The sequence below is a fragment of the Erythrolamprus reginae genome, chromosome 1 (genome assembly GCF_031021105.1).
Source record: "Erythrolamprus reginae isolate rEryReg1 chromosome 1, rEryReg1.hap1, whole genome shotgun sequence".
Lineage (NCBI taxonomy): Eukaryota > Metazoa > Chordata > Lepidosauria > Squamata > Dipsadidae > Erythrolamprus > Erythrolamprus reginae.
This window is the reverse complement of record NC_091950.1, coordinates 342603350-342891707: the sequence shown is the minus strand read 5'-3', so window position 1 is coordinate 342891707 and position 288358 is coordinate 342603350. Positions and strand designations below refer to the sequence as shown.

At 39.5% G+C, this 288358-nt stretch overlaps 7 protein-coding genes and 1 non-coding gene across 17 annotated transcripts; 4 read left to right on the top strand and 4 right to left on the bottom strand.

Annotated features, from left to right (window-relative positions):
- Positions 1–132493: 132493 nt before the first annotated feature.
- On the bottom strand, positions 132494–147236 carry SULT6B1 (sulfotransferase family 6B member 1). 2 transcript variants are annotated; one of them, XM_070734103.1, is made up of 8 exons: positions 147189–147236; positions 145260–145365; positions 142889–143001; positions 142392–142481; positions 140718–140844; positions 138611–138705; positions 136683–136839; positions 132494–134111 (listed from the first exon to the last, which is right to left on the bottom strand). In XM_070734103.1, the coding sequence occupies exons 4-8, from the start codon at positions 142476–142478 to the stop codon at positions 133981–133983; spliced, it is 597 nt and encodes a 198-aa protein (XP_070590204.1). In that variant the 5' UTR covers positions 142479–142481; positions 142889–143001; positions 145260–145365; positions 147189–147236; the 3' UTR covers positions 132494–133980. The 2 variants fall into 2 exon arrangements, with proteins under 2 accessions (XP_070590204.1, XP_070590203.1); XM_070734102.1 differs by lacking the exon at positions 147189–147236 and having other exon boundaries at positions 133884–134111; positions 145260–145491.
- A 136-nt stretch (positions 147237–147372) lies between these two features.
- On the top strand, positions 147373–170171 carry CEBPZOS (CEBPZ opposite strand). 4 transcript variants are annotated; one of them, XM_070734108.1, is made up of 5 exons: positions 147373–147459; positions 150658–150783; positions 152724–152768; positions 152937–153021; positions 170120–170171. In XM_070734108.1, the coding sequence occupies exons 2-4, from the start codon at positions 150678–150680 to the stop codon at positions 153017–153019; spliced, it is 234 nt and encodes a 77-aa protein (XP_070590209.1). In that variant the 5' UTR covers positions 147373–147459; positions 150658–150677; the 3' UTR covers positions 153020–153021; positions 170120–170171. The 4 variants fall into 4 exon arrangements, with proteins under 4 accessions (XP_070590209.1, XP_070590206.1, XP_070590205.1 ...); XM_070734105.1 differs by lacking the exon at positions 170120–170171 and adding an exon at positions 155204–155294; XM_070734104.1 differs by lacking the exon at positions 170120–170171 and adding an exon at positions 153106–153252.
- CEBPZ (CCAAT enhancer binding protein zeta) lies at positions 152920–174328 on the bottom strand. The gene is made up of 16 exons (XM_070734101.1): positions 174172–174328; positions 171305–172854; positions 169375–169606; positions 167844–168000; positions 167252–167340; positions 165870–165923; positions 165153–165255; positions 164990–165058; positions 163771–163837; positions 161103–161203; positions 160700–160757; positions 155479–155672; positions 155153–155230; positions 154402–154457; positions 154236–154317; positions 152920–153206 (listed from the first exon to the last, which is right to left on the bottom strand). Exons 1-16 carry the CDS (start codon positions 174289–174291, stop codon positions 153070–153072), a joined length of 3147 nt encoding a protein of 1048 aa, XP_070590202.1. The 5' UTR covers positions 174292–174328; the 3' UTR covers positions 152920–153069.
- Positions 174329–174536: 208 nt separating this feature from the next.
- NDUFAF7 (NADH:ubiquinone oxidoreductase complex assembly factor 7) lies at positions 174537–194272 on the top strand. 3 transcript variants are annotated; one of them, XM_070734096.1, is made up of 10 exons: positions 174537–174734; positions 179637–179800; positions 180695–180775; positions 181862–181972; positions 183564–183771; positions 185193–185251; positions 187830–187943; positions 188568–188711; positions 191740–191913; positions 192562–194272. In XM_070734096.1, the coding sequence occupies exons 1-10, from the start codon at positions 174575–174577 to the stop codon at positions 192742–192744; spliced, it is 1398 nt and encodes a 465-aa protein (XP_070590197.1). In that variant the 5' UTR covers positions 174537–174574; the 3' UTR covers positions 192745–194272. The 3 variants fall into 3 exon arrangements, with proteins under 3 accessions (XP_070590197.1, XP_070590196.1, XP_070590198.1); XM_070734095.1 differs by having other exon boundaries at positions 174537–174909; XM_070734097.1 differs by having other exon boundaries at positions 174552–174878; positions 192562–193447.
- Positions 179456–179557, top strand: LOC139158274 (U6 spliceosomal RNA). Its single transcript, XR_011557665.1, has one exon. It is a non-coding gene; the product is annotated as a U6 spliceosomal RNA (small nuclear RNA).
- On the bottom strand, positions 193825–236704 carry PRKD3 (protein kinase D3). Of its 3 annotated transcripts, none has more exons than XM_070734092.1 (20): positions 236637–236704; positions 229577–229638; positions 228656–228910; positions 219579–219717; positions 218470–218601; positions 217318–217469; positions 215731–215920; positions 214610–214687; positions 211323–211509; positions 209287–209410; positions 208070–208147; positions 206438–206714; positions 205847–205899; positions 204838–204910; positions 202747–202853; positions 202270–202431; positions 201051–201149; positions 200357–200624; positions 198781–198866; positions 193825–197444 (listed from the first exon to the last, which is right to left on the bottom strand). In XM_070734092.1, exons 2-20 carry the CDS (start codon positions 229616–229618, stop codon positions 197271–197273), a joined length of 2676 nt encoding a protein of 891 aa, XP_070590193.1. In that variant the 5' UTR covers positions 229619–229638; positions 236637–236704; the 3' UTR covers positions 193825–197270. The 3 variants fall into 3 exon arrangements, with proteins under 3 accessions (XP_070590193.1, XP_070590195.1, XP_070590194.1); XM_070734094.1 differs by having other exon boundaries at positions 211323–211506; XM_070734093.1 differs by lacking the exon at positions 236637–236704 and adding an exon at positions 236480–236534.
- QPCT (glutaminyl-peptide cyclotransferase) lies at positions 236247–255713 on the top strand. Of its 2 annotated transcripts, XM_070734100.1 has the most exons (8): positions 236247–236935; positions 241652–241837; positions 250452–250598; positions 252504–252785; positions 252877–253056; positions 253288–253387; positions 253833–253949; positions 254902–255713. In XM_070734100.1, the coding sequence occupies exons 3-8, from the start codon at positions 250524–250526 to the stop codon at positions 255048–255050; spliced, it is 903 nt and encodes a 300-aa protein (XP_070590201.1). In that variant the 5' UTR covers positions 236247–236935; positions 241652–241837; positions 250452–250523; the 3' UTR covers positions 255051–255713. The 2 variants fall into 2 exon arrangements, with proteins under 2 accessions (XP_070590201.1, XP_070590200.1); XM_070734099.1 differs by lacking the exons at positions 236247–236935; positions 241652–241837 and adding an exon at positions 244292–244768.
- A 2076-nt stretch (positions 255714–257789) lies between these two features.
- Positions 257790–282445, bottom strand: SLC30A6 (solute carrier family 30 member 6). Its single transcript, XM_070734091.1, has 14 exons — positions 282284–282445; positions 278098–278184; positions 275972–276056; positions 273059–273101; positions 271606–271671; positions 269116–269196; positions 268890–268925; positions 266745–266839; positions 265492–265540; positions 263230–263349; positions 263038–263140; positions 261591–261638; positions 260910–260978; positions 257790–260708 (listed from the first exon to the last, which is right to left on the bottom strand). Exons 1-14 carry the CDS (start codon positions 282284–282286, stop codon positions 260217–260219), a joined length of 1377 nt encoding a protein of 458 aa, XP_070590192.1. The 5' UTR covers positions 282287–282445; the 3' UTR covers positions 257790–260216.
- Positions 282446–288358: the final 5913 nt, after the last annotated feature.

The following is a 288358-nucleotide window of genomic DNA, read 5'->3' as shown; positions in this document are numbered from 1 at the left end:
CTTCCGGGGCGGAAAAGTTATGTCACATAAACTTCCTGGGCAATTTATGGGCGTAGCTCGATGCTAGTCCAGGTGAGGGACCCCTCCCTCACCTGAGACCCTGCCATGCACTTGCATGAGGGGGGTCACGCCGGCTAACCCCTAACAGGGGACTTAAAGGTGCGTGACCCAAAGACAGGTTCCCCCCAACTGCTCAGGTCGCTTCCACCACAAGCTTGGAGAGAACCTGTCAATCATCCTCAAAGATGCCCAAGGGAGAACACGCAGTTGCTAGACCACCACCCAGTTTTCCGCCCCTAACCTGCCACGGAGCGGGGGTCAGATCTCTATCTTGGCCCCCCGACTCCCCCCTCTAGCTGCGCCAGCTCACGCAGAGACCACTGCAGGTCCTGTAAGAAAATGGCGTTCCCCTGTTCTGACAGGTGAACGCCATCGGCCCGGTAAAGCCACGGCCGATCTACAGTGATGAGGGGATGGGCCACTACAACCCCACCTAGTTCCCTAACTATCCGTCCCAGGGCCTTATTCACTCTACGCCTGACCCGGTGAATGGCCCTAAGGGAAAGGGCGTCCCTCCACACGATCCTTGGGAGGATCTCTGACCACACCACTTGCGTGGTGGGCCACACATCGCGAAGCCGTCGTAGGTCTTTGCTCACCTGGACGATCAGCGGTAGACCCCCAAGCAGGCACAGGTCATTGCCATCAAGGTGCAAGACCAGCCATCTGGGCGCAGCCACAGGATGCCGCCCTCCCAGCAAAGACGGTAGGAGTCCCTCCCACCGCATACCTCTTCGGCCCATCCAAACGACTGTGACCCACCGTCCCAATGACAACTGGGTCCCGATGGCGCTTCTGGCTGCTGAGCGGCCGGCCCAAAAAATCATGCTGTGGCCACACAGCAGCACCGTCGGTTTCGTGTTGGCATGGGGACCTGCAAGAGAACACACACAGAGAGGTTACCTAGCCTAAGCCCTGCCTAGAATCCTCAGCGGGCCTAACATAACCCAAATCCGATGGGCCGGGAAACCTGAAAGTGCCGCGCTAGTGGCGGCGCCGATACGGAACGAATGCGTTCCATAACCGGTGGGATCCATGCCTACCTGGGCCATTGCCCTGGACACTAACACCCAAAATTGGTAACTGGTCAGGGGGGTACCGTCCCAATGCCTAAAATGGTACCCTTGCCCGGACCCTCGCAAGCCACAATAAAGCTGTAGGGCAGCCACTGGACACACCGACTGGTCGGCGGCCGCATTAAGCTGGATCCTAACCCCTCTGTGCAGCTGATCCGTCTTAGAATGCCTTACGACAATTGATACCCCCCCCTGCTTAAAGGCCAGATCAGCATACTGGAAGGCGCAGAGTGACGTGTCAGCCTTAGACGATGCCATGGCCTCACTGACCCTGAGGGGCCCAAAAAACATGACACAAGTCGCTGCCCTAAAAAGACGGGCCTCATACAAGGAGGCACACAGACTGTCAAAAGCCCCATTAATCAAGGACACCTGCTGAACCGTCAGAGCCCGACGAGTGTCACCAGGGGCCCCCGCTTGCTCCCTCATCCAGCCCTCCAGCATCTTCCGAATGCGGAAGTCACCTGAAAAATCCGCAAACCCCCCCGCCTTGGACAAAAAGGCGAGGCCGGCTAACCGGGACCTGATAGTCCTAACTGACAGGCCACGCTGCCTAAGCTGGACACAAAACTCAGCCAGGTGCTCAACAGGGGCAGGACAACTAAGGGGGTAACCCCTACCCTGCCTGAAATCCCCAAACTCCTTACCTGCATGCTGGTATGCCCGGAGGGTGCCGGGCGCTACAGATAGGGAGATTGCCCTGGATGCCTTGTCTCTCCACCGCTCAGGAGCCCCCCCAGACTCCAAAGGTGGCCGGGGAACGCCTCCAGCGACTCTCGGGCCCATGGGGCCAGGGTCCGAAACCTGGACAACTGACCACGGGACAAGGCGTCAGCGACCCCGTTATCCAACCCGGGGACATGCCTAGCCAAAAACAATGTGTTTAGGGACAAGGACCTGTGCACAAAATGGCGGACAAGCCGCATGACCCTGTCGCTCTTAGAGGACAGGGCGTTCACCACATGGACAACCGCTAGGTTGTCGCACCAAAAATGCACAGTCTTGTCCCTAAACTGCTCCCCCCAAAGCTCTAAGGCCACTATCAAGGGGAAGAGCTCTAAGAAAGTCAGGTCCTTAACCAGAGAAGAGGCACTCCATTATGGAGGCCACGCTGACCAGCACCACTGGTCACCTAACACTACCCCAAAACCGCAAGTCCCCGCAGCATCGGAGCAGAGCTGCAACTCAGCTTCCAAAAGAAGCTCGTGCCTCCAAAAAGACAGGCCATTAAACTTGTCCAAAAACTCCCGCCACACGCGGAGGTCAGCCCTGACCCCCGCGCAGAGGCGGGTACGATGATGGGGCAAACGTAGCCCCTTCATCGCGTTGTACAATCTCCTTGAAAAAGCCCTGCCCAGGACCACCACCCGACAGGCGAAATTGAGTATCCCCGCTAGTTCCTGGAGCTGCCGGAGAGTGACCTTCTGGCAACCAAGAACCTCATCGAGCTTCCCTTTAATTTTAAGTAACTTATCGAGGGGCAATCTAGAAGATTGCTCCTCTGAGTCCAATTCAATACCGAGGAAGGTAATCCTGGTGGCGGGGCCTTCGGTCTTCTCAGAGGCTAAAGGCACCCCTAGCTGAGCACAAAGGGCTTCGAAGTCCCGCATTAGAGCAAAACATTGCTCCGAACGCGCAGGCCCCGCCAACAAGAAATCATCAAGGTAGTGAACGACCGAACCCAGACCACTTTGCCTCCTGAGCGCCCATTCCAAGAAGGTACTAAAACTCTCAAAAAGAGAGCACGAGACAGAGCAACCCATGGGTAAAGCTCTGTCCACGTAATAACCACCTTCAAAATGGAAGCCCAACAGCTCAAAGTCGTCTGGGTGTATGGGGAGGAGCCGGAATGCCGACTTAATGTCGCATTTACCCATAAGGGCTCCCACCCCACACTTCCTAACCATAGCCACGGCAGCATCAAAGGATGCGTACCGGACTGAACAAAGCTCGTCAGGAATGCAGTCATTCACTGACTCCCCTTTTGGAAAAGACAAATGGTGAATCAATCTAAATTCACCACTCGCCTTTTTGGGGACCACACCTAAGGGGGACACCCTAAGATTCGGGAAGGGCGGCTCCGGGAAGGGCCCAAGGACCCTGCCCTCGGCCACCTCCTTCCGAATCTTTTCTCTAACAATGTCTTCATGTCCAACAACCGACCTGAGGTTGTCGGACATGAAGGCCTTCCTAACTCCCACGTACGGGATCCTAAATCCCTTAGCGAATCCTAGCAAGAGAGCAGCCGCTCTCGAGCGAGGGTGGTAGTCTTTTAACCAACCCTCAAGCACCTGTAAATTAATTGGGCTGGGCCCCTTTACCCCCAGCTGGTGGGGGAGGCTTTGGTGGACCCCCACCCTTCTTTTCCGCCCCTTTCTTGGGGCGGGGGCACACGGAAGAGGCATGGTTCCCCCCACAATTACCGCACGCATGCTTATACCTGCAAAAGGGACAAAAACACGCCCCTTTTGCGGCAAACTCATGGCCCGCTGGGGAAACCCCCTTTCCCGCTCCCCCCGCAGCCGCCTTGGCTGGCGTGGAAGCCACGGGCTCCTCTTTCATGAAGTGACCGCTGTCGGTCCTGTCACAACCCTCCTTGCCAGACATATACGTGGCCTGGAACCTCAGGTCCGGGACCACCATATCACAGGGCAAGGAGGGGTCATGGGCTATGCGCATCCGAAACCCCTTATCATAATGCCTCCAAATGGTACCACCGTACTCAAAGTTAGCCCTGGCAATTAAATCGATGTATTTAAGCAGAGCAGCAGCCCTAACCGGCTGCCTCTGAATCACTACGGATGCGAAAGTCAAGAAAGCGTACAGCCAAGAGCTGAAACACTTGGTGACTTTCGTCTTCTTCACCTTTTCCCCGGGCACGACATCTTTGTCCTGCTTGGGGACCTCCCTATTTAATAGGGAGAAGAGGTCCACATACTCCCCCCGCCAAATTGCCTCCTTCACTGATGGGTGGAGGTGGTACCCTAAGGGTGTAGCAGGGAGCCCGCATGGGATGCCCCCAGGCTTGATGCTGGCGAACGGGTCCCATACGGTGGATACCCCTGTTCCCAGCACTCCTAGCCCCGGTGGATACACCAAAGGGGGCAGGGGCATAATAGCAGGCGCTGGAGGGATCCAACCCCCCACCCCTGCCCCAGGTGGGAAAGCTACCCCCGGTGCTACTGCCGGCGGGGCCCAAACCTGACCACATGTGCCTGAAGTGGACCCAAAAAAACTAGTGCCACTCCCCAACGCAGGCGGGCTAAACCCCGGACCCTGCAAGGGGAGGAGCGGTGTAGTGGCTAAGTGTGGTGCAACCTCACCTGCCCCATATGGGGTGGAAGACATCCACGGAGGGCCCATCCGAGCGGGGCCCTGGAATGTCGACATCTGCCCCGACTGGGCCATCTGCCCGGCCTGGGCCATCTGCCCGGTTTGGGCCATCTGCCCGGTCTGGGCCATCTGCCTGGTCTGGGCCATCTGCCCGGCCTGGGTGACCTCATCTTCAGGATCCCTGCCCCAGGCCACCGATGCAGCCGGGGGGAGCCCGCCCAGGCCCGATCCGGATCGCCACCGCTCCAAATCATCCAGTCTCTCCAGGACCCTGGCCCAAGAAAGAGAGGGAGAAACCTCGGGGTGAGGAGCGGTGGGCAGAAATCCCACCACCCCCTCTGATGGGACCACCCCAGGGGCCCCTGCCATGCTGGCCCGAAACCGGGCCGAAGGCCTAAGAGCCCTCCTAGGCCGCACCGATGGTTGGGCTGGAGAGGCCCTGGCTTGCCTCTTCTTCGGGGCCATCCCACCTTTTACTCAAGGTAATGTAGATGAAGTGAACCCTCAAAACCCCAAATCTGCACGAAGGCCGCAGGCCCTACCAGGGGAAGGCCAAGTAGGCTAAATGGGCCAGGAACAAACCCCGGAGCAAAAGAACCGTCACCACAGGGCACCCCCCCCAGGAGCTGCAGGTGTCCAGAGGCCAAACACCCCTCCCCACCCTGGGCAGGGCCCAACCGCGCCCCTTCCCCACCGGGAGCGACTTCACCACTCCCCCTCGAGCCCGAGGGGGACCAAAGACCACCAGTGCCCACTCGCTCAGAAGCTCTCCGCCGCCGCCGCTAGCTCCGCAAAGGCCTTTTCACCCGACTAAAGTGCCACAAAATGGCGGCCGCAACACGAGGCCGCTTCAAAATGGCCGCCGCGAGCAGAACTCAGCCGAATGTCTGCTCGGGGCGATGGTCCGGGCGAAAAGGCTGAGCCTCGGGCCTGCCCGCCCTTAAATAGGGCGAGCAAGCCCCGCCTGGACCAATCAGCAGCCGGGCCTGTGCAGGCCCGACTCTCGGGCGAAGTCTCGCATCGCGAGACTCCACCCGAGAAACAAGATGGCGGCCGCCATGGGGTCCGGTGTCTTCCCGGCCCCTCCTGCAAACGCCGTCGGCGGGTAAGTCCGCCGGCGCTATTTCCCCCAAATAAGATCTTTCTCTCTCTCTCCCTCTCTCTCTCTCTCCCTACCTACCTCTATCATTTCTCTTTCTTTCTTTCTTTCTTTTCTTCCATCATGTATCTATCTATCTACCTATTTACCTATTTATCCTATCTATCTATCTATCCAGCCAGCCAGCCAGCCAGCCAGCCAGCCAGCCAGCCAGCCAGCCAGCTAGCCATCTATCGTCTGTCTTCTTTCTTTCTTTCTTTCTTTCTTTCTTCCTTCCTTTCTTTCTTTCTTTCTCTTTCTTTCTTCTATCATCTATCATCTATCATCTATCATCTATCATCTATCTATCTATCTTTAGTGGGGGGGTTTCATTTTTTGGATCAGTCCAGTGATAGTTACATTTAAGAAAACTATTAATGAAAATGTGTCTCATTATTGCTAATTTATTTTAATGGTGGGCAAAACAATCAAATCACAATGAAATCCTTTGATATTAATCTTGCGATAGCACAATATGTGCAGCATTTGCATGAGAATTCTGGTGGAGCTTCTCATTAATTAACACACTGTAAAAATGTCAGCATTTTAATTTGCTTTGTGTTAAATGCAATAGATTTCCACTTCTTGAAAGTATTTATCAAAATACAGATGGCTACAACCTTAATTTTAATGATAAATAATATCATTATTTATTTACAGCTTTCCATTTATAAGGCCATGAATTAACATTTAAATTATTCCTTTTATGTATCAAAATGATCACTTGTGATGACAGAATCACAATACCTGTGCTTCTCTCCCAAAGAAAACAAGTTTCATTACTCATTGCATCTTTCCACTTTCAATTCCAGAACTAAGTTCTGCATTTTCTTTTCTTTGAAAGCAAATGGAAATTTTCTTTAATTTTCTTTAGGTTAATTTTTTTAAAGATTTTCATAATTAGAAGGGGAAGATTATCAAAATTAATTTAATTGATTTTTATCCCAATTAGGAATGCATTTTATGCCTGGGGGAAGAGGGAGAGGGAAGAGAGAAAAGGGAAGAGAAAATATTTTTCATCCACTGTTGACCAGTGAAGGATCAGGACTAATGAAATCCACATTCTAATTTCTTGACAATCATGGAAACTCCCTGATTTACCTATGGCCGATCACATTGTCATAGCTCAACAGACTAAGTCTGTTTCTATGGGGATATTTATTTATTTATTTATTTATTTGTTTGTTTGTTTGTTTGTTTGTTTGTTTGTTTGTTTATTTATTTATTTATTTATTTGTATGCCGCCCCTCTCCAGAGACTCAGGGCGGCTAACAGCGACAATAAAACAGTGTACAATAGTAATTTGGTATTGATGATTAAAAATCTATTAATATAAAAACCAAACATACATATTACTCTCTGGAAGCCAAAAACGCCTTCTCAAAGCCTCTGCATGAGCCAATTATCAACTGGCTGGCTCATACATGCACTTTGGAGCTCAATTAGAGCAACAGCTCGTGTGCCAGCAGATATGGCTCCACGTGCCACCTGTGGCACCTATGCCATATGTTCTCCATCGCTGTCCTACAGGTTGACCAGGGTGTCTTTCATGTCTTGCTGTCTCTTAGCATACCACATCGCTTGCACAGACCACCTTCATGACCATTGACCTATTCTAGTAGGCTTCATCCACTCAATTCGCTGGAATCTCTCTTCACATGCACAAGATAGACAAGTCCCTATCTCGTTGAAGGTCAATGACCCATTTGCTACACTTAGCCTGATTTTGGCAGCCTGTTGAAGATGTTGCCCGGAGTATGGCTGCTGTGCATGCTACAGCTAGTAGGAGCCACAGGTGAGAGCTGAGTAATAGGTGAGGACCAAAGGTGAACGAGCTGCCCTAAAAGCTGCCCTAAATGAGCTTCTGTAAAAGGACACAACATGCCCCTACACCAGAGATGCTTCCCGTCCCTGAGCATAATTTAAAAAAAAACACCCATGTTAAGATGTCTTTTTCTGTCTTACTTAATGGAATAGTGCATTATTCCCTCACAGATTGAATTCTTGAATAAGAGGAATTTCACAGTCATAATGAGAGAACGTGAAGAAGAAAAGAAGGTAAAATGACAGCTGATGAAATAATGATTACTTTGGGGGAATGAATTCTCAGTTCTCATGATCTCCATCTCTATGTATTTAGAATACTTATATCATTCAAAGCACTTTGAATCATTATTTTTTTCCAAATCTCTCTGAAGTTATTCTTTGGGATAATACTGTGGTTAACAAATATTATATCATGAAGATGAGGGCTTTGCATAGAGTTTATACGCCTTCTCTATTACCGGGCCTATAATCTGGTTGGGATAGGAAATAAGTGCATCATGAAAATTGATTATGGAAGTTTACAATAATACCATGGCACTATATTATTGGCTTACTTACCTCTGAGCAAGTATAGGAAAAAATATACAACAATGGAAGCTCTGGAGAACATTTGTAGCTACAGGAGGGCAGACTTAATTATCAACGAACTGAAGCTTCATAATTTGATTTGTATTTCAAAGTAATATTCATATATTTGGAAAAGAAAGTGCAAGTATAGATTTTTTTTTTCTGAACTAAATGGGCAGATGGCTTGATGGATACGAAGGAAGGAGGGGGAAGCTATACCAGAGGAGGGATGAACATAATATTGTACATCATCATTACCATCATCATCATCATCATCATCATCATCATCATCATTATTATTATTAATTGGATTTATATGCCGCCACTCTCCGAGAATTCAGGGCACCTTACAGCACATTAAAGAAATATACAAAATCTGAAATCCAATATTAAACTAAAACTAACAATCTAAACCCCCAATTTAATTTTAAAACCACTCATTTCTAACAAACCAAACATACATTCCATTTACCATGCATTAATTCATAGGCAGGGGCTGATGACTAATATCCCCAGGCCTGTCAGCACAAGTGCGTCTTCAGGAGGGTGGGGAAGTACGAATCTTTGGGGGCAGCTGATTCCAGAGTGCTGGAGCCCCCACAGAGAAGGCTCTTCCCCTAGGCCTCACCAAGCAACATTGTCTAGTTGACAGGACATGGAGAAGCCTGACTCTGTAGGACCTAACTAGTTGCTGGGGCTCATGCGGCAGAAGGCAGTCCCATAAGTAATCTGGTCCGATGCCATGTAGGGCTTTATAGACCATAACCAACACTTTGAATTGCATTCAGAAACCAATAGTACATCCTTCCCTTTACCTAGAAAAGGTGTCAACCTGTAAAGCAGGGGTTCCCAAACTTGGCAACTTTAAGACTTGTGGACTTAAATTTCCAGAATTCTCCAGACAGCTATTGTGGAGTTGAAGTCCACAAGTCTTAAAGTTGCCAAGTTTGAAGACCTCTGCTGTAAAATCTGCCCAATCCCTAGGAATTTTCCTTATGCTTTTTTTACTCTTATTCATAAGGTGAGCTTACTTACAACCAGAAAATTAAACTAAGTCTAGAACAAGGATCAACAAACAACCCATGTCACTTAAATGTAAATTTCAACTTCAAAAAGCTTTCCCACACTTGAGGAAATAGAAAATAAGATAGAGGGGAAAAATATTCCCTGCTTCCTTATTGCAGTATATATTTTTTCTGTATTCCCTCTTTGCAAATGTTTTCTTCCTTTGTCCTTTTTCTTCCTGTACACATTATCATTCAATGGGATTTTGCTGGAATTTAGCGGACATCTAAGCTCCGGGAGCTTAGCAATTCTACTAGCTGGAATTCGGGAGTCAGCAGAAACTATTCTGAGCAAAAGGTTAACCAACTTTCATTCAAAGAAGTCCAAAATAAATGATTCAGCAGATTTCTGCTAGTCCTGTTCCACAATTTCAAGCCCTTTTAGTCACACATGCCGGATACTCACTTAAACTCCAACTCCTACTTCTACCATGCAGCAAGATCTTTTACATGCACCATTGATACGAGACACAACATGTTTTCAGTTGCTTTCATCTATATTTAATGTACACTGGGGTTTATCAAAACATATTTTATGCTATGATGGTGATGATTTGAGCCATGAAAAATATACTATTAACGCTGTCATTTTCAATTCAGCATCAGAGAATGAACATTAGCCCCTAATGTTCACCTTTTCGTCTTTGCATTAAGATGCTTAGTACCTTCAGCATTTGTTGGGTGATACACAGCAGCATAGCAGAGTGGTTTATTTACTCTACAATAAATTTCATACTCTGATTTTATTTTACCATAAATGGGGATACCAATTCAGATTATAACATACAGTAAGCGAACGATTAAGCTGTTGGTGTTTCTTTCCTTTTCTTTTTTTTTCTTTTCTCCAGCAGGTCATGTTCAATATTTAATATTTTGTGGAGACTAATGCTATTTTTCTTGAACAATTCAGCAGCAAAAGTCACAGGATAGGTAGGACCACACACAATTTATATTCCTTGTATCATAGTTATGGATGCCAATCCAACAGCTCCAGTACATCAATGTTTTTTCATGTATCTGATTGTTGCTACCACCTACCTGAATCTCATAGACATAAACATGCATTTCTGTATATGCAAATAAACTGCATGGAAATATCAGCATCTTGGACAGCGGCTTTACTTGGTAGAGTGCAGAAGTTAGTTTAAGAATATTGACAAAGCAAAAGAAAGAAACGTACACTTTTGAACTTGTTAGATAGGATGAATGGAAGAGGCAGACAGAAGTGGCTTCAAAATAACAGCTGTTTATTTGGCAACTATTTACAACCCAGCAAAGGCCCTGTCTGATAGCCAACCCTTTTATAGGGAGCTGCCAGACAGTCTAGCCCAAGGGTAGGCAAAGTTGGCTCGTCTATGACATGTGGACTTCAACTCTGGGCCCTGGGCTCAAGCTGCTGCTACTCAATGCCAGGTCAGTAGTAAATAAAGCTCTCCTCATCCGGGATCTGATCCTGGATGAGGAGGCCAACCTGGCATGTGTAACTGAAACCTGGCTGGGCCCAGAGGGAGGAGTTCCTCTCTCTGAAATTTGCCCAGCCGGGTTTCAGATATGGCATCAACCTCAACCCTAGGGAAGTGGGGGAGGAGTGGCTATCATAGCCAGGGAGAGCCTTGGCTTATGTAGACTCGTTGCTCAAGAGATTGTAGGTTGCAAGTCCCTCCTGGTGAAGTTGGACCTAGGGGTTCAGGTGGGCTTGTTTCTCACGTACCTGCCTCCCAGCTGTGTGTCACAAGCCCTGCCTATGCTACTCGAGGAGGTAGCCGGGTTGGCGGTAGGGTTCCCCAGACTTATTGTCTTGGGGGACTTTAACCTGCCGTCACTCAGCGAAACCTCTGGACTGGCACAGGAGTTCATGGCCACCATGACAGCCATGGACCTGACCCAAGTAGTACAGGGTCCGACTCATGAAGGGGGGCATGTACCCAACATGATATTCCTCTCTGAGCAATTGAGTAATGGTCTGAGACTAAGGGGCTTAGAAGTGTTGCCTTTGTCATGGTCAGACCATTTTCTACTGCGGCTTGACTTCCTGGCTCCAATCCTTCCCCGCAGGGAGGTGGAACTGATTAGGTTGTTCCGCCCCAGGCACCTGATGGATCCAGAGGGCTTTCAGAAGGCGCTTGGGGTTATTCCAGATACACTCATCCACAGTTCAGCAGAGTCTCTGGCTGAGGCCTGGAACAAGGCTGCAGCGGAGGCTCTTGACCGAATTGCGCCATTGCGACCTCTCCATGGCACTAGACCCCGTAGAGCTCCATGGTTCAACAAGGAGCTCCGGGAGTTGAAACGCCAGAAGAGACGTCTAGAGAAGCGATGGAGGAAGAGTAAGTCCAAATCCGATTGAACACTTGTAAGAGCTCACATTAAGACTTACGAAGTGGCGCTCAAGTTGGCAAGATGCGTGTATCATGCCTCCTTGATTGCATCAGCAGAATCCCGCCCGGCCGCTCTGTTTAGGGTGACCCGCTCCCTTCTAAATTAGGGGGGTGTTGCGGAGCCCTCACAGGGTAGTGCCGAGGACTTTAATGCATTTTTCGCTGATAAAATCGCTCAGATTCGGATGGACCTTAACTCTAATTGGACTGCAGTATCAGCTGACAACGAGTCAGTCGAGGTGACAGGGGCCCATCTTTGTCCATCTGTCTGGGAGGAGATTGACCTGATGAAGTGGACAAGGCCATTGGAGCTGGACCCGTGTCCCTCCTGGCTGGTTTTGGCCAGCAGGGATGTGACACGGAGGTGAGTCCAGGAGATTGTCAATGCTTCTTTATGGCGAAGGTTGTTGAGAAGGTGGCTCCAACTCCAGTGGTCCTTGGAAGAAACCAAATATCTAGGCCCTCAGCAGTCAGGATTCAGGTCCAGCTGCAGCACAGAAACTGCTTTGGTTGTGCTGATGGATGATCTTTGGCAGACCCAAGATGGGGATTTATCCTCTATCCTGGTGCTTCTTGACCTCTCAGCAGCTTTCGATACCATTGACCATGGTATCCTTCTGCGCCGGCTGGAGGGATTGGGAGTGGGAGGCACTGTTTTATGGTGATTCTCCTCCTACCTCTCCGGTAGGTCACAGTCAGTGTTAGTGGGGGTCAGAGATCAACCTCTAGGTTTCTCCCTTGTGGGATTCCTCAGGGATCAGTCCTCTCCCCCCTGCTATTTAATATCTACAAAAAACCACTGGGTGAGATCATCCAAGGGCATGGGGTGAGGTGTCATCAGTATGCGGATGACACCCAGTTGTACATCTCCACCCCCTGTCCAGACAGCGAAGCAGTGGAAGTTATGTGCCAGTGCCTGTAGGCTGTTGGGGTTTGGATGGGTGTCAACAGGCTGTGGGTTTTGCCTCCCAAGGACAATCCCATCTGTCTGTCCATTATCCTGGGGGGGAATATTGACCCCCTCAGAGAGGGTCTGCAATTTGGGCAACCTCCTTGATCCACAGCTGACCTTAGAACATCATCTTTCAGCTGTGGTGAAGAGGGCATTTGCCCAGGTTCACCTGGTGCACCATTTGCGGCCCTATTTGGATAGGGAGTCCCTGGTCACAGTCACTCACACCCTTATCACCTCAAGGTTCAATTACTGCAATGGTCTCTACATGGGGCTACCTCTGAAGAGTGTTCGGAAACTGCAGATCATGCAGAATGCAGCCACACGCGCAGTCATGGGTCTTCCCACATACACCCATGTTTTGTCAACACTCTGCGGCCTGCGCTGGTTGCCAATTAGTTTCTGGACACAATTCAAAGTGTTGGTGATAATCTATAAAGCTCTACATGGCATCAGACCAGAATACCTACAGGACCGCCTTCTGCCACATGAATCCCAGCCGCCGATTAGGTCCCAAAGAGTTGGCCTTCTCTGGGTCCCATCGACTAAATGTCTGGCGGGACTTAGGGGAAGAGTCTTCTTTGTGGCAGCCCCGGCCCTCTGGAATCAACTTCCCCTGGAGATTCGAACTGCCCCCACCTTCCTCGCCTTCCGCAAGACCCTGAAGACCTATCTATGTCACCAGGCATGGGGCAACTAATGTATCCCCTTCTCTGACTGTTAAGAGTTATATGTGGTTATGACTGTACAGTACTGATTGTTTTTTAAGATAGTGAGTTTTTAGTTATAGTTTTAACCATTAGATTTGTATTGCATTGTTTTCTTTCTGTTTTGAGCCATCCCGAGTTCTCAGAGAGGGGCAGCATACAAGTTTAATAAATTATTATTAATAATAATTATATTAGTGCCTCATGAAATCCCATATTCAAAATGCATGCATGTCGTTGTTCAACATTTAAACTACAAATGCAATTGTGTTTTATTTCTGCTTCTGGTACTCACAATTATAGTTTTTCCTAAAGTATTAGAATATTTATTTAAAAATCACTTTAAGAATACCCTTTCTATCAAATCTTATTAATCACCCTTAGTAATTTAAGTTTAAAAACTTCTTTTCTGCTCACCATACAAATATTACAGAGATATTTCATGCAGCCACTAAGGATTCAGACTTGGTGTTTTTCTTCCTTCTATAAATAAAAGCACATTTCATTCCAATAAGTTTGGGATTTAATTGGAGTACACAATAGAGGGCATTGTGTAAGAGAAAGGGCAGCAATAAAATCATTCTGCTATCAATACTATTTTCAAATTGCTGAAATTAAGGCAAATTTCCCTTTTTTTCTACTTGATTATATATTTTGAGGAAGTGCTATTATTATTTCAATATGTTTGTCACTTAATAACCATAATTTGGCTATATTTAGAAAGAAAATGTGTTTTAGAATAAGGGGAAACAAATTACTTTGTTCCTTAAATTGATGCTTAATGAGTTACCGTACATTAATTCACCTTGGTTAACCTGAATGGTTTTTCTTTGGGGATTACTATTATCTTCATTCAACCCATAAAGAATGCAGAAATTCCATGATCTGAAATAGGTTCTGGAAGGATTTGGCACAACGCTAGAAGTGTAGATGAACTTCACTGAGTAACATCTGTCCAAGATGGAACTTTGGGAGTCAGAATGTCTATGATTGAACCTAACATGATAAAGAACTAAAACAGAGAGTATTTTAGTGGTAGCGTCCTCATTGTGGAGAATTCTTCCTAAGGACTATACACTAGAATCCCCATGGAGACAAATATCCCAAAAGTCAAAATTGCCACTGAAAATGCATGATCAAAACCACAAGTCTATAATGAAGGCTGAGGTTTCTATTATATCTCCGAGACCGCCTCCTGCCGCACGAATCCCAGCGACCGATTAGGTCCCACAGAGTGGGCCTTCTCCGGGTCCCGTCAACTAAACAATGCCGGTTGGCGGGTCCCAGGGGAAGAGCCTTCTCTGTGGCGGCGCCGGCTCTCTGGAACCAACTCCCCCCGGAGATTAGAACTGCCCCTACTCTTTCTGCCTTCCGAAAACTCCTTAAGACTCACCTTTGCCGTCAGGCATGGGGAAACTAAGCATCTCCCCTGGGCATGTTAATTTATACATGGTATGCTTGTGTGTGTGTTTGCTATTACATGGGGTTTTTCTTAAATCGTTAAATATTTTAATTAATTGGATTGTTGTGACTGTTTTTACTTGTTGTGAGCTGCCCCGAGTCTTCGGAGAGGGGCGGCATACAAGTCCAACAAATAAATAAATAAATAAATAAATAAATAAATGAATGAATGAATGAATAAATAAATAAATAAATAAATGGTAATTTTGTTTATTCCCCTTTCTCCAGAGCTGCACAGCATTATATAGTGAGTCTATACCAGTGTTTCCCAACCTTTTTGGAGCCGCGGCACATTTTTCATATTTTAAAAATCCTGGGGAACATGGAGGGGGGGCGCTAAAAAAAGTTTGGACAAAAAAAATCTCTCTTCCTCCCTTTCGCTCTATTTCTCTCTCCCTCCCTCTTTCTCTCTCTTCCTTCCTTTCTCTCTCCATCCCTCTTTCTTTCTCTCTTCCTTCCTTCCTCTCTTTCTGTCTCCTCCTTCCACTCTCATCTCTTTCCTTCCTCTCCCTCCCTTTCTCTCTTTCCTTTCTCTCCCTTTCTGTCTATCCTTTCTCTCACCCCTTCTCCCTCTTTCATTCCCTTTCTCTCCCTCCCTTTCTCTCTCATTCCTTTCTCTCCCTCTTTCCTTCCTATCTCTCTTTCTTTTTCTCCCTCCTTCATATCTTCTTTCTCTCCCCCTTCCTCCCTCTTTCCCTTTTCCCCCTCCCTTTCTCTTCCTTTTTCTCTATCCTTTCTACTTCTTACTCTTTCTTTCTCTCCCTCCTTCATTCAATTTTCTCTCCCTCCCTTTCTCTCCCTTTCTCTCTCTTTCCTTTCTCTCCCTCCCTCTCTTCCTTTTTCTCTATCCTTTCTACTTCTTACTCTTTCTTTCTCTCCCTCCTTCATTCAATTTTCTCTCCCCCCCTTCCTCCCTCTTTCCTTTCTCCTCCTCCCTTTCTCTTCCTTTTTCTCTATCCTTTCTGCTTCTTACTCTTTCTTTCTCTCCCTCCTTCATTCAATTTTCTCTCCCCCCTAACTCCCTCTTTCCTTTCTCTCCCTCCCTTTCTCTTCCTTTTTCTCTATCCTTTCTACTTCTTACTCTTTCTTTCTCTCCCTCCTTCATTCAATTTTCTCTCCCACCTTCCTCCCTCTTTCCTTTCTCCCCCTCTTTCGCTTCAGCTGGGCGGGCGCTGCCGTGCCGGTGCCTCCGACCTCCTGGTTCCTGCTCGATGCCGTGGTTTCTGGCGCTCTCCTGCTGGGCCCCAAAGAAGGAAGGCGGGAAAAAGGCGCGAAGAATGGAGCTCTCCTTCCTTCCTGCCTTCCTTCTTTGGGGCCTAGCAGGAGAGCGCCAGAAACCGCGGTATCGGGCAGGAGCAGAGAGGTCAGAGGCACCGCAGCGCCCCGCCCAGGCGGCACACCTGGCGGTGTCTCGCGGCACACCAGTGTGCCGCGGCACACCGGTTGGGAAACGCTGGTCTATACAATGCCAGTAGAAGAGAGAGCGGGGGGGGGGTGAAGGGAAAAGAAGGAAGAGAAGGAGGGAAGGAGGGAGGGAGGGAAGGAAGGAGAGACAGAGAGATAGGGAGGAAATTTCACCAAGTTAGTCAAATCTCATAAGATCCATCACTGTGATTTCATATCATATGATGTTGGATATTTCTAATTTTAAAAGATAAAATCATTTGATTTTTCATTTGTTACACAGACATGTAAACATGAAACTTCATAAAGAAACTTTCTCAAAAGTTGCTGTTTCTTTGTAATTACCTTTTGTTTTTGTTTTCTTTTCTCAGTGTTCAAATATGCACATGTCTCACTGCATTGTACTGCCTATACCAGTGTTTCCCAACCTCGGCAACTTGAAGATATTTGGACTTCAACTCCCAGAATTCCCCAGCCAGCAAATGCTGGCTGGGGAATTCTGGGAGTTGAAGTCCAAATATCTTCAAGTTGCCGAGGTTGGGAAACACTGGCCTATACAATGTACTGCATGAACTCAGCAATGAGGTATATGCAGTACAATGCAATGAGCTATGTGCAGATCTGTACACTGGGGAAACAAAACAACCACTTCATAAACACATGGCATAACATACAGTAGGAGAACAAACACATCAAGACAAGATTCAGTAGTCCATCTGCATTTAAAAGAGAAAGGGCACACTTTTGAAGGCAGCAAATTCCACAAATTGGATAGAGAGCACTGTTGGTTTGAAAGAAGGGTCAAAGAGGTCATCTCTTTCAAAATTGAACAACCCTCTCTCAACAGAGGGTGGGATATGACATCATCTATCTCCAGTCAGAAGTTCAAAGAAGGCTCCACACCTATTTCCATGACTCAGGTGACTCTGAGGACACAGATAAACCTCCAAGTGATCTCAGCGCCTCTCTAAAAGAATTTAAATGATGAGCTGTCTGCAAGGAATATAAATCCTTCCATTCCCCACCATCCAGTCAGAACTAAAGGAGCTTCTTGGGTGAGAAGCAAAACCTCTTCAAAGAAAAACAAGTCCAGTTGCCTCTTCAAAAAAAGAAAAACCTTTGAGATTCCCTCAGTTTTCTACCTAATAAATAAATGTATTACAAGTGGCCTGTGCAATAAGAATCTTAATATTCTCTGTAAATATCAAAATGCCAATGTCCAAAACTTCAAGACATCAAAAAGAGCTAGTGACTCAGCAAAGATTTTTATTTTTATTATTCTGATACAGCTGTAAGGAATTATAGCTATCAGATGATATGATTATAAATGAATATAATTTAATAATGATCCTAGCATTTTAAAAAGTATTTTGGAAATTACTATAACCTCCCCACTTACACTCTCTTACAACATGATAAACTATGGATTTATACCGTAGTAGCCAACAGTTGTCTCACGTCAATGAGAAAGAAGCTAACAAATAACCAGGTAATCCAGATAGAAATATAGCAGTTTGTACTAATCTGCAGTATGGATCAAAATTACTAAACATAGGAAATAATGGTAATATAAGTATTAAAATTAAATGAGTTACTTTGTGTACCTGGGACTTTTTTACTCCTTGCTTTTTGAATCATTCCTTTTTTTAAAAAAATGACTATTTTACAAAATCTATGTATTTTTGTCTGGTTTGTAAAATTAATTTAATATGTATTTATCATGTTCATTTTTATACTGCTTATCTCAATATCCTGGATGATTTATAATAAAAGGACTATAAAAACATAAAAAATAATGTCAGCTTGTAATAATCTTCCATATAATAATCATAATCTAAAGGGAACTTTCTCTCAAAACATAAACAGTCCAATACTGGACTTGCAAAATAGGATCTAAGCCAACAGCAAAACAGGAACTGGTTCCAGGTCCCAGTGTAATTTTTTTTTTAGCAAAGCTACAAGAGATGCCATTAATTCTCTTTTAAAGGAATTTCATTTATACAAACGTATATGTGTATATACAATTGCTATATATTTATAGGATCAAAGAAAGACTCTCAGTCTCGAGATAAGGTTTGGATCAGCTGGCTGATAATACTTGAGAAATTCAAATCAAATGAATATTACCCTTTTGTTATATTGACTTCTTATATTTGACAACTTGTGGCTAATAATATTGTTTTTGATGGTCGAATGACATTTATCAGTTTGTTCTGTTCTTTTGTTTCTGAAGCTGAAAGTTTTGGAGTCTCAGTATTAAAACATGTGAAGACGTTGCCATTGGCAACAGCATTTTCTCAGTGATTATAAGGTACAATAACTGTGATACTAACAATACTTATCACAAAAGACAATGTTAGAGATTTCAAACTCACAATATGCTTAAGTATTACATTATTTATAATTGTCAGTATAGTCTGTCTGGTATATTTTTTCACCCAAATTTCCAGGTTGACAAAAGTCATATCCTATATCAGTGATGGTGAACATATGCATGGGTGCCACAAGGACCAATATCTGGTGGTACGTGAGCTGTTTTCCTAGTTCAGCTCCAATGTGCATGTGTGTGCTGGTCAGCTGGTCAGGCTCTGGGAAGGCTTCCAGAGAGCCTCCGGGGAGATGGGGGAGGACATTTTTACCCTCCCCTGGCTCCAGGGAAGCCTTTGGATCCTGGGAAGGGTGAAACATGAGCCTACTGGGCCCACCAGAAGTTGGGAAACAGGCCGTTTCCAGCCTGAGGGCCTCAGGAAGGCAGGAGAAGCTGTTTTCGCCCTCCCCATGGATTGAATTATGATTGTGGGCACTCACGTGATAGCATGTGCCCATGCTCTTTCGGCACCCAAGGGAAAAAAGTTTCACCATTACTGTCCTATACCAATATTTTTCCAATGTCCTTGTTAGAACATTAAGTTTAGCTACACTGCCGATAGGCCTCTAAATAGGTGGCAAATTATGACATCACAAGACAAGACAAGACTGCTTTTTTTCTCAGCAATTCATAATTGCCTTCCATAGATGTCATCCAGCCCCAGGAAAAGAGCCACTTGGATACAAATGGGGGAAATATGAGTTTCAAAGTATGTTTTTGCTTTCCAGTATGAAACAATGTATACTCTAAATATTTATTCTAATTTATCCCATAAAGGTACAAAATTAGATAATAGTCTTTGTAGACTAGTCATGAAGAACCTTGATAAAGCTAAGGACGCTGGGTCCTCTTAGGATAACCTTAGGATAACCTTCTGGGTTAGAATAACCTAGAATGAAGAAAAAAAACCAAAGTTTTGCTCAAGTTGTTTATAAATGGTAGGCCAAGCCAGTATGGCCATTGTATAGATTAATTAGTGCTATAGAGCCGGACTGCAAAAAGCTGGACTTGATAGCAACAAGATGATGAAGTACGCCCAGATTTCTTGTTGTCATTTAACAATTGCCGTGATTTTAGCCTCCAGGTCTAGTAACCCTAATTGATTTGCAAGTCCAAATAAAGGCTGATGAAAACTCATAACTGAATTTCTGCAAGAAAGCCTATTGATAGTTCAGCTCATCAAATAAACTCCCTTTCCCTGTGGAAGTCCATAATCCTCTGAAGGATACATGGCTCCTATAGGTATGATACGCCCATTGAATTTTGATCTTTTCTGCTGATTTCACTCGTGGTCACTTGAAGAATTCTATGTTTATTTCAAATGTCAAGCAGCATACTAAGTTCTTTGTAAGAAGTTAAAGGGTGGTAAGGGGAGAGTTGCAGTTCTATTACTTTTTAACCTTTCAATTTTGATCTCTTTTAAAGCTTTTCTTTACACTAAATCTTTGCTGATTTTCTAGAAGCTGAGATGATATAAAAGACACTATAGAATCCCTGCAGTATTGTTTTGATCTTAATTTTTTTAAAAAAACAAAAACCTTCATAGTACAGTGGTACCTGAAGATACGAACCCCTCGTCTTACGAACAACTCGTGATACAAACCCGGGGTTCAGAAAAATTTTGCCTCTTCTTACGAACTTTTTTCGAGTTACGAACCGGCGTTCGGAGACTGCTGGGAAGCCGCGTGGCTGTTTTAAAAGGTGACAGCCGGGCGGCGGGGCTTCCCAGAAGCCTCCCAAACACCGGTTCGTAACTCGAACAAAGTTCGTAAGAAGAGGCAAAATTTTGCTGAACCCCGGGTTCGGTTCGGGAGGTTGCTGGGAAGCCCCCCAGGCCGGCTGCGACCTTTTAAAACACCCGCGCCGCTCCCCAGCTGTCTTCCGAAGCCGAACGCGGAAGTTCGGCTTTAGCGTTCGGCTTCAGGAGACAGCTGGGAAGCGGCGCGGGTGTTTTAAAAGGTTGCAGCCGGCCTGGGGGGCTTGCCAGCACCCCCCCGAACCCCGAACCCGGCTGTCACCTTTTAAAACAGCCACGCGGCTTCCCAGCAGTCGCCGAAAGCCGGGTTTTTGCAGGGATTTTTTTGGTTGCACGGATTAATTGACTTTACATTGTTTCCTATGGGAAACAATGTTTCGTCTTACGAACCTTTCGTCTTACGAACCTCCTCCTTGCACCAATTAAGTTCGTATCATGAGGTATTACTGTATTGTCTTTGGAAATCCAGTGTAATATTTATATGTGTTCATATACAATTACCTCAAGGGATCAGACTGGTTAATCAGCAGGTAAAGTTCTGAGCTTTTTCTGGTGAGTCGCAGTCGGTGTTAGTGGGGGGTCTGAGTGGTGGAAAAATGAAGATACACCCCCAGAAGATGCAATAGTAAAGAAAATCAAATATTGTGCAGAGATGCCCAAATTAACCATGGCAGTTAGAAATGAAACTGAGTCTTCATTTAACAATTGTTGGGATCCCTTCTACAGGTGGCTAAAAAAAAGAGAACAATCTGCTTAAACAATGGAATAAATCTGGAATAAAACATTTCCTTTTTTTCTCCAATTTCTGTAAGAGATATTATAAATATGAAATTTAACTTCTAGTTCCAAAATCTCTATACCGTGATTTATTCAAAGCTTGCTTCTACCTATCTATACTACAAATCTTGATCTAAGGTAATGAGCTAATAAATTTAAAACTAGTTCATATTCTTAACACAGCTCCACTGTACACTCGCCCACCCTTCTCTTTCTTTCTTTTTTTCTCCTCTCTTTTGCTTCGTCTCTTTTTCTTTCCCCTTCTTCTTCTCTCCACTCTCTCTTTATCCTTTCTTTGTAAGTCTATATGTTTATTGATTGTTATATTTTTAACTTCAGACATATTGTAATGTACCTGGTATCAATTATCAACTGTTATTATTGTCTTTTATGTTTTGTATACTTGTAAATAAAAACTTTTTTAAAATATATAAAAATAATAATAATTGACTAAAGAGTAATACATTTATTTATTTTATTTTATTTATTTATTTTGTCAAGTATGAATTGGTAGTGTACAAATATATAACAATGTTATATATATGATACTAGTAAGAGAGAAACAGGGGGCAGAAGGCACCCTGGTGCTCTTAGGAATTGGGAGAGGTCAACAGTGGATAGTTTAAGGGTAAAGTTTTGGGGGTTAGGTGATGATACTACAGAGTCAGGTAGTGAATTCCATGCATTCTATACATATAACTGAATACTGTTCTGGTCTCCGGCTAAGGCCTCTGTTAATTGGAATAAAGGCTTGCTGAATGCAGAGATTTATAAAACAAAAACATCATCTTTATTTTTCTTCCTTCTGTTACAAACTGTGTCATTGTCATGCGGTCAGTTTTATCTCAGTCTTTAGTAGTTAAGGGGCAGTATAAATATCCTCGAAGCATTCCTCCCTTCATCTTAAGATTTATGGCTAGGCAGCATTAGCACAGGGTAATAAAAACTGTAATTAAAAACACATAAAACAACGCTTACTTTCAAAGCCGTGGAAAGGCACCTCCATATTGATTCATAGCAGAATTGAAAACTCCACCCTTCTTCTCCACTGACACCCGGACGTGAAAAATTAATTACTTAATTAATTGACCTGTTTCTCTCCTAATATTTCCTTCCTGACACTTGTTCCCTTCATCTCTGTAAACGTCTGAAAGAAGGATTTACCCACCTGAAATCTGTTTCTCCTTCACTTGAATCTGAACTCATAGGAACATCCTGTGGATCGTCTCCCACTTTTTCCCCTGCCTGTAAATCAGGCCCTGCTACTAATTCATAAACACTATCCGAATCAGAATCTGCAAAATCCTCAAACTGAATAGGAGCATACACAACAAATACCAATAAAGGAAATATTTGTAGCTCGTGGTTGAAATGAAGGGTCCTTGGTACTCTCTGAGCACTCAATGAGCACTGATGATATTACCTAGTTTGGGTAACAAAATGTCTTCAAGAGAATAATCATGCTCAGAGAGCACCTAGGATTCCTCATAGAAGAGAATCATAAAGTTGGGCTTTCTTCAGGTCCAGTCACCGAGGCAATGTCTCTTAGCGGGGCCTAGGTGAAGAAAAGAATCTTGCTCAGAGAGCACCAAGGATTCCTCATATAAGAGAATAATAAAGTTGGGCCTTCTTCACGTCCAGTCACTGAGGCAATGTCTCTTAGCGGGGCCTAGGTGAAGAAAATAATCATGCTCAGAGAGCACCAAGGATTCCTCATAGAAGAGAATAATAAAGTTGGGCTTTCTTCAGGTCCAGTCACCGAGGCAATGTCTCTTAGCGGGGCCTAGGTGAAGAAAATAATCATGCTCAGAGAGCACCAAGGATTCCTCATATAAGAGAATAATAAAGTTGGGCCTTCTTCACGTCCAGTCACTGAGGCAATGTCTCTTAGCGGGGCCTAGGTGAAGAAAATAATCATGCTCAGAGAGCACCAAGGATTCCTCATAGAAGAGAATAATAAAGTTGGGCTTTCTTCAGGTCCAGTCACTGAGGCAATGTCTCTTAGCGGGGCCTAGGTGAAGAAAATAATCATGCTCAGAGAGCACCAAGGATTCCTCATAGAAGAGAATAATAAAGTTGGGCTTTCTTCAGGTCCAGTCACCGAGGCAATGTCTCTTAGCGGGGCCTAGGTGAAGACCCTTCTCTGTGGGGGGGCCAGCCCTCTGGAATCAGCTCCCCCCAGAAATTCGCACTGTCCCCACCCTCCTTGCCTTCCATAAGAATCTGAAAATGTATTTATGCCGCCTGGCTTGGGGTCACTAGATCCCAGCCTCTGGCCATTGAATGTGTGGTATGTTTGTGGTTTGCACTTGAATGAATGATTTTTAATGTTTAGCCTTTTTATAATGTTTTAAATTAATTATCTATATTCTTTGGATTTAGATGTATTATTGCATACTGTTTTTTATTGATGTGTTGTGAGCCGCCCCAAGTCCACGGAGACAGGCAGCATACAAGTGCAATTAATAAATAAATAAATAAACTAATATATAAAACATTTCCTACTGGTAAAGTCATCACAGCCCGAACTGTCCACCAATGCCAGGGGGAGGTTTAGGATATTTATAGAAACTGTGTTTTTTGCCTAAGAGCATTTGCTCTTTAGAGGAAATAATGTCCCTGTGAGAAGTGGCTTTTCTACTCTGTTCCTGAAGGCTGCAGCTGTGCCTCATCCAAATTGAATAGATAGCAACTATGGTAAACAACATTGAAAAGCAAAGGGTAGGGGCATTTGTCTTTGTGAGTGGAAAATGTACTTTGCTCTTGCAAATAAATCCCATCATTTTCACATGAGCAGGCGGCTAAATGGCTTTTTGAATGCGAACATCTAAATATTGGCTTTCTGTATATGTTTTTCTCTTACTTGCTGGAGAACATGGAGGGTCATACCACAACCCAAATGTCATATCTATCACTGTTTCAAGACACTTCTGCACTCCTAGATAGAGGATTAGATTAGATTAGATTAGATTAGATTAGATTGGATTGGGTTGGGTTGGGTTGGGTTGGGTTGGGTTGGGTTGGGTTGGGTTGGGTTGGGTTAGGTTAGGTTAGGTTAGGTTAGATTAGATTATATTACTAGAGATTACTAGAGATTACCAGAGGTTACTAGAGATTACTAGAGATTACTAGAGATTACTAGAGATTACTAGAGATTACTAGAGATTACTAGAGATTACTAGAGATTACTAGAGATTACTAGAGTTGGAAGGGCCTTGTAGGTCATCTAGTCCAACCCCCTGCTCTAGCAGGAGTCCCTACACCATTTTAGACAAATAGCAGTCCAATCTCCTCTTGAAAGTTGCAAGTGATGGAGCTCTTACAAGCTCCAGAGGCAAGCTGTTCCATTGGTTGAACGCTGTCACGTATGGAAATCCTTGGCCAATTGCCATTGAATAGGAGAGCTCTAGATACACAGTCAAGCATGCAACAATTTCAAAACAAATGAGTTTATAAAGGATATGGATACAAAGCAAGTACCTCACTTCAAAGCATTAGAGCAGATGTGACATTCAAAAAACAAGTGCAGCTATGTGTCTCTAGAACTTTGGCTTCTTTGGTGGTCCCAGTTAATGTGTCATCTGTGCACATACATGAAAGATAACTTTTGATTCAGCTATGCCAGCCTTACAAAGATCTTTCTCTTTCAATGCTTCATGAGAAGGCACCACACACATGCTATCATGTTTTGAACATTCTGCAAAACTTGGTGTCTACATCAGTATGTATATACAGGCCATTTACACACGTGCCAGCCCAATGTCCAAGGCACATCCTGGGTGAATGGGGCATTAAGCGTTTTAGTAGGAAGGCAACTGGATAAATTTATGTGAGTACCTACATAGCTAGAGGTATAACAAGCAGGAAGAGGAAGACTGTGATCCCGCTATATAGAGCGCTGGTGAGACCACATTTGGAATACTGTGTTCAGTTCTGGAGACCTCACCTACAAAAAGATATTGACAAAATTGAACAGGTCCAAAGACGGGCTACAAAAATGGTGGAAGGTCTTAAGCATAAAACGTATCAGGAAAGACTTAATGAACTCAATCTGTATAGTCTGGAGGACAGAAGGAAAAGGGGGGAAATGATCGAAACATTTAAATATGTTAGAGGGTTAAATAAGGTTCAGGAGGGAAGTGTTTTAATAGGAAAATGAACACAAGAACAAGAGGACATAATCTGAAGTTAGTTGGGGGAAAGATCAAAAGCAACATGAGAAAATATTATTTTACTGAAAGAGTAGCAGATCCTTGGAACAAACTTCCAGCAGACGTGGTTGGTAAATCTACAGTAACTGAATTTAAACATGCCTGGGATAAACATATATCCATTGTAAGATAAAATACAGGAAATAGTATAAGGGCAGACTAGATGGACCATGAGGTCTTTTTCTGCCGTCAGTCTTCTATGTTTCTATGTTTCTACCTAGGTCCTCTTCCGAATCTAAAGAAATTTTAACCAAATCTCCTTCAACTGCTGCTATGAAAATTTCCAGATATTTCAGGTTACTAAGCTGAATATTTTCAAACATTTGTTCAACATCCATCTGCACACCCCTTCAAATTTCTAAACACATTTGCAATTTTACCATACTATTATACTGATTCTACTACATTATCAATAAGAAGAAGTAAATCTCTGGATAATGCCAGCATTCTTACAAAAGAGCTGTGGTGGCGCAGTGGTTAGAATCAGGGGTGAGCTACTGCAACGCTCTCTACATGGGGCTGCCTCTGAAGAGTGTTTGGAAACTCCAGATTGTGCAGAACGTGGCCATGCGAGCAGTCATGGCTATTCCCAGATACACCCATGTTTCGTCAACACTCCGCGGCCTGCATTGGTTGCCAATTAGTTTCCGGACACAATTCAAAGTGTTGGTGATGAGCTATAAAGCCCTACATGGCATCGAACCAGAATATTTGTGGGACTGCCTTCTGATGCATAAATCCCAGCGGCTGATCAGATCCCACAGAGTTGGCCTTCTCCAGGTCCCATCGACCAAAAAATGTCATCTGGCGGGGCCTAGGGGAAGAGCCCTTTCTGTGGTGGTCCTGGCCCTCTGGAATCAATTCCCCCCGGAGATTCAAACTGCTCCCACCCTCCTCACCTTTCCCAAGAGCCTGAAGGCCTATCTATGTCACCAGGCATGGGGCAACTAATGTATCCCCCTATCTGACCATTAAAGTTATAAGTGGGTATAATTGTGTAGTATTGATTGTTTTTAAGATAATGGGTTTTAGCTACAGTTTATTTATTAGATTTGTTTCTGTATTGTTTTGTTGTTGTGAGCCGCCCCGAGTCTTCGGAGAGGGGCAGCATACAAATCTAATATATTATTATTATTATTATTATTATTATTATTATTATTACTACTACTACTACTACTACTACTACTACTACTACTACTGCCCGGACGGGGCGGATGCAGTGGGGTAGCAAAATGGAGATTCACCCTAGAGCACCAAATTTGCACTGAAAGATGTTGGAAGAAAATGCAGGCCGTCCTGTATAAGCCATGGTCACAGTGTGATAGTAAAAATTTTGGTAGCCCTTCACTGGTTAGAACAGTGTTTTTCAACCAGTGTGCCATGGCACACTAGTGTGCCGTGAGACATTGTCAGGTGTGCCGCGAAGCTCAGCAAGAGAGAGAGAGAAAGAAAGCAAGAGAGAGAGAGAAAGAAAGAGAAAGAAAGCAAGAGAGAGAGAGAAAGAAAGAGAAAGCAAGCAAGAGAGAGAGAGAAAGAAAGAAAGAGAAAGAAAGCAAGAGAGAGAGAGAAAAAGAGGCAGGGAAGGAGGGAGAGATAGAAAGAGAGCAAAAAAGAGAGGAAGGAAGGAAGAGAGAAAGAGGGATGGAGAGAGAGAGGAAGGAAGGAAGAGAGAGAAAGAGGGAGAGAAATAGAGTGAAAGGGAGGAAGAGAGAGAGAAAGAGAGAATTTGTTTTGTCCAAACTTTTTTTAGCCCCGCCACTCCCCCTCGCTCAAGGTGCCCCATTATTTTGTATATGTAAAAAATGTGCCGCAGCTCAAAAAAGGTTGAAAATCACTGGGTTAGAATGCAACATTTCATGCTAATTCTGCTGACAGCAGACTGCCAGCAGTTCAGCACTTCAATCCTGACCGATTCAAGGTTGACTCAGCCTTCCATTCTTCCGAGGTCAGTAAAATGAGGAGCTAGATCATTGGGGGCAATATGCTGACTCTGTAAACAGCTTAGAGAGGGCTGTAAAACACTGCAAAGCTGTATATAAGCCTAATTGCTGTTGCTATTCTCCACTTAACTCAGAGATCTTCAAACTTGGTAACTTTAAGGCTTGTGTACTTCAACTTTCGGAATTCTCCTGCGGGCCATGGCTGGAGAACTCCCAGAGAATTCTGGGAATTGAAGTACGCAAGTCTTAAAGTTGCCACGTTTGGGGACTCCTGACCTTACGTATTCAGGCTCCCATTGACATCTTTGGCTAGCTTGCAAAATTGGCAACATCTCACAGGTTTTGAGGGTTAGTTGTGAAGTAGCATACTCTATTTGTGTTAGTCAGTAGCTTTTATTTTGTCTTTTTATGTTTTTAATTCTGATTTGTCAATAACCTTTTAGGTATCAATAATTAGACACCCTAAAATACTATTGGAACTGAATTTAAACTGTGCCAAATACACATTTCTTTTGTATTCCAGTCTACCAACCTGCCTATGCCAACATTTCAAAAATATTTTTTCCTATGGGGGGAGGAGGGGAAGAAGATTTTCTCAGCATTTTTTTTTCAATTATGCAAAGGAGGTTTTTTTTTTCCCTGAGCCTTACGTCCATAAGCAGATGTTGATATTTCTACACTAAAAATATTTTGCATTAAAAATATGAGGATATCTACACAATACTATTATATACTTATCTCACCAAAGAACTTAAATCTCACTTCCCCAACTGGGTGCCTTTCAAATCTGTTGGGCCAAGCTAGCATAAGGAACTTTGGAAATATAATGAATTTGATAGGCACCAAGATGGAATTTTTCTTTAGATGAAATTGCCCTAATTCCAATTCCTAGCAGGGAAAAAAGTCTTATATCAAGTTTTTCTTCAATCACCATAAGGATTTTCTCTGCTTCGCTTTTTCTCCATGTATTTCTATGCCTAAAAAAAAATCTGTATCCAAATCTGTATCAAGGATCCTCGATATATTCATTTTTAATTTTTTTAAAAAACCCAAAGCATTGTTCTTATGTCTCATCAGCTGTCAAATATTCCTGCAATTTAGCCTTCAAATATAAGGTTCCTCACCCATCCACCCACCTTAATTAATTTATAATAATAACCTTTTATCCCTTCCTGTCACAGAGAGAGCAGAGAAGGTGGAATGTATCTGATGCCTTGATTTATCCTTACAAGTAGCCTGTAAAGTAGACAGTGGAGACAAGGCTCCTGAGAATTTCACAACTGAGCAGGAATTCATATCCATTTTCTTCAACCTGGAAATAATATGCTAGGATAGCAGAGTTTTTCTTCAGTCACTAGATACATTTTCTCTGCCTCTTCGCTTTTTCTCCATGTATTTCTAAGGCTAAAAAAAAATCTGTATCCAATGGTGTATTGATATTGGCAGAAAGAACGTGGTTTTTTATCTGGGGGGGGGAGGATTGGGGAACGTATTGTTTCCTGAAAAAGTAAAACCACAAATGAGTGTATTGTCATACCCATTTTGCTCCTTGTTTGGAGAGGGGTATAAAAAACTCATGCCAGACAGATTCTCAGCAGAATTTTGGCAACAGAGTTTTGGAACAATTTGAATTGTCGCAGTCTGCATTTGTAAATGGCGTTTTAAAACCAGAAACCTCCAGCAGCCCTTTCAACAAAATACAGCAAAAACATTTTCCTCGTTTTCTAAACACAGCCAGGATAGTCAGAGTGTTATATTTCAGTGCAGCAGCATGAAGTTTGAATCTTCCAGTAGGAAAAATGGATGAGCGGAATTGATGGATGGCAAATGCTTGATAGATGTTTCCTATCTCTCCTCCTCCAAAATGGTATGCAACATAATTATTTCTTCCTTCCAGTGGTCCTTGTTTCCTCTCCCGTGCTCACAGACTTCAATTTCTTGAACTACCGCTATTTCCTTTCATACCCAACAGGTACTGTTTATCAAAAAGTGACATTTTTCAAATTTTTCTGAAAAGTAGCTGTAATATATAAGTGCAGAGTCTGAAGCAAACTGCATTCTTTTTGGCAGGAGCCAACTTTTTTTTTTCAATAAAACCTTCTACATATAAGCAAACCTTTTTTTGCTTTTGTTTATAACACCGACTGCGATTGACCAGAGAGGTAGGAGAAGAACCACTGGAGAACAGTGCCTCCCACTCCCAACCCCTCTAGCCGGCGCAGAAGGATACCATGATCGATGGTATCGAAAGCTGCTGAGAGGTCGAGAAGCACCACGACAGAGGATAAACCCCTTTCCCGGGCCCACCAAAGATCGTCCATCAATTTCCGTGCTGTAGCCAGACCTGAATCCTGACTGCTGAGGGGCTAGATAATCGGCTTCTTCCAAGGACCGCTGGAGCTGGAGCACCACCACCTTCTCAACAACCTTCCCCATAAAGGGGAGGTTGGAGACTGGCCGATAGTTGTTAAGAATGGCTGGGTCCAGGGAAGGCTTCTTGAGGAGGGGGCGCACAGGTGCCTCCTTGTAGGGATCCGGGAAGGACCCCCTCCCCAAAGAAGCGTTGACAATCTCCTGGACCCAGCTCTGTGTCACCTCCCTGCTGGCCGAGACCAGCCAGGAGGGACACAGATCCAGTAAGCATGTGGCGGAACTCACAGCTCCAATGGCCTTGCCCACTTCATCAGGTGTCACCAGATCAAACACTTTCCAGACAAATGGACAAGTACGAGCCCCAGTCCCCTCGACTGACTCATTGTCAGTTGACTCTGTTATCCAATTGGAGTTGAGATCCGCCCGGATCTGAGCGATTTTATCAGCAAAAAACATGTAAAAATCCTCGGCACTACTCTGTAAGGGCTCCCCAACTCCCCTCTTGTTAAGAAGGGAGCGGGTCACCCTAAACAGAGCGGCCGGGCAGGAGTCTTTGGAGAGGGGCAGCATACAAATCTAATAAATAAAATAATAATAATTCCGCTGATGCAATCAAGGCGGCATGATACGCACATCTTGCCGCATTGAGCACCACTTTGTAAGTCTTAATATGAGCTCTTACAAGTGTTCGATCGGATTCGGACTTACTCTTCCTCCATCGCTTCTCTAGACATCTCTTCTGGCGTTTCAACTCCCGGAGCTCCTCGTTGAACCATGGAGCTCTACGAGGTCTAGTGCCACGGAGAGGTCGCAATGGCGCAATCCAGTCAAGAGCCTCCGCTGCAGCCTTGTTCCAGGCTTCAGCAAGAGACTCTGCCAAACTGTGGATGAGTGCATCTGGAATAACCCCAAGCACCCTCTGAAAGCCCTCTGGGTCCATCAGGTGTCTGGGGCGTAACCCCCTAGTCGGTTCCGCCTCCCTGCAGGGAAGGATTGGAGCCAGGAAATCAAGCCACAATAGAAAATGGTCTGATCATGACAAAGGCAACCCTTCTAAGCCCTTTAGTCTCAGACCATTACTCAATTGCTCAGAGAGGAATACCATGTCGGGTGCGTGCCCCCCCTCGTGAGTCAGACCCTGTACTACTTGAGTCAGGTCCATGGCTGTCATGGTGGCCATGAACTCCTGCGTTAGCCCAGAGATTTTACAGAGCGACAGTAGGTTAAAGTCCCCCAAGACAAGAAGTCTGGGGAATCCTACCACCAGCCCAGCTACCTGCTCGAGCAGCACAGGCAGGGCTGTTGACACGCAGCTGCTCTCTAAGCAATTTTACAGACTCAGCACCTGGGTCCTCATTTTTCCCACTCGGAAGGATGGAAGGCTGAGTCTACCTTGAGCCAGTGAGATTTGAACTGCCAAACTGCAGCTCACAGTCAGCTGAAGTAGCCTGCAATACTGCACTGCGCCACCTCGGCTCTCACTAAAAGCAACATGAGAAGATAAAACTATTTCTGTTCTTAAAGGGAAAATTAACTAATCCCATTACTGATGCAACATACTTCCTCTGTTGCAAAGTCAGAATCCTATCCATTGTTTGTGATAGTTGAATATTGTTAGATGGTGTTGTGGTTGGCTCTGGGCCAGCTCCTGCAATGGGGAATTGGGACATTGGTTTAGGGGAATCTTCAGGTTTCCAGAGACTTGTCTTATTGCCAGCGTCTTCTGATAGTGAAGATTCATTGCGAAGGTCAGACGCTGGGGGAGTGGAATCAGATGGAGAGGTGGATGCAGCCAGCCCATTAGATAATGACCCCATTAGTGGGACGTCAGACTCGGAGGAGGATCAGTTGACAGATGCCCATATGCACAGGCTCAGAACTAGAAGGGACCAACTGCGCAGGTATCATAGAAGATAAGGGAGAACACCTGTGGCTGAGGCAATTAGGTTAATGGGGTTGCTGATAAATTACAGGCATTGCGGAGTACGCATGTGGGCATTTATCTGTTTGGAGAAAGACAATTGTTTTGGTTTGAACTATTCCAGGACTTACACAGACTTTTTGGATATTTCTCAGTTAAGTACATCTTGTGAAATCATTGCAGGGGAATAGCTGTGATGCTTTCACAGCTGCCCTTTATCTGCTCTGTTTGTTTTTGCCTCTCGTAGCATTCCAGGACTGTAATCTGTGTGGGAGTAATTTTAGTTCTGTTTAAAGAGTGTGTGTACAGCACTATTTTTGGATAAACAGATTTTCTTTTTACTCTGAGATAGTGTGTGTTTGAATTTACATTCCTAACTCATTAGGGGGGCTCTTAGTGAAGGGCCCGGCATAACAGATATCAGTTATGAAAAGCATGGATTTGAACACCATAACTAAGCAGGTTTTATATTCAAGTGTCCTTGACTTTGTTCTTTATATTTTGTAATTCATTTCCTTCCATTTAAATTTGTCTTATTTATTTGTTTGTTTTGTCAACTACGTATTGGTGGTATACAAAGATATAATAATATTTATATACATGATACTAGTAAAAGAGAAGCATTAGGACAGGGCACACTGGTGCACTTATGCACATCTCTTACTGACCTCTTAGGAATCAGGGGAGGTCAATGGTGGATAGTCTAAAGATAAAATTTTGGGGGTTAGGTGATGATACTATGAAGTCTGGTAGTGAGTTCCATACATCAACTACTCAGTTACTAAAATTGTATTTCCGGCAGTCTTAGTTTAGAGCGGTTTACTTTAAGTGTGTATCTGTTGTGTGCTTGTGTGTTGCTGTGGTTGAAGCTGAAGTAGTCATTGATAGGAAGGACGTTATGCACAGCTCCACTTTGGAATACTATTGGATGGATGGATGGATGATAAGTAAATAGAACAGGGAGAGAGAGAGAGACAGAGACAGAGACAGAGAAACAGAGAGGAGGAAGGAAGGAATGGATTAGGGAACATTGGGAGACCCATGTTCAAGTCCACTCTTTGAATTGTGATTGAAATTTATTTATCATTTCAAAACACAATATATTTTAATACTTAAAACTGTGATCTAAAGCAAACTGGCCCTGCTTAAGAGCAATTAAAAACAATTGGACTTAAGTAGAATGAACTTTCTCTGAATTAGTTGTAAACTTTTTCCATTCATTATATTGATTCTGTTTTAGGATTGGTGTTTTTTTTAAAGACTGCAGCAAGGCAACAATAAACTACTTTAATAAGAATTATTTATTGATTTCTGTTATGAAATGGCTGAACTTGTCAATATGTTGTTGGCAAATTTTTATTTCACTGGTGATTTTAATAGTTACAATATTAAGTTTTAACTTTACTTTTCTATATTTGTTTATCACAAGCTACCTCAGGCATTTAGAAAAGCAGTATCTATGTGGTACATAATTAGGAGTATACTATCATTCAGGTACTATCTAAGAAAAATGTAACAAAAGCTTTGATTCATTTATGCAAGTTATTGATTACATGAAATTACTGGAATCATGTTCCTATAATTATGCCTTTACATGAATTGGACTCCTAACGTGATTTCTTGGGTCTGTCTTGGTTTGTTGTATAAATATTCCTTCCAGCTAATTCCACCATGAAATTCTTCTGTACAAATTCTATTGATTCAAAAGGAAGCAGCAATGGGAACTACACAGAAGAGCTATGTGGTGTATTGTGACCCTTTATCTTTTCATTGATCTCATATTCTTTCAAGATACCACACCAAGGTTTTAAAAGAAGTAAGAACTTCTGACATTCTTTGAAGGGGGGGATGCTAAGAGCCAAATAAGCAGGTATAGAAAGTAGACAAGAATCATTCCAGCCTCCTTCTTTCTGGATGTAAATAGAACCAGTTCTTAGGATTCATTGCCTTAAAACCTTTCGGTTCAAAAGATGGATCAATCTTGTGTCAGCAGCTAAGCTGCTTTTTGGTATATTTGTTTTACAGGTAGAAGAAATGTATTAGAGACTTGCATCGTGTAATGCTCAAAATTTATATATGGTATGCTTGTGTCTATGTCTGTTAGTATATGGGGTCTTTTTAAATCTTTAAAATTTAAAATTTAGATTATTTATGATTTGTTTCCGCGTGTTGTGAGCCGCCCCGAGTCTTCGGAGAGGGGCGGCATACAAATCTAAGTAATAAATAAAATAATAAATAAATAATAAAAACAGGACCTGTACTGAAAAAGAATGATGTAGTGCACTCATAAGCAGAGCTTTCAGATGCTTAATAAAAATAAGTGGGTGGCAATTATTAATAGCCTAGTACATCCTATTTCTGATTCAGTGCTTGTGCATCCTAGTTATTTGTATAATTATAAAGGTCCACCAGACAGAAAATACTGAAAATCCAGAGATTTTCAAGGAGCAATAGAGAAAATTGCTATTTTTATAGATGCTACTTATTTTTTATTTATATCAGTTATATGATCGTGTGATTCGGATGAGAGGAGGAAGGAAGGGAAAGACCCCACATAATTGGTACAAAAGTAACATATTTCTTCAAAATATATTAAAACAATAAATTAGTCATTATAACTGAATCCCAAGGAAATAAAATCATGCATGCTTCATTTGCTTTTCTTTTAAATAACAGGATCATCTGCTGTAAATGACTTCAGGATTGTTAAAACATGCTACAAATGTTTTAAGTCAAATAAAATCAAAATATGAAGGTAGATTTCCATATAATTATTCACAGAATTTCCTAAGCTTAGACTGCTACTTGTCCAGTATGAAGAATTGAGACCACACATTAAGTTCAAGCTAAGATAATTCATTGATCATGTCTATTTGCAAGAAACTAGTCAACTAACAATCAACACTAATTGGCACTAGATACAGGAAATCAACAGAATTCAAGAGTTGGACTTAGATCATTTGTGGGAATGTAACAACTCCTAGACCGATTACTTGTTTGACTCTGCCCCAGGATCTGCCTGTTTTTCTTCCTCAGTACCTTCCTTAGGTAAGGCTGTATGCATCCAGGTTCGTGGTTCATGCTTCCTAAAGCCCTTTCTTCACAGACTAGTTCCAACTTCAGTGAAGGTAGGATTGTCCTATTACTAGATATTTGTGAATATGTTTTTAATAATAAAACAAAACATTTATAATGTGTGTCTAGTTTAATGAAAAGAAGGACTTGGTGCCATGATAGCAAGGTTTCAACATCTAAGGAGCTGCCACAAAAAAGTGGGTTTCAACCTATTCTCCAAAGCACCTGGAGGTAGAACAAGAGATTGGGCAGCCACTTGTCTGAAATGGAAATGTTATAGGACTCCTTCTTGAGTAGGGGGTTGGACTAGAATACTTCCAAGGACCCTTGAAACTCAGATATTCTTTTATTCTGTTATAATAATACGATGCCTGATCTGAACTCTCTTGTGTGGTTTTGGTGCAAATGGATTCCCTTATTCCTGCAACCTCTTTGACAATTCTTTCTCATTTAAAGTTCCAATATTATTGGCAGAATATCCCAAAGTTGCTATAACTAGCTATATATATAGTGTGTGTGAGCTCCTGTGCATGAAAGGGGACAGCCACTGCTGTCTAGATTTATTTTAGTCTTCTGGTCATTACACTTCTATTAGCTCCCTCCAAAAGTTCCTTTTTCCAAAATTTCCATTTAGCACAATCTGTAGAACAGGCTACCAGCTTTGCTGCTTTGCCAAAGGTTTGGACTAATTCATGGAAGTCATAGGGATTAATGGCTATCAGCCATGATGGCATTGGGGCTGCCTCTAAAAGCCATCTGCTAGAAAATTAATGGGTTTCATTGTGCAATGGGTTGGCTATTATGAGAACAGAGTGCTCTCTGTTCTGATCAGCCAGGAATCCAATCCAGCAGAGTGTTGCTTATGTTCTTATGTCCCAATTCTCTGCTTTTGTAAGTCAGTTGCTGACTTCTATGGGAAAATACTGTCCAAGAAAAAGTTACAGAGAAAACTATTCCATCTCTCTTTCACAGAGAGAGAGAGATGGATTTCACCACACTGAGATAGTGGTGAAAACTTTTTTTAAAAATCCTACTGGCTCTGTGGGTGTGGCTTGGTGGGGTCATGTGACTGGGCGGGCATGGCTATGTAGTCATGTGACAGGGGGGATCAAAAGACAAAAACTCACTTTAACAATGTCCTGCTGGAGCACTAGTTGACCTCTGGGTCCCTTCCAGCCTGGATTATCCTCTGAAGCTGCATATATTGCCAAGTTTGTAGTCCTTACTTCCTCTTTTTTCTCTCTCCCTCCCTCCCCCTCTTTCTTTCTTCCTCTCTCTCTCTCTCTCTCTCTCTCTTTCTCTTTCTCTCTCTCTCTCTCTCTCTTTCTCTCTCTCTCTCTTTCTTTCTTTCTTTCTTTTTTTCCACAACATGTTTTTGGCCTAGCAGGCTTCAAGGGGAAAAAAATTCTGAGAATTACCGTAGCTGTGCACACAATCATCCCAACTTTTTTTTACATATTTTTTTTATTTTTTTGCTTCGGGTTCAGATGAACCAGCTCGAACCGGTAGCATTTCACCCTTGCGCCGAGACACATATGCTTTTTTATAAGTTAAAAGTTGCATTTGCTATTTTTTGCAAATCGTTGGTACTATTTTTTATTCTTTTTCATAAGTATTCTAAAAAGGTATTCTTCATTCTATAGTTACACATTTGATTTCTTTGCTGAAGTGTTACCAGTCAAATAGTTAAGTGACTGCAGTCTTGCAATAATGACGCTCAGTGTTCCAAATCTTCCATCATCTGACTTGCACTAAAGATCAACTCTAATAGCTCATTATTTAAAATAAACATGAACCACTACCATATTGTAAATCAAAGGAGTATTAATAATGAAGACTTCTCAGTAAAGAGAAATGAGCAGGAGAGCTGTGTTGCTATAGAGAATAGTTCAACATGCATCAAGATTTGGATGAAATAACTCTCATTAACGTGATGTAGACTTTGAGTAGTGCATTCTCAGTTCAGCTCAGAAACTGAACTAATTAAGAACTTTATTTTTTCACCAGAAGATGAAAATGTATCAAATAAAACTGGCATCTCTGGAAATATCCGAATAGTGTATTTTGGTCTAAATGCAAAATTAAATGGCTATGCTTAATCACAGACATTAAGCACTGTATGTCAAAACTCAATATATTTCTACAGTTAATATAATCAGCTTTTTTAAAATTAGCTTTCTTTACAGCATATAGAGTTAGCATTATACAACAATATTACAGACCCAAACAGTGAGTTTGGCTAATTTTGAAGATCTGGAATAAAAACATTTGTGGATGCATATGACATATTTCTGTGAACTATTATTGGCTCAAAGAATACCAGGGATCAATTAAACATTGAAACTAGCAATCAATTAATCAGCAATCAATACCATATAAATAAAAGTATTATAGCCAACACTCCAGAAGATAGACTTAAAATACTTGACACACTTGAACATTGTGTCCTATCTAACAAAATGAAATTCAATGGTGAAAAAAATAAGATTCTACATTTAGGCAAAAAATCCCAAAAGCATGGATGATACCTAGCTCACCAGTAATACAGTAGAGTCTCAATTATCCGACATAAATGTGTGGGCTGATAGTTGGACAGCCGAAAATGTTGGATAATCCAGAGAGTCTAGGAAAAGCCTTGAAATCACTATGAATTGCAAACGTATTGAAGTTTTATTGCAGTAATGTTACTGTAATAACATTGACCTTCTGCCTTTTCATTACAATGCTTGGGGTGTGTTTGGAGGCCTGGCTCTGAATGTCGCCTTCCCCGTCGCAGCTGCCATGTTTGGGGGCGTGTCTGGAGGACGCGGAAATGCCTACAGCCACACCTCCACATAGCCGCGAAGTCAGATAATCCAGAATGTCGGATGACCAAAGGATGGATAATCGAGACTCTACTGTAGCTTCAAGAGAAATTTTGAAGTCCTAGTGGGCAATCACTAAAAAATGAGCCAATAGTGTGCAGCAGCTGCCAAAAAAGCCAATGAGGTTCTGTGATGCATTAACAGAGGGATAGAATCAAGATTATATGAAGTGTTAATGCCACTTTATAATGCCTTAGTAAGACCACACATTAATGCATTTTGGTTGCAGTAAAATATGTTGAGACTCTGGAAAGAGTACAGAGAAGAACAACAAATATATAAAGAACTGTTGCAGGAATTGAGTATGTCTAATTTAATGAAAAGAAGTACATCATGGGGGGGACATGCTCAATATTAGATGTTTTTAAAATACTTCTTTAAAATACTAGCTTTTGTGTTTAAGTTTAAAAAACCCCAGCATACAGTGTGGGAGGAACCCTACTTAGCAGTAGTGACTGTGAAAGGGATCTCGGAGTCTTGGTGTATAAGCAACTAAATATGAGCCAGCAATGTGTAGCAGCAGCTAAAAAGGCCAAAACAATCCTAAGATGTATCAACAGGAGGATACACTCCAAGAAAAGAGAGGTATTAATACCACTCTATAACGCCCTGGTCAGACCACATCTGGAGTACTGCATTCAGTTCTGGTCACCACACTTCAAAAGAGACATAGAAACTCTGGAGAAGGTGCAGAAAAGAGCAACCAAAATGATTAGGGGACTTATTAAGAGAGATTGCTGGAACTGGGCATGAATAGCCAGTGGGAGGGCCTGCCAGCGGAGGTTGTGAACTCCCCAACTTTGGACATTTTCAAGAGGAGATTGGACTGTCATTTGGTTGGGGTGCTGTAGGATTTCCTGCTTAAGCAGGGGGTTGGACTTGATGACCTGCAAGGTCCCTTTCAACTGTAATAAATAAATAAATAAATAAATAAATAAGGGAGGGAGGGAGGGAGAGAATGGATGGATGGATGGATGGATGGATGGATGGATGGACGGACGGACGGACGGACGGACAAACAAACAAACAAACAAATAAGTAAATAAATAAATAAATAAATAAATAAATTTAGCCAGCATTCAAGCAACCAAAATTTTTCAATATAGATTGTTAAATGTGTAAACATTTAACTTTGAGCCTCGCACCCTTCAGCTGTATTGAACTCAGATGCATCATCACAGTGTCTCTGAGTGTTAAGAGCACAACATACAGAGCACCAGATTGGAGAAGGAACCATAAGTGCTACAAGTGAAATGAGAGGCATCTCAAAATTTGGTCAGTGAATGTACTTAAGCTGTTCCTTCCTTTGACCCTGAAAATCCTTCTAAATATAACCCATTCCAAAAAATCCCATTCTTGAGTAAAGAGTTTGAAAAAATAATAACCTCACAGCTTCAGATGCATGCGAGAAAAACTGACCTTTTGGGATACACATTTCAATTTAATTTTAGACACATTTCAACTAGAATACAGTACTGAAACTACTTTGGTTTCCTCAGTAAATGAACTACACCAGAAATCAGATAGATGTTATTGAGATAAGTCAAGAGGCAAACACCACAGAGATACCAGCAATATTACTTTATTATAATATAGTATAATAAGTAAGAAAGAAAAAGTAGGGAGGCGGGAAGTTAAGAGATATGAAATATAAATCAATAAATAATAAAATAAATATGTATGTCTTCGGAAACTGAGGATTCCTCAGAGATTTGGAATTTTCAGGGGTTTGAATGGTGTTTTGAAAAACTACAAAATATTCCCCACATATAAAACAGGTACAATTGTTTTTTCAATAATTTTAGACAATTGAATGCTTGCAAGACAGTTTTACATAGCCAGAGGAGCAGAAGTGAGATTATCAGAGCAATCTACATATTTTGTAAAATGAAATTTAAAGCATCTTAATTATTATTAGAATGGCCAGTTTGAATGAAAATGTGATTTGGACAATGTCCCATTTAACTGTTAAAGCTGATCCAATGTTATATTAATCCCTCTACATCTGTTGATATTATTAACCATTAATTCCACATTTCCAATTTTTTTAAAAAATATACAAAATGGTATATAAGATTACAAAAGTAATATACAAGGTTATGACAGGTTCTTTACTTGTGCCAGAACAGAAGGAACAGGTTTAAGTCTAGCTTCTGATCAAACATAGGATGCAATTGTGGAAAATATATGTTATCCTGCTAATGCCAAAGCCTTTTACTTTTATGATATATATTAGTTGATAATCTAAAGAAATTGTGAGGTGGCTCCAAAATGAAGAGCAATGTTATTTGGGGCAATATTGAGAAAAGGAACAGATCAATCCCAATAATCCAACACTTACATTTATCATCAAACTTTCCGTTTTAGAAATTACAGTTATTTTTTAAAAGCCATTCGACATTCAGTTTTGACCAAATGAAAATATTTTTTTCTCACATCTTTTTGTAGAATTAGGATCATTTGTGGGGCTGGGGCTTTTAGTCATTTTTCTTCGCATTTATGGCTATAGCAATTTTACCTCTAATAAAAGTTTATTTCCTTTTTCTACATTATGATCACATCTTCATCTGTAATTTTATAGACTTCAGTTTATGAAGGTAGCAGCTGGATATTTGCAAGGCATTATTTGTGGTTACATTATCATCATTTTATGTAACATTTTTAATAATGTGAGTGAATGTTAAAATTGATTCAAAATTTGATTCTTTCGCCCACCACACAAACCATAATAATGTCTTGATATCATTAAAAGTACATTAATTATCTTCAGAGGCACCACATGACTATTTTCATCTTATGTCGGACTTGTCAGACATAGCTAGATGTTTTTTATGGGATTCAAATTCTCCCAAAGGAATTGAACTCTTAGACTTTTGACCTTTAGATGATCATACACAGTGAGTAGCTTTCAGAGCTATTCAGGTGCTGCTGTTCAGTATTTACAGGGAGAGATACATATTGAAGCTATTCAAATGGTGTATACAAAATACCTTATATGGACCTTTTGCTGAAAAAAAGAAAATAATGAATGGATGTTTTATAGATTTTATGATTTTAAAAAATGCAGACTACATAAAAGGCATTGTAAATTATTTAAGATGGATGATAGACAATATGATTGTAATTATCTGATTAAAAAAGGTTTGGAAAATATATATTATCTAATTGTAGTCTTCTTTTTCATGTATTGCACTTTTTGTTTTTGTTACTTTTCTTTTGATTCATCTTTTATTATATAATTTTTTATATAAAAGTAATTACATTTTTAAAAGACAGAATATTATATAAAATCCACCTTCCTGTAAGAAAGAAGTGCAGATGTTACTTTATGTCAGGCCCTGATGTATGGGGTTTTACATGACTTTTATCCTCATTTTTGGAGGTGGACATATTTCTTTATTTTGTATGGGAAAATAGACAAAACCTATTACATGGTGCTTCCTACTGAACATTTATAGCTGAAAAACCCACCATACAGGATATACATGCCTCTACTTATCTCCTTTGTCAAAAATGGAAGGAGATGGAAGTCATGGAAAAGATGATATAATTTAACATCTATATATCTCGTCTGGGATAGTTTAAGTGAAGAAAGACTATGTGTACCATTTCAAGACTTCTCGAGAATTTGTATTGAATGTGTGAATGATTTAAATGCATAAAGGATGGGCTCATGCCTGCTAACTTGAACTTCTTACAAGCTTTATTTCTCCATGTTTAGTTGAGAAAACTGAAAAGGTAGGGAACTTGTATTTTCTTAGAACAAAGTACAGCTGTCTGCCCAGTCTGGGATTAATCAGTTCCAGTTCATCCATTTTACACAAAGTCAAATAAAACAATTGGGAGCCTCGCCTGTACATCCTGGAGGTCAATGTTTTTCAATCTCAGCAACTTTCAGATATGTGGATTTCAACTCCCCAAATCCATTTTATAGTTCCTGAGTTTGGGAAGCACAAATGAAGGTTAAGGTATTTCCTTTAAGAACATTTGAGCTGGGAAATCGGAGGATACTAGAGAGGCCCCAGAACATCCTTGAAACAGTGGATTACAGTAGTTAGAAAAGATTGGTTTATTCCAGTTTAAGACATTTTGGTTCATTCTGAAAACAAGCATTTTCTCATATAACAGTGCTGATCAAAGAAATATCGCCGGCTGACTTACCGGCCCCACGGCGCTGTTGCTGAAGGGCCGGGCAGACTCGGACCCTTCCGATGGCGGCCGCCATCTTGTTTTCAGCCGAAATCTCGCGAGGCGAGATTTCGGCCGAGAATGCCCTGCCCACGTGGCCGGGCATGACGTCGGGTCCGGGCGGGGCCTGCTGGCCCTATTTAAGGGACAGCAGGCCGGGAAGAAAGCCTTTTCGCCCGGACCTGGTGCTAAGAGCAGACACTCTCTGGTGCTGCTCCGACGCCATTTTGGTTGCCCTCGTGTTGCGGCCGCCATTTTGTGGCCTACCGAGAGGGCGAAGAGTTTCTTCCTGGCTTGAAGCCGACGTTGGAGGCTCAATCCTCAACACCTGTGGAGCTGTTTTCAGCGATCCCCCTCGGGCCCGAGGGGGACTGGTAACCTCCTCCCGGCCGGGAGGAGGGCGCGGTGGGGGTGTTGGCTCTGGGGTCCGCGGTCCTGGGCGGTTTTAGAGGCCGGATTGCAGGCCTGTAAGGCCTACCTGTGAGGGGAGGCTTTCCACTAGCGCCTGGGGAACGGGGCCTGGGGAGTAGCAGGGGCTTCTCCCGTTTCCAGTACTTGGCCCTAGGTAGGGCACAGCGGTGGGGGACCTTGCTTGCCACTGTCAGTAAGGTTTTGCCCCAGGTAGTTTGGGTTGCCCTGCATATTAGGGAAAGTTGGGATGGCTCCAAAAAAGAGGCCTGCCACTGCCCCTGCGGCTCCGCCGGCTGCACGCCCCAGGAGGGCCCTTAGGCCTTCTGCCCGGGCTCGGGCCAGTAGGGAGGGGACTGCGGGGGTGGTCCCCGAGCAAGGGGGGTGGTTTCGTTGCCTCCTGCCCCTCAACCTGTTCTTTCTCCCGCCGTGTCTTGGGCCAGGGTGTTGGAGAGGCTCGACGAGCTCGAGCAGTGGAGGAGCGGTGCGGGCCCCGGAGCGTCCATCGATCAAGTTCCCGCGGCGTTGGGGAGAGATCCGGCGGCGGCCCAGGCAGGGCAGATGGCTCCGGTTGGACGACAGGCCCCGGCAGGGCCGATGGCGGCTTTCCCGGGCCCTGCAACAATGGGCCCCCCGTGGATGTCATCAACCCCGTACGGGGCAGGTGAGGCTGCACCACACACCACACCGCTGTCCTTTCTTCCTTCCCCCACCCCGGGTTTTCCCCCGGCGGGGGTTGGGAGTGGGTCCAGTTTTTTGGGGTCCTCCACGGGCACTTGCGGGCAGGTATGGGCACAGCCGGTTCCTCCTTCGGGGCCGCCGGCGGCCGGCCCTGCTTCGCAGCCCGGGACGGGTCCTACGGGTCCCGGGGCAGGGGGGTGGGTTCCCCCGGCCCCTGCTGTCATGCCCCCGCTACCCGTCTTGCCCTACCCCCACGGTGTGGGGGTTTTTGGCGTAGCGGCCAACTCGGTATGGGACCCGTTCGCTTGTATTAAAGCAGGGGCTATCCCGTGCGGGTTGCCGTCCACCCCTTTAGGATGCCACCTTCACCCGTCGGTCAAGGAGGCTATTTGGCGGGGAGAATATGTGGATCTTTTTTCGCTTTTGAACCGAGAGGTTCCCAAGCAGGAGAAAGAGATTGTCCCGGGGGAGAAAACAAAGAAGACCAAAGTAACGAAATGCTTCAGCTCCTGGCTGTATGCTTTTCTTACTTACGGGTCTGTGGTGATTCAAAGGCAGCCGGCCAAGAAAGGGGCGGAGAAGAAGGGCGGGGGTCCAGGAAAACCTCCCCCACCAGCTGGGGGAAAAGGGGCCCAGCCCAATTAATGTGTCTGTGCTCGAGGGTTGGTTGGTCGACTACCACCCTCGCCCGAGAGCCGAGTTGCTCTTGAGGGGCTTCTCCGAGGGATTTAGGATCCCTTATGTGGGCGTTAGGAGGGCTTTCATGTCCGACAACCTCAGGTCGGTCGTCGGACATGAGGACATTGTACGGGCTAAGATTCGAAAGGAGGTTGCTGAGGGCAGGGTCCTCGGGCCTTTCCCAGAGCCGCCCTTTTCGAATCTTAGAGTGTCCCCCCTGGGGGTGGTCCCCAAAAAGGCGAGTGGTGAATTTAGGTTGATTCACCATTTGTCTTTTCCAAAAGGGGAGTCAGTGAATGACTTCATTCCTGAGGAGCTTTGTTCTGTCCGGTACGCATCCTTTGATGCGGCCGTGGCCATGGTTAGGGAGTGTGGGGTGGGAGCCCTTATGGGTAAATGCGACATTAAGTCGGCATTTCGGCTCCTCCCCATTCACCCAGGCGACTTCGAGCTGCTGGGCTTCCATTTCGAAGGTGGGTTTTATGTGGATAGGGCATTGCCTATGGGCTGCTCTGTTTCCTGCTCCCTGTTTGAGAGCTTTAGTACCTTCCTGGAGTGGGTGCTCAGGAGGCGTAGTGGCCTGGGTTCCGTCGTTCATTACCTTGATGATTTCTTGATGGCCGGGCCTGCGCAATCGGAGCAATGCTTTGCTTTGATGCGGGACTTCGAAGCCCTTTGTGCTCAATTGGGGGTGCCTTTAGCCCCCGAGAAGACCGAAGGCCCTGCCACCAGGATTACCTTCCTTGGTATTGAATTGGATTCAGTGGAGCAATCTTCCAGATTGCCCCTGGATAAGTTGATTAAAATTAGGACCAAGCTTGAGGCGGTCTTGGGCTGCAGGAAGGTTACTCTTCGGCAGCTTCAGGAGCTGGCCGGGATTCTTAATTTCGCCTGTCGGGTAGTGGTGCCTGGTAGGGCTTTTTCTCGCCGGTTGTATGATGCGATGAAGGGGCTAAGTTTGCCCCACCATCGTACCCGCTTATGTGCAGGGGTCAGGGCTGACCTCTGCGTGTGGCGGGAGTTTTTGGAACGTTTTAACGGGTTGTCTTTCTGGCGGCAGGAGCTTCTTTTGGAAGCGGAGCTGCAGCTGTGTTCCGATGCCGCAGGGACTTGCGGTTTTGGGGTAGTGTTAGGTGACCAGTGGTGCTGGTCGGCATGGCCTCCGGAATGGAGTGCCTGTTCCTTGGTTAAGGACTTGACCTTTCTGGAGCTTTTCCCCTTGGTAGTGGCCTTAGAGCTCTGGGGAGAGCAGTTTAGGGACAAGACTGTGCATTTTTGGTGTGACAATCTAGCGGTTGTCCATGTTGTGAACGCCCTGTCCTCGCGGAGCGACAGGGTAATGCGGCTTGTCCGCCATTTTGTGCACAGGTCCTTGTCTCTGAACGCCTTGTTTCTGGCTAGGCACGTCCCGGGGCTTGATAACGGGGTGGCTGACGCTTTGTCCCGTGGTCAGTTGTCCAGGTTTCGGACCCTGGCCCCGTGGGCCCGAGAGTCGCCAGAAGTGTTTCCAGCCCACCTGTGGAGCCTGGGAGGGCTCCCGAGAGCTGGAGAGACGAGGCCTCCCGGGCGATCGCCTTATCTGTAGCTCCTGGTACCCTGCGAGCTTACCAGCGTGCAGGTAAGGAGTTTGGGGATTTCAGGCAGGGTAGGGGTTACCCCCATATCTGGCCTGTCCCGGTTGAGCACCTAGCTGAATTTTGTGTCCTGCTAAAGGGGCGTGGCCTTTCAGTTAGGACTATCAGGTCTAGGTTAGCCGGCCTCGCCTTTCTGTCCAAGGCGGGGGGGTTCTGTGATTTTTCGGCTGATTTTCGCATCCGGAGGATGTTAGAAGGCTGGGTGCGGGAGCGACAGGGGTTCCCTCCTGACACTCGTCGGGCCCTGACGGTTCAGCAGCTGTCTTTGATTAATCAAGCGTTTGACAGTCCGTGTGCCTCTCTGTACGAGGCCCGTCTTTTTAGGGCAGCGACTTGTGTGATGTTTTTTGGGGCCCTCAGGGTCAGCGAGGCAGTGGCCTCCTCGCAGTCTGACTTGTCGCTCCGCGCTCTCCAGTTCACTGATCTGACCTTTAGACAGGGGGGTGTCTCCCTTATGGTGAGACACTCTAAGACAGATCAGTTACACAGAGGGGTTAGACTTGAACTTAGCGCAGCCACCGATCAGTCTGTTTGCCCGGTGGCTGCTTTACAGGATTTTTGTGGTTTGCGGGGGTCTGGGCGTGGGTACCTTTTTCTACACCAGGATGGTACCCCCCTGACCAGGTTTCAATTCTGGGCGATAGTGTCTAAGGCTATGTCTCAGGTAGGCATGGATCCCGCCGGCTACGGAACACATTCGTTCCGTATCGGCGCCGCCACTAGCGCGGCACTTTCTGGTCTCCCGGCCCAACGGATTCAGGAGATCGGCCGCTGGCGGTCAGCGGCATATTTGGGTTATGTGAGGCCCGCTGAGGATTCTGGGCAGGGTTTAGGCTAGGTAACCTCTCTGTGTGTGTCCTCTTCCAGGTTCCCAGTCCAGGCAGAAACCGACGGCACTGCTGTGTGGCCACAGCATGGTCTTCTGGGCCGGCCGCTCAGCAGCCAGAAGCGCCATTGGGACCCAGCTGTCGTTGGGACGGTGGGTCAATGTTGTTTGGATGGGCCGGAGGGGTATGCGGTGGGAGGGGCTCCTACCGACGTTGCTGGGTACTCAGCCTCTCAGGGCGGTACCCGGCGCTGCTGGGCGGGCGGCTACCCAGGGTCGCGCCCAGATGGGACTGGGTGGTCGGCAACCCATAGCCGCACCCAGATGGCTGGTCTTGCACCTCGGTGGCAATGACCTGTGCCTGCTTGGCGGTCTACCGTTGATCGTCCAGGCGCGCGAAGACCTGCGGTGGCTTCGCACGGTGTGGCCCACCACGCAAGTGGTGTGGTCAGAGATCCTCCCGAGGATCGTTTGGAGGGACGCCATTTCCCTTAGGGCCATTCACCGGGTCAGGCGTAGGGTGAATAAGGCTGTGGGAAAAACGGTCAAAGAATTAGGTGGGGTTGTAGTGGCCCATCCCCTCATCACCGTAGATCGGCCGTGGCTTTACCGGGCCGATGGCGTTCACCTGTCAGAACAGGGGAACGCCATTTTCTTACAGGACCTGCAGCGGTCTCTGCGTGAGCTGGCGCAGCTAGAGGGGGGAGTCGGGGGGCCAAGATAGAGATCTGACCCCCGCTCCGTGGCAGGTTAGGGGCGGAAATCTGGGTGGTTTCAGCAACTGCGCGTTCTCCCTTGGGCATCTTTGGGGATGATTGACAGGTTCTCTCCAAGCCCATGGTGGGTGCTACCTGCGCACTTGGGGGGAACCTGTCTTTGGGTCCCGCTATTGAAGTCCCAGGGTAGGGGTGAGCCGGCGGGACCCCCCTCATGCGAGGGCATGGCAGGGTCTCAGGTGAGGGAGAGGTCCCTCACCTGGACCAGCATCGACTACGCCCATAGTTGCCCAGGAATGTTGACCTTTTACGTCATTTCCGCCCCGGAAGTGTTTGTTTGACCCTGCAGGTCCACTGTTTCCGGGTCATAGTTGAGTATGTTGATTTATGCAAATTATGCTAATTCATGCTAATTTAATTAATAAATTATGCAAATTTATTATAATAAAAATGACCCAAGTTTAAATCCAGCTCTTGTGTCCGAGTCGTTACTCCGTCTCTTCTGCAATATCGCCGGCTGACTTACCGGCCCCACGGCGCTGTTGCTGAAGGGCCGGGCAGACTCGGACCCTTCCGATGGCGGCCGCCATCTTGTTTTCGGCCGAAATCTCGCGAGGCGAGATTTCGGCCGAGAATGCCCTGCCCACGTGGCCGGGCATGACGTCGGGTCCGGGCGGGGCCTGCTGGCCCTATTTAAGGGACAGCAGGCCGGGAAGAAAGCCTTTTCGCCCGGACCTGGTGCTAAGAGCAGACACCCACCCGCCCTTCCCTATTTTGCAGTGTGCCTAGTGGGTCGCCTGCGGGGGCCGAATGGGAATTTTTTGCAGCCTCGCCCATTTAGGCCAGGCTGTTTTTTCGCCCATTCCACACTGGGGAGATGGATGTGCGGTTAGGGGGTGTTTGCATTTAATTAGGTTAATTGGCTTACCTCTGGTCATTGGGTAGGCAGGTTAGGGGCGGAAATCTGGGTGGTTTCAGCAACTGCGCGTTCTCCCTTGGGCATCTTTGGGGATGATTGACAGGTTCTCTCCAAGCCCATGGTGGGTGCTACCTGCGCACTTGGGGGGAACCTGTCTTTGGGTCCCGCTATTGAAGTCCCAGGGTAGGGGTGAGCCGGCGGGACCCCCCTCATGCGAGGGCATGGCAGGGTCTCAGGTGAGGGAGAGGTCCCTCACCTGGACCAGCATCGACTACGCCCATAGTTGCCCAGGAATGTTGACCTTTTACGTCATTTCCGCCCCGGAAGTGTTTGTTTGACCCTGCAGGTCCACTGTTTCCGGGTCATAGTTGAGTATGTTGATTTATGCAAATTTATGCTAATTCATGCTAATTTAATTAATAAATTATGCAAATTTATTATAATAAAAATGACCCAAGTTTAAATCCAGCTCTTGTGTCCGAGTCGTTACTCCGTCTCTTCTGCAATACCTTTTAGAATTCATTCCCCAATACCCATCCATCTCTTCTCTCTTTTCTCCCTTTTCTCTCTTTTCTCTCTCTCTTACTCTCTTTCTCTCTCTCTCTATGTCTGTCTGTCTCTCTCTCTCTCCATATTTCAAAGCATCCGTATTTCTGCAAATACTTTTTTACTTATTCTGCCTGATATCTCTCATTCATTGTTTATTAGTTGCTCGAAGCTCTGTTCCCCGTTGTGCTGAATTTTTCACACTTTAGTACTGTGTGGATCTTAGCCTCCCCAGATTGACATTACACAGCTGTATTTGAGGTTATCAGGCCTCTTTTGATTTCATAAGCTATTGATGTCTCCTTAATATAGGTTTATCCTATCTTCCTTCTGCATATAAATAACATAGGATAATTATAATTTTTAAAAAAGCTCCAATAGAAAATTGTTTTTTCTCTGTTTTAAATATGTTCTTTATGCAGTTTAAGGACATTAAGTTTCACTATATAGTCTGATTAATGATGATAATACATTATAGCAAAAAGAGCAGCAGCCACAGAATCTCACCACTTGCATTATTGTGTTGCAGGAGCACAGTGCAAATTCTACCCCTTAGGGATGTATGTGTAGTACTGCAACACACATTTAAAAAGGAACAGAGGTTCACTTGCAACATGATTACATACACAGCTTTTGTCAGTCTGATCCCCCTGAAGACATTGCTAAGTCCAAGCCTACGTTAGGGGAAGACAAAATGAAAAGCCAAAACCTCACATTATTTGACCCTCAGGACATAAACAATCCCTAAAATCTTGAGAGAACAAGTTTGGAATAGTAGTTTAGTCATCAAGCAAGAAGCCTGAGAAGGTGACTTTTAGTCCTTTTAGGGGAGGGAAGTGGAGCGGAGTGGAAGAGGAAATAAAGGAGGGATGGAGGGGGTGGAGGGAGGGAGGGAAGGAAGGAAGGAAAGCTTCTCTCCTTGATTAGTTTCCACCCATTGCTACTTGTTCTACCCTTGGGTGCCTTGGAAAATAGTTTGACTCCCTCTTCTTTTGTCAACCTCACAAAGATATCAGAACACTGCTATCATGTCACCCCTAGTCCTTCTTTTCATAAGACTAAACACATTCAGTTCCAGCAACCATTCTTTAAATGTATAACTGGGCCATAGAGAACAATGATCTCACATGAAATTAATTCAATTCACTTAACTTTAACTAAAATTACACTTCATTTGAATCAAGTCCTAGACATGCTTTAATTTCTAAAATTCAGCATTTAACTGTAAAACAGCGTTTCTGAATTTTACCAATTTAAATGTGTGGACTTCAACTCTCAAAATTCTCAAACCTCTAAGTCCACACAACTTAAAGTTGCTGAAATTGAGAAACACTGCTCTAAAAATGGTGCATCTTTGACTTCAACCCAAGACATCCTTGAGCAGAGACTCAAAAAATGTCAAATAATGGCTGTCACCATGTGGTCAAAGTCCTTCTATTTTCTTGTAAGTGTCATAGAATTATTTATTGGCCAAGTGTGATTGGACACACAAAGAATTTGTCTTTAGTGCATCTCAGTGTACATAAAAGAAAATATACGTTTGTCAAGAATCATGAGGTACAATACTTAATGATTGTCACAGGGGTTAAATAAGCAATGAAGAAACAATATTTATAAGAATCTTAAGGATAAGCAACAAGTTACAGTCATACAGTCATAAGTGGGAGGAAATGGGTGACAGGAATGGTGAGAAAAAACTAGTAATAATAGTAGTGCAGACTTAGTAAGTAGTATTGTTTAGCAGAGTGATGGCGTTCGGGGAAAAACTGTTCTTGTGTCTGGTTGTCTTGGTGTGCAGTGCTCTGTAGCAACGTTTTGAGGGTAGGAGTTAAAACAGTTTATGTCCTGGATTCGAGGGGTCAGTCATCCATAAATGTGTCACATACATCAGAGATATATAATCCTTATTATAATATATGTGACTCAGTGTGTAAATTACAACATTCTATCTGGAGATGGCCCAGAGGCCTAAAATACTAAGAACTTGAAAAAATGTGAACATACCATTCAAATAATAATAATAATAAACTAAGGAGGAAATAAATGACCTGAACACATGCCCTCCAATACCCAGATAAACAAGGATTCATACCAGACAAACAATCAAGCATTAATACAATTGAAGGAGTCCAGAAATACTTCACAAGAAGAGTTCTTCACTCCTCATCACGTAACAAATTACCCTACTCCTCCAGACTTCAAATACTACATCTAGAAAATTTACAACTACGTCATCTCCGAACTGATTTACCTGTTGTTCATAAAATCATACATCATAATGTACTCCCTGTCAGTGACTACTTCACCTTTAACAACAACAACACAAGAGCACGTAATAGATATAAACTGAATGTAAATAGCTCCAAACTTGACAGCAGAAAATACGATTTCAGCAATAGAGTGGTCACCGCCTGGAACGCATTACCTGACTCTGTTGTTGCTTCCCCCAATCCCAAAATTTTCAACCTTACATTATCTACAATCGACCTCTCGCCTTTTCTAAGAGGTCTGTAAGGGGCGTGCATAAGTGCACTTTTGTGCCTAATGTCCTTGTCCTACTATCTTATTATCCTTTCTATTAATACATTCTACTTATGTTATGTTAATATGTACTATAATACTATATTTGTCAAACATGTACTATAATACTATACAGTGGTGCCTCGGTTCTCGACCACAATTCGTTCCAGAAGTGTGGTCAAGAACTGATTTGGTCGAGTACCGAATTTATTTATCCCATAGGAAATAATGGAAATGGATTTAATTGGTTCCCAGCCCCTGTTAACGCTCTGGGAACCAATTAAATCTATTTTCTTTATTTCCTATGGGATAAATAAATTCGGTACTCCAAGCTGCAGGAAGGGTGGGGGCGGCTGCAATCCCGGCAGCTTTGGGGAGCTCCTTTCCTCAATGCTTCGTATTATTACCTGTAAGCAGCTGCAAAAACTTCCTCCTTCCCGGCGGTGGCAACAGCGGCGGCTTCCCTTCGAGGAGCAACAGCACCAGGAACGTCACGTAATGAAGGGAAGCTGCTGGAGTGGCGGCAACTGCTGAGATGGCTCCAGCGGCTTCCCTTCATCACGTGACGTTCCCGGCGCTGTTGCTCCTCGAAGGAAAGCCGCCGCCGTTGCCGCCGCCGGGAAGGAGAAAATTTTTGCAGCTGCTTACAGGTAATAAGAGGAAGCAATGAGGAAAGGAGCCTCCCGAAGCTGCCGGGATTGCAGCTGCCCCCACCCTTCCTGCAGCTTGGAGCTCTTATAGAGCTCCTCAGCCCCCTGAAGCTGCTGGGATTGCAGCAGCCCCCGGCGGTAACATTTCGGATAATGAACAAAATTTTCCGTGGCTGTTCGGTATCCGAACAGATACCGAAGCAAGTTTTTGCTGAAAATTTTGTTCGTTTTACGAAATGTACGAGAACCAAAGCGTTCAAGTACCGAGGTATCACTGTATTTGTTTGACAAACAAACAAACAAATAAATAAATAAATAAATAAATAAATAAAGCAGAAAACAATACCCTAATCAAGGAACTACCAAGTAGAAAATCACATCCCAACCAAAACTGGCAGAACAAGCTGTTGTATATAAACAATGAGCAAATCCAACACTCACTAGGTCTATCAGTGTAGGTAACATTTAGAAATGAAATGTCTGCAAGTAAACAACCAAGCTCAGAGAGCATCAAGGATTCCACATAAAATAATATTTCTCCATTTAAATAGAAAAGAAATTGAATCATATTGGCAGAGATGCAGTGAGAATAATGCTTATTAAAATACACATCATTGCAATATCCTAAGGCTGTTATATTGTGGGGGAAAGTAATTACATATATTTTGAGACAGAGTTAATATTTTTAGAAGATATATGGATTATAGAAATAATTGAGTCTCAGAGGCAGACAACATTCTAGACTGGGATTTTTCAAACTGTAATATTGTGACACACATACACACACAAGTAAAAATATAAATTTGTGCAAACTAATAATACTACTGTTTTCATTAGGGCTAGGGTGGAAGAAATAAATAAGAAATAAATATCATCCCTTTAATAAGTCAAATCTAAGGAATATATTAAAGCAATAATAGGACGCTGGATATTTTTCCCTTTGCCGGAGGGAAAAAATGGAAAATTGGATTTTCTTGCCTCAGATTAGCTTGCTTAAATGTTGTAGTAAAAGACTGGAAGACCATATGTGGGTTCTGGCACTTTTTCTGCCAGCAAAACCATGTTGGGTAAAATAGGGGTTGGTAGTTTTGCTTTGTATATATGATACAGTGGCTGGAAATGGCTATAACCAGGGAAAATCCTGCTCTTAGAAAATTCTAATCAATGATAAATAATTTTAATGGAAGTATCACAAAAGAAATCTCAGGAACCTAAGAGAAACATAGTGAGGCCAGAGAAATGATGGCTAAAACCAATTTTTGTAGCCTGCTGTATACAGTGATACCTTGTCTTACAAACTTAATTGGTTCCGGGACGAGGTTCTTAAGGTGAAAAGTTTGTAAGACGAAACAATGTTTCCCATAGGAACCAATGGAAAAGCGATTAATGCGTGCAAGCCCAAAATTCACCCCTTTTGCCAGCCGAAGCGCCCGTTTTTGCACTGACTCCTATGAGGCTCCCCTCCATGGGAAACCCCACCTCCGGGCTTCCGTGTTTTTGCAATGCTGCAGGGGAATCCCAGCAGGGGAATCCCAGCATCGCAAAAACGAGCGCTTTGCTGGCAACGGAAGTCCAGAGGTGGGGTTTCCCAGTGAAGGGAGCATCAGTGAAATTGCAGCATCACAAAAACACAGAAGTCCTCGAAACCCCACCTCCGGACTTCCATTGCCAGCGAAGCGCCCATTTTTGCACTGCTGGGATTCCCCTGCAGCATCGCAAAAATGCGGAAATCTGAAGGTGGTGTTTCCCATGGAGGGGAGCCTCAGGGGAATCCCAGCAGCACAAAAACGGGTGTGCTGGCAACAGAAGTTCGGAGGCGGGGCATGCCAGTGGCATTGGCTTGGGTTTGTAAGATGAAAATAGTTTGTAAGAAGAGGCAAAAAAATCTTAAACCCCGTGTTTGTATCTCGAAAAGTTTGTATGACGAGGTGTTTGTAAGATGAGGTATCACTGTACGTTCCTTTATTTGCAAAGTATTTTACTAAATGCCCACAAATATTTTCAGATAATTTCCTTCCTGAGCCAAACAGATCTGGCAACTACTGCCCATGGCTTGGCTACACTTCTTTTTGACTGCTACAAGATGCTCTCTGTGGGTCTATCCTCTTGGGCTTCTGCAAGAGCCTGCAGGGAACCTACAAAGAGATGGTGCTGGTGTCTTGACACCAAAATAATTACACTCCTCTGTTCCCCACCACCACCAATGGATACCAGTTCTATTCTTGAAAAGTATCCAATAGCTGCAATTAATACAAATAGTGTAGCAACAATAATGACCAGTAGAAAATGCAGAGGTTTGTACTGAGAGAGCTGCATTGATTGTCAACTATTCACCAGGCACAATAAAAAATATTGCCACTGACTTTTAAGGCCCCAAATAGCTTAGAGTCTGATTAAGGAAGATACAGCTTCTCCCATTATTAATCTGTCAAATGACATCCCTATTGCTGGAGACCCAAATTTTACTGGCATGTGGGAAAGGACCAGGGGTGGGCTGCTGCCTGGATAGGGGGATCGCAGTGGGGTAATGAAAATGGAGCTCCACCCCACAGCACCCAATTTGCACTGAAAGATATTGAAAGAAAATCAGGGCATCTTGCATAAGCCACACCCACAGTGTGGTAGTAAAATTTTTGGTATCCCTTCACTGGGGCGGACCTTCCTCCAAAATTGTGCTTTATTGTTGTTAGTTGCGAAGCCATGTCCGACCCATTGCAACCCCATAGACTGTAATAATGCTTCTTTTTCACTGGGTTTTGAACTGTTGCATGCCTTTATTATTTGCTTTCTCATCCATTTTATTTTGCACCTTGAATTTTTTTCTATTCTATTTTTATTTTAAAATGGCATTAGCCACACTGGGTGCTCCCCAGAGCAAAGTGCAAGTCGAAGAAATTAATAAGATTACAACATAATGGCACAAGACACTGTAGTGCAAACATAGTAGTTTAAAACATCCGTATCCGCGGGTAATACATTATGTATGGCAGTACAAGAGTTAATAAAGGATTGTTTAATTGCTTTTATGTTTGAAAGGGAAAAAAGTGGCTCTATCATTCAGGTCTTGTGATTTTAACAGTCTTTTTATTGCTTTCATGAGTCAGCTTCATAAAAATGACTTATGCTGTTATTTACCCAGCTTTACTCTGGGCCAGGCATCTTTTAGCCCCATACATAACTCTAGACGATTTTCTGACAATCCATAGTTATACTGCATCATCCTTATGCTACCTTTCTGCTTTTTTTTGGCACTCTGTTTGGGATTGGTTTTGAAATTCTGTGTAGTTTCTTTTATTGTTGGGGGAGGGTTCCTTTCAAAGGATTTATTTATTGAAACAGTCGTCCAGGGATTAATTTTTTTCTGTGATTGATTTTTGCAATATTTCATGACCTGATTCCAAGGTATTGCTTAAATAACTGTAACCATCATTTTACTGTGTCCTGTTTCATGTCACGTCAGCCTGACTTTATTGAAGAACTGCAATAAGATCACTATCATTCCTCTAATGGGAAGATAAAGTTTTGGCAGGTAAAATGGTAAAGTATGGTAAAAATGGACCACTTTTCCATGTGCAAATGGCAGAAGCTTCAGTCAAGTTCGTAAGGTAAATTTACTTGTAGTTACAGGCCTGTCTAATTAATATTACTATGTGCATCAGATAGCTGGGTTGCCTTTAATAATAATAATTAATAATAATTTATTAGATTTGTATGCCACCCCTCTCCGAAGATTCGGGGCAGCTCACAACAATAATAATAACAGTGTTACAATGTAAACAAATCTAATATTTTTTTAAAAATCTAAAAAAACCCATCATTTAAAAACCATGCAACACATGCATACCATACATAAAAGTATAAAAGCCTGGGGGAGATGTCTCAATTCCCCCATGCCTGGTGATACAGGTGGGTCTTAAGTAATTTGCGAAAGACAAGGAGAGTGGGGGCAGTTCTAATCTCGGGGGGAGTCGATTCCAGAGGGCTGGGGCCACCACAGAGAAGGCTCTTCCCCTGGGGCCCACCAAACGACATTGTTTAGTCGATGGGACCCGGAGAAGGCCAACTCTGTGGGACCTTATCGGCCGCTGCCATGTAGGGCTTTAAAGGTCATTACCAACAAGAATGCTAGCTAGTCTTTTAGTAAATTGTACTGAACACAAGAAGTTTGAGAGCCAAGCCAAAATGGCTCTTTTAAAGCTGCCTATGTAGTCTCCGTCTCTTACTTAGATGAAAGGAACATGATTTAACTTTGATTCTTTATCCACGGCACCAGTGTTGGGTTCCTTACCAGTACGGGTCACATTGCGCACTGGTAGTAAAAACAGCAATGCGCATGCAGCTCTGAGTGACCAGAGGACAGGTGTGTGCGTCCCAGCGAGATTTTGCTTCTGTGTATGCGCAGGAAGCAAAATTTCATGAGGATGCATGCGCACAAGCGAGATTTTGGCAATTTTGGCATGTGCATGTGCAGAAGCAAAAAATTGCCGAAATCTCACATACACATCCTCTTGCGAGATTTTTCTTCCTGCGCATGCGCATTAGCTAAATCTTGCATGCCCGTCACCTGCAGCTGTGCAGGCATTGCACTTGTAGTGGTGGTAAGGAGAAACCCCCACCTGCACAGCACCCATTTATCCATTATACACAGAGAGAGAGAGAGAGAAACTGTTAAATCCAGAAGTTTCTGTTACCAGGGAAATTAGTTAAAGAGTTATTGTTAAGCAAAAGTCATTAGAGTCAGACAGGACTGTTTACTTACCTCTGATTGGCCGCTGGGCTTTGGGCGCCAAACTAAAGAGCTGTCAGGCATCGCTTGTTGCCGGGCGAAAGTTTTCCTGTGCTACCGGGCTTACGCGTCTCCTGTCAGATTGCATTCGGCAGTGAAAGTAAGCCGCGGCTGTTGTTTCTCTGTGAAAGAATAAAGCGTTTTAACTCCAAGCCGTTTACTCGGATCATTTCATTGGCGACGAGGGTCTTGAGGACTGCTTTTTCTCCTTAAATCATTATGTCTACCCCGTCAATCATTCAGCCGCCAGAGCTTTTTGACCCTGAACGGTCAACCTGGACTGCCTATATGGCAAAATTTGAAATTTTTCTGGAAGCAGCCAGCATGCAAGATGCCACGGACAGCCGCAAAAGAGCTTTATTCCTAAACTATTGCGGCACTCAAATTTTTGAGCTGGCGGGCACCCTGACAGACCCAGAGCCTGCCAATTCCGTCTCGTGGCAAATTCTGAAAGAGAAATTAGCCTCTCATTTCAAACCAACTAAGCCCGCTAGGGTTTACCGACACCAGTTTTCCCGCACGGCCCAAGCCGAAGGGGAAACAATTAATCAGTTCGCAACTCGCCTCAGGACAATATTGGCAAAATGTCAATTTGATAACCCTGAGGCGAGGTTGACAGATGCCATTATCTTCGGCATGAAGAATGTCTCCATCAGAAATAAGCTGTTAGCAACGGAAGATTCTACCCTGCAAGATGTGATCAAAGCTGCCCAGACAGCTGAAGTGGCAGAGTCTGCTGCCGCTGAATTGAAATCGAATGACAAGCTGTCAATGGTATGCAAACTCACTGCACATCCTCGCGCACAAGTCAACTCTTCTTTGGACTACTACACCGCTGCTTTTGATGCCCAGGACGACGACTGCTGCCTGATTCGTGGACCCCCTAACCAGCAACTCCGCCAAAACTTCCCTGCTTGTGCTGGCTGCCGAGGTCAACATGCACGCTCTAGATGTCCCTTCAAGGACGCCTTCTGCCGCCGCTGTGACAAACGAGGCCACATCGCTGCTGTATGCCGTGCCGCCCTGCCTGATGACAACTCAGGGAACCAAGACCTGCTGCCAACGTTCCCTGCCCAGCGTTCCTACCGGCCATTCCGACAACAAGGACGGGGAAATAGGAGACCGTGGTCCAACCGAGGTAACCTTGCAAGCCCTGCTTCTGCAGCTACTCCTTCTCCCCTTAATAAAATTGTTGTCCCTCTCCTATTAAATCAACATCCCTGCCACATGGAGCTGGATACGGGCTCCAAATATACTTTGATGCCGTGGCACAAACTAAGACTTTATTTACCTGATGTGTCTCGAGACTCTTTGCTGCCATCAGATATTGTTATCAAAGACTTTCAGGGACACCCAATTAGTGTGTTGGGTACTACTAGCGTCCCTATCACTTTTAAAAATGTGCACCATAGGTTGCCCCTATTAATCGTGGACGGGGCCAATCATTCTTTGTTGGGTTTGAATTGGATGGCTCCCCTAGGATTAGCCATCACCGGTGTCCACAAAATTTTTGCACCCAACACACCTGATTTTGTTAAAGAATTTCCAGATGTCTTTAAACCAGGGTTGGGAACATATAAGGGACCCCCAATCTCCTTCTCCTTAGACCCAGCCATTCCCCCCTTGAGATTGAAGCCTCGGAGGGTACCTCTGCCCTTGCTTGACAAATTAGATGCCCAATTGGACAAACTCCAATCCCAAGGCATTTTGGTTCCTATTGAGCACGCTCCCTGGGAGACACCTATTGTAACCCCCCTTAAACCTGATGGATCTCTGCGTGTGTGTGCTGATTACAAATCCACTTTGAATAAGGCATTACAGCACAACTCTTATCCAATTCCAGTTGTGCAGCACTTGCTGCACACTTTAGGGTCTGGGAAGGTCTTTGCAAGGCTGGACCTTGCCCAGGCATACCTACAGCTTCCTGTAGATGAAGCCACTTCTTTAGCCCAGACAATAGTTACCCACAGAGGTGCCTTCAGGTGCACACGCCTGCAATTTGGCATTAGTGTAGCCCCAGGTATTTTCCAGAGACTAATGGAACGCTTGTTATGGGGGCTTAAAGGGGTCGTCCCTTACTTCGATGATATTTTAATTTGTGGGGACACAAGGGACCAATTACACTCTAGAATCCGACAGGTGTTGACCAGGTTACAATCAAAAGGGCTGAGGCTGAACCCTGACAAGTGTGTATGGGGAACTCCATCTGTAGATTTCCTAGGATTCAAAATCGATGCAGCAGGAATTCATCCCACGGATGACAAAATTAGGGCCATTAGAGACGCACCTGCCCCCACTTGTAAAGCAGAGCTGCAAGCCTTTTTAGGGTTATTGAATTTCTACTCAGTTTTTCTGAAGCATAAAGCCTCTGCAGCTGAGCCGCTTCATAGACTTCTCCACAAGGGGGCGCAATGGCAATGGGGAGATACTGAACAGGCATCTTTCACTGCTGTCAAACAACTCCTGACTTCCCAAAGTGTAGTCGTGCAATATAGTCCCACATTACCCCTCAGACTCACATGCGACGCTTCGCCATACGGGGTGGGATCTGTCCTAGCCCATTTATTACCAAATGGTCAGGAGGCACCTATAGCTTATTTTTCAAGAACCTTATCCCAGGCTGAACGGAATTATGCCCAAATTGATAGAGAAGCTTTAGCTTTGGTTGCCGGCGTTAAAAAATTCCATAATTATTTGTTGGGCCGCCCTTTCCAATTGATTACTGACCACAAACTGTTGCTGGGATTATTAGCCACTGGGAAACCTACTCCTCCATTCATGTCCCCCCGCATGTCCAGGTGGGCTATATTTTTAGCTGGCTATGATTATATTCTAGTGCATAAAGGTGGCTCTCAAATTAATCATGCCGATGCCTTGAGCCGCTGCCCATTGGGTCAGCAGGTGGTAGACCCAGCCCCTGCTGGAGATGTCCTCTTAATAGACATAGGCACTCCATCCCTCGTGACAGCAGAAGAGGTAGCCAAGGAAACAAAACTTGACCCTGTCTTAGGAAGAGTCCTTCACTATATTCTAAAAGGATGGCCAGCCAATGGGGATGACCCAATAGTAGGTGAGTTTAAAACAAAACGGCTAGAACTGTCTGTTATGCATGAATGTGTGTTGTGGGGTGATAGGGTAGTCATCGCCCATTCCCTAAGGCCTCAAGTGATGCAACTGCTGCATCAAGGACACCCCGGGGTGGTCAGGATGAAGGCCTTGGCTAGGGGGTATTTATGGTGGCCAGGGCTGGACAGGGCTATAGAGGACTGGGTTGCTACCTGTAAGTCCTGTCAGGAGACCAGACCAAATCCTCCCAAAACCACCCCTGCACAGTGGGACACCCCTAGGGGCCCTTGGTCAAGAATACATATCGACCTAGCAGGGCCAGTGAACAATAACATGTTCTTAATAGTGGTGGATGCATACTCCAAGTGGTTGGAGATACTGTTACTAGGATCCACTACAACAACATCAGTGTCAAAGGTGTTACGGAAATTGTTTGCGACACATGGGTGTCCAGATGTTCTGGTATCGGATAATGGGCCCCAATTTACTTCCAAGGAGTTTGAAATGTTCCTCGCCGGGTTGGGGGTGAAACATGCTTTGGTCTCAGTCCACGCAGCGTGGGCTAATGGGATGGCTGAAAGGTATGTCCGAGTGGCCAAAGAGGCCATCAAAAGATCATCCCCAGGGGAAATTCAAGGCAGACTGGACACTTTCCTTCTAATGCAACATATCACACCAAGTATGACTACAAATAGAAGCCCGGCTGAATTACTGATGGGGAGGAAGTTAAGGTCACCTTTGGATAGGCTGCACCCAGCCTATGTCCAGTTAAAAACGGTAAATGTCACCACTCCGGAACGCTCGGTATGTATCGGTCAAAATGTGTATGTTAAAAATTTTGATAAGGGCACATTGTGGGAGAGTGGAATAGTCACAGAGCAAACAGGTCCAAAAACATATACAATTGCCCTAAGTGATGGCCGCCTCTGGAAGAGGCACATAGATCACATTAGAGGGAGATTGGCATCTGCCAGTATAAGGGACAATATGGCTGCCATAAGTAATGGGGCCTCTCCTCCTTCACACCCCACAGGAAATTACTCAAGACCTACTAGGAACCAGGAACAAATAGACTGGGACTTACCTGGATTTCCTAGTCAAGCCAGCGCAGCTGCAGCTCCGCAAGGCTCCAGCCATGGGGGTGCTGGACAGTTTCATCCGGAAGAGCCATCTTCATCGGTGGATACCCAGGTCCTCCAAGAACCACGAAGGTCTGAGCGGGCACCCAGGAGACCAGCCCGTTTGGACGAATTTATTACATATTTATCTGAGTGAACATCTGTAATAAATCAACCAGAAGGGGGAGGGATGTTAAATCCAGAAGTTTCTGTTACCAGGGAAATTAGTTAAAGAGTTATTGTTAAGCAAAAGTCATTAGAGTCAGACAGGACTGTTTACTTACCTCTGATTGGCCGCTGGGCTTTGGGCGCCAAACTAAAGAGCTGTCAGGCGTCGCTTGTTGCCGGGCGAAAATTTTCCTGTGCTACCGGGCTTACGCGTCTCCTGTCAGATTGCATTCGGCAGTGAAAGTAAGCCGCGGCTGTTGTTTCTCTGTGAAAGAATAAAGCGTTTTAACTCCAAGCCGTTTACTCGGATCATTTCAGAAACCTCTACATATCCATCTACAGATAGGCTGACAATAAGCACAGTTTTTATAGATTTATAGATATAAATTTGCTTTTCTTGTTCCTTTCCTTTCCTCACCCTTTTCTTCTTTCTTTCTTTCTTTCTTTCTTTATAAAAAGAAAAACCTCTACATATTCAACCCTCTGTAATTATACCATTAAAAGAGAATGACCTTAATTTATCACCATTTATCAAAAAAGATCTAATTAGCAGCCCCCCCCCCCCCATTTGTCTGCCATGACTCCTTCATTTTCCATCATAATTCAGAGTTTATTGTTATTATCACCATGATCCCTGACTGGTTAAGTGGCAATCATGTGATATGGCTGGTGGAAGAATCTAAATTCAGGTCGATATTACCTTTCAAATGAAGAAAACATTTCACTTAATGTGGAAGATTCCTGGCAGGGCCTCTGCAAATGCATGACTCAATTCATTTGTGCCAAGTTTTCTTATATGCTTACTTCAACGTTATTTTCCTAATTTTTAATTCAGTGCTCTGTGTGTTGCCTATTGGCAGCTCCTTTTAAAAAGTACTTTTTTCTATAATGCCTATGTGAAGTTTGGAGATTTATTTGGTGATTTGTTGTCATTCATGTCAGACTCATTTTCTATCTAAGAAATGCCCAATGAATTTTTAAACTGTTTTTTTCATGCTTGCTTTGCTCTTAAAATCAATTAACCAAATCCTTACATGATGCCATTTGCAAATTAACTGAAGCCATCTACCTTAAACCAAAGTCTGTCCACAATATGAAATTTGACATTAACTCCACATTTAAAAATTGTCATCATTTAGTTGTTTATGTAATGAACAAAGTAATGAACAAATTACCTAATCACTGATGACAACTTTTTAACCAAATCATAATTCTTAAAAGCAAAGACACATTCAAGCAATCTCAGCAATCTGTATGATCATACTTATAAAATTCAAATACAAGTTCAACATTTCTGAAGACTTCAGAAATGGAAATTCAAAAAGTAGGACTGGCTTTTTATGGTTTGGACTCAAAATTCGATTAAAGGAATACTCCCATATCATGTTATCCATATAGGCTCTTGAAACTGATCTAGATGATGGGTGACCCACCAAATGGCAAAAATCACACTATAACATTGATGTGGGAATAACAATTCACACTTCTTGAAAACAAAATATCTGGGTAGATATCCAGTCATCACCAGCATATATTTATTTATTTACTATATGGCTGCCATTCTTAAAAAACACAATTATGGATGGCTCACGATAGCAATAAACCACAAAACACAATAAAAACAATAAAACCACACCTGATCCCACAGGCATACTCCACTGATAACTCCAACACAACCATCCCCAGTCTACGACATCATCCAGCCAAGCATCCAGGGGTGAAATGCCCCCATTTCGGGCAGGCTGGTCAGTCATTGTATAACCAGTAACAATCATAGCACAAGGCTTCGCCCACCTGCCCAGATGCTGCCATTTGGGTTTGTTTGTTTATTTGATTTGATTTGATTTGATTTGATTTGATTTGATCTGATCTGATCTGATCTGATCTGATCTGATCTGATCTGATCTGATCTGATCTGATTTGATTTGATTTGATTTGATTTGTATGCCACACCTCTCCGTGGACTCGGGGCGGCTAACAACAGTGATAAAAACAGCATGTGACAATCCAATAGTTAAACAGCTAAAAACCCTTGTTATAAAAACCAATCATACATACAAACATACCATGCATGAATTATAGAAGCCTAGGGGGAAAGAATATCTCAATTCCCTCATGCCTGACAACAGAGGTGGGTTTTAAGGAGCTTACGAAAGGCAAGGAGGGTGGGGGCTATTCTAATCTCTGGGGGGAGTTGGTTCCAGATGGTCGGGGCCGCCACAGAGAAAGCTCTTCCCCTGTGTCCTGCCAAACGACATTGTTTAGTTGACGGGACCCGGAGAAGGCCAACTCTGTGGGACCTAACTGGTCGCTGGGATTCGTGCGGCAGAAGGTGGTCCCGGAGATAATCTGGTCCGGTGCCATGAAGGGCTTTATAGGTCATAGCCAACACTTTGAATTGTGACCAGAAACTGATCGGCAACCAATGCAGACTGCGGAGTGTTGGTGTGACATGGGCATATTTAAGGAAGCCCATGATTGTTCTCGCAGCTGCATTCTTTTACCCTCTTCGCATATGCACAATGCTTTGTGCATGCACAGAGGGTAAAAGTACCCAAATGACAGCATCCAGGTGGGTGGGTGAAGTCTCATGCTGCAATCACTATTGGCTCTACAATGACCAACCGGGAGCATTTCACCCCTGCAATAACCTGAAGGAAGACCAACTCTTTATGGCCTTCCTGAAGGCTAAGAGGATGGGGGCCTATCAAATCCCAAGAGTAAGTGCCTCTATCTAATTCCAACAATGACTCCTGATTTGAGGGTATGTATCCTAATCTTTACCTGAATGAACAGCTTGGGAGTCAAGTAATTTCCAACAAGCTCACAGTCACGATGGAGCCTTATGGACAAAGCACTCTGTCAGACTTCATTTCTTAATTACTTTTAGAAATTGCTTTTTAAAACTTTTTTTTGTGCAAAGTATTAAAGCAAGTCTGATAATAAACACCTGGTGTTTATTATCAGACATGTTGATTGGATGGTTCTTAAGACTGGTAAAGCATTTAAAGAATAAGCTTAAGAACATTTTTAAAAAAATATTTTGGGGTAAATAAACAGCAAAGGGGTGATTAGAATGTTGACTTTTGGAAAGTCATACATGGATTAAGAGTTCAGATGGATTTGAAACAAGATTTTGAAATTAATTATAATAATCCTTCCTGTGGGAAAATGCTGTTGCTTTGAATTTTTTGTTTGCTGTCAGATGCAGATTGGCACACAGCAATTGAAGTCTTCTTACAATTGCTGTGTCATATGAAAGGACGATGTCTGTTGAATGGGATGGCAGTATAGAAAGGAAATAGATAGCAAAAGTAAATAAGATATTGTGTGTTATACAGATATTGAGGTTATAACATTTCTTTCATATTGCACATAATTTTGACCAAGTAAATCATTCTCAATATATAACAGACTAATGGACACATTCAAAATGTATAAGATAGTAGAAAACAACTATTTTGTCTGGATTTCCATTTTTGTTGTTGAACTTTGCTTTCCATTTTTGTTGTTGAACTGTTCTTTCCATTTTTGTTGTTGAACTGTGCTATTTTATTTGGCCACATCTTTTTATTTAACATTTCATCCTTTCAATATGTTGCATTTTGGTGTCAGAGCTGTTCCTTTGGATAGAAGATGCATTTGAACCTTTAAAAAGGGAATTCAAAAGCAAATATCACATGACCCCCTACCCAAATGTAGTCCTGAGATCTTCCAAACCTGTCACAGTTCAACATGCTTGCATACTGAAAATGTTACAAAAATTCATTGTGTGCAATTAAATTGTAGTGCAGTGCAAGGCTGGACCATATTCATTCAAAAATAAGCTCTATTAATTTGTATACTCTAAAACAAGATTAGCATTACCAGTTGAAAACATTGTCCAACTCTCCAATCTTTCATTGCGTGGAGAATAAATGGGTGGATGAAATCTTGAAGGAAAGGATGAGTATTGTTAAAAGAAGAACATTTATAGCTAGAAAGGACTGCCTTCAAAATTCAGTAATTAAGACCAAATGACTGACAAACAAAAAGTTTGTCTGAAAACATCCTCGAAGTTCATAGGATTGCAACTATAGGATGTCCAAACCAGACATGATTTAAATAGCATTTTGGGGTATTTTTTCCCTCTGTCTCATGGGCATTAGAAACTGGGAAGGGAGGAATCCTAAGCTGTGATATTGTCCAACATGATTGTTCTTAACTCTAAAAGAATGGGTGGACAAGATATTGTAGTCAGCTTTAGTCTCAGAATCTAATCTAGCCAAACAAGCTCATTTAATGTCAACTAAGATGATAGAGACTACTTGTTTTACAATCTTTCTTTGAATACTAAACTATCAGAGGAGAAGCCAACCAATTTGATAGGTGATGGAGGGATAGAAGTAGGAGCCTCAGAAGGAAATGGGATGACTCTTTTCCATATTTGGTCAATCTATGTATTTTGAAATAGTCACATACATTATAAAATACCATACATTTCCCATGAACATTATTCAAAAAACATAAAGCAAAAGTCATACTCCTGAGCATTTTGGGGGTGGGAAGGAGGTGCATAGTACAACATCAGTCAAAACATTTTTTTATTAAATTAGGATCATAGATCCATTTTATTGTTTTTTTAAAAAGGGTTGAAACCTGGATAAAACTTTATCTGACATACTCTTAAGAGATTTGTCCATTTGTGCAGTGTGGTTACAATTTTGTAGTTAAAATTAATTCTGGATACAAAAATCAAATTGATGATCCCTGCTGAAAGCTGGCTGTCACTTCCCAAGACCCAGGAGGATATTCCAAAAATTAATTCAGCAAACCAAGATTAGTCACATTTAAAGCCTCGGCTCTTTTACTCAAAGACACATCATTCCAAATGTGATCTGGCACAAAAATGTTTATGCCTTCAACAGATCCACATATTAAACTTTTGAAAAAACAACTTTTCAAAGCAATTATGCAGCTGTATTATTTCCTTTTACTTGCAATCTCGCTTCCCTCATTTAATTGTGTTGTGATTTCCAACAACATATAGAAAAAGTTATTTTCTCCTTAATGAGGTTTTACTTCAAATATCCATCTTCCTTATCTGTGCTCAGTAGCAAATGTTGAAAAGCATCACATCCAAGCACAGTGAAAATGTTAGCTTCACAAGTCACATTTCATTCATCCAATGCACCATGGAAGCTTTTATACATCTGCAGTGATCCTTTGATATCTCAACCCAAATTTCCATACTATTATACTTCTGCCTTTTGTCCTCTTCCTCTCTGTTTAGCACCACTTCAGCTACTATCTTCCTGGTCAGGATTTTGGGGAAATTCCAGATTGAAAAAAATGCTTGGCCCAACTGCTGAGATGAAAATTCTCAGAATCTTTTTTTTTCTTTTACGTGCTACAGGTACTACAATCACTTCTTGTATATCAATCATTTTTACTTAGCATCTATGGCTGAATCTGATATTTGTTTCAACTATTTCTCTGAAAAATGCTCCTTGATTGTTATGTTTTACCATTTCCCAGCCAAATTATTTCAAATTATAGCATTTATATTATCCAATTACAAATAACAATATTTGGCATCAATAAAGGAAAGTACAAGATGTGACAGCTTATATTTACTGTCAGCCAATAATCAGACAAAATAGGGAGGGGGACAAAATGTTTAATATCAACATTAATATATACTTACTATTTGTAAATATTAAAATGTATAAAAGAGTTACTTATCTTCAGAATAAGATACAGTTGCAAAATCTGGCAAGCCTGATTGTGCTTTACTTCTTCTCTGATGCCCAGTAAATTAAGGAACGGCCTTCCACTCTCTTCCAAATAGTACTTTGCTTCATAGGACATATAGAAAATTTTATCCCTCTTTGCTTATGTAACAGTTTTTACATTACCTATTTCCACTAGGATCAGCAGCCAATTCTCTACCCAATCTACCATTTGTTAAAATGGAGGGGCGTACTTTCTCTTCTCAGCAGACTTGATGATATCAGCGGTGGAGATTTGAAGAGATAATCTCATCCCCTGCCACCATCTTTATCTTAGAATAAGAGGGAAAGGCATGGTTTCTAATGCGCGTTTCTAAGAAGTCACACTTCCTGATCCTTTAAAGAGGAAAGTTGGAGTGAAGTGAAGAGAGGGCGCGGGGTATCTAATTTTGCCTATATTCCTACATGAGTGAGAGCAGAATTGATCTCTGTTGGCTTGGTCATATTTGACAATTTTCCCTTAAGATTTAAGATTTTAAGATTTAATTGGATTTGTATGCCGCTCCTCTCCGAGGACTCGGGGCAGCTCACAGCATGTACAGAAAAACAGGAAACAGTAATAACAATCCAATTAATAATACATTAAAAACAATCTTTAAAATTCTAATTAAAAAACTATCAATACAATTCATTCAACAATCAAACTAAAACATTCATTGGTCAGGGGGAAAGATCTAAGGAACCCCAGGCCTGGCACAAAGATGAGTTTTTAAACTCTTTCGGAAGGTGAGGAGAAGGGGGCAGTACAAATCTCCAGAGGCAGCTGATTCCAGAGGGCCAGGACCCCACAGAGAAGGCTCTTCCCCTAGGTCCCACCAGCCAACATTGTTTGGTCGATGGAACCCTAAGAAGACCAACTCTGTGGGACCTCACTGGTCACTGGGTTTCGTGCGGCAAAAGGCGATCTCAGTGATAGTCTGGTGGTATGCCATGTAGGGCTTTATAGGTCATAACCAACACTTTGAATTGTGTCTGGAAACAGATTGGTAGCCAATGCAGTCCACGGAGTGATGACGAGATATGGGCATGACTTGGAAGGCCCAAAACTGCTCATGCGGCTGCATTTTGGATGAGCTAATGAGAAAAGAGCAAGGCATCCCCAAATGTAGTCATGGTTTGCAGTGATGGGAAAGTCCTTTCAAACTGGCTGGGTCAGTTCTTCATGCTAAACAGTAATGGGCCCCATCCAGAACGACTAAGATTGGCAATCCAGTAGGACTTTTTAGTGGACTTCGGAGGCCAGTGTGAGTGGGTGGGTGCCTGACACATGTGTATGCTCCCCCATGCAAGATTTTGTTTCTGCGCATGTGCCCAAAGCAAAATTGCATGCGAGGATGCGTGTGTGGGCAAGATTTTGGCATTTTTTGCCTTTTTTTTGCTTCTGTGCCTTTTTTGCCTTTTTCTGTGCATGCCTCAGGCAAGCTTTTGCTTCGGGCGCATGCACAGAAGCAAAGTCTCATGCAAGGGTGCATGTGCACATGTCAGGGGCATGCACCAGCCTCAGGATCCCGGTACTGCTAGGAAAAGGTAAGTGGAGCCCTTCACTGCTAAAGGCAGATGTAGGAATAAAACTGGCACAGCCAGGAAGGAGGAGTTAAAAGAGGCATCAGTTTAGAATGGTTGCCTAACCACAACCAAACGAAGTCCTTTCCACACCTGACATCTCTTAGTTAGGCTGAAGCAGCTGCTTCTAGCAGCAGGTCTAGGGCACCATAAAAGGCTGACATTAGCTAAATATTAATAATTTGCTGTATTTTTGCTGGGGGAAGGATAGTTGGGTAATCTTCTCTGTGAATCAAAAGAATCTGATTCCTTTTCTGTAGGAGGCATTTTTAGTTAATTAAGTTAAGGAGTTAATTTTTATCTCTGTTTATATTTTATCCTGTGAATGCCCTGAGTCCGGGAGGAGAAGGACGGCCCATAAATCTAATAAATAAATAAATAAATAAATTTTGACCAGAGAGGCAGGATTTCTCAGTGCCAAGCAGCAGATGATTTAAGCCAACATTAATCTTCCAGAATTCTACATTTGGAGAAAGCTACCCCTCAACATGTTGAACTATAATGATGGAACTAAAGACGTACAATAACTCCAGGTTTTGTTCTACTTGTGCAGATCGTATAGTGGCTTTAAGAACTGAATAAGAAATAAGGATCCGTCTGAATAAATGCTATTGCTGTTTATTGTCTGACACCTCTTTCATATGAAGATGAATAGCAAGTAGTTTGTACTTTATACACAGGCCCTGGAACCTCCACTTTAAAAAGTTAAATAACAGACCCGGGAAAGATTTTTACTAGAGTCCTCAGAATGAACCTTCCAGACAGAACAGATGATGCCAGTTTAATAGTTGTTCTTGCTGTTGTTGTTTAGAATCTTATCTTTCATCTGACATTTCATCGTATTAAAACTTTACATCTCTCCTTTTCCCTTCAGCAAGTCATGAACCAATAACATAAAGAATGCAGCTGTTATAAAGTATAACTACTCCAGTGCATGTAATTTTTTTCCAAAGAGAAGGGAAAAAATCTACTTCTTGAGCAGCAGATGTGCCTGTAGCTATAATATCCTATATTCCAGTTGCGTCACTGCTTTTCTTCAGTCACTTTCAAAAACACCTGAAGACATCAAAGGATTCCAAGGGAAAAACATTTGCCTTAAAGCAAAGTTTGGCCAAATACATTTGCCCAATAAAATATGTCTGGATTTTTTTTTCTTTTTAACAGATTCTGTAGGTTGACAATCAATGGATACATAATTAAAACTCCCTATATAGTGTTCTGCCGGGCTCATGGCACGAGCCCCCAATTAAGTGCAAAGGTAGAAAGTCAGACACACACACATGAAAAGTCAAGAACACTGTTTTTGTCGAAAGTAAAATAGAAGCAAAACACCCTTTTTAGTAGTCAAAGGGCTCACCTTCAAAGCAACAGACTTGAATGCATAGTTCCCTCTAAGCTGAGCAGTGAGCAATCGCTCACTTAAAAATCATCATCAACTCAGAGTTTTCCAAACCTGCCCAGAAGCCGAGAGGGAAAGAGTGAGAGGGAAGGAGAGAGAGAGGAAGAGAGAGAAACAGATAGAAAAAAGAGAGGAAGGAAAAGAGAAAGAAAAAGAATGGGAGTAAGGAAGAGAGAAAGAAAATCAAAATCTAGTTTGAAACTAGCTCAACTATTTAAGCGGCATTTTGATATTGATAGAGTTGCCCTATTATGAGCTCACTGTTATAGACACACAGTACAGTATTTTATTTTGAAATTCTCTGAGGCAAAACAGGGTGGGTTTTTTATTTCTTTGTTTGTTTGTTTGTTTGTTTGTTTCTTTGTTTCTTTGTTTATTATTTCTGTGCCACCCAGTCCCGAAGGGACTGCCGCTCAGACACTATTCTGCCCACCTTTTCTGCCCACCCCCCCAAAAAATTAGAGGGAACACTGCTTGAATGTGGTGAAAAACAATAAACAAACACAAAGCAATTCACAAGCAGCTGTGAAGACGTCACAGCCAGTCTCCTTCAAACGTTTTCAACTCACACACTTGACTATGGTTTAGTTTCAGAGTCCTGGTATCAATGCAAAGAGATTCCTTGGAGAATCCTGAGATGAAAGCCACTTCCTCTTTTACTGAATGGATAAACTTCCACAATCAGAGGCCAGAATGCTGCCAATTTAACAGCAGCCCCAATTAGTTGAACCACACCCAACCACAGGTGAAACTCCCTTATCTCCTGTAGTATTTCCGCAGTTGCTCTTTCCTAGTCATTGCCCTGCAGCTGCGTACGTCAATTAATGTCTCTTCATCCGAATCCAGCGATGATAATGATGATGAATTGCTCCCTAATGGGCTGTCTGCCATGACCTCCTCTGAGGATCCCATTTCACATTCACTCCTTGCTTTCGATGCTTCACTGTCCGAAGCAGTCAGCAGTAACACTGGCCTCTGACACTGGGAGGATTCACTCACATCCACCCCCACAGCCCTTGGGGCAGGAGCTGGCCCAGAGCCAACCACAACATATAGTATGCCGCAGAAGTCCCAAATGTCCATTGCTAATGAAGACATTCCTTTTCTCTAAGTGAAGGTATAAAGTGAGTATATATGAAGCTAACTCTTTCAAAGATTAGTTATTCATCAGTGGGAAAGCGTACAGTCTAAATTGCAAAGATTGTCTAATTACAATGTTGTCCAGACCATTAGTGAACTCTATGGACTGAGGCACTGCTATTTCATATGCCAAGCAATTACAGTGGTACCTCAAGATAAGAACCCCTCGTCTTACGAACAACTCGTGATACGAACCCGGGGTTCAGAAAAATTTTGCCTCTTCTTACGAACTTTTTTCGAGTTACGAACCGGCGTTCGGAGACTGCTGGGAAGCCGCGCGGCTGTTTTAAAAGGTGACAACCGGGTGGCGGGGCTTCCCAGAAGCCTCCTGAACGCCGAACCTGGGTTTGGGGGGGTGCTGCGAAGCCCCCCAGGCCGACTGTCACCTTTTAAAACAGCCGCACCACTTCCCAGCTGTCTCCTGAAGTCGAACGCCAAAGCCGAACTTCTGCGTTCGGCGTTCGGAGACAGCTGGGAAGCCGCACGGCTGTTTTAAAAGGTCGCAGCCGGCCTGGGGGGCTTCCCAGCACCCCCCCCAAACCCCGAACCCGGGTTCGGGGGGGTGCTGGGAAGCCCCCCAGGCCGGCTGTCACCTTTTAAAACAGCCGCGCGGCTTCCCAGCAGTCGCCGAAAGCCATTTTTTTGCGGGGGTTTTTTGGTTGCACGGATTAATTGACTTTACATTGTTTCCTATGGGAAACAATGTTTCGTCTTACGAACCTTTCATCATACGAACCTCCTCCTTGCACCAATTAAGTTCGTATCATGAGGTATTACTGTATATGTGTATCTTTCTTTGGAAGACAGTCCTAGTATTTCCAATGGAGTTAAGCCTCAGGTTAAGTATTTGAAGGATTTCAGCCTAGTTTTGAAATAAATTTCCTATAGGACCCACATAGTCATCTCACCCATAAGTAAACCTGCAGGGGTATGCCTGTTTTGCACTATCTACTTCAGTATACCTTTTCTATTAAATTATGTGACTTTCTAGTGCATAGGACATTAATTGATGGTCTTAAATTACAGGAAGGCAAATTCCAGTGAAGAAAACATCCTAGTGGTAGGATGGACAGACTGAGGAATCAATTACTTAGGATGATGGTAGATTCACCTTCCATCAAATGAATTCAAGCAGTCCAGAGAGGGGCGGCATACAAATCAAATCAAATCAATAAAAAAACAAACAAATAAATAAATCTGTTAGGGATCATTTGGTTTATTTCTTCATTGAGCAGAAGATTATGCCTCAAAGATTTGATATTGTGTGATATTCCAGGATTCCACACCACCTAATTATCTAGATAGAAAACATTCAGTAACAGATTTCAAACAGTGGAAGCTTCCTGGAATGGTAACAGAGACACGGAGATGTGAAAATATCATGAAGTCTCCTCTTGCATAATAGAAGTGGGAGCAGAGGAAAACAAAAGCAATTTTAAGCTTTTGAAGTGTAATACTTGTAAAAATGGAGAAGAAATGTCGTTTTTTAGAAAATGAAACTTTGCTGTTTAATGATTAGGATTTTAACAATTAATTGCTACAATTGTAATACAACTAATTTGATCAAAGTGAACAGCTGCACCAGTGGATAGAAGCTTTACAGTGAGCTAGACAAACTTGAACTAAGAGTGATTTCCTAATGTAATTTTCCATATTACATTGTGGAACTGCTCACTTCTGAAGAAGTGGATGCTCCATCACCAAACAGAACAGAACAGAATAAATAGAATTCTTTATTGGCCAAGTGTGACTGGACACACAAGGAATTTGTCTTTAGTGCATATGCTCTCAATGTACATCTAAGAAAAGATTGAACAGCCATTTGCCCAGAGTGGTATGAGGATTCCTGCACTGGTCAGGGACTGGATTGGAAGACCGTCAAGGTCCTTTTCAACCCTATGACTCTATGTTCAAACTGAACATCATTTAGTAAATGACGGAATGGGAGGATTCACATTTGTTATAAGAAAGGCAGGATATAGATGTAATAAACACATCATTTCAATATATGTAAAGTCCACTATGGGAGGACAAACCCATTTTCATGGTACACGTACATCACTTTACTATGTTGTGCTTTATTAGCTGCAGCTGATTGCATTGAGCTAGTTTTGTGGGATAGCATGGCATTTCCAGTCACTTGAAAATTCTGTCTCTGGCACATGCAGATCATTGCCTGTATGGTTTCAACAGACCGTAGCCGGTGGGCTTCTATATATGTGAGCCAGCCAGATCATAATGTTTATCTCAGAAGGGACTATGTGCATAAACACTGGGGTAGTCAATAACATCATATTCAGCTTCAGAGTAATACAGAGAGGAAAAAGACTTTTGGCCCCGATCTTGTGGTAGGACAATTATACCGATCTGGAAACGGCTGCAATTTCCCTCTCCCCAGCTCCCTTTTTCTAAACTCTTAAATATTTCACTATACCAAAGCCATTCTCATGATGACTTTTCTGAAATTGCTTATTTTTCAGATCAGTGGAGAGGGATACAGAAGCGTCTCAGATCATTACAGAACATGAAGATCCTTGCACTTCTCACTATATTGCAATTGACAGCCATACCCAGTTGAGCTCTCAACATTCTAGTCAGCAAAGAGAGTAACTATAAAAGGGCTCCACTACAACTTTCAAACTTTAAAATGCCTCCTGATTTAGGCATAATAAAATATCAATCCCATCTGTTTCAATCCCAGGACATATGGCAATGCCAGAGACAGATTTTTGTGTCGTTATATCTAATGGCAAACAGAGCCATGGGTACATAATTTCTTGCTAAGGCAGTACAAGAATGGTAGGACATGTTCTCGAATGTTAGCAATAACACACTGAGAAGAAGGGATCTCCAAGTTTGCGATATCTTTGACAGCAGTATCTCTAATGATCACTACCCCAAGCATATTGGTTTGAAGAGCAGATAAATGGTCATAATGGCTTCGTGGGTTCTTGCAGCTTGATTCACATCAGAAGATATGACAATCTCCTTAGAATTTTATGGAATCAAATTCTTTATCAAACAAGTGTGATTGGACACACAAAGAATTTGTCTTCAGTGCATTAGCTCTCAGTGTACATAACGATATTAGTGATAAATCATGATAATAGCCATCATAAATACATTCATAATGAATCATAAGATACAACACTTCTGTGATAGTCATAGGATACTACATAAGCCAGTGTTTCCCAACCTTGGCAACTTGAAGATATTTGGACTTCAACTCCCAGAATTCCCCAGCCAGCAAATGCTGGCTGGGGAATTCTGGGAGTTGAAGTCTAGATATCGTCAAGTTGCCAAGATTGGGAAACACTGACATAAGCAATCAAAATCATACTAGGAAACTAAAACAATATAAATCATAAAGATACATGCAACAAGGTGATAATCATAAGTAGAAAAGGAGATAGGTAATAGGAAATTCTATTCTATTTCAATGTTGTTGCATTTTATAAATTCAATAAGGCAAGTATCAAGCTTTGCTTTCAAACATATTATATTTCACATAATATCAATTCAAATACATGATTATTTGAATTTATAATTCTTCTGAAATTTTCTTTATTATTATACACTGTATTGTAACAGAAAAATAAATAAATGCATAAATACTTCCCCTCCACACACACACTATCCTATCTTCCTTTTGAATGATCAGTAGCAAAGCAGCATCAAAGCCATAAAACACTGCTTTATTTGTGAGCATCTGACCATGTATTTCAAAGTTAATTATCTTTCAATTGAATATATGTAGACTCCCTACAATGTTGACTAAATATATGTTATGCAGTTTCTATATTCCTTTCCCACTTCCTACTTAAAGTTAAGTAAGGAATTAATTGCACTGATGTGCAATTTCTCTTGGATTGGCAGTATCTGCCTCTTCAGTATCTCCCTCTTCAGCCTCCCTGGAAGTTATTTGTACCAGGAAATTCTATACTTCAATGCCCTCTTCATTCTTCAGTAGTGTTTAGATCTCCAACTAGCTGCTCTTTAGAAATCTTGACCCAGTCTCTAGGCAGTGAAGGGCTACCAAAACTTTTACTGCCACACTGTGGGCGTGGCTTATGCAGGGTGCCCTGTATTTTCTTTCAACATCTTTCAGTGCAAATTGGGTGCTCTGGAGTGGAGCTCCATTTTCATTGCCCCACTACTGCGTGTCTGGGCAGTAGCCCACCCCTGTCTCTAGGAACCAATAGGCATTCAACAGCCAACACTGTCCAATATCCATTTTGACTTGCCAGTCAATTCTCCCTATTTTTCTTTTAAGTCTCCATCATTCTCATTTCCTTTTCTGATAAGCAAGTTATTATTTATTTCTATTTCTGTGAGAAAGTGTCCTCTAAACTTTGCTATCAATTAACAAAAAATATGTATATTTGCTTGAGTACAGACAGTCTCAGGATGTGGCATGCTTTCGTATGAGAACTGTTAGCATTCCATACTGGGCTTATAACCAATGTTAGAATACTAAACAGAGTACAGTATATATGGCAGTGGTGATTGTTCAGCCAATAACACAGACTAATAAGTAAGAATATAAATATTATTTACAATGTACACAATAGATTAATCAGTAAACAGTAAATTACATACATATCCAGGTCAAACAATCATATACAAAGCAAATATCAGAATAAACAATTTTATACATGTAGCAGCTAACCAATAATATTCTCACACAGTTCCATTCAATACCATAAGTATAATACATAGACCAATATTTATAATACATACAGCAATATTTTAGCACACAACATTTAGCACACAGCAATATTTGTAGCACACAGCAATAGCAAGCATAGGCAAGAGTAACTGCAATAGCCACCAGAAACCTCTGTGCCCAGTCTTGAGTGAGGTACTTACAATGACCATTGAGGGTAGAACATCATATTGTGCCAATATGAATGGCCTTCAATACAAGTCATGGCAGATATGTTAAAATACCTAGGATTGTAAAAAGGAGCACATGTGAGCTTGTAGCAGCCAGATTTTTGTGGAGATCAAGAAAATAAAGAGATGCATTCGTATACACCATTACCAGGTACATCATCAGCCATATTCCCAAAGTGATAGCAATAATAACACCAAGACACTTTATACCAAATAGAAGTATGATACAATTTCTTTGGACATTACAAAATTCCAGTAGATATGTACCTCCATGGAGAGTAATCGAAACTATTTGATTCTCTGCAAATATTGCATTTTGTCCCCCCAAAAATGTAAGTAACAATTAGGGTTTTTTTTAATAATAGTTGTAATTTGTTGTGATAAACAACACCAACATACGTTATTGAAACTTGATTTAACAAACTAGAGGCCATAGTTCACGTGCATACATAACATAACAACTTCAGGAGAAAACTCATTTTTTCTGGTTAAAAAAACATTTATACTACCTTACAAATTCATGTTACATATGTTAAAGCTGAGATACACATAATGAAATAGTTATGATAACAAGATCTGAGTAGATGGTTTCCATTCATTCAAATGCTTCAGCTTTCTTTTGCTTGCTGGACCTCTATGATATTACTATATCCAATGTATGATTATTTTGTTTCTAGATGCTTGTAAGAACAAAATAGAATCTAGTCATTTAAGTGGTTTATCGCCATACAAAGTATTTACTATGCACTATGAAAACATCAGGCCATTACATATAACGGTGAGCCAAAGGGAGGGAAAGAGCAATAGGGGTGGAAAGTAATGGTTCAATAGAAATTACTACCAAGAAACTTAAGCTGACAAAAAGGTCTAATCTTGTTAACTTCACAGCAGCAGGTCCATTGATCGAGGGAGGGGGAGAGCATTTAATTCAAAATGTTCTCATGGCTCTTACTGATGTAGAAAATGGTGTGTGGTGTGAGTTATTCTATGCAGCAAAAGGCTGCATAGTAAAGAATAGAAATGTTTGGATAAACTTGTGATTTTTACTTCAGCTCTGCCTCTTATTTTCATTTTCCCTTCTTTTCTTTCTCCTTTCCTATATTGAAGCAACTGCCCCGCTTAAAGAATTACACCCATCTTCACAGGAACAAACGTGTTTATATTACAGTTCAGACAGTCCCAATATTCACAAGGAGATAGGAGAAAGCACATTGTTTTGTGCAATCATACAGTGTGAGAAAAAAGAACAATAAAAGGAGCAGAAAAGAGGGAGATTGAAGGAATCTTCCAGAACTTTATCAACCACCTAATTTATGCACATTAACAAAATACTACTTTATTAATATGCTACATATTTCCTTGTGTGTCTAGAGTAGCTTAGCCTAATAGAAAAATCCTCTTCTTATTAATATCCCCTACTTGGAGATATTGCATCTATGTTTATATGTCAAACTATTAAAACATTTATATTTATTTTGCTATCATAGTAATTCTCCTATAACAGAAATGGGGTAATTTTAACCTACATACTTACCCCTTCCCTTCTTTCTTTCTTTCTTTCTTTCTTTCTTTCTTTCTTCCTTCCTTTATTCCTTCCTTTCTTATTTTCTTCCTTTCTTTCTTATGTATGCACCAGGCATCTAACAGATATGTCAACAGGCATCTACCATTCTGTATATGTCAACACATACACATCTGTAGAATGGTAGAGCCTTGTATTACAATGTTCCATCTACCATCTTGCTGATTTTGATCTTCTCTTTCCCACTCAGATGTCACTGTGGTTCACCTGCAAAACCTGTATAAGGCAATGGATGCAAAGATGTAGGAAGGTAGTATAAATAACTTAGGCTTAGGCCGTAAAATCACAATTGCATTTGACATGAAATAAATTCTAAGTTAATTTTTATATTATGTTTTGAATTGTATCTATTTCTCATGCATTGATCACTATAAAGCATTTGATCATGCTTTCTCTCTATGGGGTGGGTGGATGGATGGATGGATGGATGGATGGATGGATGAATGGATCGATGGATCGATGGATCGATGGATCGATGGATCGATGGATCGATGGATGGATGGATGGATGGATGGATGGATCGATCGATCGATGATGGATCGATGGATCGATGGATCGATGGATCGATGGATCGATGGATCGATGGATCGATGATAGATAGATAGATAGATAGATAGATAGATAGATAGATAGATAGATAGATGATATAGAATTAGGGAAAGCAAGGAATGACAATTGATCAGTGCTGAATTATTAGGGAAACCTGCTTTCAATCCATTTAAAGTTGTTTCATAATTGCGGCGCCGGACTTACCCGGCAGCAGGCTTTGCTGGAGGGACCGGGACACACCGGACCCTCATGGCGGCCACCATTTTGAATCCCGAGCGAAGTCTCGCAATGCGAGACTTCGCTCGGGAGTTCGGGCCTGACTGGCCCGGCTGCTGATTGGTCCGGGCGGGGCCTGCTTGCCCTATATAAGGGCGAGCAGGCCCGGGGCTCTCCCCTTTTCGCCCGGACAGCATAGCCACGACCAGACATTTGTCAGTCTGCTCGCGGCGTCCATTTTGTGTGCGGCCTCGTGCGAGCCGCCATTTTGTGGCCTGTGTCGGTGTGGAAAGCCTTTGCTGAACAGCGGAGCCAGCATCGGCTGGGCTCCGCTTGGGTTTGGAGCCCCGTTGCCCCTGGATTGAGGGTTGTGGGGGTGCTGCCCTCCTGTGGCCTCGCGCGCCCGCGGGGGTGCCTGGGGGGGGCCGGCGGCCTTGGTATAAAAGGCCTGGTGGTGGGGGCCTTGCTGCCACCTTTGAGGGGGGGTGGATTAGCCCTGGGAGTTGCATTTACGAGGCCTGCTGCATAGGGCAGGCCTTGCTTAGTGTGTGCAGGGTCCTTGGGGGTTGGTCACGCCCTCCCCTCTTATTTTATATACTGTTAATAACAGAACATCACTTCTTGTTCCATGGCCCCTAAAAAGCGGCAAGCTCAGGCCCTCCCGGCCCAACCTGTGGTGCGGCCTAGGAGGGCTGCTAGGCCTTCTGCATGGGCTCGGGCTGCGGCAGAGGGGCCCCCGGGGGTGGTCCCGGCGGCAGGGGAGGTGGGATTTATGCCCACAGTCCCTCAAAACGAGGCTTCTCCTTCTCTCTCCTGGGCCAGGGTCCTGGAGCGGCTCGATGAACTGGAGCGGTGGCGGTCGGGAGCAGGCCCGGAGGGGCTTCCCATGACTGCCTCCGCAGCATGGGGTGCCGACCCCGAAGAGGAGCCAGTCCAGGAGGGGCAGGTGGCCCACACCGCGCAGCTGGCCCAGTCCGGACAGAGGGCCCAGACTGGGCAGACGGCCCAGACCGGGCAGATGGCCCAGTCGGGGCAGTGGTCATCATTCCAGGGCCCAGCCAGGATGGGCCCCCCGGATGGCTTCCACCCCTTATGGGGCAGGTGAGATTGCACCACACACTGGTTCTACACCGCTCCTCCCCGTGCAGGGTCCCGGGTTTATCCCGCCTGCATTGGGGAGTGGCACTAGCTTTCTGGGGGCCACTGCGGGTTCATGTGGGCAGGTTTGGTCCCCGCCGGCCCCACCAACAGTGGCGCCAGGGGTGGGGGGTTGGATCCCTCCTCAGCCGGCCATTATGCCACCGCCTCCTTTTGTGTACCCAACAGGGCTTGGAGTGCTGGGGACGGGGGCCACCACGGTGTGGGACCCGTTCGCAAGCATCAAGCCTGGGGCCATCCCTTGTGGGTTGCCCGCTACACCATTGGGCTATCATCTACATCCCTCGGTGAAGGAAGCAATCTGGCGGGGGGAGTATGTCGACCTTTTCTCCATTCTAAATAGGGAGGTCCCCAAGCAGGACAAGGAGGTGGTGCCTGGGGAGAAGATTAAAAAAACGAAGGTGACAAAGTGTTTCAGCTCTTGGCTGTACGCTTTTTTGACCTTCGCTTCGGTGGTTATTCAGAGGCAGCCGGGTAGGGCCGCTGCCTTGCTGAAATACATCGATCTAATTGCGAGAGCCCACTTTGAATACGGGGGTACGATCTGGAGGCACTACGATAAGGGGTTTAGGATGCGTATCGCCCATGACCCCTACTTGCCCTGGGATATGGTGGTCCCGGACCTTTGGTTCCAGGCCACGCATATGTCCGGGAAGGAAGGATGTGATAGGACCGATAGCGGTCACTTTATGGAAGAGGACCCCGTGACGCCCGCGCCGGCCAAGGCCGCGGCGGGTGGAGTCGGAAAAGGGGCCTCTCTGGTGTGCCACGAGTTTGCCGCAAAAGGGGCATGTTTTCGTTTCTTTTGCAGGTTTCGTCACGCATGCGGGACTTGTGGGGGGAACCATTCCGCAGCCGTGTGTCCCCGCCCCAAGAAGGGGGCGGAAAAGAAGGGCGGGGGTCCCCCAAAGCCTCCCCCACCTGTTGGGGGTAAAGGGGCCCAGTCCAATCAATTTGCAAGTGCTTGAGGGTTGGTTGGGCGACTACCACCCTCGCTCGAGAGCGGCCGCTCTCTTGCTAGGTTTCTCGGAGGGATTTCGGATCCCTTACATGGGTGTTGAGGGCCTTCATGTCTGACAACCTTAGGTCGGTTGTTGGACATGAAGACATTGTTAGGGAGAAGATTCGGAAGGAGGTGGCCGAGGGCAGGGTCCTCGGGCCCTTCCCGGAGCCGCCCTTCCCGAATCTTCGTGTGTCTCCCTTGGGTGTGGTTCCCAAAAAGGCGAGTGGTGAATTTAGGTTGATTCACCATTTGTCTTTTCCAAAAGGTGAGTCAGTGAATGATTTCATTCCTGACGAGCTTTGTTCAGTCCGGTATGCATCCTTTGATGTGGCTGTGACTATGGTTAGGAAGTGTGGGACAGGAGCCCTTATGGGCAAATGCGACATTAAGTCGGCATTCCGGCTCCTCCCCATACACCCAGACGATTTTGATATGTTGGGCTTCCATTTCGAGGGTGGTTATTACGTGGACAGAGCTTTACCTATGGGTTGCTCTGTCTCGTGCTCTCTGTTCGAGAGTTTTAGCACCTTTTTGGAATGGGCGCTCAGGAGGCAAAGTGGTCTGGGTACGGTCGTTCACTACCTTGATGATTTCTTGTTGGCAGGGCCTGCGCATTCGGAGCAATGTTTTGCTCTAATGCGGGACTTCGAAGCCCTTTGTGCTCACTTAGGGGTGCCTTTAGCCTCTGAGAAGACCGAAGGCCCCGCCACCAGGATTACCTTTCTGGGTATTGAATTGGACTCAGAGGAGCAATCTTCCAGATTGCCCCTAGAGAAGTTGCTCAAGATTAGACGGAAGCTTGATGAGGTACTGGGCTGCCGGAAGGTTACCCTACGGCAGCTTCAGGAATTGGCAGGCATTCTTAATTTTGCCTGTCGGGTAGTTGTTCCTGGTAGGGCTTTTTCCAGGAGGTTATACGACGCGATGAAGGGGCTCCGTTTGCCCCATCATCGTACCCGCCTCTGCGCTGGGGTCAGGGCTGACCTCGGCGTGTGGTGGGATTTCTTGGTCAGGTTTAATGGTTTGTCTTTCTGGAGGCACGAGCTTCTTTTGGAAGCTGAGTTGCAGCTCTGCTCTGATGCCGCGGGGACTTGTGGTTTCAGGGTAGTGTTAGGTGACCAGTGGTGCTGGTCGGCATGGCCTCCGGAATGGAGCGCCTCTTCGTTGGTTAAGGACCTTACGTTCTTAGAGCTCTTCCCCTTAATAGTGGCCTTAGAGCTTTGGGGGGAGCAGTTTAGGGACAAGACTGTGCACTTTTGGTGTGACAACCTAGCAGTTGTCCATGTGGTGAATTCCCTGTCCTCTAAGAGCGACAGGGTCATGCGGCTTGTCCGCCATTTTGTGCACAGGTCCTTGTCCCTAAATGCATTGTTTTTGGCTAGGCATGTCCCCGGGTTGGAGAACGGGGTCGCTGATGCCTTGTCCCTTGGTCAGTTGTCCAGGTTTCGGACCCTGGCCCCGTGGGCCCGAGAGTTGCCAGAAGCGTTCCCCAGCCACCTCTGGAGTCTCGGGGGGATCCAGAGTGGTGGAGAGGCGAGGCATCCCGGGCAATCTCCTTGTCTGTAGCGCCCGGCACCCTCAGGGCATACCAGCGTGCAGGTAAGGAGTTTGGGGAGTTCAGGCAGGGCAGGGGTTACCAGCTTAGTTGGCCTGTCCCTGTAGAGCACCTGGCCGAGTTCTGCGTCCAGCTTAGGCAGCGTGGCCTGTCAGTTAGGACGATCCGGTCCAGGTTAGCCGGCCTCGCCTTTCTGTCCAAGGCGGGGGGGTTGTGGATTTTTCGGGTGACTTTCGCATCCGGAAGATGCTGGAGGGCTGGCTGAGGGAGCAAGCGGGGGGCCCTGGTGACACTCGTCGGGCTCTGACGGTGGAGCAGCTGTCTTTAATTAACGGGGTTTTGACAGTCTGTGTGCCTCATTGTACGAGGCCCGTCTTTTTAGGGCAGCGACTTGTGTCATGTTTTTTGGGGCCCTCAGGGTCAGCGAGGCCATGGCTTTGTCTCAGGCTGACACTTCGCTCCGAGCCTTCCAGTATGCTGATCTGGCCTTTAGACAAGGGGGGGTGTCCCTTGTAGTAAGGCAGTCTAAGACAGATCAGCTACACAGAGGGGTTACCATCCAGCTTAGTGCGGCCGCCGACCAGTCGGTGTGTCTGGTGGCCGCCCTACAGCTTTATTGTGGTCTGCGGGGGTCAGGGCAGGGGTACCTGTTTAGGCATTGGGACGGTACCCCTCTGACCCGTTACCAATTTTGGGTGCTAGTGTCCAGGGCAATGGCCCGGGTAGGCATGGATCCCGCCGGTTATGGAACGCATTCGTTCCGCATCGGCGGCGCCACTAGCGCGGCACTTTCTGGTTTCCCGGCCCATCGGATTCGGGAGATCGGCCGCTGGTGGTCAGCGGCATATTTGGGTTATGTTAGGCCCGCTGAGGATCCCAGGCAGGGCTTAGGCTAGGTAACCTCTCTGTGTGTGTCCTCTTGCAGGTCCCCAGGGCTAACGCAAAACCGACGGCGCTGCTGTGTGGCCACAGCATGATATTTTGGGCCGGCCGCTCAGCAGCCAGGAGCGCCATCGGGACCCAGCTGTCCCTGGGGCAGTGGGTCAAGGTTGCCTGGATGGGCCGGAGAGGTATGCGGTGGGAGGGTCTCCTACCGGCGTTGCTGGGCGGTCAGCATTCTGTGGCTGCGCCCGGCAGTATGGTGGGTGCGGCTCCTCGGGGTCGTGCCCAGGTGGGTTTGGGTGGGCAGCGTCCTGTGGCCGCACCCAGGTGGCTGGTATTGCACTTAGGAGGCAATGACCTGTGCATGCTGGGAGGCCTGGCGCTGATCATCCAGGCACGCGAAGACCTGCGAAGGCTTCGTGAGGTGTGGCCCACCACGCAAGTGGTGTGGTCAGAGATCCTACCTAGGATCGTGTGGAGGGACGCCTCTTCCCTTAGGGCCATTCACCGGGCGAGACGTAGGGTGAATAGGGCCCTGGGTAAAACAGTTAGGGAACTAGGTGGGGTTGTAGTGGCCCATCCCCTTTACCGGGCCGATGGCGTTCACCTGTCAGAACAGGGGAACGCCATTTTCTTACAGGACCTGCAGCGGTCTCTGCGTGAGCTGGCGCAGCTAGAGGGGGGAGTCGGGGGGCCAAGATAGAGATCTGACCCCCGCTCCGTGGCAGGTTAGGGGCAGAAAACTGGGGTGGTTTAGCAACCGCGCGTTCTCCCTTGGGCATCTTTGGGGATGATTGACAGGTTCTCCGCAAGCTCATGGAGGGAGTGTCTGCCTGAGCAGCCGGGGGGAACCTGTCTTTGGGTCCTGCACCTTTAATTCCCGGATTCGGGTTAGCCGGTGGGACCCCCCTCATGCAAAGCATGGCAGGGTCACAGGTGATGGTCTGGTCCCTCACCTGGACTTGCATCGAGATACGCCCATGAGTTGCCCAGGAAGTTTTTTGTCATAACGTCATTTCCGCCCCGGAAGTATTTGTTTGACCCTGCAGGTCCATTTCCGGGTCATAGTTGATTATGCTAATTTATGCAAAATATTGAATTTATGTTAATAAAAATGACCCAGTTTAAATCCAGCTCTTGTGTCCGTGTCGTTACTCCGTCTCTCCAGCAAATGTTTAACGTTAACAAAATTATTGTGCTGTTCAGTAGAGAAATATAGATGGACAGACAGACAAATAAAGGTATAGCAGAGAGAGAGAAATTCAGATTGGATAAGGGCTTTGTGGTGGCAATAAACCAATGTATCTTTTAGAGATATTCTTGATTAAGTTTTGCAGAACAAAAGAAAAATAAGAAAAGGACACAAACACCAATAATAAAGATTTATTAACAAGGTGACCATTAAGTATGAAGCAAATTTAGCAAAGAGGCAGGGAGTTATGTCTTTATAAACTGTATCCTTGTGTGGAATAATGTCTACTCACCAATGACAATGAATATTTGAACATGATCAAATATTGTCAATATTTGTATGCCGCCCCGAGTTTTCGGAGAGGGGTGGCATACAAATCCAAATAATAAATAAATAAATAAATCTGAATATTCACTTCGTGGAGTTGTCTTCTGCAGGATCAAATGAAGCAAATGCCCTCATGGATAGTTGGTGGTATGAATCACAACCTGTCTCCCACATGTGACACTAGTGATCCCTGAGTGCATTTAGGTTGTTTTGATTTTCTTTAAGAGTGCTTGCATTTTTCCCTCTTGGATAGATTTTTTAATAGCAATGATTAGTGGAGATGGTAGAAATGAAGCACTTGTTGATTGATGACATTGTTTCTACGGATCCATTGTCCTCATCTATTATATGTGACATTTATTTTTTTTAAAAAACTGTGATGTTGAATTCATTGGTTTACAGCTGAAAGAAATTCCACGTAATGAGAGATCCTTTTTCTCCAGCATTTTCTGTTATTACAGTCTCATCATTACAAAGAAAAAATGAATGCTTCTAGAAATATTTCATGTTTTCAACCTTTTTCTGGTGCTAACGTTAAGAATGCTTAGTTATTTTTCACAGCTCCTCTTTCTTGCGTTTAACCAAATCAGCATTCATTATTTCATATAGCCTGGATGTTGGGGTGAGAAATAAAATGCAATAACACAACCTCTTCGGCTATTCTGTTATTTTGGGGGAACAGAGCCCACCAATCATAAATTGCATTTCCCAGTTCATGGATTAACAATGTTGTGCACATGAATGCTCTTAAATCTTTTAAACCACAGGAGCTTTATATACCTTAGAAATTAGATTCATAGAACAGGTCCACAAATCTCTACCACTTCTCATTATTTAAGGATCATCTGAATTCACCCTATGCCTTCTCCGTTGGTTAAGCAGAAATGGTAACGACCAGAGGTAGGTAGCTGCCAGTTCAGACCAATTCTTTAGAGCCGGTTGTGGAAATTTGGCACCACTTGCCCGAACAGGCAACAATGACCAGCAGTCCATGCTTCCAAACCAGTCCGCTGGTTGCCATGGATTGCAAAAAAACCCATCTGCACATGTGCAAAGTCTTCTGTGCATGCTCAGATGGTCATTTCTGGGATGTGAGGCACATGTGCAAAATGTGCACTTCCGTCGCGATGCAAACCAGCGGGGAAGGTAAGTAGAACCCACCCCTGATGAAGACATATGTTCATATGACTTGAAACTAGTGCACTAACCTATGATCATAAGGTTATTTACGAGATCACCACATAACTTAGCTAAGACCTCAAAAAAGAAAAATTCTTTTCGTAATTGGAAAAGCAATATATGTTTTTTTAAATAACAGGACTAATATAAATGAATATTTTATTGTCATAGCATGTATATACACAGTATACACATACAATGAAATTCACATGACACCTAAAGACCAGTTCTAACACACATAACAATCCAAAAAAAACCATGCCCCATCCACCACAAATTCCTCATTCTGAAGCACCCAAACATCTACACAACAAACCAAGTAACACTGTCCAACAGTTCACTGACAGTGACCCTTTAGTTCATTGTTAAGTGCGAGTATAGCTCTGGGATAAAAACTATTCAGAAGAAGCAGGATATAATATTACGCATGCTGTCTCTAGCCTTTCATTATTAGATTATCATATCTCACTTTTCAACTTTTCATCTGGACATATTGTTCACATTCTGATTTAGATGAAACCTTCCTTAGGCTCCTTCAGACAAATGTGTTTTTTCCTGGTACTTTCCTCAGGCTAGAAGGTTAATATGAGAAGTTAGACTTTATTTGTAATATAAAAAGTTGGACTTTGGGAGGAGTGGATTGTTCCTGGATTGCTGTCATTAGACAGTTTACACCCTCTTATCATGATTTAAGCTCCTCCAGGCTTCCTGCTAAAGTGCCTAGCACCTGCTGCTCTGCCTACAATGGAGCACAGATGTGAATTGCTATGATAACCTGCCAATATCGGGCTTGCAGTGGATGAGTCCCTGGATGACAGTATTTACTAGATCCAAGTGTAATTTCAGAAGATGATAAACTGAATATTTGGCTGACACTGCAATAAATGTCTCCTAGAATGACATTTTAGCACCAACCTGGATGAACAGATAAAAAAAAATAGGCAGTTGTTTGAACCATCTGCCCATTGCTTGGGAAGATACATATTTCAGTGTTAAGGACACCCATTGTCTGTAAAAAGCAACCGCTTCACCATTCTTAAGACCTTGAATAGCAGTACTGAAATAGCCTCATCTAGAGATTTTATGGACCTTTGCCACAATGGTGCTGATGGCCATCTCTGGCAGATGAGGTAGAAAGTTCTGAAATCAAAACCAGACACCGTAATTCAGTATAAAGTTCTTAATGTGACAGGAAAAGATCGAGATGATAATCTCAGGATCCCACATAAATTTTGTCCAATCTTATTTTTCATGTCAGACTAAGCTCAAGCATAAGTCTGTGTCAAAATAATTACAGTTTCTCGTATTTCTTCTTTCTCTGCTATTTGGTCTGTGCTGGATTTCATATGCAAGTTCCTCAGTGATGGACTTCTATAGCCTTCTTAGCCTTCTATAATCTTCAGTGGAGTTCACTGGAGAAATTTCCCCAATTCATGCATTTTCACCTGAAGGACAAATACAGTACGTTTTCTATATTAAGTTTGCTTTGCAAAAACTGAGATAATCAAGGTGGTACAGCATTTAAGATATTGGTTTCACACCAGAAACACCCAAGTCTATTCTTAGCTAAGGAAATTCATCTGGTAATTTAGGGCCATTTACTTTTTCTTCTCCAAATTTATTTCCCAGGGTTGCTGCTTTGGTAATAAAAATTTTATTTATTTGTTTGTTTGTTTGTTTGTTTATTTATTTGATTGTCTTTCTATGCTGCCCTTCTCCGGAGACTCAGGGCAGCTTACAAAAATACAATAAATACAATATAAAGGTGAAACCCAACCTAAAAATGAAGGGATATCTGCATGTAAACTACTTTGAGCAACTGGAGTAAACCAGGGTATAAATTTAATAAATAAATAATAAAAAATTAAGTTAAGTACCAAAACCAAACATACAAATAGACCTTAGTTTTTTGCATGGTAAATAAAAATATTGAGATGTTAACTTCACTGCAAAATCTAGAGCAACATTTTTCCTGTTGCTATATTTGCCAGATAGAGCTAGAGTTTAAATGGTAGGGCACCACAAATTAGTTTTTATAAATGTTAGTATTTATAAAAAGTTTTATATTTTCTTTAAAATTTTCTTGGCAATTTATTTAGTAGAAAAATAGAGTGTTCATCAGATAAATAATTATATACTTCAGTTCAATATGGTTTATGGTCATGATGGACGTTTCTTTTGAGTTTATATAGTCTTTATAATGTTGGCTGATTATCTTTCTGAATCTACTTAGCATAAGGCCTGCCAACAGCTCTGAGCCAATTCAAAATATTCTATATTCTACTTCGTAGAAGTAACTAACTTATCACTTTTATTTTCTGAATATTGAAAGGGAGGGGAAAGGAAAAAGGGGGAAGGGGAAAGAAACAAAAGGATCAGGAAAGGGAAAGATTTACTTTTATCATTGATATTTTAATGCATTTTAAATCTGGCAATATATAGCTGATCAGGAAATGTCTTCCATTTCCTCAGATGTTTTAGAAGTACTAATTATTCCACAGCCTATGAATACAAATGTATTGCACTACAGAAAATATCACTCTGCGAGAGAAATAATAAAACATGTTGGGTATGTTGTGTTTCCACATGTGCAGCAGACATTCTGTAATGCTTAAGCAATGCAGTATATTTTTGAACTTTTCTTAAACATTTCTTAATGTTTGATTTCATAATGTACATAGCTTTTTCCTGGACAGATGTGGACTAATTTGAGTGAATGTGCCCCATTGGGATCCCCAGGCAGTGCAGTATTCAAAGAACCATTATAGCTAATGGGTTGTTTCTAATTGTACTAATTTCCTCAGTAACATCTTGATAATAGACCCCAGAAAGGTAAAGTCTGCATCTTAGTCCTTCATAGACCTCTTTCATTCTGATGGCACTAAGAGGTTGCTGTGAGGTTGGAGCACATAAATGTATAATGTGGTGACCACGCAAATCAAAAGTATCTCCTTCATCTACAAAAGTTTGCCTTCGAGGATATATCTCACTCTCTAGAATTGTAGCTGCATTTTATTTAAACAGTCATTTTTCTATGCCATACTTGGAAGGAGTGAACTCACTTCTCTGTCAGTGCATAAAAGGCTTTGCAATCCGTCAGCTATAATATCTAGGCAAGGAAGCATGGCACAGTTAGAACTTGACCTCAGCCTGTTATAATTTTCTTTCTATACTAAAAGCAGTGGCAACAAGCAGAGGCAAACTCAGCATTATAGAAAAAGAGACAAACCTATGAGGGTAAATGCTGGGAGCAGAGAAAGAGGGTAAGACACTGAAGGGCCATTTGGCCATCATTCATTCCAACATTTGACCTGTCTCCCCCTTACAAAGCTACGGTAATCTGTTCTCTTCAGGTACAGTACTGGATGCATTTCAGCCAGCCGTGGCATAATATTCAATTGCTATGAAATGGAATGGGGGAAATTACCATTTCCTTGCTCACTTCTTGTCATAAAATATATCTAGATAGGTGCAAAAATGCACCACCAAAGACTTCAAAGGTTCTCCCTTATTGTTGTTAAATGAATGATTAGATTTTGATAGTATGAATACTGATTATTATTATTATTATTATTATTATTATTTATTAGATTTGTATGCCGCCCCTCTCCGTAGATTTGGGGCGGCTCACAACAATAACAAGAACAATGTAAGAACAAATCTAATAATTTAAAAAACGCTAAAAACCCCATTATTAAAAGCAAACATACACACAAACATACCAGGTATAAACTTTATAGGCCCGGGGGAGATGTCTCAGTTCCCCTATGCCTGACAGCAGAGATGGGTCTTAAGAACTTTACGAAAGGCAAGGAGGGTGGGGGCAGTTCTAATCTCCGGTGAGAGCTGGCTCCAGAGGGTCGGGGCCACCACAGAGAAGGCTCTTCTCCTGGGTCCCGCCAAATGACATTGTTTAGTCGACGGGACCCGGAGAAGGCCAACTCTGTGGGACGTAACCGGTCGCTGGGATTCGTGTGGCAGAAGGCAGTCCTGGAGGTATTCTGGTCCGATGTCATGAAGGGCTTTATAGGTCATAACCAACACTTTGAATTGTGACCGGAAATTGATCGGCAACCAATGCAGACTGTGGAGTGTTGGTGTAACATGGGCATACCTTGGGAAGCCTATGATTGCTCTCGCAGCTACATTCTGCACAATCTGAAGTTTCTGAACACTTTTCAAAGGTAGCCCCATGTAGAGAGCATTACAGTAGTCGAACCTCGAGGTGATGAGGGCATGAGTGACTGTGAGCAGTGAGTCCTGGTCCAGATAGGGCCGCAACTAGTGCACCAGGTGAACCTAGGCAAACGCCCCCCTCGCCACAGCTGAAAGATGTTTCTCTAATGTGAGCTGTGGATCGAGGAGGACGCCCAAGTTGTGGACCCTCTCTGAGGGGGTCAATAATTCCCCCCCCCCAGGGTTATGGACGGACAGATGGAATTGTCCCTGGGAGGCAGGACCCACAGCCACTCCGTCTTATCCGGGTTGAGTTTGAGTCTGTTGACACCCATCCAGACCCCAACAGCCTCCAGGCACCAGCACATCACTTCCACTGCTTCATTGACTGGACATGGGGTGGAGATGTACAACTGGGTATCATCTATACTTGAATATAGTTGTGAATGATAGGAAGGTGGGCCTCTTTATAGACCAAGCAAGTTCTTCTTTGCACTTTATCTACCATATTTTTCAGAGTATAAGATGCACCTTTTTCCTCCCTAAAAGAGGCTGGAAATTTGGGTGCATCTTATACTCCAAATGTAGCTTTTAAAAAAAAAGCTTTTTCCCCAGCTTTAACTAGATGCTAACAATCTTCCCGGCTTCCTACTCCCTCTAAAGAAGGCCTTCTCTCAGCCCTGAGTCTTTGCAGGCTTATTTTCATTCCTACTCCCTCTGAAAAAGGCTTTTTCAACCCTAACCAGGGGATAAAATAATGTGCTGAAGCTGAACAGACTAAGGACGCTAGCTAGATGAATACCTGGTAGGTAGATATTTCCCCTTTTTTCCTCCCCCAAAACTAAGCTGTGTCTCATATTCTGATGCATTTTATACTCCAAAAAATATGGTATTTATCTTCTTTTTTTTAACTAAACTAAACATCTAAACTCATTTAATATCAGTGAGAAGAGTGAGGTGTAGGCTTTATTTTTTTTAATGGAACAATTATAAAACTACTTAGCTTTGCTTCATTGACCCCATTCATAACAACAAATCATTTTAATTCAAATTGCTTTAAATAAAAAAAGCTGTTAGATTTTTAGAAACCATAGATTATCCTCCTTCAATTTTGTTCACATGTATTAAATTACAATTCTCATCAATCACAGCTACGTAATTATGGGTTTATTGGATGCATATATTGGGAGATACCGATAATAGTATATAATACATTTAGGGCACACTAGTTAGAGTTGAGGCAAGTTAGTCCCGTACATTTAATGGGCTCCAGGTTGGGTGAGAAATGAATGACAATATAATATAATTTTAATTATCCTTTTTTTCCCCTTTTTTAAGAATACAGAATAATTAGGCTTTGTCAGTAAATGGAAAAAGATACTTGGTGGTAGAGTTTATGGTATATTTTAAGTCTCTGCTATTTTTTTAAGTGTCAGAAGCAATATACTTTCACATCCTAGCTGTGCTAAATGCTCTTATCCACAATTTAGCAGCTAGGCATATTTTTCTGCCCATCTTTGACTGAAGGGAAATTGTTGAAATGATTAGAGAGAAGAGACACATCTGTTTCCAGTATGTCTTCCTTGTAGAATTAAAAAGTCAGGGTGGAGAGAGGAATTCTCGGTTTCATTAAAATAGCTCTTCTTGCCTCCAGCTAACAGCTGATGAAAGCAACTCTGAAACTTATACCTAAAGGCAAAATAGATACTAAATTGTGATATCTTGTAGATCAGCCCTTGCCAGGGACTTGTCCACCTCTCATGATCAAGAAGTGCTACTTCGTCCTTACTCAATGGACGGCAGAGCAGGATAATAAGCATAATAAGGATAATAACCATTCTTTTTCCTGAGGCTCATTCCTACCCATGTCAAAAGCACACTCAGCATCCTGCCCCAGAGATTCCTTCATTAAAAGCAAGGAGGCATTCCTGACATATCACCATAAATGTAAGAGACTTTTTGTCTTTAAAAAAGGAAAGAAAAAAGAAAGAGAGAAAGAAAGGAAAGAAAGAAAGAAAGAAAATGAAAAGAGAAACTGAAGTGAATATAATTTTGATGACTATACTTTATTGACAAATTGACACGAAACAATGTGGTACAAAGGTTATAGCTCACTCCAACCCATAATTTTACCCCAATGTAAGAAAAGACAAAGCAAATCTTGACTATAAGAATGATAAGAAAATAATATAAGGATAAGACATATATTGCTGTCAAATAATGTTTCTACAGTAATGCAATGGGGGAAAATAGAATGGTTTTCCATTTTAATTGCAAGCACATACAGATAGAGAAAGAAACAATATATAAATGGCTTTTGGAGATAACAGAAACAGAAATAGAATTCACCCCAGAAGGTATGCTACTAGAAATTGGGGGGGGGGGGGGGGGGTTGGAATACCCAAAGAATATTACCTAATGCTGCATATAACAATGACTGCAAGAATGTCATATGCAAAATTTTGGGGAAAGAAAGTGATACCATCAGAAAATAAAATTATAGAAAAAATCTACAGATGCGCTGAAATGGATAGGTTGATGATGGAGATTAAGAAATCAAGCAATTTGGAATATTATGAGATTTGGAATAATTGATATAAATGAATTGAAAATAGAAACAAAGAACTGTGTTAAAATGTGAAAGGACGTATGAAAAATGAGAGATATACAAATATAAAATATGATGTATATAACTATAATGATATAATGTAACAGGTGTAAGAAATATGAGATAATGGACATAGATCTGTATAAAATTATAGTGATGTTTTTAAAAACTGAAAAACTAAGAAACAAAACTTTTTTAAAAACCAAAAAAAAATCACATTCAGATTTGCTTTCACTGGAATCCATGGCAAAATTCTTTTATAGGTAGTCCTTGTTTAATGACAATCATTGAGACCAGCAGCTCTATCACTAAGTGAAATAGTCAAAAAGAATGCCACATGACTGCACTGAGTTATGACAACAGTTGCAGCAGTTCTAGTTGCTATTGTTAGACAAGTCTGTCATGGTCCCCATATGCCTCTGCAATGTGATTACCATCTGTGACTTCCACCAACTCCCCCAATGACTTCATTCATTCAAAGTTGGCATTGAAGGTCATAAATGGCAATCATGTTACCCTGGAAACTACAACATTCACAATATGAGGAACAGACATAAATCATTGTAACTTCAAATAATCACTGAACAAGTGGTCACTGAATGATGTACTTACATCTACAGTAGTCCCTCGCTATACCGCGCTTCACCTACTGCGGCTTCACTTCATCGCGGGTTTCTGAGGAAGTCGATCGGCAGATTTAAACAGCCAGCCGAACTCGATCGGCAGGTTTTTCAAAAAAAAATAAATCTAAAATTGTAAATATTGTATTTAAATACTGTATCTAAAATAAATACTGTGTGGGAAGGGTTTATAAACACTTAAAACAATGAAAACTTACCAAACAATTACAATATAAATACTTAAATAAGTACTATCAGTCGATAAATTCCCCATTGCGGATTTCACCTATCGCGGCCAGGTCTGGAACGTAACACCAGCGATAGGTGAGGGACTACTGTACATCCCTTCTTTAATTTATACTATATATTTAGCTGATACAATGCACAAGGTCATGACATAATTCAACATCTGTATCTCTTCACTTTGAAACTGTAGGGCAGTGATAGCAAACCTTTTTTCCCTCATTGCCAAAAGAGTGTGTGTGTGCACGCTTTTGCGGATGCGTGAGTGCCCAAACCCATAATTCAATGTCTGGAAAGGGCGAAACCAGCTTCCCCTGCCCCTTGTAGGCCCTCTAGAGGCCGGAAATGGCCTCTTTCCCAACTTCTGGTGTTTCACCCTCTCCAAGTTCCAAAGGCTTCCCTGGAGCCGGGGGAAGGTATAAACGCCCTCCCTCATCCCTCCCGAATGCTCTCTGGAAACCAAAAATGCCCTACCACAGCCTCTGTGTGAGCCAAAAATCAGCTGGCCGGCATACATAATGGACGCTGGAACTGAGCTAGGGCAACGGCTTATGTGCCAGCAGCACTTGGGGCCAAAGTTTCCTCTAAGCTGAGCAGTGAGCAATCGCTCACTTAAAAATCATCATCAACTCAGAGTTTTCCAAACCTGCCCAGAAGCCGAGAGGGAAAGAGTGAGAGGGAAGGAGAGAGAGAGGAAGAGAGAGAAACAGATAGAAAAAAGAGAGGAAGGAAAAGAGCATTTTGATATTGATGGAGTTGCCCTATTATGAGCTCACTGTTATAGACACACAGTACAGTATTTTATTTTGAAATTCTCTGAGGCAAAACAGGATGGGTTTTTTGTTTGTTTGTTTGTTTGTTTGTTTGTTTAATATTTCTGTGCCGCCCAGTCCCGAAGGGACTGCCGCTCAGACACTATACTTTTCCGCCCACCCCCAAAAAAAATTAGAGGGAACACTGCTTGGGGCACCCATGCCATAGGTTCGCAATCACTGCTATAGGGGAAGGTGGGCTGCATCACCATAGCACACAAACCAATGAAAGCCTTCCAATAAAATCTAAGTAAGCCAAAAGATTCAGTGACTCCAGAAGAGGTGGGGAGGGGGTCATATCGAATATACAGTATCTGTAACAGCCACTGTAACAGACAGAAGATGTTGAATCTTGGCTTAACTGGCCTGGCTGCTTCCTAATTGGTTGAACTTCATCAACCAGCATGTGGGAGACATGGATAGTTTATTGGTCTCTCCCACTCCCTCTCGCAGGGTTTCCCATAAATAAGGAGGTTTTCAGCTTCTGTTGTTACTGTTTTAACCCTAGTTCCTGAATAAACAGCTATATTTTATGCAATCTGCCTCCTGCCTTCTTCCTAGAATTATCTGACAGCTTTAACACACACAACGCAGAATGCTTCCATGAACACCAACTAGAAGACATGATAAAAACTCCTTAATCTCACAACAACATGAACAGACTTGACCATATTCAGCTGGGAAACTGGGCATCCTAAATCAAGTCCAAAATTTCTAGAGAATTTCTAGAGAATTGTCTGGCACTCAGACAAACTGGGCACATTAAAATAACCAATACAGTGATCCCTCGATTTTCGCGGTCTCGATTTTCGCGAAATACTATACCATGGTTTTTCAAAAAATAATAATTTAAAAATACTGCACGGTTTTTTTTCTATTCCACGGTTTTTCCCACCCGATGACGTCATACGTCATCACCAAGAATCACTTCTGTCTCTTTCTCTTTCTTTCCTGTCATTCTCTCTCTATCTCTCCCCCTCTTGCTCTCTCTCTTTTTCTCACTTTCCCTCTCTTGTTTTCTTTCTCTCACTCTTTCGGGCGAGCGGCGGGCGGGCAAGCGGCGAACGGCGGGCAAGCGGCGGGCAAGCGAACGGGCGGGCGAACGGCGAATGGCGGGTGAACGGCGAGCGGCGAGTGAACGGGCGAGCAGCGGGTGGGTGGGCGGGCGAGCGGCGAATGGGCAAGCGGCGGGCGGGCGAGCGGTGAACGGGCGAGCGGCGAGCGAACGGGCGAGCAGCGGGCAGGCGGGCGAGCGGCGGGCGGGCGAGCGGCTAGTGAACGGGTGAGCGGCGAGGGTGTGCATGCGCAGATGGTGTTTTTACTTCCGCACCACTATACCGCAGAAAATCAATTATCGCGGGAGGTCTTGGAACGTAACCCCCGCGATAATCGAGGGATCACTGTATCTACATATCACTCAAAAGAAACCATCCAAAGGCCCAAAGGGAAACAAAAATTTCCAAACAGTTTCTCACAAGCAATCAAGATCCAGATGGGCACAGATTAACTCTAAAATCAAAGTAAACAATACGCCAATCAAGAAGCTACCAATGCAGGCAAGCAAACAAATGACAACAGCCTAATCAAGATACCAAAACTATACCTGATAAGACTGGCAGGGCAAAGCATTAGTATACAAACCCCACTCCCTCTCTAGCACTGATGATGTTATCATGTTTGGTAGTGAAACATCTGCAAGAAAATAATCAAGCTTTAACAGCATCAAGGACCTCCATAAAAGACGGACTGTTTTACCACTGAAAGAACTTCCTACTGTAACCACTGAGCAGGCATTAGATAGCTCCAAAACCTAAAGGACTGTAAAAATTAATTTAAATGCAAATGTTTCTGAAATCAATTCCTGGCAGACAGTTTGACAGCCAAGCAACTGGCGGGACCTCGGGGGAGAGCCTTCTCTGTTGCCACCCTGGCTCTATTGGAATCAACTCCTCCTCGATGTCCATATTTCTCCCACCCTGTTGGCTTTTCGTAAGGCCACAAAGACCTGGCTAGCTTGACCACCTGTATGAATACGATTCTGTATGAATGGTATGTACGCGTGTTGTTGAGTTGTTCTACTGTGAGTTTTAATTAGAATTTTAGAATTTAGATTGGGGTTTTTTCCTTGACTTCTTTTTATTATCGTTTGTAATTTTATATGGTAATTTTATATTGTTGTAAGCCGCCCTGAGTGCCTTGGGGATTGGGCAGCATAAAAGTCTAAATAAATAAGTAAGTAAGTAAGTCTGACTGCCCAGGTTTCATGAATCCCCAAAATAATATATCCTGGTGACTGTTTCCTGATGGTTGCTATATTGTTAAGTGGGAGACTGGGGGAGAGGGAGAGAGAGAGACAATTATTGAAACATTTATTGTATAAATAATTCTTTAAATATTATTCAGCATACATGCATTTAATGAAAAAGTGTTTTCCTCCTATAAATGACCCATTTCTTGATAGAAAGCACAGGAAAAAAATATACCACATCATCTCATTCTAAATATAAATAAGCTAAAATTCATCAGTTTTTCAACAGCAGTTGTAGCCTAAAATGATAACTTTTCTAATAAAAACTCTTACATGGCCATTTTTTATTCCTCAATGCTTTGGGAATCAGTAAAGTAATATTACTTTACAAATTTGATTTATTGAACATTTGGCCCAGTTATAAATATTTCATGTAATGTCTTCTAGATAATCCTAGATGTTGTGTACAAAATACCTTTTAACTACTGTATCTTGGAAAGTTAATAGTTATTCTGTGTAATATACACTGTATAATAGACACACAGTATAGACTATAAAGCACTGCACACCAGAACAACTAGATACAAGAACATTTTTTCCCAAACGCATCACTCCGCTAAACAAATAATTCCCTCAACATTGTCAAACTATTTCCTAAATCTGCACTACTATTAATCTTCTCATCGTTCACATCACCCATCTCCTCCCACTAATGACAGTATGACTGTAACTTTGTTGCTTGTATCCTTACAATTTATATTGACTGGTTCCCAATGTGATTTGATGGCTTATTTGTACCCAGACTATCATTAAGTGTTGTATCTTATGATTGTTGATGAATGTATCTTTTCTTTTATGTACACTGAGAGCATATGCACCAAGACAAATTCCTTGTGTGTCCAATCACACTTGGCCAATAAAAATTCTATTCTGTTCTATTCTATTCTGTATTAGAATGGGTCCTTCAATAATTCTGTTCAACAGAACCTTCTAATAATGTACCTATGAGTTTAATGCTGAAGACTTGTGCATCTTCTCTGTGAGGTTCCAAAACATGCAACAGCATAGGCTTCGAAAGTATATGCTGGTGTCAATAAGACTTTTGATCTCCCACTGTGTGTAGTTTCTACCTTTTTTTGCAGCTTTAATATCAACCTGGAAGTAAATCAAGTATGCAATGAACCTTTGAGAAAAGCTAAACTATGAGGCTGACAACTTTTATATTCAGTTTTATTTGGGTGGCATTTTAAATGGTTCTGAAAGTAAAGCTCTCCCAGCCAATAATGTAGCTAATGAAACTATTATTACTGGTTGTTAAGCATTTCAAGAAAACAGGGAAAGGCCTTATATGGTCACTATGGGTTATGTGGCATATTAAATAAAGTATTATCTTAGTCAGCATAAAGACATGGTATTAATTATAGGTGGAGAAGAAGCAGAACAAATAGTCCATGTAGCATCATTTTGCCTTTATAATGAATGTACTGTGATAGAATATTTTAAAAGAATGGTGAACAGCGAATTTTTAAAAAACCATCTTCATCTGAATTAGATTCTGTGCTTGATTTGCTCAAGTGTTCTTCACTTATCCTTGCAGTCTAACTTGATCATTTTCCATGTAAAAGAAAGAACAATCTGGAAAATAATACAGAAGAAGCCAAATTTCATGAGTTTATAAAAAATGCCATAATATTGGATAGTTTCTGTAGAAATGAAGCGGAAATCAGCACCCAGGTCCAGAAAGTTGCACACAGAACATGATATTAATTTGGATGGAACAGTTTGTAAACAATAATTAATTATGTACTACCTTCTCTCCTTATTTTCCATCCACTGCTTCTTGTACTACCTTCAGGTACTTTGGAAAATAGGTTGACCCCCTCTTCTTTGTGGCAGTCTCTTAGATATTAGAACACTTTTATCATGTCAATTCCTACTCCTTTTCATTATACAATGTTCCCTCGATTTCCACGGGGGATGCGTTCCGAGACCTCCCGCGAAAGTCGAATTTCCGTGAAGTAGAGATGCGGAAGTAAATACACCATTTTTGCCTATGGACAGTATCACAAGTCATCCCTTAACACTTTAAACCCCTAAATTACCATTTCCCATTCCCTTAACAACCATTTACTCACCATTATTACTGGTACTCACCATTGAATAAGATACTTAGTGATCCTGATATTTATAAACATAATTATTTATTAACAATAATTATTTTTTTTTATTTGCAAACATTATTAGTTTGGTGATGACATATGACATCATTGGGTCGGAAAAACCATGGTATAGGCTATTCACGAAGTTCGAACCCGCGAAAATCGACGGAACACTGTACATAAATATCAGAACAGATGTTTTACATATTGCATATTTTGCATATTACATATTTTGCATGTTACATATTTTACATATTTACATACATGTTTTAGATAGTGATCAGACTGATGTTGTAGTCATCAACTGAATACATGCTGTATATGTTTGATCTGTTGATCACTGTATTCAATTATATACTTATAAATCACTTCACATTGCCACACAGCCCTCTCTAAGCCATTCACAAAATCAGCATATTGCCCCCAACTTTACTGACCTCAGAAGGACAGAAGGCTGAGTCAATCTTGAGCCGCTCAGGATCGAACACCTGGCTGTGGGCAGAGTTAACCTGAAATACTGCATTCTAACCAGTCTCACCACAGAATCGCCATGGCTCCTGATCATAATAATGAACTAATAAACTTATTTATGTTCGTTAGTTCATTATTGGGTTGTTTATGTTTCTGGGTACAAAATACAATGCCCCTAGTACTGTGAGGCATGCGGAGCCATATTGAAGGGCACATGAGGTGTTACCCTATATTAGCTCCAGTGCATATGCGCACATTAGACAGCTGATTTTCAGCCTTGGGGAAGGCCATTTCACCCTCCAGTGGCTTCAGGAAAGCTTCCCTGAAGCCCTGGAGTACAAAAAATTGCCCAATGGACAAACTGGAAGTTCAGAAAAATTGACTTCCGGTTTGCCTATTGTGCTGTTTTTCATACTCTGGAGCTTCAGTAAGTTTTGCTGAAGGCTCTGGAGGACGAAAAATAGCACATCCGGCAAAACGGAAGTCCATTTTCCAAACTTCCAATTTGCCTGTTGTGCTGTTTTTCACACTCTGGGGCTTCTGGAAGCTTCCCTGAAGGCTCTGAAGTGCAAAAATTAGCACAATGGGCAAACTGGAATACCATTTTTCCAAACTTCTGTTTTGCCTGTTTGTCAATTTTTTCATCATCCCAGGCTTCAGTACGGGGATGGGGGGTGGATTTTGAGCATGCACAGGAGCAGTGCAGGGGGTGCGTATGCATGAGGAGGAGGGAATGGGTGTGGGCACATGCATACATACTAGCACGCACGCACACGCACACGCACACACACACACATACACACACACATACTTTTGGCACGCAAACCAAAAGAGGTTCACCATCCCTGTCCTAATAGCACCAGTTTAGAGCAAATCTGAGCATACAAATGACGAGCAGTTCTGGCATCATCTCAGTTTTGCTGGATCAAACAGCATGATTTGCATGCCATGGCAGTATTCTTCTCACCTCAAAGATTCAAAAGCCCCACTGTTGTATTATTTAATACGTAGCAATACATCAAAATACATTAAAATATATACAGTCCACTTCAAATTTTCATGCCCTATATTTTATTAACTGCTTGTTGCCTTAGAATGCAATAAATCAAGGACACCTGAAGCCTCCTTGACAATAGTTGAATACTGGCTCCTCACTGGATTGCACTAGTATTAGAGACATCATGGCAGATGAATGGGTAGCAGAGCATTATTTCATTCTCACCTGTGCACAGCTTCAGAATCTATTTCTCAAAGGGGATTCAAGGTATTTTTGCATTGCAGCTTTAAGCTGTACTAGTACCAATTAGAAAGGAAGACAATTTAAGAAATCACTCTCCAGATTTCAAGCTTCAGCAACCATAAGAACATAAAAACGTAAGAAGAGCCATGCTGAATCAGGCCAAAGCCCCTCGAGTCCAGCATTCTGTGTCACACTTGCCATGGGGATCTTGAGCAGAAAGAGAAGGCAAAACCCTCCCTTTCCCTTGACCCCCAACAAATGGTACTCAACCATGCTGGCCAATTGTTCTGTCCTGGATAATGTGGCCCCTAATTATTGGACTCTTCTACTTTTTACTCTCCCACCTTGAAAAGTAAATGCTAATCACGTTACTACACTTGAGTAGGTCTTTAAGGCAACCCCAGTTTATATTGGCATTGGGGCGAAATGCTCCCGGTTCGCTCTTGCCTGTCAGTTGTCTGAGAACCAGTCACGAAGGCAGTATGAGGTTCCACCCACCCACCTGGATGCCCCCATTTGGGTTCTTTTGCCATCTGTGCATGTGCAAAGCATGCTATGCATGCTCAGAGGGTAAAAGGACCCAAATGACAGTATGGATGGGTGGGTGGAGCCTCGTGCTGCCTTCACAACCAGCTCTCCAATGACCAACAGGCACAAGCAAATCAGGAGCATTTCACCCCTGATTAGCATAAGCAAACAACATATAAAAGTCAAGACATCTAATACAAGTTGGAGAGGTTGCCTGCTTATGATCAGAATATCTAGGTAGCTAGGAGTACCTTTGCACAGGTTCGCCTAGTGCACCAATTGTGCCCCTATTTGGATCAAGAGACTCTTCTCACAGTCACTCACGCCCTTGTCATCTTGCAGTTAGATTACTGCAGTGAGCTCTACATGGGATTACCCCTGAAGAGTGTTCGGAGACTACAGTTGGTCCATTGTTGTTGTGGATACACTTAGGTATACCCACATTACATCAATCCTTCACAAACTGCACTGGCTCCTGACTGGTCTCTGGATGCAATTCAAGGTGTTGGTCATACCTTTAAATCACTACATGGCTTGGGGCCAAACTATCTTCGAGACTTCCTTCTACTACATAACTACCAGTGACTGGTAAGGGTCCACAGGTTGGTCTTATCTGGATCCCATCAGGTAAACAGTGTCAGCTGTTTACCTGATGGGGGTCCATGGGGGAGTGCCTTCTCTGTGGCTGCCCCAGCTCTCTGGAACCAGCTACCTCCTGAGATGCACCCCCACCCTATAGGCCTTCCAGAAAGCTGTAAAGACCTGGCTTTTCCGACAGGCTTGGGGCCGTTGATCTTATGGGGGTAACCAGTGAAATCTGGCCATGATTAATCTGGCAGGGGTTTAACTGTTTTACTTATAGTTTTAACTATAATTTTTTAAAAAACAGTTTTTACTGTTGTTGTTTTATATTCCTGTTGTGAGCTGCCTAAAATCCCTGGAGAGTTGGGCGGCATAGAAATTGAAGAAAGGAAGGAAGGAAGGAAGGAAGGAAGGAAGGAAGGAAGGAAGGAAGGAAGGAAGGAAGGAAGGAAGAAGCAAACAAATTAACTAACAAACAAACAAACAAACAAACAAACAAATAAATAAATAAATAATCACTAGGTCACTAACGGGGGAAATAACACAATACATTTTCACCATTCTTGCTATTGAGCTGATAAAGACACCCAGTACATTTATATTAGTTCCACCTTAGGACACTACAAAGAGGAAAGAAACATTATTAGATTCTACTCTGGAGAAATGTATCTGTGCTGGGAGCAAAAATGGGGGGGACAGATATTTATTCTCTCTTTTCTTTATGATTGTCAAAAAGAGGCTTGTATCTTTATTGACCCCATCTTCATGAGTGCACAGATAACGGGGAACTTCCCCCCAAATCTTTTGTGTTTGCTACAGCCTTCCCTTCCCCCTTATTAGGCACACCTAAATAATTTCTGCTAAACCAATTTTTAAAAAATTTAAAAGGGAATGACTACTATTTCAATATTGCAGCACTGGACTATCCTTCCCCCCAAAAAAAGTTCACCATTCCAGAAAACCAGGATGAAATGGCTACGGAAGGCAACACACTAGTGACATTAGTGAAGATGCCCACCATAGCACATATGCCCATTGGAGACGTGGTCCACAACCAAATGATGTGTAACAACTAGAAGTTGGAAAACATTACTTTTGAAGTGGAACCAGAAAGGACCAATAGAGGTTGCCATCACCATGGGCTGGGAGTAAGCGGAGGATGTATTTATATGTTGACGTCCTCCAGAACTGATACTTAGGTCACTCTCACAGCAGGATAAATAAGATGGACAAATGAGCTCCTAGAACATATTTGCATACAAACAAAGCATCTCTCTGAAGAAATGTAAATGTACAACCCTTCAACGAAATTCAAGTAGACTTAATTGACCTTACAGTTTACACTCAGAAGAAATTAACTTATTCAGTCATTTCTCCCAAGGACATTAGTCAACTCACAATGGATCTTAAGAAACTCCCAGGAAAGGAGTAGTTTAATAGCAAGGTATTAATCTTCCTTTAAGGCTGCTTCTAGACAAAGTAGTGAGATAGATAACAACTCTGCCATTTGTGGTATCACACTATGTTTTTTGTGAGACATCTGGATCAGTATCCAAAAAAAAATAGAGCTAGCTTAAGGAATGGTGAAGGCATCAAGTTAGAAACTGGTAGATTGTGAGATCATGAGTTCTAATCCTGTCTCGGGCAAAAAGCCAGCTAGGAGACCTTGGACCAACATCATAAATGCACCAAGCTTGCTTATATTCATTCATTCACTTTCTTTCCATTCTTCAAGAAGTTCAAGTCAGCACTGAATTTTCTATTCATTCTCCTCAACAATCCTCTCAGGTAATGAGAAATAACAATTGGCCTGAAGCCATCCAGTGTGTTTTAATAATAGTGGGCATTTTTGAAGCTGCATCTTATGAGTCACAGTCTAGTACCAGACTAGTTCTTTGCAATAAGTATGATGAGCCTCTTCCCATGGGCAGACATGCTCAAACATAGAAACATAGAAGACTGACGGCAGAAAAAGACCTCATGATCCATCTAGTCTGTCCTTATACTATTTTTTGTATTTTATCTTAAGATGGATATATGTTTATCCCAGGCATGTTTAAATTCAGTTACTGTGGATTTACCAACCACGTCTTCTGGAAGTTTGTTCCATGGATCTACTACTCTTTCAGTAAAATAATATTTTCTCACGTTGCTTTTGATCTTTCCCCCAACTAACTTCAGATTGTGTCCCCTTGTTCTCGTGTTCACTTTGCTATTAAAAACACTTCCCTCCTGGACCTTATTTAACCCTTTAACATATTCAAATGCTTTGATCATGTCCCACCTTTTCCTTCTGTCGTCCAGACTATACAGATTGAGTTCATTAAGTCTTTCCTGATACGTTTTATGCTTAAGACCTTCCACCATTCTTGTAGCCCGTCTTTGGACCCGTTCAATTTTGTCAATATCTTTTTGTAGGTGAGGTCTCCAGAACTGAACACAGTATTCCAAATGTGGTCTCACCAGCACTCTATATAGCGGGATCATAATCTCCCTCTTCTGCTTGTTATACCTCTAGCTATGCATCTAAGCATCCTACTTGCTTTCCCTACCACCTGACTGCACTACCCCTAAATCCTTCTCTTCTGAAGTTTTTGCTAGCGATACTAGCTTTCTAAGAAACTGATTACTGGTTCAAATACCTTTAAGTTTTATCTGGTTTATTACAATAACACTGCTAGCTTGACAACCTCAGGTATAAAGAATCTGGAAACTGTAAAATAGACAGTTCTGAGGGTGCTTTCATAGAACACCATAGTTTGAAAATTGTCCATGAAATTTTATCCAGGGATAAAAAGGCAACAATGTTGATTGCAGTTTCTACCATCCTTTTTCTTTTCACAAAGTGTATGCCAACATTTTTTTTAAATAGTTCTACAATATTAAGAGCCCCTCTCCCATGCCCTTAGAAACCTCTGATTATCCTGATCCTAACCTAAATATAACCCCAGTCTTTCAACACATTCTTCATTGTGTCTAGAAATGTAAATGCCTCTGTGGTTAAGAGAGGATAGTGCATTTCAAAATGAATAAATAATTATCTCACCTGTTCCAGAACATTAAATATTAATCAATATTTTATTTTTGTGAGCTGAACATCTTCTATGAAGTTAAGTCCATAATAACATGAAAGATCTGCATTTAAACTGGCTATGATCCTACTCAATGTCACAAATAACTATCTACCCATCCTCTACATAGACGCTGAATTGAGTAAATAAACTTTTGAAGTGTGTTATTTTCACGGAATTACCTTGTTCTCCACTGATTTCAGCTGCCATAATTCATTTTATCTTTTTGTAATTTATGGGAGGGGTGAAGAAAAAGAAGACGAGGAGGAGGAGGAGAAGGAGGAAGAGGAAGAGGAAGAGGAGGATTCCAGTGTTCTCATATCGCCTCTAAGATTTTTTAATAATCTTAGAGGCGTATGTCATATAAAATATTATTTTTAAAGGAATAAATGATAACATTTAAGACCAATATAAATCAGAAGAGGAGGCTACAAAAAATAAAAGTCAGATAGCAGATCATGTTTTCATCATGAGAAAAATTATCCTAGTAAATACAATAATTCACTGCTACCTAAATTCTTATCATATCTATGTCACAACTGCTTAACTGTAGATCTGAATAATCATGTTTGTATCAATCTATATCTACTTGGCCTGTGAAATATAAGCTATGAGGTTTTCCCATATATCATCAGCACCACCAAGAGACCAAGACAGGAAATATTTCTATCGCTGTCTTTTTCTTTCTATCTTGATCGCTATCTCTATCTATAGGCACACAGACTTGCACACACTCGCACACAAAAATTTTAGACTAATAAATTATACAGCAGAACAGAGCCACCCAAAGTTCTATTGCTTTTAAAGGAAAGAATAGAGAATAATGTACCTGGTCTTGTTATTCACGTGGTAAGATGGCAAGAAGTACAATGCTAAGGAAATATGAATGAGATACCAGAAGATTATTATTTTGAAAACATGGCTTCTGATGAAAGAAAGTCATGTACCTCATCATAAAGAAAAGAAACAGGTTTCGTTCCACTTATCTGTGAAAGATAGATGGCTCAATCCTCCATTTTAATCTGAGCTCAGTAAAATCAATACCCATTTGAAATGCCCTAGGGAAACAGGGTCAAACCAAGTCCAAGACCACAGAGAAAATGAGTCTGCTACCAAAAGTTCAAATACTATGTTTGTGCTCTACAAACTAAAAAGCATTCCTGCTTCCTCACATAGGTAACAGCTTCAAAGCACAACTTGGAATATTCATCAAGTACATAATGAGAAAAGATCAATAGTGGCAGGGGAGATGTTCTCTTTTAAAACAAAAATGCAAAGTTGTGAACAGAGGGGTAATTTTGGCCATCTCCTGCACAGCTTGAGTTCATATTGTGCAGCGCTCTTGACACACAGTTCAACTTGAGAATGTTCAGTCTTTAGGGACAACGGAATATATTTGCAGACAGAATGACTTTAACAAATGGAAGATGCTGTTGCAGTATTATCAAAACACATAACCTTTTCCAAATCACCTGTTGGCAGAGGTGGGTTCCTGTCAATTTGAACCTGTTCTATAGAACCATTAGTAACTTGGCGGCCAGGGTCACTGGAACCGGCAGCGACTCAGGGCTGCCATGTCCCTGAGCCAGTTCTCTCAATGATGCCATAGGCGGTGCCATTTGTTTTTTGCTGTTTATTTATTTATTTATTAGATTTGTATGCCACCCCTCTCTGCAGACTTGGGGTGGCTCACAGCAGTGATAAAACAATATACCATAACAAATCTAATATTAAAGTCTAAAATAACAATTTACATTAAAAAGCTAAAAACCACCATTATATAAAAAGCATACAGACAAACACACCATACATAAAACTACATAGGCAAGGGGAGATGTCTCAGCTCCCCCATGAGTGACGCCAGAGGTGCATGGGTTTTTTTAGAACTGCGCATGCAAACACAACAGCATGCGTGCACAGCACATCCCTGAGCGAACTGGCCCTAGAAGAATCCAGAACCCACCCCTGTCTGTGGATATGTATGTCACTTTCTAAAGTCTGAACATATTGCTCTAGGCCAGGGGCCCAGTTCCAACCCGCAAGGTACTTAGATCTGGCCCATGGAACCACCCTAGAAACAGCGACAAACAGCAATGCTTCTGCCAGTGAAAATGGGCTCCCAAGCTCTGTTTTCAGCTGCCACGGCCTCCTGCAACCCTCTGTCAGTTAAAACGGAGGTTGGGAGCTCATTTTCGCTGGCAGAGCACTCAGGCCACCACCGGCACCTCTGACAAGAATGGCATCAGGCTGGGCATGCCCACCCTGGCCACGCCTGGCCATGCCCGGCCCTCCAAGATCAAACAGAACCCTCAATGAAATTGAATTTGACATCCTTGTTGTAGGCTGTTAGTCATATGCTCAATGAGCCAGAGTTACAATGGAGAAAGTAATTGCCACTGCAATGCTTCTCTTATAAGTCAGGCTCCACTATGGACCCTACCAAGGAGTTTGATAAAATGCCACAAGGGATTTGAAGATATGTGGGGGAGAGAGAAGGCACTATTCATTAATGAACTGCAGGTTTTACTTAAAAATTCAAAGCACAAAACACACATGCTTCCTGAATTCAAAAAGATAAAGCCATGGTACAGAATCAAAGTTTTTTTAAACAAAAAACAAAAACCCTTACATATGAATAAATATGAGACAAGGAAAACTACAAAAGCATTTCTGGCAGACAGAAACAAAAAGTGGGAAAATGCAACAACCATACATACAGTTGTCTTTATAACCACAAAATTAAGCAGCTGTCTCATGCAAAGTAGGCAACATGTACAATGAATTACAATGTAATTCTCACTGAAGTTTACTAGAACATGAATGCGAAACAGTTATAACTTACAGGAATAAGGACAGGGAAAAAATCATTAGCAATTTGATCTTTCACTTATTACACTATTTTAGCCCCATTTAAATTTCCAGCAGCTGAGCCGATTAAATGCACCTTAAGTCTTCAATTATATAAAATGGCGATTTAGAAACTAAAGAGAAGAAAGGAATTTATAAAACAATTCAGTCCATATTGGGGATTTGAGGAATAGCCTCCTGTGAACTTGGAAGAAAGCTGAAAAATTACAGGGCAGAGAATGTTGAAAAGCCCCTATATAATTTTTTATTTTTTAAAAAAAGCAGAAGGAAACTGAGGTAAATATTCCTGATATAGGTAATAAACTGTGGTAGTAAAGTTTTACCCAATAAACAAATATACTGATTTGTTTTTTTAACTATACAAAACAAAACATAGCAATTATTTAAATTACCAAAAATATGCCCCTGAATGTTCCTTGAAAATTAAAGACATTTCTTTGTTCAAGTAGATGGTATAAAGCACAGACATGCAAAAAGCTCTCACAGAAACCAACATCAGTCAAGAAAAAATAAAATAAAATCAGGAAAGGTTTAAAAATTTTAATCCATTAACATTCCTTTATTTCCCTTCCAGCTTTCCAATTGGTCGTTTCCCCACATACACACACACACATTCCTATATTCAATCTTGAAATTTGGTTTCAAGACTGACGCATGACATGACAGGAAACAAAGTAAAAAGGAAAGGGATTAGCACGAAGTAGTGACAGGATAGTGGGGAATGGACGTTTTTTAGATGAGAAGCAAAGAAAAAACAAGAAAATGCAGCTGCCTCCTAAGGAAGTACATTTGGGACAACCATGACCTGGATGGCTGAGAATGTCTACAGACTCATCAGATAGATTTATTTCCATTCTGTTGCATGGCTCTTTCTGAGCTCCCTACAACCCACCCCTCCCGAGTGGGATCTCATTAATAGAAGAGTGCTTGTCTATCTTATTAGTCTCACCTGGTTTAAGTTTTAAAAACTGCGCTTAGGAAGAAGTTCAGAAAAGAATTCAAGAGTCTCCCCACAGCTAAGGCTCTGCCCTGTTTTTATGACAGAAAAATGTTTGTTCTGAAAAATGCATATTCTTCCTATTTACTCTACTAAACAAATAATTCCCTCAACACTGTCAGTGTTTTTACTAAATCTGCACTTCTATTCTACTAGTTTTTCTCATCATTCCTATCGTCCTTTTCCTCCCACTTAAGACTGTAACTTGTTGCTTGTATCCTAAGATTTTTATTAATATTGATTGTTTCTTCATTGCTTATTTGACCCCTATGACAATCATTAAGTGTTGTACCACATGATTCTTGACAAATGTATCTTTTTCTTTTATGTACACTGAGAGCATATGCACCAAGACAAATTCCTTGTGTGTCCAATCACACTTGGCCAATAAATTTCTATTCTATTCTATTTACAAGAAACGGTCCCAGTGCAACATTCTTCCTTTAGGTCAGAGGTTCTCAACCTGTGGGTCACAACTTCTTTGGGGGTCAACCTATCCTTTCACAGGGGTTGCCTAAGACCATCAGAAAACACATATTTCCGATGGTCTTAGGAATTGAGACATCGCCCCCCACATGCAAATAGACCCCTAGTTCCCAATGTGGGGCAAAAGCCCCACAGGAGGACAATTTGATTTTTGAGGGGGGCCACTGGAACCTTGTTTAAACCAAGTTAATGGCCTTTTAGGCTTCCTCTGCATGAGCAGGAGTTCACTTTTTGAATAGTAAGAATTATATGTCATGGGGGGGATCAGGGTTTTAGAGATGCTTAGGTGGGGCATGGCCAAAAAAAAGTTGGGAACTATTGCAGTGTGTGTATGTATGTATGTATGTATGTATGTATGTATGTATGTATGTATGTATATATATATATATATATATATATATATATATATATATATATATATATATATGTAGATTGTTCTGAGTTCGGGTTTTGCCCTGTGTAATGTATGTATGTATGTATCACATGTTTTTTGCTGAAATTTTAAAATTAAGGGAGACTAGGATGGCACCATTTCAGCCTTGTTCTGGCCTCATCAGCTAGCCACACCCTTACTGGTATTTGATCTGGCAGCTTCTGCCTTGTAAGGCAGAGAATTAACAGCTGAGCCACCAGACCTGATCCCTTCAGCTCTGTACCAGGGAGGGGCTATATGTTTTTTATGTCGGATCACCCTGGTATATTGAAGGAACGTCACAGCTCCTTTTTGCCTCTAGGCCCAACCCAGGGCCATTTCAAGGCAGTTAATTTATTCATAGCCGACAACTATATTCTGTATGTATCACATGTTTATATGTATATATATATGTACCATGGGAACTTCTGAGCATGTGCAGAAGCCAAATTTCTGGCACTATGCATGCATTGCCATCTTGTTTTTGGCTTTTTTTGCATTTTTTAAAATTTTAGCACTGCGCATGCATGTGTACGCAAAGCGCACGCATGCCCACAAGGCCACGCAGCACAGGAGAAAGCAAACCAGCAGTGAGGTAAGTTAGAACCCACCCCTGAGTTTCCTAATAATTTTATTATTTTATGGTTGTGGGGTCACCGCAACATGAGGAACTGTATTAAAGAGTCATGGCATTAGGAAGGTAGAGAACCACTGCTTTAGGTAGTAATGCCAGATGAGGTTGAGAAACACAGAGAATTTTATTTTATTTTTTAAGAAATGTCAGCCAAGAGAAGATGGAGCTCCTGCTGGCTGATGCCTTTGGAGCTTCCCTTCAAAAATCCAAGAGGCTCTTTTATTCTTTCTCAACAGGATTCCTCTGTCGTTCTCAGGCTTTGTGCACCTGATGACTTAAGGCTGTGTTCTTGTTTCTACCTCACAACTAGGGTGAAAATCTGCCATTTGACACAAACTTTTCCCTTTATTTGCATCTGCCTGCTTCGATTTATGAGAGCATTGTGCTGTCTCAAAGAAGTTTTAATAGGTATTTGCATACCGGCAGTCCTCAAAAGAATAAACTGATTCAAAAAATCTCTTTCAGACTTAATTGTTCTTCAAAAGGCAAGGTTACCCTCTGTGGATTTGCACGGCAGCTTTATTGTAGAAATGGACAATAGAATAGTTACTCAAGGTAGAGAGGTGCAGAAATTTGAACAAGTAAAAAGAAGAGGTAAAACCTAGAGAACATTAAAAAAAAAATGTAGATTCAAAGGGTCTGATGACACTTGAACATAAAGAATAGCTGTGTTGTCTTGATGTGTTTACCCAGGATGCTTTCAACTATGGTCAACTCAATCCAAATTTCAAGAGTGATAGTCTAAATCATAATCTACCCTAGATTCATCCAACACATTAAGCTAAAATGCAGCCTAGTGGGTCTAGAACAGTGATGTCGAAACTTTTTTTCCTCGGATGCCGAAAGAGAGTGGACGTGTGCTGTTATGCATGCGCAAGTGCGTACACCCATAATTTAATGCCTGGGGAGGGCAAAAACAGCTTCCCCTGGCCCCCAGAGGCCCGCTAGAGGCTGGAAATGGCCTGTTTCCCAACTTCTGGTGGGCCCAGGAGGTTCGTGTTTTGCCCTCCCCAGGCTCCAAAGGCTTCCCTGGAGTCGGGACAGGGTAAAAACGCCCTCCTCCATCCCCCTGGAGACTCTCTGGAAGTCAAAAACACCCTCCCAAAGCGAGTCAAAAATCAGCTGGCCACCAACACGTGCCTGTTGGAGCTGAGCTAGGCAACGGCTCGTATGCCAGCAGATATGGCTCCGTGTGCCACCTGTGGCACCCTTGCCACAGGTTCACCATCCCTGGTCTAGGATGTTGTCCACAATTAGCTAACACTTCAGTGTGTTAAACCCAAACTAAAGCAATAATCCAAAATAGTCCCTCAAGGCAATTTCTGGATATATTTTTGTATTCAAAATGCAAACCAGTCTCCAAAATAAAACTCACATATTACAGGAATATTTTCCATTCAGTCTTTTCCTTAAAATCTGGATGCAGTTGTTTTCTCTGCAGTTATTTTTTTTTCTGCTCAAAATCACCCTTCTCACATCATAAGGCAATAAAAAATTTATGGAGAGGCCCATTTTTTCATCCTGCTTTTTCAAAAGTGAAAAAAGTAATGCAAAGACTTGCCATTTCCTGCCTTGAGGTATTCAGTCCATTGCATTCAAGGGCAAGTGTGTGATTTTGACATTCGAGGCAGAAAATTGTGCAACTCCCCCCCCCCCCCCACTTCCCTGTCAGTAAAAATTCCATGATAATAAATGAAACAAGTTAACAGGACCTGGGTTGTTTTTTTTTAATTAATAACTCCAAGTCAAGTACTTCGGATGGTTACTTCGTAACCCTAAGGGTACAGGCTGCCATGATTAAGTCGCTTGTGGTGCTGAAGGTTTCAACCAAGATAGGCTTCAGTAATGTTCTTCAGACCCATTTCTTGCATTCCAAGAAAATAACAGTTTTACCTTCAATTTTCCACGCCATGCTCTCAGTTAGTCTGAATTGCTTTTTGTAATTCTCCCAGTTTTATCCCAAATTTGGCAAAACAGGCTGCTGCCATTATCCATAGATCCTGATACTGCCCATGCTGAAGATTCAATACTTCAACATGCACTGGCAATTGCTAGAAAAAGAATATTCGCAATTCCTTGTAAGAAGCTGAATCCTGCATGGCAAGCCACATGCAGGATTTTCAAATGGTTTCCCCTTGTTGCATAAATCAGATCTTACTGTAAAAATAAATGCTAGCGAAGCTTACACAGAGAAAGAAACAGAGCATTCTGCACTTGTCATGCTGTTTCTTTTGTTCCATTTCCCCCTTTGTTCCTTCATCTCCCCACCTCTTGTCTGAGGAGATTTGAAGTTCTGATTTGTTCATTATAGCAGGTAAAAGACTAGAATGAACAAAAAGATTTGTGCAGGGAGAGGGGAATGGAGAGTGGAATAGGTTGGTGTTGTGCTACAGTGGAATGGGGGGGGGGATTCTCAGTTAGAATAGAATAGAATTCATTATTGGCCAAGTGGACACACAAGGAATTTGCCATTGGTGCATATGCTCTCAGTGTACATAAAAGAAAAGATACATTTGTCAAGAATCATGAGATACAACACTTAAGGGTACAAAATAAGCAAACAGGAAACAATATTAATATAAATCATAAGGATACAAGCAACAAGTTATAGTCATACTGTCAAAAGTGGGAGGAGATGGGTGATAGGAACAATGAGAAGACTAATAGTAATAGTAATGCAGCCTTAGTGAATAGTTTGGCAGTGATGAGGAAATTATTTGTTTAGCAGAGTGAAGGCGTTTGGGGAAAAATTGTTCTCGTGTCTAGTTGTCTTGTTGTGCAGTGATCTATAGCATCATTTTGAGGGTAGGAGTTGAAACAATTTATGTCCAGGATTCGAAGGTAAATATTTTCACAGCCCTCTTTTTGACTCCAGCAGTATACAGGTCCTCAATGGAAGGCAGGTTGGAAGTAATTGTTTTTCCTGTAGTTCTGATTATCCTCTGAAATCTATATCTGTCTTGTTGAGTTGCAGAACCGAACCAGTTATAGAAGTGCAGATGGCAGGCTCAATAATTCTTCTGTAGAGCTGTATCAGCAGATGAATTATGGAATCCAATTTTATTTTTTCTGATTCAGTTCATTGCTAACTGGTCCTGCAGACAGGTAGTTCCGAGGGCCAGGAATTAAGAATATGGCCTGGTTTTGCAAGATTCTCAGAATGAAAAGATGCTTAACTTGGGGACTTCCCTGAGAGATAATATAAACTGAAAACAGGTCTGTGAAAGCAGAGACAAATACTGTGACAAAGAGCAAGGAATCAGTCAATAGACCGGTTGCTTGGAACCTCTCTGGTTAAGGAGAGAACTGGAGATTGCTGATATGAGCTCTACTTCAGTATCATAGAAACATAGAAGACTGACGGCAGAAAAAGACCTCATGGTCCATCTAGTCTGCCCTTATACTATTTCCTGTATTTTATCTTATAATGGATATATGTTTATCCCAGGTATGTTTAAATTCAGTTACTGTGGATTTACCAACCACGTCTGCTGGAAGTTTGTTCCAAGGATCTACTACTCTTTCAGTGAAATAATATTTTCTCACGTTGCTTTTGTTCTTTCCCTCAACTAACTTCAGATTGTGTCCCCTTGTTCTTGTGTTCACTTTCCTATTAAAAACACTTCCCTCCTGAACCTTATTTAACCCTTTAATATATTTAAATGTTTCGATCATGTCCCCCCTTTTCCTTCTGTCCTCCAGACTATACAGATTGAGTTCATTAAGTCTTTCCTGATACGTTTTATGCTTAAGACCTTCCACCATTCTTGTAGCCCGTCTTTGGACCCATTCAATTTTGTCAATATCTTTTTGTAGGTGAGATCTCCAGAACTGAACACAGTATTCCAAATGTGGTCTCACCAGCGCTCTATATAAGGGGATCACAATCTCCCTCTTCCTGCTTGTTATACCTCTAGCTATGCAGCCAAGCATCCTACTTGATTTTCCTACTGCCCGACCACACTGCTCACCCATTTTGAGACTGTCAGAAATCACTACCCCTAAATCCTTCTCTTCTGAAGTTTTTGCAGAAATGGCAGCGCCGGACTTACCCGGCGACAGGCTTTGCTGGAGGGACCGGGAGACACGGTCCCTCATGGCGGCCGCCATTTTGGATCCCGGTCGAAGTCTCGCGATGCGAGACTTCGCTCGGGAGGTCAGGCCTAATTGGCCAGGCTCCTGATTGGTCCGGGCGGGGCCTGCTTGCCCTATATAAGGGCGAGCAGGCCCGGGGCTCTCCCTTTTCGCCCGGACTGCAGAGCCTCGAGCAGACACCCGCCCGCCCTCCACTATTTTGCAGTGTGCTTAGGGGTCGCCCTTAGGGGGCCGAATGGGAATTTTTTGCAGTTCTGCCTCTTAGCCGAGCTGTTTTTTCGCCCATTCCACACTGAGGAGATGGATGTGCGGTTAGGGGGTGCTTGCATTTATTAGGTTAATTGGCTTACCTTTGGTCATTTGGGTAGGCAGGTTAGGGGCGGAAAACTGGGGTGGTTTAGCAACCGCGCGTTCTCCCTTGGGCATCTTTGGGGATGATTGACAGGTTCTCCGCAAGCTCATGGAGGGAGTTTCTGCCTGAGCAGCTGGGGGGAACCTGTCTTTGGGTCCTGCACCTTTAATTCCTGGATTCAGGTTAGCCGGTGGGACCCCCCTCATGCACAGCATGGCAGGGTCGCAGGTGATGGTCTGGCCCCTCACCTGGACTTGCATCGAGATACGCCCATGAGTTGCCCAGGAATGTTTTGTGGCATAACGTCATTTCCGCCCCGGAAGTATTTGTTTGACCCTGCAGGTCCATTTCCGGGTCATAGTTGATTATGCTAATTTATGCAAAGTATTGAATAAATTATGCAAATTTATGTTAATAAAAATGACCCAATTTAAATCCAGCTCTTGTGTCCGTGTCGTTACTCCGTCTCTCCAGCAAACTGCCAATGCAATACTCAGATTGAGGATTCCTATATAGCTTTCTCTCCTCCATGTTTCCCAGCAACAACAATCCCATTAGGTAGTTTGGGCTGAGGAAGAAGAAGTCCCCCAGAGAGCTTCCATGGCTGAGGATGGACTCGAACCTTGCTCTTCCTGGTTCTGGTCCACACCTTAATCACTACCCTACTTTGTCTCTCACATGCACACATGGAGGATTGGTATTTTATTTCTGTGCCTGAAAATAATCTATATATCTTTGTCAGTAAGCATAAGTCACTATTCTACACTAGCTGGATGTAGCTTTTAGATATTAGGCTGTATTGCTTGAAGTCAAAATGACTGTCATCTTGCATTGATCTATCCTGGGTACTCTTCAAATCCACTCCAAACCTTGTAAATCTGAAAGGTCTGTTCAACAGTCATCAGTGTGCTTTGTGGTTTACGATTACAGCTGAGTAGGTCACATAGATATACTGTAGTGTGTATGTCTCCCTTGGCATCACCAGTTGTCTTTCAAAAAGTGAGAACTTATTACACTCTGCCTCCTGGCTTTAGCATTGCACCCCTGCTTTGTTCTTTGCTTCTTTGTCAGGCTACCCAGAAGGATCTGTCTTCTATGAAATGGATGATGAAGCAGAAAACTATAGATTCAAAAGGGCATCATTCCATTTTGCTCCCAGGAAAACTCATTTTCCTTCAGCCTCATCAATCAATGTTCTAGGAGGCAGATATTTTTTGGTTGGGCCCCAGACTTGCTGACAGCCATTGTGTGAAATATCCCATGAAATTTTAACAAAATTTCAAATGTGTTCGGTGACCCACCCAAAATGTGAGTCTTTAGGGGCAAAGTGATCCTCTTCCTTCCCATTACTGATCAGAGAACCAATTTTATTTCAATCATCCAACCCAGTGATTTTCAAATTGGCAACTTTAAAATGGCTGGACTTCACCTCCCAGAATTCCCCAGCCAAATACTGACAGTATAAATCTAGGAGTTGAAACCTATATATCTTAAAGTTGCCAAGTTTGAAAAAATAAGCACTTATCTAAACAGATAAAGAACACTTATTTGGCCTAATTATCACAGATAATCCCCACTCGGTTAAAAACCTTGGTATACTAATAACAAAAGATTTAAGTGCCAAAGCCCACTGCAACAATATAGCCAAGAAGGCTTCAAGAGTTGTAAACCTAATCCTACGTAGCTTCTGCTCTGCCAATCTCACACTACTTACCAGAGCTTACAAAACTTTTGCCAGACCCATCCTCGAATACAGCTCATCTGTTTGGAACCCATATCGCATCTCAGACATTAACACCCTTGAAAATGTCCAAAGATACTTCACCAGAAGAGCCCTTCACTCCTCCACTCAAAATAGAATACCCTATGAGACTAGACTTTCAATCCTGGGCCTAGAAAGCCTAGAACTAAGACACCTTAAACAAGATCTAAGTATTGCCCACAAGATCATATGCTGCAACATCCTGCCTGTCGGCGACTACTTCAGCTTCAACCACAACAACACAAGAGCACACAACAGATTTAAACTTAATATTAACCACTCCAAACTTGACTGTAAAAAATATCACTTCAGTAACCGATTTGTCGAAGCGTGGAACTCATTACCGGATTCCATAGTGTCATCCCCAAACCCACAACCCTTTACCCTTAGATTATCTACGGTTGACCTATCTAGATTCCTAAGAGGTCAGTAAGGGACGAGTACAAGTGCACTAGAGTGCCTTCCGTCCCCTGTCCTATTGCTCTCCTATATCTCCTATTCCTTTCTTCTATTCCTATATCTCTTCTTCTATTCTTTCATTGATATGTTCTATTACTATATCTTCTTTTCTATTATTTCTTAGATATATTTTACTATGAGCATATCCTCTATAACCTTCATTATGTATTTTACTATGTGTATATAGATATATACCCACTAAAACCCTCATTGTGTATTGGACAAAATAAATAAATAAATAAATAAATAAATAAATAAATAAATAAATAAATAAATAAATAAATAAATTTATGTAGGTCAGGCAGTTTTGATATACATATACTCACACAAATACACATTGTTTTCCTGTTGCAATGATAGATGTCCAAAAGATTGTACACTTTCTCTTTTGGCCTGTACTTTACAGTACTTAAGAATGACTAACAGGCACTTTCTGTACTATTACTTTAAGCTGCTTTTGACTACAGCAAAAATGGAAACCATACCGTATTACCACAGGGACAAACTGATTTATTGTAGTATGTGTTCCCCTAGAAACAACCCACTTTATCAGACGCATGACAGATTACTTTGTTATGCACCATATGACAACTTGGAATGTTGCCTGCAAAGGCTTATTCTGCAATAAACCATTTAATCTCAAAGGGGTCACAATCCCCCTTCTCATCCTCACTTCTTCATAGACCAGCTTCTCCACGTGATAATTTTCTAGCAAAAGAAACAGGGTACCCAGGTGTTATTTTTTAAAGGAAAAATTTTTCCTTCGCCTCAAGCAGTCACGAAGGAAAATATTTTACACACTGGAACTGGGACATCATTTGTGACCATGAATGGTGCATGGAAAGGTGGGAGGGAGAGGGGAGGGAGAGAGATGCTATTTTGTGATTTTTTAAAAAATAAAGATTGTGCAATAGCTCAGTGGTTAACAATGCTCAGCTTGTCATCTGGAAAGCTGACAGCCCATTACTTACCCCATCTCCTGCCCACCTAGCAGTTCAAAAGTGTTACGTTCTGGCACTAAAGGGTCTTGGAGACTTGGAGACTAACAATTCTTTATTGCAGAAGTCATAGATCCAGCAAGGAACCATCCAGGAAGCTCTCTCTTTAAGTAGAGGGCTGCCATCTGGTTCAACCAATCAGTAGTCTTGATTTTCCCGCTTGGAGTAAACAGGTTCGCACTATTCAAACTTCAATACATAACAGAAAGCATGCAAATCCAAGTAGATAAATAGGTACCACTTCAGTGGGAAGGTAACAATGTTCCATGAACCTCAGCATATAGTCATGGAAATGTCTTTGGACAATGCTGGCTCCTTGGCTAAGAAACAGAGATGAGCACTACCAGTGAAGGGCTGCACTTACCTTTGTATGCCGGGACACCTCCTGGTGTGGGTCGGGCAGGGGGGCATGGGTCGGGCACGGGCGGGGGTTGGGCATGCCCGCCCGGTGTGAGATTTGCTTCCTGTGTATGTTCAGGAAGCAAATCTCATGCCGGTCAGCTGGAGCTGCTCCATTTCCAGTATCCAGACAGTGTCCCCCCTGTCCAGGCTGCTGCCCATTACTGAGTACTACTCCCTAGAGTTGGACATGACTGGACAGGGGAAACCTTTACTTTGTTTTGTAAAAGGCTGCAGAAGATGGAAAACTATGTGAGTTACTTACCTTTTTAAATCTAGGTCCAGTGGTTTTAATAAGCAACTGATAGAAGGGGGAAATCAGGATGAAATAAGGAATTACCAGCCCAACCTCAGCAAAATATTCCCACTACTGACAATTCCCAGTGGCAGGACACTTCTCATTCAGGTGATGGAATCCACCTCCAGTGAAACAACCTGGATTCCAGCTCAGTTTTGCAGGTCCATCTTTTATTCTATTTAAAAATCTAACAAATCAGAACATAATGTTGCTTGGCCTAGAATATCTCCTGCTTTATACATGTAACAAGTAAGCTAAAAGGGAAAACTAGCAACTGTCCCAGTTATTATTATTTATTATTATTTATTATTATTATTTATTACATTTATATGCCAAAGACTCGGGGCAGCTTACAACAAATAAAAACAGTATACATTGAGATATGATTAATTAAAATTAAAATTAAGAATTACATTTTAAAAACTAAAAAAGCCTATTAGCATGTATACATGTCCATTCAAACAAGGCCACTATATATTCATAGACTAGGAGGTAGAATCTAATGACCCCAAACTTGGTGGCATAAATGAGTCTTTAGACTCTTATGGAAGGCGGGGAGGATGGAGGCAACATGAATCTCTGGGGGGAGTTGATTCCAGAGTGCCGGGGCTCCCACAGAGAAGGCTCTTCCCCTGGGTCCCGCCAAGTGACATTATTATAACCTGAGCATGAAAAGTATTTGAAATTATATATAAAAAGCAAATACATATATCATTTCTTTAGATGTATGTCTCTTTGCTGATATTTACGCATGCTCCCAAGTAAACCTTCCACAATGAGAGCTGACTGGATTCCTACTTCACACTAAGCCTAATTTCTTCACCTGATTTATCAAACACATCACTTTTATCTGAATGTGAAAACCACCGTTAGGAAAACCTCTGGTGCAGGTTTCATCTTTTCCAGGAAATCTAAATCTTAGCCAGATGTACCCAAGATTGATAATCCATCATTTGCTGAGTATCAAGTATAAATCCCCACTTCATATCAGAAATATCCATCCTGTCTTGCATTTGAAAAAATCAAAGAAAAATCAAAGAAAATATCAGACATGCTTGCTCTATTAATTAATTTACATATAGTCCCTCTCCCCAATAATGCAGCTTTCAAAGAGTAAAAATATAAATAAAATTTTAAAAGCCATATAAAAACTAGGAAATGGAGGATGCGGTCTTCTTATCCACCTCCACCTTTCAACCACCTCCAGTGATGAGTGCCCCATCAGGGCCCAAACCAACCAGCAAAGCTAAATTTTGATATCTTTCCAGAAGGCCAAAAGAATAGGTGAAGTTTCCACCTCCAAATGGTAGGATGGGGTCATAGCAGAAAAGGCTCTCCTCCTTGACCCCATTCACTGGAATTCTTATTCAGAATATATCATAAGGAATATAGATAGATGATAGGTAGGTAGGTAGGTAGGTAGGTAGGTAGGTAGGTAGGTAGGTAGATAGATAGATAGATAGATAGATAGATAGATAGATAGATAGATAGATAGATAGATAGATAGATAGATAGATAGATAATTGTCCTAAAAATGTGTCTGGGTATATTTATAAATGAAGAGGCAACAGGCATTGTGATCTCCAGAACTTTTTAATATTTATTAAAAACTACTAAAATTAACTAAGCTTTCGTTAGTCCTGTATTAACGTCGTCAAAATGTTTTTATGGGGATTTTAACATTCTGACGACATTAGTAGAGAACTAACAAAATCTTAGTTAATTTTAGTACTTTTTAATAAATTTTAAAACATTCCAGAGATCACAATGGCTATTGCCTCTTCATTTATACGCGCACACACACACACATACATGCACGTGTGTGTGTGTGTGTGTATCTAGCTGATGAGAGGAAACAACCTCAGAATAGATCTACAGGTATACTACTCTCCCTTCATTTTCAATTCAGCAAAAATGTGTTACACACACACACACACACACACACACACACACACACATATAAACAGCATATGGATCATACACATATTAAAATCCATTAAAATCATAGATATTTTTCTGCCTACATTTTAAGGGGAGTTACAAGAGAATTAATTTACTTAGTATTAGCTTTTGTATGTTTAATTTTCATCGCTAAATCAAAAAGGTATCATCATACACACTGCTTTTATGTGAATAACAAAAATTTACAGCAACACTAACCTTTTTTCTCAATATCACAGTATAGATCTACAGACAAAAAAGAGTGTGCTCTTAACTCTTAGAAATATTTTTTGTGGATTTTTAGTACTTAATTCAAAGACTAAGCTAGTTTTGCTTTCTTAAACAAAAGTGATTAAATCCACAAAAGACAACCCTATTTACAGTGTTCTTGTTACACTAAATAAAAGACTAATAGCCAAGACATTTCTCTAGAATTGGAGGTCTAAGAGGATGAGAAATTCGATTTCCATCATACAGTTTGGTATAATGTAAAATTCTGTCATTGTTTTACCTCATTAAAATTAGTTATCCGAAGAATAAAATGTGTTTAGGAGAGAATTTTCATTCATTTTCCAAACACCTTCCAGTCTCCCTTACATCACTCAAGATCCATGTATAAAAGAAAGAAAAGCCTTTGTAATCTGAATAAGTATCCTGACAAAGTATGTTTTCCATTCCTGCTAAAGGTTGATAGAACCAAGCACTGCTTTGAAACCTCCTGTTGGGAGTGGGGAGAAAAACCCTAAAACTTTCCTATATTTTATATATCTTTTCTTCCATTCATATATCTTTTCCTCTATTCTTCATTGACGTATTCTATTCTCATATCTTTTCTTCTATCCTTTCCCTGATATTTACTACTACATGTTTTTATTCTCTTTAACTTTCAATTTGTATTGGACAAAATAAATAAATAAACTATTACCCTTTTTTAATATTAACATGGTAATAACAATTCACATTTTCATTCCAAAGATATACCATATGTAACATTAGAACCAGCTGCAAACGTTATGATGCCTGAGGTGAAAAATCCAAATGTCACCCAGTGCATTCTTAAACTGCTGCTTACCATTAATTAACTTACATTTGATGCCTCCAAACTGTCACTTGAGATAGCCACTTCAGTTCATCTTAGTAAAGCTGGTTCTTTTCCCCCCTCTTTCTTCTAAAACACAGCTTATTCATAATTAAGAAGAAAGCCCGTGCTTTTCCAATCAATGAAACCAATTGCCATGACATTCAAAGTTTATGAAACATTGCCACCTAATGGAAATATGCATTTAATACATGTTTATCTTATCAATCTAACACAAGGGGTTTATTTATTTATTTATTATTTATTTTTATTTAGTGCAATACATAATACACATTGAAGAGAATAGATATTTAGTAATATAACTAAAGAAATGAATAGAAGAAAAGATATAAAAGTATAGGTGAACAAATTTGAAAGGAAGAAAAGATAAATGAGATAAGGAGAGACAATTGGACAGGGGACGGAAGGCACACTGGTGCACTTATGCACGCCCCTTACTGACCTCTAAGGAACCTGAAGAGATCAATCGTGGATAGTCTAAGGGGAAAATGTTGGGGGTTAGGGGTTGACACTACTGAGTCAGGTAATGAGTTCCATGCTTCGACAACTCGGTTGCTGAAGTCATATTTTTTACACTCAAGTTTGGACCAGTTAATATTAAGTTTGAATCTGTTGTGTGCTCTTGTGTTGTTGCAATTGAAGCTGAAGTAATCATTGACAGGTAGAACGTTGCAGCATATGATCTTGTGGGCAATACTTAGATTGTATTTTAGGCGTCGTAGTTCTAAGCTTTCAAGACCAAGGATTGATAGTCTGCTTTCGTGGGGTATTCTGTTTTGAGTGGAGGAGTGAATGGCTCTTCTGGTGAAATATATTTGGACATTTTCAAGCGTGTTGATGTCCGAGATGTGGTATGGGTTCCAGACAGATGAACTGTATTCAAGGATGGGTCTAGCAAAAATTTTGTAGGCTCTGGTGAGTAGTGTGAGATTGCCAGAACAAAAGCTGCGTAGGATCAGGTTAACAACTCTAGAAGCCTTTTTGGCGATATTGTTGCAGTGGGCTTTGGCACTTAGATCATATTAATATTCCAAGGTCTTTTACTGAGTGGGGGTTGGCTGTGAGATTTTGTTTATTCAGTTTATATATGAGGTTTGGATTCTTTTTGCCGATGTGGAGAGTAGAACATTTGCTGGTTGATATTTGAAGTTGCCAGGTGTTAGACCAATCTGAGACAAAGTCGGGGTCTTTTTGGAGAGTAGATGTGTTGTCCGTGGTGTTGATTTGCAGTTAGTAATAGTCAAATCACATTTTGCCTTTGTTAGATTCGCATAATGAAAGGAGATCAGGAGCACAGCAAGAAGTATAGGCTTTATTGTATCTCAGCTGTAGTGAATGCAGAATGCCAGCTGGCTCTAGGCAAGCTGCTTTTAAGGGCTTGCTTTGGAGGTGGCTGGCTTCTGACAGTCATTCAAAACTCCCGCTCTCAGCTGGGCCAATCAGCAAGCGACATGTAAATTTAGACTGCACCTCAGTACATAACAGCCTTAGTATTTTGTAGTACTTTTATTTTTCAAAAGACAACATATGTGGGGGGCGTGGAGTAGAATTCTCCATAAAAATCTAAAACATATTTTTAAGTAAAGCCAGAAGAATCCCCAATTGCTTTTAATGAAAACCCAGAAAATTTACCTCTCATCCTATTTGAGCCCTCTTGGCCTGTAAAACATTATTCTATCCATGTGACATTTGAATTAGATTTTTAAAACTCATAACCTGAAACTAAGAGTTAATTAGCTTTGAAGAGAAAAAGTTCTTTTTTATAGGAAAGTTACTGGGACACTTTTCTTTCATTGGATCTTTTTGGGCTAATTTGAAGAATTTTTATCAATGATTAGCTTATCATTGTAACAATGAATATGGCGGCTTCATCTCCTCATGACATCGTACGGGGGATCAGACTTTCAACAGAAATTCATGCACTGCTATGTATATAAATAATTTTCCAATGCTTCCTTGAGAGCTGAAGATTTTAAAAATTAAAGTTTTGCATATAAAAATGTGTGACCATTGTATGAACTCTCCTTTTGTGACTGATTAAAAGTTTTTTTAGTGACCTTGGTAGCAAGAAGCAGAAGAGTAAAACAAATAGTTAAGTATTGTTGAAACCTGTGATAGATGGTCAGCAAGAATAGATAATCTACTATTGTTTGTGTCCCATCTTGAAAGACAGGAAACCAAAAATACCTACACATAGCTTTTTAGGTTAGGATAAGGGGATATGAAAAATGCACGTATTGGGAGATGAACCTAGTTTGTAACCCAGTATATCAGATTAGCTGACGTACCTGGGAGGGGTCTGTGTGAGGGTATAACTAACCTCCATTTTGTTTCTGTAAGTGTGCATCCTTGGGATGGCACCCATTTTGCAAAATGCTTGGGACAGTAGAGAGATTACTGGGCCCAAATAAACCCTATTTCCTTCTCCGAAGCCTTCTTTGTCTGATTATTTCTTTTTAGGAATTTCAGCGAACATTCCTGCTTGGATTTGTCTTTGGAAAAGCATAGGTGTGACTTACCTTCTTTACTAAATCCCGTCAGATATTAACCCAGTTTAAATGTCCTTACTGTCCATTCCAACAGCATAGTTCCTAGTTCAAAATCAGCCATTTTGGGGAAACAGAATCCATACCTACTTTCACAGGCAGTGGTTGATGAATCTGTGAAGCTCTGCATCAGAAGAAAGCTCACAAATCTTTCTTGCATCAGAGTTCCTTCCCACTTGACCAGGAAACTTCTAGACGAGTTGGGTAGCACATTAATCTAATAAACAATAATAAAGTTTCAAATATATATACTGTTCAAAAAAATAAACACTCATATTACACATCCTAGATCTAAATGAATGGAATATTCTCATTGAATACTTCGTTCTGTACAAAGTTGAATGTGCACAACAGCATGTGAAATTGATTGTCAATCAGTGTTGCTTCCTAAGTGGACAGTTTGATTTTACAGAAGTTTGATTTACTTGGAGTTATATTGTATTCTTTAAGTGTTCCCTTTATTTTTCTGAGCAGTGTATATGAATGAGAACAGAAAGAGACGGAAAAGAACAACATAAGACATCCAAGAACCAAGTCACACTAAAACATCTTTGCTTGTTGTCCTGTCTTCTAACGGCCCTTTCCCCTCCAACTCTGACCGCTCAAGGCACTTTATGGAACCTGGTATCACTTTCTTCCCCAACACAGCCACAAAAGACAGAAGACAAGCCATCAAATAAACACACAAAAGCTTCCATTCCTTCAGTCTCTCCAATCATGAGACTTGCCCCCACAAATGCTCATGAGAAATAAAACATTCCTTGCAGGAAAAACAAGGATTTTGATGATGGAGAAAGTCAAATCCAGAATGTATGGATGGATGGATGGATGGATGGATGGATGGATGGATGGATGGATGGATGGATAGTCCCCAGTTGGAAATAAACAGGCCTATACTTTTTGTTTTATTCTGCACCTTTCTGTGCTTCCTTATCTCCTTCTAATGGATGGATGGATGGACAAAGGAGAGGGGCGGCATACAAATCCATTAAATAAATAAATAAATAAATAAATAAATAAATAAATAAATAAATAAATAAATAAATAAATAAATAAATAAATAAATAAATAAATAAATAAATAAATAAATAAATAAATAAATAAATAAATAAATAAATAAATAAATAAAGAAAGAAAGAAAGAAAGAAAGAAAGAAAGAAAGAAAGAAAGAAAGAAAGAAAGAAAGAAGATAGATATCTCCATCAATCAGCAATGTTTCGGAAGTGGGCATAAAACAATCCATATAGTCACAATACTAGCTATAAGTACATGCAACAGGCATGTTTATTTATTTATATTTTTATTTATATATATATTTGTCAAACAATTATAGGATGGTAATTTGTATAAGCATAACATTAGAAAAGTAGCGATAAAAAGTAATGATAAAGGACAACAGGGCAGTAGGACAGGTAGGCGCAATGATGCACTTATGCATGCCCCTTACAGACTTCTTAGAAAGGGGGAGAGGTCAATTGTAGATAATCTAAGGTTAAAGGTTTCGGGGTTAGGCTGTGAGTGAGGAAGATATTTCCATTCACAGTCAGTCAGCACTAGGAAAGCATGGCTGAGAGAATTTCAAAATGATGTCCAGAATATTACTACATAAAATGTAGTAATTTTATGTGTTTGTGTGTGTACTTGAGCTCTAACTAACTGGATGAATTTGTTAACCCCATGCAAGATTTTCCCATGTCAGATTAAATCTAAACATTGGAATTAGCCAATCAGGTCAACAGAATCATTTTGGAATTTCCATCGTCCACTAAAAATCATTGATAGACCCGATTAAGAATGCTATGGGTCCAGGGCCTATCTATATTTTTGTAATGCCACACATAGAAAGTACAATATTTTGTAACCTTTTATAACTGTAAAATCAATTTATGCAGAATGTAAACAAACAATACAAAGCTTGGGAGCCCAGAATTGTTTCATTTTAAGGGAGAGGGAGAGTGAATGTGGATCCGTTTCGCCATCTGCTGTGTCTTGAAAATATTCTACTTACCTCCTGCCATGAAGATCCATGCTGTCCAGAAAAGGCAATTATTCTAAAGATAGAGCAATGGAGGATGCTGACATACCTCTTTTATGTTTTTAATGCAGTCTAATTAAATATTTGTGAAAAGTTTGACAAGCCATAGGCTGGCAATCCACAAACGGAGAGCCTCTTTTCCGTTTGACTCTCTGTCTGTAATTATCTCTTCTGTTCTCCTTCCATGCTGCTTTATTATAAATATTTTAAAGGCCCTTGATTCATAGTAGTGCTCCTGAAGGAGTGTGCTTGCTTGGTCTTGGATTTGGTGAGGGCTTTTTGCCAAAATGCCTCTCAATGCCCCCCCAAAAACAAAACCTACTTGAAAGAAGAGGAAAGTCCCCAGTTGGGAATAAACAGGCCTATGCTTTTTGTTTTATTCTGCACTTTTGTGTGCTTCTTTATCTCCTTCTAATGAAAAATGTGATGCAAGGACTTGAGGATTATTAAATACAAGCAAGTAGAGAAGGGGAGATTAACTCTTTCTTTCCCAGCACTGATACTTATCAACATGCCCTTTGCTATGTGTCTATTAAAAATGCAGTACCTGCAATTCATGGTGAGTCATATATAACCCAGGAGTGAAATGCTCCCAGTTCACTCATGCCTGTTGGTTGTAGGGGAGCCGGTCGCAAAGGGAGCACAAGGCTCCGCCCACCCACCTGGACGATGCTATTTGGGTTCTTTTACCCTCTGCACATGCACAGAAGCTACTGTGCATACATAAAGGGTAAAAGAACCCAAATGGCAGTACCCAGGTGGATGGGTGGAGCCTCGTGCTCCCTTCACGACTGGCTCTCCTACCATCAACAGGCACAAGCGAACCGTGAGCATTTCACTACTGACATAACCTATGATAAAAAGGTTCCCAGAATTTCTGCTTCCACAATGGGATTTTCTTTAGTTCTACTTCCCCTGCAGGATTTCCTAATCTATATTTTCTATTCCAGAATGCCCTTAATTCAACAGAAGTGAGTTAAGTGGGGAGTGGGGAGGGGAAGTTGTAAGGCTTTTTCCTTTTTTTACACCCCATGAAAATCAACTTTTATCTGCTTTCTCTTAAAAGTAAACCTTTCTGTTTAGGCTGACACAGCAAAACGCCCTGTGAATGGAAGAGAAAGTAATACATTTGCACTGGTTCTTCTTGGTCTTCAGAGTCTCCTCCACTACCCAATGGGCACCAAATTGTGAGTCATAGAGAGAGAATGAAAGATGTTGAAAGAAAATGCAGGGTGTCCTGCATAAGCCACGCCCATAGTGTGGTAGTAAAAAATTTTCACTAAGCTTTTCACTGAGTATGTGTATTGTGTAAACAAATATCACATAATCATTCCTTAAAATTCACACCCACCTTTCCCTATAATCACCATAAAGGACTGGAAATGGAGTCTAGTTCAAGATAAATCATGACTGCTGGGTCTGAACAAGATCTGGCAACAGAGACTGACAACTAGTGGTAGTATTCAGCTGTTTCTCTCTAGATTGCTCGAATCGGTAGTGGTGACTGTGGGAGGCTCCACCCACCCACTGCGACATAAGGTGCAAGCACTGTGAAAATGCAGTGATGACAGTGGTAGTGATGACAGCACGAGGCTCCGCCCACCCACAGTAACATTGTCATTTTCTTTTTTTTAACTCTCTGCACATGCACAAAGCCTTCTGTGTATGCGCAGAGGGTGAAAGAGCATGTGCACAGAACACACGCTTCCGAACGGATAGGGAAGGTAAGTGGATTTCGCAAAATTAAGAAATGAGTGACTTCTGTGTCTCAATTCCTAAATTATCCAAGCAGATCAATTATTCTGAAAAGTTTCCACCATTCCGCCAATGCACAAATACATATGTCACTCATTCATTTGATACATCTGGACACCATATTAAGCAAGAAAGCAGGTTACATGGTGAATCATCTTCTGCAAGATGAAAAAAAGAATATACTGGGATTGCCTTGTAATCTACTCTGAGCCACATTTTCGCCTCTGTTTTTGTAATCTCAACTGCTTCAGATTATTTCATGATCATTTGCATCCGCTTCATGCTATGGCTGTTTTCTTTTGGCCTGGTGTTTCACAGCTCTCATTCTCCCTAAAGATATAACAGGAACTAATTTAAATCTATGTAGCATAGAAATTAAACCTCCAATTAGATCAGGCATGTCTTTGATTGCTTGAATTGGGAAAAGGCAAATATATTCTTTTGAACAAAACACAACTAATGAATAGCAGTCATAGTAAATAAGTACAGAGCAACTTGAAGAGTAAAAATATTCCGCAGTTTTTGACAGTTTACTTAGTTATTTATTTATAAAATTTGTATGTTGCCAATTTTATTTCATCTCACGGTGGCTTGCAACTTTTAAAACATTCACAGTACATGCAACAATGTATAAAACAATGAAAACAATAAACACAAAATGTCCTTGGTAATATAACAAATCCAATTAACACCCCACAGTCATAATATAATAATATTCCCTGGCACAACCGTCCTATGGTATTACACAGCATCCCACCATTAACAATTAATGAAAAAGCAGCAAGACAACAGCTCTCTGAATATTTAATCTTTAGTTCTTTCTAGAAAGCCATCACAGTGGGAGTTATAATGTCCAAACGAAGGCTATTCCATAATGTTGGGCCTAAGACAGCATACTTCTGACTCACAGGCACTTCACAAAATAGCTTAATTCTCATGTATTGTAAGGAGAGGATGGGTGAGTTCTGGCTGGAGAATGCAGTCTTGAAGGTATTTTGATGCCAAACTATACATGTAGGTAGTCCTTGACCTATGACCACAATTGGACCCAAGTTTTCTGTTGTTAAATGAGACATTTGTTAAGTGAGGTTTGCCCCATTTTATGTCCTTTCTTGTCAAAGCTGTTAAGTAAATCACTGCCGGTGTTAAGTGATTAATCCGGTTGTTAAGTAAACCTGACTTACCCATTGACTTTGCTTGTCAGAAGGTCACAAAAGGGAAGGATGTGACCTTGGGGCTTAAATATGAACCACTTGTCAGGCATCTGAAACTTGATCACATGATCAGAGGGGTGCTGCGGTACTGCAAAGATTGTAACTGTGAAAAACAGTCATATTTCAGTGTCATCGTAACTTTCAATGGTCGCTAAATAAACTTTTATAAATCAAGGATTTAGGGATGTAAAGGATTTTATAGAGATCCAGCAACCAAATGCAGGATCTTGAGTAGTGGCATAATTGACAGCTACAAAGAATATTTACTGTATTTTTTAAAGTATAAGATGCAACTTTTCCACCCCAAATTTTAAAAATTGCTGAAAACAAAATGGCAACTTTCTTCAGGCAGAAGAAAAAAATAAAAAAATTAAAAAAGATGGTTGCGCTCATAGATTGGCACCAACCGAACCAGTTCGGTGATGTCGTTGTGACATCACAAGCGGGTCACTACCAGTTCGGGCGAACCAGAGGGAACCCACCCCTGTAACAGTTGTAAGTGCAGCAACATTTGGAAGTTTCACTTCCTGTTGCATTCAAATAGCTCTGGATTTAGATGATATAAAGAAGACTAGGATTGTTTTCCAGGTTCATGTCAGATGCTTCAAAAGATCAACAGCACTCAGCAGTCACTTAAGTTTGTGATATACAGTGAACTTTATCAGCACACACCTAATTTGACGTATTTCAAAATTCCAACATTTATTTAGAAAAAAAATAAAATATCTATGAAGTAGCATACATGATCTAAGGCCATGATGGGGAATCTATGGCACACATGCCACAGGTGAAATGCAAAGCCCTCTCTGCAGGAACAACAGCTGTTGCCCCAGCCCAGCTCCACTGCACCTGCACAGGTGCCTCTTACCAACCAGCTGGTTTTCAGGTCCCTGCCACGCATGCAGGGGGTGGGGCACATGTGGGGGACGCAAGTGTGCATCCACGGGAGTCCTTGCATTGCAATTTGGGGCCTCACATGTTGCCCCCATGCTCCATTTTGGCTTCCAGATTGGTGAAAGATATGAAAGGTCTCTTGCACCAAAGTCTCTTGCACCAAAATTTAGTGATGGGTGCAGGGCACTTGCGCAGGGGTTGTGCATGCGTTTACAGGGGTCAAACATGCATGTACAGGCAGCTGGGCACACATGAGGGGTACATACACATGTGTAAGGGTGGGGTACATGGAGGAGTATGTATGCCTTGCATTATGGGTGCTGATGCATGCAATGACAAAAAGGTTAGCCATCAGTGATCTTAGAAATATAAAATAATATTCCAAACGAAATCCAGGGAAATGAAATGCTACACATCTTTCTTCTCATGCATTTCTGTATCAGATTTCAATAAAAACTAAGTTGGCATATCTCAAATATTTTTTGAGAAGTAGATCTCTACGGCTGGTTTGCGATGTAGAATAGAGTACTTTCCAGCTTATTTAAAATCTCCCATTGTTGAAGAGTTCTAGCATGTGGGCAGGCAGAGAGATCGACTAGTTAGATTAATCTAAAATTAAGACCGCTCATTTAGTCACCACCATTTTACAAGACATATTGAACTGAAAAGGGGTGTCTGACAAACCCATACAATTCCTTGAACAGTTAAGTCAATTGTGTTTGCTTGTTACTACATTGATCAAGTTGTGGTCTGCAAAACAAGGGTTTTAAGGAGAAATTGCTTGACTTTTTCATCTGATGCCAAGCTTAATGATGCAGGTTTTGAACATTTGAATGAAACTTGGAAGAAGCTGGCGTTCACGTACTTTTGCAAATTTTACATTACTAGTCATAAAAGGTTTTTTTTAATTAGATTAATTATATAGGAATGGATTGGCAGCCCCACCTGTAGCGGTGGTTATAGTAGGCATGCTAATCAAACTTTTGGTGCATCAACAGCTACTTTACTCTTGCATTTAAAATTTCAGTCTATGTTCTGTATAATTTTTATATACATAATTATATAACATTCTATGTTCAAGTGCCGAAACTCAACATTTTTCATGAGAGAGCTGTTGCTTGGCAGGTAAAACTATAACACTATATACATGCCTACTTCAATATTACTTCAAATTTGCACAGGGGGGCTAATGCACCCCCATTTTTGCTAATGTAAAAAATCAGTTGCACTGCTTAACAGCACATATTCCTTTCTTGGAAAATTGCCCACGTAAGTTAAACATTACATGAAAGTGCATGGATGACAGAATTGAATACCTGTTATAATGTTCAAGTGTAGTTATTCTCTACCTTTCTGAAATGCAGATCCTGAAACTATTAGCAGTTCTTAATAATTGCAAAATAATTTAATTTCTGAAGGGCAAAATAGACCACCATTGCTACACCACAATTAAATTGGGACTGAAATCATAGAGTCCTTTCTACCATAAATTCATTGCAAGTCGCTAGTGTTCTCAGCAAAGCACTATAATTAGTAAAAACACAATTGCAGATAATTACCATTGTAATATAATAGAACAGGATTTCACATCTACCACTAGCCTTTATTATAAATCCATTTGGCTCCTGATCTAATTTCCAGGCTCTCTTCAGAATTTATTTGCTGTCATCTATCTTGTATTTTAATGGCCCAGCTTTTGTAATCTAACATTAATGATATTTCCCATTAAATATTGGGAAAGGCTTCTATTTGAACCATAGCTATTTTGTAAATGAGAAAATGTCACCTTATCTTACTTTGATTCCATTTCTTTCTGTTAGCTTTGTCATCTTTTTTTTCTTGCTGTGTATTAGATTATTGATGTGCTGAACTCATAGATATAACCATATCTCTTTCAGAGAAGATACGCAATTTATCATTTGGAAGGAGATGGGAAGAACCACAGCCTCCCTTTCATCATTCTATATACTATTTATATATTTCTCTGGAGAGGGGCGGCATACAAATAGAATAAATAATAATAATAATAAAATAATCATAAATATTAAGACTGCAATCTTGTTCTTAAACAGAAATATGCTACACTAGACACAACAGGATTTGCTTCTGAGATTTATTCTACAATATTGACTCCTTTTCTTTTCATTTAGTGAACTTGCTGCTTGTATAAGTAGGGATGAATCTATAGCCTGCAGAAATAGAAAGTTTGGTGTTTAACATACACCTCATTTCCACTCTGAAAGAGAAAAGGGTAACAGAAAAAGAGTATTTTCCCACAAAAGAAGCCCTTGCATGCTACTGATCATTCCCATGAATACTTATTATTATTATTTTATTTATATTTGATTTGATTTGATTTGATTTGATTTGATTTGATTTGATTTGATTTGATTTGATTTGATTTGATTTGATTTGATTTGATTTGATTTGATTTGATTTGATTTGATTTGATTTGATTTGATTTGATTTGATTTGATTTGATTTGATTTGATTTGATTTGATTTGATTTGATTTGATTTGATTTGATTTGATTTGATTTGATTTGATTTGATTTGATTTGATTTGATTTGATTTGATTTGATTTGATTTGATTTGATTTGATTTGATTTGATTTGATTTGATTTGATTTGATTTGATTTGAATGCTGCCCCTCTCTGAAGACTTGGAGTTTGAACTGGATTCTGATCCATTCTTTTTTAACTCTCTGGGATATTCAAGAACCATAATCAAGCAATCCTTCATTAAAGTAAAAATATTATCTTAGCAATTTGATTGGTCATTCACCTCGACAGGAAAATGCCAAAACTTTAAAATATTGTAATCTGATGTTTCCAATAAAGAAGGGAGGTCAAACTGCATTTCTTCGAGGGCTAGATCAGCAGGCCGGTGGAGGGGAAAGATGGGACAGATGCTTCCTGCAGCACTTTGCTGTCCAAAATGGGGTGCAGGGGGGGGCATGCACAATCCCCCCCCCCATGTCCCATTTTTGGTCTTGACAGCTTCCTATAGCACTTTGCCAGCCACTCCCTCTCAAATCTCATTTTGGTTGGCAGAGTGCTGCAGGAGACCATCCAGGCTGAAAATGGGGTGGGGGAAGATGCAGCCCACCGAACACCCCGTTTTGACTGCCAAAGGCACCGAGGGCTGGTCCTTTGCTATCTCCAAGGCTGGATCCATGAGCCAGATGTAAGCATCCGATGGGCTGGATTCAGCCTGCAGGCCTTGAGTTTGACATCTCTGCAAAGCCATAAATGATAAAATAAGCTGACATAGCGTTATCTTCATACAAGGGTCATACAATTTTCATACAAGATTGTATTCATGATCCTGTTAATAAAAATTATCCTTTTTTTTTTTTGCTGAATGTTGCAAAATATCAGCCTCCTCCAACCTGACACATTTTAGATATGTTTGGACTGCAAGTCATAGAATGACCAGCTGGCATGCCAAGTGGCTAATTCTTGATTTTCTCCTTGGACTGCTGTACCTTTTTCTGTTCTTTTTTTCATCAGTTATACAGCCCAACTTCCATGATCCACTTATACTGCTTTCCTGCAATTCATTTAAGCTTTTCAGTTGCAAGACATTACACAAACTCATACACTGGTTTGTCAATCTAGGACAGAGCTGTCAAACTCGCAGCATCATGGTAGCATCATGTGACCTATCAGGACTTCTTTCCCTTTGCTAAACCAGGTGTGGATATGGCCTGGACAACGGATCCAGCCCGCAGGCCATGAGTTTAACAGTGCTGATCTAGGAGAATTTGCTTCTTGCCTGATGACTTAAAGGGACTTATGTTTTCAGAAGAGTGACCAGTCCAGTATACGGTAGGACAAGGATAGGGAATCATTTGTTAAGCTAAAGTGAGTGCTTTGCAATACTCTAGCAGTTGAACATAAATGTTATCTGTACAAAATATACAATAAAAACAGTTTATTATAATTAGTGCATGTGCTTTAATAACAATCACAGATTTTCTATTCAAAATGCTGGCGGGAGGGGGAATTATCTTGATATAGTGAATACATTTCAAATTAATTCACCAGTTTGATTATTTCATATTTATGTTTCCAGCACATTTTATCAAACAGACTAACGCCACAATATGACTTTGCTGTAAGGAGAAATAGCTTATAAGCATTATTGCATCCCCAGGATTGTAACTCAATTGTCATTTTTATACATCAAAAGTATTTATTATATGACCAAAGGTAACAGATCATTCCACATCAGAAAACATGAAAGATAAGTTTGAACATTTGATTTACTAAGATTTATGTGTGGGTACACAATAGGCTAAGATATAATATGGTTGGTTTGGTTTTGGCTTAACTATGTGTGATCCCAGGTACTATCATGATAAGTCATGATTCATAGTATAGCATGTAAAAATCTAGACACATTCATTTTCTATTTCCAACTTGATCTTAATATTGAATTATTTTAATAAATGGAATTCAATATTAATCTGTGAATTATTGTATTACAAGGTAAATGAAGGGCTGTTAACATGACAAGGTGCTTTTCCCTCCTCTCTAGGTAAAACTTTTTTAAAAGTTCTAAAGCAGCAGTAAAATGATGCAACCATCTCACTCTCTTGTGGGTCTTCTCCACCTATCATATTCTTCAGGAGCAAGTATTGGGAAAATAACAGAAGAATGAAGCAATTGGAGTATGAGATACACCCAGGAGTGAGCTGCTACAGGTTCAGGAGAACCTGTAGTTAACATTATGGACGGTTCCGGGAACTTACAAATCCCACTCTGGCTGGCTCCTCCCACCCCTCTCACCCCACCTCCACCCATCCCAGGAGTCTCTATGCAGCCCATTTTGGATGCGAGGTAAGTGGAGGGCCCACCTGGAGGCTCAGAGAGGGGGGGCAAATAGGCCTCCCTCCCAAAGGAGGCAGTTTTCACCCTCCAAGAAGGTCAAGGAAAGCCTCCGGAGTCTGGAGAAGACAAAAATGCCACCTGCTGTGGTGCAGATGGCTGACTAGGCCATGCCCACCATGGCCACACCCAACCAGCAACCGGACAGAGAACCCATTGCTGAAATTTTTGAAGCCCACCCTGGATACATTTTGGCTAATGGCACTTCAAAACTCTTATTTGCAGTAAGCCTAGGATCATGTCATTTTCCTCTTGTTCTTAGAAATATTGTAATAGAGACTTGCATATATCTAGGAAAATTATTCTCTTGTTCTAGTCTGAAACTTCAAAAACTAGTCTTGAAATAGTCTGGTTATATATTATACAGCTTGATACAGGTTTATCCTATAGTAAAAAATGTGATATGAAAGAGTTTTATAGATTAGCTATAGTGAAAGGTGTATTCTGGTTATATCCTTTTCTTATGCAAGCAATAACACTTCCACAAAAATAATATTTTTTTTCCACAAGATACATGTTCAAGTTTTGCAGTAGACATCATACTTCAGCTTGGTTCCCAGCTTGGTTCCAGCTAAACATTCCTTAAATTTAGCATCCATTTGCTCGTTTTGAGCCTTATTAAAAACATTCTTCCAATCTCCTACAATGCCTGCAACAGAAAGAAAATGGGAGGTTAAAAGAAAACAGAATCATTTATTTGACAGTTCTAATAACAATTCAAAATATTTGTAATTTGATAACTGGGCACAAAAATGATACAATGCACTGAGGATAGAGAAACATGAACCTGTCCACCAAATTTCTATGCTTCCTTCTTAGCCAAATCTATTATATCTGTTGTCTTGCTTCCAGCATTTTCTGTCATGTACAAACACCAGAGCCAGTTGTGAAAATGAAGCCAAATCCTCTTTATATGCCAAAACTCTGTTATGTCTGTAGGCAGGCACAGCAAGTGAAACCTGAGTTTAAATCAAGTCCAGAAAGTCCAGTAATCCTTAGAACTTGGATACAAATATTAAACAGTGGTGAAATCCATTTTTTAACCATTGGTTCTGTGGGCTTGGTTTGGTGGATGGGGTAGGGAGATGATACTGCAAAATCCCCATTCCCTCCCCACCCTGGGGCCAGCCATAGGTGGTATTCTTTCATAGGTGAGATATTCTTTCCCCCTAGGCCTTTACAATTTATGCATGGTATGTTTATTTGTATGTATGTTTGGTTTTACAATATGAGTTTTTTAATTGTTTTAGTATTGGATTTACATGCTGTTTTTTATTACCATTGTTAGCCCCCCCGAGTCTATGGAGTGGGGTGGCATACAAATCCAATTAATAATAATAATAATAATAATAATAATAATAATAATAATAATAATAATAATTTGCTGGTTCTCCAAACTACTCAAAATTTCCACTACCAGTTCTCCAGAACCTGTTAAACCCTGCTTTTAACACTCCTTGTTTTAAAAATATTAACCTCTTAACCTTAAATTCACCCTTTTAAAAATACAGAATAACCAGTTTACTTCCAATTCAGATGGAAGGAGAACTCAACAAAAATGTGGGTTCCCCTTGACCATTGCTCCTTTTCTATTTACCGCAAACAAAATCAGATACTAGTTTTCCTTTCCATGTGCCAATTTCAGAAATTTAAATATAACTCTTGACGTTCTAAAATCACCCACTTGATGAGGAGGCGCCAGAAAATTATGGATAGGTCTGCATCAACCTTTCACAGGTAGTCCTCGATACAACAGTTCATTTAGTGACCATTCAAAGTTACAATGGCACTGAAAAAAAGAAACCTTTGAGATGTTTTCAGTTTCAACCTTTGCATCATCCCTGTTGTGGTTGGCTCTGGCCCAGCTCCTGCCCTAGGGAATGTGGAGGTGGAGGCAGGGGAAACGTCAACATGTCCTAGGCCTGTTTTGTTGCCGGCAGAGTCAGGGAGTGCAGTTTCCTTGGACGAAGGAGAAGGTGGGGGTGACTTGGAAGACGGGGGCTTGGCACACAGCCCAGGAAGCCAATCACCATTATCTTCGGTCAATTTGGATGACAAAGTGTTAGACCCACGCAGGCGCAGACTTATGCATCGAAGAGACCAATTGAGGAAATATTACAGGAGATAAGAGAGGCCACCTGTGTTTGGGTGGGGCTCCAGTAATTAGAGCTGCTGCTATAAATAGCAGCATGCTAGTTTGGCCGTTGTGGAAGATTATCTGTTCGCAGTTCTTCAGAATTGTGCCTTGCTGTTTCTGAACTTTGTTTGTGGATTTTTCACGTCTTTGACACCAAAGCAAAGTGTGTGTGTGTTTCACTTCATGGGAAGAAGGAGGGCTGTGACGTTTCTTCACAGCTACTAGCTAAGTACTTAAGGACTGATTAAGGGACTTCTACAGCCTACAAGGTTGTTTTGGGGAAGAGTGCTCTTGGCAATATGAGTCTTCGGAGAGGGGCGGCATACAAATCTAAGTAAGTAAGTAAGTAAGTAAGTAAGTAAGTAAGTAAGTAAGTAAGTAAGTAAGTAAGTAAGTAATAAATAAATAAATAAATAAATAAATACAAAAAGGGTGCTTTGTTTCTTTTGAATTTTGTGATAAAGGACATTGTTTTGAATTTTCAAACGTGTGTGTGTGTCTGAAATTTGTACCCGTGAATTTTCAGGAGGCTTCTACCAGAGAGCCCGGCAGAACAATCCCCATAATCACACGTTTAAAAATCAGGTACTTAGCAACTGGTTCATACTTAGGATGGTTGCAAAATAACCCAAGGTCATCTTGCAAACTTCTGACAAGCAAAGTCAATGGGGGAACCAGATTTCCTTAGCAATGACAGTGAGTCATTGTGGCAAGAAAGGTGATAAAATGGGGCAAAATTCACTTAAAAACAGAAAATTTGGGCTCAATTGTGGTCATAAGTTGAGGACTACCTAAGTAATGGGTTTCACTTCCTTTGCTACCGGTTCAGAGATGTGTGTGCAAATCGTCCATGATGACATCCAGGTGGGTGGGCGGAGCTGGGGTGAACCGGTAGCAATCCACCCCTGGATTACCTGTAGTTGTAAACCCTACAAAGTATATTTGCTGCATACAATTATAGGACATTCATAAGCAAAGATGTCGTGAATGCTCATCACTTACTAATGGAAACCTGATAGAAGGGAATATTAGAAAAATACTATTTCCCTGTTTCCTTGTTTTCTTCTTTTTTTAAAAACCAACCTTTCCGGAAGAGCAGTGGACCAGCCAAACCATGTGTTTCCTGCGACTTATCGCGCACTGCTTGGAAGGTAGTTCTGTCTGCAATAGACTGAATTTGCTCAGTAGTAGCAGGGAAACCAAAGAAATTAGCTATTTGTTTTACTCCGGAAACCAGGTCCTGAAAGCAATATTGTGATATGATTAATATTCTAGGTAAGTTGTATAAACTGTATCTTTGATATGCACTATTTATGTTAATGTTATGAAAAGCTGTATTTCTTAGGGTAAACGTGAGTAGCTTCAGATTCAAAACCCTTTGTTAGATCTGTTGACTTGGGCTTGTAGTGAAGTTGCAAACAATATACCTATGAAACCATACAGACCAGGGGTGTTAAATTCACGGCCCGTGGGCCAGATGCATCACGCGCTGATGACCCCCATTTTAGCAAAGGGGGGGAAGTCACAATACATCATGTGACAACAATGTGACAACATAAGTGTGACACCCCAATACAGACTATAACCCATAATAGGTAAATGGTGGAAAAGGAGAAAAAGTAAAACATCAGTTCAGATAATATTTAAATCTCTTCTCGCACGAACACACAATACTTAAGCCATTTACATCATTAAGATAGGGGAAATTATCATAAACAAGTGGCACGTTTTCAAGAAAATGGGATATCAACTTCCTCCAATGGAGTTTGTTCTTCCGGTTTCTCATAATAACTTTTCAAATTTTGTAATACAAAATTTTGTAATACAAATTTTGTAATACAAAATTTATCTGGTTGCTTTCAACCAGATAAAGCCAAAATGGCCCAGAAAATGAGTTTAAAATGTATTTTGAATGTCATTAGAATATTAAATGTAATTTTTAGTTATAAGGTAATGGGCTATAGAGAATATTTAGAGCACAAATTTCTGATACAGATCTGCCGTTCACCCACCCGATTTTTATTATTTGTTCATTATTGTATATTGTTCAATGTTTGTCTTTTTTTCCATATTTTATTTTATTTTATTTGTCCAATATTGTATTGCTATTTGTATTGTTGTTGTGTTTATTGTATATATTCTTGTAAATAAAACTATTAATAATAAAAAGAACATTAAAAGCTCTTCAGATGCCAAATCATAAAAGAAGGCCTATATCTATGATGGTGAACCTATGGCATGCTTGCCACAGGTGGCACGTGGAGCCATATTGTAGGATATGTGAGGTTTGTCCTATATCATCTCCAGCATACATACATGTGCTAGCCAGCTGATTTTAGGCCTTAGGGAAAGCTATTTTGCCCTCTGGAGGCTGCAGGAAGCTTACCTGAAGCCACAGAGGGCAAAAAACTAGCCAACAGGCAAACCGGAAGTTTGGAAAATAGATTTCCAGTTTCCCCGTTGTGCTGTCTTTCACACCCTAGAGGCTTCAGAAAGCTTCCCTAAAGGCCCTGTAGTGCAAAAAACAGCACAACAGGCAAACCAGAAGTCTATTTTTCCGAATTTCCGGTTTGCCCGTTTGGCCATTTTTTCACTGGCCCAGGCGTCAGTGAGGCCTGTGCGGATGCGCCAGGATGGGTGGGGGAGAAGGAATTGGTGTGGGCACATGCACACATTCTAACACACACACTTTTGGTACGCAAACCAAAAAAGGCTCACCATCACTGGCCTAGGTCATTGCCCTATAACTCCAGGAGTTTGGGATATTATTCACTGGTGAGAGGTCATTTTTTCTATTCACTCTTTTTCCCCACAACCACTTATTCTTTAGGTGTTCCAGATTGCCTCTCAGCTTTCAGAACAGGACAAAAAATAACCCGTAGAATATACTAAGACTTTAATTCCAGCCTTTTAATCCCACCATATCTTCTAAAACCAATAAGAGTTTGGAACCCCTTCCTTTCCTCTGAGGTACATGGAGAAGCTTTGCTCGTGATTATGAATATACCCACCTCTTTTAACTCCTCATATATCAGAATCAGAACGTTTTCATCATCTATATGCTTGTTCCAAGCGATAGCCTGATCAAAATAGGATCCCCAGGCAACTATATTATAAATGCAGTATATTAAAAATGACTTTATTTGTAAAAAAAAATCTGCACAAAGCATAACAGCAAGTTATTTTTTATATATTATTGCATTCATACTTTCTCCAGATAACACATAGTATTGAGGCACAGCATTTTTATTAAACATTCTATTTCCTTTTCATTTCCTTATTCTTGTGTCCAGATATCAACCTTCATATCTAAAAGATCTGCAATACCCTAAAGACAATAGGCATTGTAAGGTAATAGTATCTCTTCTCCTGTCAAGCAATGTGTAAATGGTGTTTGTTCCGCTGGTTGGAAGCAAGTTTCTGTTTCTGATTACATAAGGTTTCAAGATACAAAGACTGCAAAGGTCTTGCTGGGAATTTCCAAATAAATAGGGCCAGCTCTTGTGGCAAGAACTTGTGAGAGTTCTCAGTTCAGCTTTGGCTAGAGACAAAGTTAGTTCTCATATTCCAGACTACCTATGCCCATGATGGCAAACCTATGGTACGTGTGTCATAGTTGGCACGCATTGCTTTTTCTTCACCCTAATTCAGCTCTACCACGCATACGTGCATGCCTCCCGCTGGGCAGCTGGTCGTCGGGTCTCTGCAGTGAAGGGCTACCAAAATGTTTACTACCACACTGTGGGGTGTGGCTTATGCAGGATGCCCTGCATTTTCTTTCAACATATTTCAGTGCAAATTGGGTGCTCTGGGGTGGAGCTCCATTTTCGCTATTCCACTGTGTTCCCCCTCCCCATCTGGGCAGTAGCCCACGCCTGGATCTCTGCCATGAATGCACGGGGGCAGGGCGCATGCATGGGAACAGGGTGCATGCAGAAGGCATGCAGCAGGCAGGAGGTGGGGCACATGTGGGAGATGGGCATAGAAACATAGAAGACTGACAGCAGAAAAAGACCTCATGATCCATCTAGTCTGCCCTTATACTATTTTCTGTATTTTATCTTAGGATGGATATATGTTTATCCCAGGCATGTTTAAATTCAGTTACTGTGGATTTACCAACCCTGTCTGCTGGAACTTTGTTCCGGGGATCTACTACTCTTTCAGTAAAATAATATTTTCTCATGTTGCTTTTCATCTTTCTCCCAACTAACCTCAGATTGTGCCCCCTTGTTCTTGTGTTCACTTTCCTATTAAAAACACTTCCCTCCTGGACCTTATTTAACCCTTTAACATATTTAAATGTTTCAATCATGTCCCCCCTTTTCCTTCTGTCCTCCAGACTATACAGATTGAGTTCATTAAGTCTTTCCTGATACGTTTTATGCTTAAGACCTTCCACCAAGCATCCTACTTGCTTTCCCTACCGCCTGACTGCACTGTTCACCCATTTTGAGACTGTCAGAAATCACTACCCCTAAATCCTTATCTTCTGAAGTTTTTGCTAACACAGAACGGCCAATACAATACTCAGATTGAGGATTCCTTTTCCCCAAGTGCATTATTTTACATTTGGAAACATTAAACTGCAGTTTCCATTGCATGCATGAATGCAGTGTGGGGGATATGGTGGTCATGTGTGCATACACAGGGGTGAGGCATATGCCCAGAGGCTATGCGTGCATTGCATTTGGGGGTCCAGACATGTGTGCGCACTCACGTTTTGGGCACTCGCTTCAGAAAAGGTTAGCCATCACTGATCCATGCTGTCTATCGCAAAGTCACGTCCAGCAAATAAACTTTGCAAGTTTTTAGTGCCATTCCAAAAATCTGTGGGGTCTTTTTGCTTAGAGGCCATAGAAATGTGTTTGTGTACACCACAGAAAATGAAGCCCTGACCATTTCATTTTCATTTCTCTTAATGCCAAATGTTCTTCCAGAGGGTTTCTGACTTAATAGAAAAGTAGGTTTGACAGCACTCTTATTAGAAATCATAGTAGTGGTACATCTCTCTCTCTCTCTTTTGTTTTTTACCCCGGTGCTGACATTGACCAGATTAGCCTAGCATTCTGTTCCCCAAGTCATTATATTTGAGCCAATCTGAGAAATTAAAAGTACCTTTTCCATTCATGAATTCTGGGAAAAATTCCTCCCACGAATTATAACTGGGAATGGTGGGTGCATTATTATGAAAATGGTAAAGCGATGTTGCTGTGTCTTTAGGATTTCGAAACACCACCAATATCTAAGGTAAGAAAAAAGAACAGACATTTTAAATTTCCTGGGACATGAATGAAAACACTGTACTACTGGGCAAAAATCCCTATTGATGCTAATGATTAGCACTACCTAAACTCCACTTAAAAGGAAACTAGAGGTTGAAATTACTTTTAATGGGATCCTTCAGAAAGCAGTACTCATACTCCAAATCCTCTTGTCATATCTTTAGAAAGGCTACCAGACCTAGACTGCCAAAATCCAATTAAAGAATTTCAGATTTGGGTAGCATACAATGCCATCTTTCACACAACTGCCCTATCTGCTGTGGTCAAGGGAACTTCTTTCCTAGTTAATGAAGTTTGAGTGGGGTTACTAGACACTTTGTATCTTATGTTCCTAATATATACTGCTCAAAAAAACAAAGGGAACACTCAAATAACGCATCCTAGATCCGAATGAATGAAATATTCTCATTGAATATTTCATTTGCACAACTATTCCATTTGCACAACAGCATGTAATGTTGACTGTCAATCAGTGCGGCTTCCTAAGTGGACAGTTTGATTTCACAGAAGTTTGATTTACTCGGAGTTATATTGTGTTGTTTAAGTGTTCCCTTTATTTTTTTGAGCAGTGTATATCTATAGTCTAGTAGCAGGGGCGGATTCCCATTACTACAGCTACCGCACACAGCTTTGGGTCTCACTCAGAAGCAAAATATTGCCAAAATCTCACGAACACACGCACACATGTCTCCTCGCAAGATTTTACTTCTTGCACATGCGCAGAAGCAAAAACACGATGGGATGCACACATGCGCCTGCAAGAGACCTGAAGCTGTGCATGAAGCGCACCGATCGCTAATGGTGCGCCATCCTCTACCGTACCAGTAACAACCCACTACTGTCTAGTACCTAGCGTTATAAAATATCTGCTAGGCCAGTGTTTCCCAACCATGGCAACTTGAAGATATTTGGACTTCAACTCCCAGAATTCCCCAGCCACCATTCGCTGGCTGGGGAATTCTGGGAGTTGAAGTCCAAATATCTTCAAGTTGCCAAGGTTGGGAAACACTGTGCTAGGCTACATCAGATGCTTTCCCTCCAAATGCTCTGGACTACAGTTTTCTCAATGCTTTGTCATACTAACCATTTGTTAGTAATCTGCAGGGCAGGGGTGAAATGCTCCTGGTTCGCTCATACCTGTTGGTCGTTGGAGAGCTGGTTGTGAGGCTCCACCCACCCACCCCCCAGACACTGCCATTTGGGTTATTTTATCCTCTGCCCATGGGCAAAGCATTCTGTGCATGTGCAGAGAGTAAAAAAAACCAAATGGCAGCATCTGGGCAGGTGGGTGGAGCCTCACGCTGCCTTCGCGACTGGTTCTCTGACGACCCCCAGGCACGAGCAAACTGGGAGGGTTTTACCCCTGCTGCAGGGTACAGTACATAGCTGCCTAATTTCACGCATTATATCATTCTCATAAACATTACAGTAGGCCCACAAAATTCCTATGAGTTGCTTATCTAAAAAACTGCAGAAGTAAATGTTACCAGTGAAACACCATGCCTACCTTGGCTTTATTTTTGAAAATAGATTGGGGCAGATAGTTGTAATGGAGATGGGTCGCCACAATCCTTGGAGAAGGAAATTGTTTCATTCTCTTTACAAACAAAAACAAGGAAAGGGGGGAAAAACATATCAAATGGGCCACTTGTGCATGTACAGATCGTCTCTACTGACATATAAAAGTAATTTATCATCTATATCAAAAGGCAGTTAGAATAATTTTGATTCTGTAAATCCCATCAGCACATGTATGACACCAAACAGAACAATATTGAGAAATGCCAAACATTTCATATCACTCTGTTTTTACATTCCAGACAAGCACTAAAATCACAACCCATTCCTGAGCGTTTGGTGACTAGAGAACATTGCTGGAAGACTAGAGGCACATTCCAGGCAAGATAACTTTCTCTATTGCCTTATTTCATTGCAACAATAACTAACACACAGGTGCAGCTGAAATATCCCATTTGGGGAAGCCAAGTTTTGTTACTAATTAACCTGAAACTTTTCTGGATCTCCACACTCAATAAATGGCAATTCTGTGTTCTCCTGCTTCTTTTTCAATGTTGTGGCAATCAGATCATTCACAATGAGAATCAACCAATTCGCTCCTGGGGGAAGAAAAAAAACAACAGGAAAAATCATAATAAAATCTAAGGAAGGTGTTATTCTTGTTGAAAACAGCAAGGCTTCATTACCTCAACTTAATGCAAAATAATTTGCAGCTAGATATGGTGAGATGGAAACTATTATTATTATTAATAATAATAATAATAATAACGATGATGATAACAATAATAATAATAATAATTTATTAGATTTGTATGCCTCCCGTCTCATCATCATTATTTGTTTGTTTGTTTGTTTGTTTGTTTGTTTGTTTGTTTACTTATTTACTTACTTACTTACTTACTTACTTACTTACTTACTTACTTACTTATTTACTTATTTACTTATTTACTTACTTATTAGATTTGCATGCCGCCCCTCTCTGTAGACTTGGGGCGGCTAACAACAATAATGAAACAACATATAACAAATCTAATATTTAAAATAATTAAAAGACCCTTATTTAAAAACCCGAACATACACACAAACATACCTTGCATAAATTGTATAGGCCTAGGGGGGAGGGAATATCTCAATTCCCCCATGCCTGATGACAAAGGTGGGTTTTAAGAAGCTTACGAAAGGCGAGGAGGGTGGGGGCAATTCTGATCTCTGGGGGGAGTTGGTTCCAGAGGGTCGGGGCCGCCACAGAGAAGGCTCTTCCTCTGGGTCCCGCCAAACGACATTGTTTAGTCGATGGGACCGGGAGAAGGCCAACTCTGTGGGACCTAACTGGTCGCTGGGATTCGTGCGGCAGAAGGCAGTCCCGGAGATATTCTGGTCCGATGCCATGAAGGGCTTTATAGATCATTACCAACACTTTGAATTGTGACCGGAAACTGATTGGCAACCAATGCAGACTGCGTAGTGTTGATCATCATCATCATCATCATCATCATCATTTACTAGATTTGTATGCCGCCCTTCCCCAAAGACTTGGGGCAGCTCACAGGATACAATGTAAACAATACAGCAACAAATCTTATCAATTAAAAATTACAAACTAAAAACCCAATACTGTAACTATCAATTGATTTCAATTAGTGTACCATTTGTACGGAATTTTTGTTGTATAGTATTTTAAAGCCGTGTCTTCACCAGATAGCTAAATTATAAGCTATATAGCTGCTTCATCATACAAAAGCATTCTTCTATGTTTTTATATATTACCTCACATGTAATTAAATAAATATCCTTTTTTATGCCTAAAATTGGAAAAGAATTTTTACTTCAAGTTGGGATTTCCATTTTTGTTTCAAGACCAAGTTGGGGAGTTTGTTCACCATCATAGACAGCATAGCAGATTACAAATGAGGCGATAGATATAGCCAGTTTGGTATAGCAGATAAGACACCAGGACAGAAACTAGAAGACTGACTTCTAGTCCCACCTTAGACATGAAAACGAGCTGTATGACTTTGGGCCAGTCATTCTCTCTCAGTCCAATTCATCCCAAGGGTTGTGATTGTGGTTAAAATAGAAGGAGGAAGGCGTATGGGATATGTTCACTGTATTGAGTTGTTTCTTTTAAAAATAATAAAGTTAAGATTTTTTTTAAAAAAAACTTCAGATAATAATAGTTGAAAAACACAAGAGGCAAGACAATGAATACAAATAGGTTTTAAGCCTAATTATAAAATCATGATTTAGTGGAGATCTTTGAATCAAGCATGAATGAGGTTTAGACATAGCTGTCCCCATAATTGGTTGAATAAACCACATTCACACAGTACATTAAGCCAATTTTTTTTTTAAATGACTTAAGATGATACTTGAACCATCAAGAAAATTATCTTAAAATAATATAAAGCATTTTAAATAATTAAAGCATACATTTGCATTGAAATCATCAGGGCAAAAGTTAATTGCACGTGGCAATTTTTCATTATTATAAAAATACTTTTAAGATTTAAAAACCTCTTCAAATAAACAAAAGAAAAGCTAATTGACATATTCCAATCATTTACTTAACATTTTATTTACCATTCTGTTTTCTCCTTCGTATACTGTATACGGTATATACAGTAGTTTAACTACATAATACAGCATTTAACATTAGCTAATAATTGTAAAACCAATTCTGGTAGAAAAAGATTTGTTGGAAAAAGGATAAATAATGGTGCTATTTCTGTATAAACATCCCAACGGTAATGATAAATATTATGTAATACCTTCAGGTACCCAATATTAAAAAGGTGGGGGTTTTAATAGTTGCTTATGATCTCATTTGTCAACAAAACAACACAAGAGTTCTATTCACCACATCTGGGGTAGGACACCAACACCGCATCATCTTTTCTGCTTTCAAAATTCACCAGGGCTTGGAACGTCTCTGCACTGCACACTGTATTCGGGTAGGGAATTCCCTGGTAGGAAAAGAGAAGTTCGTGGAGTTTAAGGTCTCTGGATTTTTCCAGCGCTTTCTCTATTTCTTCTACGAATTTTTTGTCTGTCATGGTTGCTTTCTATGTTCTAAGCTAATTATGCTGTGGTTAAGGCACCCAAAAGCTTTTAAAGGTATTTTGAGAGGTGGACAAAACAGCATTATACTTATCCTTTTGTTTTCTGCCTTATGTAAGAAAGCCAGCCAGCTTGGGTTACTGTCTTTTGCTCCTCCCTTTCTGTTCTCCAGAAGAGGAAAAACTATGAAGTCCTCCTGTTTAAATATTGTTTACATTTTTTGCAGGTAATCCTCATTTAAACCAAGAAAGTTTGACTTGGCTGGGTCAACAAAGTAGAATAAACACACATATACAGAGAGAGAGGGAGGGACAGGTGGAGGGAGGGGGGAGAGAGGGAGATCTAAATGGCTTAATAAGTGTCTCCAGTAAACATTGAATTCATTTCAATTAATTTAATCATTGATTAAATTTGATCATGTAGCAGAATGGTCAAACAACTAGCAACTCCGTAAGAGTCTTAAAACTCACCTGTCGCCAGGCTTGGGGCAATTAGGTCTCAGCCCCCTGGCCAGTGAAATGAAATATATGTGGTATGATTGAACTGGTATGATTGTTTTTAAATATTGGATTTTTAGATTGTAATTTTAAATTTAATGAAATTTGCCGTTGTACTGTATTGTTATATTATATGCTGTTAGCCGCCCCGAGTCCTCGGAGAAGGGTAGCATACAAATCTAATAAATAAATTAAATAAATAAATAAACTCCAAATCTCAACCAACAAATGCTCTGTCTTACACATGTGCAAAAAAGATCAGCATATAAAATACAAACTTGAAGGAAACGACCTTGTAGATGACCCTCACTCTGTCAAAAACCTTGGAATACTCATATCCAATGACCTAACTGTTTGAACCCACTGTAACAAAATTACCCAAAAGGCACTAAGAGTCATTAATCTAATCTTATATAGCTTCTTCTCTGGCAATATTACACTGCTAACCAGAGTTTACAAAACATTTGTTAGACCAATTCTGGAATACAGCTCACATCTCTGGAACCTGCATTGCATATCAGACATTAATACAATCAAGAGAGTCCGGAAATATTTCACAAGAAGAGTCCTTCACTCTTCCGCTTGCAACAAAATATCTTATAGCTCCAGATTTGAAATACTGGGATTAGACAATTTACAATTACATCACCACTGATCTGGTCTAAATGTAGTTCATAAAATCATATACCAAAATGTCCCTCCTGTTAATGACTAATGCCTGATTCTGTGGATTCTTCCCCAAATGCCAAAAAATTTAACTTTAGACTGTCTACAGTCGACCTCTCCCCGTTTCTAAGGGGTCTGTTGGCAGACCCAATATAACCAGATACAATATAACCAGAAATATTCATCCTTGGCAGCTGTAAGGATGTTAGTTTAATTTCCTATACCATAAACAGGAACTTTGCAAAATAAGATGGGAGTCATACCAGATGCTCCCAAATTATAGGTACAAAGCACTTTTCCTATGTAGCCATCCTAATTTTTAAGTGTTAGGAAAATGCAATAAGATTATCTTCAATTTCCACTAGATAACTCTAAATAGGGAGACATTATTATGTTTTACGAGTGCTGCAGCATGGAGAGCTACACCTGCAGCATATAGTTCGAGCCCAGGAATAAGAGATGAAAGCACCACTCATAAATTCCCTGAGCGTCTTTTAGCATCGCTCCAAGCTAGACTGATTTTTGTTTGAAATGAGCGGCGAGCCTCATTCCAAAAGAGGGCGTACTTTGCTCCGCCGGTTGATTGCTTCAATAAAACTGCCGCGGAGACGGAAGAAAAATGGGGGCGTTATTTGCGGGATTCACGTAAATTGCGTAATCCCGAATAGGTCCCCTTTGCACATGCGCAAAAATGGAAAGTAGTAGCTAAACTCCATCCAGCCGCGAAAAACATTATACGCCTGCGCGCGCGAGCTTAGCTCCTCCCTCTGAGGCAAGAAGGAAAAAAGGCATGGAAGGGTGATCAGAAGCTTCTCTTACGCAGAGGACGTTGGGATTGTGAGTGTCTGCGCTCTATCAGTGGTAATTGCTGCTTGTATGTTTCGTCCCAAAAGAAAAGTAGAGCAATGCCCCGTAGCATGTTTTTTTGGCGCGGAAACTTAGGAGTTCTACCTTGACGGTACCCATTGAAAGTCCCAGTTTTGACCTTAAGCTAGAACGAGGAGTTATCTGCCTCTGAATCAGGAAGAAGGGTTGAATTGGGAAAGCAAATGGCAGTTCTCCGTGGCACCAAATGTGTTTTGGATGGACTAACGTAGTGTTTCTCAAACTTGGCAACTTTTAAGATGTGTAGATGTCAGGTCTCAGAATTCCCTACCCAGCATGCTGATTCAGTTAGAATAGAATTATTTATTAAGTGTGATTGGACACACAAGGAATTTGTCTTTGGTGCATATGCTCTCAGTGTACACACTTAAGGATTGTCACAGGGGTCAAATCAGGAAACAATATTAATTAAAATCATAGTCATAAGTGGGAGATGAGTGATGGGTGATATCACCAATACATACTTAACAAAAAAATAAATAAAAGTAAATAAACAAATAGGAATGATGAGAAAAAAAGTAGTAATAGTAGTACAGACTTAGTAATAATAATAATACTAATAATAATTTATTAGATTTGTATGCTGCCCCTCTCCAAAGACTCCGAATTATTTGTTTAGCAGAGTTATGTCGTTTGGGAAAAAACTGTTGTGTCTAGTTGTCTTGGTGTGCAGTGCTCTATAGCAGTGATGGCATACCTATGGCACGGGTGCCGCAGGTGGCACGTGGAGCCATATCTGCTGGCACGCAAGCTGTTGGCCTAGCTCAGCTCCAAAGTGCATGTAAGTGCTGGCCAGCTGAATTTTGGCTCGCATGCAGGCTGTGGAAGGGCATTTTTGGCTTCCAGAGAGCCTCCGGACGTTTCTACCCTCCCCCTGCTCCAGGGAAGCCTTGGAGCCTGGGGAGGGCGAAACACGAGTCTACTGGGCCCACCAGAAGTTTGGAAAGAGGCCACTTCTGGCCTCCAGAGGGGTCGGGGAAGCTGTTTTTGCCCTCTCCAAGCATTGAATTATGGGTTTGGGCACTCGCGCCTGTGCAATAGCGCACACGCACGCTCTTTCAACACCTGAGGAAAAAAAGGTTTGCCATCACTGCTCTATAGCGACCTTTTGAGGATACGAGTTGAAACAGTGCAGCAGTCATATATGATTTCACCCCACTGTCAGTATAATAAAATGGAAGTAATCATCAGCAAAGGCCTTGGCAAGTCTTTTAGAGCAAATTTAGGTGAGCAATGATTTCATTGCTCCCTTGAAAATCTTTGCTTCCACTCATCACTCATCACTTCCACCCATCACTCACTTGAGCTGCACACGCATGTGTGCACCAACCCGACACTCGCACAACCCAGTTCCCTCCCCACCGCACCCCACTGGCATTGCTTTTACTCACCTTTCTCTTAGGAACTCAATTCCATGCAACCAGGTTTTTTATATTCTCATCCTTTATACATATTTTGTGGTTTATCATTCAAATATATTAACAAATAAATGTATTATTATTGTATTTATCACACATTTTAGTCTTCATATTCTTTCATCATCCATTGCCTCTTATTGCACTAATGACCCTATTTCTAGTGCATCCAACTCTCATTTCCATTCAGGTCCTCAGCTCCAATAGTAACGTCCACATCATCTTGAACATTTCTTACATGTTTACATATAATGTATTAACAAATATAAATCACACATTCTTAAGCGATTGAATTAACATTTCATTCTTGTCATGCATGTTGAGTAAATGTTGGAAGTAAACTATATTAGATTCAAAATGAAAATCATTGGAACATCCAGTACCTCAGCAGTGAGATCTTGGAAAACATATACAGTAATACCTCATGATACGAACTTAATTGGTGCAAGGAGGAGGTTCGTAAGACGAAAGGTTCGTAAGACGAAACATTGTTTCCCATAGGAAACAATGTAAAGTCAATTAATCCGTGCAACCAAAAAAAAACCCCGCAAAAAACCGGCTTTCGGCGACTGCTGGGAAGCCGCGCGGCTGTTTTAAAAGGTGACAGCCGGCCTGGGGGGCTTCCCAGCACCCCCCCGAACCCGGGTTCGGGGTTCGGGGGGTGCTGGGGAAGCCCCCCAGGCCGGCTGCGACCTTTTAAAACAGCCGCGCCGCTTCCCAGCTGTCTCCTGAAGCCGAACGCCAAAGCCGAACTTCCGCGTTCGGCTTCAGGAGACAGCTGGGAAGCGGCGTGGCTGTTTTAAAAGGCCGCAGCCGGCCTGGGGGGCTTCCCAGCACCCCCCCCCCCCAAACCCGGGTTCTAGGAACAAAGTTCGTAAGAAGAGGCAAAATTTTTCTGAACCCCGGGTTCGGTTCGGGGGGTGCTGGGAAGCCCCCCAGGCCGGCTGCGACCTTTTAAAACAGCCGCGCCGCTTCCCAGCTGTCTCCTGAAGCCGAACGCCAAAGCCGAACTTCCGCGTTCGGCTTCAGGAGACAGCTGGGAAGCGGCGTGGCTGTTTTAAAAGGTCGCAGCCGGCCTGGGGGGCTTCCCAGCACACACCCCCAAACCCGGGTTCTAGGAACAAAGTTCGTAAGAAGAGGCAAAATTTTTCTGAACCCCGGGTTCGGTTCGGGGGGTGCTGGGAAGCCCCCCAGGCCGGCTGCGACCTTTTAAAACAGCCACGCCGCTTCCCAGCTGTCTCCTGAAGCCGAACGCCAAAGCCGAACTTCCGCGCTCGGCTTCGGGAGACAGCTGGGAAGCGGCGCGGCTGTTTTAAAAGGTCGCAGCCGGCCTGGGGGGCTTCCCAGCAACCTCCCGAACCGAACCCGGGGTTCAGAAAAATTTTGCCTCTTCTTACGAACTTTGTTCGAGTTACGAACCGGCGTTTGGGAGGCTTCTGGGAAGCCCCGCCGCCCGGCTGTCACCTTTTAAAACAGCCGTGCGGCTTCCCAGCAGTCTCCGAACGCCGGTTCGTAACTCGAAAAAAGTTCGTAAGAAGAGGCAAAATTTTTCTGAACCCCGGGTTTGTATCACCAGTTGTTCGTAAGACGAGGGGTTCGTATCTTGAGGTACCACTGTACTTCTTTAGTTCTGTCCCTTTCAGCTTCTTTGTGTAAAGTTGTTTCATTTCTTACTTAATTTTAAAGTCATACTGAAATGTTGTCACCACTGACCTCTATTTGCTTCTATCACTAGGATTTGAGATTGGCTGAACAATGTATTCTCAAACTTCCGTCGGGCTCCTCAAAAAAATTATAGCTTTGGAAATTATTGGAGTTCTGGGGGCATATACTTTGTATTTCAAAATGAAGTCGAGTGAAGGTAAGAACCTGATACAACTTTATGTGAAGTAACTTCATTGATGTGGGCAGTCATATCTGGAATGAGGAAAATATTTCAGATCTAGTGTTGGTACACTATTGTCAATCACACCATAAAGAAACCATGTGCTGGGATTTTTTTTCTGGATTTCGCTAATGTTATTGAGCAAGACCAGGAAAAGGTGTGGCTTCTTGAAGGTTGTGGCAATAGATACATTATAGATATGTACCCTGTTTCCCACAAAATAAGACGTCGCCTGACAATAAGCCCAGTCAGGCTTTTGAGTGCATGGCAATAAGGCCAAGCGCTTATTTCAGTGTTCCAAAAAAATAAGAGGGTCTTATTTTGGTGGAAACATGGTATGTCGTGCTAGATTATAATGGGAAAACACCTTTTGTACACATTTTATTATTTATTATCCAGATTGGTATGCTGCCCAATTTTCTAGGAACTCTGAGCAGTTCACAACCAAAAAAAACCCACCATACAATGTGATAAAACCCCTAAAAAACAATTTCAAATGGTTTAAAACCATCAATTAAAAACAATAATTAAAGCAGCTTAAAAAAACATGCATGTCATTAATGGCTGAATCATGATGATGATGATGATGTAGATTTATATGCCACCCCTCTCCGAAGACATCAGATCAACGGCTCCAAACCTGCTGGAAAAGTCAGGTCTTTATAACTTTCTAGAAGGCCAGTAGGGTGGGGATGGTTCAGATCTCAGGAGGTAGCTGGTTCCAAAGAGTCAGAGCAGCCACAGAGAAGGCCCTCCCCAGCGGGCCTGCCAGCCAACATTGTTTAGCTGACAGGACCCAAAGAAGACCAACTCTGTGGGCCCTTATTGGTCGCTGGGAGTTATGTGGTAGAAGGCGGTCTCGAAGATAGACTTGCCCTAAGCCATGTAGGGCTTTAAAGATAATGACCAACATCTTGAATTGCGCGCAGACACCCATAGGGAGCCACTGCAGAGAATTGGTGTAATGTCAGTGTACCTAGGTGCACCTACAAGAGCTTGCACAGCTGCATTCTGGACCAGCTGTAGTCTCCGAACACTCTCCAGGGTTAGCCCTATATAGAGCGCGTTGCAGTAATCTGTGAGGTGATAAGGTCAGGAGTGACCGTGAGAAGAGCTTGATCCAAGTATGGTTGCAGTTGGTGCACTAAGCGAACCTGTGCTATGGTCCCTCTAGCCACAGCTGTCAGATGTTGATCTAATCCTAGCTGTGAGTCTAGGATACTCAAATTGTGAACCCATTCGGGCAGGTGGTAATTCTCTCCCACCCACCCAGGACTAAGGATGGATAGTCAATGTGATCCTTCAGAGACAATACCCACAGCCACTCAGTCTTGTCAGGGTTAGGTTTGAGCCTATTAACTGTCATCCAGATCCTCACGGCCTCCAGGCATTGGAACATTACATCCACCTGACAAGAGGTGGAGATGTATAATTGGGTATCATCAACATACTGCTGATGCCTCACCCCGTCTTGTCGAATGATCTCACCCAGTGGTTTCATGCAGATATTAAATAAGAGAGGACCGAACCCTGGGGCACCCCACAGAGGAGGGTCCTAGGAGTTGACTTCTGTCCTACCAACACCAATCTGCCAGAGAGATTTCTGTCTTATTTCACAATAGCTGCGTTTCCCAAAAATTCTTTGGGTACCAACTTCAAAGTTTTTGAAAATACAGTGGTACCTCTACTTACGAACTTAATTCGTTCCATGACCAGGTTCTTAAGTAGAAACGTTCGTAAGTAGAGGTACAACTGTATAAGGAGACATTTTGCTCTGTCTCTTTTACAAACTACCATTTCATATTTAGTGAATTCTGAAAGATTAGGACAATGTAAAAATAAGTATATGCTGTACAACTACTGTATTAAAGTTTACTGTAGTACTTTGTGACTAATAGAAATTCCTTTTGCCCCAGATTTCAGACAAAAAATGAAGCGAAGGTGCCCATCTGTTTTGGAAGGTATGTTTGGTTAATAATTATTGAGTGTAATTTTTGTCCATTTTTAAATATAGTTGTTTAGTACAGATAACATTCTGCAGAAAATTGGACTAAAATTATATTCTAAATCATATCTTTAAAATTTGCTCTTAATTCAACCACGTTTAAGGCATTTTCTTATTTTCACAGTTTATTACAAGAGTAATGAGTGGGCTGGTATTTATGGGCTCAAAGAGATAGATGAAGAGAAATGGCTTACAAAAAAACCCTAAAAGTAAGTAGAAACAATTTGGTAGTAGTTAAATAGAAAAAGAATTTACATTTATTTTTTCCGCTTGTATTTTTGTTTGTTTTTCAGTGGTTTGTGCCTGAACTTCTTTTTCTGCCTGATGATACTTTTCACATCTTTATTGTGCATCCACTTGTCTCGTTCTGCCTCCCACTTGAGCTGTTTGAGATCTAACAGAGGAAGACAGTGAATAAATTAGATAAATCAATGGAATAAGTACATTCTTCAAACATGAAGACAAAGTTTTCTATTTGGATGTAAAGTATTTGTAAGGCAAGACATTCAAAAAAATCAAATCACGAATATTGTTGCATTTTTTTTCATTTAAAAAACCACATAAAAGGTATTTTTAAAGGCTCCATTTTTGTTTTGTTTGTTTTTCAGAAGGCTCTTCAATCTTATTACTACACATTTTCACTTACTTTGTGTTTTTTCATAGTATATCTAAAGTAAGCAGCTCAGTATATTTAAAGAACAGTAATAGAGGTCTCCAAAATTAGGCTTTGGGGCAATTGCTTTTTCATGTGTGAATAATTTTATGAAGTAAACTTTTTACATTCTATCTCTATATAGAAATACTACAGATTGAATATAGGTTTGACCTTTCCTTGGAATCTAAAGAAATCTAGCCAAGACTCCCAGAGGAATAAAGAGAAGGATACCAATTCCTTAAATATATATTTCTATGTATGTTTCATCTAACCAGCACTTCTAAAGAAGTGTTGTATATGCTGAGTAAAGATTGAGCATAATAAAGAATCAAGCATAAAAGGACTGGCAGTAGCAGGTTAAGTAAAATTCCATTTAACATAATAAATGGAAGCCTCTCAACAGCAGAATACTTAAAACCCATTCCACAAAAGTTTTAGCCTTTTTTTAAAGAAAATTTATATGGCTGACCACTCACTTTCAGTGACTCTAGGCAGCTTACAAAAAATAAAACTCAATATATAAAGAATAAATAAGACAAGAAGAATAGAAGTGATGAGACACTACCAAACAGTTAACAACTACATTAACTACTTCCATCCATTTTCCTTAGTCCTAATAAACTATTGGGATTAGTTCTAGCAGTTGTCAGGAGTCAACAATAATATAGAACCAACCCAACAATAATGGTTCTGAATACTAAAAATGTTTACAATAGATAGACCCTGTTGAAGTAGGATGTCAAAGATGTTCACATACAAGTTACTTACTTGCATTATCTTTGTTGGCCATTGCATTCATTCCAATATTGTCGAACTTGGACCCAATATTTTCATCCAGCAAGAGACCAAACTTTAAAAGAAATACAACACAATTACATCTCTGAATGCCTTCAAATCAAATACCATTTAATAGATACAAAATTAATACACCTACTTCTTCTGCTGCAGCAGCAGCACCAGAATCTTTGAGTTTTCTTTTTCTCTTTGATCCTTAAAGAAAAAGATAATTCAGAAATTGTTTCTGCAGAGTTTTACATAAAGCAAGCATTTGTTGTTAGTATAACAAAGTAGTGGACAAAGAATCAATTGAGGCTGGATAAAACTAGAAAAATCCACAGGTCTGAATTGGATAGAAATGTTGTACAATGAACAGTTTCAGTTTCTTAACTCAGCAACATCCTCATTTATAGAACCTACCACTTTCCACTGATTGAAAGGAATAAATTTAATAATATATTATAAATTTCCATGTTTCTCCTTCAGTGAAATTCTTAGTTTTTAGAAAGTTGATGTTACATCAGCCACTGCTCTGGGTTGATTGGTAAACCTAGACTGATTGGTAAATTGTTTTATAATGGAATTAAAAACATTCATTTTTAGAAAACATTCATTTTAACAAAATGAATGTGGGGATTCAATAAAATTATATTGCAGTGCAAAATTTGGAGTTACTTTCATTTAAAGACTTCATAAATAAAATTAAATCCCTTATTAGTAATAAGTTATTACCTTCCAAATGTCACTAGTATACATCCCTGATGCAATCTAAAACTGCTTGTGATTGTGCACTGTAAATAAAATAATTCTGGTAATTTGTGCTAATCCCTTGGTACTTTGACAGAAACATGAATTTCTCATGCTTCTTATTTGTCAAGTCTTAAAAGTATTACTTTTACCTATATTACCTGATCCAGCAAAATCCATTTCTTTTTTTCTTTTGCCTTTCTTACTGCCAGGTGTGATTGCAGTGTCATTATTTTCATCTGTTAACAAAAAGAAGAGCTAGTAAAACTTGTATTACATAATAAAATTGAAAATTAGCATGGAATTTCGAAGTCCACTTGGAAACACTTGCATACTACAAAAATTTGAACAACTCAAGATTTCATAGATCTCTGAGTAGCTACAGGGATTTCTACAGCATAACGTTTAAAATTGCAACAATTTATCTGTATGGTTTAACTGTTTTAATAAGAATAAAAAGTTTAAGGACTATGGAAAATGTTTTTACCTGAAATGTTATCATCATCTGACACATCCATGAAAGTCCCTCCCTCTTCATCAATATCTTCCCCAAAGTCTTCATCCATGCTACTCAGAGAGACTTCCTCATCATCAAGATCCTCAAAATTGTCTTCCTCTGAGTCTTCTGATTCTGTTTCTTCATTTGAATTTCTCTTATTTTTCTTTTTGGCTTTTATATTACTAAAAATGATAGAAATAAACTTTAAATACACATCTTTCTATATACATTATCTCATAGATCTTATCTTCCTTTTTAAATAGGCCTATGTGTGTTTGATACTTTGTGGAGTAACAAAGAGTGTCTTATTTATGATGGTCACCGTTCCTTGTAAGCTGCGCACGTGCGCGCGCGCTCCAAAATACCCCTGCGCGCACTTTTCCCTCGGGCGTGCAGTCCCCATCCCCCTGCCAGCCCGCGGGGGGGGCAGGCGCGGGCAGTAGAAGGGAGCCGCAGCCACACCTGCCTCTCCATGGTGCCTCCAGCCCCCTCGCGCTCCTGGCCTCTCGGCCCTGCCCCCCACCCGCCCGGCCTCTCTTTCTCCTCCGCTGCAAGAGAGGGGGGAGGGGCAGGCGTTCTCCGGGGGCTGGTGGGTGCGCGGGCCGGCGCGCGCTCTTCCCATCTCCCTGCCTGCGTGCGCGCCCGGAGCATTCAAAGTAAGAGCGAAGGGTTTTCTTATTTTGAATGTTCCGGGCGGGTGGGCTGGCAGGGAGATTTGTGGAGCGCGCGCCGGATGCCCCCCGAACACCTGGCCGGCCGCCGCTCACTGCCCGCTCCGCCTCTCTTTCTCCTCCACTGCAACACGGCACCCGGCCACGCTCCTCCTCCCGGGAGCCCAGCTGAAAACAAAACGGCTCCAAAAGTCGGCTGGGCTCCCGGGAGGCGGAGCTTGGCCGCGCGCCGTGTCTTCGCCTCCGCGCGTGGCCGCCGCCCGGCCGAAAACAAAACGGCTCCAAAAGTCGGCCGGGCTCCCGGGAGGCGGTGCGCGGCTACTTCCTCTTCGCTGCAGAGCCGCACGGAGGCGAAGACACGGCGCCCCGCTGACTTTTGGAGCCGTTTTATTTTCGGCCGGGCGGAGGCGGCGCGCGGAGGCGAAGACATGGTGCCCGGCCACGCTCCGCCTCCCGGGAGCCCAGCTGAAAACAAAACGGCTCCAAAAGTCGGCTGGGCTCCCGGGAGGCGGTGCGCGGCTGCTTCCTCTTCACTGCAGAGCCGCCGAGCAGAGGCGAAGACAACGGCGCCCTCCACTCTCTCTCCATCTCTCTCTCTCTTTTTCTCTGTTGCCGGCGTGGTGAACGAGAAAGAGAGAGAGAGAGAGAAAGGAGGGGAGAGAGAATGAGAAAGAAAGCGAGAAAGCAAGCAAGAGAGAAAGACAGGAAAAGAAAGCAAGAGAGAGAGAAAGAGAGGGGGGAAGGAGGGGGAGGGAAAGACAGGGAGGGAAGGAGGGAGAGAGGAAGGAAGGAAGAGAGAAAGGAAGAGGGATGGAGAGAGGGAATGAAAGATGAAGGAAGGGAGAGAGAAAGGCGGAGGGAGAGATAGAAAGGAGGGAGAAGGGGGTAGTTAGGGAGAGGGAAAAGGAAGGGCTTGGAGAAAGGGGGAAAGAAAGATAGAAAGGAAAGAGGGAGGGAGAGATAGAAAGGAAAGAGGGAGGGAAAGATAGAAAAGAGGGAGGGAGAGATAGAAAGGAAAGTGGGAGGGAGGAAAGAGGGAGGAAGACATAGAAAGGATAGAATTATGGATGCAAGAACTTGCTCTTGTGTGATAGCGCACGCCCACACTTACTTACTTACTTACTTACTTACTTTATTACTTTATTTGTTTATTTATTTATACTTATATGCCACCCAATGCCAAAGAGACTGCCGCTCAGACACTATACTTTTCCGCTCACCCCGAAAAAAAATTAGAGGGAACACTGATTGTGGTGCTTTATTTTGAGGTAGCCCAGATTATATTCTTTGTATATTCTTCCAGGGTTTTTTGAGTAATTGTTGTTAATATGTATTGAACTTTATAGGTGCTAATCAAATTAGAGTTTATCATCTGCACTTAAGCTGATGGCTAAGTTAAGGAAATTCTGAAAAACCACAGCCATCAATGCTACATTACTTCATATTGTATAGTAACCTTATTAGTAACCTTGACTATCACTAACTGTTGTATCTTTTTATTCTTGCTGAATTTTATTCTCCTTATGACACTGAGGGCATATACACCAAAGACAAATTCCTTGTGTGTCCAATCACAGTTGGTTGATAAGGAATTTTATTCTATTGTATTGGAAAAATTAGCCAACCTTTATGCAAAAGGAAAAAATATATAAAAAATAGCAATACCTGAAACCAAAAGTGATATTTCAATACCCCACAATTATTTATTTATATCCTACCTTTACTGCTTTTTAAATAACTCAAGGCAGCAAACATGCCTAATTCCTCCTCTTCCTATTTTCCCCACAATAACCCTGTGAGGTGAGTTGGGCTAAGAGATAATGACTGGCCCAAAGTCACCCTGCCAGATGCTAGAACTCTGATCCAAAGCTGGAGCACTTGATAAGAGGAACTTTTCATTGCGAACTAGCTATAAATGTGCACAAATTTAGAAATATAGGATTGTACCATAGATGTGGTTTAATGCAGATACTTTCACCAAACTGCATAATGGTTAAATTTGATCTTCTAAATCTCTTTATATAATATCCAAGAATGCTGATCAACTTTCCACCCCAAATCCCTGTTCTCCTGTAACGCTAACATTTCATAGTGCATGAAACTTGAACCAATGGGAACAAAACCATACACTGAAACATCTCTGGCTCTCCCGGTTTCTGTCTTCTCCGCCAATAACAATAAAGTGATCTGAACTATTCAAAATAAAGGAAACACTAAACTCCAAATACGTTGGATGGGGAAGGGAGATGATACGAATAAAAATGATCCGTTGCTTATTCTACTGGTTTCTATCTGATTATTTTTGTTTAATAGGGATTGAAATAAAAAGCATATGCAAAAAACAATTGACATGAAGTTTTACTTTGTAATGAATTCCAAGAAGGTAAATGCTCTCTCAACTGTTTCTTATATATAAATGAGCCGGAGTGGCACTGTAGGTAGAGTGCTGTACTGCAGGCCACTAAAGCTGACTGTAGATCTATAGGTCAGCGGTTCAAATCTCATCACCGGCTCAAGGTTGACTCAGCCTTCCATCGTGGGTAAAAAGACGACCTGGATTGTGGGGGCAATATGCTGGCTCTGTTAAAAGTGCTATTGCTAACATGCCGCCCTGAGTCTAAGGAGAAGGGCGGCATAAAAATCGAATGAATGAATGAATGAATGAATGAATGAATGAATAAACTCCTTATTTCAAGCCCAAGCACTTTATATCACTCTCAGTATTTCTAGATGAAAAGGGAATTCTACTCTACATCAAATTATGGGGAAAAGAACTCAAAAAAGGGGTTTATTTCCATAGACACATTATCAAAATTATTTTCATATATAGAACAGAAGTATATTTTAAAATGTAGATCGGAGGCTACACTGAGGCTTCTCCTCCACCTCAAGGACAAGCTGGCCAAGGACATAAGGTATACACTCAAACAACACAGTGTACCATCTAATTTTCCATGAATAAAATGCGGTATTTTGTTAGTAACTAATACCAATCATCAAAAAGGTGCAAAAGTTTTTTTTCTAATTTTGTCATCCAGTTACATTAATTTTCTTTTAATTAAATTCCCTTCTTAATGTTCCTTCAAAAAGTACAACACCAATTATATTTCTAACTTATTAACCATTATGCCAAAGTGCTTCCTTCTTTTTTTATACATTTTTCTATAAGCCAAGAAAACCTTGTATAGCCAATCAGATGTTAACAAAAGAAAATTAAAAACAAAACATAAACATAGAAACATAGAAGTCTGACGGCAGAAAAAGACCTCATGGTCCATCTAGTCTGCCTTTATACTATTTTCTGTATTTTATCTTAGGATGGATATATGTTTATCCCAGGCATGTTTAAATTCAGTTACTGTGGATTTATCTACTACGTCTGCTGGAAGTTTGTTCCAAGGATCTACTACTCTTTCAGTAAAATAATATTTTCTCATGTTGCTTTTGATCTTTCCCCCAACTAACTTCAGATTGTGTCCCCTTGTTCTTGTGTTCACTTTCCTATTAAAAACACTTCCCTCCTGGACCTTATTTAACCTTATTAAACATATATGAATTTCAGACTTCTTCCCCCCCCCCCCTCTAAATAGTACGTTCCCATTTTGTTTTTTACTTTAAAATAAGGTACGTGCAGTGCGCATGGGGATTTGTTCAGGGTTTTTTTTTATAAACCAGCCCTCCAACAGTCCAAGGGACAGTGAACTGGCCCCCTGTGTAAAAAGTTTAGGGACCCCTGCTCTATTGTTATGTTTCACATAAAATTACATTAATTTCACAGTAATTTGGATGATTGGTAATTAAAAATATTTCAAGTGTGAAGAGTTATTCTAAATCCCATTCTGTGATATACTATATTTTTCACACTATAAGATATACCCCTCCCACCAAAAAAAGTGGGTGGAAATGTCAATGCATCTTATAGAGTGAATATTGCAGCAAGGAAAGGGGAGGTTACCACTGCCGTTCGCTGCTGCCAGGGAAGACTGAAGCCTTCACTGCTAAGCAGCATTTGGATCGGTCTCCCAGCATATTGTTGAATGGTGACGGCAGCAAAAATCCCCGCCACCTACAACAGCTGATTGGCAGTATTCCGGGAGGCCAATCCAACTGTCAATCAGCTACTTGGCAGAAAGGGCTCCAGGGTTCCCCAGGCAGCTCAGGTCAGTTGACTGGTGGTAGCCGTAACTGAGCGGAGTCCTGACAAGCCACATGCTGAAGCTGCGATAACAGGCTGAAGCTGACCAGGCTGTTTGCTGTCTGTTGTAAAGACACTAGCCAGATGAATATCGGATGGATGATGGGAGGCAGAGGCAAAAAAAATATATCTTGTTTTCCTCCTCTAAATCTAATGTGCATGTTATAGTCCGGAGCATCTTCTAATCCAAAAAATATGGAATATTGACAGGGTGGGGGTTTTCAGAAACCTGAAACATCAATGCACTATATACTGTACAATCAGTTCTTAGTGCTAGTTTAAGCCAGTTATTAATGTTATCTAGAATCGTTAGAATTTATACACAGAATCTTAAAAATCTTACCCAGCAAAATTAAGATCACTCTCAATATTCCCAAAACAATTGTCTTGTTCAAATGAATCTGAAAGAAACAAATTAGGTTCAGAAGTATAATATTGTAATGTCAAAATTAAAATATTTAAAATTTTAATGTTCTGTTTATTAAAATTTACTGTAGAGAATGACAGTAGGAAAATAGCAACTAGCAAAATATGAATTAACACACACACACCCCAAAAAAAATGTTTGGAAAGAAACTTAAATAACTAAATTCTCTTTAGTACACGTGGCATGGAAATGAAAAGATTTTCAGGATTTCAAGACTGATGTCAAATAGTAATTGCCACAATCAAAGGAAATCAAATGTTCTGTGTATCATTTATGATTATTTACTTGAGGAGGAATAAAACAATGTGCATAGCCTTACCTAATGCTTTTTCAAATTCTTCATCATCCACATCTTCTATACTTTCATCATCTCCCATTGGCTTCTTTTTTTCTTTGTCCAAGTCTAATTTTTTATAAAACCTGATAATCAAAATAATATTGTACATATCCACATAAAACTAGTTTATTGAGATATATCTAATCTGTTCAAGTAATACAAACACAGGTCAGGATTTTACTTTTATAAACACTATCATTTTAAAGGCATTACAGGTAATCCTCAGGGCACAATAGCAGTAGGGATCAGGATCACCATTGCTAAGCAATGCAATCATAACCCCAATATGTGCAGGTCATTAAGCAGGAAGAGGCAACTTACCACCTTCCCTGATACCTTCCCCGTTGGCCTTGCTTATGAGAAGGCAGCAGGGAAGGCTGCAAATAGTGGACACGTGACTGTGGCTCCCTGGCAGCATTCTTCGGGATTGGGCAACATAGAAGTCGAATAAAATAAAATAAATAAATAATCATGATCCAAGCACTCAGATCATAATCACGTGACCACGGGGTTCCTGCGACGGCTGGAACTTTGAAGACATCCATTTTTTTCAGTGCTACCATAATGGTAGTTTTGATTTGAAACACAATTGGTTGATATTACTTATGAGAAAAGCAAATATATTTCTCAAATTGTTGCATCATATATTTAGATTCCATTATACTTCACTTATTAATCTGCTAAGACACAAGGTCTTTTTTTTAGGCCAACTGTGAAGGCATTTCTTCCAATTAACAAAAATACTTTGCCATATACTGCTTTGAGATAAAAACAGAACCCTTTCAACATTCCCCACTAATATAGTATGACAAACATGTAAAAATTATTTTGACCTACTACTGCTTCATTATGAATTGAGTATACATGCCATTAAATCAGTGTCATCTGTTAGTTTCCACATGGGTTGGTTTTTTTCCATGTCAATCTGTCCCTAACCTGATCCATCAGATCTTCCAACCATGCACCCATTACCACTGCGAATGAGTCCATCCACCTTGCTACATTCTCTTTTCTTCCACCATTCCCAGCAACAAAGCTTTCTCCAGAAAGCGAAGTGTTCCCTAATGTGTTCCAAGTAAAATCATTTGAGCCTGGTCATTTCTGCTTCAAATGAGAAGTCCGGATTGATTTGTTCACTGATCTATTACAATTTCCAGCCAGTCGTTTCTATTTATGTGCTGTTGTTTACCATTCCTACTCTCTTGTGTACTGTTAGTTCCTTAATATTGATTTTGATTGGCATAAGTGATTCAACAGGCTTCATTCTGCTAGACATCCTACTGGGAGTCAACTGACGCAGATGCAAATAGCTAGGAGCCATGAAAGTTTTCCAGACAATTTAGCTGATTTAATGCTTCAAGGAGGATGCTAATCTGGTGCTAGCACTCTTGCTGAAGTGACTCTTTTGAATACGTTGCAAAATACTATGTCCTAAGATGCTATCAAAGCAAGGTTTTTGTGAGGACCTGGCTCTCTACTTCTCAACAGCAGAATATCAGGGCTGAAAAATCAATAGCAACAGCAAGATTTCCCAAAACTGATGTTGATCAAATAGAAACAATCTACAATAAGCCAAGATGGCAGAATTGATTTTATTCATATAAATTGCATTATGTATCCTTTCTCCTTTAGCTTTTAAAAGCCCTTGACATTAATTTTCCCCTCATGATAATCCTCTCCCTATTTTATATAATTGTATTAATTATGAGAGTTGCACAAGCACTGCTCTTATAAAAAAGATAATATGTAGTGTAGGGCGAACCAAACCTGCAAAGTTCGGGTTCATAACGAACTTTGCGCGGTTCGGCATACCGAACCCAAACCTGAATTTTTGCAAAAGTTCAGCAAAAGTTCAGGTTCGGGAGAACGCCAGGAAGCGCCGCCGCCTAGCTGTCACCTTCCGAAACAGCCGGCACTCTCCCGGACCCAAACTTTTGCCGAACTTCCGGCTTCGGCGTTCGGGAGACCGCTGAGAAGCGCCCCAGCTGTTTCTGAAGGTGACAGCTGGGCGGCGGCACTTCCCAAAACAGCCGGGGAGCTGTCGGCCAGTCGGGAGGCGAAAAAGGAGGTTGGGAATCCAACGAGGAGATTCCAGGGGTGGAGCTTTGACGTCACTGAGACGTCCTTCCTGGCCGGCTGAAACGGGGACTCCAGGAAGGACGTCTCAGTGACATCAAAGCTCCGCCCCTGGAATACCCTCGTGGGATTCCCCACCTCCTTTTGTGCCTCCCGATCGGCCAACAGCTCCCCGGCTGTTCTGGGAAGCGCCGCCGCCCAGCTGTCACCTTCAGAAACAGCTGGGGCACTCCTCGGTGGTCTCCTGAACGCCGAACCCGGAAGTTCGGCAAAAGTTCGGGTTCGGGAGAGCACCGGGAAGCACCCCAATTGTTCCGGACAGTGACAGCTGGGCAGCGGCGCTTCCTGGCGCTTTCCCGGACGCCGAATGCAAAAGTTCGGCAAAAGTTCGGGTTTGGGTTCAGGTGCTGAACCCTAACTTTTTTAAAAATTCGGGTGCCGAACCCAAACCCGAACTTCGTTGGGTTCACCCAACACTAATAATATGCACTTGTAAGAAAAAAATCCCACACCCAGTGAAAGATAAAAGGATAACTGGTATACCAAAGTATAGTTTTAAAAAATATGTAATTACCTGTGGAAAAATACTTCGTCTACAGGTATTTTGCTTTCATCTTGTGAAATGAATTCTTTGCTATTCACTAGAAATAGAAATATGTCATATGTCATATAGATTACTTACATTGATTAATGCTGCTAGGTTTATATAAAAATAAATTTAGTTAAACAACAGAAACCTATTAACATATGAAATTCTTACTATAAAGCCAATAAGAAGTAACAACTTTGCAACTTGGGACATTTAAGCCCAAATGCTTAAGTATCTTCTCTACATAGGTTTTCTATTTCCTACCCTAAATTTACTGAGTAAGAAATGTGAATCCAATTATTTCTTTCCATTTGGATCCCAAAAGACAACACAATTTGAAATTACCAACATAATTTCAATGTATTTTAATTAATTTTTTAATGAAAAAAAGTGTTGAGAATTCAATTAATGAGGCTCATTGGGGTTGCATCCATCTAATGTACTTCTGCTGCTGGAGGGATTTATTGATGAAGTACCAGCATCCCAAGAGAATAAAGAAAGTGCCACACAAATAGAGGAAGCCCCATTTGTGGGATGCAGGCAACAGGCAAAACCACACCCCCTCCAGCCCTCAGAAAAACCTCGTGCCATAGAGCCAGTCCCTTGTGCCCAAATGGTGGGGGGCTTCTGCCTTAGGAGAAATGCCCACCCCACAAACCACTATTTTTTAAATTATATCAGAAAACTGAGTATCTCCTAGTCTAGAACTACATTTGCATTCATGAAAATCTCTTTGATCCAATGGAAGCCTCTAGGAATGAAAGAACTAAATGTGATCACTAATTATCTCTTTTATCCCTAAGACATTTGAATTTGACCCAGTCAAAATTTACTCTAGAGCAGAGGTAGATAAAGTTGACTTGTGAACTTCAACTCCCAGAATTCCTATGCTAGCTCAGGAATTCTGGGAGTTGAAGTCCACATGTCATAGAAGAGCCAACTTTGCCTCCCCGTGCTCTAGAGGATTGATAAAAACTCCAGAAAAATATAGCTAGTATTTGGGGAGAAGAAGAAATAGAAATTATTCCATTGTATAATAGGCATTTCTGTTCATAGGAACCTCTGATTCAGAAAAGATTCAGATGAATGATATTCAATGGACATAACGCATTTTATGGCTTTTATTGAAACCATTGGACATTACAACAGTGTTCTAATGATGACAGGAAATTACTAATAATAATCTTTATAAAAGATGTTTTACCTGCCAGGTTTCGCACATCACTCATGGACTGTTTCTTCTTTGGCTGCATTACCACACTACTAGTATTCTCTGCAAAAAATAAGTTAAGAAATTAAACAAACTTATAATAGTTGCTCATTTTAACTTTAATCTTTGATACTCTAATAAACTAAAAGTTTCATACCTTTGCCTTTGTGAGCTTTGGGATTTCTATAAACAAAACGATCCAAAAACCTCATTAATGTGAAATCCTGTAGAGGATCACCTGAATATTCAATGTAATTACCCTGAATCATAGAAAGAGAGGGGGGGAAATCACATTTACAATTAGCACCAAGAAATATGCCAGTGAAAATTTTAATAGTGTTTTTATAGTGATTGCTTTATATATGTACTTTTTTTTATTTTATTATTATATCCTCCCCAGTCACTTCCTGACATGGGCAGCCATATAAACTTGATTAATTAACAAGTTGTATCTACTTAAAGTGAACTGTTAACAGGAAGGCTTGCCAGGATATGATACTGATTACTTAAACTGTGGGAGGAAATTGTAATTCTGAATAATCTGGATCAAACCAATACTTCCAGTCTCTTAAACACAAGATAGTAATAACGCTTCCTGTTCTACTCAGTAGACTTGTAAATACCAAACAACTAGAATTAATTCATTTATTAATATTGTTGAAATGAAAATCAAATATCTGCATGTTGAAATACTTTGACAAAGTCTATGTCTAAACTATCTATGTTTAAGATAATCAATTGGCAAGCTGGCCACTTAAACCCTACTAAATTACACCCCCATTTGCTTTTTCTTCCTTTCTATGTTTTGGGATGGGACACCCTTTCTCTACAATTCACAGACAAAATGTAAAGGAAAATAAGTAATTCAACTAACCTCTAGAATTCTTTTTGCAAAAAGAGCCACAGATGGATGGAAGTGTTCTGAAAGCTAGAAAGAACAAAGTTATACTGTATAGTCAATATTTTAAGATGTTGAAATCTCTAATACTGTAAAAAGTAAAAAGAGTTCTTCAAAGAGGAGAAAAATAATTGCACAGTACAAACATTTATTACCATAATTTCTTTGGTACAATTCATTTTTAATACTAAAGATGTACAAATACTCAAACCTGCATACCTAAAACAAAATGAAATATAGGGAAGAGAAAAATTAGAGCAAAATACAAATTCAAAGAGTTTCAGTTCCTTCTAATACCATACCTGAGTGCCTAGTCATCTTGTGCCCATAAAAATCGAAATAGTATCTTCCCGAGTTCCCCAAAATGTATATATAGTTTGCTAAGTATAAAGATCTAATGGATCTTTATAGGAAATCATATTTTATTAATTTAATTCTACAATTCTACTTTTGTCTTTCCATTTGGATCTTAAAACAGAACATTCCTCATTTTACCTTCCCAAGCTCCCTGTGAAGGTTAGGGTAAGTAACGACTTATCTATGACATTGAAAGTTAGGAGGGATTAAGAGTCTGTGTACTCTGTAACTAATGCTGTAAAGACTGGGCAAGCATTTTTGGCTCAGACACTCACTTATTTTATGCTTTGTCTGGGAAAGCAGCATCAGGTATGGCTAATGATATCAGCAGGTGGAATAGAATGAGTATCAAATGACGGAAGGAGCATAAATGAATTGTTATATACATACATACATACATACATACATACATACATACATACATACGTTTTCATAGATTTTCACGGGTATATATATGTAGATTGTTCTGAGTTCGGGTTTTGCCCCGTGTAATAGACATTCAAAATATTACACGGGGCAAAACCTGAACTCAGAACAATCTACATATATATCTATCTATCCTAGTCTCCCTTAATTTTCAAATTCAGCACAAAAAAACCATGTGACACATAGATAGAATTGTCGGCTATCAATAAAATTAACTGCCTTGGAAATGGCCCTGGGTTGGGCCGAGAGGCAAATAAGGAGCTGTGATGTTCCTTCAATACACCAGGGTGATTCGACACAAAAATATGTAACCCTTCCCTGGTGCAGAGCTGAAGGGATTGGATACTGTAGCCTAGAGGATAATTCTCTGCCTTACAAGGCAAAGGTTGCCGGTTCAAGTCCCAGTGGGTATGGCTAGCTGATGAGGCCAAAATAAGGCCGAAATAGATCTATCCTAGTCTCCCTTAATTTTACAAATTCAGCAAAAAAACATGTGACATATATATGACTCTACAATATCATGGGCATGTTAGACAGATTTCTCTTCTAATTTTTCATACTTAAAAATTTTGTACCTTCTTCAGTTCCCAAAAGCTTGTTCTATCAGCTTCACAGTAGGAAGGGTTTCGAGATAATGGGTCATAGCAACCTGTGCCTTTGCCACCTGTTAAAGAAGAGATATTTATTACTTTCCAAAATAAATTAACAGAAATACCTAATTAACAGAACACAGCAGGAAATAGACTTTTTTGCAATAAACAACCACTCCAAATCCATACATAGCAAAAGACATTGAAGAGCAGCATGGCAAGCTAATAGCTCACTACTCCAAACACAGTTTTTAATGATATGATAGTAGAAAGAGGATGAGATATTTTAGATAAAGCAGAAATCCAAGTGATCAAGAAAATAAGAATTCTTCTTGGAAGAATTTGACTCTTAGCCCAACAAAATTCCTATTACTTCAATTCCCATTCTTGGGAAAATTAATGACCTTTAGTATTAGTATTCACATCCTTCTGCTGACTCTTTTAACTCTTTCATATAACAAAGCAAACTCTGAAAAATGTTCTTCACATTAAAATCTGAAACTTTTTAAAAACAATCTGGTAAAACTTCAATCCCTATTATGATTATTGAACAAACAGATTTTCAAAACATTTTTACCCGCTAGATTCTGGTGATGTATCCAAGATGCCGCTGAAGCCTGGTTATGGAGTTTTGTAGACTGTCCTATATCTTCATTTTTTATCTGTTTGTCTGCATCTACAAGGTTTTCTTCTTGTTCCTCAAGATCATGAAAATGTTCCTCATCATCTGATTCCTATAGAAAGAGTCAGTTTTAAGCAAGAAGGTCAATATAGAAAACAAGATAGCTCTTAAGACAGGGGTCCCCAACCACTGGTCCATGGATTGGTACTGCAAACCAGGCTCCGCAAGCAGCGGGCAAGCACACAAAGCTCCATTTGAGCAAGCAGTGAATGCACTCGCAAAACCATCCCCTCTCCCACCTCCATTGCTGGTCCATGGATCAGGAAAGGTTGGGGACCACTGTTTTAAAAGATAAACAAGCAGATACAGTTTGATATTAACTTCCAAAAATCACAGAAATAGTTTGAAGGTAGTTCATAAAAGCAGACAGAAAGTTGCTTCAAAACAGCAAAATACAGTTTGTAGGGTAAACATTTGCAAAAGCAAATGTCAGAAGGTATCCATATATCAACGAGAATGAAACTGTCCTTTTTTCCTAAAAAGTAATTATTTATGTTAATTGAATGTAAAGATTCAATTTTTGAGACAACTTAATTGGATCTAGCACAATTATACATTTTAAAACTGATTGTGTCTACAATACCATTTCTTTGACAAAACAACCTTTAAATTATAACCTTTATTTTAAGGGGATGTTTTTGGAGGAAAAATTCAAATCAACCTTGATTCCTACAGCAAATCTATGCAGTTTTCTACAGAGCATTTTGGAAGTAACTTGCTATTTTATTCCTAGGGCTGAGAAAAAATGACTGGCCCAAGGCTATCCAACTGACTTTCACACCTAAGGTAGCTATCACAGTCCAACTCCAGTACCTTAATTAGTAGAACAAACTGACTTTCTAAACAGTTCACAAATGCTTAAAACTATTCTGCAATAATTTCATTTAGAAATTAAGTGTATGATATCCAGCATAGGGCCGGATATTTATTTTGGTCTTGAAAATAAAACATAATTATAAATTACAGTACCCATCATTGATGGGACATGGTGATGCAGTGATTAGAATGCAGTACTGCAGGCTACTTCTGCTGACTGCCAGCTGGCTACAATTTGGCAGTTTGAATCTCACCAAGTTCCAGGTTGACTCAGCTTTCCATCTTTCCGAGGTCAGTAAAATGAGGATCCAGATTGTTGGGGGAAATACGCTGACTTTGTAAACCACTTAGCCAGGGTTGTAAAGTACTGTGAAGTGGTATATAAGTCTAAGCTCTATTGCTATTTTTCAACTATTACAACTCAGTGGGAAAGATATTATTCCTCAGACACATCTGACTCTAATCATACACTACACCACTAATAGTTAACCCTCTCAAATAAAGGATCATTGGTGAAACAAGCATCTGCAAAGAGTCTCAACAGTTTAAAAAATGAAATCAGTAGATAAGGTAGACTAAAAAAAACCCATGCATCCGGAACATATCATACCACATGATCCTGCAGTTGTACCCATAAGCCTGGTTTTACTTTCAGAAGTTCAGACACAAGATACAGGGCTCCACAGGCAAAAGGTGGCATTTGTCCACAGGTGACTTGAAGTAATCGTTTCACAAAAGCTTTAACTCGTCGCAATATTGTGTCAGCTTTCAAAGATTTGTAGATAAGGTTGAGAAACATGGATGGTTTGGCACATAATGCTACTCCGGGATCTAGCAACTTCCTGCAAAAAATATTCAAATTAGATCATTGCACATATTTTCTTATGTATCTCCACTATCTCACTCCTTGCTTAATGAGATAATCTAAAGAGCGTTGTACAGAAGCTAACTCTACTATGGTACTCATAGTATTCATTCAGTCACCATTCAAAGTTACAAAACCTAACACAAAACTGGATAATATTTGATGCTTATTGGATATAAGAGGAAAGAAGGACAAAAAGGACACATCCTTTTGTTGAATCTCTGGTGGCACTATGCTATGATCATTTGCATTCAATTAAACTTAAGGAGAAATGTGTTAAAGTTAAAAATATGCTTAAATATGTGTTTACACAATAAAAAATAAACAATCCTAATACTACTTGTTTATCCAATCATTTTTAAAAATCATCACGCCTCAATTAAGAATTTCATATTCACTGCAATTTCAGATTTACATTATCACTAAACTCTGAATTTTATATGGCAGAAGAAATTCTGGTTACATTAAGGGTTCTTGTTACAACCACCAGGAGAATTTCAGAGAGAAGATGGAAAAAAAATACTAAAAGCATTCCAAAATGGGAACATCCGGGAGAGAAAATAGCTAAAAGCAGAACCGGCAAACATGGTGGAATGAAGAACCAGAACAGATCAGTTCATCGGAATTCCTCTCTGCACAAGAGATTGCTCACCATACAGCTGCTCCTCAGGAGGAGACTGCAAGACCATAGTCTCCAGTGGGATTAGAACTCTTGAGAAAGGAATATCTCCATCTTGCTCAGGCCAGTCAGTGCCTTGTAGACACTCCAGGTTTGCATACAAACTTTCTAATCACTTTCAAACATGACTTACTAAATATTTCTCAGGTATTAGGAATTTTTGGACTGACATATGACAAGAAATCAAGTTCTAGGATATTATTTAAACTGTTAAAATTAAAGGGACTATGAAGTTGTCTTAATTTTATCAAGATTGAAATAGATGTTATTTCTTGATATCCTTTAATGGATTTTCATAATTGGAATTGAAATGTGGTGGCTTTGAGGATTTGTTAATAGATAAGAGATGGAATATGGGAAGAAGAGATTGTTGTATTTTAAGAGAAGTGATTAATTACTAAAGTCACTCTTACTTGTGATGAAGTGGTATGTCATTTCTTTACATATTTTTTTCTTTACTATACTTGCATTTTTCTTTTCTGCATTTTCTATTCTTTCCTTTTATTCTTTTATTTTTCAGTTTGTATTTTTAGCTTTGCAATTGTAATTTATAATTAAAGATATTTATAATTAAAGTATTATTTAAAAACATTAAAAACCAAATAGTTTACATATGCATGAATTTTGCAAAGACAGGTTACCTATCAACTGTTATTAGTAAACGTAAATAAATAATAACAACAACAATAACAGCAACAGAATTGGAAGGGGCCTTGAAGGTCTTCTAGTCCAACCCCTTGCTTAGGCAGGAAACCCTACAAATGGTTATCCAACAACTTTGTGGCAACCCCCAAGATATTGGAACACTGCTATCCTGTCTCCCCTAGTCCTTCTTTTCATTAAACTAGACATACCCAATTCCTGCAACCGTTCATGTTTTAGTTTCCAGTGATTGAAATGCAATGCGTATATCACAATTTAAAGATATATTTTAAATATTTAATCATTATTATTTGAGAAAATAATCTGACAAATCAAAATATGATGGGCACTTACTTATATAAGGCTACGTAATATCGGTCAGAGATAGTCTGATTAGAATCCATCACTTGAAACAGCAACATCAAGGCTTGTATGCTGGTATTGAAGTTCACAATGTGCAAAACTTTAAACAAGGTATCCATTTGGTCTTTTATTTTTTCACTGCTAGTCTGAGCATAAGGATATGCTCGATTCACTCCAGTCAGTAAAGCACTAAGCATTTTAGACCCAACATCCTTTTTCTTGATACAAGATTGGAAAAAACAAAAGTAGAGTGTTGTGAGTTTATTAGCCAGCTCACTTTCTTCATGGCTAAGAACTATCTGGTTCAAAAAGCAAACTGCATAGTATTGTGCTTTGGGGCTAATGTTTGATCTGTAGAGAAGCCTCTCCACCTCATTACACACTATTCCTTTCATATTGGGATGCTTATGAAGCAAAGTCTCAAGAAGATAAGATGCTTTAGTGGCTACTTTGTTCTGAGGATCTCCCAGTTTATTGACCAACTGAACAAGGAATGCCTTTTCTTGCTCTACTTTATTACAGAGCAATTCATGGGCTGTGGATAGTGCACGACCCTTTGTTGCTATCAAGGGATCATGAGTCAGTGATTCTAATACTTGCACAAATTCAGCTACCCAGTGCTTCAGGTGATGCTCAAAATACCACAATATTAGGCGCCTGTCTCTTGAATCCCTGTTGCCACTTGAAAGCTTCTCCAGATTGTCAAAAGGATGTTGAGAGAAAGTGTGCAGTTTTCGAGTATCTGGCAAGAGATGAGACATGAGAAGTTCTTTGAAAGTATCCAAGGCCATTAAGCTCTGCCTTCTACTGCCTTTCTTTTTGATCATATTGACAATGATCTCTATAAATTGAAGTGAGTGAACAGGAGCATCTTGGATAAGAAGAGTCATGGCAGCCATTCTATCCGCAAGTGTTCCTGATGATACCACTGTCTTCATCCATGCAGACGATGATCCTTTGTGCAAATGTCTGTTGTTTTTGTAGAGGTTTATTTCCTGTTCATAAAGTTTTTCAGCCAAGCCTTTGTATCTGGATACAAGAAGTGGATTTTGAGTTTCAGCAGAAAATTCATTAGTATACTCCAGGTCATACCATTTTCCCCCTGGTTTTATCAGCAATACCTGTCTCACGTGAAACTGAAAAGCTTCCTCTTCCTTTGCTTTCTTTGTTCTCAGAAAGGATGCACTGTTTTCATTGCTGATGGGGATTGACTTTTTCACTTTATCTTCAGTAGTATTCAACTGGGACTTTACTTTGTTTACTTTCTTTTCCTTTTCTTTTTTTCCTACTGTAGTTCCATTTGCTCTTTTTTGATTAGCATTTTCACTTGGGGGTGATTTTTTCTCTAGTTCTATTGCTGCTTCCTTCTCTTTTTCTTTTTCTTCTTCTTCTTCCAGGAACTTTTTTGAATATTTGCTCACGCCTAGTGACTTTATAAATGCTTCTAATTCACCTTGATTAAAATCATCAATTGCTCCTTTTTTGCCCCCATCTACAAGATCTTCTGATTCATTCAAAGCAGCGAGCATAATATAATCTTGCTGTATAAAATAAAATCAAGAAGCTATATTAGTGCCTTTAATTCACAACTGATAATCATGTGATAAAGCGGTTAAATCGAATGGGGAAATAATAAGATATATTGCAAGTAACCCAAAACAAAAAAATCTGGTAAGTTTGTTGAAGTCATAACAGCAGAATATTAAAATTTCCTGCATCTAATTTATAAGACTGACAGACAATGTTTTGCTTTAGCGTTAGGTTAGAATTTTACTAAAGTCATAAGTATGCCAAGAGAAAATTAAAATACTTAGTGTATACTTAGGTTAAAGCCAGACTATCTTCGAGACTGCCTTCTACGGCATAGCTCCCAGCGACAGCTAAGAGCCCACAGGGTTGGTCTTCTCCAGGTCCCATCAGTGTTGGCCTAAGGGGAAGGGCTTTTTCTGTGGCTGTTCCACCTCTTTGGAACCAGCTACTTCCTGAGATCCTGACTGCCCCCACCCTACTGGCCTTCTGAAAAACTGTAAAGTCTAGGGATCTGACCAGGAAAGACATGCAGTTTTCAAAAAAACTGTTAATTGCTGGTTTTAAATTGTTTTGCATTGTTTTTAGAGGGTTTTATATTTCATTTTGCATGTATTTGTTTGTAAGCCGCCCAGAGTCCTTTGGGAGTAGGGCGGCATATAAGTCCAAATAAATAAATAAACAATACTGCTCTTAGCAGTTACACTTCTTAATATTTTTTGGGGGGGGGGAGGGCAGCTCAAGCAAATGTCCTGAGCCTTCTGCCACCACCAGAAAAGAAAAGCATAGGTAATCTATTCTCAAATTGTTAAATCCCAAACCACTGTTAACTGTATTTTTCAGATTTTGCAAGCATCATCATCTGTGAAAGTTTATCCTTTAAAATTAAATGCAGTTCCGTGCCAGAGATATACTGGCTGCATTTGGCAAAATCCTGCTTGCTATCTGGTTTCACAATGCATTCTCAGTGGCCAACCAAATGCTGATCACAAATGCCACAATATTGGTATTTGGGGATACATTATTATTATTAATATTAATATTAATATTAATTATTATTATTATTATTATTGCAACGAGTTGGAGGGGATCTTGCAGGTCTTTTGGTCCAACCTCCTGCTTAGAAGTTTTCTCCACTTCTCTGGAGGCCAGCAATCTGAGAAATGCCCAGCCACCAAGGACTTTATCTCGATCAGACATATCAGAGGAGGAAAAATATGCAGCACACTTACATTAAATAAGAATCCTTCCCCACCCCGGTATTAATTAAATGTCCTGCCAAGCATTTCAACACGCGCTTACTCCGGTCCCTCATTGCCTCAGTCTCTTACTTTAGTCCCGCCGAGGCGTAGCACCTCCTCCAGCGTAAATTCACCATCATCGTCGGCCACACCGTCGCTATCCGTCTCTTCGTGCTCCGGCGGCGCCATTTTCCCGAGCAGACCACGCATGCATAGGGATTCCCCCTCGTTTCCGGGAAACAGGGGGGAGGGACCTCCCCAAGAGAAAGGACTTGGAAGATAGGGAGTAAAATAAACGAACTAACATGAAGCGTCTCTGTCTTCTTAAAAAATGTTGGGGAAGAGAGGCCCTGCGTTACTTAAGAATATGCGTAGGACAACCGTAGCCTCGACTGCAGATCGAATTGATTAGTTAAGAAAGAGCGCTTTCATTAGTGAGCTGCCAGGACCTGCACACGGAGGAAAGGACCGAGAACGACGAGAAGGTTAAGGCATGAGGCTCGCGCTTTCGGGATGCGCTGTATTGCAAACCGCGCGCTTCGGCTTGAGGTGCGAACGCTCCGTGGGTTTCCCTAGGAGCCAGAATAGCGCAATGCGCTGGCCCGTCCGCTTGGCCCGCCAGAATGCGCGGGTCTGTGCACCTTTATCCCGCAGTAAGTCTTTGGAACCTCCATGCTCTCCGGTGCCAGATTTGCAACTTGGTTGGAGTTTTCGTGAAATCAAAGCTGGATTTTCAGCTTGCTTTGCACCTCCTGCAGTACCTACACCTCAAAGTAAAGGAGTGTGTTCTTGAATCGGTAAAACTACAAGCCAAGTCCCGAACCTGTTGTATGTTTTTTTTTTCTTTTTAAGTATTAGTATTAGACAATAGCTGGTGGGTGCTTCTATCTATAGTGGCCGGCTTCACCCGATGCTTCTCTCTAAGATAATAGAATAGAATAGAATAGTATTGGCCAACTGTGATTGGACACACAAGGAATTTGTCTTGGTGCATATAGTGCATATAATCCGATAAGATAACCTTTATTGTCGCTTTTTATTATTACCACTTTTTCTAGCACACACTAGCACAATTAAAAATGAAATTCTGATGTGATCACTCAAAAGAAAATACACAGGTCTGTTTAACATACACATATACTTTGTGGAATAGAATAGAATTTTATTGGCCAAGTGTGATTGGACACAAGGAATTTGTCTTGGTGCATATGCTCTCAGTGTACATAAAAGAAAAACATACATTTGTCAAGAATCATGAGGTACAACACTTAATGATTGTCATAGGGGTCAAATAAGCAATGAAGAAACAATATTAATAAAAATCTTAGGATACAAGCAACAAGTTACAGTCATACAATCCTAAGTGGGAGGAAAAGGATGATAGGAATGATGAGTAAAAACTAGTAGAAATTGAAGCGAAGACTTAGTAAAAAGTTGACAGTGTTGAGTGAATTATTTGTTTAGTAGAGCTGTGTTTCCCAACCTTGGCAACTTGGAGACATCTGGACTTCAACTCCCAGAATTCCCCAGCCAGCATTCCCTGGCTGGGGAATTCTGGGAGTTGAAGTCCAAATGTCTTCAAGTTGCCAAGGTTGGGAAACACTGTAGTAGAGTGATGGCATTCAGGAAAAAACTGTTCTTGTGTCTATACTTTGTACACATACGTGCTATACATATAGCACGTATACATATAGCACATAGCAACATGCTATACATATTAACCACATATACAATATACAATATTATATATTGTATACATAATACAATATACATTGTATATAATACAATATAATACGTAATACATAATACAGTACAATATACATTCTATACAATACAATATTGTGTATTGTATACATAATACACATGTATTAATATGCAGATTAATCACAATCCATTTTGAATACATAGTGGAAAAATAGTGCTATGTATGTATATGTATTTAATGTGATGGATAACATCTTTCTGTAGTCAGGATTAAAATTGGCCTTTCCCTTGCCACTCATTACTACATAGGGCTGGACTGGTTTTATCCTGTAAAGATTTGGCTCTTAGAACAGAAGCTATAAAATGTGCATGCTATCATAGCTGTACACTATGATATGTTATAGCAGTGATGGCGAACCTTTTTTGGTTCACGTGCCAAAAGGATGTGTGTGGGTGTGCTAGCATGCATGCAAATGTCCACACCCCTTCCCTCCCCCCACGCATGTGCATCCCCCCGCACTGCCCCCCATGCATGTGCACAGGTCTTTCTGATACCTAGTAGGTGAAAAAAATGCCCAAAAGGGCAAACTGGAAATTTGGAAAAGCTCACTTCCGGTTTGCCCATTGTGCATTAACACGCCCATTAACTGGCGCCCGCTGGAGCTGAAACATGGCTAAGTCTCGCATGCCCTCCAATAAGGTTACGCCTGCCACCTGTGACACACATGCCATAGGTTTGCCATCATGGTGTTATAGTATGTATAGAAAGTAAGAGAAATTCTGCAATTGTGCACTTGTACCCCTCCTCATATGCTTATGCTCCCAGATATCGTCAGGGTCATATCTTTCATGTATAATTTACTGCTCTTTTGCACTCAGATTGAGAAGAGGTACTTAGGATCTGCCTTTTAGGGAAGTCCTTGGTAGGAAGCATATGGATTTTCAACTGTAACTTTCTTCCTTTCACTGATCTGTACTGGCAATTCAGGAAGGACTTGAAAAAAACATTGTTCCACAAACTTAATGTCTATGGCAGGGTGGATTTGATTTAAATCAAGTTGATTTAAATCATGATTTAAATCACTAATAAAAAGTCTTGATTTAAATCATCTCGATTTAAATCATAATTTTTACTGTCATCTCTGTACTGCAGCGGCTCCTCTGACCTGCTGTTTCACTCACTGACAGTCTCATTCACTTTAAGAAACATAGAAACATAGAAGACTGACGGCAGAAAAAGACCTCATGGTCCATCTAGTCTGCCCTTATACTATTTCCTGTATTTTATCTTACAATGGATATATGTTTATCCCAGGCATGTTTAAATTCAGTTACTATGGATTTACCAACCACGTCTGCTGGAAGTTTGTTCCAAGGATCTACTACTCTTTCAGTAAAATAATATTTTCTCACGTTGCTTTTGATCTTTCCCCCAACTAACTTCAGATTGTGTCCCCTTGTTCTTGTGTTCACTTTCCTATTAAAAACACTCCTGAACCTTATTTAACCCTTTGACATATTTAAATGTTTCGATCATGTCCCCCCTTTTCCTTCTGTTCTCCAGACTATACAGATTGAGTTCATTAAGTCTTTCCTGATACGTTTTATGCTTAAGACCTTCCACCATTCTTGTAGCCCGTCTTTGGCCCCGTTCAATTTTGTCAATATCTTTTTGTAGGTGAGGTCTCCAGAACTGAACACAGTATTCCAAATGTGGTCTCACCAGCGCTCTATATAGCAGGATCACAATCTCCCTCTTCCTGCTTGTTATACCTCTAGCTATGCAGCCAAGCATGTTTAAGTGACACAAGGTGAGGGACGTGGCAGGCAGCAAGGGAGTGGATGCCTACTAACGGGCTGCCATCATTGATCTGATATGACAGATGCTCTTTAATATTATATTTATAAGCTACTTAGAAGGTTTCACTTTCATTTTAAAATACATTTACTGCTTGCCCTTCCACCTCACACTTAGAGCCTGGTGATACAGATGCATTTCCCTTCAAACAATCATATAGATTGTAGTGTACATAGATTTTCAAAACAATGGGATAAAGGAATATTCCTGAACTTTGTTTCATGATTAATCTCATGATTACTGTGGAATTGCGTGGAAGCATCAATACAGTGCACGTTATCTCAGTTTGTAGAGCTCGGATTCATTGAATGAGTTTACCAAAAATGTAAATACTGTATTGCAGAATGTACAGCCTGATGCTACATAACTAGGCTCCATTTCATACTGAATAAACTAAATTATTAATGTATATTAAATACAAATCTATCTTTAAAATAAATTTGATAAAAATAAAAAAAATCCAACTTAATTTTTTTTTAAATAGTTTTTTTTTTAAAAATCATCTATTTTTATCCACCATGGTCTAGAGAGATTCTCAGTCGTGGTTGTCCCAGAGGCAAGCGGACTTTCTAGTTTGACGTCTTTCTTTGAAGACGTTTTGCTTCTCATTCTAGAGCTGAAGAAGCTTTTTGGATGAGAAGTGAAACATCTTCAAAAGGAAAACCAGAAAGTCCAATTACCTCTTGAAAGAGCACCTTTGGGACAAACCTTTAATATTGACAGTAATTATGTCTATCACCAGCATGTGCTGAGATGCCAATAGCTGGTTATTAAGCTTTATTCAATTTTATCAGATACTGCACAGATACAATGCTGTGCAGTTGTATCTTCATTAATAAGTGAGGTGGGGAAGCCTGAAGAATTAGCAATCAGTCTGAGGAATTTAGTCAGCCCTGTGATGGAAACCATATACAAAAAAAAGCATTCAGGTGCTCAAAATCTGCAATTTTGAAATCAATAAAAGAAACAAAGAGGATTGAACTTATTTAGATCAGATGTTTTGAATGCCAGCTTTTAATACAAAGTTAGTTATTGTAGCAATAATAAAGCTTAAGCCAGAAGCTAATAAAAAATCAAAATAGAAGGAGAGAATTTTAAGAGGACTAATCAATTGCCTGAAGAGTGCTCAAAATTAAATTAATTAAATGTTAGCTTTGTCCCTGTGAAGTTTCAACTTCTCTAAATGCCATTTGAATAACATATGAAAATGAATACCGAATTTTTCAGAGTATAAGACGCACTGGAATATAAGTTTTTGGGGAGGAAAATAGGGAAAAGAATCTGCTTATCAGGTATTCATTTAGCTAGCGTCCTTAGTCTAGTCAGCTTCAACACATTATTTTATCCCCTGGTTAGGGGCTTAAAAAATTATTCTGAGAGAGTAACAATTAAAGAGCTGGGAACATCATAAGCACCTGGAAAGAAAGTCTGAGCAAATAAAGCATTGGAAAAAACCATGCAAAAACTTAGGGCTTGGAAAGCATTCTTCTTTGCAGAGAGTAATAATGAAAGAGCTTGCAAGCCAGTAAGAGCTGGGAACATCATTAGCACCTGGTTAGGGCTGGAAAGAACCTTACTCAGAGCAAGTTAGAGTAATGAGACAAACCCTGCAAAGGCTTAGGGCTTGGAAAACATTCTTCGCAGAGAGAAACAATGAAAGAGCCTGCAAGGTAAGAGTTGGGAAGATCGTTAGTAGCTAGTTAGGGCTGGAAAAAAGGTACATTCAGAGTATAAGACGCACCCTAATTATCAGCCTCTTTTAGGGAGGAAAAAGATGCATCTTATAAACCGAAAAATACAGTAGTTGAAAAAATATTTCACAGCACATATACTAAAATTGGAACGATACAGAGAAGATTAGCATGGCCCCTGCACAAGGATGACACGCAAATTCGTGAAGCGTTCCATATTTTTTTAAAAAATAAAAAAATAAAAAATATTTCACATATTAAAAATGATTATTTGAAGATATGTCATGTTTCTTTTTATGCAGGTTTGTCCACTGTATTGAGATGCCAGCACTTCAGTTCAGAAAACAAAGCAGCAGACAAAAGCCTCATGACTCCAATGCTGAAACATCTCATTATGAAAATAAAATCAACTGGTCCTATTACAGTTGCTGAATACATGCGGGAAGTTTTGACAAATCCACTGAAGGTATGATGACATATTAAATATATAGAAATCAACTTTGCGGGATTAAAACAGACAGGTGGTACAGAAAGTGGTGAGGATGGCAGAAAAGATTATTTGGTAGTTTATGTCCTTTCATTCAGAGATAAGGTTTGCAGGATTGTCTGGGATGCTATACATTTATGACCTGTTTTACTTCTTATCTTCTGGGACGAGGCTTCATATTATCCAAAGCAGAACATCCAGATCCAGTCACAGTTTTGTTCCATGTAGCATCAACCTTATGAACTCTCACACTTCCTCTTTTCGCTATGTATGTATGATATATAGATAGATGGATGGATGGGATTTTTGTTTTCTCATCTCAAACCTTATTTTTACATTGCAGCAAATCTGTTATTACATCACTTCAGCTTCCTGTTTATGTTTGATAAATAATATTGCAAGGTGTGGAACCTTTCCATGTATACTTTATCATTCTTAGAGAACTGTTACAAATTTTCTGAATTAAAGCAGACTATTTATTTATTTATTTGTTTGTTTATTTAATTCAATTTCCCGAAGGACTCAGGGCGGCATAGACGAGCAATATAAATACAAAAAGCTAAAAAGAAGTCAAATTTAAAATATAAAAAAATATAAAACTCTAATTTAAAAACCCATAAATTAACCAATCACAATAACATGCATACAAAACATTCATATGATTTGGCCATGATAGTTGTTAATTCATGGGCCCCCAGGCCTGCCCACAAAGCCAGGTCTTAGTGGCCTTGTGGAAGGCCAGTAGGGTAGGAGCAGTATGGACATCTGGGGGGGAGTTGATTCCCTAGAGACTAGCAGAGGAATATAATAAAAGATTAAGATTTTGAGGGTTGCAAATGATAAATATTTAATTTCCTTTTTCTCCTCCTACAGGGGTACTATATGCATCAAGATATGTTTGGAGAACAGGGAGATTTTGTTACTTCGCCTGAAATAAGTCAGATATTTGGAGAGGTAGCTTTAAAATGTACAGTTATATATTTTTTATCTACATGACTGGCTAAGTTATAAGCATTTAAGATAACGAACAAAGCAATAAAGGACCAAAATTAATTTCAAAGAATATTTTATTGACACTGTAGCTGTTAATGCCATTTATAAGAATTCTATAAAATGCCATTTATAAGAATTCTGGTTAGTGACTGCTGATAGATTATAAATCATAAAGTCTGAATATACAAGAATGTACTTTTATCATTTATTTCTGCACCCCAATGGTTTAACAGTTCTTGAGACATTGTGTTTTGTAACTGATGATTTTATAATTTGTTATATTTTAATACTATTGAGATAATCTATTTTTTGAATTTATAGTTAAATGCTTTGACAAGAATTGGTAATGTAATTTTTGTTATATTCCTATCAAATTGGTGCTCTGTTTTAGAGTACTCTGAGCTCATCTAAATTTTAAAAAGCTTCATGCCCTAATATAAAGTAACTACTTCATCTGATACTTTTTCTGAAATCTAAATTTGGAAGAGACTCAACTAATAGTAAAAAAAAATTTAAAAATTACTCAGGAAAGTTTAGTAATATTGTTAGGTAGTATGTGAAAAAAAGTATAATCTTTTTTTAATAAATTAAATTAAATAAAGGAAAATGTACTTTAAGCTATGCAAATAGAAATAGTTTAGAAATCACAAGAAATAACAATTCCACTAAATTCTGATTTGGTCATACAACATTTTGTCAGTTTTAGAGCTCAGCTACACTAAAGAAATATTTCTAACATTTGGAAGAGACTCAACAAGGATAATCAGGAGCTAGACATAATTTCCTCCACCAGTTGAACATTATTTCCAGTATTAAAATTGGTGATCTAGTCTTTTTCCTTGGCTGATTCCAAGTCCATCCACAATGCAGTCATAAACTATTTTAACGCCCATTAATTTCAATATTATTTAAATAATTTCAGTATGTGCAAAATGGAGGGGGGGTTAACTTTCCCTGTGATTTTATATATTATATAAACATACATGTATCGCTCAGTTTATACATGTGTCCAGTTTTGCAGTTTAAAAAGCTTATTTTTGTCTTCAGTTAATAGGTGTTTGGTTTATTAGTGAATGGATGGCTACAGGAAAATCTCCAAAATTTCAGCTGGTGGAACTGGGCCCAGGTAGAGGTAGCCTTATAGACGATATTTTAAGGGTAAGTAAAAACAGTCCTTTTACATATTGTACTAGCTAGTGATGAACAAATTTGCTGAACTCGTTTTCTGTGACATAATTTTTCAAAATTAAGTTCATTTCTTTCCAGTTCTACATCAGCATGTTTTGCAAGCTCTTCCTTTATATAAATTGGGTCACAGAATAGCAATTTTCAATTGCGAAAAGAAGAAACCAAAGTAAAAGTGTCTTCCAGTGTTGTCTAATTATCAACTGTATTTTTTTAAATGTCAGTCTTGTGCCATAGCTATATGTTACTGACTTGTTTTTATTTTATTCTTTTTAATGTAAAATAGCAGTGGAATCTGAGCAGTTTACAACATAGAAGCTTTACTTGCATGTTGCCCCCAACAATCTGGGTCCTCATTTTTCCAATCTTGGAAAGATGGAAGCCTGAGCCCTTTCAAGATCGAATTCCAGGCTGAGGGCAAAGTTTGCCTGCAATACTACACTTTAACCACTATGCCACCAGAATTTGTAGAAATTCCAAACTATTGTATGCTACCTGAGAGATTTATCTCAGTGATATAGAACTGGTGTGAGACACTGAGGCTAATCTGGTACTTAGCGTTTGCAAGGTTAGGCAAAGTTTGAAAAAAGAAAGTAGAAGGAAAGGACAAAAAACATTAATTCAAACCAGGTAATGAGGTCAGCAAATGAATTTGGGAAAAAATTAGCTTTATCCAATTAAATAAATATGTTGGATTCGTCTTGTTTCCAAATACAGTGGTACCTCGGTACTCGAATGCTTTGGTTCTCGTACATTTCGGATAACGAACAAAATTTTTGGCAAAAATTTGCTTCGGTATCTGAACAAAAATTCAGATACCGAACAGCCAGAGAAAATTTTGTTCATTATCCGAAATGTTACCACCGGGGGCTGCTGCAATCCCAGCAGCTTCAGTCGGCTGAGGAGCTCTCTAAGAGCTCCAAGCTGCAGGAAGGGTGGGGGCTGCTGCAATCCCAGCAGCTTCGGGGGCTCCTTTCCTCATTGCTTCTTATTATTACCTGTAAGCAGCTGCAAAAACTTTCTCCTTCCCGGCGGCGGCTTCCCTTCGAGTAGCAACAGCACTGGGAACGTCACGTGATGAAAGGAAGCCGACAGAGCCATCTCAGCAGTTGCCGCCGCTCCAGCAGCTTCTCTTCATTACGTGACGTTCCCTGCGCTGTTGCTCTTCGAAGGGAAGCAGCCACCGGGAAGGAGAAAGTTTTTGCAGCTGCTTACAGGTAATAAGAGGAAGCAATGAAGAAAGGAGCCCCCTGAAGCTGCTGGGATTGTAGCAGCTCCCACCCTTCCTGCAGCTTGGAGTACCGAATTTATTTATCCCATTGGAAATAAAGAAAATAGATTTAATTGGTTCCCAGCGAGTTAACAGGGGCTGGGAACCAATTAAATCCATTTCCATTATTTCCTATGGGATAAATAAATTCAGTACTCGACCAAATCAGTTCTCAACCACACTTCTGGAACGAATTGTGGTTGAATACCGAGGTACCACTGTACAGTTTTAGGGGGGGGGATGAATAAATAGATATTAGATGTAAGCTGTAACAGTAACTATCTGTTCTCATAGGTTTTTATTCAGCTGAGCTCCATACTTGCTAACTGTGAAATTTCTATTCATTTGGTGGAAGTCAGTCCAAAATTAAGTGAAATGCAGGCGTCACTGCTGACAAAAGAGAAAGTAGAGTTGCCAGAAAACTCCAGTGCTTATATGCATGGAATTAGTAAAACTGGAATACCAATTTTCTGGTATAGAAACTTGAATGAAGTGCCAGAAGGTAAGCACTACTTTATTTATTGCTTTTCAGTCAGTAGTTGAGATGAAAAATTATTTATTAGTCAATAGTTAAAATTAAGATACATTTTTGCAATGAAGGGAGATAATCTAGAGTTAAGGTACATCTAACTATGGTTTGGCTTTAATGAACATGAAAACATTTTATTCAAAATATCCAATTAAATCCTTGAATGAGTCAGTTGTTTATGTCTGTAAACATACAGTATTTTTTGAGTATAAGACATATAAGACTTTTTCCTTCCTAAGAGAGTGAAAATATGGGTGCGTCTTATACACTCAATGTAGCACCACCCAGCCTCTCAAACAGAACTTTCGGAGGCTGAAACAGCCTCTCAAATGGAGTTTTGCAAGGCTTAAAATAATCTCTCAAATGGAACTTTGCAAGGCTAAAAACAGCCTCAAACAGAGTTTTGCAAGGCTAATATTTCTATTCCAAACTGTTTGCTAAGGATGCTAGCCAGATGGATGCTGGTAGCCATTTTTTTTTCTTATTTTCCTCCCTCAAAACTATGTTCCATCTTATACTCCAGTGCTTCTTACTGTCCAAAAAATATGGTGGTTTTGCAGTATACCCTCATTAAGAATTATTTCAGGAAATAGCATCCTCTTGGATTTGTATACATTTGCATTCTATCAAGTTTGTTTTATTGATGTATAGCAATAACAATAGTACTTAGACTTATATACCGCTTTACAGTGCTTTACATCCCTCTCTAAGTGGTTTACAGAGTCAGCATATTGCCCCCAACAATATGGGCCCTCATTTTACCCACTTCAGAAGGATGGAAGGCTGAGTCAGCCTTGAGCCTGGTGGGATTTGAACAGACTAGATGGGCCATGAGGTCTTTTTCTGCCGTCAGTCTTCTATGTTTCTATGTTTCTAAATTACAGGCAGTCAGCAGAGGTAGACTGCAGTACTGTACTTTTAGCTAAATCTGTAATGTGTATGTAACCAAGTTAATCCAGAAGCCTTAATCCATTATCGTACCGACACTTACAGTACTAATCATCTAGATCAGAGGTGTCAAACTCGCGTCCCACAGGCCAATGTGTCACGTGCTGGCCCCCACCCCACCCAGTTTAGCGAAGAGGGGGAGTCCCGATACATCCTGTGAAGATGCGAGTTTGACATCCCTGATCTATATAGAAAGGTTCTCTCCAGCAGTCAACAATCATTGTTTCTCGTTTGTCCATACAGTTTTCTTGACAAGTAAAATAAAACAGTTACTCCTGCAACATATATTGAAATATAATTGAATACACTAAAATCATAAATTTTGACTCATGATTTAGCTCAAATGGGCCATTCATAAAAATAGTTCCTAATAAAGCTTTTGGCTGTATATTCTCAAAATTAAGACATTTTTATTTTTGACTGATTCTTTTTTCCCCTCTACCTAGGCTTTAATTTTTATTTAGCGCATGAATTTCTTGATGCTCTGCCTATTCATAAATTTCAGGTATGATCACACACTATTATAAGATTTGGCTTTAAAATTATTCCGTGTGTTTATAATATTTTCTGAGAAATATTCTGTAGAAATAGGGATCTTATTAATATAGATTTTCTTAACCTTAAAATATCCATTATAATAAATTTTATGAGAAATTTGCAAATAAGAAAAAAGTCATATCATCATTGAGAACTTTTTATTTATATATTCTTTAATATATAAGAAACTTGAGTTTTTGTATAATATTAAATATATACATTTATAACTACAATGTTGACATATATCCCAAGTGATTATATAATCTTATAAGTATATTTATTGCATAAGTCACAAAACATGAAAGAATAATGTAATTATCATGCTTTGTAAATTACAGAGTGTTCTACCTAGCCAACCACAACACAGAGAAGATTACATGGAACCAAAGCACATGAATTTGAGAAGTACACTCACAAATGCAAGAGAAAGAAAGATCAAATTCATTACTACAGATAGTCCTCAATGCACAGCTATAATTGTGTCCACAATTTCAACGATCGGTCGTGAAGATCATAAAGAAAGACTGCTCAATTTTATAACATTTTGCAGTGATTGTTAAACGAATGCTGCAATTGTTGAGCAAATTATACAGGGTATAATTTTTTTTATTTTCTCCACCATAAAATAAAACAATATACAGTAGAACCCCGACTTACGAGACTAATTGGTTCCGGAAGGAGGCTCGTAAGTCGGAACGCTCGTATGACGAAACATTGTTTCCCATAGGAAACAATGTAAAGTCAATTAATCCGTGCAACAACAACAAAAACCGCTGCCGCCGAACGCGGAAGTTAGCGTTCAGAGACAGCTGCGAAGCAGCGCGCGTGTTTTAAAACGTGGCAGCCGGCCTGGGGGGCTCGGGGGGAAGCCCCCGAGCCCCCCAGGCCGGCTGCCACGTTTTAAAACACCCGCGCCGCTTCGCAGCTGTCTGCTGAATCCGGAACGCTAACTTCCACGTTCGGATTCAGCAGACAGCTGCGAAGCAGCGTGCGTGTTTTAAAAGGTTGCAGCCGGCCTGGGGGGCTCGGGGGGAAGCCCCCGAGCCCCCCAGGCCGGCTGTGACGTTTTAAAACACGCGCGCTGCTTCGCAGCTCTCTGCTGAATCCGGAACGCTAACTTCCGCGTTCGGATTCAGCAGACAGCTGCGAAGCAGCGCGCGTGTTTTAAAAGGTTGCAGCCGGCCTGGGGGGCTCGGGGGGAAGCCCCCGAGCCCCCCAGGCCGGCTGTGATGTTTTAAAACACGCACGCTGCTTCGCAGCTGTCTGCTGAATCCGGAACGCTAACTTCCGCGTTCGGATTCAGCAGACAGCTGCGAAGCAGCGCGCGTGTTTTAAAAGGTTGCAGCCGGCCTGGGGGGCTCGGGGGGAAGCCCCCGAGCCCCCCAGGCCGGCTGTGACGTTTTAAAACACGCGCGCTGCTTCGCAGCTCTCTGCTGAATCCGGAACGCTAACTTCCGCGTTCGGATTCAGCAGACAGCTGCGAAGCAGCGCGCGTGTTTTAAAACGTCACAGCCGGCCTGGGGGGCTCGGGGGCTTCCCCCCGAGCCCCCCAGGCCGGCTGCCACGTTTTAAAACACGCGCTGCTTCGAAGCTGTCTGCTGAATCCGAACGCGGAAGTTAGCGTTCCGGATTCAGCAGAGAGCTGCGAATCGGCGCTCGTGTTTTAAAAGGTTGCAGCCGGCCTGGGGGGCTTGCCAGCACCCCCCCCCCCCCCGAGCCCCCCAGGCCGGCTGCAACCTTTTAAAACACGCGGGATACGAGCGCCAAGGAGCTGTCTCCTGAAGCCGAAAGCGGAAGTTAGTGTTCGGCTTCAGGAGACAGCTCCTTGGCGCTCGTATCCCGAATGTAAGCTCGGGAGGCGAGCAAAAATGTCGCTCCCCTCCCAGCTCTTATCTCGAGTAGCTCGTAAGTAGAGCTGCTCGTATGTCGAGGTTCCACTGTATAGTTATAAACACAACAACAATGCTTAAAATCAATCATATATAAACTTTTCTTTTCTTACTACTCACTCAATGGAGGCTCTAATACAATGGTCATCGTCACCTATTAGATGTGTTATTACTAACAAATGTTCCAAGACTTAGAATTTATTTCTGAAATTGCAGGTTGTGTGTGCAGACTACCATCATAACTAATGTCACTTCTGTGCTTCAATTCTTCGCAACAAAATTGAAAGAAATGGCTACATAAAGATAGATTTTGCCCTTTTTTCATGGTCTACAATCCAATTCAAAGATGCTGCTCTTATGTACATATAGGCACATTTAAAAACAAAAATAACTTCTAACTTTATAATTAAACTTAAATTTGTGTATGAAGCTTTATTGTTAATTTAATTACTTATCTGGAGAAACACTTCATTGTACAAGTTGCTAAGTAAAAAACTTCCAATGTTAGTCTTTTAAATGTTTTACTTAACACCAGAATTAAAAATTATTAGTTTTTAATTTCGAGATTTATGTTTTCAACAAGCCTAATCAGAAGTGATAACCAGTATACTAAGCCAGTGAATCCATAATATTCTATTTTGCCTTTTCAATTAACAGAAAACAGAAAATGGGTGGCGTGAGTTGTTAGTTGATATTGATCCAGAAGCTTCTGATAAACTGCGATTTGTCCTTGCACCATCTGCCACTCCTGCCTCAAAATCCTTCATACATGTAAATTTCTGATTATTTTAATTCTATTTCTAGGTTATATAATCTGGTGGGTTTTTCTTGTGAAATTGTACTGCAATTCTATAATGGTTTAAGAGCACCATTCTTTAAAATGTATTTAGCTGAAGCAACCATAGCTGTTATAAATTCTTTGCAGCTGCTGTTTTATGCATTTCACTTGTTGTAATATGGAAAAGCTATCCCAGACAGAAGTAAATGTGCAATATTCTTATTTTGTTTTTAGAAAGGCAGTAATGGTCTGTTTACTTCACAGGAAAACCTTAAGCTGGTCATCTTGTTTTAATCAAAATATAATACATATATGTAAATTAATAATACAATTAAATTAAAACTGATGTCATACATTCTATTCAACATATGCATCAGAGTTAATTTCTTCATATGAATCTTTTACTAAGACAGTGTTTATGTAATTAATTTATTGCTATATTTCTTCTAAAGCTGTCTAGAAACTGAAATTCTGTTGAAACGCTCCTGTTCCCTTATATACATGATGCTTAGCACGGACAGTAATAATTCAAAAACCACTGTCTTTTGTACAAGATGTACATTGCAACATATTATGAATCATTTTAACAATTATAGTTAATTTAAATTTTATACTAGGATCAAGAATCCAGAGATCATGTGGAAGTATGTCCTGATGCTGGTGTCACCATCCAGAAGCTCGCTTCTAATGTTGAAAACAATGGAGGAGCAACACTGATAATAGATTATGGTCATGATGGAACCAAAACTGATACTTTCCGAGTAAGTTGATTCATATAATGTCATTGTAGTTTGAATAGGTGGATTTCAGCTGGGTGGTAGGAAGAGGAAGAAAGGCATTACTTTCTTTTCCTACCTACAAATATTCAGATTTATTGCACTTTATTTTAAGTCGTTTATTTTGAAGATAAAGTTACATCCTTTTAAAATAAAAATCGTAGATTTGGAAGGGGCCATTTATGCCATCACCTGTAAACTTGTGCTTAATACAAAACACTAGTGTAACCAAACAGTAGCACACAGAACAGAGTAGGAGATATGAAGTGCAGATAACAAGCCCTTAAGAGACACCATGGAAAAATATTTAACAGGGATGAAAAGAGAGGAGAGAAACAGATAATGAGACAAATGTAAGTCTCCCGAAACTAAGAGGAGGAAATATGACGAAGCATATGTAGCGCTTGACTTCACTGTGACTACGATGGGAGATGAGGAAAGATTGGCTTACTATGTCTAAAAATGTTGACAGTGGACAGCATGAAGCCAAATAAATTATGGCGTCACTTAAACACTTATACACCCCAATCACACTGATAGGCCGCTTGTGTTTTTTCAGCAAAACCATTCTGAATATTACAAACAATCATCTTGGTGGAGAGTTGTGGAGGGGAGAATGTTTACTTCTTCCCAGGGGGGTGTAACAGAAAATAATTGAGAAACATTGCTATACAGGGAGAGTACCAGCGGTGGGTTGCTCCTGGTTCGAACTGGTTCTTAGAACCGATAGCACCGCCACCCAGGATGCTTCTGTGCATGCCAGTGGCAAAATTATTTACAACCCACCACTGGAGAGTACATCCCTAGGACTGAGTCTTATGAGTCTTAAATATCTGATGTTAGGGCTTTGCCTGTGAAAGGTTACCAGCCCAGCCTGTAACAGCTATCTAGGGGGGAAACAGGAATGGGGAAAAAATGTAAACGTTTGTCTCCAATAGACAAGCGTGAACATATGAAAAAATTAAAAACCTCTCACTTTATAAAAGCAGGATATGAAGTATGATTTAATAAAAAATCTGTAGCCCTCTCCCCACATTTCCAGGACCGTCGATTGTGTTTAGTGTTGGGCAAACCCAATGAAGTTGCGGTTCGGCAAACTTACCCGAACTTGGCGGCAGAGTTCGGGTAAGTTCGCCAAACCCGAACACTTCTGGCCCCGCCCTCCCGTCTTCTGGAAATAAAGCCACGGGCCAGGAAGGAGTCTCCTTTTGCTTGCAGCAGTGCTGCAGCATCCTTTTCCGTAAAAATAAACAAGGAGGTGGGGAATCCCACAATGGGATTCTGTGGGTGGGGTTTTGACGTCACGGAGACTCCTTCCTGGCCTGTGGTTTTATTTCCTCAACTCCCCATTTCAGCCAGCCAGGAAGGAGTCTCCGTGACGTCAAAGCTCCGCCCCTGGAATCCCATCATGGGATTCCTCGCCTCCTTTTGTGCCTCCTTCCCTGCCTCCCGACTGGCTGACAGCTCCCCGGCGTTCACCTTCGTCCGCCGCCACCAGCGCCCGGCTTCTCCTCCTCTTCTCAGAAGATGACAGCCAGACGGCGGGGCTTTGCGGTGTTCGAGCGAACGCCGAACCCGAACTTTTTTAAAAGTTCAGGTTCGGCATGCCAAACACCGTAAAGTTCGGCACGAGCCCGAACTGTGCAACACTAATTATGACTGCTGTTCCAATATGCCAGTGAAATTTATATCTGCATTTCATCCATGTCTCTGAAGAGCTTCCCATTCTTTTGAGCTGTTTGAGACTTCACTCTTTTTGAAGGACTATGAATTAGCTTCTTGGACTGTGATTGTTGAGCCAAATGTAGATTCATTTTATAGACACACCATCAAGACAGACATATTTATTATTTATTAATTCAACTTCTGTGCCGCCAAACCCCAATGGGACTCAGGGCGACTTACAACAATAAAAATACATTACAATAATAAAATAAGTCAAATATTAAATATTAAAACAATAAAAACCCCAATTATAAAACCCGCAGAGCAAGCAGTCCCATCAACACGCATGCTAGTCAAACACAATTCAGCTGTGACAGATGTAAATATTCACAGCCCCCCAGATCTGCCGGCAAAGCCAGATCTTTGCACCTTTCAGAAGGCCATTAGGTTGGGAGTAGTACATTGGGGTGGGAGTTAGTTCCATAGAGCTGGGGCAGCCACAGAGCAGGCCCGTCCCTGCGGTTCCCGCCAACCTGCATTGCTTAGTTGACAGGACCTGGAGAAGGCCAGCCCTGTGTGATCTTATTGGTCTCTGGGAGGTATGTGGCAGGAGACAGTCCTGTAAATATTAAGCTATTGTCTAAAAATGTCAATGATAGTTTGTCAGATACTTTGCTGAAATCAAGATACTGTATACGACAATCATAAGAAGGAATTACTAATCAGAAAGCGAAGTAAGATTAGCCTGGATTGTAATTGCCAAATCCATAGTGGCTTCTGAGTATTGTGTGTTTCCAAGCACTTACCTAGTAATCACTTGCAATTTATTTTACATTTTCCCAGGTCAACACAGGCTGTCAAGTCTGCCTTTCCATTGATGCTCTTCTCCCCCCCTTTCCCCCCAGATAAGGGTCATTTACCTCTTCATGTTGTCCAGGATTTCTCAAATATAATTAATAAAGATTTCATGAAACCATCAGCAAGTTTAACATCCTTGGATGCAATCCACTGGCCCTAAATATTTGAAATACTGTAATTCACATTGAATAGTCCCTTTGTTTCCTCTGACTCAAGCTAAATTCCAGATCTTCACAATTGCTTAGGTGCCTACTCTCTTTTTAGAGAGGACAGAGTCAAATAAGAGTTGAATCATTTTCTATATTATATTTCACCCTTTAAAAAGTCTGGAAAATAATTTATTCTTTTAAAAAGGTATGATGCAAGAATCCTAATTCCCTGACAAATAGGATAGCAATAATCAGGACTCTCACCTTCAAAAATAAAATTGACTATCCACAACCTAACAGAGCACACATGTGAATTTGTCTTATTTATTTTCTATTTTCAGGGATTCCGTGGTCATAAACTTCATGATGTATTACTGTCACCAGGCTCTGCAGATCTTACTGCTGATGTAGATTTCAGCTACTTGCGAAGAATGGTACAGAAAAAAGTAGCCACTTTGGGACCTTTAAAGCAAAAGGAATTCTTGAAAAATATGGGCATTGATGTTAGATTGCAGGTGAGGGTTAATTTTGTAATTAATTTATCCATTAATAGCCTGCTTTCACTAAGAACTCAAAGCAACTTGCATAGAGAAACCCTTGCGTTTTACCCCAACAGCAGCTCTATGAGGTTTAGATTTAGATATAGATATATATTTATAATATATACTGTATATATATAATACATCTATAAAAATATATTGGCCACTCATCTTACCATAGGGTAGCTCTGGGCAGCTTGCAGTTGCATATACAGTTAAAACATAAAAACTTAAAATCAGGCATTAAAACCCAAGGACATGTGGGGAGGGCAAAGGTAGAGTGGAGGATAGGTGGGATATGTTATTACTCCATCAACCACCTCCATTGTCCTGTTCCCCCGTAGAGGCCCCAAGCCAACTGTCTGAGCCACATCTTTAGGTCCTTAGGAAAAGAGAAAATTTCAGGACTGAAAGCAGATCGAAGCTAGGTTTCTATCTCAGCCACTGTTTCTTTTGTTCAGGAAAACAAAAGAAATCAAAAGTTTGATCTTTTTAAATCATTGCTTTTGACTCTTGTATTTACACAACAGACAGAACTGATACCTAAAACTACATGATATATACAGATTGGGAAGGAGATGAGTGAATTTTGGGATGGGAAAATAATTTCTTTTTTTAATGTAGGTTCTACTGCAGAATGCCGAGGATGCAGTCACTCGAAGTCATCTGCTTGAAGGTTATCAAATGCTCATGGATAAAATGGGAGAACGCTTTTATTTTTTTGCCCTTTTACCTCATTACAGACTTAAGCCAGATCATTCACTTTCATCACCTGTTGCTGGCTTTGGAGAACTTTTATGGAAATGAACCCCAAATCAGAATATGCATTCTGGTAAACATCTAGATTTCCCTAAGGATCTATATATAGATCTATTAGGGAGACAGTTGACTTACCATAACTGTGGAAGATTTCAATCATACTCCTGTGATATAGCCAATATAAGGAATTGTTGATATGGTAAAATTTAAAACAAAACAATGCTGCTGAAAGGGAGTTTTAGATAGAAAAAATGTACAATACTGTATTGTAAAAGGGTTTCATAATTAAAGTTTGCTCTTTAATCCCCCCACCCCGAGAATTTCCAAATTTGTGGGATAAATAATTTCACTGCTCTCACACACACCCTCATTCCCTTTTCAACCTAGCAGTAGCTTCCTACCAACCTGGAACTTACAACCTCCTGCTGGCTTCCCCACTGACAGCCACAGATTCAGTAAACAACAACAACCAGGACTGCAGGGAGTTGCCATCATTAAGAGATGGGACTGTGCTTTACGACTGCATTGCTTAGCAACAAAGATTCCAGTCTCAATTGTCATAAGAGAAAGATTACCTGTATAGGGCTAATAGTGAGGTTATCTTCAGAAAACAGAGTTAGTACAAATCAAGTAACAGTGCAAGCTCCTTTTCATTTGTAAATGCAGTTCTATACTATTTTGTTTAAATAGTTAATGTTTTAATATGGTATGCAATTCATTTCAGAAAAATGAAAGACAGAAAACAATATAAGCACTGGCTCATTCTTGCTTTTTAACATAAGCAGCCTGTCCTAATTTCCGAGGACTCCTTCCTAAATTCCACAACTATTATATCATGCTTATAATAATAAAACATCCAACATGACTTGGCTAAACAGAGGCTATTCAAAAAGGTTGCAACTCAAGTTTCCTACAAATGATGCCAAGAATATCATTAAAAACACTGACTGTTGTCTCATATTTCACTTCAATAGTACATCTTAGTGAGCTTAAGGAAAAATCTAGAACTGGGCCAAATTTCAAATAGATTCAAACTAACTTGATACTGTACTGTAATATTAATCATTTGAATATATTTCAATAGATCTCTTACCGTAAAAGTCTTTTTATGAATAGAAAAAAACAAAGTAGGGAAATAAAATTTATTTCAAGCTTAGAGGATATTTACAGACAATGAGATATATAAAAATATAAAAAGTACTTGACAGTGTCTTTTGAGACTATAGGTTTTACTAAAGTATTTTCTAGAATGAATACAGCACTATTTTTTTTGATGAATGCAATTACCTCAAAAAGAAATATTAATGCTAATGCAATTCTGGGTACAAATTCATCCGGAACAAATGCCAATTTAAAGCTTTGATGCAGTAATTTAGGCATTCAAAGGAACAGTTTAAGAATGCTAGCTATGCAGTTTTATTGTTGTAAAGTATGTGTAACAGCTTTATAGAATAGAAATGTTCCAGTTTTTTTTCCTTTGGCCCCAATAACATTTGTATTTTTGTTCTATTGCTATGTAACATTGTTATTCTGAAAACAAAAGAATAGGAGTAACATGAAATACAATACATTCTCTGAAGTGACTTGCAACTATTTAAATTATAGCTATTCAACTGTCTGCATGCTTACTTGGATGTAAGTCCCATTGAACTCAGTGGGATATATTTATAAAGAGACATATACAATAGCCCTGTTAATGAATACCACTGGAAACATCTATGATTCTGTTTTGGCATAAATTTATAAAACAAATCGGGAAAACAGATATGTTAATTTCTAGTAGAGTTTAGACTGTGATTTAGCTTGCTCAGACATTTTCAATCTAAGAATACTTTCAACTATTTCATGTCAATTTCCAGCATATCTTTAAGTACTTTTGAATATTTCCTTTCAATCATTGGAATCAGCAAGATACAGTGTATGACAGAAGTGAATACACCCCCTCACATTTTGTAAATATTTAAATATATCTTTTCATGTCACAACCTGAAGAAATGACTCTTGGCTGCAATGTAAAGTAGTGAGTATACAGCTTGTATAACTAAATGTGCTGTCCCCTCAAAATACAACACACAGCCATTAATGTCTAAACTACAGGCAACAAAATTGAGTACACCCCTAAATGATAATGTCCAAATAGGATCCAAGTAGCTGTTTCCCTCCCTGGTGTGATGTGACTCATTAGTGGTACAAAGTCTCAGGTGTGAAGGGGGAACATGTGTGTTAAATTTGGTGTTATTGCCCTCACTCTCTCATACTAGTCACTGGAAGTTCAACATGTTACTTCGTGGCAATGAACTCTCTGAAGATCTGAACAAATGAACTGTTGCTCTACAAAAAGATTGTTTAGGCTATAAGATGATTGCCAAGGCCCTGGAAGTGAGCTGCAACACCATGGCCAAGACCATACAGTGGTTGAGCAGGACAGGTTCTACTTAGAACAGGCATCACCATGGTTGACCAAAGAAGTTGAATGCCCATGCTTAGTGTCATATACAGAAGTTTGCTTTGGGAAATAGATGTATGAGTGCTGCCAGCATTGCTACAGAGGTTGAATGGGTAGGGGTCTGTCAGTGCTCAGCCCATATGCTGCACACTGCATCAAATTGGTCTGTAGCGCTGTCAACCCAGAAGGAAGCCTCTTTTATAAATGATGCACAAGAAAGCCAACAAACGTTTTCCTGCAGACAAGCAGATTAAGGACATGAATTTCTGTGGTCTGATTAGATCAAGATAAACTTATTTGGTTCAGATGGTGTCAAGCATGTGTGGCAGCAACCAGGTGAGGAGTACAAAGATAAGTATATCTTGCCTACAGTCAAGGGTGGTGGGAATATCATGGTCTGAGGCTGCATGAGTGCTGCCGGCACTGGGGAGCTACAGTTCATTGAGGGAACCATGAATGCCAACATGTACTGTGACATACTGAATCAGAGCATGATTCCTTCCCTTTGAAGACTGGGCCGCAGAGCAGTATTCCAACATAACGACCTCAGACATATCTCCAACATTTTGGGCCCCATTTGGACAGTATCACTTAGAGGTGTACTCACTTTTGTTGCCAGCAGTTTAGAAATTAATGGCTACGTTATTTTGAGAGGACAGCACATTTACAGTTAAAAAAGCTGTAAATCCACTACTTTACATTGTAGCCAAGTGTCATTTCTTCAGTGTTGTGACATGAAAAGATATACTTAAATATTTACAAAATGTGAGGGGGTATACTCACTTCTGTGATGTACTGCATATTTATCATCCCCCATCTCTACCGTGGATATCTTTTATTTATTTATTGGATTTATATGCCATCTTAACATCTAATGTGGGCAAGGTAGCAGTTGGCAAATTATTAGTTCATTAGCTAGAAAAGGGAAATAAGGTTTTTTTAGATTTAATTCTAATTAAGACTATACCTCTGTGTATTTTTCTCAGTACAGTCCCTCAATTTTGCCATCATTAAGTGATAAGGAGTAATCTATCAAAAAAATACTATTCTTCATTCTGCATGAACTCATTCTGGCTGTTACTACTGATGATAAAAATGAATTGATGAGATTATAATTTTCTACATTTTATTTCTCATTATCCTGAAAAGAGTTTGTCAATTATAAATCTGAAATTGGGATATTAGAAAAATGCTACAACTGAAAATAGGAGTGTTTGGCTAACAGACAAACCAATATAAAAACATTAAAAGGAAATATTCTTTTCATATTAAATAATTTCATTATATTCTGTGAAAGCTTTCTCATATTAAATGCTTCAATTATCTATTTTTCTAGCATCTAATCTTTTAGAGAATTGTACTCACAAAATGACTGCAAACTTGATAGAAATGTAGAAAAGTAACAAGAATTTTTGGAGTGCCTAGGTAATAAAATGGCCAAGGAATCGTGCAATTAAAAAAAAAGATATATGCAAAGATGAGAACACATTGTCAGAACTTCAACTTAAGTTGAAGTAACTTGTACAGTGTTTGTGGTATTCAGGTACTATTATTATTCTGCATTCCCATAGCTTAACAAACTGTTTTATTGAATTATATGTCTCGATTTTTTCATTTTGCACTTGGAAAAGATGTTTGCCAATTTCATGAAGCTTTGTACTCAAGACATTTCAGAATGAAAAATTTTGCATATTTCTAGTTTTGGTCATGGCATATATGATCATGATTTATAGTTTCCTTATAAATGTTATCTAAATACCAGAAAATAGTATCTTTGCCTAAATAGATAAGAAGTAGAAAACATTAAAAATTGTTACTGTGTAAATTACCAAAAAAAGGAGAAGAAAATTCACATACATCAAGTCTCTGTATACATAAGTTGTCAGTAACATCTCTGTGATGTACCAATAAGGCAATATTACAGAAATACTTCATGGCTTTTAACTCAGTGCTGGATGATATTCATAATCCTAGAAACTAGAGAGACAAAGCTGCTTCCCCGATGTCCATCCACAAAGTGATGCAGGAACTTGCCTTCATAGCCTTAGACACTGAATCATTTGAACAACCAAAAATATCAATTGTTCAAAATTGTTCAGAACTTGGTTAAAATACTTTTTCCAATGAATCATGGATCTTCCTCCATATCATCTGGATTGGGAGCCATAATGAAATGTTTGGGATAGACAAGATTGTGCTCGTATGCATGTTCTTCCCAGCGAGCATCATCACTCTCATGGGTAATGTAACGCTCTCCAATGCGAGTTTCAAACTCCCGAAGATCAAGCCAGGTTTGATAATCCTGCAAAGAGGAAAAAAAAAACTAATGGAAAATTTAATAATATTCAAAGTACAGTACAAACCCATTTCCCAATTACCATATTGATGCATGTATTTGTGACATATTCTTAATAGAGAAATTATTCACCTTAAAAACAAAATGATGCATAATATTTTAAACCAGAAGCAAGATTGGATACCTGGCAAAAAAATTTTTAGAATTTTAGCAATTTAGAACTTTAGCAAGTTCTAAATGGAGGCATGTGAGCAGTGAAATGGCAGGGGGTTGCATGCGCATGTGAGCGGGGTGTTGTATTATGGCTAATGGCACGCAAGTGCACGATAGCGTGCACACGCTACCATTTTTGGCACGCAACAAAAAGATTTGCCATCACTGATCTAGGTGCTCCATTAAGTTGACCCATTAAATCTGAATAATTAAGTGGCACTCTTTTTTGTCCTTCCCCAGAATTTTTGTGTCTCTGGAATGTCTAGATCAGTGATGGCGAACCTATGGCACAGGTGCCACAAGTGGCACACAAAGCCATATCTGCTGGCAAGCGAGCCATTGCCCTAGCTCAGCTCCAACCTGTGTGGGGGTGCCAGCCAGCTGATTTTTGGCTGCACAGAGGCTCTGGGAGGGTATTTTTGGCTTCCTGAGAGCTTTCTGGGGGATGGGAGAGGGCATTTTTACCCTGCCCCGGCTCCAGGAAAGCCGTTGGTGCCTGGGGAGGTCGAAATGCGACCCACTGGGCCCACCAGAAGTTGGGAAACAGGCCTCCAGAGGGCCTCCGGGGGATGTAAGAAGCTGTTTTCATCCTCCCCAGGCACTGAATTATGAGTGTGGGCATTCGCGCATGCCTGATAGCGCACATGTACACTCTTTCGGCATCCGAGGAAGAAAAGGTTCACCATCACTGGTCTAGATGAGTGGCTAAATGGAATCACTGAATCAGTAGGTGTGAACCTAAATGGACATCACAGGATGGTAGAGAACAGGAATGCCTGGAGGAACATTTTATATGAGACTGCGATGGGTCAGACACAACTTTGCAACTAACAAGACTTTTTGTAAACCCAAAGTTACTATACGTCCTGCTCCGTGTTCTTTTAGAATGAGGAGGACATAAATAATAAATATAAAAGAGTGTCTAAGCCAATAGTAACACATACAGTAATTACATGAGTATTACTGATAATTTCACACTTGTTAAAAAGACAGAACAATATCTACAAAAAATGGGACAGGAAAGATGATAGAAAGTTTTAATTAAGTAAGACTCTTAAATATTTTCAAAGCTTCAGTTCATTGCAGACTTGTGAGACATGATTCATATTAGTATAGTATGTTACTCTACCTGTAACCAAGGATGACTAAGTGATTTGTCAACACTGTAACGTTTTCTCATCTTCACTTGAAGCAAATTATTTATTAAATCAGTAGCTGAGGAAGCAAATAAAAAAGCTATCAGGGTAAATATTTAATCCCTTTCCATCATTCTATCTATCACACCCATCTCATATAGATACATTTATTCTGGAGGAAGAGTTTTTAAAAATTAGTGATTAAAAAACAAAAAAAAATTTAAAAGACCTTTAGAGAAGGTCATCTACCTCCAAATAAACACCAACATTCTTTAATTTGAAAGCAAGTTAGACTGTTTCTTAAAGTAGAAATCCTCTAATTACTTATGTGATGCTTTGTCTATTTCCTAATTTTCAATGCAGGCATTCCATACAAGCTTTAGGGGTTTCAACACCCCCTTCAAGTTTCTATCCATCATTAAAGTCTTTGTAAAAAGTATGCGGTTAGACTAAAAAATAAGAACCAAGAAGCCAATTCATACACAGCTTCAGAATTAAATGTACCTAATAACAGTATAGCATGCTCAAAGCAGAGAAATATAGTCCGTTATATGTATACAAACAAAAAAAGCTTTTGGGGAAACATATATTCAGAATTAGTTTTTCAGGCTTATTTATTAAATTTGCCACTCATCTCACCATATGGCAAATCTGGGCACCTTACAGCATTAAAAACAGTAAAACCCTACACACAGACACAAACACACAAAGAATATAAAATTATAATTAAAAGGTGGGATGAGAGGAAGAAGGATTACAAGGAGGAAGTGGAATCAACCTCCTCCCGCATGTTATTCCCTCGTTGGGAACTCAGGCCAACTGGCAGAGTCAGATTTTGGGGGACTTATGAAACTTTAGGAGAAGCAAGATCTTTCAATGGCAGCGCCATGGCAGAGAAGATCCTGGATCTTGCCGGCTGGAATTTGCCCGACAGCATACCCCCTTTGACCACACTTATGGGACGAGTCTGCCCCATTGGGGTGAGATGGTTCCTCAATTAACCTGAACCCATAACCAACACCTTGAATTACACCCCAAAGCAAACCAGTAGCCAGTGTAGCTTGTGGTACAGGAGTGAAACATGGGCCATTCTAGAAGCCCCAAAGCCCTCACTGCCTCACCCTGCAGCATTTGAAGCTTCTGAATGCTCTTGAAGGGTAGCCTTGAAAATAGATATACTAAGTCTACATAAACAATGCAATTAAGAAGCTTTTTTTTCACAGGGAGCAGACTACAGTATGGAGCTTCTTCAGTAATTAAATCTCCTTCCCTTTCTATAGCTGGAAAAGTCCAGAATATGCTACCTCATAATAGCAAAACTTGAGAAGTTTTAAGAAGTTCAATAAAAATCCTATCAACCAGAGTAGACATCAGGATTTAACTCATTACTATTTTAGAGTAAACATTTTCTTTTCCTTTTGCTCAATCATAGGAAAATGATTCCGAATGCTTCCTGAATAGCAGTCACTCACTCACCAACTGTCATGTCATTGCTACATTCCAATTAAACACTTTAGATTTTACTAATATGCAGAAAACATGAAATATAAGGTTTCTAATAATATTTACCTTCATCAGATATTTCCTTCCAAGGGTTTGGTGGATACATAAATGCTGCATTTTGGATCTGATCATTTATGTCTTCATCTTCATTAAATGGAAATGTGCCACTTAAACTCACATAGATGATGACACCCACAGACCACATATCCAGCGATCTATTGTAGCCTTTACTCCTAAGTACTTCTGGGGCAAGATAGGCTGGAGTTCCTACTACAGATCTCCTAAAAGATTTTTCCCCAATAATGCGTGCAAAACCAAAATCACACAGCTTTACCTGTAAAACAAATACTCTTTACTTAAGTTACTATGCAGTTAGCTTAAAAACAAACTATCATGGCTGGTTTTTAAAAATCAGACAGGGTGCATAGAGTGTTTAAGAAGATGAGATGTGGTCAATATAATTAGCAAATCAAACTTTCTTTGCATTACTTATGCTTTATTAAAGTGTGTCATTTTTTTCCAATTCTATTGGAGGATGAGCACATCAGTCTAGGCCTAGGAGAAATATATTTTCAGTACTATAATGTAATTTTTTCCCCAAATCAAACATAGCTAAATTAGAGGGGGAAAATATTCTAGCTGCAAATAATAATTTTGTCAATCATTTAAAAAATAGAAAACTGAAGAAGAGAGGTTAAATCTTATTCTATATTTCCTCTTCCACAACAAACAGTAAAAGAATGCTTATTTCCTTACCCACCTGAGGAAATGGTTCTGCTGATGCTAATAGTACATTTTCCGGCTTTAAATCACAGTGCACTATATTCTTGAAGTGTAAGTTCCTCAAAGCAACAAGGATCTTTAAAAAAGAGGGGAAAGTATTTTCAAAATCAGTTCTGTTCCAAGACCCAACAGACATTACAAGCCCAGGAGATTATGCTTCAATTCAATATTTGGCCAATAGCAAATGTACTCTTGTTGGAATACCTCCGGAATTCTACCCTTCAATTAAAAAAAAACAAAAGAATTGAGGGGATGCGCTTTAATCCAGCTTCCTAGCATCATTATATTCAACTAGTTACATTCAGCTACTTCCAAATGTAGATGAATAACTTCTTCATAGTGGCATGAAGGACACAATGAATACAATATTAGGATACTAATCCCCAATTAGAATTACCTGCCACAAACTGTAATTCTTCTTTGTTTCACACATATTTGACACACCCTATGTGCACTTAATATTCAGCAACTGCTGTATAAAGTAAATATGTGCTTTTTAAATCAAGGATAGTTAGCTAAGTATCCTTAGTATAATTTAGGTAATGTTTTCCTCTTATATACTAGAATCATTGCATACATCTTTTTGAAAGCTTTTTTGATTCAATTTTAAAAGATAAACATTTTACCCTAAAGCAAATGAAATAATTATGTAAGCAACACAAAGCATTGAAAATAGCAATGGTATGATTGTAAACTAAAATCTGATATCATTTTTTTTAAAGTCAGGAGTAATCATATCTTTAAGGCCACTCATAGAGAATATAGAGGTAGTCCTCAACTTACAAACATAATTGAGCCCAAAATTTTTGTTTCTAAGTGAGACAGTTGTTAAGTGAATTTTTCCCTATTTTACAACCTTTTTTGCTGCAGTTGTTAAGTGAATCACTATAGTTCTCATTCAAACAGTTGTTAAGTAAATCTGGCTTCCCCATTGACTTTGCTTGTCAGAAGGTTGCAAAAGGTAATCATGACCCTTGCACATTAGGGGGGTCATAATTCAAGTCAGTTCCCAAGCATCTGAATATCGATCATGTGACCAGGGGGATGCTACAGTGCCATTGCAAATCTGAATAGTTACTAAATGAACTGTTTGTAAGTCGAGGACTTCCTGTATACCCATCAATTCTTGGACTTTCCTCAAAGACAGGTCATAATAGGGAAGGCTCTCTCACTAGAGAAGAAAATAAAAGACTCACCTGAGTTACCATGAACTTGGTGATTCTTTCTGGAAGCCGACCTTTCTCACTGGAAAGAATCATTTCTAACATATCGCCATGAAGTTTTTCCATCACAACAAAAACCCTTTCAGGAGTTTCAAACATACATTCCAGGTTTACAATCCCAGGGTGATGCAAATTCTAAGGAAAGAGACAGTTAATGATTCAGACAAAATATTAAATGAATTAACTCAGGAAGGATTCATTACAGATAGTATTCCGACAAAAGAAAACCATTCTATGCTTTATATTTCAAAAGCACTCAGGCAATCCTTTGTAATACTTATGACAATGGTTCCTTTATTTAGCAGGTCAAAAGGTAATCTACCAGGAATAAAGAAATACACTACGAAAGCCATCACGAAATTGCACCTCAACATGGATGTTTGTTATACATTCACAATTTCTAATTTTAAAAAAAACACACTGTAATTAATTTTTACATCATTTTTGTACCTGCAAAATAGCCACTTCATTGCGGAGCTGGCTTTCTTGTTTTGTAGGGAATCTCATTTTATCAATGACTTTAATTGCCACATCTCTTCCAGTCTTTCTATGTTTACCTGCACAAATATAACAATAAAGGGGGAGTCTCTTAGGTAGCCTTGCACAAAGAGGCAGTATCTCCCCTGGGCCTATACAATTTATGTATGGTATGCTTGTAGGGGTTTTTAAATATTTTAAATTGTAAATTATTAGATTTGTCATGAACTGTTTTTATTGTGTTGTGAGCCGCCCCGAGTCTACAGAAAGGGGCGGCATACAAATCTAATTAATAATAATAATAATAATAATAATAATAATAATAATAATAATAGATGATAACATGTATTTAATGGATTTAACAGAATAACAATGTTGGAAGAGACTTTGGAGAATCTAATCCAATCCTCTGGCCCAAGCAGGAAACCCTATACCATTTCAACCCTATGGTTGCTCAAACTCTTCTTTAAAACCTCGAGTGTTGAAGCACCCACAATTCCATTCATTACATAGGGTTAAATTGTCATTAAATACAGTTGTTAAACCTCCAAAACCAAAACACATCTCTGATAAAAGTGTACTAAAAAAGAATGAAAGACGTGTAAATCATTAAACTAAAAATTATTCTTTTGATTCCAAATATCAGCAGTACTATCCCAGGAATTCAAGGGCAGAAGATACAACAACAAGGCTAGACATGCCAGAGTGGCCTATAGAGTTTCCATATACTGTAATGCAAAAACTGTTCCTGAACTTTCTCCTTAAGGCTGCTATTTACATCACAAATTCTTACATATTCAAGTTGAGATCCCTAAAGGGCTTTTTTTTCCCCTCAAGAGGCAACTGGACATTCTGGTTTTTCTTTGAAGACATTTCGCTTCTTATCCAAGAAGCTTCTTCAGCTCTTCTTCAACGTTTTCAAGAAAAATCAGAAAGTCCAGTTGTCTCTTGGAAAAAAAAGCACCTTTGGGACAACCATGACCTCAATGACTGAGAATCTCCATAGACATTCAAGTTGAAAAGGAGATATTTAAAATGTTTCTATTAGTCCATTAGAAGTCAAATTGTACACAGTTAGAAGATATACTGGTATATTATTTTATAAATATACCGTAGGTATATATCCCATTAAACAAATGTATGTTAGCTGTTAAATGCAAAGGCACTTTATTCATTTTCAAATGTATTGATCTAAGTTTTCAATAACTACTTTATATACAATTCTACAGGATATTGGGATCTATGAACAAAGAAATGCATGTTATAACATTTATAACATCTAATTATTCTATTTGAGTATACAAAATATTCACAATAGGCGCATAGAATAAAGAAAGTTATATCAAGTGACTTGTACTGCTACTATTTTAGAGCCCCTATGCCTCATCTGGAGTTCCTTATTCAGTACCACTGCATCTATAACAAGCTAGGGTATACAAGCTGTGAAAGATAATTGACAGCAGAAACAGTAGCTGCCTTAAATTTTTTAATGTAGATGATAAATACTTTTTCATTACAGTAAAAGGCAATTATAAAAGAATGCTAATTATATGGAAAATAAAAATCATCAGATATGAATTTCTATGAACAAAAGTATCACCTTAGTGATTAGCAGAACTGTCAAAGAATCAGTTTACTAAATTTATGAAAACAACCTCTTATGGCAGCAGAAATGAGTTGTAATGAATCTGCTAAAAGGAAACCATGAAAAGATATCCTGTTAAAGAAACTGTTTAATATCATGCACAAATAGTTTGTGAAATAGCCCTCTTCAACCTGTGGCCCTCATAAGTGTTAAAATTACACTTTCCAATTTTGGGAAATATGATCTTAATGGTTTTTAAGTTCCAGACTGGAAAAAAGTTAACGTATAGTCACTGGCATACGTTCTCCAGCATTTTCCCATCACTTTTAGACAGTTGGAACTGAACTTCTATCTTTGCTGTACATACCATTAATCTTGCACCATTAGTACATTATTTCTATAACCATATATTTTCATTAATATATATCAACCCTACAGACAAAATATTTCCATATGATGTAAAATTTAGTCAAGCTTACCTCCATACACAATTCCAAATTGACCAGAACCAAGTACCTCATCAGCAAAGATCTGATACACTGAACTTATATCCTATAAAAAGCATATAGACAAAAGAAAGCAAATATTAGGTTCACTCACGATAAAATGAAGCCATAGCAGAATTTTGAATGTCAACTACACATCACAGTTAAAAGAGAGAAGAGCTCTGACACAGATTCTAAAGATGAATTATGTAAAAGACCTGTTCAAAGTATGACAGAACATATCGCTTTTGATATCTGAAGTTTGAATACTTGTATATTTAATCCAATTCATTCAAATTGGTGTTGGTTATCACCTTTAAATGGCTCAGGGCCAAACTGTTTACGGGACCGTCTTTTCCCTCATACCTCATTACAGCCAGTAAGGGCCCACAGAGTCGGCCTGCTCCAGGTCCCATCCACCAAACAATGTAGGTTGATGGGACCTCGGGAACAGCCTTCTCTGTGGCTGCTCTGACCCTATTGAATCAACTGCCCCCAGAGATTCACATTATCTCCTCCCTACTGGTTTTCTGGAAAGCTGTTAAAACCTGGCTTTTCCTGTAGGCCTGGAATTAGGATTGATTGTTGCAAGTATGGTTTTATGATACATGTGATTTTAGTGATGTTGTTATTGGTTTTTTACTTATATTGTATTTATACCTGTTATTAGCCGCTCAGAGTCCGTTTGGAGTGAGTGGTATATAAATGCAAGGAATGAATGAATGAATGAATGAATGAATGAACGAACGAACAAACAAACAAACAAATAAATGAATAAATTGCACTTCAGGAAATGTACCATTTACAAAATTTCTCATATGTTTTTGTTATTAAAATGCATAACCATCTTTGTTTTAATAAACAGGAGGTTCGGCTATTTTTTAAAAATGAACAATTTTCTCCTTTAAATTTCCAACATCCTTGATTCCAATATAAAATATCAAGGGGCAATTAATGCTGAATGGTTAAAAGAATATATTTTGTTTTTATTTTGTTGACTTACCACATTTTCTTGGATCTGGCAATTTGAAACAGAAATGCTGACACATAATTCTTCTGCAATGCAAAAACATATAATCCACTATTTAAAAATGGCATTACACATATGGCGTTCCATAAAGTTTCATGTTTGAATGAAGACTGTAATTACATGTAAAATTACCAAGTCATTACTAGGACACTATTGGTAGGATAATAATTAAATCATCTGATGCCTTATGGTAATAATTGCCAATTTAATTTAAATCATGAAATATGAGCCAAGGCCTTTATAGCTTTTGGTGAGATAAATTGAAACTGAAGAAAGCAATGCCATGCAGCATCTTTTCAAGATAAAGTTAAAATGACAGTAATGGTAAAGTGTTCCATATTGTACAAGAGAGCAACTAAACACTTCTGAAAGTACTGATTCTTACTCAATGCCTTAAAAATGTACTTTTTAAATTGGTTGGTACTTTTAATGTAACCCAAAACTACTACATATAAAACAATGGCATTAATTAAGTTTTGCATACTAGGAAAGAGATCCACAATATTAAAGAGAGTACTTTGTCATTTAGCAGAAAATCATCATGAAGCCTTTTTCAGTCCTTACTGTGATCTTTTCCTTGTCCTGTAGTAATGCAAGTGCTAGTCTCAGGTGTGACTGGCATTAAAGCCTGACGAATAGCTTTCTCCCAGCTGTGGGCTACATCCAATCCAACTCCAGTAGCAGCCAAAACAGGGCTATGGTGACTACTGCCATTGTTCTCTCCAACAAAGTATATCATTGTGTCAGTTATTATTTCAAAACAGTGAGGATTGCTGCCTTGCACCATATTTGAGAAATCCCGTGGTTGAGTCACCTGAAGAATTTCAGAAAGTGGAATCTCCTGCAGAAAATACAGAATATTAAAACTCTAATGGAGAACTCTTTGTAAGAATATGCAGCAGTACAACTGACAGTACTGAGAATGGATAAATATTAATGCACTCAGCTAAGAACATTTCAGTAGGTACACTTATTCCAATTTCTTATTTATACTTCCAAGGAAGCCTCACACATCTCAGTAAGCCAAACCAATAAAGTTATATCTTGTTAAAAATTTAAATGGTAGATTTTTTTCATTAGATTCATGTATCCAATGAATGGCCTTTTGAAAGCCTGTAAAGTTTAATTATCTTTGATGTTCTCAGTATCAAATGTGCCAGTTTGCTTAATGCTGAGCTACATATTGAAATTACCTTTCATTTTTGAACTTACACTATACTTGAATACCATCACTCTGCTAAACAAATAATTTGCCCGAACCAGTATCAATCCACTGGTGATGTCACGATTGCATCACAGAACTGGTTCGGTCAATGGCAGTCCGTGGACACCGCCATCTTTTTAAAAAAAATTTGGGGAGGAATTTTTTTTCTCTGGCACTGAGCAAGCATCGCCATCTTGTTTTTTTAAAGAAATTATTTTTTTGGCACTGGGTGTGTGTGCACATCTAAGGCACGCCCACAAGGCGTGCCCACAAAATGTGGGAGGAAGCGAACCAGCAGCAAGGTAAGTTAGAATTTACCTCTGGCACAGGGGTGTGTGGGGTGTGGCAACAGAATTTAATTTTTAAATTGTAAATTGTTTCATTTCGTAACTTTAAACAATTATTAAACAAATGATCACAAGTCAAGGACTAGCTGTATGTATTCACAACCTTTCTTGCCACAGTTAAGTGCAGTTGTTAAGTTAATAACACAGTTGTCAAGTTAATGATGTTTCTTGTAAGGTCGTAAAACGTGATTAAAAGACCTCAGGACACTGCAACTGTCATAAATATGAGTCAGTTGCTAAGCATTTGAATTTTGATACAAGATGACAGGAATTTTGCAATGGAATAGAATAGAATAGAATTCTTTATTGGCCAAGTGTGATTGGACACACAAGGAATGGCACTTTTTTCAGTGCCATTGTAACCTTGAACACTCACTAAACAGACTGTTGTAAGTCAAGAACTGCATGTATTTCATACTTCTCATTTATTTCTATCAGATTATAAATTATAATTATACATTATATAAATTATAGTATGTAATGCACAATCAAAACAGTTCACCAGAGATAAACTATAAAACCAAATACATCTATGACATATTAAATGTTTTAAATTGTAAATCATTTAGCAGACAGCAATTAAAATGAAATGATAATAGGCAAATAGCATTTTAAAGAGGAGGTGAGATTTGGATAATTTCTTACCTTGTAATATTTTGTCCCAGATTCATTTTGAAATAGCGTAAGACTTTTACTGTCTAATCTCCAGTAATGCCTTTTTCTCTGCAACAAAGTACAGTTACTGTTTAAGAAGCAACTTTTCATTTCATTTGTATAGCTGCCTATCTTAAAATCAAACTCTTAGCACTAAATTATGTACTCTGTATATTTATATATGCAGCATATAATGTATGCTGTTACGTATAGACACTATTTACTTGAACCAATTTCAAAGGTTTCAATAGTCCTGCCTGTGTTTAGATCTTTCTATCAAAAATTATCATCTTTGTTACAACATTCCTAAACTAAACATTCCTAAACATTCTTGAACTGCTGCAGAAAATATTAAATGAACACAGAATTTGAACCATTTCCTTATATTGGCTATGGCATTTTCTGGCACAAGGAGCTAAACTCAATTCTTAATCCAAAGCAAGAGCATTGGGTATCTGCACAATGGTCACAATGCTTTGCAAAAGTCTTTATGTGATACAAGAAAGTCATTATATGCCTCAAGATTATTATTTATTTAGTCTATGATGATGTTATATTAGCCAGGAGACTGTAATGCTAATACAGAGTAATTATTTGGCTGCCTAAGACTGTCTGTTCTATTCATGCTCACACACTTTCCAAGATGTACCACGGGGAGTGGGTTAGTTTCAAACCAGAAAAACAAAACAGCATCCAGAAGCATCATCTGGAGCCTTGTCCCTCTGCCAAAGTCACCTGACAAACAGCCATTGCATCTGGAAAGGTTCCGCACCAACAGGGTTCTGACCATCTGCACAAAACACTGGCTCATCTTTCCACTGAAATGGTACCTATTTATATTCTTGCATATAACATGCTTTCAAACTGCTAGATGGATAGAACCTGAGGCAAATGACGGGAGCTCATCCACAACACAGTGCCAGGACTCAAACTACCAGAGCAAAAATCATCTCCACTGTCATTAAGCCACTGAGCCACGGTGCCTCAAGAGATGATTAAATACAAAATTTTTCTGTGTGATCACCTTATCTTATTCACAGAATTCAATGGGGAGATCTATTTGTAATACTGTATTTTTCTATCTTGTCTTTCAGTGTTATCTTTCTGTAAGAAAGCAGCTGAATAGTTCCATTTCTTGAATAGAATACAAAATGCCCTGCACTTGGAAATACAAGGTTTTTCACCTAGAAGACAATTTAATTACTTACCAGGTTGTCTCGACTTGTAAAGTGAACCATCCATCCTTCTTTTACCATTGTACTGCTCTTCCTCTTTGTGTGTTTGACCGACTGTACAACTCTCATTAATGGAATGTTATTGCTTGTGGATGGGCTGTTGAAGAATAATAAATTGCACAATCATTTATCATCTCAGTGGTGCAGCAGGCACTACTGATGCCTGAATAATGATCTTCTATAGCAGTGGTTCTCAGCCTGTGGGTTGGGACCCCTTTGGGGGTTGAACAACTGTTTCACAGGGGTCACCTAGGACCATGAGAAAAGACAAATTTCCCATGGTGTTAGGAACTAAAGCTTCTATTCTGGCGCTTTGGAACATATTTTTACAATCCGACCAATCAAGCATTTACATTGGGGGTGTCCTTCTGACCTTCCTGCCAATCAACTTAAAGCTCTGTTGGGAGAATTGGTGCTAGACTTATGGTCACCACAACATGAGGAACTGTATTAAGGGGTCGCGGCATTAGGAAGGTTCAGAACCACTGTTCTATAGCCTGCTACATAGCATGTTGAGCTGGATGCCCCTCTCTGATCATTCATTGCAGATACTTTATCAGCCATTTGCTTGGAATGAGTGTACAAACAATCTCTTTGGTTACTTTATGCAATCTGGACAAGCTTCTCCATGACCTGAAGACCTTTTTCTATTTCCAATATTGGGCATCTTTGCACAATTTCGTACAATTTTTTTGATTGTCATAGGATACAAATAAGCAATCAGGAAACAATATTAATATAAATTGTAAGGATACAAGCAACAAGTTACAGTCATACAGTTTAAGTGGAAGGAGATGGATGATAGGAACGATGAGAATGCTAATAGTAATAGTAATGCAGCCTTAGTGAATAGTTTGACAGTGATGAGGGAATTACAGTATTTGTTTATCAGAGTGATGGTATTCGGGGGGAAACTGTTCTTGTGTCTAGTTGTCTTAACATGCAGTGCTCTATAGCATCGTTTTGAGGATAGGAGTTGAAACAATTTATATGATCAAAACAGTTAAAATATTTTGCTAAGATAAAAACAGGAGTAATGTATCATTTTTATTCCGCAAATGGGGTATAAACGAGATTCCAAAAATTCTAGTCAAATTAAAGGATTTACGCTAAATCCAAAAATAGAGTAAAAAGGCTGAACTCCTGTATAAATGAAAATAATTATCTTGCGTGCAACTTTCCTTTGCATGGCAAAAAAGCACTATTAAGATCTATTCTACATGAAACCCAGAGGTCACCTTCCATTTCTACATTCACGGCAGGAGAGCATTTTGTTCTGTTTATTCAAGCCAAGCCCTACTTATACATGGAGAGGATTTAAAACACACAGCAGATAAAAGGAACTTTTATTTTAGATGAAGAGATAGTACTTTTGCGAATGTTATAAAATCAAATTACAATTGTTTTCACAATGTCATTCTGAAAAATTAGTTTTCATTGTTACTACTATATAATTTGGAATAAATTTCAAGGTATTCATTTTATATGGCCATATAATGAATTATAAATGAACAATTTATCCAAGTACAGTGTTGTTTCATGAACCACACTTGCCCCTCTACCTTTTTAATAATAATTTTAGAGCAAATTAGTTGCATTGCAACTTGTACCCACATATAAAGAGTACACAAAGCTTTTTTTCGATTTGCATCTGTGCTCCTTTAACCTGAGTTAAGAAGACATACATACATTCATTGTAAAAACTGATTCCTTACATTTTCTTCCAAATTAATTTACTTGCATTACGAATAGGTTTGAAGTAAAATCAGCGTAATAAAATTGTATAAAGTCAAACCACATTTTCAAGGGTTTACCTAGTGAAACAAATTATTTTTCATGTTGTCTGTTATATTGCTTCTCTTAATGAACTATTTTAGAGCCTCTTTATTGGGCAAAAACCAAGTGTAAATTGCACAATATATTGTCTTTAATATCAGAATTAGAAATCTAGAAGCAGTGGATGATGTATTATTTGTGTATCCCAAGTGCAATGCCTTGATTTCACCAACCTGATAGTCTTTACAGCCTCTTCATCTTTGTCTCCATCAAGATCTGCTGGATCCATAAAAAACATTTTGTCTTCTGGAGGAGATGGTTCTTCCACATCATCCAATCCTCTTCCAACATCACTATTCATTTCACTGCTATCAACCTCCATTGGCATATCAGTATCTTGGCCTGGGCTAGCTGGTTCTTCTTCCAAAAACAACAAAATATTTTTAAATTCACAATTTTACAATTTAATATGTGCAAAATATATTAAGAAATATGTCACATCTATACAATCTGAATTAAGTATCTATCCTTATGTACTAGGCTTATGGAAAAATCCCCAAAACTCAGCCATGAAACAGAACAAGCAGAAACTTTGGGGCAAAGCTTTGTTTTGCAACAATACCTCGTGCATGTAGGTACTTCCAGAAACAGGGCAATTCTCCATTAGTGGAAAGTTGGCATAAGTATAGTTTCCATCACTTGTGCCAGGTGACTTTCACTCCTCTGAAGCAAAACCATGACCAGATCTTTCCAGGAAAGGGTGTGGACAGGATGACAATTTGAAAGCAGAACTCCCTCTATATCGCCCTCTGGTTCAATGCCCATGCAAATTAAATCTGGTTTCCTATAGCCTCAAATACAGCAGGTAAGGAAGGGTAAGCAGACCTCAGTTCCCATACCGTATGAATACACACACATATACTTCTCTCTTTAGAAAGCCACAGAAGTCAAGCTATATCAAGTAAATTTGATAATAGTGGTTTAATCTGCTTCAGAAAAAGCCTACATGTCTATACATATAGTAGCCAACTATAATGTGGCTGTTTCCTAAATGATATTTAGGAAATACTAAATTAAGGTGACATGAGACAGCATTCTATACAAATGTTTAAATCAAAATTAAGTTTGGGAAGCCAATTCTGTAATCATACAAAGGATAATCAGTTGACTAGTAAGACAGAAGAATTAGCATGTTGCCAATCAGCATTTTATTTTGTTGTTGTTGTTGTTAATAGAGGAATGTTTGCTACTCAGATCTTCAGTAAAATGTAGAGCATACATGTATATATGTAAAATATATTTGACACTTTATGTAAGATACATATTTAAAATGTTAGATAAGACAAAAAGTAATTATAGGTAGTCCTTGAGATACTGCTATGATGGATCCTGCCACTATGGATGCCTGTTGCGACTGCCTTGCTTAATGACCCCATCCCTTGCTCTCCCTGATAAGCAAACTGAGCATCAATAAATCATGGAGGCCCCAGGAAACCTATATAGGCCCAGGGTTGCCTGCCTGGGCCTTCCAAGGCTACATTCTGAGGCACCCTGTGCTTTATTTCTTGCCCTTAAGGATCCCCACAATCCTTCAGCTTCCTTCTCACCCGGAAAGCAAGGAGAGATCAGGTAGGTCAGCGTTTGCAGTCTTCAGCAATCAGCTTCTGACAGATCCATCCTGATGGCAAATCTCTGCTATTTTGCAACAGGTTGTTTTTGGGATACCATAGAGATTTTTTTTTATTTTTTAAGAAGGGTCCATTTTTTAAAAGAAACCCCATTTGTTTATGAAGTTTCCTGTTGTGGCCCATTCACGTCCTGCGTAATTAGCAATGAAGCCAGAGGTCTCAGAGATAGTGGAGGCGTGGTACAAGTGACCTGTGTTCCTGGAACCCGAGTCTGACAGAAAATAAGACATGGTGTCAGAGGCTGAAGAGCAGCCAAAGCCTTCTGCACCTCTGGAGATGAGTGACTCAGGAGAAAAGGGGGAGCCTCTTCTTGATGCTAGGATTTGCAGTTTGTTCCAAAATCTTGTCGCAGCTCTTGTCTCCGGCTTGTGTTTTAAAAGAACCACATTCTTGTCTGCATTAATTAGCTCCGGGCTTCCAGCCAACCTCTGTAAGTCTATGCTACTGAGCTTTGCTACAATCTAATAATTACTGTTCTGTTCACCTATTCTTGGGAGTCTGGCCAGCTGCTAAGATATTATAATCAGAGTGCTGAAGAAGCCTTTGTTAGATTTTACTCTCTTTTTAAAAAGACTCAAACTGGTAAGACTTTTGTTAGTAGTAAAACTTATAATACTAAATCCAGTGGTATGCATCTTACTTTGGGGGGACAGAACACTTCCTTAAAAACGGGAACCCTGTACACGTTTATGAAAATAACACCTAGCAAGGCTAGGTTGGTGAGAAAGCAGATCCTGTATCAGGCTGTGTCCCTCCCGCAGAAGCTGTAAAAACCAGAAAACTAAGTTGGATGCTGCTCGGCTCTGGAACAGGCTGAGTCCTACAAGTCCTTGGATAGAAAAGAAACCGGAAGCTTATAAGCTCCAGTCAGGCTGATCTCCCCTTGTTTGCTGGAGTTTGCAAATTCCAGATGGCCTGATCTACGAGTGGAAAAGCAGATTCATGTCCACTAGAACTGGCCTGATCTCCCTTGGAGAGAAGAACCCAGTGGGGTTGGATGGGGTGACCACTGCAGCATCCCTTTAGTTAGTCATAATGGCAAAAGACCATACAGGTTCATAACTTTAAAAGTAGACCATAAATAACTTTTTGCAAGTGTGTCATAATGACTTTAAAGAGTAGCTAAGTCTCAGGTCATAATTTGAGGACTACTTGTAATGAGTATTCTTCTTCAGGGAAATTTAAAAGAATTAAACAAGTATTCATTCTAATAACTCCTGTTAAAACTTTAGGCATTGCTAAAAGTAATGTTTTGCATCCAATGCCAATTTCCTTCTAGTAGTTCAGATAGTCCTCAACTTATAACTTAACAACCATTCAAAGTTGAAACAGACCTCCCCAAAGTTACTTACAACCCCAGTTTTAGATCTCTCAGAGCCTTGCCCACCCCCGAGGAACCCACACTGGGGAGACCAGGGATAGAGGTCATTAAGTGTGGCAATCACATGGACTTCTTACTTAATGACAGTCACAATTTGTGACCATAAAGAGCAGGCTCCATTATGGTTATAATTCAAGGACTATTTGTATAAATAAATTCTTTCATTCTGTTAATCTAGACCAGGAGTAGGCAAAGCTGGCTCTTCTATGACTTGTGGACTTCAACTCCCAGAATTCCTGAGCCAATCATGCTAGCTCAGGAATTCTGGGAGTTGAAGTCTACATATCATAGAAGAGCCAACTTTGCCTACCTCTGGTCTAGACAGTCTCTAGATATTTGATACCAAATTTGGTATATGCAGAACATGGAGAAGAAATGCAAAGAAAAGCCATGCATGCATACCATAACCCAAAGTTATGTTTCCAGCAATACCTTACAAGACATATCTTACCTCCATTGAAGACTACTTCTCCCAGACAATCCTTAGGTACTTTAGAGGCACAGCGTTTATGACAATTAAATCTGCAATCTAAATGAAGGAGAAATTTTAATTTATTTATGTATTTATTACTTTTGTATAACTTCTTTGAAGCCTCTTTTTGAGTAACTTTTATTTATTTTCCGGACATATTTTAAAGTAATAAAAAATTCAAGTAATTATTAGGATCAAAGCTGTATTTTGACATAAAGCTGTATGTTGCGGTACTAACATTGCAAGGTTCTTTTAATTCAGCCATTCCAACTGAATGGAACACTCCCGAGTCTGCGGAGAGTGGCGGCATACAAATATTATTATTATTATTATTATTATTATTATTATTATTATTATTATTATGATAGCTTGAAAGTAAAATCTAGCACAGTAGAATTATCAATATGTAAACTGCAATTAAGAAAATGGGTTGGAAATTCTTGGTCTACCTGTTTCTTTGTCAGCATCAGACATAGTGCAATATATATTTTACAATGACATTATGCAGCCACTCCGAGTCCTCAGAGAGGGGCGGCATATCAATCAATCAAATAAATAAATAAATATATATATAAATAAATACATACGTACATACATACGTATATATATACAATAAATAAAATTAAATAAATAAATAAATACATATTTTAACCAGGATTTGAAATCATAAACTTTTTTTCATCCTTGTGGAAATACTAATATTTTCTAATTATCATGTGTTTAGACAAACAAGTCAGAAAGGAAAAAAGACTAATTACAAGCTAAATAACAGTAGCTACAATGGATAAATTTTGAATCTAATAAATTTAAAATATAACTTTGCCCAGTTTATTTGCCAGGTAATACTAACCAATAAGGAATTTCTTGCAGACAAATGATTTCAACTCAGAAGAGAATATTATTCATCAATTGTATTCAATATCCAGTATATTCAAACAGCAAATTGTTAAGAGGAACAGAGCCCTCCATAAAATTTATGTAACCTTATTTAGTTTCTTGATCATTGTAACATACTAAGCTTCTCATTCAGCTTTAATTTTATAGTTAAAAAGATTTTAAAGCCTTGATAGTTGACAATAACTTGCAGAAAAAACACTTGCCTTTACATTGCATTCCTTGGCGAAAAAGACCCTTGAGCAATCGCTTGCAGTACTGACATATAGTGGGTCGAGTGTAAGAATGAACAGCAAAGGTATGTGGGACTTTCACCCGGCAAAGAACCATTTTTTCCATCCATATCGGACGCCCACTCCATGAAGGAATCCTTTTACTAGGTTCTGGGTGACAACGCTGAAAGAAAGAAAAAACCTTTCAACCTTACTTGGCCATGAATAACCCTGGACCAATCACTTTTTCTCAACCAAACCCATCTCACAGGGTTGTTGTGGGAACCATTTGTGTAAACCATTTTACTACAGTCAAATTCTGTTTCTCCCATTCACTTTGCTTGTTGGAAGGTGGTTGGGAAGGTTGCAAATGGCACCTAGGGAAAATATTTTATCCATCAGAAACATGTGCCAATTGCCAAGCACTCAAATTTTGGTCACTAACCACAGGGATGTAGTGACAATTGTAAGTGCAAGTACCAATCAAGATTCACTTTTTTCAGCTTCATCATAACTTTGAATAGTTGTTAAATGATTGGTTATAAGTTGTGACTAACTGTAGAATAGTGTGTGTACTACAAGAGTTTCTACTATCAGTTTTGATAGCCACTAAAAAAATGAACTGCCATATTTTTAGAGTATAAGACGCACCCCCCCCCCCCAAAAGAAGGTGGAAATGGTACATCTTATATACCGAATGCAACCATTTTTGCTATCCCAAAGCCGCCGCCACCACACCGCAGAGAGCTCTTGGGTGCTGGGGAATGGCAAAAATGCCAGTTTTTGCGAAAAACAAGCCGTCTTTCACCTGTTGTTTCACAGAAATGGGATGGGGAAAGGGTCTGGGGAGCCCGTATAGCGCTCCTGGGGACTAGGGGAAGGCAAAAATGCCTCACTTTTTGTGAAAAAAGGGGCAAAAAATGCCCCACTTTTCATAAACATGGGGCTGTTTTTTGCCTTCTAATTATCTCATCTAGCATGACGGGAGGAGGAATTCTGGGAGTTGAAGTCTTAAAACTGTCAAGTTTGAAGATCCCTGGGTTAGGGATTAGGGGTGCAGGAGTATTCAAATTTGGTAAGTTTAAGACTTGTGGACTTCAACTCCATTCCTGAGCTAGCATGACTGGAGGAGGAATTCTGGGAGTTGAAGTCCACAAGTCTTAAAGCTGTCAAGTTAGAATTTTCTAAAAAGTATACATGTTTGTAAAAAGTATTCTGCTACACTGGTATTTTATTAAATAATATATTACTACACCATTTGGTTCAGAATACTTTTTTCCTTGTTCTTCAACTCTGAAATCTAGCTGTGTCTTATACTCCAAAAAATACGGTAAATGCCTAATAAACCAAAATATGCCAATGTACATGCATACCTATTCACTTAAAAGCAAAATTCTGGATTTTAAGAAAAGTTAGATTATTTGAAGTGATTATTTTCAGCTAAGATTAAGTTTGAATAATACAGCACTCTTTAAAGTTCCATATGATTAAAGGGAAAAGGAATTAGGATTATGTGTTTTGGGTAACAACAGTATTTTACCAAATTGATTCTAATCCTTTGAAAAGAAAAAAATTAAATACCTCTTCTGTGGACGTAGAGTCAGTTTGTACAGATCTTGGGACGGAAAGTGCAGATCCTGGTAAAGATACATTAGATAGCCGCCTCTTTCTTACCCCACTGCAGTTATTTGGAATCTTAAAAGCACATCGTTTGTGATAATTTAATCCACACCCTAATGAAATTAATACAGTGAGGGGAAGCAAAGGGGAAGATAAACAGATCTTTAGTGATGTTGCTACACATTTTATATTATTCTATTTCATGAAAGGCAGATTAAGCAAAACATATGGCAAAGATAACACATTTTTTTAAAAAACTGAAACAACACCTCTAACATTGCCATGACCATGTAATTAACAGCAGATCTCTGCAATGCATGGAATGTTTCTGGCCTGAATATTTGCTTTTCTGACCCCACTTCACCCTGGCCAAAGCTGGAAAATAGTGCCTGTTATGCAATTCATGCTGCTGCTCATTTTCCTCAGCTCTTTCCCCAGTAGATTATCTAAACACTGTACTCCTGAGTCTGTTAGAACCACCAGATTAGAGTACAAACCAATGAATAGGACTTGGGTTATTAATGTGCCTGTGCATTAATACATCAGAAGAGGTGCTTCAGAATTATCAAGGGAAGTATACTCTGTATGCACAGTGAAAGTGCAGGAGTGCATACAAAACACTTGTTTTCAAATGTTTCAAGCAGCTGAACTTTTTTCACACTTCAACAGCTGCTTCAGAAGCTGTTCCCAACTGTCCCCACTAATAATTTACCCAGCATTTGTTATTAATAACTTGATAATGATTAGGAAATAGACATGTGGAAAGGGTTTTTCATTCTAGATAACTTATAAATATATTGAAGTAGAAAAATAAAACATAAAATATTTACATTGATAAATCCTCCCACACAGCATCATCTCATTATTTTTAATATTGCACCAACATGACTTTTTGCATACACTACACCTTCTACAAAGAATTCAAAAGTTTATATAGCATCATTTCTTCCCATAAATCAATAAAAAATGCATCTTGTAGGGGGGGGAAACTATTAACTTAGATTATGGTATGCAAATGACGTGCTTTTGAAAAATCTCTATAACTATATACTGCATCTGGGGATTTAGGACAAAAGTATAATTTATAATACTCATTGTTACTAATTGGCTTACCTTCACATTTCAGTCCTTGCCGTACCAAGCCCCAAAGCATCTCTCCACAATAATCACAAAAAGTAGGGGCCTTATAAGAATGAACGTAAAGCATGTGGGGGCGAATCTGGAAATCCTCAACTGAAGCTAATGCTTTAAAAATACACACATATAAAAATACGTTTTAATGCCTTTTTGAATATTACAGTTCTAAAAAAAATTCCAATGCAGTGGTACCTCTACTTAAGAACTTAATTTGTTCCATGACCAGGTTCTTAAGTAGAAAAGTTTGTAAGTAGAAGCAATTTTCCCATAGGAATCAATGTACAGTAAAAGCAAATAATGTGTTATCCTAACCTATTAGGAAAGAAATAAAAGCTCGGAATTTGGGCGGGAGGAGAAGGAGAAAGAAGAGGAGGAGGACAGTCACTGCCAAAGGAAGAAGGTGAGGTGAATTTAAAAAATCCAAAATTTTAAGGCTTAAAAAAAAAAGAGGGACTCTGAGGTGGTGAGGAGGAGCACACGCCTCCCATACACCCGGTGCGAGGCTGCCTCCCATACACTGCACCAGAGAGAGAAACCCAGGGGGAATGGCAGGAAACTGGCCTCCATGCCACTCTCAAATTTCCTGGGAAATTTTTCCGGGCTTGGGTTCTTAAGTAGATAATGATTCTTAAGAAGAGGCAAAAATATCTTGAACACCCGGTTCTTATCTATAAAAGTTCTTAAGTAGAGGTACCACTGTATACTGAATACAGTGCCTTAAATGCTACAAGACCATGAGACAAATACCTTTATATAAAATTTTAAAATACCATTTTCAATATGGATGTAACTATTACATTTTATACTGTTTAAAATATAATCGCCCACAAACCTCAAAAGTAAAAACCTACTGATTCCATTTCCATGACCTTATGTCACTACAGCAAATAATCAGGATGAATCAATTTCCAATTTTAAAAAAGAAATTCTTGTGTTTTCATCTTTAATAACTGATTCCATAAGATATTTCATCAACTCTGTAGCGTGTGAGCATTTTAAAATATTTATATTACAATTTATTAATTATAATTACTCCCAACAATGGTATAATCAATGAGGATTCTACTGAAAATAGATATTCTTACCAGACAGAACAACCTCAACAAGATCACCTTCCCGTATCTCTTCTGCTGATGTAATTCGCTGTAAAATATTTTCTGAGTTCAGATCATGGCGGAATAGCAAAATTTTATCATACATGCCAAAAAACCCACACTCCGGGAACTGCAACAACAAAAAAGTAAAATATTCCATAATTTACTATGTCATAATTTACTATTTTAACATAAAATTGTTAAAGGTATTATCTAACATAATCACAGAAAACAAAATTGTAAGCATTTGATGCTGAAAAACAGGTCATTCTGATGTCATATTATAACCTTTAACAAAAACTGCCTTCTAACATTACACGTTTCTAACTGTACCATTGAGGCAGTGAAAAAAAATACAGTTTGCATATTTATTTATTATAAAATCAATTTAAAGATAAGGGGCTTTTCTACTTCAAAAATCTAAAGTGATTAAATGGAGATTTATTTTTTTATTACAAACTTTGTGGATGTTGTATCAGAGTTGGGTTCCTCACGTTTCTGACTAGTTTGCCTGGATCGGTAGCAACCCACTAATGATGTCAAATGACATCACAGAATCAGTTCTGTCAGTGTTGGTCTGTGGATGCCACCATCTTCTCTTTTTTAAAAAAGTTTTAAACATTTTTTTTTCGGGGGGGGGGGGGTCTGCACATGCACAAAAGTCGAGTTTCCAGTACTGCGCATGCATCACTATCTTGTTTTTGGCTTTTTTGGGGGGGGGGGGGGATTTTTAAAAAAATTTCAGCACTGTGCATGTGTGCTTGGAAAGCACGCATGTGTTGATGAGGCACAGCCACGCGGAAAGAAGGAAGCGAACCAGCAGCAAGGTAGGTTAGAAGAGCAACCTAATGCTGACAAGCCCAATTTTTATAATTTTCAACCATCAATTCTGTCCTCCTTTTTTTTCTATATACCTTCTAACATTTTTATATACAGTATATTCTAATGTTTAATTCTAATGACACCAATTGTTTCCAAATATTTGATGATCCAACTATCTGGTAATGAATCATCTGAATGAATAATTGATTTTATAATCAATCTAGATCCAAATACAGATGTGTAAATTGACTTGTTGGCTTTTACAATTCTCCAAAACTACTTTATCAATCAGAAGTTGATCTTTTGTATTTCTACTTTTCCTTCCCCCCCCCCCCCCTCTTTTCTATTCTACTAGAAAGATGTTGTTTTCTTCTAAATAATCTTGGATGTTCCAAAGGTGCATTTTTCAAAAGGAAATTGGATTTTCTTGATTATTTTCTTTGAGAACGTTTCACTTCTGATCCAAGAAGCTTCTCAGTTCTTGGATGAGAAGAAAAACATTTTTAACAAAAAAAACAAAAAACAAGAAAGTCCAGATGCCTTTTGGAAATAGCACCTTTGGTACAACCTTGACCTGGATGATTGAGAATCTCCACAGACAATCCTGGATGTTGTCCACTATTATGCCTGTGAGCAATTTAAACATTGTAGGCAAAATTATTATTTTCTATTATTATTGTTGTCCCTTGTGCTGAGTATTGTTGAATTAGAGATCTTTGCCAGACTCTTCTATGCAATACTTCATTAAGCTGTGTAGCTAGAACTGGAAGCAAGATAGTCAGATATTTGAGCCAAAAGCCATGCAATTGATCATTTCCAGGAATTTTTTAGTGAATTTTTTCACTCAATTTTTAATTACGGTATTTCTGTTGTTTTATGAGATCCTCCAATTGACTCCCAAAGCTTCTTTGATTTTTCTGGTGCAAAGTTACTAATTTTAATAGACTTGTCTTGATTTCTTTACATTCTTCAATATGTCCTCTTTCGTGTGTTTTTTTTTATTATTTTCATCTGATCTTAATATCTTTACCTTATCCCCCAGTCTGATTTTCCACTTTGGGATTAAACATTATTTTATTGGTGGCTTTCTAATTTCAATACTGAGCTCTTCTGTAACTACCACTGCTGTCCTTTAGACAAGCTGACTGATCTGTTCAACAGACATAATTTTAATCCTTGCAAACACCTTATTTACATCCTTCATTACCAGATTCTACTTTCAAGAAATTATCAGTATTTTCTACTGATACTTCTGAATATACCAAAATTGACCAGTAGAACCGACTCAATTCTTCTAAAAACTATCCTGTCTATAGTTCAAATGATCTTGAGGCAGACAAGACCAGGAAGTCTTTATCTTTTATTATAGACAGGAAAGACTGATAATATTATTATTAATATTTATTAGATTTGTATGCCGCCCCTCTCCGAAGACTCGGGGCGGCTCACAACACAATAGCAATACAATATAGATACAAATCTAATGTTAAAAAATTGAAAAAACTAATTTAAAAATACATTATAAAAACTTATCTACTACACAGTCATACACACTCAGTCCAACTAAATAAAAAACATAATAAACTTAATAAGGTCAGCAAAAAAGGAGGGGGAGATTTTAATAATAAATTATTATAAATCAATGATAGACTTTTTCCAAAATGCTCACCATTCACCATTAAGCAGAGAAAACAAATCGTTTCTATATTGATCAAATTAAGGTATTTCAATATTTTCTTCAGCACCAGTTATGCACCCCATGATAAATACCTTCAAATTCATCAGTCATATGCTGTGCAGCACACAGATTTGCAATTACCCTGTTTCAAGTGTGCCAGAACCTGCCCAGTCCAAATTTTTATGAATCTTGTTGCAAACACCAAAGTGTCTCTCTGATAAAACTAAAAGGTGAACTGATTTTACTGAGGTTCATTTGTGGCACTGTCATCTTAATTTCTTGCTCAAATTATAGTAGTCCCTGACTTATTACTGATTGATAAATACTGTTTGGAGTTACAACAGTCTTCAATGGAACTGTATCTATATGGAGGGAGGTATGTAGTGGAGTACCCCAGGGCTCTGTTTTAGGCCCAGTACTCTTCAACATATTCATAAATGATTTGGACAAGGGAATAGATGCGAATTCATCAAATCTGCAAACAACACCAAGCTAGCAGGAATAGCCAACACTCCAGAAGATAGACTTAAGATACAGAAGAATCTTGACAGACTTGAACATTAGGCACTATCTAACAAAATGAAATTCAATGATCAAAAAAGTAAGGTTCTATATTTAGGCAAGAAAAACAAAATTCACAGGTACAGTATATGTGGCACCTTGCTCAATAGTAGTAACTGTGAGAGGGATCTTGGCGTCCTAGTGGACAATCAGTTTAAATATGAGCCAGCAGTGTGCTGCAAATGCCAAAAAAGCCAACACAGTTCTAGACTGCATAAACAGAGGGATAGAATCAAGATCATGTGAAGTGTTAATACCACTTGATAATGCCTTGGTAAGGCCACCCTTGGAATACTGCATTCAGTTTTGGTCACCACAATGTAAAAAAGACGTTGAGACTCTAGACAGAGTGCAGAGAAGAACAACAGAGATGATAAGGGGACTCGAGGATAAAACATATAAAGAACAGTTGCTGTAACTGGGTATGTCTAGTCTTATGAAACAAAGGACATAATAGTGATATTCTCCAAAGCACTGAGGGTAGAACAAGAAGCAATGGGTGGAAACTAATCAAGGAGAGAAGTAACGTAGAACTAAGGAGAAATTTCCTGACAGTTAGAACAATTAATCAGTGGAACAACTTGCCTACAGAAATTGTAAATGCTCCAGCATGGAAGTTTTTAGCAAGAGATTAGATAACATTTGTCTGAAGTGGTATAGGATTTTCTGCCTAAACAGGGGGTTGGATTAGAAGACTTCCAAATCTCTTCCAACTCTGCTATTCTACTCTACTCTACTCTATTCTAGTCCTTAGTCTAGTCTAGTCTGGTCCAGTCTAGTCCTTATTCTAGTCTAACCCATTCTTGGATTCTCCTGCTATCGGTCAGGAGAAAATGCTTTATAGCCCATTACGCAATTCCAGATATCCTAAAATGTCACACACATACCCCAATCACGTGAATACATTTTGGATGCTTGTGCAACAGGAGATGGCTCCGCATGCCCAGAGATGGCTCTGTGTTCCATTTCCAGCACATGTGCCATAGGTTCTCCATCATGGATTTATAGTATGTTTTTCCATTGATTTTTTTTATACAGCTAACATGCTCATCTAATAATACTCAACCTAACTAGTAGCTATGGTAATTCGGAAGAGGCAACTATTCTCATTCAAGGAAGACAGGTTTTCTGCAATCAGTAGAAGAGTTGTTAAATTTTGTTCAATTGGCACTGTAGTTCGTACTCAAGATTATAGATGTACTGATGATATATTAGGGATATATCTTCTTTTTAAATTCATTTTCTGTTTTTCTGCATGACCCTAGATACTTGTATTTGATTGTAAATAAATAACTAAATCCCCTAATATAAATATTTTATATATTTACCCATAATACTATTCCTTCTTGAGGTAAGCAAAATTACCAGAGCAAAGAGAAATAATACAAACGGTAAACATAGCCACATATTTGCAATCTAGTCATATGAGAGTGAATGTTTTGAGATACAACATTGTACATTACATTTCCTGGTGCCTTACAAATATTTTCTGACCATTTTAGGCTATGATAACATTGCTAAATATGAGCAGAAAAGCTTATGATTAATGGAATTTTTATTTTATTCATCAAAATAGAATTATTCTTATCAAAACGAACATATATATCTTTATGATTTTGAATGAAATACATATATAAGATTTTTAAAGTCTTAGTCAAGTTAGCTAGAAATTAAATATTAAGTATTATACTAGCAATTGTTATGTAGGAGATGAAAGCAGGATAAAACAACTGTATAACTAAATCATGCCAGGATTAACAAATAGACACTTTATCTAGAGAAAAGATTAAAACATGGAAAAACTGTTCAATTTTTATCTACTATTTAAAACTTTTGTAGGAGTTGTCAAATTAAAAAAAAATTAAAGGCAGAAGTCATAGCTTTTTGTTAGGTTTTAATTGAACAATTTGATACAAGTAAATCCCGAACACCATTGCTAGCTTTCACACATGCAGGGCAATATAAAGATATGAAAAGCAAAATGAAAAAAAATCAAATAAGCCAGCAGCATATCTTAAGGAAAAGGATATTTTTAAGGTAATATAATAGTAAATCTTTAACAGAAGCATGAATAGGTGTATTAGAAGCTATGTAGCTCTTTGAATAAGTCAGTTAACAACAGAAGACAGAATTCACTGGAATGGCAGAAAGTATGAATCATGTGAAAAAAGGGCTGTAAAACAGGAAAATGCAGAATCAGATGAATTCTGGCAGTTCAAAGGATTAGAGTACAGTACTATATGAAACTGGATAAAAGGCAAGATAATAGAAGACACCACTTTAAGGGATGACAGAAGAGAAAAGAGGAAACATTAAAGAAAGCAGATAACAGGAAAAAAGGATTACAGCGAAAAATGAAAGGCAAGAAAAGTAATTATCTCAAAGAAAGCCCCTCTCTGAATCTCAACATGTAGGAATCAAGCAGAGCTCTGGGGATAGAGCTATGCCTCTAGAATTATCTCCTATCAAGGGATACTGAAATTGCTCTCATTTTGCCAGCGGATTAATAACCTATTGAATTCTGATAGGTTGTAGACTCCTGATATACTGATCCATAACCTTGGAAAGCTTTCCTCAATTACCCTGATCCACTTCCCATCATAGAACTCTACCAACTGAGACAGTTTAGTGTAGTAGTTACGATTTTGGCTTGAACACCAAGGTATTGTGAGTTCTAGCCTTCCCTGGCATGAAAACCAACCAGGTTACTTTGGGCAAGTCACTCTTTACATAATTGAAACTATTTTAACAGCTGCCTAATCAATTTCCTTTCTGTTCTCAGTATATTTTTCAAATGATGGACACAGATTATATTAATAACTTGAATTTAATATTGCCACATTTGAGCAACTAGGACTTATTTTGTTTTTTTCCCCTTGAATCTTGAACACAATACATTTTCTATATATCAGAATACCCATCTAAAGGTGTGCCAATTCTCTCAGAAATCCAAGTTAGAAACCCTGTAAGCATATTGCTTTATTTTCTTTCCTATTTTCTATCATTTATTCTTTCCTAGTTGTGAATTCACTTGCCTGATTAAAAACTTTTAGAAAGTTAAATGTTTACAATATTTTACATACTTTCTAGAGACTGCATAAAGATATTATCTCAACATTACTTTTTCTCATGATCACTATAGCTTCTTGTGAAATATTCTCATAACATATATGTGTCTAAAATATTATTTTAAAACTGTGTTGCACATATCAAAGATTACAATGGTCCAATCCATTTGAGATCTACTTATGCAACTAGAGTCATGCTTCCACCTGTGCACCAGCTGCAAAAATCCTTATGAAAAATAAATCCACCACATATAAGCACACACACCCTCCCTATTTCCTGATCAGAAGTGTGTTGTCTATATGGAACACATGCTCACTCTGCAGCTGCTGTGGGCATAATAAGAGCTTTCGTTCACATACACCATTCGAAAGCCAACTGGAAAGGACAAACTCAGAATCCAACATTATACTCCTTTTAGAGTACAATTGGCTTCCTATAACATGCTTCTGAACTTTAGCCAAGTGTTTGTACAATTGGTAGTTGCCAAGGATCAACAGGAAGATACTAACTTAAAAGCCTGAATAAAGAAAAATATATAACCAATATTTATACAGAAAGAATAGTGGTAGCCAATAATATTAGAATAACTAAAGTATGCATATTCATGAGAAATGAGTTTTTAACATAGAATATGTTTTTGTTTTTATTTATTTATTACTTAGATTTGTATGCCGCCCCTCTCCGAAGACTCGGGGCGGCTAGATTTTTGATCAACCAATCACACTCTGATCTACAATAAGTAAAAGGAAGTTTGGCTTTCTGAAACTAGTATTTTTACTTTATATTGCTAGTACATGCAAAAGTAAAATAAACCAGTTTACTGTAAGATATAAGTGTAAGATTTCTCCTAAAAATGAAGTATATTGTCCAAATGTTGAAATGAACTACACAAATGGTAATATAAACCTCTAAGCTGACCAAAAAGAAACCAGTTTTGTTATTGCCAAATTTATCTGTAATAATTTCTTGGGAATTCAACTAAAATCTTCACTTGCAAAGCTATAATCCAATTTTCAAATCATAACATAATTTTTAACATAGAATATGTTAGATTTTTGATCAATCAATCACACTCTGATCTACAATAAGTAAAAGGAAGTTTGGCTTTCTGAAACTAGTATTTTTACTTTATATTGCTAGTACATGCAAAAGTAAAATAAACCAGAGTTCATGAGCTCTTGTCTAAAAAGACTAATGTAATATAGATGCCCACTGCTCAGATGCTGAATTTGGTTGTAAAAAGTTTACATCCAAATACTCATTTGATTAAGAAATTTCCTGTCTGACTTTTGGCAAAGCACCAAAGCATCCCTGGGCTGATGTTTTCCCTGTAAAAATGTTCCCAAGGACAAACTGAGCATTAATCCCAGTGAATCACACACACTTTTCCTACTCCCTTTATGAATAAAAATATCTTAATATATTGTTTTTCTCAGCAGTGCAAGGTGCAACACTAAATTTAAAGCCTACTCCTAAACCTTCTATGGGAAATAGTATAAGAAATACAACTTACACCTGGGTCTCAATCTACCCTACTTTCTGCTTCTGCATTGATTCTAATATAACCATCTGAAAATTTTGAAGGCGGTGCTGTACTACTACTGACGTTTATTAAATCAAGTTGTATTATACAAGTACTCACTTGCATAAAATTTGCCAATCATATGCAAATTATAAGCAATAACTTTACGTGATGCTAAATTTTAAATTAAATTCTCCCTATAAGTGATGATATTATAAATAAACAATATATTCAAGATTTATAATTCCACTAAAGATTGCAAGTCTATTATTGTGTAACATGTGGATAAAAATATAATGAACTCAAAGGTACTATTTATTAAACAGACAACCAAAGGACTGCATTGTTAAATCATCCTGTCCCAATGATATCAGTAAAGAGGTAAAGAGGACATGCTTTGGATCCTCTTGGCCAAAAAGCTTTGGCTGGTGAGGTGTAAAAGAATTTTTTCTGCTGTGGCCCCCACTCTATGGAGTATAGGTGAAATCCACCCCCACTCTGTTTGCTTTCCAGAAGAACATAAAAACTGTGTCTGCCAATTAGCCTGGGATTTTGACTGGATTGCTTCAATGGTCATCTCCAGATTTATCTTGCCATTTTGCCTCTTGCCTTTGTATTTAATTTTTTTTAAATATTTTTTTATATTTAAGATTTTAATTGTAAGCTTTCCACAGTCATTGTTCAGAAAGATAAGCAGCATATATATTTAATTAATAAATAAATGTTTTTTTCTTTTTTATTCCTTTGAATCAATGTTAAATCTTGGTAACTGCCTGGACAAGTTTCTGCAGTTATCTTGGCAAGATTTTGGAAGTGGTTTACCATTGCCTTCTTCCTAGGACTGAGTATGAGTGACGTGCCAAAAGTCACCAATTATCTTTGTGCCTAAAGTGGGACTAAAACTCAAATCTCCTGGTTTCTAGTCTGATGCTTAACCAGTACAACAAGCTGGCTCCCCAATCCATCTATAATCAATCTAGATTTTCTTATTCACAGAAAGTTTATTCAATTGTTCAAGGCTTTAAACAAATGAGAGAAGGATTGAACAAAATTAAGCAAGCAAATTCTATCCCTACACCCATATCCTAGTCACTGTTCATTTTGCATATTGACGATAAACTCTTGAAGAAGGCAGTGCTCTATGTTCAGATAATCTCTTCACATAATTTGGAATTCTCAAATAGAATTATTCTAAATTCCCAATGTACTACTTATGGGTAGAAAAAGTTTCATGCTATCATCAAGTCCTCAAAATATGGAAGACACCATGGACAATAATGTAGATAAGCAGAATTTGCATGTTAATTTTTGCTCTTCCTATATGTTCAGAATTAAATCAGAATAAATACCTAAGAAGGGAGAAAGATAACAGTAACATGATAATTAAAATCAGTAAAACTCTGTGTTCTACTGTACCTTTTGATAAACTACAGAGCACACTAGGTCTTTAACAACAGATAGGGTGAGATCTTGAGCCTCAACTGTAACCGTTTCTCGAGTGAGACCAATCTGCAGCAAAAAAGAGATTCCATGTACAGATCCTCTGGAGTTGGTGAGGCTTTGTGCGCTGAAGCTGCCATTGGAAAGTCGGCCTGAGAGCCCAGATTGTGGACTTGAAGATAAAGATGGGGTAGGTGGAGCAGCAGCATGAGACACAGATGGAGAAAACTTCTGTAAAGATGGAGGAGAAGATTCGTTTGATGACATCTGAGTTGATTTAAATCCACCAAGACCTGTTCAACATACAGACCAAAAAAAATATCTGCAATGTTGCAAATTGAATCTCACATTTTCCTCTTATGGTTCAAGAAAACATCCTCTTATCTAAATCATCTTCACTCTTCTTTTCATTATGTACATGAGGAAGAGTATAAATTTGGCTAGACGTTATTTTAAGGAAAGGTCCTCTTTGTACAGCTTGTGTCAAAAATAAGCTGTCTTTAGCACCACATCCAGATATTGGGAGATGTTTACATCATTATGAAATTGTTCACATCAGAAACAGAAATATACAATATTTTTTCACAGAAGATCTTCATTTTCCTTTTGAGACAACTGTAGAGTTGATTTTGTCTATGGAGAAAGTAGCATCAAATTGCCCCACTTAGAAATAGTGCACTTCACAATTCAATGTGTGAATCGTTACATTAAATGTTAATTATATATTATGTCTCAGGTCATAAGTACTGCCTTGAATAACGTTATTCTGTTTTCAGGAATTCTTTTTTCTCTTACAATGATGGGAAAAAAAGATCACTAATTATTTCCAAGTTTTCATATTTTGAAAAATGTTCATCTTTTAAAAATAAAAAGCAAAATTTGTATTAAAATATGTACATCAAACAGAAGGGTTGGGTTCACATTGATGGTCTGCAGCATTCTCAACTGTGCTGGACTACCTAGAAAGAAAAAAATAACACGTTATATCATATATCTTAATAATATTACATAATCATCATTCCAGTTAAAACCAAAAAAAATTCTACATTCACCATTGCTCATGTCACAATTTCTACTTTCATTTTATTGGGGAGGAAATGCCTTTACTGTTGTATCTGTTACAGAAGGACCAAAGTTTATTTATTTATTTATGTATTTTGTCAAACAATTATAGGATGGTAATTTGTATAAATAAAACATTAGAAAAGTAATGATAAAAAGCAATGATAGAAGGCAATAGAACAGTAGGACAGGGACGGTAGGCACAATGGTGCGCTTATGCACGCCCCTTACAGACCTCTTAGAAAGGGGAGAGGTCAATTGTAGATAATCTAAGGTTAAAGGTTTTGGGGTGAGAAGTAGAAACCACAGAGTCGGGTAGTGCATTCTAGGCATTGATTACTCTATTGCTGAAATCGGGGGTTTTGCAGTCTAGTTTGGTGCGGTTGACATTTAGTTTAAATCTATTACATGCTCGTTTGTTGTTGCGGTTGGAGGTAAAGTAGTCGCTAACAGGAAGGACATTTTCGGATATGATTTTATGAACTATAGTTAAGTCGGATCAGAGACGACAGAGTTCTAAGTTGTCTAATTGAAGAATTTCAAGTCTGGCGAAGTAAGGTATTTTGTTGTGGGAGGAGGAGTGAAGGACTCTTCTTGTGAAATATTTCTGAACTCTCTCAATTGTGTTGATGTCAGATATATAATGTGGGTTTCTTACAGGTGAGCTGTATTCTAGGATTGGTCTGACAAATGTTTTGTAAGCTCTGGTTAGCAATTCAATATTACCAGAGAAGAAGATGCAAAAGATTAGGTTAACAATGTTGCTGTAGTGGGCTCAAGGACTTAGGTCATTGGATATGAGTACTCCAAGGTCTTTGACAGAGTGAGGGTCATCAATAAGTTCAATTCCTCCAAGTTTATATTTAGGATTCGGATTCTTTTTACCAATGTGTAAGACAGTGTGTGGTACCATATGTGCAAGATTTTCAATCCTTGATATCTTCATTTAAAGTGATCATTTATCAAGAGATATGTAAGTGCCTGGAAAGTTGCTGATAGTTACCCGGAACTAGATGGATAAACATTTTGACAGAGATCAACCTTCTCTCTATATTATAGCAATAAAATGAATTTTAGGTCTCCTTGAGTTACTGATTATAGAATGTTATAGAAAAAGTAATTTGGGAGAAATTTAAAATAACAATTCTCAAAACAAGAGCAGGAATGAATATCTGGAATACAGATACAAAGTAGATACATTCTGTGCAGTAAAGTTACCTTATCCTGCAATCACAGGAAACCCAAGTATAATATACACTACTGTACTTTTAAAATTGCAGTGTGTTGGCATTTTTGAATTCATGTAATTATCAATTCAATTCAATTCAATTTACCGTATTAGGTTTGTATGCCGCCCCTCTCCAAAGACTCGGGGTGGCTCACAACAATAATAAAAACAGTATAACAATGGAACAAATATAATAATAAAATTACATTAAAAAACCCCAACAATTTAAAAACCATACAACACATACATACCAAACATAAAATATAATCCTCAACAATTCTCCAACTGGGGAAAAAGCTATGTCAGCTTTTCATTTACATGGATGCTCTCATGAAATATTATACGTAGGAAGAGCTATTTACTAAAGGAAATACAATGATCATATGATAGCTTGTAGGAGGAGGTTGCAAGAGTTGGCAAGAAATTTTACTTGCTTTCTTGCTTGCTTGCTTGCTTGTACTGTATAAGTTTGTGCATGGTTTGTTGGCCAAGACAGCCATTTGATAGGAGTGCCCAAATTCTCAAAATTCCAAATATGCCATTGACCCCAAAAATCTGGGAATCACAGCACTATTATCTTCTATTGCAATTTAGTTACTAATCCCCATAATGAGAACTGTGGTGTATCATGTGGGTTCAAAACAGGGTGAGGTATGATTTAAATTAAATGAAATGAAATTAATATTATATTAAATACTAAATATATTTAAATCATGGTTTAAATCATTTTAGAAGAAACATACCCTATATAATATTTTTTCACATTTTTGATAAATAACAGGCAGGCTTATACAAACAAATGTATGTGAAAATTTTAGAATTCAGGTCAATTTATTTTTATGAACATTTTAACAATATTTTATAAAATGCTAGAAGAACATCATCAGTTTTTAAATTGTGTTAATATGACTAATGATACTGACTGATTTTCTTTAATTAAAAACAGACTTTGTTCAACAAACAAGTATAGTTGTGTTTTTGAATTAACTATTTTATTTCATATATTCTCTATTATTGATCTTTGTTTTTAGAAAGAGAACATTAAATTTGTAAACTTATCTTCTTAGGAACAAATAAAATATATTCACAAAGAGTTTTGATTATGCATTAAACTTATATTCATTTTATGGACCACTTTACAGTGATTTTGATTGAAGAAGTCCAATTTAAGAGCTTAAAAGGTTTACATAGCTGTAAACATAGCAAAGGAACATATATGCATTATATAAAAAAGATGGAACACCATCTCCCCTAAAGATGTATATAACCTTGATGTTTAAAAAACTGTTTGCCCTGATCTTAGTTTAGGATAGAAAGCAAGCCCATATAGAATATAATGTGTTAGTTTCAACATTATCTAAATTCATCTATTTTGGTATCTGATTTTGAAAATGCATTCTTATATTTCAAAAGTTGTGCTGTGATCACAAACTTCCAAGAAGTAGCACATTACAGTTAGGATTACATATTTAAAATAAAATATTGAAACTGCAGAAATAAATGGAATGAAACACCATTTGCATATTCAGAACATACATCTCTTGAACATAACGAAGAAGTTAGACATTATTTTAACAGAAACCACTCATGATTTATAGAATGTTGCTTTCCAATCTTAAGAAAATACTTGAAACGAAGCCCATATGTGAAAGAAATTCACACTGATGACTAAATATATATTGCCATTCTACTGCTATTCAACACTAACGTTGCAATTCAAAATGAGACTATTTAAAGTTGCATTGTATTAAATGCATAATATGTACTTATTTATACTACTATTTACATCTTCATAGACATTTAGTAATAATTAATAATAATTTATTGAATTTGTATGCCGCCCCTCTCCGTAGACTCGGGGCGACTAACAACAATGATAAAAACAGCATGTGACAATCCAATAATAAAACAACTAAAGACCCTTATTATAAAACTAAACATACACAGAGACATATCATGCATAACTTGTAATGGCCTAGGGGGAAGGAATATCTCAACTCCCCCATGCCTGGAGGTATAAATGAGTCTTGAGTAGTTTACGAAAGACGGAGAGTGGGGGCAATTCTAATCTCTGGGGGAAGTTGGTTCCAGAGGGCCGGGGCCGCCACAGAGAAGGCTCTTCCCCTGGGGCCTGCCAAACGACATTGTTTAGTTGACGGGACCCGGAGAAGGCCAACTCTGTGGGACCTTATCGGTCGCTGGGATTTGTGCGGTAGCAGGCGGTTCCGGAGGTAGTCTGGTCCAAAGCCATGTAGGGCTTTAAAGGTCATGGCCAACATTTTGAATTGTGACCGGAAACTGATCGGCAGCCAATGCAAGCCACGGAGTGTTGAGGAAACATGGGCGAATCTTGGAAGCCCCACGATGGCTCTCACGGCTGCGTTCTGCACAAATATATTTCTCTTGACACCAATAACAGGAATAGATGCCATTTCAGATAATGGTTCATTCATTCAAAGGAAATAAGTACATATTGTTTTATAAAACAATTTTTTTACATATTTTCTTAGAAATAACATTTTTGAGATGTACAGAAATATAGAGTAATGGTTATATTAAACTCAGAGCATTTATCCAATATTTTTATTTACTTACAGTGGATTTCACCCAGATGTAAATCATACTTTGTCCTAATGTTTTAACAATTCTACTCTAAGCATGACTAAATCTGGATTCAGTTCAATGTTAGAACAAGATTTTTCTTAGTGGATTAAGCAACAAAGTTACATAACTTTAACACAAACAGAACTAAAGACAAGATAGCAAACTTAAACCTCCTTAAAGTGTTCATAAATGGATATAAATTATTGACTTTTCAAGGTCTCTACTCTGTCACATTCTCCAAAAATACAATTACAGAAAAAGTTTGTAGAAAAACATATTCATTTGAGGGCCAGTGGGATGTTCAATGAATCAAGAAGATAACCAACAACAGAATTTTCAATAAGGTTTATCTTCCTGTATAATTACTGTACGCTGTTTATACAGTGCCGAGCAATCTAAAATAAATATAGCCTGACCATAGAGTCTGACCAAAACAGAGATAAATTTTAGCAGAAGCATTCTGACTTGAAGAAAAAGCTGGCTGAGTAGAGGAAGCTGCAACAATTTTGCATGAGATCCAAGACACAGATGATGCTTTCATTTTTTATAGTTATTTTTATTATAAAAATTCTAACAGTAATATTTTATTGTTATCAATACTAGTTTTTTATATGCTAAAATGGACAATGTAAAGAAAACATACAATTAACTATTGAACAATGCCATTAAAAAAACGTTTTCATGCTATATAATTAAATGTTTGTCTTAACAAGTGGTAAAGAAATTCTCAAATACAAGGTACATAAACAGTGTATCAAGCTAACCAAGAAAAAAAAGTTTAGTCAAGAAAAAATGCTATCATTTTCATTTTATTTATATCCTACTTTCTTCTCTGGCAAGCTCAAAGGCTGCTGAACATCAAGTTCCACATTTCAGACATTTAATAACTTCCAGATATTAAAATTTAGAGTTAATATTTATGCATGTGAAAGAAGCAAGCCACTCATCAGAGGGAAAAATTCAGGAAAAAAATCATACATTGTTTTTAATAGCCATTCGTATTGACATTTTTTCAAAAATAGATCATTCATAGTTAAATAAATTCCAAGTGATTAGTTTCACATTAGAAATGTTAAAAGCTAACCCTTTCACTGATAACCTATTAAATAAGCTTTTTGCCTCTTCTGGATCTGAAGCAGACTTCTATATTTTCATTCTCTATGTTTCTGCTATGAGGGAGACAAGCCCCATCTTTTATCTTAAGCCTAGACTTTATCTTTAACAAAGAGCCATATGAATTAGAATCACAATGTAGTTATTCTGTGATTTCCTCTGCAGTCTTAAGGTTTAAAGGAAGACTGTTATTGTTTGGCTGCTGAAATATCTCAACTGCACTATGGACAAATTGGCAAGCTCCACCGTAGCCACACTGTAAGGAAGAAACTACAACTAAAAAGTTGCCAAACCAACAAAAGGAGATGAGAGTCACAAAGCCAGTTTGCTTTCTAAATTGTTCCTAATTTTCAATATCCAATTATATTTTTCTCATACATTGGATAAGACACTGCAGTTGTAAGGAGAGAGATTATTCAGCACAATGATACAAATAACAAAGGAGTTTTTGCAATTCAACTTTATCTATGCTTATTTGGAGTGAGGTTTGAATTCGGCTGAACTCATTTTTCCTTTGGTTAAAAAACAACCTTGTCCATTTGAAGCTCTCTATAACACAAAATGATGTAACTGAGATGACTAACATACTTCATCCATACAACTGAGATGCAGACCCTAAAATGTTAACTAACTTGCAACCAGTAATACAATCTGTATTTGATGAACTTCAAACATAAGAAATGACTGAAAAACAAAAACAGCTTCTAAATCATGGGTTTTCTCTTTATTACCAATCAGCATCACTGTTCTAACGCTGTTAACGTCTGGTGAAGTTATCAGTGGCCCCCTAAGTTTGGAAACTGCATTACCCCAGTTTGTAGATGTCATGTATAAAGAAAAACTATCCATCAGAATTGACTCAATCCATTTTCGGTTGACACCATTATTTCCCAATCAAACAATATCCACAGCTTGTGGCTAACAACCAACGACCCATTCCATTATATTATGAGATTATCATCCTACTGCAAATATCCTTAATAAAAAAAAGATTCCTAATTACACTCCCTCACCAAAAAAAAAAATAGCCAGTAGTCCATGCGCCACTTCCTCAAACTCACAAGTGTTGATGTGATTGTTTCCGTGTAAATCCACTACGCTCCCGCTAATCAGTGAAAGCTTCACCAATCTCTCTTCGAAACATATTCATGAAGCACCAAGACCTGAGCTACAAATCTGCCAAACTGAGAAATGGGGGTGAAAATGAGAGAGGGAAAAAAGTTCCACAGCAAAATTATTATACCTTTTACCAGTGCTTATTGATACACCTTACAAAATCTCTGGGCCAAGGCAAGCAGAGAGATCCATTTCGGGATGTCTTCCTTCCCACCCCATCCCCTGCGAGCTTCGGTGCATTTCAAAAAGAAGAGGCTCCCCTTCATCTTTTAAAGATTTGATTTGTTTGTTTGTTTGTTTATTGTTGGGATTTGTACGCTGCCCAACTCCTTAGGGACTCTGGGGCGGCTAAAGATCTCCATTCCGGCTGCTATACTAAAGTAGAAGAAACTTCCCCTCAGAAAGGGAGTAGGCTTTCTTAAGACGAAGCAGCAAGCCAACTCTGAGTTGGAAGCATCCTCTGAGTTGGGGGCGGGAGGAGGAGGTTGAGGGGAGCGAAGATGATGTGGCCTCTCAGACTCACACGACTCGCCCTGCCACACCTGGACGCGACCGGGTCGGCCTGTTTCTCTCCCCCCCCCTCCTTCCTCCTCCTCTCCCAGTCACATCTGTCCCGTGAAGCGGCAGTCGCCGTTTTGGCGCAAAAGCTGAAGCGCCTCCGAGTCAAACACCCTCACCTCGAGCTCGAGCCCTCGCTTCGGCTTCTTCGGCTTCCCACTCTCGGTACCCTGGGAAGGGCGGCACTACCGCCTCCTACGGACTGGAATAACTTTCCATGTTATCTCTTCTTCTTGCTGGGCTTCCTTCACCTCAAAACTCTTTTTGACTACTCACTTGTAGCTTTGGAGAAACTCCCGTCTCCGCCCCGGGACGGGGTGGCTTCACGCGCGCACCTTATTGCCGCCGCTCCTGCTTTCGCGCACACCAGACACCCAATTCGCACATATATGTACACACGCACAGACACACACACAGTAAAAAAAAAAGTCTCAGCCGCCCCAGAAAAGACTCGGGAGGGGAGGGGACGAGAAGCATGCTGGGAAGTGAAGTTTTTCCTCGCCCTTTTTCCACCCAGAGTGAAGGCCAGCGAGAACTACAACGACCGCCAGGCCGTCGCGGTGGCGGCTGCGAGGGTGAGATGGCGCAGGCGCCAAGGAGGCGCAACCGAGTTTCCGTTACTTTCCAGTGCCTGTGGCGGTTGATGTTCCGAACCGCGAAGATGGGAGGGTGGGGGTGGGGGTACTTAGGGGAGCGGAGAAAAGTCTTGAGGGGGGAGATTGAGCAGGAGATCCCGGCTTCAAAGGGGGGGAGGAAGGGGCGGTTCTGCTGCTTTTTCTTTTTAAGAGCGGGCGGAGGAATTAAGTTTGAACTCCCCACCCCCCCAGTCCGAGAGACGTCGCGAGGTTTTATTTGGGGTCGCCTCTATCGTCGACCATGCCGCCTCTCGATGAGCGGCCTCTCAGTTACCTCAGTCGAGTTATTTTTACGAGCCCCGTCGCTGTTCTCCAGCTCTGAGATGAAGGAAGCCAGAAAGCGGAGCTTCGCTTGTTCGTGTCCCAAATTCCAAGCACATATAATCATCGCCTTTCTCTCGCGACCGTCCAGCATAGAGGTCTTCAAACTTAGCAACTTTGAGACTTGTGGACTTCAACTCCCAGCTGTGCTGGCCGGAGAATTTTGGGAGTTGAAGTCCACAAGTCTTAAAGTTGCCAAGTTTGAAGACCCCTGGTCCAGCAGATGCTTCTGTCCGCAGCGTCTTCCTCTCTGAGGTGGATATCCACTCCATTTATTGCCCCATAGGCCTCCAAAGCCTGCTGTTTTCGTTTCCCTTGACAAAAGGGATGGCTGTATTTATACAATTTGGTTTATGGTTTATTCTTTTTAACTCAAATTGCAAACACATTCAACCAGGGGGGAAAAACCTCTTGGATTGGGTTCATCCCTCCCTATGCAACTATGTTCATTAATTTGTGGGTCAACGTGGCACTAGAACTCTGCCTAATGGAAAGGTTTTCAATTTAGCATTTAGACTTATATGCTGCTTCACGGTGCTTTACAGCCCGCTCTAAAACAGTTTACAGAGAGTAAGCATATTTTCCCCAACAATCTGGATCTTCATTTTACCAACCTTGGAAGGATGGAAGACTGAGTCCACCTTGGGCCTACTGAGATTTGATCTGCCAAACTGCTGGCAGCTGGTGATTAGTACAAGTAGCTTGCAGTACTGAACTGTAAACACTGCATAGCATATAAATCTAATAAACTATAACGTAACTATAACTGCACCACCAGGGCTCTTAGTGTGGATGGGCTGTATACTGTACTCCAAAGTCAAAACAGTTGGTGTGAGGGAGGGCTCAGTAAAAAGACAATGATCCTGCAAGGTGTGGAAGAATAAAACAGCCTCTGACCTGTATCTGCTTATCTGCTGCAGCCCTGATATGGCAGCACATAACACAATAACAGAGTTGGAAGGGAACCCCCCCACCCAAGCAGGAGACCCTACTACACCATTTCTGACAGATGGCAGTCCAGTTTCTTCTTGAAAGCTTCTAGTGATGAAGCTCCCACAACTTAAAAATGCAAGCTGTTGGATTGGTTGATTGTTCTCACTGTCAGAAAAATTCTCCTCATTTCTAAATTGAATCTCTCCTTGATCGATTTCCATTATTCCTTGTCTGGTCTTCAGGTTTTTGGAAAATAGGTGGACTCCCTCCTCTGACAGCTCCACAAGTATTGGAAGGCTGCTATCATGTCTCCTCTGGTCCTTCATGTTTTAGCCTCCAGTCTCTTAAAATAATCTTTGTTACTTTTCTTTGCACTAAGATTGATCAACTAAGCACTTTGCCAGCAGAAGTGAGGATATTACAAACATAAGTTTTGTTAATATCCAAGATAATAATTCTGATAAATCATTTTTAATCTAGACTAAAATTACCCCCACAAGTACTTTGAACATTATTGAGGTTGATTAGATAAACATTTTAAACCAAAGCAGTAGTCAGTATTAAAACTGAAATCAAGCTAACTTTTCATATATTTTCCAGTTTCTCTCAAACATACACCAGTTTGAACATATAACAGATGGATGGTGTGTATTATCAGAACCATTGCTAAATTGAAATTAAGCCTCTTTGTAAAGCTTATACATAGCATCCAGTAGTTTCAACAAAATAACTAGTTGCCCTTTAGCTTCCTTTACATGGATCAGAACTGAGAGCTGATTATATAAAATTATTCAAAGCCTGTAAAATAATACTAATATCCATTTGCAAACCTTATGTTAGATCTTTTTCTGATTCTGTATTTCTAAGGTAAAGAGTTATTTCATTTTTCAAATGAAAACTCAGTGCAGCTTGTGATTTAACCATTCATATTTATAAATATAATCATGAAAATAGATTTTGTGTATGTGTGTATGTTTAAAATCATAGATATCATCTGTGGCTGCAACCCCCATTATCAAGCCAGAGAGCACCAGTGCTCTTATTTTGGAAATTCAGACTATAATAATTTCCAGCAGAAAGACCTACAACACCAACCTATTGTTTAAATAACTGTTGATTTTCTCGATTTTACTTAATCCATGATGGCATCTATAGACCATCTTCAACATACGAAACAAACTACAGTGATACCTTGTCTTACGAACTTAATTGGTTCCGGGAGGAGGTTCGTAAGGTGAAAGGTTCGTAAGACGAAACAATGTTTCCCATAGGAAACAATGGAAAACTGATTAATGCGTGCAAGCCCCCCCCCCAATAAAATCGCAAAAACAGTGCTCCGCTGGGCAGTGCCGCCCAGCTGTCACCTTCCAAAACAGCCGGGCACTCCTCGGTGTTCTCCTGAATGCCGAAGCCAAGAAGAGCCGCCACCTGTCTGTCACCTTCTGACACAGCTGGGTGCTTCTCAGCGTTCTCCTGAATGCCGAACCTGAAAAGTTCAGCAAAAGTTTGGGTTCGGGTTCGGGAGAACGCAGAGAAGCGCTGCCGCCCGGCTGTCACCTTCACAGAAGAGCCGTGAAGCTGGCAGCCGGTCAGGAGGCTCAAACAGAGGTGGGGAATCCCAATAGGGAATTTCAGGGGTGGAGCTTTGACATCACGAAGACGTCCTTCCTGGAGTCCACATTTCGGCCGGCCAGGAAAGACATCTCTGTGACATCAAAGCTCCAACTTTGGAATTCCATATTGGGATTCCCCACCTCCGTTTGAGCCTCCTGACCGGCCGACAGCTCCACGGCTCTTCTGCGAAGGTGACAGCCGGGCGGCGGTGCTTCTCAGCATTCTCCCGAACCCAAACTTTTGACAAACCTCCGGGTTCGGCATTCACGGCGGCGAGTTCATAAAGCGAAAAAAGTTCGTAAGAAGAGGCAAAAATATTCCGAACCCCGGGTTCGTATCTCGAAAAGTTCGTATCACGAGGGGTTCATATCACGAGGTACTACTGAATTTCCAGAGGCTCATTGACAATTTTGTCCTGATCTCACTACATAATAATGACAATCATTTTAGATCATCTCATTCATCCCCAATTAATTTTAGGAACTTATCTTATTATTATACTATAGCTACAATCCTATACAGTGTACATCTACTTATCTAAAAATAAATTCAATTTAATTCATGTTGTTTACTTCTGAGTCAACTTTTATTTTTAAAAAAACAGAATTTCTCCAAGTTACATATTAGATTGTTTGTTTGTTTGTTTGTTTGTTTGTTTATTGGATTTGTATGCTGCCCCTCTCCATATCAAATTATGCATTTGATATACTGCATTTTATATAGTTTGAGAAACAGTCAAAATACTCCTTGTAAAATAAAATATAACATGCTTATTCTAACTGCAGCTTAAATACATTATCTTTCAAACAACTGTTACCAAATCCGAGTTTGCGGAGAGGGGCGGCATATAAATCCAATAAATCTAATCTAATCTAATCTACCAAATCAGATTTCTTGATTTGGTGCCCTCCGTGCTGGTTAGAGATGATAGAAGATGTAGTCAAACAATATGGAGCATTTCTTTAAAATATCTGTGCCTAACCTAAAGCCTGCCATTCTAAGACCAAATTTGGAAATGGAAGAGTTTCATTGCAGTATTTGATGCAGCCTCCTGTCATCAAACATGATCAGGGCTAAAGATATAGACTGTATCAAATTCAACAGTAATTTCACAGAACTGAAAGTCATTCAATAAGAGAGAATCTGTTTAATTAAAGCATGTACTGTACATAAACACTGGTCAAAACAGTTTGTTCAGCATAGTAAACCATTAGGTGGCACTGTAACATTATTCTCAACAATTGTGCAAGAAATCTACAGTATTTTAAACATGAATTTATGCTAGGTTAAAATTCTAATTGACTTCATAAAAAGACATGTCCCCTAGATAGTTGGGCATGTATACTATCATCTTCCCTCTTTCCTATCTAAAGAGTTCATTAATCAAGTGGCCATAAGCCTACTTTGGCAATTTTGTCACTTTGCAGAAATCAAAATTTGAAATCAAGATTAGTTGAATGGAGCTGGACTGCAGTGATGATAGCATAAATTGCCCTTAATTATTAGAAGGGATGAATGTGTCTTTAATGACTGTGGTTTATGGCACACCGAACTACAAACTAGTCAACCAGCTCTTAGTGCCTAGGATGTTTTGTGGTCCCAGTCCATATGCTCTTTTATGGCTTGTCTACAAACTCAGAAAATTAGATTAAGTCATTTGTAGCTCAGCATGTTGTGGGAATGCCACCACGGAGTTAGATGTTTATTGCTAACATTGTCTCTGCAAGGAAATAATCCCATTCAAACAAGTGTCCACAAGTCACAAAAACACTGATGTTCTTTTGTTAGGATTCTGGCACTTCTTCAATGCTATTAAGGCAGCCGGATTCATAACAGGATATGAATCAGAATTGCTGAACACATCGCAGTCAGCTCAGCTGCAGCTTGGATAAAGACCCTCCTTCTTTCGTGATTCCTCTAATTTTCTGACAAGGAAAATTATCTACCTAGGTGGGAAATATCCAACTTCCAGTGGTGAGTTCTGATTACTGTACTGAATGTGATATAATAACTTGAAGCAGCAGTGTTAATATGCATCAATTAAAATCTTTTTGGATGGCCTTCTTAAAAACATTTAATCTAAATATATTTTGCAGCATGGCAATATATAAACAGTAGTCATTCTATATAGTAGTTTGCATATGTCCAGTTATCTCCCAGAGGAGGTGGAGGACAGTTGATGTCTTACACCACATATAAGGGCAGATTTGGTGTGAATCTTGGGGAAGCTATTAACCCAACTATGCTCACACAATATTCTCAACTACTGTTCAATAAACAATGCTTTTTCAATGTAGTATTTGTGGTTTACAAACGGTGGTTGAGTTTAATATTATATGCTAAGCTACAAAGAAGCAAACTACCTTCTAGATTAAACTAAAATGTTAGATTTCTGGCATTGTAATACATTGCTAAGCAACTCAACTATCAGAAAGCACTCTCAGTTTGCTGAAACTGAGGTAGGTATATATACCTGAAACAGGTATATATATATTTAAAGAACAGGTATCTTGGTTAGTTTTAGTACCCAACTTCTTTCTTTTATTGACATATTTTAAAATTCCAGTGGGTCCTTTAAATTGAAACCACTTACAGAGATGGAAACATGCTCTGTCGGCTTTCACACATACAAATAAGTTCCTGCAGAGGAGGTGTGTAAAAATAATAGAAAAGAAGATATGATGTTAACTACAGCAGTCCTCTTTTGCAGCTCCTTTGCCTTCTGTCTCTGTGTCCAAAAGTTGGAAGGAATTCATTTAGATCAGTTAATTTATAATTAGGCAAAATTGACTCAAACATGAGAGGCGCTATTCAAGACTGAAAATCAACTGATCCTATCTTAACACCTGTGAATTCATTTGAGGAACTTTCCAACTTTGCCCATTTTGTCCTTTTATTGATTGATCAGGTTGATCCAGTCATAATGTTTGCTTGGTGTTGGCTTAATCTGTTGTGTCAGTGTAGCTACTTATGATACTGTATATTCAATTTTAAAAGGGTTAAACATATTTCATTTAGCAGGTTGGGTAAACCACCCAGTGGGTATGTTCACACTAAATACAAATTTTAGCTAACTGATACTATTGCTTCTTTTTCTCTCCCATTTTTTATAAAAATGAAACTATGGTAGCCAACTCAGGACACAGATCAACCATGCATGGAGTGGGGGAAAGCTGAGTTTCCCTTGTCTGTTTAAAGCCACATGTTTATCATATTACTAACGCACTATTTATGCCCATAAGCAGGAGCTACCAGCTATGGGCATCAGCATTATTTATCGCTTTAGATAGCAGCAAAGATTTACAGAAATACTTAATGTATTCTAGCAATCAGATTTGATCATATACATACTGTGCTGGGGAAAGAATAAGAAAGGGACCTTTTGAATGGAAAAAAAATGTTCCCCAAACCCAGTGTACAATCGATTGAAACGATAATGTTAGTGTACTAAAAGATAAACATTCTGTGGGAACTTATACTGGGATCTGATTTACGGAAACGTATGGAGAACTTTTCCATAATCAGGCAACCATCCAAACGAGTTGAACTGTAATTCCCAGCATGCTGGTTGGGAATTCTGGAGAATTCTTGTCCTCCAAGCCATCAGAAAGGCACCAGATTCCATTCAGTGTGCTTGCTGAGCTGCTTGTAAGAGCTTTGCTAAGCAATACCGTTATTGCTGTCTTATTTTTTAAAGTACCAAAAAGTCTCCCAAATCCCATATCTCTCCAATAATGTATACATGTCTGTTGATTTAGTAGGATGATCAGTCTAAAATATAGTTACGCGCTTTGATTCATTCCTTCAGGAGAATCTTAAAAGTAAAAATACACTGCTCAAAAAATAAAGGGAATAATTAAAGAACACAATATAACTCCAAGTAAATCAAACTTTTGTGAAATCAAACTGTCCACTTAGGAAGCAACACTGATTGACAATCAATTTCACATGCTGTTGGGCAGTTCAACTTTGTACAGAACAAATCTAATAAATAAAAATAAATAAAAATAAATAAGAATATTTCATTCATTGGGATCTAGGATGTGTTAGGTGAGTGTTCCCTTTATTTTTTTTGAGCAGAATGTTATTGTTATTGTCATTGTTGTTATTATTAGGATTAGCATTGGCATTAGCATTATTTATTTATCCATCCATCCATTCATTCACTCATTTATTTATTCAATTTCTATGCCGCCCTTCTGAGACTCAGGGCGGCTCACAGCAAATACAACTTCGTATTAATATTAGTATTCACGAGGCGCCTCTCGCTGCTCACTTTTATCAGTGAAAAAGCCATCCTCGGCGTCTATAGCATAGATAGAAAAGGCATAGACTTTGGGAGGAAAAGACCAGGAGGAAACGGGGGAGCTGCTTTTCTGGCGGCAGTCCAAAGTGGCGGGATTAGTCATCTGTTGTCCTCCTGATGCTGCTGACGTGGTGCCAGGACAAAACGCCCACCCACTCCTGAGGGGAAAGACGGACTGATTGGGATGGGAATTAGCATCTCTCCCGCCGCGTTACGTAGGCAAGGCAAGGCAGAAACTCGCCGGACGCGGAGCCCAAAAAAAGCGCCTCAGGAAGGCAGAAGCGAAGCGCCTCCACCGCTCGCTCGCTCTCCAAAGCTGCGCCCGTTGCGCCGGGCTCTTTGCCGGAATCCGCCTCCTTTCTGAGGCTCCAGCGAGCCTCCTTCGCCGGCAGCCGGGGGGTCGACTTCGCCCCCTGCCCAGCCGAAAGTGTGAGTGTGAGGTGGGGAGAGGCTGCTTCTGCAACGGCATGGCCGGAGAGAAGCGGGATAGCAAGGCGGCGGCATTCTTCTGCCTGGCCTGGGCACTCTGCTTGGCTCTCCCGGGCTTCCCGCAGCATGTAGGTGGCCGAGAAGACCGAGCGGACTGGACTCAGGAGAAGGTGGGTGGCTTGCAGGGTCCCCTGCTTTGTGGGTGCAGCGGGAGGCGGAGGGAGTGGGGGGCGCGGGGACAAGTACAGCCAGGAGGAGACAATGTCTGCGGGGGTGGGCATCTTTGGCCTTTGGGGGAACGAAAGGGAGAAAATGTATCTTATTTCTTTTTGATGACTTATTATTTTTTCCTTTGTTTACTACCGGGAGCACACTAGCACACATTAAAAATGAAATTCTGCTGCCTGCCCACAAAAGAAAGTACGGTATATATCTACCCATACCTAACACACACACACCACACACCCAGCTATATCTGTATCTGGTTGTGTATAGCAATAGCATTTAGACTTATATACCCTTTTAAAGCCCCCCCCCCCCCCCTAAGCGGTTTACAGAATCAGTATATTGCCCCCAACAGTCTGGGTCCACATTTTACCCACTTTGGAAGGATGGAAGGTTGAGTCAACCTTGAGCGGGTAGTGAGAATTGAACTGCTGAACTACAGCTAGGAGTTAGCTGAAGTAGCCTGCAGCACTGCACTCTAACCACTGCACCACCCCAGCTCAGGGTGGGGATGAAAGGGATGGGGTGCTCAGAGAGGGGTAGCACCTCTCCCTGAGCACCCCAAATGATGCATTATTGTGTCATTTTACAGCAGCTCATTGAGGGCAGCTTTTAGAGCAGCTCGTTCACCTTTGGTCCTCACCTGTCACTCATCTCTGACCTGCTAGCTGTAGCATGAACTGCGACCACACCCTGGGCAACAGCTTTGACATATTGGCCAAACCAGGCTGAGAGTAGCCAGTGGGTCATTGACCTTCGGCAAGATAGGGACTTGTCTATCCTGAGCATGTGAAGACAGATTGAGTGGATGAAACCTACTAGAATAGTTCAACAGTCATGAAGGTGGTCTCTGCAAGCAATGTGGTACGCTAAGACGCCCTGGTCAACCACTAGGAGAAGGGAAACTCTGGCTGCAAACCTCCACTGTCTTGTGGCTATATCCATCACTGGGAAAGGCTTCAGGAGTAAACCTTGAGGCAAAATCTGGAGCCGGAGTCCCGGAGGCAGTTCATGAGTATGTACAGCCACATTCTGCTAACTCCTGCGACGTAGCTGGAACCAATCGTATTGGCCTTTGCCATTCCATTGGATTATTTCAGAGATTGTTGTTTGCTGTTTGGGAAACAGTCTATCTTCCATACTAACCTACCCAGACTTCATGCCATCTATTTATCTATATCTATATCTTTCTTTCTTTCTTTCTTTCTTTCTTTCTTTTTTTCCTTCCTTCCATCCATCCATCCATCTATCCCTACACCCATTACATACATACATACATACATACATACATACATACATACATACATACATGTGTGCACAGTAATCACTGTCCATTTTGAATAAATAGTGGAAGCAGGAAACTTGAGAGTTCACAAAGTTGGTACAGTACTATATGGAACAAAACTGTGACTGGATCTAGATGTTCTGCTTATTTCTTTATTACCCCATGCGCTATGATGCATGGGGTATTGGGTGGAGGGGTAGGGACCTTAACTCTTTGGTGTTATATCCTCGTTCTATTGATATTTTTATTTGTGGAGAAGAGATCTGGTAGCACAATATATGTCTTTTTTTTTTAGGGGTAATGAGGTAGCTAATTGTATCATAAAAATAAATGATCTGGAAGGCTGATGTACAAATAAACGCCTCTTACCCAGCTGCACTATCAGCCCAGCCCTCAGGCACTAGAGAGGAAAATAACATAGCACCCTCACAAACTAATGAGCAAAGTCTGAAGGCACATGATGCAGCAGCCAAGAAATCTGAAGTGGGTCAGCGCCTGATGAGAGAGTATCCATATAACGGATCTACTACAATTGAGAGATCCTCGAATTCCTTTGCAGGGGGAGGGAAAGGGCAAAATTGGAACTTTCTATGGGGCAAATACTGTGATCCTTTATTTTTATTATAGAGGAGAAGATCCCAAGCTAGTCAGTTGGGCAGATTCCAAGCAGAGCAGAATGGAAATAGTGCTCAATCAATTTGCCATGGAGGGAGGGATGTCTCCTCAGAAACATGCATAGCTTTGGTCGGCAAAGAATGCATTTATTCATCCTTTGTTTTGTATTTTACTTTGGCAAGCATTTGAAGTTGTTACTAACATTAATTAACAGTTGAAAGTCTTATGGAAGAAAAGCATCTGTATAAATGACTTAAATCCCTCCAAGAAAGTAGAGAAAGTCATATCAAAGCCTGGGAGCAACAGGAGAAGGTAACCCTTCCTCTTGCTGGAAAGAATATGGGCTTATCTGCAAATCACAGCAGGTGCACAACAGGAAATGCAGACCTTCAAATAAAAAGCCTAAAATCTTTTTGTACTGATAGCCCACATTGTATCAAGTACAGCAAGCAACAGCAAACACTGATGACCTTTCAGTACAATCATAAGATCCCTGCACTTTTTGTACTCATTAGCAGCATAATTCCTACGCTTTGCATTAATTGCAACATCTGGATACTTCTCAAGAACAGCCCCATTTAAGGCCCCATCATACAAATCTCCTTATCTTGGTCTCGTAGTTATCTCATTAAACATAATTAAAGGCATGTCTGTGTAGAGGTGGCCAAGGAAAGAGTCAAAATCCATAAGATGGCAGGTATGTGTTGCAATCAGGGCTCAATGCCTTTTGTATGTACGTACATCAGTGTACAATACACATGCAGAATTGATATAATTTCTATTGCAATACCTCACTGTTGCCTGCCAATCCTTAGCTGCAGCCAAGGGAAACAATTGGTTGACATATTTTTTTTCTTGCCAGCAAAAATATCCATCAATCAGTTCTTTAACTCATAATACAGTAAACTATTAAGACAGCAACTACCTATCAATCTCATTAGAGAAGCAGAGTCAAGACTGACTATGTAGATACAGCAAATTATGCTGGCATAATTTTGATCTGCTTTACAGTCTGGGAAAAATTACATTAAACTAGGTCTTCACATGTACCATTATCAAATTGAAATATAACTAAGAAAATTTTCCCTAAATTTGACTGGCTCCAAAAGAATGGCAGGAATTGTAGTTATGTGAACCCTAGGTGTGCAGCTATACACCTACAATAATATCAAATAATATTGGGAAATCTGATATGACATGAAAACCAGAAAGAGAAAAAAAAGACAAATGGCTTCCATGGCTGGATTCTGGGTCTTCCCCCCACCCACCAACATTCCTAATCAAATTTTAGCATCCTCATGTTGAAGAAAATAGGAGCAATGCTTTCTCCATATTATACTGAAGAAACCTTCATTACAAAATATTCAAATAATCAGTCTTTTAATTTGTTCAGAATAGGGCCTTCTCAGGAGTAATGCATTTGTTTTTCTTTCATTCAGATTAGAATAGCCAGGAACTGATTTTCTATTCAATAGCTATGTGATAAAATATTTTTGTATAAAACATGTCAAGATTGTGCTTTATAATGAGGATAGTTCTGAATGTTGGTTGAATTTTTTCTGCATTTATTTTAATTTACATTAAAATCAATTGCCTTGACCTGGATCTATTTAAGTAAATATGTATTACGTATTGTGTTTTACATATATTCAATTTACCATAATAGAAAGGTTCATGATCAGGCAGCCTGTAGTGCATAATCTATCACTAGAGAATTTCAACATCCTTTTTTTAAAACATGGAAATAGAAGTGATCTTTTTTGAATTCTAGAATTTCTCTACTTACCTGAAAGATTAGGGTTTTTAAAAATATTTCGCATACATAAGTACCGGTAAATAATTTATAGATGCTAATATGCGTATAACTCTTGTCTATAGTCTTAGAGTCATACACATATTAGCATTTATGAAATATAACATCCAATGGCTAGTATAACTTCAACATACAATGAATTTTAACATCAACTCACTCCCTTAGAGGATAACACATTGCTGCAAACCGTTGTTACTAGGTAACAGTTTTGCAGCTGTATATGTCACCTTCGGATTTTTATCAGACAATAGATAAAGAATATAAAATTTATCTGGGTGCCTGGTGTTTTGCTAAGTAGGAGTTCAAATGACCGTGTTTCAATATAAAATGTATAACTTTTTCAATCAATTCTACCTCTCCTAGCTCCAATGACTGTTGTTTACTTATATCTACCACCTAATATCAAAATCAAAAGGGTGGCATCAAAGCAAAAAACAAAAAAGGTCAGCAAACTTTGTAATATGGATTGACATGAATTTAGGTAGTCGGATGGAAAATCCCGAAGGACACTGGATGGCTTACAACAGGGTACAAAATACATTTTAAAACATCTTAAAAGATTAAGAAAAATTAGTTTAAAAATCACATACATATGTATCATTCAAAGCTGGACATCGTAAAATTGCGAGATCAATGGCCCCAAGCCTGCTGAAAAAACCAGGTCTTCAATGCTTTAAGGAAGGTCAACAGAGTGGGGGCAGTCCGGATCTCATGGAACAGTTGGTTCCAGAGAGCTGGGGCAGCCACAGAGAAGGCCCTTCCCCACGGGCCCACTAGGCAACACTTTTTAACTGATAGGACCTGGAGGAGACAAGCTCTGTGAGATCTTATCAGTCGCTGGGAACTATGAGGTAGAAGGTTGTAATTTAAACTAATTTGTATTGAAGCTCTATGCAGGAAATCCTCAATGTACAGCTTTTCACATGAAGTTACAACAGCACTGAAAAAAATTAACTTACGACCGGTCCTTACATTTACAGCTGGTCCTCAATACTTATAACCATCACAGCATCCCCGCGATCACATGAATAATCATAATCAAATGTGGTTGTGGTTTTAAGTCAAGGGCTACTTCTCTCTCTCTCATCTCTTTATCTATCTAGCAAAGGAGTTGTTCCTTTAGTAACAGCACATTGTCTTTCAGTGGACACAAACCGGCATTGGTAAATGGTTGTACTACTTTATCAAAGTCACCCTTTTATTGATTTCTATGCAATATTTTCTTGGCATGTAAAATGGAGTGGCATTTTAATTATTTTTATTTTTTCCATTCTTTTTTAACTACAAGCAATGTAATCTCCATTACTCTTAAAAACTCTGTTGGCTAATACTGAATGATTTTTTTATAAAATTGCCTTAAGAAAAGCCTCTTAGTATATTTTCCATTATTTATGGGAAATCTATAATTTTAGCAGGCTGATAAATTTGTGATATGAAAGATTTAAAAAACAATCAGATGTGGAAAAGGATGTGGATCAAACTGCATCTTACATTCTTTCAGTACTCGAAGAAAGGAGATTAATTAAATATCTCTATATACCATAAAATTAGCATGTGCTAGAACTGAGATTTAGAAGAGGTACAAAATAATCTTTGCTTTCTGGAAGAAATTAAGTGGCACTTTGGCTTCCCTAAAGATTTAATAGAGAATAGGACGCAATTATTGTACTAATGCCTCCAGTCGTTCTCTTATGCACAGCATGTATATATGGAAAAAATACCTTACAGAAATGCCATAAATTTCTATGCACAGCGTGTCCATAGATTAAACTCTATATAACAGCTTGTTGCTAGTTTTCATTTTAACCATAAAAATGAATAGCTGTTTTATCTGAATATTTCCATTGCAGATACAAAACAACATGAGCAATATAACATCGTCTCATTCTGATTTTTCCTTCAATTCTTTCTGCAGTATTCCCATCGCCCAACCATTTTAAATGCAACAAGCATCCTGCAGGTCACTTCACAGACAAATGTTAATCGCATGTGGCAAAATGATCTTCATCCAATCCTGATTGAGAGATATCCAGGATCACCTGGGAGTTATGCTGTGCGGCAGGTAAGACAGAACAGGTTGTAACTACTCAAAGAGGCAAAAGAATTTAACAGGCATAGAGAAAATAGAATACGTATATTGCAATAGACTTGCCACAAAAGTAGTATCATTGCAAGAAATAATTTAAAGCCTTGTTAAATCAAGGCAAAGGTCATCTAATCCACCACTCTATGTAAGTAAGTAAGTAAGTAAGTAAGTAAGTAAGTAAGTAAGTAAGTAAGTAAGTAAGTAAGTAAGTAAGTAAGTAAACAAACAAACAAACAAAATGAGAGATTCCCAACAGGAGATTTAGAGCCAGGACACAAAGACAATAAATCTTCAATTGTTTCCTTCTTCCCCCACATTTTAAGACATGCTACTTATTATTCTGGAAGTGGTATACAAGTGTGAGAATTAGTAACCATTAATTGCTCCTGGAGTTATTGCTCCTGGAATGGAGAAAGAAATTATGTTGTCAGCACTAATGATAGCACAGGAAATAGCCAGTAGCAACTAATATATTACAACTTGGATAAGAACTGTACTTTCCAGTCACAAGATACAGTCACAAGTATGCAGGACCTTTATTATGCTAAATTCTGATCCATTGAAGAAGTAGTCCAAAATGATAGCGATTTTTCTTAGTATAGTTGTAAGCTTGATGATGTACAATTTATGAAGCAAAAAATGCAGATAAATGATTTCAAAGAATATTAAATGCTTGTTTCCTAGGAGACTGCTCACAAATAGCCTAAACAAAAATAGTATCTCCAGTGCTGCAGTAATTAAACATATCCAAGAAAGAGTATGTACTACTGTTCCTGGAAAAGATCATTACAGTATCTGAAAAAAAAAGTTTCTAGTTAGACAAATGTCTTTGATGTTCATTCTACTGAATATGGCAAATCTAATTAAAGTGTTTCCTGCATATTAGGATTTCCAATCCCAAATTTATTAAATTTATTTGCTGCCCATTTCATAACAAAACAATTAGTAGCTAATTAGTACTTACAGAGTATCACAGGTATCACTCATAATCAACACCTAGGATTATGCATTTCTGGAATTAATCTATATCTTAAAACACATCTTCATTCTTAGAGGTAATATTTTTCCCCTTTTTTATCCCCTCAAAATCTCTGAAAGGGAAAGCTGCAAAGTGTTTATTTGTGATGGGCTATATAGGGAACCTTTCATGTAATTAGAGCTTAATATGATGATACTTAGATTGTTGCTGTAATGAATTCATGAAAGGAAAGATGGCTAAAGTAAAATTCTTCTTCATTGCTACTGTCTTTATATGTATACATATCTTTTGTAGCTTCATTCTGATTAGCAATAAATCCAGTTTTCAATGCATTGGCTTTATTTTATAGAAGACACATTTTTCTAACTACCCTTCAGCAATTGTAACCCTGTTACTTACAGACAAGTATCAACATGTTCTGTAAGATAATGAAGGCTCTCTTAGGCCTTGATTGCAGCAACTCTTGAGCTGCAATGAAAATGAGCAGCTGAGAAAACATATTACTGAGGAAACATCCAGAGATATATCATCAGATGGGGGAGCAGCAATTATATCATTAACTGACAGCAGCTGGGATTGAGAACCTCTTACTTTCAAAAGTCTTTCTTGCATTTCAATCTGGAATTGCTGACTCCAGTCCATTTGTTCTCATATTTTGAACAATTTCTATGCCTTTCATATTTTTAAGTTTCTATGCCTTATGCAATTAAGACCCCAAAGAAAATGTAATGAATGTAGAATCTTCTCATCCTGATTTTCCTTTAGTTCTTTCTGTAATATTCACTGCAGAAGCACTCTTATTCAAAGCTCATAATGGCCAAAATCTTTAGATTTGTCCATATATACAATTACCTCTCTTAATATTATTGATCACTATTGATTTTTGGTTCTATATATTTTAGCATATCAAGCATCGCCTACAAGGACTGCAGGCTGGCTGGCTTGTTGAAGAAGACACATTTCAGAGTCATACTCCTTATGGATACCGCACTTTTTCAAATATAATCAGTACTCTCAATCCCCTTGCCAAGCGCCATTTGGTGGTTGCTTGCCATTATGACTCAAAATATTTTCCACCACAACTGGATGGTAAAGTGTTTGTTGGAGCCACCGACTCAGCTGTGCCTTGTGCAATGATGCTAGAATTGGCAAGGTCCTTGGATAGACAGCTTTCTTTTCTGAAGGTATTTGCTTTATCTTCAAGTTGCTCCTGCATTTACTGTGATTCTAAGTCAGATGATACACTTTGCATTCTGTTTTCCGCTCATTCCATAGCAAAGCAGTTTGCCACCAAAGGCAGATCTTTCTCTGAAGCTTATTTTCTTTGACGGTGAAGAAGCTTTTGTGCGATGGTCCCCTTCAGATTCCCTGTATGGCTCTAGATCTTTGGCCCAGAAAATGGCATCATCTACTCATCCACCAGGTGTCAGGAACACAAATCAAATTCAAGGCATCGTAAGTGAAAAATATACAAATACTGGATATAGGGCTAAAAATGGCAAAACTATACAAAGTTTTGGCCTAACATTAATTTCCTATTTTATGTAACATTAACCATCCTATTAGTCCAATGCTTGTCTGGAATTGTCAACATTCATTGATTTTTAGACAGTCATTAATATTCTCTTATGGATAAAGCTCTGAGAGTGGTATTTAAAGGACTAACCTTGACCAATTTCCCCATAGGATCTTTTTGTGTTGCTGGATTTAATTGGTGCACGAAACCCTGTTTTTCCTGTTTACTTTTTGAACACAGCTCGATGGTTTGGGAGACTTGAAGCCATTGGTAAGAACATTTTACAAAATATATCAGTTCAGTTCCACTAGTAAAGGGATATTTGCATCTTCTAGTTTTATACGTAGAGTATTTCTAGCAATATCTTGCTATCACAAGTGTTGCTATGAACATCTTTTCCCTTTGAAGGAAATGTTTAAAGAAAAACTTGTGCCTTACAGAAGTATCAAGACATTAACTAGCCACATATACATATTTTTAAAAATAATTGTGGACTCTGTTAAGATAAAAACTAGACAAATGCTACAAAACAGTACATGAGTTTGCATTGACAAACCATTGCAGATGCATAGCATTCTAAGGAAAACTCATTTTTTCTTCAAAATGTTTTAAATAGATTGAGACCATATATATATACTGTATATATATATATAATTTGTATTTATATTTTTTATTTGATATTCACAACTTGCTATTGTTAAAAAAAATCTTGCAGAACAAAACCTTCATGATTTGGGTTTGCTAAATAATTATTCTTCTGAGAGGCAGTACTTCCGGAGTAATTTACGTCGACATCCAGTTGAAGATGACCATATTCCATTTTTGAGAAGAGGTATGGTTTTTAACAATTGACATACATTCAGCAGTATACTTAGAAGAGTCATTTATCAGTGCAAATCTTTCTCCAAATTTAAGGAATGTTCATTCTTATAGTGTCAGGTATGATCCCAAACCCATTTTTCAGAATGTGGCTTATTTTATTATTGACAAATCATAATAATAACCATAATATGAATACAAGGAAGTCAGTAACTATAATTATGGCAACAGTTATTGCACAATTGTTTCTTTTCTCATCTCATTTCAAATTATAAATTACACATACACAGAGAGAATGATAGGCTGAGGGATCTTTGATCTTTTTTCCCCAACATGGCAATATAAATTAAAGGAAATACATTGGCAGAGTCCATCAAACAAGTATTATATAAACATAAAAAGATATGTAAATGAAACATTTATACCAAATATCTATTCAATTCACCTAGACAAAGTAATTTTTTTCAAAGGGTGTTGTGCCATACTTTTCAGTCTATTGCTTCAAATATTCTTTTCTACAGCAGGAAGTGTTGTAAGTCTTGCCCTTTAGGATATTCAGAGTCTACCCAGGGCACATAAAAAAGGAAAGGTTTGTGTCATATAATTTGCCTCTGCCTATGGACATTCCTGTTCTAGAGCTAAAAATCGGATTTACTATTTACATGCAGGATTTGTGTTTAAAGATAGATCCCACTTCAAAATACTCTATTATCCCTGATAGGCAAAATCTATTGTTTAAAATATTTTTTTTGCCAAAAATGATATGGTTAGTCTTTAAATGTTCTTACAATGTTAGCAGCAGTGGAGTTGTAATAATGTACTGATATTCAGTAGACTAAATAATGAGATTGCAACATTAACACAATCATGCTTTCACTTTTTGTATTGTACAAAATTGTTGGGAAGTAACAGTTATCTCAAAAGTTGGACCAATTCTTCATCTTATTATTCTCTTATCCCAACAGGTGTTCCAATCCTACACTTGATACCTTCACCTTTCCCTAGAGTATGGCACACTATGGAGGACAATGAAGAGAATCTTGACAAGCCAACTATTGACAACCTCAGCAAAATTCTGCAAATTTTTGTGCTGGAATATCTCAACTTGGGATAACTGATACCCCTTAAATTGATATTTTGTTCTAAATACTTAGCTCTTTTTAGGATTCTTCCAAGAATAGGCCTTTACTGTAGATATAGCAATCAGATCTCCTACTTTACACCTTGTCCGTGACCAAAACTGAAAGATTGTCCATCTAGATTTTATAATGTTAGTGAAATTTTAAAATTTATTCTTAAGCAAGAAATACCTGGCAGTGTAAAAGGTAATTTTGTTATTATGAGAAGCTGGATGTAAAAAAATATCAAAATACCATTTTTAATTTGATTTTTTAATTTAGAAAATGAATGGGAAGTGTTTATATATCTTAGATGTTAGCTTCTTTCTATTAATCTTTAACAACATGTTTCATAACTTGACTAGCGCGATGTTAAAAAGAACAATTAAGCATCTCAGGGTGAAAATCTGAACACCTTTGACCTGCCAATTCACACATGTACAGAAGACAAGGGCTGCAAAACAAACAACAACAAATTGTATGTGGCTTGTTTTTTGCACTGCTGTTTGAATGATTCCCTAATATAATTTAAGGTGCCAATGTTGTAGTCTTTTTTAGCTGTGAGTGCCAATAAAAAATGGAGTGACTGCCTGAACCACAATTCTGAACCAATTATGCCAATCATCAGTCTACATCTCATTAAATCATGCTGTAAAATATATATTGCCTGATTAGTTTATCTGATGAATGATCTCAGCATACAATTAGCCCTTTATTGACATTAATGATATTCAAATTTGCAAGTGAATCATAGATGGGGAGTAAAATCCACTATTGTGATGAATATATTTTCAGGCTACATTTAAGCATTTCTGTTATCTTCCTCCAGTGCAGATATGAGCAAACATTCATTCCTCCATTTTTTTCATTCCCTCAGAAAACAATGCTCAGCTAAAGATATTTTAAATATATACTTCATATTAATCTTGGCAGCTACTTAGACAAGCCTCAGAGAGGGGCGGCATATAAATTAAATTAATACTAAATAAATAAAAGTTAGTATAAACACATAGTATAAATTAATGAGGCAGATTCTGCACATATATAGTTGAACAAAAAGCAACGATCCCTACAGCCATGCCTTTACAATCATATTTTATTATTTTGGTTCCTATAGTGTTCTGCCCCAATTAAGAATTTAACAAACACAGTTTGGCCAAATGTAAACCACTACTAATAACTGGCTTAGTAGTAGAGACAGACCACACAAATCTAAAAGCAATCTTTTCATACAAAAACCCTCAACTGCTAATTAATCTTCATTAGCAGCTGGCATAAGTTCAACAAAGTCTTAAATCAGAGCAATGCAATTATTTCTTGTTATCTCACAGTTTCAAAGGCTTGATAAAATGCCTAGAAGTCTTTCTTGATAAGCAAGCCAAAGCAGAGTAGTTTCCTAGACACAAAGTAGTCACAAGGGATACATCATCGTAAAACATTGTTTCCTGCAATCTTTCAGGTGCCTCTGCTGTCCTTAAGTAGACTAGGGACGTGGCCAATTAGCCCCAAGTCTTACTCCCAAGGAGACCTCCTCTAGAGTAGCCATTCCTACCTCTTGGCAGCTCTGCATGCTCTTGCATGAAGGAGAACGTCTTCCTCCTCATTGCCAAGAGGTGCTGGAGGTATTGAAGGCCCTGGCTGAACCTCTGCCTCTGAGTTCTCACCAGCTTCGTCACTGTCCAACTCAGGTGCCAGCTGCATAGACTATGGCGCATCACCAAGTCAGTCTCCTCTCAAATGGGATCCACTATCAGCTGTATGGGCTGCTGGCGGGCCACAAGTAGTAGTTGTTATTAAGGATGGAGGAGGGGAGTTGTTAGTTGAAACTAGACACGGAGAGATTTGATAGATAGTGGGAGAGAAAGCAACTTACTGACAGCCTCTCCATTGGGTTTCCTTGTGGAAAGCGGGAAGGGAACATCAGAAATCAAACATACAAAATGAGACCAATGCGTAGGCAGGTCCATGAATATTATAATCTGCGTAACAATTGTATATGAGGAAAGGAGAAACTATTCATATTGGAGCAATATTTAAATATAACTGTGGACAGAAGGAATTCCTGTACATCATAAGCAGATTTGAATGAGCACATGTGCTATACAGCACAAGGTGAGAATGGTTATAGACAAGAAAAAAAATATTTAAAATCTGATTTGATTAGTTGCTCCAAAAGAAATTACCATTATAAATAGGCATATAACATTATTCCATAAAATACAACTCTAGTTGTATTTTGGTAATAATTTTCCTTTTTTTAAAAAAATCACTTTCTCCATACAACTCTGCCATGCTTATTTTTTCAGAGTTGTCCTGATATTGGTCTTGTAAAAATTGATATTCACCAGTGAAAGAGAGATTAGTTCTTTAAGTTTTATTCTGAGAATCAACTTTTTTTTAGATCAAAACTCTACTTTGAGCTGATACAATTCCATCTATCGTTGGTGTGAAGATCACTTTGATATGACTATCCAGAATTCTGTTCTTTAAATAGGGCAAGACCTCCGATTTCAACTAATTGAAATATTAGTTTCCAATTTCTCCTTCAAATGAATTGATAAATCAAGAGATTTACATGCTTTTGCCACACACAAACCCATAGCTTTACATTGTTTTCATAAATGAACAAGTACACTATTTTGACTTATTTATTTAATTGGTTCTTTATCCACTTTTTAGGATTTGTGCGGACAGATTGTGTTTTAAGACATGTTTATGCAGCAATAATAATGATCCTGAAGGGTACAGAAACATTTAAGCACCACTGTACATTTATTCATACCTTTATATTTGCTACAGGTAACTTGCCTATAATCTCGTAATTTCATAAATAGATCAAAGAGTTCTCGAAGGACTTTCTGTTCATAAAGGAATAGCAGACTTCTCCAGGGAAGGTAATCATGCTTACACCGAATATCTCAGAATAAAAGGGTAACTTCTTTATTGGGAAAAGATATGAAGGGCAGCAATTCCATTTTGCTTTTGCAGAAATGGGTTCCCCATGCTGTTGAAAAAGTTAGTCACTTCTGATTTCCTACAGTGGAAATCTTTGCCAACCCCAAACTGGCTGTTAGTATCCATTTATTTACTATATTTTTCAGAGTACAGTGGTACCTCTACTTAAGAATTTAATTTGTTCCGTAACCAGGTTCTTAAGTAGAAAGGTTTGTAAATAGAAGCAATTTTTCCCACAGGAATTAATGTAAAAGTAAATAATGTGTGCAAACCTATTAGGAAAGAAATAAAAGCTCGGAATTTGGGTGGGAGGAGGAAGAGGAAGAAGAGGAGGAGGACAGTCGCTGCCGAAGGAAGAAGGTAAGGTGAGGGGAATCAAAAAAAATCCAGGCTTTAAAAAAAAGAGGCTTAAAAAAAAAGAGGCAGTGACTTATGCTAATCAGGTTCTGCACTGTTTGCTGCAAGGAAGTAAATTGCTGGCAGGCAGAGACCAAAGTGTGGGGGTGGATGGGTGGGACTACATTCGGAGTGTAAGATGCATCCAAGTTTTTATTTATTTATTTTATTTATTAGATTTGTATGCTGCCTCTCTCCACCCCTCTACCTCTTTTGGGGGTGGGTGGGTTAAAAAGGTGCATCTTATATTTTGAAAAATGTGGTAAATGGAATAAATCACTGAGGGAAAACCAATTACGGCACACAACACAAGTAGTAAGTATACAACTCCATCGCTCACAAATAATTATTAGCAGAACAAAACATATTCAACCTGGCATTCTTAGTGAAAAGCAGATGGGCTCCAGTTAAAAATGAGCTAAGTCTCCTATGGGAAAGCTTTTGCTGCTCTTCACCCAGGAATGTTAAATAGGTGGGGAAAACTTGCCCAGCATGGTTTTTGTAATTTTTTCGAACTCCTTCCCTAGCAGTAGGCATGGAAGGTGTTATATTTTATATAACCAGGTAAAAGTGTTTTTTTTTTCTAGGACATTCTTCACCTATGCACGTTTGTACATATGTATGCACCTGGAAAAATATTACAGGCTATAGAAGCTCTGCGTCAGAAAATCAAGAGGAAGGAGAAAAGAGGGCTTAAAATGAAGCAATCTTTCAATTGGGCTGAAAGGAATAAATGCTGAATGTTAAATGCTGAAAGTACCACTGCAACAGTCTGCTAGATCAGCAAACCCATCCTATTGTAGATTCTTTTGGGATAGTGGCAAAATCAGGTTGCTTTTATTGCTTTTATTTTTCAGCATTTCCTTCCCTGTCAATCAATCTATCAAAATTCAAATGCTTTTTTTCCATTGGTCCACCTGCAGCAGTTCTCAGCCTGAAATTTATGTTGGTGACGGGAGATACAAGACAGAGCCTTCCTTGCTTCACTGTTTCTGAATCTCCATCTCTGCTCTTAATTCCATTTACTTCCTCTGTAATTAGACACCATCATAGGAATCCATCTTTTTGGGTCTCTACAACAGCTATAGGCCTTTGTCTGGAATTTTTAGCTCTTCGGGTACCCAGAATTACTTCAGCTCTTCCCCTCAGGGCCATGCTCTTGGAGGAGGGGAGAAACTTGTCCTTAAAGTCTAACTATTCGTGTGTTCCTGTTTAAAATCTCTGATGTCACCTTTCTTCCAGAAAAGTAACTCTGCATGTGAGAACTGTACTGGACATAATATTCTTAATAATCAGTTACAGGTAGCTGGATGTCCTTCATTGTCTTCCCACGCTGTCATATTTCATGAGTTCTCCTCTGCATTCCACAAGCAAGATTACTCGCAAGTATTTTAATATCAACCTGAATTTCAGGAGACTTGCTGGACTTACCAAATAATCATTTCTCCATTGTTCATAAAATGTAACTTTTAAAAATGATTGTATGATTACATCAAAGACAAACTTGTTTAAAAATAATTTTGTTAATAGACATTTTGTAAAACCATTTTTTTCTGAACTTCCTTTCACATAATATGTTGAAATTATTTACAAGACTAGCAACATATGCAATTGCAATAACTTTTATAAAGCTATGGCTTTACAGTCAGAAATGGATAACTGCATCAAAAAAAATATCAATCCATGAGTGCACGTTTTCATGATTTTGAAAACCTCTGATATTAATTACCAGGAATCAAAGAGTCTTGTAATAAAATGAACAATAATTGAAGTAATTTTCAATTTTAAACAATAAATATAGAAAGAGCTTGTTACGGTCTTGATTGACCTCGAGTGCCAGTTCCATATCTCTGGGGAACATTGATGAAGCCAGTCCTGAATCCCTGGGTTACTCCTGTTCCTGGCAATCCAAAACCTTGAGTGAAGACACTGCTGTAAGGTACAGTTCCATGGTTGAAGTTCAATCCATAGGGCCTTGTCTGAGTGTTCATGAGAATGATAGGGTTCATATTTTTACCTGGTGTGTTAAAAGCGAATTCTGGAGGTGGACTGCTTGGTTTAGTTGGAGTGGATGTAACATGATCAAAATTTTCTGCTGCTTTTAGAGATGGCATTGGAATAATGTAATGATCTGAAAGCATATTGTTCCCGATGGGTCCAGTGGCCAAGGTAGGCCTAATCCAGTCATCTTTGAAAATCTGAACAGTCAAAATAGATACTAATGCATTTAACCGATTTGTCACATGTGCAAGTACCATCTGTTCATTGGCATCTCTTCGAATTCTCACATGAACTGATCCAGCCTAGAAGACAAATTAAGAAAAGCTCATCAGTATGTAATATATAAAACTGTTAGACGGGAACAAATGCATAATAAGAAACATACTTCTGAAATAATTTAGTACATTTTGCAATCAATAAATGAGAAACTATTGGAATACATTTCTTCATTCTTCATACTTGCTTTTTAGAGGAAAAAGTCATTGAAGTGGATAAATACATACCAGTGAACCGAACCCCAATGTCCAGAAATGTTCATTTCGAACTTCTAGAACTCCATCCAAAGTAGAAACCTGGTTCAAGACATAGAAAGTTACTTTATATAATCATAATTAAAAAACAATATATAATAAGCTTGCTTGTTTTCTGGCAGATGTTTCATTACCCTTTATTGCTGTTTGTAATAGTTTAATAAAACAGATCTAGCATATTTCATAAATAAGAAGGCATGTTCGGGTTGTCGTTAGAGGAGTCCCATAATGTATTTATTTGATTTGTATAGTTACCTATCTCAGCAAGTGATTCTTGGCAATAAAACGTTGCATTACGTTTTATAAAACATAAAAACGATTAAAACCATTTAAACAATACATAATCAATATATATGGCACCAAGTAGAAATGGATGCTAATGTAGCCAGCAACTGGGGCCCTTAACACAATCACACAACCAAGTCTTCATGTCCTTGCAAAAGGCCAACAGGGTCATGGTAATTCTCAACTCTGAAGGGAGAGAATTCCAGAAGGCAGGGGCTATACAGAGAAGGCATGTCTCTTAGTTCCCACAACTGATACTCCTTGGCTGATAAGACCTGAAGTATGTCCAACTGCCTGACCAAACTGCATAGATAGAAACAACAGAGAGAAGATGGTCTCAAACTATGAGGCTTTTTTATATTAACTTACCTCTCGTATAAGTTTATCTAGCTGTCCGATTACATGAGGTGGCGTCGTCTAAAAAGAAGATTTACAATTTCATAATGTAATTTATTCAGCCACAACACAAATGATTAGTAATTAGGATGCTAATAAAGTCTGAGCAATCAGTATCAAGGAATACATCTGACTACATTATGTGAATGTTTCTAAAAAGAAAGACACATTCAAATATGATGTTTTTAAAGTTTTGCTGAAGGGGCGAGTTCACATAAACAACATCCTTTCTGCATTTGAACATGTTAGTCCTTCACAATTTGTTCTTTGGTAACAAAGTTCTGGTATTCTTTTTTTAAAAAACCTAAGTAACAACATTATGAGCCATCTACCTATTTAATTCACCTAGAGATTTAGCCATTTTTGTCATTGGCATCTCTAGTGGAGTAAACCCTGTCTGTTCTATTTCATAGTTCATCTTTTAACTTCTTGACAACTCTAGGCTTATGGTGGGGGGCTCCCGATTCGGCCCGGTTCTGTGAACCGGTAGCGATGGGTTTTAGAACCCACTACTGCTTTAGGCCCTTTCTGATGCCAGCTGCCATTCAATATTTCTAAAGAGTACCAGTTTCCTTCTCTAGGATAAGTTGCCACCATTTCTTATAGTTGGAAATTAGCCTTCTTTGAATCTGGACAATCATTTTCTAATGTTCAAGAATGTCATTACTGTAGAACAATCAGATAACAAGAGAAAGGAGGTGATGTAATTAAAGGATCAGCTCTCAAGAAGCAGATTAGTCTGGGCACAGACCTATCATTCTAATTACATATAAGGCAGCTATCTATTGAGAATAAACTGAGAGAACAAAATGCACACATGCAACCTACAAAACAAATAAGCATAACGATCTAAGTAATCAGAGAATCCATCCTAAAATAATTAACCTTACTGTCTCTTCCCTCAGAAGGCAGATGAATCAATCTCTCCTCTGAAGAGATCCATCCCTGCCTGCTATTTCCCTTTTTCTCCTATCAACTTCTAACCCCAGTTCTTCTTACTAGGAAAATCTTCCATTTCCTTCTTGCAAAGGATATACAAGTTAACTTCCCAGTTAATTTAATTAACCAATTCTGCAACTGAAAGCCACAAAATTGTATCTATATTACTAAAATATTCAAAGCCCTGAAGATATCATAATAAATTGATAAATAAATAAATAGAATATGGAAGACACAGATTAGGGAAGATACATAGATTAGGGAAGATTATTACATTGGGAATGACAATGAATCCGAATAAAGTTGCTCTTAATCTCTATTTTTAAATAACAAATTGTCAAGAAAGGGTCATAAAGCAAGTTCTTTGATGCCAAATCTGTCATTAAAGAATATTGTGGTTGTTTTGCTGAACTCAGTAAGCAATGCTGCTTTTTTGGCTACTCTCTAACTGCTAGTACAAAGGTCTTAATTCCTTGCTCACCTGAAGCAATACCTTTCCACTGTAGACACTCATGGGATACATGGTACCAAATGTCATCAAAGCAATAGCTACTGCAGAAGCTGTATCAACTGCAAAATAATTACTGAAAGAGAAAAATATAATGTTATAGACATTCCTGTTTTCCGTATCAAATGCCTATTAAATATTATCATTCCATCCAACAGTACTTACTTAATTTCAATTAACATGTATGTAATACAAAGAGCTAAAGCCCCAGCAAGATCAATCAAGATGAATGGATTCATACGTGGAAGAAAGATGCTACTCAGTCCGGGAATGATACCGCACAAGCTAAAAATAATAATAAATAATATCAATTAGAGAAGAAAGCTCAGAGTTAGGACACTCTTATGACTCTTAAAGTTGTTCTCTCAAACCAATGGGATAGCTATGATACCAAAAACAAAACAAAACAAATACTGTAATAGAAATCTTCATTTGAAATTTTAGAATACTATTAGAAGATAAGATAATCTAGAGCTAAGTTTTAAAACAACAGTTTGAATCCATATAATCAAATTCAATTTTTCATCACTACAGGTCTATGTAAAAGCATTTTTACTGGCCACCAAGTGTTTTTTTTTCATTGTCTTATTCTAGGATTTTCTTTTAGTACTCTATATATAGTTTTCACATATTAAACAGTCTGATCTATTGGTCTTTTATGGTCTATTATTAATGTGTTACCAATGGCAATTATGATATGTATGAATCAATAAATCTGTGGCCAACTTATGTCAGGTTATCCAAAAGCTCATACAATCCTATCTGAACATTAAAAATGTTTTAGGTTAGGAAAAAAAGAGAATGTTTTAGGTTAGCTGTACAATTTAGGAATTCTACATGTCTGTCTGCATATTTTAACGTTTTTTATGAATATGTTGGATTGAAAGGATAGTGTTTTTTAAGAAACATTTATTTAGACAATTTGTGTATCCAAAGTTAGATTATCAGATAATAGGAACATGACTATAAGGAAATTCAATACTATTTGATTTTTACCATTTAAGACTTTCATATTAACTCATAAATGGATGGAAAGAAACATGCCATCTTTTAACAAAAGAACAAAATGTTAATCTTATATTCTTTTGGCAAACTCAATTATTTTCATATTCTTGTACTGTGATTTTGATTATAACAATTTGTCAATCTTCTGTATGTTCAACACAAATTATCTAGCCATTTCCCCAAAGGAAAAATAATCCTAGTTTAAAACCAACAGAAACCAACAGTCTTCTGTGAGAAAGTTATTATGAACAAAACAGACAGGAAGATGCCATTTCAATAGATCAAATTCCCACAGTATAACTCCCAAACAATATATATTTGATAATAGCAACAAATCAAAAGAATGGCACCAGTGGCCCTCAACCAAGAACCTGGGCTTTTTATTTCATTGTCTATGTCTATGTCACAGCACAAAGTTGCTAAAAAACAGAAATTTGCAACTATTTTCAGGGAACTACAGGAATTTAGCATAAGAAAGAATTATTTTTTTTAAAAAACATGTTTGCTTTTTTCTGAGTGCTTTAAATTTAATATTGCTTAAAGCCCATACTAGGAACTCTCTTTCAAAGATTAAGCTAATACATAGAACAATTGGCTACACCAGCACATTAGGCCTCTAAACTAATATTAAATGCAAATGCAGATAGAGATAGAGATGCTTTACCTTTTAAATACCATCTCTACTTAGGAATTGATTTTTACCAATTTTTGTTTTTAACCAGCTGACATGCTTCGAAGTACCACCCTCTAGTGTTATATTCACATCACAATGGCTTGAGAGTACCTATACATATTCTTAGAAAATAAAAACAGTGAGTAGCTTTAACCCAGATTTTCAAAAAAGACTATGTTAAGCTAAGCTGATAGTGGGAGAAAGTATCTAGGAGATAAAAGACGTATAGATAACCTAAGTACCACACCTTGAATTGGGAGGCATGGGAAGCCAACACTCCAATACTGGGACAACCTGGAGTGAGCCATGTGTGTACATGGACTGAAACAGAATTTTGATTTTTTTTTCTTGGCCTGTGGAAAAGCAGTTGTTATTTTACCTGTGCTTTACACTGTAAGAGGCAGAGAAAAGAAGTTTGAAGCTATATAAAGTCCTACAGCAATGTTTTTCAAACCTGGCAAAATGCTCAGTGAGGAATTCTGGGAGTTGATGTCCACACAACTTAAAATTGCCAAGTTTGAAAACAAGTGTCCTAAAGTTTCAGGATTATCATTTTTGAACTATGAAAAGAACTACCTCAGTATTCATCTACCGGATGGGTGCTTTAACAATAGAACCATTTTGTTAATAAAAGAAGTCTGTCCTGCCTACGGAGAGCACTCCCACCATAATCTCAATATTCAAAATACACCCATCAGTACAAAGAAAATAGCACACTGTGCTTTAGGATGTCTTTCTTTCTAACTTACCTCCTAGTGAGATCTGCAACATGTTCCTGAAGCCAACTTGTACTTGCAGCTGCAGAGAGAAGTTCAATTGTTCATTAAGAGAGCATATCATAAGTCTAATGTAATTCTTCTCAAATCTGTATCAACTGTAGAGCAAAAGTTTATCTGAAAATATTACTCCACTAATACATTATCTCCTCACCATAAAAAAAGCCAACAACCCTTTAAGTATTCATTGACTTAAAAAAAATGTATTCCTGGAATGCTGAGTAAATGGAATTCCTTTTCTCATTATTGTTTTACTACAGCGTAAAAGGAAGCTTTACCTTTAAAATCAGCCTAAGGATAAATTTAAATTACAATAAACAATACATTATTCTACTAATTGAAAGCATAATTTTGTAATTATGGTCAAACTGCATTAAAAACAAAGACACGAATGACTTTATTCAATTATAATGCCAGTATGGCTATTATGTTTTCAATATACAGTGTTCCTTCGATTTTCGCGGGGGATGCGTTCCGAGACCACCTGCGAAAGTCGAATTTCCGTGAAGTAGAGATGCGGAAGTAAATACACCATTTTTGGCTATGGACAGTATCACAAGCCATCCCTTAACACTTTAAACCCCTTAATTGCAATTTCCCATTCCCTTAGCAACCATTTAGATTATTACTCACCATGTTTATTTATTAAAGTTTATTAAAAAAAATATTTATTAAAGGCGGACTAAAGTTTGGTGATGACATATGACGTCATCGGGTGGGAAAAACCGTGGTATAGGGGGGAAAACCGTGAAGTATTTTTTAATTAATATTTTTGAAAAACCGTGGTATAGACTTTTCGCGAAGTTTGAGCCTGCGAAAATCGAGGGAACACTGTACTATTATCCATTTTTAAAATACATCTAGATCTTCTAGATAAGACAGTTTCCAAAATTAAGATCATCCAAAGGGAAAACCCAGGAGTGCAGAGATCCCCAATTAGGGAGTTAGCACCTGCAATGCAGTTTGGGAACTTGAAAGCTGAAACTGTTCAAAATAGGAAATACTGTTACCCCTTTTCAGATTTTCTGAGGTTTTGAAAATGAGGAGGCCTCTGTATACATCTAGTTTCTTCTTAGTCCTTCTTAGTATTATCAAAGATTTAAGGGATGGAAGTTGTGGGTTTGGTGACAACAACAAATAACATTTGGGTACTAATTAATATATCAATCTTTTTAGATTTTATTGAATTAAAAATATTTTTTCTTTCCAAAGATTTTATTATGTACCTTCAGACACGTAAGCAAATGGTTTGTTCTTAACTGAAAGCATTGTAAACAAGTTGAAAGTGAGTGCCACAAAGGTACCAACCAGCAATCGACCCCTAAAAAAAAAAACCTTTATCAATAAAGCATATCCTCAGGTACAAAGAACAGGTATCGTATGTTATTTATTCTTCATTACCATTAGGCTCCATTTAACTACAGTGGAGTTTTTTAAAGTTTACCTGATTCCATTTAATTATATACAACTCTTTCAGAGGTTTTATGCATGAGCCTTTTACAAAAAGAGATACCCAACTTCGTGTCACCTGTTCTGTTGGGTTTTTTAGTCTTTAATCTATCTTAATTTTTAATTATTTTGTGTTATCTTTTTATTATGTTATAAGCCACCTAGAGTCGTTAAATGAGATGGGTGGCATATGCAATATCAATCAAACAATAACATCTATGAGCCCAGTTACAATCTTAAAAACCCTGAAACTTACAAAAAGTATAGAATCCAAAAACTAGACTTCAAGTTTCAATAGCCCTTCAGAAGAGATGATTCTGCATGGCAGCCAAAGTTGGAGTCAGCCTACATTACAGTGGGAGCCCACTCTAAAGTGAGTGACACTTTCGTAGAAAAGCAGCATCTTAGCCTTCTGCCCCAGAACAAAATGAGGAAGCACTTACTGATGGAATTCTTAGGACTAAACAAGCAAAGCCCATTCTAGTGGGTGAACAAGAATGTAACCTTTTGCCAAGTCATAGAGGCCTTTCCATGTTAACACCAATAACAACTTGATAGGAAAGCAATGCAAGGTCTGTAGCATAGATATCATATAGTCCCATTGGCAAATGTAAAATAGTACATAGGCCACTGCAATTTTGGCCAGGTGAAGCTTCAAAATTGTCTTTAAAGGCAACCCCACATTGAGTGTGTTGCAGTAATATAAATAAATGGGAACAAGGACATGAATCACTGTAGCAAGATTTTCTTGCCCCAGGCAGAGCTCCAAATAGCAGGCTAGCCGAAGCTGGCCAAAGATTCCACCATCTCTGCTTTCTACCTGCTGCTTAAGTAAGAGTTCAATTTATAAGCCAGTTCTTCCAGGGAAATAATTCCTCATCAAGAGATATATATTGGAGCTTCCAGAAGGACAAACAATAACTCTGTCTTGGTAGAATTCAAATTTAGCAAGTTGTCTCCCATCCAAACCCTTACAACTTTCAGACAAATCTAAAATCTAAAACATTTTTTTTAAAATTTCTTTTAGTAGCCATCAAACTCAAAACTATGATGAAATTAGATAACAAGGGCTACATGTGCGTTAAATTTAAGCCTTTACTATTTAATATATATCAGACAAAGCCTTTTAAAAAGCTATTGTGGGGTTACCTAGGTTCGCCCATGTCTCTCCAACACTCCGTGGCTTGCATTGGCTGCCGATCAGTTTCCAGTCACAATTCAAAGTGTTGGTAATTACCTATAAAGCCCTATATGGCATTGGACCAGAATACCTCCGGGACCGTCTTCTGCTGCACAATTCCCAGCGGCCGATAAGGTCTCACAGAGTTGGCCTTCTCCAGGTCCCGTCGACTAAACAATGTCGACTGGCGGGCCCCAGGGGAAGAGCCTTCTCTGTGGCGGCCCCGGCCCTCTGGAATCAACTCCCCCCAGAGATCAGAACTGCCCCCACCCTCCTTGTCTTCCGTAAATTGCTATATCGCCAGGCATGGGGGAATTGAAACATCTCCCCCAGGCTTATATAGTTTTATGTATGGTGATGGGTTTTAAATATTAAATTTGTTACATTGCACATTATTATTATTGTTGTGAGCCGCCCCAAGTCTGCGGAGAAGGGCGGCATACAAATCTAATAAATTATTATTATTATTATTATTATTATTATTATTATTATTATTATTATTATTATTAAAAAGACTTCTGCCCAATTCATTGCATGTAGGAGTTAAAGTTATCTCTATATAAAACCCAGTAACCCAGATCATCAAAATTCAAGTGGATTTTTGCCACTGACCTAAAAGTCATGACAACATTTCATTTTCAGTTTTCTACTTTAACAGATAAAGTAATGTACTAATGGTTCTATTAACTATGCCAATTTATATGCTTGTAATATTTATTATTATTTAATTTAAAATGCTTACGTATGAATCTCTGGTTGTTCAAGAAATCGTTCAGCACTGAAAAGACACAATAAATCTGTTAGTCACATATATAGTCCTTCATGCACCAGCAAATCTATGAGGTTTATTCTGGATAAAACATCATACTATTCTTTGTAGCTGCTATTTAAAAAAATGTTCTAGCACTGGAAATACTATTATATTTGATAATGATTAAACAATAAGCCCAAGAAGGGGGCATTCCTACCTTTCTTTAAGTATAAAAAGTGCTCCAAGTTGTGCAAGAACCGTAGAAGCAAATACTGCTAGGACTTCAAATCTTTCAAATCTGCAGTTTGGGAAATTAGGCATTTAAAAATCAGTGCAAATAATAAGACTATTAATCAGAAAGTATAATGCATTAATTGAGATGGGTACAAGAAGGTATGCTAGAAAATTAACATTGTTATTTACTTTTGCTATTATTTTCTTTTTATTAAAACATTTTAAATGTTAGTGCCATGTTAAGGGAAGGCCAGATAAGTTGGGCAGCTGAATAACTTCCATGTATTTTGGAATTATTCTGTTCTATTAAGAATAATATTTTTCTATGTTTTAATTCATGTCAGCTAGCAATAAGGGTGATTGTTGGAGAGCACCGCTCACGAACAGTTCTGATTTTACATGCATTTTTTAAAAAACCAACACCCTAAAAGTGTTGGGCGCCCTAAAGCTTGGATAGCTTAATTTTAGCTTTATGGCAGATAGGATTGTTTTATGTTAATGAGGTTGATGAAAAATTTGCAAAGGCTGAATAAGGGACAAAGTGTTAACTTAGCTTTAGCTCCTTTCTCTAAAGCTCCTCTCTTGGGGACTTCACACAGATGTCCTATAGTTATCTCAGCAACAGTATGGACATATTTCTTTGTTTGTTGCAATTTGGTATTTATATTGTTGTTTTTATTCTTGCTATATTTTATAATGTAAATTTAATTCATATAAGTAGCTTGGATAATATATTTGTATGACAAGAGCAAGTTATAAAATCTTATATGAATGATAACAGAAAGTGGCTTTAAACATAGAAACATAGAAACATAGAAGTCTGACGGCAGAAAAAGACCTCCTGGTCCATCTAGTCTGCCCTTATACTATTTTCTGTATTTTATCTGAGGATGGATATATGTTTATCCCAGGCATGTTTAAATTCAGTTACTGTGGATTTATCTACCACGTCTGCTGGAAGTTTGTTCCAAGGATCTACTACTCTTTCAGTAAAATAATATTTTCTCATGTTGCTTTTGATCTTTCCCCCAACTAACTTCAGATTGTGTCCCCTTGTTCTTGTGTTCACTTTCCTATTAAAAACACTTCCCTCCTGGACCTTATTTAACCCTTTAATATATTTAAATGTTTCGATCATGTCCCCCCTTTTCCTTCTGTCCTCCAGACTATACAGATTGAGTTCATTAAGTCTTTCCTGATACGTTTTATGCTTAAGACCTTCCACCATTCTTGTAGCCCGTCTTTGGACCCGTTCAATTTTGTCAATATCTTTTTTTAGGTGAGGTCTCCAGAACTGAACACAGTATTCCAAATGTGGTCTCACCAGCATTCTATATAGCGGGATCATAATCTCCCTCTTCCTGCTTGTTATACCTCTAGCTATGCAGCCAAGCATCCTACTTGCTTTCCCTACCGCCTGACTGCACTGTTCACCCATTTTGAGACTGTCAGAAATCACTACCCCTAAATCCTTTTCTTCTGAAGTATTTGCTAACACAGAACTGCCAATACAATACTCAGATTGAGGATTCCTTTTTCCCAAGTGCATTATTTTACATTTGGAAACATTAAACTGCAGTTTCCATTGCTTTGACCATTTATCTAGTAAAGCTAAATCATTTACCATATTACAGACGCCTCCAGGAATATCAACCCTATTGCACACTTTAGAGTCATCGGCAAATAGGCAAACTTTCCCTACCAAACCTTCCCCTATGTCACTCACAAACATATTAAAAAGAATAGGACTCAGAACAGACCCTTGTGGCACACCGCTTGTAACCTGACTGCTCAGAATACTCGCCGTTAACAATAACTCTCTGATGTCTACGCTTCAGCCAGCTGCAAATCCATTGAACTATCCAGGGATTAAGTCCAATCTTCACTAATTTATCTATCAGCTCTTTATGTGGAACCGTATCAAAGGCTTTGCTGAAGTCCAGGTAGGCAATATCCACCGCACCACCTTCATCCAACACCTAACAAAGTAGGTGATAGCCTATAGATACCAATTTTACCATCCCTAATTGAAACAAAATTGTGCCTATTACAGCTTCAGCTACAGAGTTTGAACTCCAAGGCATTAGAGATTTCAAAAATACAGATTACATTAAACACATCTAGCGAGAGATGTAAAATGAAATTTCCATTCTTGCAAATTTAAAAATGTACTTTTCTCCTTTTGTGACAAGAAAGATTCACTTCCATAAAGAGAGTCTACATAAAACTGTATAGAGCCTGATGTGTTATATCAATCAAAGACAGGTTATTTCTGAGCTTTAATATTTGATCAAATGAAATCAGTACAGTATTAATCATTACATATAATGCTCTTTTAATGTGTGCATTACAATTTTCTTGAATTTAAAAAAATCTCTTTATAAACAAAATTGATCTAATAAATTAATAACATGTTTATTTCATTGTAAAATAATATTTTCAAAAGAGACAAAATATTAATTATCCAACTTACCCAAAGGAATATGAGGAACTGGGCTTCTTCATCATCACCCAATAACTTATTAAGCATGTTATTAAGCTAAATTTAAAAGACAACACAAAATAAGAGAAGTGTAGCTATTACAAATTATATAAAAGAAACCCAGCATTTCAAAACTCAATTGTCATTTAAAATACTCACGAATTACCAATAATAAAGTAAATCTTTAGTTTACCAGCCTGCTGGAGGGGAAATTGGTATATGAAATATAAATCTTTATTTAATCCAAATTTATGTAATTTTCATTAAATATATAATTATGTCTTTAAGTAAATAAACTGGATTGATATAAATGATACAAATGAATGGAAACTTTTTAGACTATTTCAGAAACAATGGACACAGTACATTAAGTTCAAATGATGCCCTGACAAAAAATTGTCTCCTGTATCTAAAGTCCACAAATTGAGTGCTTTCTTTCAGGTTGTGGCAGATTTTCTGTTCAACTGTATTCTTAAATCAGATTAGATTAGATTAGATTAGATTTATTGGATTTATATGCCGCCCCTCTCCGAAAACTCGGGGCGGCTCACAACAAGATAAAAACAATACATAACAACAAATCCAATACCCACCAATCCAATTACAATTTTAAGCTAAATCAATTAATACCCTATAGATGTTTAGTCAGAATTAAATTCTATTGTGTTGACAGCCTTACTTTTTTTTATAAGAGTACTGCAATCTCAGTTAATGTAGGGGAATATAGAGTTAATCTTGAAAAAGCAGGAGTGATAATGTAAACACCAACTCAGTTCTGAGAAAGAGGAGGGAGTGAAAGTGAAATTCAAGATCACCCCACTTTGATTGTCTTTGGTATATGACATACCATGACACAGTATTAGGCATAGAAGATTCTGTTATTATAATTTATAGTAATATACCCCTAGAAGAGTTCTAATGTTTTCTAGAACCAGTAGATATCCAGTTGTTTCCTGACGTGGCCTACATTAAGGGGTTGACAGGGATATCTAAAGCCTTGTTGTCATTTATTTAAAAAGTAAATAATTTTACCACCAAGTTGCATTGAAAGCTAAAGTAGGATTAAAAACAAAATGTACTGCTGCCATAATGGGACTTGCACACTTAAATCTCCTTTGACTGTAGACCTTTGAAAAATGTCTATTTCTGGGCTATATGTGACATTAGAAAACAATGGGATCTATTTTTATGGACTTCTCTTCTATGCAATGAAAAGTCACTTAGGCTACAATCCTATATCACATATCTAACAATTAATCCACTTAATTTCATTTGATTAATCTTAAATAGATAAAAATGAGACTTCATGTTATTTACTAAAAAAAAACAGGATTTATTAGGGAATATTAAAAGCTTTTTACCATAGCCCATGGATTTGGATAAAAAGATAATTTCTTCACAAGTGTTACAAAATTAACTGAGTAATTTAAAAAAGGGAACATACCTGAAAAGATCAAAGATTGTTAGATAGGTATATGCAGTTAAAGCTGTGGAAAGAAAATGGCCATTTTACTGTCACAGAAACAAATGATGAAAATAATTTAGTTAAACTGGCTGTAAGTAAATAAATGTTTTAAACAGAAAATTGTTGGGCTTTTATGCAAGTTGCTTTTATGGAAGTTGTTTAAGCCTCGGGGACTTTTGGGGGGTAGGTTGTTGTTTGGGTTTTTTTTTTTGTATGATGGCATCTGTCAAAGTTTGGAAGTCTTTTGTGAATTTTCTGTGGGAGTTTGCAGGTGTTATTGTGAATGGCATGATAGTGGATATTCAACAGAGGAGTTGATGGATTTACTGCTAGGATTTCAGAAGTTTTGTATGTTCTGTGAGATGGAGGAATGCAAAGTGTAGACTGAAGGAGTTAAGGAAAAGAAATAAAATATATGATCTTCACCCTTTGGAGATTCATTGGTTCTTGGTGAAAGTTGTCAAAGGTTATGCAAGTTACGTAGTTTGGCAGACTCATAACGGTAAGGAAGTTCTTAAGAAAACCCAAGGTCACCTTAGCAACACAGAACAGAAAGCAGGACAATCAAGGCAGGAAGAAGATTGTTACACAATGGATTCTTAGAGCAGAAGAGCATATCTCTTACATTTCCACCCTCTAGATCCAAGGTGGACTTCAACTCCCAGAGTTCCTCAGCCAGCTTTGTTGGCTGAGGAACTCTGGAATTTGAAGTCCATAAGTCCTAAAGTTGCCAAGGTTGGAGACCCCTGATTTAGATCAATGCTTAGAGCAGGAGTGGGGAAACATTTGTCTATCCATTGCCACATTTCCTTTGAGTAATGTTCAATATTTTCAGTAGGTTTTTAACTGTTTTAAGTTTTCCGATTTTTATGTTTTATGTTTTTAATATTTTAATATTTTATTTGCATACTGCCCAGGATTCCTTTATGAAGGAGATGAATAGTTTCTAAATACAATCAATAAAGATCACATAACAGTGTGAAGAAGAACCGGTATAAGTATCTCCACACTCCACACTCAAGATCATTAGTATAGAACTTTTCCATCCGAAAATGTAAAAACTGTGGTCTCAAGAAAATTGGGTATGATAATTTTAAAATTATCTGTGTACTATGTAAATAAAAATGTAGATCCATCCTCAGTCATGAACATACACAATATTAATAAAATATATTACTGTCTCACACATTGCTATACCTAGCTGTAGCCTCCTTCAATATTTTATCTCCTTCCCCACCAAAACCAACAAGACATTGAGTTGGATGGATGTACCTGAATATGTGAAAATAAGAGTTTTAAAGCTGCAAACCATTCTATATATCCTGAGTCTCCAGACAAAAAGTAATCACAAAGAACACTAAAGATCTATGCTGTATAACTTAAGAATTACGTAAGTAGTTTAATATAGTTTGTTGTTGTTCATTACAAAGTTGTGTCTGATCCATCGTGACTCCATGGACAACGTTCCTGCAGGCCTTCCTGTCCTCTACCATCCCCACCCCCAGAGTCCATTTAAGCTCATACTGACTGCCTCAGTGACTCCATCTCTACCATCCCCTTCTTCTTTTGCCCTTTATTGTTCTCAGAATTAGGCTCTCCTCCAGTGAATCATTCCTTCTCATTAGGTGGCCAATGTAACTTTGTTGCTTGTATCCTTAAAATTTATATTCACTGGTTCCTAATACGATTTGATTGCTTATTTGTACCTGGACTATCATTAACTGTTGTATCTTATGATTATTGATGAATATATATTTTTCTTTTACGTACACTGAGAGCATATGCACCAAGACAAATTCCTTGTATGTCCAATCACACTTGGCCAATAAAAATATATATATTCTGTTCTATTCTGTTCTGTTCTATTCGGTAGAGCATATGCACCAAGACAAATTCTTTATGTGTCCAATCACACTTGGCCAATAAAAAAATATATATTCTGTTCTATTCTGTTCTGTTCTACTCTATTCGGTAGAGAATATGCACCAAGACAAATTCTTTGTGTGTCCAATCACACTTGGCCAATAAAATTCTATTCTATTCAAAGTATTTATAGGTAGCCCTTGGTTAGTAAACCCTCATTCAGTGACTTTTCAAAATTATTTCCTCAAAGTTTCAACCATTCCAGTTGAAACATTCCATTGTTATGCTATCACAAATTGGATGTTTGGCAACCAATGATGGTTACAGCTTCTCACAATTATGAGAACAGAATTTGTGGGCCACCTGCACATCCTTCTGCATCCTCCAAGCCTCACTGCATTTGCACCTTGCTTCTCCCCACTCTTTAGCAACCACTTCCTGCTTGCCAACTTGTTTGCAAGCCATCTGGGAATTGCAATTTCCTGCGAGCTTTTACACTGACTGGTTGTTAGAAGCCAGCAGGATTTTGTGACAAGGTGCTCATTTAATCATCCATGATCCTGACTTAACAATGGCAATGGGGACTGCAGGGATTGTCATCGCTAAGCAATACAGGCATAAATCAGATTGTGTTTTACGAACACGTCATTTAGAGACAGAAATTCCAGTTCCAAATTGCAGACATAATGCAAGGACTATCTGTACTTGCAACAGTTGTTTCAATTCTTAGACATTTTAGCGCAATGTCATCATAAAGTATGTGCATCCAATTAATAGAATTGTGGGGATGAATAAATGTAAGCAAAGTTTTACATTGAGTAGAATTAATTTTGAATCAACTTAATATCCTTCCAGAGTTTGAATAAAGAAATCTTCTAAGGAGAAATGACAAGAATGACTTTAGGAACAGAAAAAAAGTTTTTAAAATACAGTACTACCAATCAATGATGCTCACAAATACAATTTTGTGTCAATATAAACCACCTTTTAATATCTACAATCATCTCATTAAAAGAAGAATAAACCTACCTATGCTGTTTGTAGAACTACACCACATAAGCAGGAATGCAGTACATAATATATTTATTGCACCAAACAGTAAGATCTTCCACGACTGTAAATAATAACAGTTGAAACAAGTTTAATAAAATGGGTTTTATTGAGAAAAAAATCCCTATAATCTACAGATAAAATGTTGAACATTCAGCTCAACTTTCCCATGGCTTTAATTTCTTTGCTGAAGAAAGAATGCCAGAGCATAGTCTAGTATCAATATACAGTGATACCTTGTCTTACAAACTTAATTGGTTCTGGGACGAGGTTCTTAAGGTGAAAAGTTTGTAAGATGAAACAATGTTTCCCATAGGAATCAATGGAAAAGCGATTAATGTGTGCAAGCCCAAAATTCACCCCTTTTGCCAGCCAAACGCCCGCTTTTGCACTGCTGGGATTACCCTGAGGCTCCCTTCCATGGGAAACCCCACCTCCGGACTTCTGTGTTTTTGCGATGCAGCAGGGGAATCCCAGCAGGGGAATCCTAGCATCGCAAAAACGAGCGCTTCGCTGGCAACGGAAGTCCGGAGGTGGGGTTTCCCAGCGAGGGGAGCATCAGTGAAATCACAGCATCGCAAAAACACCGAAGTCCTCAAAACCCCATCTCCGGACCTCTGTGTTTTTGCGATGCTGCGATTTCACTGAGGCTCCCCTCGCTGGGAAACCCCACCTCCAGACTTCTGTTGCCAGCGAAGCGCCAGTTTTTGCACTGCTGGGATCCCCTGCTGGGATTCCCCTGCAGCATCACAAAACACGGAAGTCCAGAGGTGGGGTTTCTCATGGAGGGGAGCCTCAGGGGAATTCCAGCAGTGCAAAAACGGGTGCTTCGCTGGCAACGGAGGTCTGGAGACGGGGCATCCCAGCGGCAGTAGTGGGTTTGTAAGGTGAAAATAGTTTGTAAGATGAGGCAAAAAAATCTTAAACCCCGGGTTTGTATCTTGAAAAGTTTGTATGACGAGGCGTTTGTAAGATGAGGCATCACTGTATTCATAATTTTTCAAATAGTCATTTATTGACCAACAGGTAGTCCTCAGTTTATGACTATTGGAACCAGAATTGTTCTTGCTAAGCAAGGTGATTGTTAAGTGAGTTGTGTTCAATTTTACAATCTTTTTTTTGTCACAGTTAACGGAACCACTACAGTTTAAGTGAATCTAGCTTTTCCCTATTGGCTTGGAAGGCTGCCAGGAAGGTCATAATTGGAAATCACATGACCTTAGAACACTACAACTATGGTATATACATTCCAGTTGCCAAGCATCCAAATTTTGATCTTGTGATCGTGTGGATGCTGAGATGGTTGTAAATGCGAGGACTCGTCATAAGTCACTTTTCTTAGTGATGTTAGAGCTTCAAACAGCCATTAAAGAAATAAATCAAGGACTATCTGTACAACTAAGTTCAACAGCCTTTTCTCTTCAGCATTACACAGAGTCTCTTGGCCCAGAATACTATTTGTTAATCAAACTCAACCAAAATAAAATGAATACATGTTGACAGCTGCACTATTAACAAGGAAAAGTAAAAAAGATTCAGTTAGATAAATTAACAGATATAGAAAAAGCTAAATCTCAGATATTCACGTCTAATGAAGAAAATTTCTTTATTTGTCAGACTGACATTCTACTTCTCATCAGCATATGATATTCAAAACAGGGCTAAAAGAAATACCTATAAGATATTATGTAACACAATGAAAATTCAATTAAATCCTATTAGAAAATTTCAGAAAATAAGAATGAAATCTCAACATGCTTCCATCAGACAAAAAAAACACTTCCATGTCGAAGGCTTGCTTATAAATATTAAGCATATTTCAATCTCTCTATCCTACAATATTGTTCAATAGTAACAGTATATCATATGCATCTCATAACATAAAAGTTACAGTTATTATGCCATTTACAAGAATAAAAAGAGTTTAACAGTAACAAGGGAACAAATGTAAGGAAAGTATAGGAAAGAAACTGGAACATGAAATAGGTTAAAAGTGATTGAGGAACAAATAAAGAGTCGCTGATTTTGTATACATATTTAAGACTCTTTACAAAATAAGATCTATGTATTAAATTATTTTCTTGTCAATAAATGAAAACACTTACCCTTCGATCAGCAGCTACTGTTCTAAATTCCTGTGTTAACTTGCCCAGAAGAGACCGCTGTGATTTGCGAAACAAATATATTGTTCCCTACAAACAAGATAGCCACAGTTGTTTAGTAAATTATCAATTTTCCCCCTAACATTCCAAATCATGAACTTGATAATTAACATTATCTCCCTGCTAGTTAACATTTAAAAAGTAACAAAACACTCACTGAAAGTACACTTATACAGTCTATATAAAATGGGCACCTTACTCTGTTAAAATGCCAGGTTTCTGAGATGTAAAAAAAGGCCAAGATAAATCACTTCAGAATGTTTCATCTTTAATGTAACATATAAGCTCTACAATTCAATTGAAAAACAAACTGAAATATTTTACGGGAAAAATAATAATAAATATTAGAATAATGTGGCTGCATAACTGTGCATACCCTTTTATAAGTAGGGATATGGCTATGTTCAGAATTAATCAATCACATTCAAACTAATAGTAGTTAACATACACCTACCATCAATTAAAGAGACTTTGATCAAGCCCATATAAAGTTCAGCACTGCTAGTAGGATTTTTCGGGTATTGACTCAATTGCCTCTTACAGCAAAAACCTTAGTATGTAAAAAGCTTACAAAGTATAAAGGGATCTCATTTCAGAAGAAGAATAAAAATGTCCCCCCAAAGCATGGGATATACCATGAAACACAATGAAGACAGTCATTAACAAGTGGAAAAAATATGGCACAACAGCGACATTACCAAGAACAGGAGATACCTCCAAAATTGATGAAAAAAACAAGAAAACTGGTCTGAGAGACTGCCAAGAGTCCTATAGCAACATTAAAAGAGTTGCAGGAATTTCTGACAAGCACTGGTTGTGTACTACATGTAAACATGTATACTTTTTACTACGTGTAAACAACCTCCTGTGTTTTTCCTATGTTTGAGATGTGAGATAGCATGGCAAGATAAAAGCCTTTTCTTACAAAGAAAAACATCCGGCTACATTTTCCCAAAACCTATATCAAGTCTAACAAAAACATGGAGGAAAAAGTGTTACAGTCTGATGATGACAAGATCAGTGTTGAACCTTTTGGCCATATTTTCAAAAAGTATGTTTGGCAAAAAACCACTACATTGCCAAAAGTATACCATACCCACATTGGAGCATGATGATCGCAGCATTATAATTTAGGGTTACTTTTCTTCAGCCAGAACAGGGCCTTTAATTCCACATATCAGGGTTGGTACAAAACTTTCAAGCCTCTGTTAAAATGCTGGAGATGAAGAGGCATTTCAACTTTCAATACAACAACTGAAAGCAGACCTCCAAAAGAATGGCTTCACCCAAAAGAAGATCAAAGTTTTGGAATGGCCCAGCCAGACCCCAGATTGATTGATCTATTTATCTATTTACTTACTTACTTACTTACTTACTTACTTACTTACTTACTTACTTACTTACTTACTTACTTACTTACTTACTTACTATTTAAATTTATATGCCACCTAATCCCATGGGACTCCTCTAACCCAGTTTAAAGTCTGTGGGATGACATAAAGGGGCTGTGCACAGGAGATGCCCTTGCAATCTGACAGATTTGGAGTGCTTTTGCAAGGAAGAGTGGGCAAAGTCTCCCAAGGCCAAATGTGCCCCTATCCCGGAAGACTGAATGCTGTCATAAAATCAAAAGAAGCTTCAACAAAGTGTTAAAGGCGTGCATCTTTATGTAACAACATTATTGTAATTTTTATTCCCCCCCAAAAAAGATTTCATTTTGTTTTCAATTGAATTGGACACTAACATATTACACCGAAGATTTAAAAAATCTGAAGTGATTTATCTTGGTCTGATTTTATATCTCAAAACCCTGGCATTTTAACAGAAATGTACAGACTTTGCCAGCTAGCTTTAAAATATTCACTCATTGAATTTTTACCCTATTAAGAACCTCAAGAGTCTTATGCAGCTTTATGAGCCCCATAACATTTCTTAGGTTGAGAACAGATACCTTATTGCCAGTTTAGGATTTTTATGGCTTTAAAAGGATCTAAATCTAGATCACCCAGCAAACCAACAGTTTGCTCCAATTTCTTGAATGGAGACTGCAGGTGGTCATTTATTCATTAATAAATTATATAGAATAGAATAGAATAGAATAGAATTATTTATTGGCCCAGTGTAATTGGATACACAAGGAATTTGTCATTGGTGCATATGCTCTCAGTAAAAGAAAAGATGCATTTGTCAAGAATCATGAGGAACAACACTTAATGATTGTCATAGAGTACAAATAAGCAAAAATCAATAATATAAATTGTAATGATACAAGCAACAAGATACAGTCATAAGTGGGACGAAATGGTTGATAGGAACAACGAAAAGACTAATAGTAATGCAGCCTTAGTGGATAGTTTGACAGTGCTGAGGGAATTATTTGTTTAGCAGAGTGATGGCATCAGGGAAAAAACTGTTCTTGTGCCTAGTTGTCTTGGTGTCCAGTGCTCTATAGCGTCATTTTGAGGGTAGGAGTAGAAACAATTTATGTCCAGAATGCGAGGAGTCCATAAATATTTTCACAGCCCTCTTTTTGACTCATGCAGTATACAGGTCCTCAATGGAAGGCAGGTTGGCAGCAATTGTTTTTTCTGCAGTTCTGATTATCCTCTGAAGTCTGCGTCGGTCTTGTTGGGTTGCAGAACTGAATCAGACAGTTATAGAGGTGAAGATGACAGACTCAATTGTTCCTCTGTAGAACTGTTTTGCTCTTCCATAGGATATATTATAGTGTAAGAGGCTAAGGGAAGCAAGTATACCTTTTTCATGATATGTGATTAAAAGCAATTATTACTTATTGATCAACCCACGTAATTCCCAGTGACCAACCAGAACCCACAGGGTCGGCCTTCTCCAGGTCCTATTGTTCAGACAATGCAGACTGGTGGGGCCACATGTGAGGGCCTTCTCTGTGGCCAGCTCTATTGAACCAACTGCCTCCACCCTTCTGGCCTTCTGAAAGGCTATGAAAACATGGCCTAGTGGCCACTGAACAACTAGCTTGGCCCCAGTGAGATGAATGTTATTGAATGAATGTTGCATATGGGTTTTTTACTGGTTTTCATTTATTATTTGTCATGTTATTTTTTTATTTGTTTTGTCACATACGTATTGGTGGTATACAAAGATATAATATTTATATACATGATACTAGTAAAAGAGAAACATTAGGACAGGGAATGGAAGGCACTCTGGTGCACTTATGCACGCCCCTTACTGACCTCTTAGGAATCAGGAGAGGTCAACAGTGGATAATTTAAGGGTAAAGGTTTGGGGGTTAGGTGATGATACCACAAAGTCTGGTAGTGAGTTACATGCATCAACTACTCGGTTACTAAAGTTGTATTTCCTGCAGTCGAGTTTAGAGCGGTTTACTTTAGGTTTGTATCTGCTACATGCTTGTGTGTTGTTGTGATTGAATCTGAAGTAGTCGTTAACAGGAAGGACATTGTAGCAGATGATTTTATGGTAAGGTCGTGTATAAGAGGTTCTAAGCTTTCTAAACCTAGGATAGTAAGTCTAGTTGCATAGGGCAGGAGTAGGCAAAGTGGACTTCAACTCCCAGAATTCCTGAGCTAGCATGATTGACTCATGAATTCTGGGAATTGAAGTCACCTACCCCTGGCATAGGGTATACTGTTTCGAGTATTTATGATATTTATCTATGACTGCGCGTTGCCCAGAATCCACAAGGAGTTGGGTGACTCAAAAGTTAAATAAATTAAATTAAATTCCTAATTAAACAATGCTTCCAGGCTATCTAGTTTGATAAGCCAAGCCATCCCCCCAGCCACTGCACCACACCTCCTCTCAGGGAAACCCCACACATTGTATAGAGCGGTCTGTAATACAGCTACATTGTCCACTTTGAGCGTGAAACAAGACACCCAGCGCAGCAGAGGTTAACAAACTGTCTTTTACACATGCTTGGAGCTCCCTTGCGCAGAAAGGCTTGGAAAACTGTTCTCCAGCCTTGACAACCACCTTTTTCCGTTGCAGGGAAGTCCGCCGGTCAGCGTCCCACTCCTAATATCCTGTCACGGTTTCACCACGTTTGACACCGGCTCGCCACGCAGCGTCCCGGGCGCACAACCTCCCCCCCACCCCACCTCCCGAAAAGATAGGAACTCACCATATTGCGGAACGAGCGGCTCCCAACGGGGCCGGAAAAGGGGGGGCGTCTCCCTTCACCAAAGAAAGGAGGTAGGAGTTGAATTAGCTGACGTGTAATTGGCCGACCCAGGAACTAAACAGGAAGTGACGTAGCCTGGTTCGGCCCTCGCCGCCCGGACCCAATCGAGGCAGAGAGCGAGGTTTCCTTGTGCCGGTGTTCCGTTCCCTTGGCAATGGGCACGCGATCACCCCCACCCCCCGTCGAGAAATGATGCCGTGTAAACCGATGAAGTTTACACGTGAACGTTTCTCGATGGGGGCAGACTCGTTATTTCAGGATAGCGGTCCGATAACAGTGATAAGAATGCCTTGTAGCCACGGTGGGACTACAATTAGAAATGTTTAGAGCGGTGGGCCCAACTGACTTTAAGTCAGAAGTGGGGAACTGCGGCCCCTTTTATGGCTGACTCAGGAATTCTGGGAGTTGAAGTCCACAAATCATAAAAATGGCCATAGTTCCCCACCCTGACTTTAGTCCTCTCTCAGAATTCCTCGCACAATTACTATTGTAATTTATTGTTTTTATATGTTGTGAGCCGCCCCGAGTCTTCGGAGAGGAGCGGCATGGAAATCCATCAATCAACCAATCAATCAGCCCAGCGCGCTCCATAAGTGTTGGATTTCCAAGTCCTATAATTTCCAGCCAGTCCCCTGGGAATTCTAAGAAACTATCTTTCAGCATAATTTGGAGGACATCGATGGAGGACTCGACTTTTCTTCCCGTTAAATGTGGTCTGTCACAGATCTGGTTCGCAGCTTTTAAGAAGCCGCAGTTAAACTGGTCATAAAATACAAGGTGACAATGACTGTCTTGTATCCAGGTCACAAACCAGTTGACCGTATCTAGCATGCATTCCCGGAGTTGTTGTTTTTTTTAAAAAAAAAAAACCCCAACAACACCGGACCACCATTTGTCCCGTATGGTATAAAAAGACTTCTGCTTTGAGTAGGAGGTTGGACCAGATTTCCAAAGTACCTACCAGCCCTATAATTCAGGATCAAGTGAGACTGTGCATCACATTAAGAAAATGTAGACTTAAAGGACTTCTGATTAATACTTCTAGGAACCCTTTGGATGAAAACACCTCTATTATAAAGCTTTTGAAAAGTATTCACAGGCACATTTTAAACCATACTGTTTCAACTTTGTTTTATTTTATTTATATTTTATTTATTTATTTATTTGTTAAACAAGTATAGTATTATAGTACATATTAACATAAGTAGAATGTAGTAATAGAAAGAATAATAAGACAGTAGGACAGGGACATTAGGCATAAAAGTGCATTTATGCACGCCCCTTACAGACCTCTTAGGAAAGGGAAGAGGTCGATTGTAGATAATGTATAGTTTTATTTATATTTTTATTTATAAATAAAATATTTATATATATTATTTATATTTTATTTATATATATATATGTATATTTTATTTATATTTATGTATATTTTTATTTATATTGTTTTGTGTAAACTGATTGAAAATACTGTTTGTGCATGATGCTAACGTAATCTGTCCTTCAACAGGACTTACTTTTAAACATTTAACCTCTGGTTTTCCTAGTTCTTAAAAGCAGGAAAGTTTATGTGTCTTTTTATGTAATGTAGTATTCTCAGTCCGATCTGATGCTGTCCAACCAGCACAGAAAGCAGTTGAAAACATATTTTTCCAAAAGTTTTCTATTCACATGTTAACTAGAGTATTTTTTTTTAATTTTAGTTACAGAACTGGTGACTAATATTCCAATGCCCCAAGTAATAGCCATGCAAAAATGTATTATTGTAAAATCTGTCTTGTGCATAGCTTATAGGACAATGTTGAGTGTAATAAAAAATGTAAACATCTCATAATCCATTTTAACATACTTTAAAAATATTGAATAGTCAAATTAGTTTCCACGTTTTTATTTAGAAAATAACAGAGGAAATGGTCTGTTTCAACATAGTAAATTAGAATGTAAATAGATTTCTAGACTTATTTCATAGATAGCAAATGGAAATATCCCATAACAGTCATTATCTTATGCTATGAGAAATATTAACAGCAAAAATACTGTAGGCAACAGATTTGCAAGTCATGAGCCAGGAAATCAACATGGAATAAAACTTAGTATTTGGACAAATTGCAACAAATAAGTTTGTCAATCTAATTCTACATGAACATTTTTCATATTTATACAGTTTTCCTAATATTTTCATATTGTGATACCTAATTTCAACACATAGAATATGAAAACTTTCTCAAAATGAGCTCATTTCTCTCTTCATAGCTGAAAATCTGTTCAGTAAAAAAATCCTAATTATGTAGCACTTTTGATTTAAAATTTTAAAAAAATATGTCAAGTTTTTATTAAATGAGATAACTAATTGAGAAGAACATTCTTTACAGAAAAGTAACAGATGCCTGTCAGGACTTTGAGGAACTTGTATGTATGGATAGAAGTGCTTCCCTCTGTTTATCCCCATGTAAATAGCATAAAGCCTTTTTTATCTGGAAACAAACTTAAATGGTCTAGGATGTCTGTTCACTGGACACCCAAGATGTGTTACAGAAGAGCCCAGAGGATACAGTAAATAAACATCATTTAAAAATATAACTGCTATGGGGTAGATTATGGCGGTTGCTTGATAACAGAAAACAGACATGGTAACAGTTTATGCTATTCATTGAACAAATAAATCCTACTTCTATCTTGGAATGAATTTGGAACCCTCATTAGGTTCTCATTAATGCTAGCACATTAAAAAAAAACTGGAAGAGCCTAATACACTATTTTCTAGAAAAAACAAGAAGTATTGTTAAAAAGGTTTGAGATAAATAACTATGTTTCTCACACATATTCCTACTAAAGAGAATTGAAATAAGGACATGATTACAATTATTGCTGAATTATGGCTTGAATGAAAATATACAGTATTAATGTTATCTTTATTTCAAAGCAACATTTACTGCATAAAAGCAAACAGTCTGTAGTGTCCCAGCATATTTCAAAATTACCTAAATACTTATACGTAACTGAGATTTCAGATGTCCCTCCTCCCAGGAATGTAGCACTGCCTTTACCAAACATAATATACATAAAGCTAAAAATCCAACCATTTGAATTATGAAATAACCTAATACAGAGAATAAATACACTAGGATATCTAAAATCTGTTCAAGCAAGCATCTGAAATACTCCTTAACACTTGCTTAAAAAGGAATTAAGCCAATTGACTTGGCAGTTTTAATTCTATTTTTATATATCTAAATCGCCTAGTAATACTGATTCCAACAGCATAAAAATAATTCTTGCTCAAGTAAATTTTTGCTTTAATTAATCATTCTGATTGCAAGCATAATTCAGAAATGTTTAGCCCTTAAATTAAAATAAAGGCAGATTATGACAGCCTTTACTTAAAGCCTTGGATGAGAAGTGAAACATTTTCAAAGAAAAAGAAAGTCCAGATGCCTTTTTGAAAAAGCACTTTTGGGACAACCATGACCTGAATGATTGAGAATCTTCATAGATAGTAATTTTGATTACTAGATTTTTGAAGTCCAATGTATTTGTAGATTTAAAATGACAATTCTGACAATTCTAATTGAGATTTCAGGCAATCACAAGATTTTACTACATCAGGGGAAAAATAAAAATGTTCAATGTCCTTGGATTAAATCATTTAATTTTAGAATAAAGAGTCAAGTGATCAGGAAGCTTTAGACAAGTATAATTTGTTCAAAGATTAAAACTAATACAACTTTAAATAAGACTGTATAATCACTTTATTGTATACTATACCAGTATGAAGAGTGGAAATGTACAGCAGGAGTAGCTAGTGTCATCAGTCTTTTGGAAACTTGGGGAAAAGGAATCCTCAATCTGAGTATTGTATTGGCAGTTCTGTACTAGCAAAAACTTCAGAAGAGAAGGATTTAGGGGTAGTGATTTTTGACAGTCTCAAAATGGCTGAACAGTGCAGTCAGGCAGTAGGGAAAGCGACTAGAATGCTTGGCTGCATAGCCAGAGGTATAACAAGCAGGAAGAGAGAGACTGTGATCCCGCTGTATAGGGCGCTGGTGATACCACATTTGGAATACTGTGTTCAGTTCTGGAGCACTCACCTACAAAAATATATTGATAAAATATCTGACAGGTCCAAAGATGGGCTACAAAAATAGTGGAAGGTCTTAGGCATAAAACTTATCAGGAAAGACTTCATGAACTCAATCTGTACAGTCTGGAGGACAGAAGGGAAAGGGGAGACATGATCGAAACATTTAAATACATATATGTTAAAGGTTTAAATAAGGTTCAGAAGGGAAGTGTTCTTAATAGGAAAGTGAACACAAAAACAAGGGGACACAATCTGAAGTTAGTTGGGGGAAAGATCAAAAACAACATGAGAAAATATTATTTGACTGAAAGAGTAGTAGATCCTTGGAACAAACTTCCAGCAGACGTGGTTGGTAAATCCACAGTAACTGAATTTAAACATGCCTGGGATAAACATATATCCATCCTAAGATAAAATATAGGAAATAGTATAAAGGCAGACGAGATGAACCATGAGGTCTTTTTCTGCCCTCAATCTTCTATGTTTCTATGTTTCACTATGCAACAAATCTTTCCCATTTACCTTTAGCAAGAGTGTTAATATTATGTAGTATTTCTGTATTCAGATGCATCAATATGGTCTTGAAATTATTTCAAAGATAAAACAGGAAAAGTGGCTTTAAATTTATTCCACAGTAGGTACATTTTACAAATATTTCTTGAAGCTGGAAACATGCATCTGTACATACTCACAAATACACTTTATGTGTAAGCAAAGAAAATCGGAGGAAAAGATAGTATTAAAGGGTATCCACAATAGCATGAAACCTAATCTTTCCAAATTCTCAAAGAAAGATAAATCACAATCAGTTTCAGATATTAAAATATTTGCCCTGTTTAATCAAGCTGTAAGAGCCAAGTAACATAGTTTTATTGTATTTTAAATAAACCTGTGATAGTTTAATAACTCATACAAATATTTAATAACAGCTGTTAATAGAACAATATATTACTTTTTAGATTTGCCTAAATTATACACATAAGGCATAGTTTCTTCCATAAGATAGCAAATGAAGAAATATTTAGAAATGTGAAAACCTTTTGTTGATTTGCAGATAGTATGTATTGTCAAATAAAATTTAAGTAAAGTTCATGAAATCCTGCTTCAAGCTCAAAAGTAGCTTTCAAAAGCCAATAACATTTTAACATAAATGTTTTGTGTCCCTATTTTTCTATCCTTTTGCACAACTATTTTTTTTTTAAAAACGAATTACCGTATTTTTCAGAGTATAAGATGCACCTTTTTCCTCCCTAAAAGAGGCTGATAATTAGGGTACCTCTTATACCCTGAATGTAGCTTTCTTTTCCAGCCCTAACTAGCTACTAACGATCTTCCCAGCTCTTACCTTGCAGGCTTTCATTGTTTCTCTCTGTGAAGAATGTTTTCCAAGCCCTAAGTCTTTGCAGGATTTTTACTGTAACTTACTCCAAAGAAGTTTTTTTCCAGCCCTAGCCAGGTGCTAAAAATGTCTCCAGCTTTTACCAGCTTGCAAGTTATTTCATCGTTTCTCTCTGTGAAGAATGTTTTCCAAGTCCTAAGTCTTTGCAGGGTTTTTTCCATTACTCTAACTTGTTCCGAAGAAGTTTCTTTCCAGCCCTAACCAGGTGCTAACAATGTTCCCAGCTTTTACCGGCTTGCAAGCTCTTTCATTGATATTCCCTAAGAAAAATGTTTTCCAAACCCTGCCTTTGTAGGGTTGTTTTTTCATTGCTTTACTTGCTCCAGATATTTATTTCCAGCCCTAACCAGGTGCTATTAATGTTCCCAACCTATTTCACTGTTACTCTCTGTGAGGAATGTTTTCCAAGCCCTAAGTCTTTGGAGGTTTTTTTTTTACCATTGGCTAACTTGCTCTAAATGTTTCTTTCTAGCTCTAACCAGTGGTAATGATGTTCCCAGCTCTTACCCGTTTACAAGTTTTCATTGTTACTCTCTGG

Bases quoted from the DNA above. Each gene is read 5' to 3' on its own strand.
- NDUFAF7 (XM_070734095.1), top strand. From the start codon at position 174,705: ATGCGCGGGTCTGTGCACCTTTATCCCGCAGTAAGTCTTTGGAACCTC. The intron at 179,801-180,694 runs GTATGATGACAT...CTCCTCCTACAG, and splicing joins TTTTGACAAATCCACTGAAG to GGGTACTATATGCATCAAGA. The intron at 185,252-187,829 runs GTATGATCACAC...TTCAATTAACAG, and splicing joins TGCCTATTCATAAATTTCAG to AAAACAGAAAATGGGTGGCG.
- SLC30A6 (XM_070734091.1), bottom strand. The intron at 268,926-269,115 runs GTAGGAATGCCC...GTGTCTTTTCAG, and splicing joins CTTTTTATACTTAAAGAAAG to TGCTGAACGATTTCTTGAAC. The intron at 260,979-261,590 runs GTAAGTTAATAT...GTCTTGAACCAG, and splicing joins TAGATAAACTTATACGAGAG to GTTTCTACTTTGGATGGAGT.
- CEBPZOS (XM_070734108.1), top strand. From the start codon at position 150,678: ATGTATTCTCAAACTTCCGTCGGGCTCCTCAAAAAAATTATAGCTTTG. The intron at 150,784-152,723 runs GTAAGAACCTGA...CTTTTGCCCCAG, and splicing joins CAAAATGAAGTCGAGTGAAG to ATTTCAGACAAAAAATGAAG. The intron at 152,769-152,936 runs GTATGTTTGGTT...TTATTTTCACAG, and splicing joins GTGCCCATCTGTTTTGGAAG to TTTATTACAAGAGTAATGAG.
- SULT6B1 (XM_070734102.1), bottom strand. From the start codon at position 145,455: ATGACAGACAAAAAATTCGTAGAAGAAATAGAGAAAGCGCTGGAAAAA. The intron at 142,482-142,888 runs GTTAATTAGTAA...TTGTTTGTAAAG, and splicing joins GAGATCCAGAAAAGTTTCAG to AGAATGAAACAATTTCCTTC. The intron at 140,845-142,391 runs GTAGGCATGGTG...TTCTTACCTTAG, and splicing joins TTTTCAAAAATAAAGCCAAG to ATATTGGTGGTGTTTCGAAA.
- QPCT (XM_070734099.1), top strand. From the start codon at position 244,637: ATGGCCGGAGAGAAGCGGGATAGCAAGGCGGCGGCATTCTTCTGCCTG. The intron at 253,057-253,287 runs GTAAGTGAAAAA...ATTTCCCCATAG, and splicing joins CAAATCAAATTCAAGGCATC to GATCTTTTTGTGTTGCTGGA. The intron at 253,388-253,832 runs GTAAGAACATTT...AAAATCTTGCAG, and splicing joins TGGGAGACTTGAAGCCATTG to AACAAAACCTTCATGATTTG.
- PRKD3 (XM_070734092.1), bottom strand. From the start codon at position 229,618: ATGCTGCAGACCATCAATGTGAACCCAACCCTTCTGTTTGAT. The intron at 209,411-211,322 runs GTTGGTGAAATC...ATTCTTCAACAG, and splicing joins GAGGCTGTAAAGACTATCAG to CCCATCCACAAGCAATAACA. The intron at 204,911-205,846 runs GTAAGTCAACAA...TGCTTTTTATAG, and splicing joins GCCAGATCCAAGAAAATGTG to GATATAAGTTCAGTGTATCA.
- CEBPZ (XM_070734101.1), bottom strand. From the start codon at position 174,291: ATGCGTGGTCTGCTCGGGAAAATGGCGCCGCCGGAGCACGAAGAGACG. The intron at 160,758-161,102 runs GTAAGGCTATGC...TGTTTCTTTCAG, and splicing joins AGAATTTGAAAAAGCATTAG to ATTCATTTGAACAAGACAAT. The intron at 154,318-154,401 runs GTAGGTGTATTA...TTTCTTTTAAAG, and splicing joins CTGCTGCTGCAGCAGAAGAA to TTTGGTCTCTTGCTGGATGA.